The sequence below is a fragment of the Meriones unguiculatus genome, chromosome 3 (genome assembly GCF_030254825.1).
Source record: "Meriones unguiculatus strain TT.TT164.6M chromosome 3, Bangor_MerUng_6.1, whole genome shotgun sequence".
NCBI lineage: Eukaryota > Metazoa > Chordata > Mammalia > Rodentia > Muridae > Meriones > Meriones unguiculatus.
In genome coordinates, this window is record NC_083351.1 from 137,148,341 (window position 1) to 137,390,909 (window position 242,569).

A 242,569-nucleotide genomic window follows, 5' to 3' on the forward strand; every position below is an offset into this window, starting at 1 on the left:
CCTTTGGAGTATGATGTGTCCTTTGGAATTCAGATAACTAGCCAGTGTAAAACTCTTGGGGTTCCTTCCTACCTTCCTTCCTTCCTTGTTTCCTTCCCTCCTTCCCGCCTTCCTTCCTTCCATCCTTCCTTTCCTCTTCTTTTCCCTCCTCTTCTTCTGCAGGCATACATATGTGTAGGATGTGGTCACATGCATGGGGTGCACATGTCTGTGAGAGTGCACACATGGAAGGCAGAGGGTCATGAGCAGTGACTTCCTCCATGGCTGTCCACTCTCCCTGCTGAGCTTGGTGTCTTGCTGAACCCGGAGCTCACCAGCCCTGCTAGTCCAGATAGCCAGCCTGCTTTGGAGATCCTGTTACTACCTCCCTTGCACTGGGCTTGCAAACAGGCTGCCACACCAGCCCAGTAGTTTTGTGGGTTCTGGGGGACAAACTCCAGGCCCCACGCTTGTACAGCAAACCATTTCTTCTAATCAACCTCCCCAACCTCTGCTTTATTTTTCTTTATTAGCCTTATCATCTGGGTACACATTTATTATATATTCATGTGCTATGTATGCATATTAACCTAAGTTGGACTGACCCGGTACCACCGAAACTTCCGTGATCTGAGAACAGGGACTTTGGTGTACACCAGGACATTGTGGTACATACACACAGTCCCAGAACCAGAGAGGTTGATGTATGAGGACTGAGTTCGAGACCACCATGGCCTACATAGTGAAGAACCTTTTGGAGGTTGGAGTGGGAGGAGGCATGAATAATTATTTTAACTGGTGGGAAAGTTGGTTCAGAAGTGAATCCATGATGTACAAGAAAAGGTGAAAAAATGGGAAGGGAAGGGAAGAGAAGGGAAGGGGAGGGGAGGGGAGGGAAGGGAAGGGAAGGGAAGGGAAGGGAAGGGAAGGGAGGTGACCCAGGAAGGGCTGTACTAGAGGTAGGAAGCAGCATAGGACCAGGGGAAAAGGTGGATGAAAGCAGGAGGAAGCAGAGGTTACAAGTTCAGGCTACAGAGACCTGAAGGATTGGATTGGTCCCTGGCCAGGGAAACAAATTCCCAGACTTTCTCTCTCAGTTTTGCACCTCAGCTATTATTTTTTGGAAAATTATTTGTCTGGCTTAAAGTGTAAATTAAACTCAAGAAAACAATCTGTAAAAATTTCTTATATTTATTCCACTGATTTATTTATTTTTCTTTCATTTGTATTTTTCTTGATAAAAATGTCAGAGGTTCTATTTTGGTGTAAGGTTTTCCTTACTAAGTGAACTCTGTCTAGATGGATTTATTCATTTTAATTATGTCCCAGAGCTACACATGGACTCTCAAACCTGTTATCCCAGCACTCAGGTCTGAGGCAGGTGGATCACTGCGGATTCAAGACCAGCCTTGGCTACACAGTGACTTTTCGGTCAGAGGCAGGAAGGTCTGGAGTGCAGGTGAGCCTCAGCTAGGGAATCATTCTCTCAAACACAAACCTAACACTGTAAGACAAAATCAAGCGAGCAAATAAGCAGACGATTCTCCAAAAAAGTATGTAATGGGCAATAAATTATGAAAAACAATGTTCAATATCCTTAGTCACGAGGGAGATAAGGGAAATGAAAACAACAACACTGGGCTCTACCTCACCCCGTCCAAAGTGGGTACCTCTATGAAATCAAACAATAAACCACAGTGAGGAGGATGTCGGTGACTGGCGTTGTAGACAGCAGCGGCAGACACTTACACGCTGCTGATGTGAAGATGGGCGGCCACTATGGATATCAGTAGAGAGGCTCCTCAAAAACCAAAAATAGATACACCATATGCGCCAGCTATGCCATGTCTGGGAATATGCAACTCAGCATGCCACAGAGAGCCCAAGGTTATTGTGGCACCATTCACAAGTCAAGATGTGGAGCCAGTCAAGATGCCGTCAGTAGATGAGTAAAGAAAATGCCAAATAGAGAAATATATAATATATTTATTATGCATACTGTATACTAGTTAACTTCCCTCTCTTCTCCCCCTTCCCCCTGCAGCTTTTTTTCTCACCCATTCATGACTTCTCCCTGGAACTGTGGAGAAAAGGAGAAGGAGGCAGACTTCTGAACTTTCACAGCCAGCTACTAACGGCTTGCATACTGCAGAGGACTCCTGCCACAGAGCAGTGTTCTGACGGAAAGTCTCTTGGGGCATAAGCACCACCAAGGCCTGTGACAGATGCAAGATATATGGCCCCGTGTCCCTGTGGCTTTCCTTTCCAGGCATTCTACAGGAGTTACCTTCAAAGAGTCAACATTCTTGCCAAGCCATCTTTCAGCCAAAATTCATGTTCTTCTCGTTAACAGGAAAAAGAGGAAGACAAAATCCCACCCATCCCTTTCTGAACGGATTATTTTCCATCTGAAACTAATGAGCTTCCTACAACGAGGCCAAGTTATTTTGTTCAAACAGTCAATGACCTTGGTATGGGTGGAAAGAAAGATGCTGATATGACTGTCTTGCTGAGATCTAAGAAAAGATCTTTTAAAAGACCAAATTATCTTTACCCTTCACTAAAAATCAATTAACGTTGTGTCTGTGGGGCTGTTGTTGAACTGTACTTGTTTCTACTGATCTATGTATCAGATTCTCCTGGAACACAGGTGCACCTACACCCCAGACACATTTGCCCTCAGGAACATGAGATGCATACACACGTGTGTGCACACCACACACGCTCACAAGAAAAAAGAAAAGATTTGAAAGATATCCTCAATCAACCTGTATAGAATGCTTATTAAAGGGGAAATTTGTCCTGCGGGGATTTGTTTTTAAATTCCAATCAACACTTAACATAAATCTAGAAAAGGCCTCAAAGAGCTTAGTGGGGATTTTTTGTGAAAGGAAACGAAGTTTATGTTCTGAAAAGAAAGCACTGTATAAAGTAAAGCGGTACTGACACTGACTGGGTATCACCAAAGAGAAGGATTTTCTTCGGTTACTTCATTAAACTTTGATGGCTGAATTTACCACTGATGCTATTTTATCACAAGAGTCAGGGTGTCTATTTAAGATGTGTGTATGTGGAGAAGATGCCATTTCCCCAGGGCGAGACAGGGAGCAGAGAGCAGAGCAGGCCACGCTGACCCTTATGCCAGCTTCCTCTCTTCAGTCTTCTGAAGACTGTGCACACAGGGGCCTAGCCTTTACTTCCCTCATTGCCGCGATGCGGACAAAGCTGGAGGAACGCATCCCAAAGCAAGAGGACTGGATAGCATGGTGTGTATGTGTGTGTGTGTGTGTGTGTGTGTGTGTGTATGCCTGTGCGTGCGTGTGTGCGTTTGTATGAGCGTGTGAGTGTGGTGAGAGTGTGCATTTCTGTGTATGCATTTGTGTGGGGGCATTTCTGTGAGTGTATGTGAGTGTGCATTTGTGTGTGTACATACATTTGTGTGTGTGAGAGAGAAGAGAGAGAGAGAGAGAGAGAGAGAGAGAGAGAGAGAGAGTGTGTGTGTGTGGAGGTCAAAGTACAGCTTGGGTTGTCGGCCCTCCTCTCCCTCCTTGTTTGAGACACGGTCTTTCACTGTTCACTGCTGTGTGCACTGGAAAGTCTCCTAGCTCAGCCTATCTTGGTTCTGGGCACTCCTCCAGCAGGCTCTACCACCGTGGCTTCTACATGGGTTCTGGAGATGTGAGGTCAGGTCATCAGCCTTGCCCAAGCACCTTACCCACTGAGCCATCTGCTCGTCCCTACTGCCCAGCCCATTTTACAGAGAGGAAACTGAGGCTCGCCGTGGACAAAGATCATCTAAATGTATGTAGCCTGTAGATGATGGAGCTGCCAAGCCAGCCCGAACTTACTAAGCTTACACTGAAGGGCATGCGCGGGGGTAGGGGAGCTAGGAAGACAGAGTCACAGTTTGGAAGAATATGCAGAAAATGTGTTTTATTCTATAATGACTGGCTCTAGGTATTGCAAAGATACTAGTGTAAGTAATTTACTTTTACCAAAGCTGGGGGGCGGAGCCAGCACGCTGCTGTCGGACAGTGGTCACAGCGATTTCTGGCTAGAGTCTGAACACAGGCAGCCTCAATGACACAGTTCGTGACAGAGCTCCCAACGAGGCTGGAAGAAGGAGCAGAAAACCAGTGAATGTGGCAGAAGGACCCGGGGCCACACAGCAAGCATGCAGCGGGCCGTTCAAACATGTCCGCCTGGAGCGGGGCTGCTCACCCGAGATGCCTCTCTTTCCATTTCCTGGACACTTGCACAAGCCTTGCAAGTGTGGCTCTTGGCAATTGTAGGCAGCACGTCAGGGCCCTTGTTCTGAAAGGAGAAAAGCTGGCCTGTGAGCAACTCTCAGTAGTCCACTTCATGTTGCTCCTATGAAACACCTGAGAACTAGGTGGGGGGGGGGGCGGGGAGGGAGGCGGGGTGCTGGTTTTGGCTCAGTCTCTTGCCTGCTAGGCTCTATGCATTTAGGAAGAACTTCATGGCAGCGGAAGTCTATAAAGCTGTTGACCTCATGGCAGAAAGAAGAACAAATAAAAAACAAAAGGAGCCATGGTGAAATGCAGCACCAAAGAAAAAGTTCCGTCTGCTTCCTCTAATACCAGCCTCCAATAGCGCCATTGAATTGTGATTAATTCATTAGGCACTTGCCCCTTTATTAGCTTAGAGCCTGAACGGCTTGTCTGCAAATGGACTCACAGACGCACGCAGACTTCACTAGTTGCTTAGGCATTCCTCCACTAAACTCAGTCATCCTCTGACTCCAGCAGGAGGTCAAAGTCCTTCTCTTGAGAAGACTCAGAGCAGACACATTTCCCTAAGTCAGAAAACCATTCAAATATCGAGAACACCCGAAGGTTCCCTGAGGTACCAGAAGGTAAAATAGACACAAAAAGTTGCAGTCACCTGTGGGAAATACACTTCCAAGACCTTGAAGAGTTCGAAGCTAAAGCCACGGATGTATTACTGCCACCCACGTAGAAAAGACATTCACTAGTTAACATGCAATTATCCTGTCCTGTAACTTGAAAAGAAAATGCAGCCGGGTCCTCTGCCCTCCTCTTAATAAACCCGGGGCTTCCTACCCCTGCCCTCAGCCCATACCTCTGGAGAACTGGCGTATGCGTGTGGGAACTAGCGTTTCACCTTTTCATTTCTGCCTCTGGTTAGCCGTTTCCTTAAACGTCTTGGTCTCTGTTTTGCTCCTATCTGTGCGTTCAGTTTCTTTGTTGTGTAATGATTTCAGAGTGTATCCTCACTCTAGAGACAAGGAACTTAAAGATGACAAAGGCCAAATTGCTTGTCCGTGGCAAGAACTCAGAATAAGCTCAGTCTTGGAACTCAGTAGCACAAAGAGAACATTATGGGACAGAAAAATAAAGCCAGCTGGAAGTGCCCTGGGGCTGGTTACTGGGAGGTACCTGTTGACTGCCGAACACCCATCTGAGAGACCTAGAGAGCTCATCATTAGGGGCCCCGCTTTAGCAGTCTGATGGAAGACTTTTTTACCCCAGTGATATGAGACTGATACACATTCAGCAAGCCTGGACTTTGGGTTTTGGTCTTTTCCCAGGTTGGCGACCCATGATGCAACACTCTCTGGCCATGCCAAGGCAGCCCAGTTCCAAGACAACAGTACTCTTCAGTACTCTGGGATGCCAGCCTTTTTTCCTTGAAATGGGTATTTCCTAAATGAAGTGATACGTTAAAAATCTCGTTTTGCAATCTACTTTGCCTTAGATACTATTTTGTGTGCTGAGATTGAGCCAAGGACCTCAGGCTTGCTCGGTGTGTGCTCTGCCGTTGAGGTGCGCGCCCAGCCCATGCAGGTAATTTTTCCCAGCTGTGGGTTAATAAACGTGTACCGGACACATTGAGATGGGATGCATCTGCTGTGCTTGACAGGTGAGGCACACATGTCCCATTTTTGGCTTACCCTCTTTCCCATCTGCAGTGGTCCTCTCAAAGCCACAAGCCCACGTTAAACTGAGGAAGAGTTGCAGTGGAAATGTGCTCTGGGCTGAGACAGATGCTGCAGGCAGAGAAGCTGACGCGCCTGCATCAGAAGCATGGCATCTGGCCCTTCCTACTTGCCAGGTAGCTTCACATTGTGTTCATTCCACTGGAATAAAAAGAAACAAATGCGAAAGGAAGCACCAGGCAGTGACATGCGCAGTGATGAGAAGAAACTGGGCACAGGGCGGGGTGTGGTAGTGAGTGACACAGGATCACCTGGGAGAGGTGTTCAGAAGGACTTCTTGAGGAGTTAGTGATAGGTTGAAATGGTTAAGAAGAAGGTATCGATTTACAGGCAACCTTTGGGCAGAGTGCAGGGAATCTGAGGAAAGAAGTGGGAAACAGTAAGATCTGGAGAGGACAGGAACTCCACAAGGAGAGCAACAGAACCAAAAAATCTGAGCACAGGGGTCTTTCCTGAGACTGATACTCCAACAAAGGACTATGCATGGAGATAACCTAAGACCCCTGCACAGATGTAGCCCATGGCAGTTCAGTGTCCAAGTGGGTTCCATAGTAATGGGAAGAGGGACTGCCTCTGACATGAACTTATTAGCCTGCTCTTTGATCACCTCCCCCTGAGGGGGGAGCAGCCTTACCAGGCCACAGAAGAAGACAATGCAGCCACTCCTAATGAGGCCTAATTTGACTAGGATCAGAAGGAAGGAAAAGAAACCCTCCCCTACCAGTGGACTTGGGGAGGGGCATGCATACAGAGGGTGGAGGAAGGGAGAGATTGGGATGGGAGGAGGGAGGGAACCACAGGGGGGATACAAAGTGAGTAAAGTGTAATTAATAAAGAATTTAAAAAAGAAGAAGAAGGTATCGTCCTCAGGTGCTGTGTATAGTAAGGGCTAAACTCAGAGGACAAAGGATGCCTGTGCAAGCAGAGGAGGATATAGGGGATGTGGCTAAGGAACTCAGGAGAGATGCTCACCTAGAATCACTGCCTTTGTTATTGTTTAAAGGCTTGGAACTGTAGGCCAAGTAAACACCTATAAATCAGACTGGGTGACTTAATTCAAGCAGGGAGTCCAAGGCCATGAAAGACAGCAAATACATTACACCCAGAGAGAAAAAGAAGGGTACACACTGCCAAAGAAAAAGTGTCTGCTGATCAAAAGGAGCTTCCAAAGAAGAGGCTAAGCCCTGCAGGGCCACACAGGGATGCAAGGTCGCAGAGGGGTCAGGCTGAAATGGTTCTCCAACTCCTATATGTCTCTGTAATGTCCCCTAGCACAGACTTTTAGGCTCCGTGATTGCTGCTTCAGTCTCAGTTGACTCCTCATGCTGTGTTCTCCCTGTGTCTTTGATCTCTCTTGCAGGTGGTTTTCAATGCATTTAGAAACTTATGTATCAACACAAACAAAAACTGGTTTGGTCTAAGTTAATCATCTTTCATAAAACAAGTCTAAATCTCTTTTTGTTAAAGAGCACTTCAGCCCTATCCACTTGACTCCCTGTGTGATTTTACTGCCCCAGGTTCTTATCTGAGGAGCTATCATCAGTTGATGGCTGGGAGATTGGGGGATAGTCACTTTTCTTTGGGAGGTTTGGCTACCAGTAGGTTATTCTAGGAGAGGGTTCCACACTCAGGTACACACTGGCAGTGCTAACTGGGCTCGGTGAGTTATGAAGAAGAAAAAGAAGGCAGAGAAGGAGGAGAAAGGGAAGGAGGAGAAGAAAAAAAAGGAGGAAATCATGAAATTGGGACGGAGACATATGGAGCCACAGGGAGAGTTGGAGGGGGAGGGATAAAAATGCATTGTGTGCGTGGTGGAGCTTCTCAAAACATATGTTCTTAGTAAACTAAACTTTGATTGAGTATTAGACACTTCTGAACAGTGTTCTAAGTTGTTCCACTGAAGTCATCAATGTGGAAAATACCATCTTGCATGACTAATATAGCACAAAATGGCAGAAGAATATTTAAGGTCATTTTAGAAATTATTGGAAATTGTGTCCTAATCCCAAGCGAAAATTCATTCCACAATGTGGGTTTGGGGGTGGGGCTGAGTTTAGTTAGGGTTGCTTCTGGGGCTTGTATGAGGGATTATCTATGGAGCATAGGCAGCTCAGCAGTGGCTACACCACTGAAGAAAATGTTCTCTCCTCTCTCAGCCACCATTATGGTATGTATCTACTCAAGGAGAGGTGGCACCTTATGATCACTCCCCCATCTGAAGCACTTGTGTGGAGAGCTGCTTGCTTGGCAAGGTGCTTTGTTATTCAGTATTCAGCGAAAAAAAATCTGTTCTTGCCTGGCCTCTACCTTGAAACAAAGATAAGTGGGATGTTTTGCCAAGTTCCTTTAACTTGATTGTGTGACCTTGGACTATATCTGCTACAGGGAGGTGGTTTAAGAAAACAAGTTTGGTTGTTCCACGAACCCCTTCCTTGTATTGATGTGACTTGTTTGCTGTAAAACAAGCCTATAAAAAGGAGCTATTGTATAAACTCAGGGCTGCAGTATTTACTGACAGTCCTCTGGAGCTGATCGCTTGTTTCTTGCTTTATTTCTTTCAATCCTTACATTCCCCACTCACATACTTGCTGGCAGGCTCCAACACACTTGGACTTTGAGACTAATCTGTCATGTATTCCAAGATGTCCTTCCATTCTCAAGCCCATTGCTTCAGCCTCTCAAGTGTTAGGATTGTAAAATCTTGCCTGGCTACAATCAAATTTTTCTTATGCGTAAATCGTAGCTGCTTGTTTTGTTTCCGCTTTTGATACAAGAGTTCCACTGGGAAGCTTGAGCTGGCCTGGAATTTGCTGTAGCCCAGATGTCCTTAAACTGACCACAGCCCTCGCCCAACCCTCTGTCTCCAGAGGCTGGGATGACAGGTACTGCCACCATGCCCCCTTGATTATGTTTAGTATTCTGACCTGGAATTTCACACTGAACCCATTTCAGTTGTGTTAAAACTTTGTGTCATTAAGTCTTCCTTTGTGTTTCCCCAGGTGACACTTCTCCAGGCACTCTCCTCTCCCACAACCCCAACTGTGTGAACAAGTTTCTGTCCAAACTTTGTGTGTGCATATGAGTTTCGGTGTTTGGGAAGGAACTTCTGCCTTTCTTCTCTCTAAGTTAACTTAAAAATTTATTCCAGGATTTTTAAACATGCCTCTCCCTGAAAAGAAAATTTGTGTCTACACGTGTCGCTGGTCAAACGGAAACTATTTCTCCCAAAATTGGAAAAAGTAACATTCTAAGAAATTAGATTAAAATTATTTGCACTGCCAAACTTCTACCAGACTTTAGTTATGTTATTTTCTGTGTTGGTTTAGTTTCACAAGTGTATGCGTTTATGTAACGGAACATCACATAACTGCGTGCAACCTTTTCCTAGTTAGTTCTGAATGATTTATTGCAGTTGAGAATTTATAATGTGTGTGAAATGGGGTCATATAATTACAGAACTGGGACAAAAACTGCATGTTCAGGAATACTGGAATGCTAACACCCAGGCTTGGATAAGCAGGGTCCACACAATGTCATAAACACAGACGTGCATCAGATACAAACAGGCTCAGGTCTTAGACAGCTTTTGGACATTTTAAATACTGCTTTAGTTTTCTGTGCTCCAGTTTTCTCCACCACAATGATTCCGTGATAAGAACTGCCTTGAAGAGTGGTTTGCGGCCTACATATGATCACAAACTGCAAAATGCATGCACAATATAATGTTCAGGTACGATTTAAGTAATGATGATTACAACAGATCTTCTATGAAAGTGGTTTATTAGGTGGAGATGGAGAGAGAGAGAGAGAGAAGGGAGAGCAGGATATGATGGGGGGCACCCCAACAGAGAAAGGGGAGAGCAAGAGGGGGCAAGAGGGGGAGCAAGAGGGCAAGAGGCCAGGAGCAAGAGAGACCAGGAGAGGACAAGACAGAAAGAGAGAGACCATGTGTTGGGTTATTTCTTTAAGGGGCAAGTTAACCACGCCTTCCAGGTGTGGCCACCTGGCCAGCGACACATGATGACATCATAAGTTGCTAGGCAACCCAGGAACAGGTTTAGTTTTAAAACCCTAACACTAAAACTATTGATCTCTCTCATACACACACACACACACACACACACACAGACACATACATATACAAATAGTGTTACCATGAATCTTTCCAAATACATCTAATAATTTCTACTAGAATTATACTATTCGTTTTCTAAAGGACTATTTAAATCGTAAAAAGTAAGATCATTAGTTTGCCTATTAGGAATTAAAACTGATTTTTTTTTTCATTATTGCAGCTAAGAAATATCTGCCATTTTACTCATAAAATGACTACTCAGAACTGCAGAGGTGAATTAACGGAGCCACGCAGTCTGTATGTCTTACAGGAGCGGGCCGTGATGCGGTTGTGTGTCTGCGGCAGGCCTGGGTGGTGTTCTTCTCCACTGGAAGGTCTGAGCATTGTTGTTGTCCAGGCGGGAAAGGATGAAGCGTGGTGTCCCGAGTGAATGCGGAAGCAGGTCCATGCCAGGAGACCTCTGCTTCAGCAGGGAGCCAGACTGAGCCAGGCAGCACCAGAGAACCTGGGTGCTTAGAGACCTTGGGCAGCGGGGAAGGGTTTTGAGGATGAACTCATCTCATTGGCTGAGGCTCAGCTTGCGTGGGGAAAGAGAACTGGTGACAAGCTCACGTGACTGGACAGCCTGTACCCACCTGGGTGTTGTGTCCTCTGCTCCTGAGGCCAGCACGGAGACAGGAGAGAGCTTTGTCTCGTACCTTCCATTCTCGGGATGAGATTTTTGCATCTCAAATTTGAGATTTCCAGGGTTTGAACATTTCAGCAGTTCTGTGCCAACGATTCTGGAGGCACGGCCTGGAAGCCCCCGGAGTGAGACTTTCCAGAGATTGCTCAAAAACTTTCAAAGAAGCTCACTAAGCTCAGAGATCAAGGCTACAGCTTTCCTGTGCTCCTGCTGGTGGCATGTAGGTGTCACTGTGGGCCTCACTGAGGACTGAGGCTACCGAGTGGCTGAACTCCATGGCAACTGTCTATCTGGTACAAGGCACAGTAAACCAACTTTTAGACTTTATTTGATATATTTATATGTTTGTGTGTGTTTGTATGCACATGTGTAGGTGTGTACGTGTGTGCATGGGTGTGAATTGTGTGTGTGTGTGTGTGTGGAAGTGCAGGCATCTGTATGTGGGTGTGGCCAGAGACAGCACTGAATCTTTGAGAGCTGGAGTTAGTTCTAGGCATTGGTGGAACACTTGTTTACAAGAGTGTTGGCATCCTGACTCTGGTCCTCACGACTGCACAGTAAATGTTCTTAACTGCTGAGCCATCTCTCCGGCCCTGAAAAAAAAATCAATTTTTAAGCAAGAAAGAAGTACTCTGTGTGTAAGGGGAAATAGTCAGGACACTGGACTATGGCTAACTCCTGCTATCTAGAGACAAAACCAAGAACGCTGCCAGAGCTGATCTCTTGAGTTGAACTAGGGCGTGTAAACTCACACTGCACCTGGGGCTTATTCCAGCAGGTGCTCTCATGTTTCATTCTTGTCAAGCTTTTCTTATTTCTTTTTATGGTGCTGGGGTGAAACTTAGATCCTTGGTCATGCAAAGCATGCACTTATCCACCAGGCTGCACCCCCAGCCTCACATCCTTGTCATTTTTAACACAGTTTGGGGGGGGGTATTCGTTACTTTTCCACTGCTGTGATAAAATAACCTGACCAAAGCAACTTAAGGGAGAAAGGATTTATTGTGTCTTGCATTCCAAGAGGATGCATTCCATCGTGGTGGGGAAGGGATGGTGGTGGGAGCCCAAGGTCAGCTGGTCCTGTAACATGGGCAGTCAGGAAGCAAGCAGAGGGCCAGGATAGGAAGCCCCAGGGTTCAGTTCCTCCAGCAAGGCTATACTCCCTAAAGGTTCCATGACCTTCCCGAATGAGGTCTCTGGCTGGGGGCCACATGTTCAAACCAATGAGCTTATGGGGACAGTTCACAGAGAAACCACCACCAAAGGACCGCTTGGCAGGATGTTGAATTTCAAAGGATTCAGGATTAAAATTCTAGCCGGGGTGCAAAGAACGTAGCCTGCAATTTATAAGATGTAAATTTGAACACAGAACCTTTGCAGGCTCATAAAAGTTGGTTCTGATTAGATTCAGCTTTGCCCTTTTCCCTTTAAATGTTTAAAATTAAATCCAGGGGAGCTGAGAGATTCATTTATTAGCCAAGCATCAAGACTCTAATGGTGGTTAGTTGTTGCCAACCTGTGACAACCTTGAGTCATCTGGGAGAGGGAGCCCCAGTCAAGAGGAAATGTCCTCATCAGATGAGCCTGTCAGCAAGCCTTTGGAGCAATTGTTATATTGATGATTGATGTGGGAGGGCACAGCCCACTGTGAGCAGTGCTATGCTTGGACAGGTGGTCCTGGGTTGTGTAAGAACCCAGGCTCAGTGGGCCAGACGTGCAAGCCAGCAAGCCGTGCTCCTCCACAACCTTGCTTCAATTCCTTCCTTCAGGTTTCTGCCTGACTTCCCTTCTCAGTGGACCCTAGCCTATATGATGTAAGAAATCCTTCCTCCTCCAGTGCCTCTTGATCATGGTGTTTGTCACAGCAAGAGAAAGCAGACTACAACACCTCTATTGTATGAAAGTAGTATTAAACTTTAAGTCAAATGAGAGATGCCTTCATGGGTCCCAGCAGAGAACAATGTGCATCTTTGCTGATTGGCTGGAGACAGAAGCTTCACTGGTTTCAACAAAGAGACAAAAGCATTTTCTTTTCATATAATCAGGGACAGAGGAACCCATGCTAAATGCCATTGGTCTCCTCTTATCTTGTGAGGAGTTATTATCCGTGCTATTTTTTGCCCATGGAATTCTTCCAGCCACCTCGATTCTGTTTCATGCGGCCAGCACACACACACGCACACTGATGTCAGAGCACAATGGCTGCCAGTGTGCTCTGTTACAAGGCTCTGCTTTGGGCATCAAAATTCCACTTGGTTCTTGACTTGAAAATTAGTGTTCTAAACATGTCCCTAGATGATCTATGATTCACCCCCTTTGGCAAAAATAGAAACCTCAGTGGAACAATCTAGAGAAATTAAACAACCCCTGCAAAGGCAGCGATTAACGAAATAAGCCAAAATTCAGACAAAACCATACATTTGGTTCTTTAAAAATATCATCAAGTTAATTAATTTTTGTTTATTTGTTTTTTTTGAGACAAGGTTTCTCTGTATAGCCCTGGCTGTCCAGGAACTCACCCTGTAGACCGGGCTCACCTCAGACTCAGAGATCTGCCTGCCTCTACTGAGATTAAAGGCATGTGCACCACTGTCCAGCCCTAAAAGAATGTTTTCAGTTATCTGTTTATCCAGCTCTTCCTACTAATCTACATATGGAAGATATGGTTTTCGTTTGTCACGCCAGGGCTTGAACCCAAGGCCTCTGCACATACTCAATAAGGGCTGTACCACTGAGCTATGTCAACAATTGGACCTTACCAAGCTGGCCTGCCTGGTTTTCTTTGATGGATAAATAAGAAGAAAGGCAAATAGTTTTCTTCTGTTGATCAAACGCAGCTTTCCACAGTTTAGTTAAAACTGTTTTTAAACCTCTGTGGAAAGTTGAAATCAAACCTGAGAGATCTTAAGACTGCCCAGTCTGGCCTGTGATGAGCTATTTTTATTCCCGGCTTAAAGCCATCTGGTTTCCCTTCGATGGTTCACGTTGGTATTTTTCAGCACTGCTGGTCACACAGTCCCCTTTCCCTGCCAAGGCTGCTGACCTGGGGAGGAATGTGTCCAGATCCTCTAGGCGTCTCTGACCTCTCCATCTCCTGCTGGCAGAGGGTACCGTTCATTGATCCACGGAGCTAAGTTCCTGGCTTAGTAGCAACTGGAACAACTCTCCCCTGTATCTGACACCAGAGCTTCTCCGCCGAGGGCTCTGAGAAGACCTCAGATGAGCAGACAGAGCCTGCGGCTCGCAGACCCTTGAGCAAACCTGGTATTGACCTTGGTTGTTTGCTGTGACATTTTCTAGCTCTGCTGCTTTTGTGCCAGAAGAATGTTAAGGAATGAGGTTCCTGGAAACAGCAAAACTTTGCTGGAGGCACTTGGCTTTTTAAAGATGTATTTATGAGGCCAACGGGGAAAAGAGTGCAGCACGTGGCTCTACTCCCACAGTTCCAGACCCAGCCTCTCTCCCCGTGTTTGTCACCTGGCACTGCTGTGGATGCCTTTCTAGTGTCCTGAAATGCTGACCGTCAAGTCTCTTGACCTTATTGACACACACATTTTAACATAATTAATATTTGCAGAGAGCCTTTGGGACTTCCACCGTGTCATTAGCACCAGCCGTGTTCAGAGAAGATAGTAAGGAGAAACAGCCGCTGCAGTCACCCCAAAAGGCCCTGCTCTTCGGGGCAACAGGGCCCCTTTTTCTTTCTGCTGAGCTCGTGTCTGTCCTACGGGCCTTTTGGCGACAGTGGCAGGGCAGACAAAAAAGCCCACAGCGATATCAGTGTGGGATTACACAAGTGAGAACAGAGATTTTCACAGACTCAGGAACACTTCTACACATTATCACATCTACCAATAGCCTTTGCTGTTCCCTTTCAGAACGGCAATCACCTTCAGAAAGTCGCGTATTTCCGTGGCCTCAGAGCCCCACAGGGATGGGCCTGTCGTGTTCCATCTATGTAACTTCATCGCTGCAGACCAGAGCCTTCTGTTTAATATGTTTTTAATGTTAGCTGAAACCATTCTTTACTCTCTGTATTTCTTCCACAGATACTTCTACTATCCATTTCAACACTGCTTTCAACTGATAGCTAAGGGCCGCAAGGCAAGCTCTGTGCTGGGCCTTGTGTCATACTGTTAAGAGCAGGGTTGGGGGCTCGGACTACGGTTCAGTGATGAAGGTACTTGCCGCTAAGTCTGATGACTTGAGCTTGATCCTCAGAGCTCACATGATAGAAGGAGAAAAGTAACACACACACACACACAAATAGTGTACTTTTTAATTTTATTTTTGAGATAAGGGCTCACTATGTATCTCTGGCAGTCCTGGAACTCACTTTGTAGACCAGGCTGGCCTCAGACTCCCAAAGAACCGCCTGCCTCTGCCTCCCAAGTGCTGAGATTAATGGAGTGCCACCATGCCCAGCTCATGTAATAACTTTTTTTTTTTTTAAGAGAAGGCTTTGAGGGCAAAGGTTATGGCTCAGTGACTGAAGTGTTTGCTGCACAAGAGTAGGGATCTGAATGACAGCCTCATGAGTATATGACATGTACATGCTTTTCCCTAGCATGCACAGACATACTACACACACACACACACACACACACACACACACACATTTTACATTGGTGATAAAGAGGATATAGAATTCAAGGCTATATTTGAATGCGAATCTAGTTCAGTGCTAGATTGTGCTATGTGAGACTCCTGTGTCCCCACCATACAGACAGACAGACAGACAGACACACACACAGTTTTGAAGACAGACTGTTGGTATGGATTCCAGATGTATATCACTCATTACCATGGATGGGTCAATTAGCCTCTATGTGCCTCAGTTTCTCCATCTGTCATAAGAGGATAGAAATGCCTACACTGAGAGGGAAATTTGGCAAATCTATTAACCCTGGGATCTACAATCCTATGGTACAACCAGCACCATCAGATTTATATTTTGTGGTACTGTTAAATCTTTCTCTAGATCTTATTATTTAATGTGTTAAAAAAAAAGAATCCTTTTTAACATTTTATCAGATATCCACCATACAAGATAATTGGTTTTATTATGATACTTGAACACAGGTGCATACTTTGTTAAGATCATATTCATATATATATGTATATATACATACATACATACACACACATGTATGTATGTATATAACACTACATTGTAAGAGTAACACCTTTAAATAAAACTCCTGTTTGGCTCATAAGTTAAGAGACTGAACATGAGAGGTTATTGTCTGTAAACTTGCAAACCTCCTGTCTTCTGAATGCTGGTATAACAAGCATTCACCATCACTCCACACCCTGAAGACAGCAGAATAATGAGGAGGGAATTGTGCAACCCGATAGAAATTAGAAACCACTGAATCAGAACTTTAGAATAAACACAGCCTGAGAAAAACAGGAAGATAACAAGGATGGACCCCACCTCTAGACATATTCTTTCCTGCATGAATGAGTACAAACAGTAATTTTATGTGTATCTCTGGGACCAATTGATTTCTCAAAAGAGATCTGCAAGTTTAGCTGGGAGAAGTGGTACACCCCTTTAATCCCAGCACTGGGGAAGCAGGTGGAGCTCTGAATTTGAGGCCAGCCTGGTCTATATACCGAGTTCCAGGTCAGCAAAAGCTACATAGTGAACTCCTGTCTTGAAACAAACAAAAAACCCCCGCTGTGGTGGTTGAATAAAAATGGCCCCATAGACCCATAGGGAGTGACACTGTTAGGAGTTGTGGCCTTGTTGTAGTAGGTTTGGCTTTGACAGAGGAATCCTGTCCTGGGGGACTTGCTTTGAGGTCTCAGAAGCTCAAACAAGTTCTCCTCCTGCTGCCTGCCAATCTGGAATTAGAACCCTCAGCTCCTTCTCCAGCACCATGTCTGCCTGGATGCTGCCATGTTTCCAGCCATGACAGTAATGGACTAAACCTCTGAAACTGTAAGCCGGCCCCAGCTAGATGTTTTCCTTTATAAGAATTGTTGTGGTGTCTCTTCACAGCAATGAAAACCTAAGTAGCCCCCAGCCCCACCCTCAAAGTGAAACAAAGTACATTCTGGAAGTTTAAAACATGTACCTTCATTACCATATACTTGTAAACACTTTGTTCACTGTCTGACTATATTTTGTTTTCCCTGAAATCAGATATTGCGGTGGTTTGAATGAGAAATGTCCCCTCACAGTCGTTAACAGTTGAGTGTTTGGCCCTCAGTTGGTGGCACTGTTTGAGAAGGCTTAGGAGGTGTGGCTTTGTGGAGGAAACACGTCACTGGAGGTGGGCTTTGAGAGTTTAAAGCTCACTCACACCATTTTCAGTACTCTCTGCTTTGTGCCTGTGACTTAAGATTTGAGTGCTGTCACTTGAGTTTTTATCTTAGCCATTCTGATGGGTGTCAGGTGAAATCTCAGGGTTGTTTACAACACATGCTGGAGAGGATGTGGAGAAAGGGGAACCCTCCTCTATTGCTGGTGGGAATGTAAACTTGTAAAACCACTCTGGAAATCAATCTAGTACTTTCTCAGACAATTAGGAATAGTGCTTCCTCAAGATCCAGCTATACCACTCCTACGCATAAATCCAAAAGATGCTCAAGTACACAACAAGGACATTTGCTCAACCATGTTTGTAGCAGCTTTATTCATAATAGCCAGAACCTGGAAACAACCCAGATGTCCCTCAGTTGAGCAATGGATACAGAAATTTTGGTACTTTTACACAATGGAATACTACTCAGCAATTAAAAATGAGGAAATCATGAAATTTGCAGGCAAATGGTGAGACCTAGAAACAATCATCCTGAGTGAGGTATCCCAAAAGCAGAAAGACACACATGGTATATACTCACTTATATAGATCTATAAGATATGATAAACATAATGAAATCTATACGCCTAAAGAAGATAAACAAGAAAGAAGACCAGGGTAAGATGATCAGTCCTCACTTAGAAAGAAAAATGGGATGGGCATTGGATGTAGGAGAAAAAAAAGTAATAGGACAGGAGCCTACCAGAGAGGGCCTCTGAAAGACTCTACCTAGCAGTGTATCAAAGCAGATACTAAGACTCATAACCAAACCTTGGGCAGAGTGCAGGGAATCATAAGAAAGAGAGGGAAGTTAATATGACCTGGAGAGGACAGGAGCTCCACAAGGTCCAAATATATCTGGGCTCAGGAGTCTTTCATGAGACTGTTTCTCTAACCAAGGACCATGTATGGAGCAAAGTGATCCTCCAGGGCATCTATCTGAGGATGCAGGGGCAAAGACATCCTCCAGGGCATCTTTCTGAGGATGATGGCTTAAGCACATCTAAATCAGCGCTACCCCCTAGTACGTTCACCTTGAAGATATGAAATGCCAGTGTATGAACTGGAAGGGGACACAGACATCCAGATCATACCATTACTGCTTAATCCTCAGAGTCAGCGAAGAAGCAATACAGCTGCTATCTCATAACAATGGTGAGGAAGGGGTTTCCTGTCTTTTTTTTTTTTCACATTTTGTTCATGGCATGTCCTCATCATCACGGTATGAATGTACCTTGTGGCTGTTGAGTAGGTGATCTCAGTGAAGGTGGAATGCACACCCTCTTCATCTGACTCACAGGCCAGGGTGCTATTTCCAGAGCAGTGGCCAGAACCTGTTTACCTGTTGCCTCCTGGTCACGTCTTAATTTAGGAAGCAGCAGCACTTCCTCTGTCTGTGATCTACATCTGAAATGAAATGCTGGCTTAGGTGGAAATTTTCTTGTGGAAAAATGAGGGCAGAAGGAAACTGTGAGGTCGCACGCAAAGGTGGGTAAACACTGGCCTTTCCTGCCAGTGGCAGTGAGCCGTGGCCTGAAGCTGTGTGCAGGCCGAGGAGTTTCCCTCAGAGACTCTGGTGCAGCGGAGCCAGGATCTTCTCCCCATACACAGAAGAGACTGCAGGATGAGTCAGGAGTCAGCGTGAACTGAGGTTTGGATTTATCAAGGGAAAGATTTTCACACAGTCTTAAGCACGGTGAGAGCAGAAAGGCAATGTGGGCCTCTCAGGGATGTCCTGTTTGGGTCTGTGAGGTGGCTCAGTGAGTCGAGTGCTCCCTACCAGGCCTGGCAACATGAGGATATCCCTGGGGGCCACGTGGTGGAAGGAGGGAACAACCTGGCTGAGCTGACCTCTGACCTCTACATATATGCTACAGCAATGCTCTCTCTCTCTCAAACACACACACAACATGCACCCACACACAAAGTAAAAATTAAGACAAATGTCCTGTTTAATTGTCTTAACAATAACTGTCCCTATGTATGCCTTTGGTGGCTCTTTAGCTACAGTGTTTGAAGTGGAGTGTCTTGGTCCTTTGCTTTATTCTTCAAGTTTAGTAAGGTAAAGTTTATGAGGTCACCTACAGGTGTACAGGCAGATAAGATAAGGAACTTCAGAAAGGACAGAGGACTCCTACGACAGGTCAGGAGGCCCAACATGTTTTGATTGTAATGTGTTTAATGATATAATGAAATTTCCTCAGGAAAAAAAAAAGGATTATTATCCTTTGATCAGTGGCTTGAAAGTTCTTGGCGAGAGAGAGGGATCCTGGTTCCAGATTAAGGAGCTTTTTTCCTTTGTAGCCCCACGTAGTCCCTGCATCTACCACCAACATCACTTGATTGGCATGGATGCAGCTGTACTATCATGTGAAATTCCTACTTTTTCATGTCTGCTGAGGAGAGTTTTGTCTTGGCTTAATTTTTGGGCTTCTGTAGAGCAAGAATGTGTGTGCAGGGGAGCATGGGTTTCAGTGTGATCACTGCCTGTTCTTGGTGTTTTTCTTCCTTATGAGGCCCTTTAAAACGGTCTTTCTTGTTTTCACTGTAAAAAACTTGAAATTTCAATTGTTCCACTCTTGAACCCTTTCTCTTTTTGCCCTCCCAAGTTAATTGTCCAAAATTAACAGTTTTTCTATCAAGCTAAAAAAATCTGCTGCCATCAGCAACTACTGGTTTAGGATTGCGTCCAGCTTTCTCACCCTGCCAATGCAGGTCCCCACACTGTGGTGAGTCCTTGTTCCTGGCAACCTCACCGTCCTCCAAACACATCCAGTTCACTGATGCCTGGAAAACTTCAGTCCTGGTCAATACCAGAGAGAATCAGGTGTCCTCCTCAGGCACCTCGTCTCTCTCCTGCCACTGTTTTCTCCCTGAGTCCATGTCCATGTCTCCCTTTCCTTCTCCAGGGACAAGTATAGATTCCCTTTACAGGGGTGACTGGAAAGTATAAGCAGACATTCTCCCTCTCTGCACAGACCTGTAGACAGAGGGCTAGCAGAAGATAAAAAAAATGTGCATTTTTTCAGAGCTTGCTGTGCTCTGTTGTGTGTTCCTCACCTTTGCCTCACAGTGGCTGCATGCCCGAGCCACGTAAAAGGAAAGCCACATCCTGTCTCAAGGTTTCAAAGGGTTCAGTCTTTCCTAGTGCGGAAGGCATGGCAGGATGGCTCAGTCCACAGTGGTGATGGAAGCTTGTGGTGGCAGCTGCTTGTGCTGTGACAGACAGGGAAACAGTAAGAGCAAGTCAGAGCTACAGGTGCAGCTTCAAAAGGCCACTTCTGCTGACTCTCAGCCACCATCCAGGCCCTGCCTCCTAAAAGGACGATAGCCTTCAAAATATGTCCAGAGCTATGGGGAAGGAGCTCAGTGTTCAAAGCAAGAGCCCGTGGTGGTGCCTGGGGTCACTTCAGGTTTACCTTGACAAGTGGGTTCTGTTTTCAGTATTTCAATATCTGCTCTGATCTTAAGTTTGAGGCCTGCCTAGATTACAGAATAAGGCTGTTTAAAACCACACACACACACACACACACACACACACAATGTGATAACAACACTGTTGATGTTGAGGCAGGAAGACTTGACTTCTGGGCCAGCCTGGGCTATGTAGTAACACTGGGTTCCTTGAATATGCAGCCTATATTTTAAAATGAAAATCTAAAGAACTTGAAGACTACACATGTATACACATACATATGAATTTGAATTTATTCATGGTAGTCAATATAGCTTATAACATAACTGACTAAGGGTATTGTCCTACTAACATCAGCTATGAACTTGACATAGCCTAGAGTCACTTGAGAAAATCTCAGTTCAAAGACTGACGGATCAGATTGGCCTGTGGCCTTGTCTGTCATGAACTGATAATTATGTGGGAAGGTCCAGCCCACTGTAGGTGGCTGCATCCCTAGCCAGGAGGTCCGAGCTGCACAGGAAAGCTAGCTGAGCCAGCCATTGAGAGAGCAGCATTTCTTCCAGGTTTCTGCTTTACTGAGTTCCTGTCTCAAGATCCCTCACTGGTGAATTTTGACCTGGAAGTATACTTTGAAAATAGTCCTTTCCTCCTCAAGCTGTTTTTGGTCATTGTGTTTGTCACATCAAAAGAAAAGCAAACTAGAGAAGTCTCAATTTAGGTAGATTATGGAAGGCACACTTAGAAACTAGCTCATCGGCAGATAGAATTGGACAGAGGCCGTGATATTTGGACTTGCCTTTACTAAGGCCAGACAAAGGAGAGCTTTTCCAACTTCTCATATATAGGAAGAGAAGGCTGTGCATCCAACAGTATTTCCACAGCCTTCTCTCTTGGCAGTGAAGGCTGTGACTCGGCCTAAGGGCCCAGGATTCTGTCCTGTAAGCAGGAAAGAAAAACCAACCATGCCCCCACAGAGGACTCTTGTTCATCTGTCAGGTTCTGTGCTCTGCTTTCCTGTGCAATGGGGTGGTACTATTCCCTTTGTTCTGACTGAGGAAACTGCAATTATAGGATCTGTCCAGGAGTTGGAGTCTCTACTCCAAGATAAACAACCCAGCAATTCCCCATGAATGTTGGGAGGTCCCCTGTGTTGGCAGAACTATGTATTGCTGAGGTGTGAAGTGCTGGGGACTGCCAAGACCCCTCCTTAGAGCCTGATCCCTGGAGCCACAGGCCCTGCTTAGCCTCAGAGCATCCCCCATCTGCATTTTCATTTGACCAATGCCCTAAAGCTGTAGGAATGGAAGCAGTGTATGCTAAGAACCTCCAGAACAGAGGGGAACTATCTTGAGGAAGGTGCTTTCCCCAGTTTGTGCTCAAGCACTGACTTCCCAGGCTAGGAGAGTTCAGTGGGTGCCAGTGAAGCTTTAAATCATTGGTGCAGCTCCCTGCCTGGATTAGCAAGCCAGAACCACCACAGACTCCATGGCAATGAATACTGAAGATTTTCCTATTGAACAGTTTTTTTGTTTGCTCGTTTGTTTCCTTGTGGTTTAAATAAAATGAATGCTCATTAAAAGGTAGGAAAGTTGGTTAGAATATGTGCTAACTCGTCTCTATAGAAAAGTGTCTGTTGTTTTTATTTACCACATGTAAAACTTAGCAGTCAGCCAGAGGCTTCCTAGTTGGTCTTAGCGACCAAGATGCTCATTGGTTTTGGATGTCCAGCTTTGTGTTTGAGGAAGTAGAAACTGTCAGCCAAACTTTCTTCTTCATCTGTGTTGTTGTTGGTTGTTTAGTTGGTTTGTGCCTGGGACACAGTCTCTCTTTGGAGTCAAGGTATGCCTCAAGGTCCCTGCCCTCCCATGTCAGTCTCCCCTGAGGTGTGGTATCACAGGCGTGCCAGCACACCACAGAGCTTACCTGTAGAAAGGGCTACCCAAACATAGGTGTGGTCATTCTCTCACAGACTCTGGGCCTGAGTAACTCCAACTCCCTCCCCAGGATGAAGCCACCAGACCTTCTCTTTCTTTCTTTCTTTCTTTCTTTCTTTCTTTCTTTCTTTCTTTCTTTCTTTCTTTCTTTCTTTCTTTTTGTTGGTTTTCAAGACAAGGTTTCTCTGTGCTTCCTTGGCTGTCTTGTCCTGGCTTTGTAGACCAGAGTGGTCTGCAACTCACAGAGATCCGCCTCCCTCTGCCTCCCTGAGTGCTGGGATCAAAGACATGCACCACCAACCCTGGCTCCAGGGATCTAGATCCTCAAGGGTAGAAGGTTCTCATTTATTGCATAGAACGCTTTCTCATGAAAGACTTGACTCTTCTCCATTAAAAATACATATTTCAAATTAGTTTAAGTCAGTAAACATAAAACTTTTATCATATGTTAATTTAAAGTAATTCCTATAATTTTCAACAACAAGCTTGTCCAAATTGTGTCTTTCAGTACATAGCAAGATGGTTTTGTTTCTGAGATGAAACAAAACAGATCTAATTCTGGAGGTGAAACTGAGTAGCTAGTGTGGTGAGGGTGACGTTGGGTGGGTAATGGCAGCAGGCCAGGCATGGTGCCTGGCAGACAGCGTGCCAACTATAGCTCTGAGGGGTCACACCTGGTCCTGCCAAGAGCTGCCAAGCAGGAAAGTGGGCTGTCTTCCCGTACCTACTTTTGCTTAAAAGCAGGAACTGGTGGATTGGACTTTTCCACAGAGTCACCTGATTTTGAAATGGTGTCAGATTAGTTCATGTTTCCACATATTTTGTGCTGGCTCCTCATAACCTCTGTGGGCAGCTGGCTGGCAGATGACTCTCTGCTCATGTTCTCAGTATGGAGCCAGCCTAAGCGATATACTGAGAGACCGAGATCACACCATTGGCTTTAATGGCTGACTAGAATGGTCGGCCGGGACTCAAACTTGTATGCTTCCCACTTTGCTTTTCTTCTAACCAAGGTAATATTTTATGCACTTCCTTTTTCTACTTGTTTTATCAGTATGTACATGTACAAATAAATGCATCTTATTATAGCATTTTTGTACATGGACAGAACATATCTGCTTGGCTTACCAAGTGCTGACATTATAGGTACCCAGCTCCAGGGCTAGCTTCTTTAGTCAGATTTTTAGTAGCATCATGCAAATTTTACACTCTCCGTTGTTAAATAGATCACTATTCATCTTTTTGGGTCCATGGCATCATCTTAAATATTTTTGTACTTAAACTCACAATTATCAGAAACGCCCCCACCCCTTGTGGTTTAATGGCTATTTTGCCAAGTCCCTGGCTCCCCAGTCCTCCGTGTGGAGCAAGGAGGTGCTTAGCTTTTCACTGGAGAGTCAATTGGCAGCGTCTTACTTCTAGGTCAGCGTAAATTAATTAATGAGGGTGTAGTCAGGCTTGTTTCTGAGGAAACCCAAGCAGCTGGGGAGTAAGCTTGCCTGCTGCCCTCCACTGGGATCTCCAGGCCAAGAGCACCGAGACAACCGGCACGACTAAACACAAACTCCTCCCCGCACAGTTGTAAGCGGCACACCCTTCCACGAGTGCCTGTCTTGCAGAATGCGAACTCCTCATCCCATTATCCACGCTGATGTTCTATGCTCCTTGTTTACTTTTGCACTGTGTGTGGTGGCTAACAAGCGAGGAGGGAATTTTGTTATTTTTGGCAACATGTGAAAGTGCTCTCAGCTGTGTCAGGTTTTGATCAGGTTTGGTGAGCACCAGGGTGAAACCCGGGGACTTAAGCACGCTGGGCCAGTGTTCTGCCACTGGCGTGCACCTGGATACGGCTTCCTATTTTCTTAACCATCCTCCATTTCCCGAGATGCTGATATTACAGACCTGGACTTTCAGACTTGCTCCGGATTTAAGTTTTCCTTGGTTGGTTTGTTTTTTAGAGATAAATAAGGCTAAAGCTTATTTTCTGGAGGCCGAGGGACTGGCTTAGTCTGTAAAGGGCTTGTTCAGCAAACACGTGGACCTTAGCCGGGCTCTGCACTACAGGAAGCTAGGTGCGGCGGGGTGTGTCTGTGATCAGTCTCTGGCCTCCACACACACATGCATACACACGTATGCAAGCGTAAGTATGCACACATATACACCCACCCCACCCTACCTCACCTCACCTCCAGGCAGGACTGTCTGATCCCAGCCTGTATGGACAGAGCGCTCTAAGAGCATTCGAAATGGTATCAGATATGTGATGTCCAGTATGATGGAGGTTTATTTGGTTTACTATGAGACTCTGTGGTTAAGACATACATACGTATGGCATGCAAGAGTATACACACACAGGCGCGTATTCACATTCACATCCATGAACATATGCTGATGTTTGAATCAGAGGCTGCCTTAGTCTGATTTTGTTGCTATGGCAGTACCTGAGATAGGGTAAATGATACAGAAGAGCAACATTTCTCACAAGAAGCTAGGAAGTTCAGTTTCGAGGCATTGGCAGCCAAGGACATGCCTATAATCCCCAAACTTGGGAGAGAGAGGCAGAGGCAGGAGGAATATGAGTTCAGGTTAGCAATAGGCTAAGTAGCCAGACCACATCTAAACAAAACAATCAGTGCTCCTTTGCTGTTTTAACCTGGAAGAGTGCCTCACGCAGCAGGAAGCATATGCAGGGCCAGCCTGGGAGACAGCTGGTTTTTACAACGAATCCTGATAACAGCTTAGCTCCCTCATGGCAGTGGTGGTCTCATGACCTAGTCAGTTCTTCAAGGTCCCCCTCCCAGGATGGGCCTAATGGCAAGGAAATCTTATCAGGAGTTTCAGAGGGAAGGTCCACACCATGGCAGGTGTACACATGCAGCAGAGAATAAAGAGTGCCGGACTAATAATGTTTACTGGGAACCCTGTAATTATCACTGTGGTATTAGCTAACCGCTATCGCAATCAATAAAAGACACAGACACCTGGTAGATTTTAGAATAGCCTTATTTCACCTGGAGCAGGGCAGACGTTAACCCTCTAAACTGCCTTTAGCACTTTTAGGCCCCCATCCCAGTCCATCTGCTTTAATCAGGTCTGTGTGGGCCACCTTCCACCCATAATTCCAAAATGCCTGCTCTGATTAGGGCGGATTCCTACATCCATGCCCACCCGCCATGTGCTTCTCCTCAGGCTAACCCATGGCCATGTGCCTCTTTCTTCTTCCTCCTTCCTTACTTGTTTCCTTCCCAGGCCCCTTCTGTCCCCAAAGCCCTGGAACCTCAGCCACACCTGCCTCTTGCCCTGCCCAAGTATAGGCCTTTTAATCAGCTAGTCAGGGATACCTGGGGGAAATTCCTTCTCGTCACATGGGTACAAGAGATAGTTCAACATTAATAACAATGCCCACGGCAGAGCAGCAACCAGAGCTTAAGGCACTGAAATCAGAATTTGAGTACACAGCACCAAACCAACCCCCAGCACTCAGACATTCCAGGGCATGTCTTTTTGGAATAGCCGGAGAATAAACTACCAACTGGCTGAGGTGAGCTTTCCGGTAATGAAGGAATCAACAGCATTCCTTTTTTATCAGACTAGGAATTCTTGACCCTTGAACAGGACTCTGACTCAGGTCACTTTCTATGTCCACACTTAGTTTGTGTAAAGGTATCCACACAGCAGTGTAATCCAGCTTCAAATACTCCAGGCATCCAGCTGTCTTCCTTCGGAGTTCACACACAGATGGCCTAACTGAAGCAGAACAGCGCATTGCAAAACATCCGAGGACGCCATTTTGAAGAGCTGCCAAATAGAAAAGAGGACATGAACTCCACGGGCTGCCAAAGGTTTCTCAGTCAGAACTACAAGCAGCACAGCCTCTCCGTTTTATTAGTTGGTTCTGTTTCCTTTTGTTTTGAAAGCAGACTCTGGCTGTGTGCCCAAAATGGCCTTAAATTTGCCATCCTCCCGCCTCTGCCTTCCAAGGGCTCGTATCAAAGCCATGTGCTAACAAGCCTGGTTTCAAGGGTAATTGCCAACAGCCAAACCCTAATAGGTCAATCCAGTCTAATGTGGTCAGGTTTATGAAAGTGTAACGAGGAAGAATGTGCTAAGGAACCCACAAGGGACCTCACCAAGCAGGAGAGAGGGAAAGTCATGTGAACATAGACAAAGTTTGAGAGGAGGGGCCAGCAGTACTGCTTAGTGGTAACAAGTTGTCTTCTGGAGTCCACTTATGCGCGCACGCACGTGCACACTCACTCACTCACACACACACACACACACACACACACACACGCACACTTAAGTAAAGTCTAAAAGTCTCATAAAAAATGAGGGAGGAAGTCTTGAGATAGATTCAAAGCAGAACATGGTACATCGCTGTTTCTTCTGAATTTAAAAGTTCCCTCTTAGGGGTGGGGCATAAGACTCAGGAAGGAAAAGAAAATTTGTAGGGCCCAGGAAGCTCAGAAAGTTACAAGACTCACATGTCAGGACCAGAACACTTCCATAAGCATTAAACAATTGCTGGAAATGATTCTCTTAGGTGTAGCCATTCCTAACTGCAGAGGAACTCTAGGGAGGCAGCTAGGGAGCTGGGGTGGGCTCTGTGGGGGTACAGCTGCCCTTGAGTCACCTGTGCCCTGTAAGGAACCCCAGTGAGCAGCAGTCAGTGTGCTTCAGGCTTGTGACACAAGCCATGAGCAACAGCTTCCTAACGTGTGGTAATATTTTTGTTAAAGGAACACCTATTTCCTTGGTAACGATAAAGTTAAGACCAATGTGGCTGAGCATTTTGGCACATTTTTATCATCCCAGTATTCCAGAGGCAGAGGCAGGAGGATTGTTTAAGCCCAGTTCATGAGCTACCTAAAGAGGTTGTCTCAAAATACATCCAACTCCCTCCACAACCCACCCAAAAATTGCCAGGTGTGGTAGTATAGACACAATCGCAGTGCTCAGAAGTAGAGGCAAGAGGATCAGAGGTTCAAGGTCAGCCTCAGCTACGGGAATGAGTTGGAGGTCAGCCTGGTTTGCTATCTAAAACCCTGTGTAAAAAGTTGGGAAGACGGGATATGGACAGCTGTGCCTTTGGACTCCGGAAGAGAACATAGGTCCAACTGCCTGTCATAGCCGCTTCCCTCAGTCAAGAGACTGACAGGCAAGGGTGTGTGCTCTGTTGTCCTCATGCCGAGATAGCACTATACTTGAGTGTGACTTAAGGGAACATGTTTTTTAAATCCTATGCTCTTTGTGTTAATGGACTGAAATGGCTTTTTAGAGATTCATACTAGCTCAAAAGATGTATGTAATTTTGACTGAAGTAACAAGAGACAAGAGGTATGAAATTCTGAAGTTGCCTGAGGGGGAAACAAACCTTGAAAGGAAGTTTAATCACTTGGTGACTGTCTCAGTTAACGTACTATTGCTGTGAAGAGACACCGTGAACACGGCAGCTCTTACAAAAGAAAGCTTTTAATTGGGCTGGCTTACAGTTCAGAGGTTTAGTCCACTATTGTCATGGCAGGAAGCATGGTGGCACACAGGCAGACATGGTGCTGGAGAAGGAGCTGAGGGTTCCACATCTGGATTGGCAGGCAGCAGGAAGAGAGCATGCCACTGGGCCTGGCTTGAGCTTCTGAAACCTCAAAACCTGGTCCTCTTCTTTCCCCCAGTGACATTCTTCCTCCAACAAGACCACAACTACCCCAATGAGGCCACACCTCCTATAATGCCACTCCCTACAAGTCTATGGAGGCCATTTTCATCCACACCCCCACAGTGACTCTTAAAATTCCTTCACTCAAAATAAGATCCTGGGAGATGGAGTAAGGGGCAGTGAAGAAAAGTTCAATGAAGGCATTTACTCTGAAGAAGCAATGCTATGAGTCTTGTAACTTCATAATGCTGTCCCTAATTTCACTGGAGTGGGGGCATTGGTAGGTCAGCCAGGGCAATGCACTGTTGTTTCAGAGTGTCTGAACTTGACCTGACCCATGTGAAGCTGAGAGATTCGGGCACTGGTACAGAGGGGAAGAGAGAGAACAGAGGGCAGAGCTGCCCTTCTGTGAATGGGAGGAAGGCATGCATGAGCTCCTTTTTGGGAACCACGAGAGAACAACCCACACAGTGTGCCCAGGAAACCAAGGGAGAGATGACAGGCAGAGGCAATGCCAGCTCCTGAGAGGCACAGTGGCTTGCTCAAGCTCAGGTCTCGAAGAATGACTGAAAATACAGGCGAGGGGAAACAAGCTTCAATCTGGTCAGCTCAGAGAACAAACCCTCCTGGCAGCAGCGCTCAGCAGATGGGACTGTACCAGCCCTGCCCTGGGTTCTCCCTGCCTCCCCACCCCCTCTTTTAATGAAATGGGAAGAGGATACTGGGGTGCAGAGTCAGATTTCTTTCCCCATAAGGGAGTACAGAGCCTGCCTGGTCGGGAAGCACGGTTTTGTTGGTTTTGTTTTGCAGTGCAGGAGATCAAAGCAGGGACCCCACACAGCTAGTGGGCACAGTACCAGGGCACTATGCTAAAGTGACTAAAAGGCTGTTTATGACTGAAGGGCCGTCAGAAAAGTCATGAGCTTGTTTGGCCCTGGCTCAGATCTCTTCCACCATGGTTTCTGCTGAAGGGACAATGGCAGCCTCCATCTGCCACCCATCTCGCCAGCATTTGGTGGCGTCATGACGGTCTCATTGAGTGGCGGCAGGGCAGCTGATAACGCACATTCACCTCATCTTCAGACAGGGAGACCAGCTGGTAGAAGACCTGAGGAGAGTGGCAGCCGGAGCTAGGCAGGGAGGACGGTGGATGTCTGGGTGCCAAGTGACAGAGAAAGTTGACAACTACCATCCGTGCCTTTGGTTTTGGCTTTTGGATCTCCACATTAGCGCAAACGAGCAAGAAGGCCTGTTTTGTTCACCATTACGTAGTTCATGGAGTGGTCGGAAGTACCCAATTTCCTGTGGCCTGTTCAGAATTTGTGAGTTTGGTAGGGGAGCTTGAGAGAATCACAGCTTGGAAGCTGCTTCACCCCTTAACTGGCCAAGGTGTCAGACAGGCAGCCTGGCTGCAAGTGTGCCAGCATTCCCGTTGCTTGCGTCACCACAGGCCATCCATCCTAACTTCTCCACATCTATTGGCTTTTATTATTCCGAGTTTATATACACCATGAAACTCACTTTCCCTTCTTTTACTTTCTTCCACCAGCTGAGCTTTCCACTGTTATCACCTCAATTTCCTCTCATGTCTTCCTTTTTTCTTTTTGGCTAAAGATTTATATTTATTTATTTGGTGCAGAATTCTTTGTATCAGGCTGTCCGGTTGTACTAATTCTGCTTACATATTATTGTACATCTTGCATAAATATTTCGTTACGCTACACACATCTCTGTCACCCTGTGTCCTGCTTCAAGAGACTGAAGAGTGTAACTACTGTATTTTCCTCTATCAAAGAAGAACGAGTCCCTTGCATACCTTCAAAGTTTCTCCCCTTTTCTGTTTTTCTTAAAACAATGTTTGTGTTATTAAAAATTAACGGAGGTAACGCCTTCTCTGTAGGAACTCAGACAAGCGGTAAGGAATTCAGGTCTAGTGTGACCAAACATCGCATGACTTTTTTCCTGACATCCTCCTAAGTTTTATGTAGAATTTTAAAATACATCCCAGCGACCTCACTAAATTGACTTGAAGTTGAAGATGGGACGTTGTTGACAGAAAGGCTCACAAACCCCACAATATAGTAGGGACTCGGCGGAGCTCATATCCTGTGCGGGGAACCCAGCATCCGGAGTTCTCTTCCGTGGTTGCCAGCTCCCCTGCTGCACCCCATCCTGTAGATACCTGGGCCAGAGCAGCCAAGGGCAAACGCAGCAGCAGGTCGGGGCGGGGAAGGAGAGGAGGAGCTGCGGAGCGGCTAACCAATCAGGGCTCTGCTATGTGTGCCCTCACCAACCAATGAGAGAGCTCAGAGACGACCTTTCCTTAGGCAAGCCGTCGGCAGAAACCTTGACTGACACTCCGCGGTGCATTGTGCCTAGGGCCCTTGGCCCCGCCCCTCAAACCCCGCCCACAGAGACCCGCCCCTCGACGCTCCGCCCCCTCGAGCCTCGGGTCCCCGGGGCGGGGCGGAGGAGGGAGGTGCGGCGGTTGCTGTGGGCTGTCTGGTCCTACCGTGTGGCGGCCGATCGGATCTGTCTCCCGATTGTCCTTAGCTGGGATCGCGGCTGCGGAGCTGAGCGGCGCGGGGACGGCGGCTGCCGAGCAGGTAGGGGGCCTGGGCACTGCGGCGTCCCTCCGCGGCTCCGGCTTCTGCGGGCGCGCTCCCTGGAGCCCCCGCCGGCCTCCGGGCGCCTGGCGGTAGCACCTTGCGCAGAGGCGGTTGGAGGAGGGGGTGCGGGCGCGTGCGGACCCTGGGAGCCGGGGGCGCTCCGGGACGCGGCGGCCGAGCAGAGGCGGGAAGACCTGCGGGAGAGGGGACTGCGGGGGACCGGGACCTGCTAAGTAGTGAGGAGCCTTTTTTTTTACCCCCTTCGGCCAGGAGACGTCTTTACTTGAGTCGTGCTTAATTCGGGTTTATTAGGCTTTAGGCAGCGCAGAGTTCACGGGGCTCGCCGCGACGTTATTTGCTCTTTTACTTAAAGTAGCCATTTGTGTGGGGGACATTTACCTAAGTGACAAGTGGACAGAGCGCAGTGACTGGTGACTCACCTTTGTCTGGGCCAAAGAGGGCAGGGAAGGGGTGAAAGGAATGGGGGAGGAATGTTCAGATGATGCCCGTGCAGGTTTGAGAGCTCTGTGGCGGTGGGCCTGCCGCTGTCGTGCCTCTGGTGGGAGTAATTGTGGCTCTATTGTACCTCCCTCCCTCTCTACCTTCCCTCCTCTTTCTCCCTCCCTCTCTCCTTCCCTCTTTCCTCCCCACTCTCCCTCTTTTCCTTCTTTCTCATTCTCTCGCTCCTTTTTTTTTTTTTTTTTTTTTTGGCCTTTTTTTCTTCTCTCCCTTCTCCAAAACAATAGCATTAAAACAAAAGCCTTTTAAAAGCAGCCAGTGGACTTTAGGCTCCAGCACCTGCTGCTCCTGTAAGTAACGCTTGGCTACTTGGCAGACAAATCCTAGGCAACTCATGACGTGATTGGATGTTCCTAGGAACATCCTTGAATGGCTGTTAACTTTTCTTTAACCTGCCCTGGACGCCATATGTCCACAGGTAGAAATGATGCCGGCCATTGAGGTTAAGAGGGTCAGCATTTGTGGCGCAGTGATGTCTTTGAAGGGCTTCCTGCTTGCCCAGGTGTGCACAGGTTACACTTAGGTGTGTTAATAAAGTTCACAGCATTTGCCGGCTACTCTCCCCAAGGAGGATTGTGCGTGCCCATTTTCCAGTCACAAAGTCTTTTAGTTTGAAGGAAACTGTAGCAGGGACACATAACTGCCACTTTATCTGAGATCTGGGTAAGGCTAGAATAATCAAGCACAGCATAGGATCAAAGATGGTTATTTTAAAAAAATACCGTCTCTTCGTTTTTCCAAGCTGCTAGTATGATGGTCTGAAATTACCAGAAAGGTAATTTTCTCCTCAGGCAAAATAAAACAAAACTAATAGTGCTTTATGGGACTGTATTAAAATATTCTGGGGGAGGGACCTTTGCAAACTGGAGAGCTTTATGCTGGCACACGTAGCCCAGCTGCCTTCCCAGGAGCTTTGTGAATTGATCTGAAATAATGAGGATGCATTTTGATGCATCTCCTTTGGGGGAAGTCTTCACATTTCTGGAATGGTTGAAAATGTAGCTATCTTTTGATAAGCCTGACTCAAGCAAAGGTGTTTAGGGGGTCAGTATGGGGCGATGTTGTGGATTGGGGAGCTCCAGCAGGTTGTTAGGATTTGTTAAAGGAAACAGGAACATTGGAATGCCTCATGCTGTTTCTTACTATGTTCTTATGCAGCAGTCCTTTCTGTGTTTTATGTAATGCACTGTGGTATGTTATAGGTACACTACATTTTGATGTGCCTCTTTTTGAAACATACAAGATAAACTTACACAAGGATTTAGTTAAGCCCTGCATCCATCCTTCCATCTATCCATCAGTCAGTCTGTCCCTTCCCTTCCTTTTTTTTCTTCCCTGCCTCTTTTTGAGACAGGGTCTCAAGTTCAAACCCAGACTGGCTTTGAACTTAAAGTGATCCTCCTGCCTCTGCCTTCCGAACGCTGGGATTACAGACTTGTGCCACTGGGTCGGGCTGTTTCTTCTATGCTTTGGTGTTTTGTTTTGTTTAACTTTCATTTCCTTGTCACCTGAAAATTGGCCGCAATTGTGTCAGAACTTGTGTCTGTTAAAGTCCCAAGCCTTTCTTTCCTGTGCCCGGCGCTCCTGCAGGTGGGGAGCCGGGAGAGATTTGCCTCTTCCTATTGAACTTCCTCTCTGTCCTGTGGGTTTACAGATTTTTGCATTTTTTTTTCCAAAATTATTTAGGACACTACTTGAGTTCCACTAGTTGATATATCTGGTGCTGCTATTGACAACTTCATTATTTTAATTTTATCATTATTTTTACTCTAACTGTTGTGGCAGTGAGTGACTTCAGGGGGTTTCATTGAATAAGGTTTTTGGAAGGACAGGGTGGTTTAATTTGAAGTGATGAAATTTTGAGCGCTTTCATAAATCTCCGTTGCCCTGGTCTTCCTCGTGGCCAGTTACCCAGCCCAGAGTAAAGATTTGTTGCTCTGTGTTGGTGTAAACCCGAGCTTTTGAAAACATGGCTGTGTTTTGCTTACAACTTATATGAGGCTGGACTGACAGCTGAGGGTATCTGGGACTTTGTTTTCTTGGATTTTTTTTAAAGGTGTGCTAAAGTGCACGGGGTAAGATTACAGGCTGCTCACTCTGAGTGGATGCCCAGGCAGGGTTTCCTCCAGGTTCGTGAAGGCTTTTTTTTTTTTCCTCTTTTTTCTTTTTTCTTGGTCATTCACTTAATACACTTTTCTGTGCTTCGCTGTGTAAGGAGAGAGGACTAGGTCTTCCTGTCTGGTAACTGCCGTTGATGGGGCTGCTTTTGTTAGTTGTTGCGGAAAGGCTGAGTAAACAGCTGTGTTTTTGAGCACGGCAGTTCTTAGTTCAGGTAGGTAAATGACAGTGTTCTTGGAGAATAAAGCTGTTGGGGGTGGCCCACACCTCAGATCCATCTCCAGGGGCTGAGGCTGGAGAATTGCTGGGAGCTTGCCAGCTTTTGGTGTGGGGAGTGAGGGGGGAGGAGAGGGAGAAAGAAAGAAAGAAAGGGAGGGATGGGGAAATGGGTGGAAGGAAGGAGAGGTTCCTCTCTAGTCTCACGAACACCCCCCCCTCCCAACCTGAGCAAATAAAGTTTTGTTTGGGGAGCTACTTTGAAGGAAACACCATCTTTTAAAATGGCAAGATTTGGACCCCCCTTAGGGGTTGGCCTGCGTTTATTTCAGTTCCTTTGACCTGTGCTGCTCTGGGCCCTTGGTCCTGACTTGGGAGTGTGGAGGTGAACAGGAACTCTGGGAGGCACTGCTGGCCCCGCGCTGGCTATGTGGCCCTGACAAAGTGGAAAGTTGTAAGTAGCAGGCCTGCCCTGGGGTCAGCTTCCCAGACTGCTCTTCACCTTCAAGCTGCATCCAGGCCAGTGTGCATTGTGCTCAGGTTTAAAGCTCTGTTGTGGGCCAGGCTTGGGCTATGGGTGCTCTGGTCTTCTAGTTATGCTTTCAGTTTGTTTTTCCCTGTAGGCTCTCCCTGTGTGGGCCAGCCTGGTCTCCCCAAATTTCCATCCTTCTTTACACCCAGCTTCAGTTTCTGAAGTCAGTGGAATCCTGAACTTTCTGGAATTACTGAGCTGTGTGTATGAGTGAGAGCTTTAAGCAGTATGTATTTGGGCTATTGTAGGTGTTTGACTGTCTAACTCTCATAGTCTTCCTTCTCTAAAATCCCTGAACTTCACAGAGTGCACAAGTGTGTACTGAGAACTTAGGCTGCAAACAGGGCTGGGGTCTGAGAAGAGCAGGCCCAGTAGGGAGCAGTCAGTGAAGGACAGGGGCAGCCACGTTGTTGATTAGTTTGTGACCTAAAGTCTCCTGGGAGGAATTTCTAGTGTGTGCGTGTGAAGCAGTCTGAATCCTGAGAACCAGTTGTGTTTGAGGGTTGTGACTTCTTTTTTGGCACATGGGAGTCTGTTGAGATGGTATTAAACTTTGGATTTGAGCTCAGGCTTAAGGGAATTATGGAGCTATGGCCCGGATTCATCATGCTGCCACTGACCATACTGCTCAGTTTCTTCCTAATATGTCTTCTGGTTTAACTTCTGACCAGTCAGCGTAGACTTTTAGCGGGTTTTCAAGTTAGCTCCGTTCCTCGAGGGCTCATGCAGAGAATCTGGTCTCTTTCCCAGGGATTTCTTTGCCCCACATGGTGCAAGACCCCCATAAGTACCAAAAGGCTGATGCTCAAGGTCCAGGTACAAAGTGGCTGTCCTTGAATATATTCCTAATGCGTGTCTGTCTGTGCTCTCACCGTGTGCTCTGGAGCGTCTCTAGATTGAGGGCCTCCACACACATTTCTGAGGGAATGGTGACACGTAAGAAATTCTGTGCATGCTCAGTCTGCTCACAGCTTTCCTGACCCATAGTTGGTTGAATCTGTAGATGGGAAATATCCAGGTGCAGAGCACCAACTGTACCTGGCTGATTGTTTTCAGAGGTGGGCGCTTAAAATGTTTAGATGACATTTGTATAGTCAGCTGTTACACTTGCACATGCACGAGCGTATATACTCGCCACAGTGAGGGGTCGAGGTCAGAGGACCCCTGGAGCTGCTTATCCTGGGACTTGTCCTTTGTGTGTGTGTCACAGTCAAAATACAATTAGGCCTTTGTTTGTTTGTTTGTTTCAGGTTTGGGAAAGAAGTTGATGAGAGTTTGGGGCCTGTGGGTAGTGAGGAAATAAACTGACAGTTATTTCCAAACATTTATAGTCATTTCAACTAATATAAGGCCCTACATTTCAGGGTTTTCAAAATGATGATCATTTCACCCTTAATGCAAAGCAGGCTAAGTGATTCTCAAACCGTGGCACACCTTAACTCCATCTGCAGGCCTTGTGAAAGGGTGGCCTGACCCTGTCCCGGGGTCTCTGCTTTGGTTGATCTGGGCGTCTTGAAGTTCCGGTGAGTTCTAGGATAGTGTGCTGCTGGCCCTGGAAAACACCAAGTGAATCCCAGAGCAGACACAGACATTGTTGCTGATATAGCCTTTGGCGTTTGAAAGATGATTTGAATGTCGGCCTTGCCACTTCCTAGGGACAGTGCTTCAGGCCAACTCTACAGATACCTGCACACTCCCACACAACCTCCCACTTCCCACGAACGCACGTGTGCGCACACACATACACGCAAGCACACGTGAACATATCTTTTGGTAATTTCATATATGAATACAATGCAGTTAGACTGTTTGTATCCCTGCTTTCCCCTTCTGACTCCACTTGGACCCCTGCCTTCCTCTTCCTCCTTCCTCCTGAGTCCAGTTAGTGTTGCCTGTGTGTGCACAGATGTGAGGCCATACACTGGCAGCCTTCACCTGTAAAAGGCAGGGCTGTGTTCCTGTCAGTCCTGCCCCTGTCCGTGCTGGAGTGCTGACTGGCTTCATCCCATGCAGGTTTTTTACAAAATGTGAATACAAGTGCTATAATGCTGTATTCAATAAGCTTTCACACTCCGAGAACTGTGCTTGGCGGGTGACATGCATGCCTTAAGGGTTGGCCTTTAGTCACAGAAGTTAGGGTGTGAAGCAGTGAGAGGCCTGGGTCTTGCAAACGGAAGGAAGAGCCTTACAGACAGGCCCTTTCGTATTTCTCCTCATTCCCCTGCACCACACGGGGAAGTAATACGTGAACTGTCTGTGGACTCACAGTTAGCCTCGTGTGGTCCGTGCTGAATACAGCAGGTTTTGTCTTTGCTTTTATTTCTTAAAGCGATGACCTCGTCATGTTTTGTATATGTGTGTGTGTGAATTTGGGTGTATATGTCTGTGTGTGTGTGTGTTCAGGCATGGATGTCACTGCTCATGCGTGCTCAGGTGGGTGTGCATGAGTGTGTGTGAACAACCTTGGGGGTGGTTCCTGAGGGGCCATTTGCCTTGTGTTTGCAGTGGTCTCTAACTGACTCGAACTTACCGGGTAGGGGCCAGCTAGCCCGGGATCTAGCTGTCTGCCCCTCCCCTGTTCTGGGCTGGCAGGTGTGGGCCAACACTGGCTTTTTTTTCCATGAGTGCTGGCTTTGAACTCAGGTCCTCATGTTTGCGCAGCACGCACTTTGCTGACTGAGCTGTCTGTAGCAGTTGCAGTGTTTCTGAGGCTGGCCTGCCATGCTCCTCCTCCAGGTTTCAGTTTTCCAGATGCTAGGGCTCCAGGTGTGTGTCACCAAGCTGGGCACATAACAGGTTTTTAAGTTTGCTCAGGAGTGAAATCACGGGAAGTTCCTGGCAGTCACCTCTTGGACAGCACCTCCCTGCAGTAAGGCGGAGACTGCACTCCATGACTTTGAATGCTCTTCTTAGGGCCTCAGTTTACCACGGGCCAGATCAGTCTCTGCAGATCTCAGCACCTCTGTGTCTTTGGTGATCGTCTGCAAAGTAGAATCCCTTCATGGCTGTTGCATTCCCTTGTTATCTCCTTTGTGGCAGTTTCCATACACTCAGTTCTGCTTAGATTGTAAACTGGGAGAGGAAGGGCGCCTGTCCCCTCTGATGCTGGGTCCCACAGCATGGGGCACAGTAGCTGGCATGTGGAAGAAGTAGCTGTTGGTGAGCTGAAGGGGTGGGTGGCTTGTGCCCCTTTGGCTCCTTCTCCCTTCTCTGAGTCAGGGCTCAGCGGCTGGGTCACTGTTCATGGAGGGTATGACGGTTGGTTTGCTGTTCTGTTTCTTTTCCTCACTTACCCTGTCACACCGTGTGTCTCTGTCCCCGCTGACCCTGATGGTGTGAGGGCCTTGTTTGGAAGCACTCCTGGCTTGTGGCCTGGATGGTTGCTCAGGCTTGTTCTCCCCAGCTCTCTTTCCCACATTCTTGCTGGAGCTTCGCATTTCCTGAGTTCACAGTTTTTTCCAATGAAATGTAACAGGTGGAGCCATCCAGATGAAGAGGGACAGTGGCACCCTCTTTTCTGTTTTTCTGGTTGCTAACAAACACAGGCATGTCTTCTATCATAAGCTTGTTAACTGTGTGGGGGTTCCTGTCTCTCCTCTTTCATTTGGGCGCTTATTCATTTTTACTTTTTTTCTCCTAGGCCTCCCTGCAACCTTCCCTGCCTTTCTGTCCTGGGAGACATCCCTCTCTCTTTTGAATTTAGATGTTTCCAGTATCTCTTTCTCTGGCACTTGGTCCCTAGCACTAAAAAAAGTCTTGTTTTACATGAAAGGTGTTTATTCAGAACACTGTCCTGAACAGAATTCTCACTTTGTATTCCACCCATTTCCCTTCCTTTCATCTTGTTTAGGAAATACTTTTCCTTAAAAAAGTATTTTAAAAGAAGTGGCAAGGTTAATTTTTCCCAGCCTCGTTTATAAAATAGCCTAGGGGGCGGTGATGCTAATTCTGTACTAAATCAAAAGATATCTCTCCCACTCACCTGTCTGTAGGTTCTCTGTGTTGTTCTGATCAACTTGTTCCTGCTCCAGTTCCACACTTTGGCTTTTAATTTTGTTACTGCAGTTTGTGGGTAGAGAGGTGGGTGGGTGTGTGGGTGGATGGATGGATAGATGGGTGGACAGATGGATCAATGGTGGATGACACCTGGAGGCAGACATCTAAAAGGGAGAGGGCCTCCTGTGTGGTTTTCACTAGGAAAGTACAAATAACCTTTGTTAGGAACCTGGTAGTGCTGGGCTAAAACGTCCAGTCAAGTCAGGTCACCTTGCTAATATTTCTTTAGTAGTTTCCCAAACGCCATGCACTTTGGGAATACTTTGTGTTGGGAAGAATTTTTAGTTGAAATTATCTGCCTGTTTAGTTTAATTGGAAGTGAGTTCCAGGCCAAGGCCGATGCTTCTTGTTGCAGGAGCTGCATTCCTGGGCCTCATTCACACCTGAAAGCCTATTTTTTCTTTTAATTAAATCTCTTATTTTAAGTGTATGTGTATGGGTGTTTTACCTCTGTGCTTGTAAGGGCCTGGTACCCACAGAGGTCAGAAGAGGGCGTTGGATCCTCTGGAACTGGAGTTACTGGCAATTTGTGAGCCACTCTGTGGTTGCTGGCAATCCAACCCAGGTCCTCTGGAAGAAGAATCAGTGCTCTTACCCACTGAGCCATCTCTCTAACCTCAAGCCTGCGTGTGTGTGTGTGTGCGTGTGTGCGCGTGTGCGCACGCTTACCTTAAAAGCATTTGCTAGTGTGCATTATGAACTGTCCACACCTATATATATGCATATATACACATACATATACATTTATAGAATACATTACAACATTTTAATACCTAAAGAGAATAAGGACTGACCTCAATGTGCAGCACTAGGTGTTTACTATTCTCTGTGGGGATTACTACTGCACAGTGGGTTAAAGGTCACATTGTCATATACCTAGTATAACTCTACTTTAGTAGCAAAGAATACTGTTATGTTCAGGTAAAATCCTCTTGGCTGTCTATCAATAGCTTTTCATAAAATTATTACTATTAATGTCTGTGTTCAAAACAGTTGAAAAGTAACGTGAGTAGGCATTAAGACTGTGAATGAGTTACTTTGTGATGGTTATCTTTTCCCAAATTTTCATAGCATTATAATATTTTTAAAGAAAGAAAACAGGTGTAGAAACAACTGCATAATGACTGGGAATGGGGAATGGGTGTGAGATCCTGGTTAGAGTCTAAAATTCTATTTATTTATTTATTTATTTATTTGTCACCTTGACAAAAACTGGGGTCATCTGGGAAGTTGAGCAAATGTCTCCATCACATTGGCCTGTAGGCACGTCTGTTGGGGACATTTTCCTGACTGATGTGGGGCTGCGCAGCCCACTGTGCCTAGTTTCACCACCAGGTCCAGGCAGACGGTGCTGGCCAGTCTGTTGTGAGATCGTGTCTCCTAAGAGCAAGAGGAAGTTATACCTATGACATCTCAACCTCATGGTTACCTACACAGGACCCAAGCAGGGAGAACAACAGTAGACATGCTGTTGCAGAAAGAGAAAAATCTCTCAGGGCCCCACTTCTCAGCAAAGAACTACAGGCCAGGACTACTAGAGAAGGAGAATAAGCCTTCCCCTGTGTGAGCCCCTAGTTACCCATTTCCTAGTGGTCAGCCATGGAATCACATACATACAGGTAACCCTAAACAGATCCAACAGGTTGTATTTACGTAGTTGTGCATTTACATATGTGCAACTCTGAGAGTTTAGAAAAGGTCGTGAATTTGAGAGGGAGAGACATGGTAGGGGTTGAGCAAGGAAAGGGAAGGGCAACATGATAAAATTATATTTTAATTGGAAATGAGGAAAATTAAAAATGGAGTGGGTTCAGCAAGCCTTGGGGAGCCAGCCCAATGCTCCGCCGTGGTCCCTGCTTCAGCTCCCTCTTCTAGGTTTCTGCGCTGAGTCCTGCCTTGACCCCCTTGGTGATGGACTACAGTTGTAAACTAAAATAAATCCTTTTCTCCCCAGATTGCGTTATGGTTGTTTATCACAGCACTAGAAACCATAAGTAGGACAGGTCGTGAAAACCGATTGTGACCTGCAGAACAGTGTGTGCATGGCTGCTCACCGTACTGGCTGTCCCCTCTGTTGTAGTTAGTGCTTGCTTAGATCTGCCCTAAAAGAGGACCCGAGCCACAATGTAAGAAGTGTTGCCAAACAACTGTGTGCCCCAGGCCTCCTAGCTTGCCAGTCCTGGCCAGACACAGAGTCATCTCAGGATGCTCTGGTGGGTGGTAGGTGTACTCCTGGTCCAATCATCATTAGTTATTAGTTATTATTTTTAGTTTCAGCTTTCAGTGTTTAGTTGACTGTCTCTAATGTGCAGTTAGTTCAGAGGACAAAGCGGAGAATGAGCTTACGTCTGAAGGCTATTTGAAGAAGCGTAGACTTGACGTTGGCTTCACAGAGATGGAGCCAAAGCACTCAAACTTCCAATATCAGAATCACTGCACTCACAGTTAGTCAGTTGTCTGTCTGCCTGTCTGCCTCTAATGTTTTTTGATGTACATATTTTTGAAACAGATAACACAAGATAGTAGCTACTAAATAAATAAATAGCAATTATAACATATATTAATTAAAAAAAAAACAAAAATAAAAATAGTGGTAGAAACCTCTAAGGGCTGGTAAAGGAACCAGAATTAAAAAATATTGAAACAGGTTTTTTGTTTGTTTGTTTGTTTATCTGTGAATTACATATAATTATGTTGATGCCTGTAATATGTTGTATTTTTAGATTTGAAAATGTGTAAATATCTTTGCCTTTAAAGTACTTGTGGAATAGTAAAATGGGAGAAATCCAGGCATGGTTCACATGCCTATAATCCCAGCACTTTTGCAGGCAGAGGCAGGTGGATTTCCATGAGTTCAAGACCAGCCTGGTCTCTATAGTGCAATTGCAGGACAGCCAAGGCTACACAGAAAAAAAAAAAAAAAAAGGAGAAAAACTGACTTTGATCTCATATATCTATATTTGTCTATCTATCATCTATCTGTCTATCTATATGTTTATCTTTCTATCTGTATCTATCTGTTTATCTATATGTGTGTAAATATAAATAAACAAATTAAGAAAATAAATATTGTGCCCAAGGCAGAATCTTACTTTAGGATCCCTGGCTGTCCTTGAACTTTCAGTGTTCCTGCTTGGGCTTTGTAAAGAATGCTGGAGTTCTAGGTGTGCCCTCTAGCTGCCCAGCTATCGCCTTGATGCCTGGCTGTTTATCTACATTTGACTGATGTTCCTAGGTAGGACAACAACCCAGCTTCTCTGCTCTGGAATGCCTCTCCTGGTGGATCAGAAATTACGATGTTCAAGGTGCAGGTAGCTGTTTGGGAGGTGAAATCAGGCGGCTCTCAGGAGTTGGAAGAGGAGGGAGAAGGAACGCAGATGCCTTGGTCTACGGCTGAACTTCTGCTTGCCTGTTCTCTAGAACAGGTTTTTCCACTGTGGGTCAGACCTGTTTGCCTCCCTCCCAGATTCCTTCTCATAATTTGAGTGACTGCTGAATACACAAGTATTTACTTCCTAGATGAGGGAAGATTGCCTGAGCGCCCGCCTGCCTGTGTGAACCCCTTCTGGGAACCAGTTGACTGTGGCCTGCTACACTGGTTTTTCCTCTTCGTTTCTCTCCTGGGTGTTTCAGAACAGTGGCCTCAGCACAGTACTTTTAAGTCACCAGGTTTGCCCTGAATGCTGAACCCATGCAGGCTGTTAGTGTTTGCAGCCCAGAGTCTTGCCCATGGAGATGGCAGCTCCAGTGGTTTTGATCTGGCCTCTGGGTGCTCCTCATTTCCAAATGGGTCTTCAACCGGCCATCCACGTGGCCTGTTTTTGCATGGGGAGCTTTAAGACAGTGAGTGTTAAGCAAAGACTGGTAAGTTTGGATTTGGCAACAGCTGGGCAATGCTGTAACAGACTGGAGCCATAGATAGTATCTGCTGCTTGCCTCTCCCTTGCTCTATGCCAGGAACAGTGTTGAGCAAGCTCTGCCAGGGTATGCAGCTCTAGATGTCCTGGACTATCTTTGTAGAGCAGGCTGGCCCCGAACCCGCAGAGTTCTGGGATCAAAGGCGTGTTGCACCACTCCTGGCTGTGTTCCTCATTCCTTAACAGCATTGTGAACAGTGAATCGTGTAACCAGTGGTTAGGCCAGGATTCAAACTTCCAACTCCAGGAAGTGAGAGGCCAGTGGGTGGGAATGCTGCTGGTACCCCCAACCCTCCCACAGACACACAACTTTTAAACAACTCCGTAATCTTTTCTTCTTTGGATCCCTACCGCCATCTAGACTGGTGCATGCAGACTGGCTGGTCTCTAAACTTTTTCTCCCAGCGCACACAGCTTAATACTAGAAGTTTGCCCCAGGGAAACCTATAGGTGGGCCATACAATTCACTTAGTGCAGTCACGACTTCGTTCTGTAGTTTATGCTCCATGTAATAGAGAATTGCTTTCAGGTGTGGGAGCGCATGCGCATTCTGATGCACTCCTGCCCCAACTCCCACTGTAATTGTCGGTTGGAAGCAGAGGTTTGGAGAACTTTATGGCAGTGCCGTGCCAAGTGTGGCGGGTACAGTGGGGTCAGGTTGGAGGAAGGTCAGTGGTGTTGCACAGGTAGGTAGATGGCGGAGATGGCTTGACTGAGGAGTCAGTGGCAGGGATGGGGCAGGGATGGTTGACAGAGGCTTGGCCGGTGCCAATTACAGCAGTGGATTTGATCACTTCATGCCATGGGCTTATAGCTTTGACTTCTGAGTTTCTTCTTGGTTTCTGGCACTAGTATTTTTTTAAATTAATTAATTTATTTACTTTACTTCCTGGTTACAGCCTCCTTCCTTTACCTCTAGCCGGTTGTTACAAATACCCTCACCTCATTTTCCCCTCTCCTTCTCCTCAGAGAAGGGGGAGGTCCCCCATGGGCACCAACCCACCCTGGCACATTAAGTTGCTGCAGAACTAGGCACATCCTCTCCCCCTGAGGCCAGACACAGCAGCCCAGTTAGGGGAACGGGATGCAAAGGGAGACACCAGAGTCAGAGAGGGCCTCCACTCCGGTTGTTGGGGGACCCACATGAAGACCATGTGCAGGGGGCCTAGGACCAGTCCATGCATGCTCTCTGTGAGCCCCATGGGCCCAGGTCAATTGACTCTGTAGGTCTTCTTGTGGAGTCCTTGATCCCTCTGGCTCCCTTAATCGCTCCCCTCAACTCTTCCATAGGACTTCCCGAGTTTTGTCTGTTGTTTGGCTGTGGATCTCTGCATCTGTTTCCATCAGCTGCTGGGTGAAGCCTCTCAGAGGACAGGTATGCTAGGCTCCTGTGTATAAGTTTTTGTTAATCCTATGAAGCTTCAGAAAACAAAAACAAAAACCAACTCCACCTTTTGGTGAGTTTTGGGTGAGTGTGGTCAGCTTTTCCTTACTGTGACAAAAGCAACTCATGATTTACAAAGGTTTGATTTTGCTCACAGTTTTGGATGGCCCACCCTGTGATTTTTAGGTCTTCAACACAACACATGTAATGGGAGGCACAGGAAGAATGAGGGAAAGAATGGGAGCCTTGTGTCCTCTGCAGGGGCATGCCTTTGATGAGTTGACGACCTTCTCGTGGCTTTACCTCCTAAGGGCTCTGCCTTCTGACAGTGCCAAGGTGAAGGCCGTGGCTTTTATGTATGGACTTTTGGAGAGCATTCCAGACACAGGTAACTGGGTATTTCCAAGCCTCAGTTTTCTTCTGTGGAACAGGCTGATGATTGAGTTCACTGTTGACAAAAAGGCATGAGAAAGATCAAATTCTGTAAAGTGCCAAGCCTGACACCTGTGTGAAGTGGGGCATCAGAAGGGATGGTTGATACTAACTGTACTCTCTTGTGAAATGGAGATTCCCTGCTCCCATCGCTAGTATGGGCGTCAGTGACCCAGTGACTTTTAAAATAGTGTCTACTTTTGTCCTTCCTCCATCATTATGGCTGGCTCTTAGACCAGCACCCATGGCCTCTTGTCTGCATTGGAGTCTGCTGCTTGCTGACCTTTGTGGTTCTGTCCCTTCTGGGAAGCACCTTCCTTGGTTTAAGATGGCCACTGAGGCTTTGGATCTGCCACAGAGTTTTAACTGCAGTGCAACTCAGAAAAGCCAGTCACATGGGGGTGGTGGTGTACCTATTGCTAATTTCTGTTTTTTGTTTGCTTTAATTTTTTGTTAAAGAGAGAGTCTCCTGTGGCTGAGGATGACCTTGAACTCCTGATCCCTCTGTCTTTACCTGTAAGGTGATTGGAGTGCAAGTGTTTGTTGCCCATCGAGGCCATCCTCTTTTTCTTCACACAGTACGTTAGTTACTTTCATACCATGGTGCCCAGCAGCTTAATGTGGGAAGGCATTATTTGGGCTCATGGCTGCAGAGGGATTTTGGGGAAGGCATGGTGGAATGGTTCTGTGAGAGCATGGCTGCCTTCCTTGTTAGCATGACAGTGGAGCTCTTACACTGGCACCAGGGGCTGTATGTGACCTGCAAGGGTCAGCCTCTGGTGACTCACTTCTGCCAGCTGGGCCCCACTTCCTAACAGCTCCATGGCATTCAGTATGTACGGTGCCTTAAAATGGGGACCCAGTGTTGAAAACACTTGCTCATGGGGGCATTTTGGATTCAGACACCAACATCTGTAGGTTAGGGTTAATTTCTGCTGTGCTGAGACAGAGGAATGTATTCTGAGATTGGAATTTTTCCACCATGTTGTATAAGTTGGCACCGTGGATTGCTTCATTGGATATGAGCCCATTCATCTCTCGTGGGACCATTTTGTCCTTGTGACCTTCACTTGGTCTGAGGTGATGGGGATTTGGGAGGTGGCACTGTGTTCCTCTCTGGGCCCTCGCTTGTCTTTAGCAGTCAAATTGATGAGAACTTTTATAACTTTGCCCAGGAATCCCGACTGCAAGAATATGGTTTCTTACGCATTAGCCCTGGTGCAGTGACATTTGAAGCATGTGGCTCTATGTGACTGCTTTATTTCTTTTTCAGCCTAAAGCATGAGAGTACAGAGCATGGGGACAATGATGTTTTCCTGTTTCTCTCTTGTGGAGGATAGGGTCTTAGCAGTTGCTCAGAGTGGCTGGCATGAGGTGGAATCCAAAGTAGCAAGCCTCTGCTCTCCTTGTTCTTGCTAAGCCCTGTTGTCCTGGGAGGGGTGGTCAGCTCACCTGTTGTCCTGGGGCGGGTGTGGTTAGGTCACTTGTCTTAGGACAGGTGTGGCCAGGTCACCTGTTGTCCTTGGGTAGCTTTTGGCCAGCTAGGTCACCTGTGTCAGTCAAGAACATTAGAAAGGCGCAGACCCGCCAGTCATGTGATGCATGCATGTTTTTCCAGCACTCAGGTGGCAGATGCAAGAGAACGATGAGTTTAAGGCTAGCCTGTGCTACATAGGAAGACTCTGTCTCAAGAAAAGAAAAGCAGTTGGGAAGGAGAGAGAGGCAGGGACCATCTCTTCAGCTTCTCATTCTCTGGCTCGTGGTACTAATGGCAAGTCTTAGGAGTTACAACCGTGGTGTCATCTTGAGTTTTCTCGGGGGTGATGATGAGAAAGCTTTAAAAGTAACAAATGAGAGCAGAAAGATAAATAGAAGCATCTTGGAAGTTCGTGATTTTCCCTTTATTTTATCCCTAGTCTTTTTCTTGTATCCGTGCATGAGTGTTGTGAATTAGTAAACTTAGAATTAATTTGTTTTGTGTGTGTGTGTGCCTGTGTATGTATACAAGTGGGCGCACATGTCACATGGAGATCAGAGAACAACTTGTGATCTCTCCTTTCTCCACGTGTATCCCAGAGATCAAGCTCGGGTCACTGTGCTGCTGGCTCCAGTCCCTGTGGTCTCAGCCCCGCCCCTGCTGGGATTCCCTTCAGGATCGTGCCGCACATTTCAGGAGTGAGCAGAGACCTAAGGCGCATTCAGGGGCTTCAGGCACAGGCGCTGCTGGCATGTAGACACTTTTGTGCTGCTCTTTGAAGGAATTGTCAAGGGAAGCGTCTAGTGCTGGGGTGAGGGAAGGGATAGTGGAAACATTGGCTTTGTCCAGAATTTCTTCAGCGTCCCTTCCTTCTTGAAGCCTCCCCTTGTCCACTTCGGCATGAGGCAAGTGTGTTTCCTTCTGTGTGTAACCAAGGCCCTGTTGGAGATTACCTTAGGGAGGTGAAACCAGAATTCCAGCATGCTAGTGGCAGCTGTCTGTTTCAAGAGTTGTGCTCCAAGTTGGAAATAGAAACCGGATGATCGGTAAGGAAGATGTTTCTCTGTCTGTCCAATAGTCACGAGGTAGGAAGGCCAAATTCAGTCCTGGATGCTTTCATTTGTGAGAAATTTTGAGTCATTTTAAAGATACAGGATAAAATCCAGCATCACTGAGTGGGGGTAGGAGCGCTGCGTTGGCTATCACTGGACATTAATGGTTGTTCATGGTGTAGTGTGTTTAGCTCAGATCTTCATTTCATGGAAGAAATGAAACGTGAAGTTGAAATTCACCCTGTTCCCCCTTCCAACTCTGCTTCCTTTTCTCCCCAGAAATACTTGTTTATAGGAGTTAGTATTTTTACTTAAAAAAAAGCTTTTATACTCTCTCTCACATATATGTATGCCAGCTGCACATAGTTTCTGTGATTGTGTGGGGTTTGGAATTCTGGGGACTTTTCAGAGGTATATAAATGCTAGGACCCTGGGACTTGTTTCTTTGCTTGTTGGCTGTTGGTTGTTGTTGAGTAGTGGTATGCAAAGAAGAAACAGCAAGAAGGAGAAGAAGAAACAATTACATATCTTGACAGCAAACAATCAAACTTGTCCCAAGAAACTTCCCTATCAGCAGCAAGTTACCTAACAATAAGGTTGCCCTTTCCCAACCCCTGACTTTATTCAGTGATCTCTTTCCTTCTCTAGCCTTTTATTCGCTCTTATCTAGTGTTAGGGGGTTGGAAGGGTGTAAGAAAAGGGGAGGAGAGGGGTGGAAGAAAGAAGAACCCACAAAATAGCTAAAAGAGAAGGTACAGTAAGTCCAGGAGATCCATTGCTCCCCTGGGTGAACTTGGATGAAATTGAACTTTGGCTTGCCATCGAGACACCTTCTGAAGAGGGGGTAGACATTGCTTCATTCCCCTGTCACCCAGGTAGAATATTCTTACAACAGAGAGTAAATTTGTTTGTTAATGTGGTCAGAGAAACTAAAAATGGGAATATGTCCCCCTTTCTCCTCAAAGGTCCATGAGGTCCCAAGGGACTGTGGGCCATCTTCGGAAATGTTCTGCAACTGTGGAAAGCCACCAGTTCTTTTGTTCAGGGAGGTCACGGAGACCCCAAGTAATGATTCTAATCAGTGTCCAGTGTTAAGATTCTGCAACAGAGTTACAGCAAGTTCACAGATCACACCATGTGACTGGTTCCATGTGAGAGGTTCATTGGGGGAAGGGAAGGAGAAAGAGAAGGGAGAAGGGAAGGGGGAAGGGAAGGAAAAAGGGAAGGGGAAGAGAAGGGAGAAGGGGTTACAGAGACCATCTCTGGGCAGGACAGGAGAGAGAGAGAGGAGGAGGAGCTTCAAGTTCTTTTACAAGGTGTGCGAGAGCATGCGCAGGTGGTTCCAGGTGGTCCGTAGGTGGCTTCATAGGTTCATAGGTCGGTAGGTGCCTGATATCAAGTTTGTCAGGTCCCTTGGGGCTGGCTGTAGAGATGCCTGCTTATGGATCCCAACATCCAGTCTACAAAGAGGAGGGTCAACACACAAGAAAGATTTTCTTGATGCTTTCTGTGGAAGCCACTGCTAGCCTAAGCAAGGCCCTTGACTTAGCATCACGTAGATGCAGAGTGGTAAAGAAGGGCTCAAGGGATCAGAGATCCCTCACAGGCCCAACTGACACAGGCAGACTACATCTTCAACTGGCCTGTAGAGTACGAAAACAGAAAATTAATTTTGCCTGCTGTCTTAGTGTTTGCTGCGGAGAGACCCCTTGACCATGGCAGCTCTTGGAAGGAAAATGTTTAATTGGGGCTGACTTAGAGTTTAGTAGATCCCAGACCATGCCTGAGGTTCTTCCAGCATGGCAGAAGTTTTCTTTGTTTTTTATTCAGGAAAACTGAGTCAGGATTCTCTGTGGAGAATAGACTTGTGCCTTTCTCTTTCTGTAAATTGATTTTTGCAGGCAGTGGGCTCTCTTAATTGGATGTGACAGCTTGTTTGCTTTTAACTTGTTTTTTGTTTGTTTTTAAAGATTTATTTATTATTTATACAATATTCTGCCTGCACACCAGATCTTACTATAGATGGTTATGAGCCACCATGTGGTTGCTGGGAATTGAACTCAGGACCTTTGGAAAAACAGTGAGTGTTCTTAACCTCTGTGCAATCTCTCCAGCCCTAACTTGTTGTTTTTAAAGATTTATTTCTACATGAAGTTTATGTGTGTGTACCTGTGGAGGCAGGAGGCCATCACACCCTCCCAGAGCTGTCTAATGCGGGTCTGGTGTCCGCTTTCAGCCACTGAACCACCTCTTTAGTCCTTGTCCTGTTTTTAGAATGTTTGCTTGTAGATGTTTATGTACTGCAGCGCATTTTAACTTTAAAACTTTAACATTGTCTTAAATTACTTCCATCTTCCATTTTATGGCTGTCACCCTCATCTACTGGTGCTCACCTCACGTGTGCCTTCTGTTAACAGCTCTTGCTACGTTTGCAAGTGTTGCTTACATCATGTAATTGGTGCAGAGGCCTTCCCTTTCTGACCTTTCAGGACACTTACCAATTAAATGACCTTGAAATTGTAACTGTGCCTGAGATTCAGCATGTGAGCAGGTCGGCTGAGGTAGTCATAATGGTACTCAGTATGTAGAGTTGCAGGCTGCTTGGTACAGATCCTGTCTCTGGATCTCCCCTTCCCCCACTATTGTTCTTTGTACCTTGCTGTGTGCAGCGCAGTCGGCCTTATCCGTGTAAAGACATAAATCTAACATGTGATCACATTGGTTTCTTTGGTCTTTTATTGCCCTCTCTTCCATTCAAACCCTTGCACACATGGTGCTGAGTCAGTGAATACACACCCACTTCCCTGGGCGCCACCATCCATAGTTTTTCACTTGTAGTGTGTTCCTTTTGTTGTGTTATTTATTATTCCTGTTGTTGTGTTTTTTCTGTTGTCTTTTAGGTGTTGGCAGTTGAGCCCTCCACTGTGCAGCCTCCAGTTCTCTGTGGGGCCTTTGTTTTCAAACTCCTTTCGTGTTTAGTCTCATGGAGCTTTTGACTGAGGCTGGTGCGTAAGGGGAGAATCTGTGAAACATACCACATGTTCATGTATGGAAATTTAAATACATTTTTAAAAAGAGCGCAGGAAGCAGATAGTCATGCTGAGACTGGTTAGGGAGTGGCTTAGCCTTGCATATTGGTGCCACTGCAGACGTAGCAATGACTGGTTCGGGATGTATTAGGAGACGGTCAGACAGGGTGATGGACTGGGTATGAGAGGCAAGGGCAGTGGTGCTTACCAGGGACTCTAAGATTTGAGATTTGGCATCTGCATGGCAGACAGAAACTTTGGGAGGTAGCAGAGATGCACCCGGTTTTAAACAGGTTGAAGTTGAGGTGCTGCTGTGCTAAGGAAATGTGACACTTAGCTAATACTGTGGGCTGTGGTAGGGCTGGAGATGTCAGCGTGAAGGTGATATACTTAGTTTTATTACCTTTTTGTTCCATTTGTAAGACAGGGTCTTGTCATGCTGGTTTGGAACTCTTACCTCTTACCTCTGGAGTGCTGGTACCACAGGCTGGACCACCACCATTCTCTGGTTCAGCAATCTCAGGAGGCTGTCTTGTAAACACCTGAGTTGGCTGATTCACCAGGATCCGTTGAGTTCCTGTTATTTGAGGGACCCGGGCAGATACTCACGTTCTCAAGTGTAAACTGAATGGAAGGTGGCCAGGAGCAGCAGAGCATGGAGAATGTGAGTGTTGAGGGCAGTTTGTGGCCACTGATGGTTTAGGGTGCAGACCATAATGGCGCTTAGAAAGCCAGAGAGAAAGGTGGGTAGCTAGTTTCCTCTGGAGAGATCCTGGGTAGGTGCCAGGTCTGCAGCCTGTGACTTGAGCCATAGTGTTCTTCAGTGTGGGGAGAGGAAGTGCTGTGTCAGCCCTGGGTCCCATGTGTGATTTGTCTTTAAGTCTATTTTATTGGTTTGGTGGTTATAAAAACCAAACAGCTGAACTTGTTAGAAAGCTATTAGAAAACTGGTAAAGTTTGGAAACTATGTTATTTTATTTCCACAATGTTAATGTGGAAACTGCTTTTGATGGTTAAAGAATGAGGAGGGGCCAAGTCCATGGACACTTGGTAACTAGTGTGAATTTGGAAATCCGTGAGCGTGTGCGTTTATGTGATCGATTGTATGTGTGCACCCTCCTGTGTGTATTCCTTTGTGTGTTTGTGTGCATTCGTGTGTGTGTGTGTGTGTGTGTGTGTGTGTGTGTGCCTGTTTGTATCTATGAGTGATGGACCAGCTGGAGGTGCAAGCATTTGCAGGAGGCTCAGCTTGTTACATGGGCACTGTGATGGAAATGTAAGTCCTTATGATTGTGTAGCAAATGTTCTTAACTACTGAGCCATATCTCTAGCCCGTCCATCCGTCCATCCGTCCATCCGTCCATCCATCCATCCATCCACCCATCCATCCATCCATCCATCCATCCATCCATGTATGTATCTATCTATACATCCATCTGTATTGCTTTCTAGTGAATATTCTGAAGTGTTTGCCTTTTTATTTTTTCAGGAATAGGAATCAGGTTTCAGGGTTTTTGTGTGTCTATTAAAGCTAGGCATATGAACTATTTCAGTTAATCCTTTTTTCTTTTTAATGTTTCTGGAGATAGAACTTAATTCCTGGCACATGCGAGGGCAGCGGTCTACCACTGAGCCAAACCTCCAGGCCTACCTAACTCTGGAAAAAAGTTAAGCAAGGCCAGCAGCCTTGCTCTGTTTGTGCTTTTCTAGTCTAGTCCTCACTACTCCCTACAATGTCCATTCAAAGCAGATGGTTAGGGAAGCCCCTCCTGGCACCCTCACGTCAGTTGCTGGCTCTAGAGGAGAAGGAGCACACGCTTGTTTCAGAGGACTCCCTGGTTCTCTGCCGCCACCGCAGAAGTGGCTCATCTGGCAGGATCCATGAACTACGCTCAGCAGGTTTCCCAAAGTCCTTTTGGAAAGCTTGTGGCTAGGTGGCATTTTTAACCCACCTTTCCTAATAAATACACTCAAGGCCTATGGAACATTTCAGGACAGCAGAACAGAGAGGGTGGTCACATATCTGCAGGGCCCAGTATGTTAATGCATTAGACACAAGTATCCTCAGTGGACTATTAGGAGGATGTTTGAGTTGCTGTCCATAGTTGTTCTTTCTCTTTATTTTATTTTTCTTATAGTAATGTTTAAAAAACATTTATAGCTTCTCAACTTTCATAATGCTGTGACCCCTGAATACAGTTCCTCATGCAGTGGTGACCCCCAACCATAAAAATATTTCCTAGCTATTTCATAACTGTAATTTTGCGGCTGTTAGGAATCATAATATTGTCTATGCAGGATGCGTTAGGTCACCCAGTGAAAGGCTCTCCGCCCACTGGTTGAGAACCACCTCTTTAGAGTCTCAGAACCAGTGGCTTCTTGCATGATTGATTAGAACCATGTTTGGCATCCTGAGAACTTTAAAAGTGGTTCCGTGGGGTTTGCTTTAACACCTGCCTTCCCTGTGTTGAAATCCTCCTGTTTGGGAGTAGCTCAGGGAACTTTTACCTGGAGCCTGTCTCTCATTTAAGTGTACTAGCTACCGCAGAGTCCAGTGGTCTCTGCCAACTTTAAAGTCACTGGCTGGAGAGGCTACGTGGGTTGGGGAACTCTGTGATGGTGAGTTTTAAAAATTTATCAGCTTGACAGAGTCTAGAATTGGTCACTGGGAGGGTGTCGATGAAGAATTGTCTAGATCAAGTAGGCCTGGAGGGGACCGCCTCAGCCGCATCCATTGATGTGGGAAGGCTCAGCAAGAAGGCTGGTACCAGTCCCAGGGTTTTCAGGTCCCGATTGTGTGAGTGCACAGGGTGGGCTAAGTCTGCTTATATTCTCTCTGCCCTCAACTGTGGGCGTGGGATAATTCCCAGCTGCTTCAAGTTTCTGTCTTGACTTTTCCCAGTGATAGACCGAAACCTGGAATTATAAGTTGCTTAAACCCTTTGTCCCGAGTGGTCCCCCCCCCCCAGGGTGTTTTATCACAGCAATAGAAACGAAGGTAGGACACCTGCCCTGAGAGAAGAAAAGCTGAGGCACCAGGAGCATGGCCTTGGACAGTGCCATGTTGCTATTCCTTGGCTCTGTAATCCCCTCTGTAGGTCTTTATTTAGTTAGGCTCCTTGTTCAGATATTAGCACTCTGGTTTATTCAAAGTTTGAACTGCAGTTTCATGTTTTTAAAATGTAATCTGAAGTACTAAGTAATATATCTATATATCTATATTTTAATTTAAATTTAGTCTTTATAATTTATTTGCTTTACATTCCAATTGTAATCCCCTCCCTCGTCTCCTCCCGGTCCCACCCTCCATCCCTCTTCCCTCTATCCCCAGAAAGGGGATGCCCTCCTCCCCTACTATCTGACCCCAAGCTATCAAGTCTCATCAGGACTTCCTGCATCTTCTTCCTATGTGGCCTGGCAAGGCCCCACCACCAGGGGCCGTGATCAAAGAGCAGCCAACAGAGTCTATCTCAGAGACAGACCCTGCTTCCCTTTCCAGGTGACTCACATGGGGACTGAGCTGCCTGTCTGCTGTATCAGAGCAGGAGGTCGAAGTCCTCTCCATGCATGGTCTTTAGTTGGTACATAGTCTCTGCAGGCCCTCCTCCCTACCCCCCGCCCCCTCCCCCGGCTCAGATTTGTTGGTGCTGTTGGTTTTCTTATGGCGCTCCTGTCCCCTCCAAGTCCTTCTGTTCCCTCAGTCTTTCCTACAACTCGCTGCCCAGAGTTTGGCTGTGAGTCTCAGCGTTTGTTTCGATACCCTGCTGGGTGGAGTCTTTGCGAGAACATCTATGGTAGGCTCCCGTCCTGTTCCCTCTCTTCAGCAGCTTCAGGTGTCTCTTCTACTTGCCCTTTTGAATGAGAATTAAAGCATCCTTCTTAAGGTCCTCCTTATTATTTAGCTTCTTTAGGTCTGTGGATTCTAGTATGTTTATCCTATGTTATATGGCTAATATCTGCTTATAAGTGAGTGTATACCATGTTTGTCTTTCTGGTTCTGGGTTACCTCACTCAGGATGATCTTTTCTAGTTCCCACCATTTGCCTGCAAATTTCATGATTTCCTTGTTTTTAATAGCTGAGTAATATTCCATTATGTAAAAGTGCCACATCTTCTTTATCCATTCTTGGGTTGAGGGACATTTAGGTTATTTCCATTTTCTGGCTGTTACAAATAAAGCAGCTATGAACATAGTTGAGCAAATGTCCTTGTAGTATGGTAGGCCATCTTCTGGTATATGCCCATGAGTGGTGTAGCTATGTCTTGAGGAAGAGCTATTCCCAGTTGTCTGAGAAAGTACCACATTGTTTTAGCTGTTCTAGGGTTTTGGGTTTTCCATATGAAGTTGAGAATTGTTCTTTCAAGGTCTGTAAAGATTTGTGTTGATATTTTGATGGGAATTGCATTAAATCTGTATATTGCTTTTGGTAAGATGGCCAAGATGTTGATCCTACCGATCTATGATCTCCCCAATTTTATATTTTAAATATACAAACTTTGGATGCTGGGTTTCTGGATGATTACCTTTATGTTGGTGGTGATTTAGAAAAGACCACAATAGCTGGGTACAGTGGCACACGCCTGTTATCCTAGGATCTCTGTGAGTAGGAGGCCAGCCTGGTCTACAAAGCGAGTTTGGGACAGCCAAGGCTACACAGAAAAACCCTGTCTCAACTCCCCCCCCAAAAAAGGTAAAAAAAAAACAAAACCCAAAACTAAAGAAAAGACCATGATAGATTGGCTTCCGTGGCACAGCCTGCCGATGCTGGGGACAGGATGGGCCCCAGCTTGGGCTAACATAGCCTTGTCTAGACTCATGAGCAGTTCATTTTAGTTCATTTTACTCCTGAGCAAAGTAAACCTGCCTCTCTTAAGTTACTTCCTGTAAGAGAACCAGGAAAAAGGTCTAAGAAAATTTGAAGTTACATTTTCTTTTTGTAATTTACCTTCTGTGCTGTAGTGTCGGTGGGGGGGGGGCGATTCGGGAATGGTGTCTGTCTGATTTGATCAAAGCAAACAGCAGCAGTAATTGAAAGCTCGGCTCCTCAGGGAGACTTTGCTGCTCACTGCCATCCCATCCTTCCAGCGGAGCCAGTTCAGAGCAGGACACCAGGTTTCATGCCTGCAGGGTACCAGGCAGGGTACCCAAGGTGCTGCGTGTGGACACAGCCAACTGCAGATGAGAACTTAGCAAGAAATAAACACATCTGTATTGAACAGACACAGACCTGGCTTTCCTTGCTGTTATTCCCCAGACAAACCAGAGCAACACTTAGGTTCACAGTGTTTCTCTACTGTCTGGTGTTTTAAGTGACCCAGAGATGGATCGGCGTGCCCTGGAGGGTGTGTGAGGATCTGCGCAAACATTAGACTATTGGAAGAAGACATCCAAGCATGTGTGGCGTTTGTCGTCCTGGGGAACTGTACATGGAATCTGCCTGGAATATTGAGGACAGCCTTTGCCCTCACTGCTGCTTCTTGTCCCAGGCCTTAGAATGGGGCTTCCCCCTAGGTTCTTGCACCAAGCATCCAGGACACCAAGCATCCTCTCCTGGAGATGGAATCATGCCTCTGACTATGGCCCAGAGCTCTGAGGGATCCCCGCCCAGATCTGAACATCCTGCCTACCTGATTGCTGAAGCCATGGCTTCCTATCCTGTCCTTGATCCCCTGGATCCATGCTCCTTGTGTCCACACTGCAGACCTTGTCCAGGGGCCACCGTCCTCTTTCCACTGCAACGCCTGTGCCAGATGCTGAGCTGGGCAGCCTCATGTGTCTGTTTTTCCCTCCCGTGTTTTCCCATCTGCCGATTCCCATCTCCAGGGCCCTTCCCCTTCCTCCTGGCTGCTCATGCCATGCTCTATTACCCAGTACTCACAAGTGGAAGACTTCAGTGCTGATTTTATAGGGTTGGTTCTCGGTGGAGGGATCATTACTATCAACACTGATGGAAATGCTGTTCTGGGGAACTTTGAAGATCCAGCCAGTAAAAGGGCCAAGGAAGGTTGGGCATTTTATGTCCTCCATAGCGGCCACACCCTGAATGCAAAAGGAGCAGTTGTTTTCTGAATATTTGTCTCAGCAGTGATGCAGGTGGCTGACACCTGTGGCCATGCCTTTCCCGACCCCATCAAATCATTTTTTTACTTTGATTCAGGAGCTGCTGCTTCTGCAGCTGGTAGCAGCCGTTCGTGCAGCCTGTGTAGATGCGATGCAGTCTGAAGAGACAGTGCTATTTTTAACTGCACCTGACCTACAGGTGCTCACAGAGCCTGTAAAGCAGACGCAGACTCACGTTTCCTTTTGAATCATGGGCTTAGCCTTCTATTAGCCAGAGTCTTCTGAACTCAAGAGCCGTGTGGATGAGGTACAGTGCTCATCAGCCAAAGAAAACCTGGCTACCTTGCCTCTGCACACCCCGTGAGCTACCATTTTAAAGGAAAAAAAAAAAAAAAAAGGCAGGGTGTATATCAGTAAGCACTTATCTCTGTTTTTTAAATATCTTTTCTGAGATGCATTGGTAGTCTCAGAATATATTACTGGTGATTGAAAACATCACAAAAATAGACCTGATTCTTCCCACTTAGGTCTTTTTTTAGATGTGAAGGCTATGCGATTCTGCTACATTGCGAGGGAAGATCGAACTTGATCCTGGAACAGGGTGATTCCAATGTCTGTTCATTGGCCATCCCCCGTGACTTACTGCTGCCTAACAGACGCTGCATGTCTGTTACATGGAACACATTTAATTGCAGCGACACTATGAGGAAGACGTGTGGTCTCCACTAAGCAGGGATGCTGCTCCTGAGTGCAGTTCTGTTTACTGACTGCGACTCATAGTTGTCTTTTGGACCCAGCCTTCCCCTCTCCGCATGAAACTATGTCACACCTCCTTAAAATGAAGGAAGCCCTACAAATATTTGAAACATTTATATTGTGAAGCTGTGATACCTGACGTTTCTTAATTGCTTTCGATTTTAAATAATTCCAGGTAGACGTGGTTGATTTCCTGGCACACAAAGGTGTTTGTGGATTAGAACTTGAAAGAAGTAGGCTAGGAAGGCAGACACAGAAACCCACAATTAGGTTTGTCATCAGCAGCTGTAGTAAAAGCTGGCTTCATGTGGGAACTCCAGGCTGCCGTTCTTCCCTTTGTCAGCCCACGCCCCTCGTTTGCATCGGACATTAGTAAATGAGGCAGCGGCACCCCACCACCCCCAAACACGGCTGTCTCATGCTGCGGATGAAGTCAGTTTCTAAAGGTTGCAAGGGCAAAACAAGAATTCCTTGGGGAGGCAAGTTCTCATCATACCAAGTTACAGAACTCACTGCAAGGCCCCACAGTCACTTACTAAGACCCAAAGACATCGTGGAATTCAGAATCTCATAACTTGGCAGCTTGCCACGGAACATTGGCTACCATGTTAGGAATCAGCAGTGGAGAAAGGAAAACTTAAAATGTTTACTCATAAAATAGAGTTTTGTGCGACCTGTGGATGACAAGTGAGACTGTAGGGTGACAGCTCCTCTTCAGGGGACGAGGAAATCCCAGAGTGTGGGATTAGGTGCAACACCAGAAGGCAGTGGCTCAAGTATGTAGATAGCTGTGATTGAGAATGGGCTCCAGAGGCTCATATTTGAATTTGTGGTCCCTGGTAGGTAGAACCATTTGGGAATATTGGGAAGCAAGGCCTTGTTGGAGGAGGTGTGTTGATGGCGGTTAAAAGCCCACTCATGAAACTGAAAAGCTTCTGTAAAGCAAAGGACACTGTCCTCAGAACAAAACAACAGCCTACAGATTGGGAAAGGATCTTCACCAACCCTATATCTGACAGAGGGCTAATATCCAGTATATATAAAGAACTAAAGAAGTTAAACAGCAAAAAATCAAGTAATCCATTTAAAAAATGGGGTACAGAGCTAAACAGAGAATTCTCTGTAGAGGAATATCGAATGGCAGAGAAACACTTAAAGAAATGCTCAACCTCATTAGCCATCAGGGAAATGCAAATCAAAACGACCCTAAGATTTCACCTTACACCCATCAGAATGGCTAAGATCAAAAACTCAAGAGACAACACATGCTGGAGAGGTTGTGGAGAAAGGGGAACCCTCTTCCACTGCTGGTGGGAATGTAAACTTGTACAACCACTCTGGAAATCAATGTGGCTCTTTCTCAGACAACTAGGAATAGTGCTTCCTCAAGATCCAGCTATACCACTCCTAGGCATATATCCAAAAAATTCTCAAGTACACAATAAGTACATTTGTTCAACCATGTTTGTAGCAGCCTTATTTGTAATAGCCAGAAGCTGGAAACAGCCCAGATGCCCCTCAGTGGAGGAATGGATACACAAATTGTGGTATATCTACACAATGGAATGTTACTCAGCAATAAAAAACAAGGAAATCATGAAATTTGCAGGTAAATGGTGGGATCTGGAAAAGATCATCCTGAGTGAGCTATCCCAGAAGCGGAAAGATGCACACGGTATATACTCACTCATATAGACATATAAATAGGATAAACCTACTAATCAAGAGGGAGGACTCTTGCTAAAATGCTCAATTCCTATCCAGAAAGGCAAAGAGGCTGGACATCAGAAGAAGGAGAAAAGAGGGAACAAGTCAGGAGCCTGACACAGAGGGCCTCTGAAAAGCTCTGCCCTGCAGACTATCAATGTAGATGCTGAGACTTATGGGCAACCTTTGGGCAGAGTGCAGGGAATCTTAGGAAAGAAGTCGGAAACAGTAAGATTTGGAGAGGACAGGAACTCCACAAGGAGAGCAACAGAACCAAAAAATCTGAGCACAGGGGTCTTTCCTGAGACTGATACTCCAACCAAGGACTGTGCATGGAGATAACCTAAAGACCCCTGCACAGATGTAGCCCATGGCAGTTCAGTATCCAAGTGGGTTCCATTGTAATAGGAACAGGGACTGTTTCTGACATGAACTGATTGGCCTGCTCTTTAATTACCTCCCCCTGAGGGGGAAGCAGCATTACCAGGCCACAGAAGAAGACAATGCAGCCACTCCTGATGAGACCTAATTGACTAGGATCAGAAGGAAGGAAAAGAAGTCTTCCCCTATCAGTGGACTTGGGGAGGGGCATGTGTGCAGAGGGGGGAGGAAAGGAGGGATTGGGACAGGAGGAGGGAGAGAACCACAGTGGGGGATACAAAGTGAATACAGTGTAATTAATAAAGAAAAAAAAGCCCACAGCATTTCTAGTTAGCTAACTGTGTGCTTGGCTCTCAGGACGTGAGCTGACAGCTACTGCTCTAGCACTGTGTCTGCCCACCTGCTGCCATGTTCTCTGCTCTGATGGTCATAGACTCACCCTCTGAAGCTGCACGCCCTTATCATCTGTTCTGTCTATAAGTGGCCTTGGTCATGGTGTCTCAGCCCAGCGATAGGAAAGTAACGAGGATAATACTGTTCCCCGGAGTCCTTGGATGAACATTAGTTACAGTCTAGTGGGTTTAGAGTTCCTTGGCGTAAGTCAATACTGCAGTACAAGTAAGATAATATAGAAGTGCTACACACACACACACACACACAGACAGACACACACACAGACACACACACACACAGACACACACACACACACAGACACACACACACACACACACAGACACACACACAGACACACACACACACAGACACACACACACACACACACACACACACACACACGTGACCTGATAGGGTAGCAGCTACACTGGTAAGACACACAAAGCTTGTTTTGAAAAACAAAACAAAACAACAAAACAAAACAAAAAAAACCCCAAAAGATTCAAATCTTCCATTTTTTTCTTCATTTATGGAAAAGCTTTTTGTGAAAGCTTGTTCTCCCTTAATCAGATTCTTTCATTAACTGATGTCCTAGAAGTAATGAGTTTAACAACCTCACCCTTGAAAGTCAGTGCCCCTCCCCACAAATAAATGGGATTAGCATACCACCTTCTGCTGCTCTGAGGAGTCAGTCCAAATCTTGAAAATAGACCCCTGCAATGTGGTGAGTGACGTCCACTCAGACAGACAGAAGGACATTGCTACTGACTCAGTACCCTGATGGTACTGAGTATTAAAAGCTGCAAGAACTCTGTAGGTTTTAATTTTTAATGACATTTAGTAATTCAGAGCAAAAATTCAGCTTGGGAAATGTCCCTTTAAAACTGGCTCCACTAGATGTATAATACAAAAGGATTTAAAAAATATTTTATTTTAATTTTTATTAATTATGCTTTATTCACTTTGTGTCCCCCCTGTAGCCCCCTCCCTCCTTCCCTTCCAATCCCACCCTTCCTCCCCTTTCTTCACGCATGCCCCTACCCACGTCCACTAATAGGGGAGGTCTTCCTCTCCTTCCTTCTGATCCTAGCCTATCAGGTCTCATCAGGGGTGGCTGCTCTTTGATCACCTCCCCCTGAGGAGGGAGCAACTTACCAGGCCACAGAAAAAGGATTTTTTTTAAGACTAACAAAACATCTGCTTAAAGGAAAACGTTGAAGACCCGTGATAGTTGGATTTGATTTCAAGCCTATTTGCTTTACTGTAAAGCACATGAACTTTATTTTAAAAATCTATTGGTATGTTTAGTGGCAGGATTTCATATAGCTTAGGTTGTCCTTACAATCACTGTGTAGCTGAGGAAGACAGTGGACTTCTGATCTCCCTGACTCTGTTTCCCAAGCTCAGGGATCAAAGATGTGCACCACCACAGCCAGTTTATGCTGAGAGCACAGGCTTCTTGCATGCCAGCTAAGCACCCTGCCAACTCAGCTGCACATCCAGCCCCAACACACATTCATTTAGTGAATCAGTAGCAAGTACAAACTCTTTAAAATCTCTGGCTGCGTATAAACAGTGTTTTCCATTTTCATTTTCTCGTGTTCATGAGGTTTACTGTTGACTGTGTCTTCTTCAGTCATTACAGCTGTCACGGACACAGAAACCAAAGCAAAGAAAATGTTACACTGATGAAAACAAGTTTTAATTTCTATGACAATAGCTGATGTTTTCTTTGTATAAATTCTTTAATTTCTCTGATAGGTTTTAGTTTCAGGTTTAAAACACAGAACACAAAGAAATGTAAGTGATTTGTTTAATGAGTCCCACACTTACCTTCAGGGTACCAGATAAGTGATGTTTGTGGAATACCATGAAACAGTGAACTGCCCTCCTTGCTTCTTAACATCCTGAAGGTTCTGCTGCTGTCACCTCCATGTGAGTTATCTCCTGTGTCCGATTTGAGGGTAGGTGGAACTCAGTGCTCGCACATGGAAGCCGTCGCCTCACAGCACCAACCCAGTGGGTATCCTGGGATGGATACTGGATCTAGGCAACCTGTAGAATCCCATCCTAAGGGCTGGGCACTTCCTGACATGGTTTCTGAGAACCACCTTGTGCTTACTGCATAGTTGTGTGCGAGTGTGCATTTGTTTGCTGTTTTCTCACTTTATCTCTCAGTTTTCTTCTGTTTTCTGTCTTGAATTCACCCCTGTTGTGAGCCCGAGCCTGACCTACTCTAGGTTGATGCTCCCCTCCCCCCATCATCGTTTGTTTAGTCATGTAGCTTACCTATGCTGCAGGTTGTCTGTTGTAGACAGCCCCAGAAGTGGAGGCCTGCATGCAGACTGTTTCTTCCTGCCTGTACTCACGTGTTATTGGGTTCTTAGCTTCCCTGGCCTTTCTCTTAAGGGTGACTAAAAGTGCAGGTGGCCTGTGTGCCCTTGTGCTTGGAAACCACTGTCATCTCGAGGGCTCAGCCATAGCAGTGGAAGTCTGTCTTGTGGAAACAGTATTGCCTCTGGCCTGTTTTCTTTTTCAGCTCCCTGCATTGCTCCTCCTCCTTACTTTCCCTGAACTACCACTGCCCTCATGCCGCCTCGTGCACACATACTCTCCTCCCCAGGTTGTCCTTTTGGGCTAGCTGACCTGCCGGGCACAACGGTGACTGTCAGAGCAAAGAACAACGTGCTGGGCGTCTGTAGACAGCAGAGTTCCCACAACTTCCCTGAGAGTTGACTGAGAAGTAAAATGCTTGTACCCAGCTGTCATCTTAGCATGTCCTCCCTCTCCTTCAACCCTTCCTCACTGCTACTCACAGCTGAGAGAGCGTCACAGCTGCTCAAACGTGCACACTAGTGACTGCCCCCTGGGCCACGTCACAAGTGTTATTCCACCGGAGTACTGTACTTGGGATTCTGCTGAGGACTCAGGAAAATCTTTCTTCAGTTCTATCTCCATCTTAATCACCTTCCCCCCAAATACTTTTGAACTGTGTTGGAAAAAGCACAAGAAATATAGGGAAAATGAAACATGCTAAAACCCGGACAGTTTCTTTCTGATTCACACTAACTCTCAATAGCCAGAAAAGCTGCGCCAGTTTGTGACCATCATGTGTTTCCAGTGTTGTGCTGGAATCCTTGCTTCCCATCATTTACAGCCTTACTCACAGACATGACTCACAGCCCTGGCCTGGGAGGGCTCAGTCGTTTTCCCGTTGTGTTGGGAGGGTTTCCTTTTTGGTACATTCAGCTCCTGAGGCCACCAGCAGGTTTTGTGGAGATCTGGGCAGGTTGCCTGCCTGCCAGGCAGCTCTTCACTGCAAGTGATTACGAAGCAAGTTTGGCCTTGTTTCCTGCCATTGCTCCTATGATTGTGAGCCATGTCTAGAGTGCAGCTAGCACAATCAGTCAGATATAATCCACCCTTTTTTACTTTGGCATGAACCTATGTTGTGGCTGCTTGTGTCATGTTTTAATTTGCATTTAGGTGAATTCTGCCTGGAAGGTTTTGACTATGTATCTCTTCTCTTTATTTATTGTTGAAGGTCTATTAACCCCTGGCCTCCTTTTTATTAAAGCGGTAAGATCAGCATTGTTTGGTGATGATTCAGGTCTCTTCTTTCACTGAGTTGCCATGTCTTGCAACATTAATGCTCAGAGCAAAAGCCTGGTGGTTCCAGGTAATTCCTTTGCTACCAAAATGTTGGCTGTAACACTGTCAGCTCTTCCTGAGTTGCAATCTCCTTTTTTATTGAGCAGCTTTTTGGTCTTATCTATAGTGGTTTATTCTTTAGATAAACCCAGCTGTTGATTCAGAAGACAGGTCCAATTGGCCTAATGTTTGGCTCTTATACAACTGTGATTTTTTTTTTTCTTAGACGTCTTGGCTAAATTGTGAGATTAATGTTCTCAGGTATGGGAGCTAGGAGACCCATACACAGGTGCTTGGAGGAGGTAATTGTGTGGTTGAGATAATTCCTGCAGAGAGGCCATCCTGTCAGTTGGCAGGCGATGCAAGCAGTCAGTTTGTGTAACCATGAAACTTCAGGTGAGTTTCTATTACGAATCCTTAGACTGGGAAGTGGAAGGAGGTGTCAGTGAGTGTTTCCTCGTGCTGTTTCCAGGTTTCGTTGGTGTTGAAACAGCGGGGGCACAGCTTTCTCTTCATCTTCTGATTAATCCAACCAACTCTTGAACCTGGTTCTGCTGCTAATGCTGTAGAAGTCCAGAGGAGTCCTCCCCTATCCCTCCCTCCCTCTTTCAATCCCTCCCCTCCCTTTTTATCTCATTTTTATTTCAGCTCTTTTTCTTCACATCTTTCCTCCTTCATTTCCTTGTTTTGGGTCAGTCTGATTATCCACATGACCATTCTCTGCCCCCTTTAAGTCTTCAGTTGTTGTCCGGCACTATGTCCATTTCTGGGGTGGGGCTGGCAGCCCTGTTTGCTAGTCAGTCATCTCCCGCTGTTAGCTTATCAAAATAGAAACCATCCTGGTCTTGACAGGAGATCTTCTTTAGCTGTGCAGAGCAGCAGTGAGTACCAGGCTCTTGCCAGAAAAAGAGTGTTGGAAACGGAAGCTTCTCTTTTCAGGGGGTCACTTACTGGGGTTCAGATTTGAAGTGGTCCCATGAGGCTTTGCAGTTTCCAGTGCAGGGCTGCTTTTCTGAAGCTGGAAAGGCAGATCTTACTTGCAGCTGTTTAGCGTACCCCACTGATCCCAAGGGGCCTTCCTTCACCGAAACAGAACGTGCGATGCAGAGTCACTAGAAATGGGACCTCGGCAGGAGGTTGTGTGTCTGGGAGAGGCCAACTCATGGGATAGCTCACACTCGAGCAGGCTGACGTTTTATACCATCCAGGAAGTGTTTCCATTGCATTCAGCATTCCCTCCTGTTTTGGGGAGGATGGACTCTAGCCACGACTATGATTAGGATGCACCCGAGGATGCTATGGTATAGGTGACGTTGGTCTCTAACATTGAGCATAAAGGCAGCACAGAATCTGTGCCCACAGATGGGCATTTTAAAAGTGCACTTGCTCTGAAGACGGTGAAGCCTTTGTAGTTTGACGTTCCTTGCTGGACCTCTGGTGTGCCACCGTGTTCCCCACGAGGAGTCTGTTCACTGTCTCTTAACTGTGGGCAGGGCCTGTGGTAAGTCACAGAGTGAAGTGGTGCTAGAAAGCATCGGGAAGATTCAAGATCAGTTCTAAAATGCAGCCACTCCAATCAGCAAAACCAGACCTGAGGAGGAGGAGGACCTGGCTTGGAGCATGGGAGAAGCCAAGCGGAGTGAGCAGGGGACAGGGCAGTGGCCAGTCCTTCCCTGGCTGATCAAAGCACCGCTGCAGCCTGCTGTCTCCTTCTGTGGACTCACCCCATTAATCCCGGGGGAGGGGGGGAGGCCTTCCCAGAGTCTGCTGGGGCAGTCCCATCACATGGAGGGTTTTTGTTACATTATCAAGATTTTTGCTTCTGTTTTTACTTTGAAATTGTTTGACACTTTCATGTTTATGAAAGGAGTTTTCATCACTTCCACACCCATTCACCTTTCCTCTCCTTCTGGAACCCTTCTCAGCACGGCCCTCTCTGTATGAGTCCAGTTAGAGTTTCTTGACTAAACAGATGGATACATCTATAGCATTTATTATAATGCATATGTTGTCTGTTGTACAGATGTATATTTTGCATTTCTTATCTCTGTATTTTATATAATTATACCTGTGTGCATTTAAAAAATATGTATCAATGTTTAACATACTATTAAAGAGCATTAAAATATTTAGCATAAAAAAAATAATTCCTTGACTGAGTGTGGAGCGGGGTTGTTTGTCAGTGGACACACCACTGAGCGGAATGACACCATCTCCAGCAACTCAGCACTGCGGGTGGTTCCTCAGGAGGAGGTGGGTGCCCTCCACAGCTCAGGGGGAGACACTGAGGGTCCTGACCCTGTGCCTGTATCTACAGCTGCAGCATGCTTCCAAACGCACGGCCTGTGCATCCTCTCCATCCCTACCTTCTCCCTGCTCCCTCATCCACACTGTCCCCAACCTACGTGAGCATAGCTGTCTGGACCTCTGCCAAGCACTTCACCGTCACTGGCTCTCCCTCCCCCTCCCCGGAGTTACCGCAGACCCTGAGACCTTCTTCAGCAGGCATCTCCTCTGCTGAAGGCCACTGCAGTAGCCACTACCAGCCCTGAAGTGTGCTGTGATTCCCACCTCTGTGCTTCCCCCCTTTTGAATAACGGAGATGTTTGCAAATACCAGGTCAGTAATCAACATTTATTTTAAAATTCCTTGCGTATTTTTGAACACTTCACCTGAAGTTTGTGAAATTTGCTTTAAGGCTTCATTTTCTTTTTGATAAATAAAATCAGAGCGCCCTCTGCTGATCTAGACAGGAATTGCTGCGTAGGAGCACTCCTATTTAAGCACAGACTATTTCTTTTTTTTTTTTTGTGTGTGTGAGAAAAACTATTTAATAGCATTATGCAATAAGCTACATTCATATACTAGCCTTGTACTGAAACAGAGATTTTATGAACTAGAATTTCCAAAGACCACATTTGATTAAGTTAAGTTATGTATCTCTTCTTGTCTCAATTTCTTTTTTAATTAATTAATTATTATTATTATTTTTACAAATTATGTAGTTTATTCAGTATGTATCCACCTGTAGCCCCTTCCTTCATCCCCTCCCAATTCCACCCTCTTTCTCTCTTCTCCCATGCCTCTCTCCAAGTCCACTGATAGGGGAGGTCCTCCTCCCCTTCCCTCTGACCAACCCTAGCCTGTCAGGTCTCATCAGGACTGGCTGCACTGTCTTCCTCTGTGGTCAGGGAAGGCTGCTCCCCCCTCATGGGGAGGTAATCAAAGATCAGGCCACTGAGTTCATGTCAGAGACAACTCCCCTTCCCCTTACTAGGAAACCCACTTGGAGACTGAGCTGCCATGGGCTACATCTGTGCAGAGGTTCTAGGTTATCTCCATGGATGGTCCTTGGTTGGAGTATCAGTTTCAGAAAAGACCCCTGGACCCAGATTTTTTGGTTCTGTTGTTCTCCTTGTGGAGCTTCTGTCCCCACCAGGTCTTTCTCTCTCCCCCTTCTTTCATAAGATTCCCTTCACTCTGCCCAAAGTTTGGCTATGAGTCTCAGCATCTGCTTTGATACCTTGCTGGGAAGAGTCTTTACAGGCCCTCTGTGGCAGGCTCCTGTTCTGCTTCCCGTTTTCTCCCTCTTCCCTTGTCTGTCGCATTTGCCTTTCTGAGTGAGGATTGATCATCTTACCCAGCATCCTCCTCCTTGCTTACCTTCTTTAGGTGTCGATTTTAGTGTGTTTATCCTGTATTGTATGTCTAATATAATAAGTGAGTATATACCATGTGTGTCTTTCTGCTTCTGGAATATTTCACTATTTAAGATGTTTTCCCCTGTGGTGATCCCTCTGCTTACACTGCCTGTCCTTAGACTTGGGCGTGTGTATGAGTAGTTAGAGCCACATTTTGGAATAGGCAGAGCCACAGTGAACAGAGGCACTGAGGGGTGGAGCAGCCCAGCACAGCTCAGAATGTGGCAGACATTCTGAGGGAGGTGTCTGTGTGATGTTTGAAAAAGAAACTTAGCAAGGCACATTTCAAGGCCCTTAAACTCTCATGAAAGTGCTGTGGTGTCACCATCTAGTTTTATTTAGAGCAATCATGCTCTCACGCGGCTGTCTTAGAAAGGTGTTGGTGGCAGCAATGGTCAGCCAGCCCTGGCGCCTTGGTGGCCTGGCCTGAGGATCACTCATTAAGACTCCAGGTGACATGGGAGACACAGGACACTGGGACCCATGGAATTTTGTTGTCTTTCGATTGTCAGCCTGTGGAGATGGCCTAGTTGGCAAAGCGCTGGCCCGAGCATGAGGACACGGGTTTGATTCAGAACCACCGTTGAAAACACTGGGGGCGGGTGTGTGTGGGTAATCCTCATGATGGCGGGGTGAACCTGGTCTTGATAAAAGGTGGGCAGCTCCCGGGGAATGATACTGATTGCCGGCCTTCACACGAGCATCTGCACAGACATGTGCAGCCTCCAACACACATAAACACACAGAATTCAGAATAAAAGTATTGAGAGTCAGAAATACAGGAAGCACACTTCAGTGAACACTGTCCAGCGGACTGTGACATTTTGTCACGTGTTCTCCCTGTCTCTGTCCGCTGAAGTATTTCTAAGTATTTAGCTGTCACCATCACATGCCTTCAATACCTTAATAAGCACATCTTCAGAAAAGTTGCCAGCAGAAAGACAGGGAGCAGCGTTAGGAAGTCAGGCTTTGGCTGTGAAGGCAGCGGTTCTGTTGTAGTCAGTAAGAAGATGGCGTTTGCTCTGCCGTTATCTACAGCTCTGTATGGTTATGCAGTATTTCCACTTCCAGATTCTTCGGAGACTGTTGGATAGCAAATGCTGCGAAATGTCAAGGTGAAGCTTAAAAACTTAGGTTGGAAAAAGCTCAGGAGGCCAGGGTTCTTGGCAGGCAGTGGCTTGGGCTCAGGTGAGGAGGGGCCTTCCCTTGGGAGGACAGAAGTCTGGTCAGAGAGAGGTAGCCAGACAGTTCTACCAGGGACAAGGACTGAGTCCTCTAGTTATGCCCAGGCAAGCAGATGTTTCCGTGAGCAGTCAGGCCCACACTGAGCACAGGTTGGCCCACCCCGTGATGGTGCGTGACCGTCAGGCAGGCTGGCGGGTGCTTGCAGGGAGACGGGAAATGTCAAAGAGCAGAGGGCACGGAGGCTGAACTCGGTGCCTTCAGCGAGGACAGGGTTTGCCTGTCACACATCTGGTTCCAGAAGTGCTTTACGCTGCTGAGGGTGCTGAGGAGCAGTCTTCTTGGCGCAGAATCGGGGAGGGAGTGAATAGTTTGAGTAGTCTGCGCACACCAGGGCATGCTATCGTTTCCCAGCTGAAATGGGCGGGAAGCCCAGCCCTCACTCATTCATTAATCCAGCCAGCACATGGCTGCCTTTGTGTTGATCATTGTTAAGAGTAACCAGAAGTGGAGCAGTGAGCCAACGCCGACGGAAACCCTGCCCATCTGTGGTTTGTACTGTAGCAGGAAAGAGGCAGAGTAAATGTGCCGCCTGAAGTAGACATGCACAAGCAGACGCAGGGATGGGAGTGCAGAAGCAGGGGCGGGTGGGGTCTCCGGGAAAGTTTGTTCAGGGAGACTCCCCAAGGTGATGCCACCTGTAGCACACCCAGGTGCACACTCCTGCCTGAGTTGGTATCGTTTCCTGTGTTTTGTGTGGGCACGGCTCTTCTCAAGAAATGCTTGGCAGTGACTTCAGCTGCCTTCCGTATGGTGGAAAACAGGTTTTTAAATTACAGAATGCCCCTCCCCCACTGCACAGAAGTTCCTTTTCTGGCTCTCGGATCTGTCTCTCTGTCTCTGCTTTCTCTCTGTCGGTCTCTGTTTTTCTTTCTGTCTCCGTCTCTGTCTTTCTGTCCTTGCGTCTCTCTCTCTCTCTCTCTCTCTCTCTCTCTCTCTCTCTCTCTGCTTTTTCTTGTGGCGTTGGGAATGGAACGCAGGCCCTAGCACAAGCCAGGCCAGTGTTTCACCACTGAGCTATATCCTCGGTCCTGGATTTTTGACATTAAATTTGTCACAGTGTTCTCCACAGTGTTCTCATTTTTGTGTCCTGTCATTACAGAGGGTGGCATAGGAGAGTGTGTCTGCAAGTTGGCTGAGTGATTTGATGTAGTTCTGTGAAATGTGCTTTTGGATAAGCACTCCCAGAGCTTTTGGACAGTGAGCGGCATGGCATGCTACTTTCCAAAGCAGCTTAATTTTTGTTCTGTTTTCACCAGACTGGAGCTGTTAACTTTCTTCTATTCACTTGATTCACCCTGGAAACTTAAAATACTCAGTTTAGAGCCATGGCATGTAACTTAAGAATTTATAGCGTAGAATCAATAGATTTCAGCAGTAATGTGAGCGAAGTACAAATATTAACATTAATAAATAAAACAGTGTTAAGGTATGTAGGTTAAGGCTTTTTTGGCTATAGCAGACTTGGACTGTAGGATTCTTTAAGTTAGGTGTAAAACACAAAGGGCCAGTATGAAAAGGGTTCCTCCTGAGCTTCATGCTCAGCCTTTCCCTGAACTATAACGTTGGGGTTTGAATGTGTAAAGAACTTATTTCTGTCTATTCTCAGCTTTCAAAATCAGTAAAATATGATAAGAATCACGGATGTATGCTTCTGTAAAGGGCAGTAGGGAATTTTCCAGGCATGAGGCAAAATCACTGAGAAAAACCAGCTAATACAATCATTCATCACGAATGGGCAGTCTACATACACCATTTTATCACTTTTTGCTTTTGATAGTCTCAAAAACAGATTATAAACAGGTATCAACATGACTGTTTTGTGTTAATTCAGTTTACCCTTTAGAGCTGTTACTATTTGAAAATACAATTAATTTTGGTGTTAAGGCATAGTAGTTTTAAAGAAAGAATTGGTTTTTGGAAATTTTTTTTTTAATTTGTTTTTAAGACAAGAATCTCGCAGTGCTGTGCTGAGTGGCCTGTCACTTACTGTGTAGGCCAGACAGGAATTAGAAGCATTCTGGGTAGAAAGGCTGTCCAATTATTTTGTTTGATTTTGTTTTTTGCTTTTGCATGGGCATATTTCCATGTATGTGGGCACATTTTTGTGTGGGTGAATAGTCAGGTGTGTGCCCATGTGTGGAGCTCAGAGGTGATGTCTGGTGCCTCCCTTGATTTCTCTGCACTTTGTTTGTGAACACGGATCTCTGGCCGAGGCCAGTGAGTACTATTTCCAGGTCGTTTAGCTACCTGCCTTGGCCGGGAGAGCTCTTGTGTCTTGACCTCCAGAGCGCTGGGGTTCCAGGTGCTCCTGTGCCTGCCAGGCTCTGATTTGAGCTCAGGGGATGCTCGTGAGCTTGTCCTCGTGCCTGCAGGACAAGCAGCTTATCTCCTGAGCCATACCCCTGGCTCATAATCAGCTTATTTTTTTTAATTACTTCTATTTGTGTCTATGTATGTACATACAGGTGTGTGTGTGTGCGTGTGTGCGCGCGCGCGCGCGCGTGCGCGCGCGCCATGATCGTGTATGGGTCAGAGAACAATTGTGTCGACTTGGTTCTCTCTCTGTACTCTTAAGTGGGTTCCAGGGATCAGACTTAAGTTGCCAGGCTTCAGTGTCAACCACCTTTACCCGTGAGCTGCATCACAATGTCTCAGCAGCCCTAGACAGGTGTTTGTTTTGTTTTGTTTTTTAACAGCTATGGTATATTGCCCAGGAAACTTACAAACCTGATTGGTGTGGATCATTAAACATATATAAAATTGTGTTCATAAATATCCCTTTTAGTTTTAGGTTATAGTTTTGGAAACTTTTGTTGAGTCATATAATGTTAATTAATTTAAAGACATGACAGTATAAAATGGGCAAATAATTTATTATTTAAAAGTTACAGTGTTTGGGGCTAGAGAGATGACGGCTCAGCGGTTAAGAGGGCTTGCTGCTCTTGTCCAGGGCCAGGGTTGAGTTCCCAGCACCCACAGCGAACTCTAGGTCCAGGAGGGTAGCGGTGCTGCTGGCTGACTCCTGCCTGTGGAAGCTCATGTCTCAGTGGCAAGCTTTCTCCTTCAGTCTTGAAAGCTCATCAGTTTCTCCCCTGGGATTTTTCCTCCCCAAGACTACTTTGGTATTCGTTTCTCTGTGGAAGCCAGCAAGCGCTTTTTATGAAGGGCCATGAGGTAAACACACGCTAGTTTCACAGGCCATAATAACTGATCCTTGTTGAGTTTGTAAAATATGAAACATTTTAATATTTTGTAGTTTTTGTTTTCCTGACAACTTGGGTGTTTTGGTTTTGTAGTATAGTTGTGTGTTCTTACAGCATCCTAGCACTTTGGCAGATCTAAGCATGTCTAGGAATTTCCTCTCTGTGTCACAATGGTTCACCACGAGGCCAATGCAGATGCTGCCATGTGTTCTTTGCACACTGAATTTCGTTTTTTTCTCGGGTTCATGCAAAGTGGTGGCATTACTCTCCTACCATGCCAAGTGGTGTCAGTGAGCCATGGCCCAATCAGTTGTGCATCTGTGAGGTGAAACAGCCCACAGTCCTTTTACTGTAAGAGTTGGGGATGTCGGACACAGCCAGTGTTTTGCCTTAAGCCTGTTTTCAGCATTCTCAGGATTTAATGGATTTAATCCTATTATAGGCCAAGGAATGTCTGGATGTGACAGAATCTAAGGTTCTTGGAATAGTAAAAAATAGAATTGAATTTAAAATTAGAATATGATTTCCAGTGATGTCTTAGAGGTTTCTATATTACTTTGTATCCTAACTCTCCCTTCCCCCCAAATAACTGAAGTTACCTTTATTTGAGTATTTGAATAATAACTAATAAAAATGTTACTGGAAGACATGCTGCTTTTAGTCTTTTAGTATCTGCTAGGATACTGGGAGAAAGGGCAAGAATATACAGAATGGTCGTCAGCACCCTTGGCTTTTGAGTGTCTGGAAAGCACACCTTATGTTGAGACAGCGGGCGCTGGGTCCCCAAACCTTATGTGTTTGCTGTGTGGCCCTTCATAGCAGATGCATTGCCAGCTCTGATGGACACATTCACTTCTCAACATCTTTGGTCTCCAGACATTTCTCTCGTCTTAAAAATTACTAATGGCTGGCAAGGAGTCCGTGTCTGATGCAGCCCCCACATCCCTCATTAGAGGACCCACATGGGGCCTAAGCTGCCCATCGGCTACATCTGTGTAGGGGTCCTTAGTATGGTCCGTGCGTGGCCCTTGGTTGGTGCTTCAATCTCAGCAAGCCCCTCTGGGCCCAGGTTAGCTGGCTCTGTTCGTCTTCTTGTGGAGCTTCTGTCACCTCCAGGTCCTTTGCCAGCTTTTTGATCACTTTCCCCTGGTGGGACTGCCTTGCCTGGCCACAGGGGAAGAGGACATGCTCAGTCCTGATGCAAGTTGATGAGCTGGAGTGGATGGGAAAGGGACTCCCCTTTTCTGAGCAATAGGGGAGGGAGGAAGGGAGAGGAAGAGATGGTGGAACTGAGAGGGGAGAAGGGATGGGGCTACAACCAGGATAAAGTGGATAAAAAAAATACATTAAAGAAATTTGAAAAAAATTATTAACAGTAGGGTTTTTGATTTTGTGGGTGAGTTATCAATATTTAACATGAAAGTTAAAAATGAAGAGATTGAAAAACTGTCTCAAATAACATAAAAATGACAACACTAACAGGCCTGAGGTGTACGGGGTGGCACAGCTCTAGCCAGGCCTTGATCATTAGTGTCCTAGAGTCAGATGACACACACATGCATACACACACACACACACACACACGTGCATGCCAGAATCCTTTCACAGCTGCATTATCTTACTTGTTAATGCAACAATTAAGCTCCCACCCCCCATTAGCAGCGAATGTATTTAATTTTTGGCTCAATAGGACATTTTTTCCCCCTTATATCTATGTTTGCTTCCAATTTGTTATTTGTCTTACTTAAGGGACACGGGGGCGTTGGACCTACAGCTGCTGTGGCTAGTCTTCTCTTTTACCATCACAGCTCAGCTGGGCTGATTAGAATCACAGACTCATTAGCAAACTTGCCCTGGACGTATAACTGGTGGTTATGTTGCGCTTTGGGTGGATCTCATTCATGTATGATTTTTCTAACGTATTACCAGAAAATTGGAAAATATTGCTTACTAGATACGCTCTTCTTCCAAGTGTGGACCTAGTCCATCACATTTGCTGATGTCGCCACTGACCTTCCCAGGAGGGTCTGGGAACCTGTAGTACAGGGAGGGGCCTCAGGTACCAACCGAGGAGAGTTGTAAGTATCCACAGGCATTTACTGTAAACGTCTTTTGTGTCATTAGCAATACTCTGTTAGCATTTATGATTTTTCTTAAAGCAGTAGACTTACCTATTCCCAGGTAATTCAGTTCCCAGCACCCACCTAGCAGTCCACAACCAGCCATAATTAATTTGAAGGGATCCAATCCTCTTCACGCAAACATTGACATTCTCCTGAATTACCATAGTTTATTTTCCATTATCCATTTTAGGTAAGAATGCTTCCCTATGAAAGAGGTGATTGCCCTGGTTTTGAACTGAAACTCTGCACATGTGGTTCTGATGGTCTTGCTGTCTTTACAGCAACAATCTTTACACGTGACTTTTCCTTTAACTTCTGTGTCCTGGGGTTCATCTAAGTAATCCCCATTAATAAAACTTTCTACAAGACTGGTAAGTTTTGAAGAGAAAACCCTGCCGTGATCATTCATACTGTTCACATACCTACAATGAGCTATAGGCACACGGATTCAGTTTTTTAGTTTTGACTTTGTCATGAACGAAGTGGCACAGGAGAGAAGAGATGAAGTGGAGGCAGGTTGGGTCACAGATTGTTAAAAACATGGACAGCTGAGTCAGAATTTCAGTGCCGTTCTGTATAGAAACAGACACAATGATTCTTAGGTTCACATGGAGACTTAAAAAATCCCAAGTAGCCAGAGCAATCCTGTCCAAAAACAGTATACTGGAGATATCACCATAGCCAATTTCAGATCTACTACAGAGTCATGATAAGATAATCAGCATGGTCCTGGCTCCTAAGCAGGCACTGTCAACATGAAAACAGACAACCCAGTCAAAAATGGACCATGGATCTGAACAGAGACATCTCTAAAAGAAGAAAAGCAAGTGACTAATAAACATTATTTTACTTATTTCTAAAGATTTATTTTTGCTTTATGTGTATGAGTGTTTGCCTGCAGACAATGCAGTTCTCCTTATTGTAGTTATAGATGGCTGTAAGCTGTCACATGGGTGCTGGGAGTTGAACTGGGTCTTTTGCAAGAGCAATATGGACTTATAACCACTGAGCCATTTCTCTAGCCTCTGTAATAAACATTTAAGAATACTTAGCACCATAGCATTGGGGAAATAGAAAATAAACTGCTTTGATTTCCATCTTGAGATATCCCATTCAAAACAGCTATTATGAACTAGCCCAGTACCCACAGCTGGTGTCCAGGCCTACCGTGGCCTTCCACACCTTTTAGCAGCTGACTGCTAGGCTTCCCCAGGGTCCTACATTTTGGGTCCTAGCCTAGTTCCACCACCTTCTCCTCCACTGCAGTCAACATCTAGGCCTCCTCAAGGACCCTCCCGACCTGCATCCACCCACAGGGCCGCTTGTACTGCCTCTGCTGCCCCACTCTATACCCTGACATCCTGAGTCCCCCTCCAGCATTGAGCCTAGTGAGTGGTCCTGACCTCTTCAGCCATGCCTCTTCTGCAATCTATCAGAGGTAGGCTGGGCCCTGCCATCATTCCATCAGTCTAAACTGGCCTGCCCTGCCTTCACCCTGAGACACTCTCATCTTGGGTCAGGATCCTCCAAACCTATCTGCCATACCAAAGGACACTGCCATGTCACTTCATATCCAAACTTTCCACTCAGACCTATCTACCCCCACACTCCAGGCTTGGAACAGGAAGTGCATCCTGTGTACCAGCCAACCCCCTCTGCCCACCTGCCCTCTTTCCCCTCAGCCACTTCCAGCGTTTAGACCCAATCTGCCTCTACTTCACCTCTTCTCTCCTGCGCAGCTTCGTCCATAACAAAGTCAAAACTAAAAAAATTGAATTCAAGCCAGGATTTTCTCTTCAAAATCTACCAGTTTTGTAGAAAGTTTTATTAATGAGAATTACCTAGAAGAACCCCAGGACATAGGTGTTAAAGGAAAAGTCATAAGCCTCCTTGGAGGAGTCTAAAGAAGACAACAAACACCTCAGTGAAATCAAGGAGAAAAAGCTTAAGGAGAATAAATGCCTCAAGAAAACTCAAGCATAAGGCTGATAGAAATAATGGAGACAATCCAAGAGTTGAGAATAGAATTCAGTCAGGGGACAAATTTAAAAAATACAAAAAGGAGCATGCAGGAAGTGTGAGACATCATGAAAAAACCCAAACCTTTGAGTTATTGGCATGGATGAGAGAGAAGAATCCCAATATAATGACACAGACTGGATATTCAACAAGATCAAAGAAGAAAACTTCTCCAAGTTATGGAAAGACGTAAGTTTACAGATACAGGAAACACACCAAACACTAAATGGACAAAACCAGAAAAGAAAATCCTCATGGCATATCGTAGTTAAAACACCAAGTAGCCACAGCAAAGAAGGTATTGAAGGTTGTAAGAGAAAACATGAAGGTCACATGTAAAGGAGAACCCATCAGAATAACAGCTGATTTCTCACTGGAAACTCTCGAAGCAGGAGAGCATGGAACAGTGCATTCCAGATCCTAAAGGACCGTGCCAGCCGACCTAGAACAGCTATCTAGCCAAACCATCTATGAGGGAAGGAGGAAGGAACCTTTTCCATGACTTAGCCTAAAATTCTATAAACAACAAAACCAACCTAAGGAAAACACAGGAAGCACTATCTCAGGTTGAAGAGAGGAAGGAGAATAGCAGAGAGGCTGTGGTCATAAATATAAAACAGTGATTATTACAACCGCAGTGCCATTGAGAGTGCAAATAATACCACTGCAAATCAGCAGCGTAATGACCACAATTCACACATGGCTTTCATAAAAATTTTAAGTATCAATGCCTCAATTTTTCAGTCAAAAAACACTGACTGACTGAATTGTATCAAGAAACAAAACTCATCTCTCTACTGCTTACAGGAAACACATCTTAGTTTTAAAGATAGGGCTGAAAGAGTGGACAGAAGAACTCCAGTACGGGGGGACCAGGAGACTAGCAGCTGTTCGTATTCTCTTACACAGCAGACTAAGTCCGAAACAAATCAGAAGAGCTAAGGAGGGACACTTCATGCTAATCAAGGGAACAGTTAACCAGTACGTCATTACTAACTCGAGCAAATGACGTAGCAAACTCAGGGGCACCCAGTTCCATAAACAGTCTAAGGTTGGAATTAATGATGCAGATTAATATCAGCCTATTAAGAGTAGGTGATTTAAATTCTCTGCTTTATTTTAGCAGACAGATCCTCTGGATAAAAAATAAACAGAGAAAATCAGAATTAATTGACATGATGCCCCAGATGGATTGAATGGATATCTACAGAAAATTTTATTCAAACGCCAAAGAAGAAATGTTCTTCCCAGCAGCACATAGAAGCTTTTCTAAAATAGACCGTATTCTGAGAGAAAAAAAATCTTCACAAATTGAAAAAGATTGTAATCTATCCCTTATAATCTATCTGAACAAAATTCAGTGAAAGTTAATTACAGCAAAAGCCTTCTAGTAAATATGCAAATTCAAATTGAGATTTAAATAACTTATTACTAAACAGTGAACTGGTCAAGAAGAAACCAAGAAAAAAATAAAAACTTTTCTTAAATTAATAAAAATGAAAACAAAAAAAACTCTGGGACACATCGAAAACAGTCTTATGAAGGAAATTCATAGCCCTAAGTGCCTACGTTAAAACAAAGCAAAATAAAACAAAAATAAAAACAGAGTACAAATAATTGATGCAATACAAAAATTTGTAAAAACAGCAAGCCAATTCAAAACACACTCTATGGCAAGAAATAGAAATCAACAAAAAAGAAAACAATATGAAGAATCAACAATCTAAGAGCTGGTTATTTGAAAAGATAAGCAAAATTGACAGATTCTTGGCCCAACCAACCAAAAAAATGAAAGAGAGGACCCACATGAGCAGAGTTAGAAATAAACAGGGAAGTATTACAGTAGACATTAAAGACATTCAGAATAAGGGAATGTTTTTAAAAGCTGTACTCCACGAAGCTGGAAAGTCTAAACGAAGTGGATAATTATATAGAGACAGTGAAATTAAACCAAAGAAGTCATCAAGCTAAACAGATCTGTGACAGTTGAGGAGACTGAGGTGGCAATAAGAAGATGCCCATCTTAAAAAAGTGTCCAGAACCAGAGAGGTTCACGGCAGAATTCTACCACTTATTCAGAGAAGAGCTACAGTGAAGCTTTCTTAGTTCAACAACAACAACAACAAAGGAAAAAAAAGACAAAAAAGCAGGAGCTCTCACTAACTGCTAAGAGGCCGGTATCACTCCAACACCCAAACTGGGTAAAGACACAACAGAAAAGGAAACTACAGGTCAGTGTCTTTAATGAACATAGACTCCAAAGTTTTCGATAAGAAACTTACAAACAGAGTACAGACGTGCATCCAAAAAAATTATACGCTCTGACCCAACTTGGCTCCATCCCTGTAATGCGGGGGGGGGGGGGCAATAAATGTAATAAACTAGAAATGGACTGACAGATGAAATTGACAGGATCATCTCAGTAGATGCAGAGAAAGCCTTTGTCAAAATCAAAACTTCACGATAAAAGTCCTAGAGAATACAGGGCTAGAGGGAACATACGTCAGCAAAATAAAATCTGTGTGCAAGAAACCCACAGCCAGCATTATCTTTATTGGAGAAAATTGTGAAGCAATACAACCGAATTAAGAGTGAGACAGGGGTGTCCACCCTCTCCACTCCTTTTCAGTACTTTCTCTAAGTATTAACTGGAACAGTAAAGCAAGAGAAGGAAATTAAAGGGCTACATATAGGGAAAGAAGTCACGCTATGGCCGTTTGCAGTTGATGTGGTACTATACCTTAGAGATCCAAAACTTCTGCCAGAAAACTACTAGAAATGATAAACAAATTCAGCAACATGGCAGGATACAGAATCAACTTGCACAAATAAATAGCTTTTTAAAAAAATGTACAACACACATATAGGAGAGGAGGTCATGGGCAGCAGTGCCATTCAGAATAACCTCAAAGAAAGTACCTAGGAATAAACCTAACCAAGAAAGTAAAAGACTTCAAAGAAAACTTGAAACCCCTGAAGAAAGAGAGACACTAGAAAATGGAAAGACGGCCCATGCTCCTGGTAGGATTAACACTGTGAAAATGACCATCCTACCAAAAGCCATGTACAGATTCAGTACAATCCCAATCAAAAACTTCATCTCATTCTTTACAGAAATAGAAAAAAAAAACTATTCTAAAATTTGTGTGGGACCACACATTAACCCAGAAATCCAAAACATCCCCGAGCATAATGAACAATGCTGGAAGGATTACAATTCCTGGTCTTAAAACATATTACAGAGACATACTAATAAAAACAATATGGTACTGGCACAAAAACAGACGTGTAGACCAATAGAACAGAATCAAAGACCTAAACATTTGTACAAGTAACTTCAGCAGCTTAATATTTGACAAATTATGTAAAAAAAAAAAAGTACGCTGGTAAAAAGAAAGCATCTTCAAGAAATGGTGCTGGGAAAACTGGATGTCTGCATGCAGAAAAATAAAATTAGACCCATATCTATCACATTGCACAAAAAACTAACCCTGAGTGGATAAAAGGTTTAATCCTGAAACCTGAAGCGCTGTAAGTGCTAGAAGAAAACACAGTGCTCTATGTGATCCTGAAGACAAAAGGACTTCCTGAGTGAGACTCCATTTGCCCAAGGCCCAGTCATTGACAGGTGGGTTTTCATGAAGCTAAAAACCTTAGCACAGCAAAAGAGACACTGGACTGTGAGAAAAGGAAGCCTACAGAATGGGCGAGGATCATTGCCAGCTATGTATCTGAGAGAGGCTTAATATCCAGAATATTCAAACAACTCCAAAAACATAGTAAAAAAAAACAAAAACAAACAAACAAAAAAAAAAACACCCGGAGACCCAACAACCAAAAAACAAACGGCCCATTTGAAAAGTGGGTTTGACACCTGAACAGAGAGTTCTCAGAAAAAGAAAGAAGGGAGGAGGAGGAGGAGGAGGAGGAGGAGGGGGGGGGAGGAGGAGGAGGAGGAGGAGGAGGAGGAGGAGGAGGAGGAGGAGGTGACTAAGAAATATCTCAAAACAAAACAAAACAAAAATAACCAAAAAACGTTCATCATCACCCCACAGCGCTCAATGTCATACTCCACAGGTATCTGCTCATCCACCTTCATTGCCAGGGTGTTTACAACAGGTAAGAAGCGGAGCCTAAAGTCCCACAGCTGAAGGATGGACACTGCCAATGCAGTGCATGCATATTGTGGAACACTATTCAGTGCTAAAGCAAAGCACTGAACTTTGCAGGTAAGTGAATGAAACTAGGAAAGGATATTCTGAGTGAGGTGACCCAGAAGCAGAGTGACAAATATCCCACGTTCTCTCTTGTCAGAGGCTTCTAGCTCCAAAACTCTCTATGTGAGTACATAGCTGGTAGTATCCACAGATGCCAGGAAAGTCAAATGGAACCATTGTCAGGATATGGGGCTTTGGGAGCAATAGACGGACTAGCAGGAGGTGAGTGGTGTTCTGGGGAAATGGGAAAGGGGGATTCTTAGAGAGGTAAGTGTAGGAGAAGGTGGAAAGAGGATAAAGGGAAATGGCAGGAAACAAGTGATCTAATAGGAGAAATGGGGGAAGGGAAGAGCTTTTTTTGGGAGGAAGAGGAGTTAAATGTACCGGAAGGAGGTAGGTCGGTAAAATAGCAATGTGGATGGCTGAAAAAGCCACAAAGAATCCCATTATAACCTGTTTCCAAAAAACTCCTACAGTGCATGTAATTTAGTATATAAATACACATTTAGTTGTAATTCATTTTTCTCACCTGAGCTGACAGCGCTCTCTCCAATAGCCAGTGACCAGACAACAAAAACCCCAATACAGGATATGAGAAGCACTCTTTTGAGTTGTTGGCCAGGGCCGTCTAAGGGACTTTCAAACACACAGTCCATTGCTGTGGTGCTTGGCTGTCCCCAGAGGTGGAAGTTACTTTTCAATTGTTGACGACCCTATGCACTTCAGAAACAGGGCCGGGAGACCCCTGAGCTGGGACCGACCTAAGTGTCCCTTCCTGAGGACCAGCGTTCGTGGCCCCGCCTTATGCTGGGGTGCCAGCCCTCTTACTGGATGTTGAAAGTGGAAAGGAGGAATGCTGTTTCAGCATTTTTCTAAACATAGTTTACCCCCCCCAACCAGGTCTCTGAGCTTGCAGGGGTCCATAGACATTGTTAGAGGAATGTTCGCATACAGCATGCATGCTGTCTTTGGTGCTGGAGGGCCTCAAGCACTCAAGGCATGGGCCCAACCAGTGAGCAGTGTGCCAAGCCTGGACTCCGTGTCATGTGACTAGATTTGTGGCACAGAGCTCTGTCTGGCCTCTGTCGTAGTCTTACGACACTTACCGTATATCAATGTGCTTATGTTAACTAGTGTAACTAACAAACTACCCTTTAGAGATTGGTGAGCTAGCTTTATATTGCAGGCGTTACTCTTATTCTGACTATTTTGTTGCTGTGTTAGAGTCAGAGCCGGAAGCATAACTGTTAAATCATTGATCATGTCCACTGTCTCTCGGAATAACAGGCCGTTGAGAATTGTTCTGTGGTTTGTAAAAGGCTGCCATGTCCTGGAAAGCTTTCCCAAGTCAAGTTTGATTTGTTATTTTCTTCACTGCATTATTTTCCTCACTTCACATTAAGCAGTAACTTTGAAGGGAACTATGTTGCTGGATGAATTAAGTCAAATTTTGTTCTATGAGAAATCAAAAAGCCATTTGGGCTGGGGAGATGGTTCAGCACGTAAATGCGCTTGCTGTGTGAGCCCGGAGCTGAGGGAGAGCCCTGGAACTCGCTGTGAAAGGGGAGAATTGAATCCCCAGAGTTGTCCTGGGACTACCACGTTTTGTCTGCCATAGCATTCCTATGTCTTGCTCACATAACACACACACACACACACACACACACACACACACACACACACACACACACACACACAGATACATCTTTGTCATCATCAATTATCCTCTCCCCCATCCTCATCCTCCCACAAGCTCTTGCACTTCCGTGAGCGACCACTGGATGTCAGGAGTGCTACAGAGGCAGAGAATGTAGCCAGGGTGAAATTGAACATTGTGAGCACGTAGACCTTCATGTAGTTCACTGTTTCCACGTGATCACTGCCAGGAAAACCTGATACAGTGTGATATATAGGAGCAAGGTACAACTGGAATAGTGAAATTTCAAAAATAAGCCTTTTTAAAGGAGAGCTGTAATGGTTCTGTTGGGTATTATAAATGCCTCAGGTGCATTTGATACTGCTGTTATGTTCCTGGCATTCAGGCCTTTCTCTTTTTTATGGAAAGATGGATTGAACTTCAATTTAAGAATATCCAGTAATCCCTCTCAGGACACACTGTAACAGCTGGTATTTTTGTGTTGTAGTAAATGGATTCCATACAACAGTCAGTAATAATTACGGCTGTGTTCTGACAAATTCCAAAGCATTTTCAATCAATTTAGCCAAAGAAAATAACATTATTACACAAAAATTTAGCCTGATTTGAAAGTTAAGTCCAGCAACACTATTCATTCCATAAAGTGCTGAGCATTTTTCTCATTAGGATTATATCAAAACTTTTCTAAAAATTCATATGCTTGCACTATTCTAGGAAGATAATTATGTTGTACAATATATACTTAGAAAATTATTAGTCAGTGATAAATGCCCAGGATTGGACAAATTTAACCTTTTCTGTTCATTTAACCTTGACTGTTCATTATGAAAAGGCGAGGCTGCGAAGTCCTTTTTGTGTGCTAACCCTGGCTTAAAAGTTGTTTTGATCCCCTCACTCAGAGATCCACATAAAGACTGAGCTGCCATGGGCCACATCTGAGCAGGGGGTCTAGGTCCTCTCCATGCATGGTCCTCCATTGGTGCATTGGTCTCTGCAGGGCCCCCTGGGCTCAGATCTCTTAGTTTTGTTGGTCTCCTTGTGGGGCTCCTGTCCCCTCCATGTTCCTGTAATCCCACCCCTCTCTTCCTCCATAAGACTCCCTGTGCTCTCCCCAAAGTTTGTCCCCGAGTCTCAGCATCTAATCATGAACTTAGTTGACTGCTCTCTCTGATCACTCCCCGCTGGTGATGTGGCTTTGCCAGGCCACGGAGGAAGAGGATCCAGGCAGCCTCTTAACAAACTTTGGGCAGATGGCAATAGTGGAGAACTCCCCTTTTCAGTGGACTAGGGAAAGGGGATGAGGGGAAGAGGGAAGGAGGGCAGGACTGGGGGAGTTGAGGGAGGGGGCTTTATCGGGATATATAATGAATAAATTATGAAGCAAAACATTCTTTTAAAAAGATGAAAAAGTTGTGTTGAAGTGGGATATCAAGTTTATGTCAGTATTCCTGGAATAAGAATGTACCACATTCTGTCAGCTTTTTTGATAAAAGTATAAATTGGGTCATGTGACATATGTAGTTCATAAATGTGAAACACTGAGTTCCGTAGGCAGTGAAAAGGGGGGGTTGGGTTGCATGCATGCATGCGTGGTATAGAATGCATGTATTTCTGTGTCTGTGGTGACTGTGCTGCACAAATTCTGACTTCTTGTACTCTAAAGAACTAAGTTATATGTACGCAGACACATGAAAAGCACCGTATCTGCTTACACCATAAAGAGGTATTACACTAATGGCAGAAATGTGTCCATACACTTCATACATTTTAAATGGTTTTCTCTTCTTTCTGCCTGCCTGCCTCCCTGCCCTCCCTCCCTCCCTCCTTCTTTTCCTTTCTTTGCTTCTCTTTTACTTTTTTCTTTTCTTCTCTTTTCTTTTCTCTTTTTTCTTCCCTGTTAGTAAAAGAAAAGTCTGCTAACAGTGTGTTCTTTAAATTATCAGGGGTCTACCTGGAGTTCTTTTTGTGTTTGGGTTTCTTCATATGCCCCCTTACATAAGGAATATTTTCATGCAGTTAAATCTTAATCCTGATTAGAGTAATTTATGAGACCAAAGCAAAATTTCCTTTTAAGACTTTTTGGAGAAAAAGCAACGCCTGTGCTGGGCATGAGTGAGGCCTGGCTTGCCCTCTCCTTTCGTTTTTAACTTTAAGCTCAGTGAGTTGTATTTTTCCTGGGAATTTGAGTAACCGCCGTCCTATTTTTAATTAGCACTTCTCTCTGTATGGCTTTGTATTATGCGCGGTCTGTGTTTGCCTTTGTTATAATGTGAAGCAGATGGTAAGACATCACAGCAGACAGTCAAGTCCAAGAAAGTCTATTTGATGGTGGATTTTTTAAATATCAGCTTTCACTTTGACAATTAAAACGCTAATTTAGAAGGCTTTACTGGAATTTTACAGTTGTATTTTTCTCAAGTAAAAGCTGGCAAGCTTGTTTGTCGTTATTCTGTAATATGAATCAGCAGCTTAGAGGCTTTAGGAATCGAAGTCAATCGTTTTCCAGTGTTTACAGTGTCTGTTTTTCTTGTTGTCTTTAATATATGTTAAAATATGCTTTTAAATGTCTGAATTTGCTATATGGAGATAGAGTGTAAATGCTGGGGGAAATACACTAAAATGTATAGTTATGATTTCAACAAAAATGTAAATGATCTGTATTTTCCGTTGTTAGTCTGCAGTGATCCAAATTTAAAACACATGGCAGATCTCTTGTAGGTGCTAGGCTGGGTGGATTGTAATCTCTCTGCTTTCTTTTATGTTTTAATTTTATGATTGTATTGCCTGCGTTGAAGAAATAAACTACCACGTAGCTGGCTTCCATTGTTTGTTTACTTCGTGCAAGGCATTGTTGCATGTCTTGACATATTTCATTATCACACAGTTGTAAGTTATTCTCCTCATTTGCATTCAAGGAAATTAAGGCTTAGTAAGATTAAATGAGTTACCCACGATCACAGAGCCAGCTGGATCAGAGGTTTATGCTTTGTCTCCTTTCCTGCTTATTTCTGGGTAACCTCGGGCTGGTCATCGAAAACCATGTATTTTCTAGGATACAGCCAAGCTTAACTTCTTACTAAAAGAAGGTTTAGTTTGTATTGCTGACCCTTCTGTGTGTCAGTGCCTGCTTCTAGCTGAGGAATTCTGTGTAGGATATGCTGAGCCTGCAGCAGAGGGCCGTGCAACTGTGGTTCAGAGTGAACTCTGTGGAAACACAGAGTCGTCCTCTGCTGGTGACGGGTAGTCTTGTTACACATCTGGAAATGCGGCTACAATCAGGATAAGATGGTGAGGAACTGGCTCTACAGAATCTTCTGAAAGGCCGTGACACCCCAGATCAGCAGGCCCTAGGGCAAATGTCACAGTCTTTCAGAAGCTTTGACACAGGCAGGGCAGCATGTCTTCCTAATAGGAATGACGTCAAAGTCAGAAACTCTCCTGGTAATATCAGCCTGTCTTTGCAGGAAGAATTGCGTGGACAAATTATGGTCTGTCTGGTGTAGGGTTGAATGCCAAATTTGAATTAGCTGTAGGGTGTTTAATTTAGTGATACTTGGTTTTGTTTTATATACACACACGGATGTTTAAATGTTCCTTTTCCTCCTAGGGAGGGCTTGCAGGAGAGCTCTTGGGTGAAGCTCGGCGACAGTTGATTGACCGCTGTGAAGCTTTCTGAGACAAGAGTGGAGGGTGACCACCCCCGCCCAGCCTGCACCATGCCAGCGCTGTCTGCCGGATCTGCTGGCGACACGGGTATGCGAACCCCAGGGGACAGTTTTCCCTACCTTCTTAGGTCGCTGTTGCTCCCAGGGACTCCACCATTGTGGGTGCATATAACCGATATTTGTTTCTTTGTGTCCAACACGAGGGGCATGAAGAAGTCCCAATAAGTTCTGAACTAGGCAGAGGGGACTGGGGTTTTCAGGCTGCTTTCTTCTCCAGGTGGTGGTGGTGACACACGCCCATTCGCTTGTCTCACTTTTTGGAACAACACTGTGCATTTGATTGTATAAAATGAAGTGTGTGAGGACGCCCAGTGTTCTGGCAAATATGGCAGTACCCATCCACACCGTCCTCACTCAGCCTTAATAGCAGAAGGAGCATTTTGGCCACATTTGCTTTGGAGCTCTTGCGTTCTATTTTATTTATCTGTTCTTATTCCTTTTATCTGTCACTAGGGATAGATACACCTGGAAGTCCCTACACATCCTCCCTCATGAAGCTATACTAAAACTCAACAGTGCGCTGTTGCTGTAGCTCAAAGGGTAGAGGCACTGGCTGCCAAGCCCGATATCCTGAGTTCAATCCCCGGGAGCACACGGTGGAGGGAGAGCAGCTTCTGAAAGTGGCCTTCTGACCAGCACACTCACTCCCAACCACTTGACACACCCACTTGACCTCACTCACTCACTCACAATAAATAAATGTTAACAGCAACATCCAAACCCTGAACAAACTAATTAACTGCAATATTTAGAGGCCCATAGAATAAATAAGTATTTCTTGAAACAAAACACACGTCATGTGTATAAAATCTTTCTGACCTATTTTTCTACTTGGCTTCCTTGCAGTCAGCACTCTTTAAATATGGCTTCCTGGATCCCTTTTAGAACTGTTTAGAGTAAGGGGGAGGGACTAGGGCTGAGATGCAGTAGAACGGGTGTTTCACATGCTTGGAGCACTGGATTTAATCCTCAGCACAAGAGAGGTAAGCAAAGTGAGCCGAGTGGGAAGTAGGCTGTTTTGATTTGTTTGAGACAGGGTCTTGTTCTGTGTATCATACATACTCAGCTCACAGTATTTCCACCTCAGCCTCACACGTGCCAGGAGTATTTATTCCAAGTGCCACCATGCTTAGGCCGTGCCATGAAATTTTAAGACTCCTCAAAAGAAGTGACAGCACAGTTCATGGAAGAGAACACCCTACGTGGCCTGATGGCTGTGGTGGCCCTGAGCTGAGGGCTGCACGCTCTTCCCAGCCGAGGCGTCTGATCGCACTGCAGCCATTCCTGCCCCGGGCACCACGTCCTGGTGCAGTCCCTGTTTCCAGTTTAAGCGTGCTCAGTGCAATCTGCCTTGTCCTCATCCCTGTCCAGCAGCACTGATTACCTCTCCTGGACACTTGGTGTGTGGATTATTTTTTTTTGTAGTGAGGCACTTTTATTTTTTGTTAAATTTTGTTAAACTTTAGTCCCGCCCCTCCCCACCCCCTAGATGTTAATTTGGAAGTCAACTCGTTTGGATTTTTTTTTCTTTTTTGTTTTTATGTAGTTCCATATTTTGTTGTACTATGTAAAGCGAATAACTGAGCTTTTTGTAGTGACATGTAATCCTAGATAAAATTTCTCCAGCCATATGTGTTTGGGGTTGTGTAGTACAGTTTATACTTCACTACTCACCAAAATTGTGTGAGCTTGGTTGATTGCCAGGTATGGCAAAGGACATGTAGCTCAAAGGCTGATGAAAGTCAGCGTTTACAGTTGAAAGCTGTTGCTCAAGAAAGTCGCACGCATGGTATGGAATCTACAAAGAGTCTTTCCACACAGCCATATCAGTTACAGCAGAAAGGAACTGGCTTGTGACACCTGCTTCCTGGTGTTTTCTAACCTCTGTGCCAGAAGGTTTGAGTCAGGCGTGGAAGACAATATGTCTGTTCCAGGTCAGTGCATTGTGGAAGCTGCAGTATGCAGTTTGCATCGGGATGTTTAGAGTCTGGGCATAGATCTCCTATAAAGGTGCAACAGATGCACTTTCTACTAGTGTTACATTGTCTAGCAACACTGTTGATGCTATCTTACCATCCGGTCTCCAGGTGAATAAAGTTACAATGACTGATGGTCACAGAAGAAAGGTGCCGGACTTGAGTGTGCTCGATTATTGTAGTCATTTGAGAAAATGCTGTGTGTATACATGGTATCTGAATATGTGTGTGTGAGTGTGTGTACTTAGGCACAGGTGGAGGCCAGAGAAAGATGTGGGTATCCTATCCTGTCACTCTGTGTCCTTTGAATATAGGGCCTCTCACCAAACACGAGGCTAGGCTGTTGGGCAGCCAGCAAGCAAAGCTTTTGTATCCTTCTGTCTCCCCACTCACATGCTGATATTCTCTTCTCTGTGTGCATTTGTGACACGCACACACACACACACACACACACACACAGACATACACGCATGCACGCGAGCACACACATCACAATTACACCATGTCTAGCTTTTTATGTAGGTGCTCTGGATCTTCATGCTTACATGGAAAATGCTTTTACCTTCTGATCCCTTTCCCCAGGCCTGGTAAAACTCTGAGCGTTGATACCTCTTCCTCATTCTGCTTATTTCACTAAGTTAAAAAAAGAAGTGACTTTTGTAATCCAATATGAAAACATTCCCATCTCTTCAGTCTCGCTTTCTTTCTCGGCTTGATAAGAGTTGTGTATTCTTTAAGAGTTGTGTGTGCACTCAACATTTAACATAGCTCAGATGTAGCTCATCTGTAGAGTACATGATTAGCATGTGTGAAGCTCAGGGTTTGATCAGAGGCACAAAAAAAAAAAAACACCAAAAAACAAACAAACAAACAAACAAAAAACCAAAACCCCAAACATGTGTGTTTGACTCTTCTTTAAAGAAAGCACAGATTTTGTTATATGCTGCAGATCACACATCTCCTTTTTTTTTTTTTTTTTTTTTTTTTTCCTGGAGCTCATGGAACTGAACCTAGACCAGACGCCCGATCTCTGAGCTATGTCCCTAGCTCTGTTCTGCAGTTGTGTGTAGCCAGTGCGATCTCTTGGAGAGCTCTGCACTTGGCGTGTTGGAACTCATAGTGTGTGACATGCACGTGTATACAAATGTCTGCCAGGCACACCACCTCCACCATCTCTGGCCGTGTCACACGACTTCACAGTGTCGCGAGTGTCACAGTGCTGTGAAGGGAACTGTAATGTTTTGCATGGCTGAGCAGAGAAGAGCGTACATTTAATGATGATGTCGAGTTGGTCTCCACACTTGCTAGGCCACATGGGGAGAGCATTGATGAGCCCGGTCGCCATGTCCTTGCCAGTGTTCAGGCCCTTCAGTCTTTGTACTTACTGTCGCCTGATAGGAAGATGTGGTGTGTTAAGTAGTAAAGGCGGGTTGTCCCCTCTGTGGGACACGTTTCCATGCTTTGATGTGCCTTCCTGTCTGAGATGTGCCTGTTGAAGCCCGTTCTCTACCGTTGGGTTGCTTTGCTGTATTCTAACTTATTTACGGAATTTCTGTACATTTTGCATATTAATTCTTTGGGACGTTTCCTACAGTTTGCCACTTTTTTTTGTAATAGAGTTGAGAATCATGTAATCACATCTTGGTTATTGCTTTTCCTACATTTCCCTTGCCCAAGAGCATATATATTCCCCAAGGTTTCTTAAAATAAATTTAAAGATTTGTTTTTATACCCGGAACTTTAATCTGACTGCAGATTGAGTCTGGGGTGAAGCAGAGGTCTAACCTTCTCTCACACAGATAGTCAGTCATCTTAGGGTTGGTGTCCCCGCAGTCCATTCTTTGCGCTGAGCTGTGCTTTTGCTTCTGTCATGTCTGAGTACCACGTATATTCTTGGTTTTCTTTCTGGATTATAATGACCTGTTGATTTCATCTTAAAATTTTTACCGTTCCAGTTTTTATAGTAAGTTTAGAATTGCAAAGCTCGTGTAGAAAGTCGCGGTGTACCTCCCACCCAGCTTCTTCCGTTGTTAACCTGCGTTCATGTGGAAAACTCCTTTTGGCTGGTGAACTGATGCAGCCCCACAGACTCTAACTGCAACCCACACCCATTTCTGTCCTTCCCTCGTGTCCCCACTGACCCAGATGCACGGAGTCTGAGTACAGCCCACTCACATTTCCGCCCTTCTTCCCTCGTGTCCCGCCCCTGTGGTCCCAGGCTGTCCTTCGGGACCATGTGCTGCACACACACAGGCTGAGGCTGCTCACGGCTCGATGCTTCCTCAGGCTCGTCTTGACTGACAGACATCCTTGCTGGTAGTTGTCAGGTATGCTGTAAGGTTCTGTGTTTGAATTTGTCTGTTATTTTTTTTTTTTCATGAAGTGAATGGACACGTGGTTTGGGGAATTAGTAAAAAAGGCAAACACTATTGTCTTGAAATCATAGGAAGTGTGCTTACTGCCAGCATGACCAAGACTGCTGGTGCTCACATTCACCTAGCTCTCAGGTTCTCCATCTTCTCCTTTTCCCCTTTCATATGTGTAAGCATATATTATGTATATATTATGCATAATATAGATAATGTAGAAATATTATATAATAATATATAATACAAATAAAGATATTATATAAAATATATAATATTTCTATATTATTTCCTTGGGCATCTATGTGAAGATCATACTTGATGAGAGGTGCATTCTGCTCTCCCCCTTTAGGGTGAAATATCTGCAGAAGTTTCTTGGATTCTAGTCTTTTTCTCCCATTTATTCACTTGATTGTTGTTGGTGTTGCTTTGTGGCTGTTTGGCTTGTGGTTGGGGTTATAACCCAGCAATGTTTTATGTCGTTGGCCCGTTAGTTCAGCTTTGGCTGTTGGAAGTTCCTTCAGTTGGTCCCTTTGATGTTGGAGCCTTAGATGGTGGGTTCCTCCATCAGTGTGGGCTTAGATGGTGGGTTCCTCCATAGATGTGTGCTCACTTACTTTCTAGCACTTCCTGACCTCTGGCTGCCAAGCGGCACCAGCTCGTCTTGAGTGTGTCCTGCTCTGTTCATCAAGTAGCCATTTCTTTAAGGAGCCTCATTTCTTTTGGGAAGAGGATGGGATTAGAAATGGAGACTCAGGCAGCTGTTTTGCTTACTGCCCCTGGAGTATGACTTGAGACCCCCTCAGCTACAAAGTAGGGGCATGAATGTCTAAATATCCATGAAGCCACCAAATACTTCTGTGTAGGTCAGCTGTGGCTGTAGTGAGCCAACGTAAACATTCCCTGACGCTTCCTCCTCTAACCTGCTGGTAGGTGGGCAGCTTTAGAAGCTCCTCTGTGCATATCTGTAAATTCCTTCCTCAGGAACGAGATCCCACCAGTCACGTGCTTACCCAGTCCGTCCAGAGTTAGATGCTGAGCATGGGATCTGCCTATCTGCCTCTTCAGCTCACGCTCATCCTACTCGTTTCATTTGTGTAACAGAGCATGCTTTTAAAACAATCCTATAGAAGCATGCCTTTGCTGACGGTTGGTTTTAATTATATAATTTCATTAAGTATTATTTATGTAAACATAATGTAAAGTATATTTGTACAGAAATGAATGTAAAACTTTTATAAGTACAGTTTGAAAGGTGCTTGTGGCACCAGCGTCCGTGTGACAGCCATCTGCAGTAGGACAGGGGACACTCTGCAGACGCCTGCTTCCTGTGGAGCACTCTCGGGAGGCTACGACTCTTCTAGAAACGCCTGCGCACGCCGCCGTACACAGCACACCTGCGCCTGCTGGGTCACCTGCCTGAGGAGTCCTTGGCAGTGTGGTACAGTCTTGCTAACTCCTGACTTTTCCAAATGGAATCGAACCATATTTATTTCTATAGGCTGAAAGTTGAGTGTTATGTTGAGAAAACAAACAAACAAACAAATAAATTGTAAATATTAAAAAGTAGATGTAAGTAATAAGCATTTTAAAATACAGGGGTATTTAAGGGGCAGGAAGTATAATTTTAATAATTATCAGACACACTTTTATAATGTTTTCTCTTCTGTAATTTGTTTTGGCTCGTGTATGTATGCTGTGTGTGTGTGTGTGTGTGTTTGTGTGTTCACGTGCACGTTAGTGCATGTAGTGGTCAGATGACAGTCTCAGGTGTCAGTCCTCACCAGTTACCTTGTTTGAGGCAGGGTCTCTTGTTGAGCACAGCTCTGGCAGTACCCCTGTCTGTCTGTCTGTCTGCCTGAGGACACCAGGCATTGCTGCAGGGCTTGTGATGCTCTTTACCTGGGTTGTGGGGATTCAAACTGACATCGTCAGATTTCGCACTGAGTGCTTTTTCTCTGAGCTGTCTGCTGAGCCTGAGCTGTCTACTTTCTGATCTCCCCTTTACATAGTTTTTCTTTAAAAATTTTTTTCGTGTCTGTATATGTGTACATGACTCGTGTGTGTGTGTGTGTGTGTTTGTGTGTGTATGTATGTGTACATGGCTGTGTGTGTTTATGTGGTGTGTATGTGTACATGGCTCTATGTGTGTGATGTATGTATGTGAACATGGCTGTGTGTGTGATGTGTGTATGTGAACATGGCTCTGTGTATGTGTATATGGTGTGTGTGTGTACGTGGCTCTGAGTGTGTATGTTTGTGTGTGCATGTGTGCACTGGCCTGTGTGAGAAGGCTAAAAGAAAGCATTGGATCTCCTGAAACTGGTGTAAATGATGGTGTGAGCATCCTGATGTGGGTAGTGGAAACTGAGCAGGAGTCCTGGAGCAGCAGTGAGTGCTCTTACCTGTTGAGCCATCTTTCCAGCCTGTCTGTTGGTCTGTCTGTCTTTCGTATGAAAAGAGGAAAAACACAGCAACCTGTATATTACTGATAAACATTTAAAACTACTGACAGTTTATTTAAGTGCAGAGCACGTTCATCTTCCCACAGAAGCTCTAGCAAGTTCGGCTCTGTGTAGAACTCAATAACAAGAAGATGATCAGTGGAGCATTGTCTCATCTTCCTCACACAAGCCGACCCCCACTGTGACAGATCTAAGTGAGACCAGGCTGCTTAGCATGCGGTTTTACAGCTCTGGGGAGTATTACCACCTGGCTGGTGCCATGGTCTGGCTCATGTGTCCTGTCTCGGAAGCTGCAGGACACGACTGTGAACTGGTACCAGCTCTGGACCTGCATCCTGTGAGGAGGAGGCCGATTAGCCAGCACTAGGCTGCTGTCATCATCCTCAGCATGCTTTTCCTGACACTGAGTTAAACAGAGACAGCCCTAAGGAACTATGTAACTAGCCCGCTGTGTAATTCCATTCCCACTAAACCCAAATTAAATTTATCTTCAATGGCAACACAGCCCTAATTAGATTCCTTCAAATACCGCCGTCCGTTAGGTATTCTCCCCTGGCTTGCCTTCTCATGGGTGTGGACTGCCCTTCTCTGTTCTGTGCCCCGAAGTTACTGATTTCCATGCTGTTGGACACCATTTTCCTTCACGATTACAATCGCTGTGCTTGGTTCATCAAGTGCTTCCTTAAAAACATGATTGTGAAGGTAGGAACGTTTTCTCTTGGATGTACCGGATTGAATACTTCAGAGTGGTGTTCTGTAAAAGTATGAGGTGTTTCCAAGTTGACTTTCTGCACAGTTGCCCTGTCGCTCCATTTTGACGTGGGGTGAACGGCTCCTTCTCTTCGCCAGCAGCACCCCTGTCGGGGACAGGGTTTTGATTCACTGCAGTGTGAATCAGTTTGGTGAGGGTGAACACACTACGCTGGCTTTGGGTCTGGACCTCAAGGGGATCCTGTCAACGTTGCCTCTTTGTCTTGTTAGATTGGTTGATTTTCCCTCGAGGTACCTCCTCCCCACCTTTCTTCAGGTGACCTTTTATTGAAATATATATATATATTTCAATAATATGCATATATATATATATATATATATATATATGCCCATTCTACCAGTCTGATCATCGCTGTCACCTCTGTAGTGCCATTAACGCTGTGGCCACAGCGCCTGGGCTCTGCGGTGCTTTCGAGAGTTCTCTGGATAACCATCCCCAGAGAGTATTGACAGCTTCATCAAAGGGTAATGATTCTCTCTCTTTGTGATTTCCTGTGGCCTTTGGTTAGCATTGTAGGGGCAGAAAGACACCAATCAGCCTGGGCCTGTCTGCTGAGTACTGACAGCCACACTGCAGTCTTCAGGCTTTCTAGCCCCTGCGTGTCTTGGCAGTGTCATCGGCCTTTAAAAAGAGTGCACTTGAACATTTTAATTTTAAGTAGTCCATTTTGTACTGTCCATGTGTGTGCGAGTGTTGGACAGATTCGGGGTGCTGATCTTGGGGTCAAGACAGGGGAGACATGAAGGTAGTCATTAGCGTACCTCAGGAGTCCAGCTCTGACCCGCGCAGAGGTCGGAGGACCACCTCACGTGTCAGTCCTTACCTTCCACTGAGTGGTCAGAGGTGCTGATGTGTGAAGAGGGTTGTGCTTTGTCCCCTTCTGAGCTGCAAATCAAAAGGCCTGCACTTCTTTATTAGTTTAAAAAGGTTTCCTTTTGTTCCTAGTTTGAAAATGACATTTTTTCCCTGTCAATTAAAGAATTGTTAGCCTCCAGTTTTATCAGGGTTTTGTTTATACATCTTAATGAACATATGGTTAGTTTATGGAAAACTAATTAGTTTTAAAATGTTAAACTAGATTGCTTCTTAGGGAGAAACTCAAAATTGGTCACAATTTATTATTCTTTTTAATGTAGTGAATTTTGTTTCAAGATCCATATTCAGGGGGCTGCCCTTGACTCAGAGCTCTGCCTGCTCCCAAGGCTGGGTTCAAGGCATATGCTACCACTCCTGGCTAACACTCTTAAAACAAAACAGAAGACAGAAAGCCCCCAGTTCTCCATTTATAGCAGAAGCTGACCATAAGACCTTTGCCTTCACAGCGCCTGCCTGGTTCTTTTTCTTTCTTTTTTTTTTTTTTTTCAATGTAGTTTATTCAGGAACATTGAACAATCCTCGGACCCCGGGGAAAGCCAGCCCACAGCTTAAATAGCCTCTGGGTAGCCAACCCAGGCGTGCCACGGGGGCAATGCAGATAGGTCCACATACATGGAAGCAAGCCAGATCGTCGGCCTTAGCCAAATGTGGAGTTGTTCGTGACAGAGAGCACTCACCATCGGGAAGGTGGAAGGCGGAAACCAGCTCCATCTTTAAGGCATAGCATTCCGCAGCTCTCTACAGTTCCCCCTTTTTGTTTTAGACGCATCAGGCCCATTTCAAAACCTTGTGCAATGGGAGGATTCTTCCCTCTTTTTTTTCTGTGGCGAAGTCTGTGACAGACTGAAGTTACCTTTCCTAGGATAGAACCTTCATGTGAGGGCACTTGGACCTGGTAATCCTTTTATGAGACTTTCGGTATTCTTTAGCCAAAAGGTTCTAATAATATTGCAGCTTTCTATTTCTTCTTGTGTCGTGTGTGTGTGTGTGTGTGTGTGTGTGTGTGTCTGACTCAACCCATTTCATCAACCTTTTTTAACTTTTGTGGTTACAACTTCTCAAAATAACTCTGCTTCATGCCTGTGATTTCTGTGTTGATGATTTTGATCTTCTGGTATCTGTTTTTGCTCTTTTGATCACAGCTCAATTTAGTCAGTTTTGACTGTTCTTAATGTCTCTGGGCTCAGATTTTTTTTTTTTTTTGGCTCTCTTGGTCTTCTTGTGGAACTCCTGTTCCTCCAGGTCTTTCTATCTCCCCTTTCTTCCATAAGATTCCCTACACACTTGGCCAAATTTTGTCTCTGAGTCTCAACATCTGCTTTAATACCCTGCTGGGTAGACTCTTTCAGAGGCCCTCTGTGGTAGGCTCCTGCCCTGCTCCCTGTCTTCTCCCACTTCCCATGTCTGTACTTTTGCCCTTCTGAATGAGGATCAAGCATCTTTCCTATGGTGTTCCTTGTAGTTTAGCTTCTTTGGGACCATAGATTTTAGTATGATTATCCTATATTATATGTCTAAAAACCACTTATAAGTGAGTATATACCATGTGTGTCCTTCTGCTTCTGGGTTAACTCACTTAGGATGATCTTTTCTAGTTCCATCCGTTCGCCTGCAGATTTCATGATGTCCTTGTTTTTAATAGCTGAGTAGTATTCCATTGTGTAAATATACCACAGTTTCTTTATCCATTCTTCGCTTGAGGGACATCTGGGTTGTGTCCAGATTCTGGCTATTATGAATATAGCTGCTGTGAACACAGTTGAGCAAATGTCTTTGTTGTATGGTTGAGCATCATTTGTATATATGCCCAGGAGTGGTATAGCTGGATCTTGAGGTAGGGCTATTCCCAATTTTATGAGAAACCACCAGATTGATTTCCAAATTGGTTATACAAGTTTACATTCCTACCAGCAATGGAGAAGGGTTCCCCTTTCTCCACATCCTCACCAGCATGTGTTGTCACTTGAGTTTCTTTTTCTTTCTTTCTTTTTTTTTTTGAGTTTCTGATCTTAGCCATTCTGATAGGTGTAAGGTGGAATTTCAGGGTTGTTTTAATTTGCATTTCCCTGATGACTAAGTACTGTGAGCATTTCCTTAAGTGTTTCTTTGCCATTTGATATTCCTCTATTGAGAATTCTGTGTTTAGTTCTGTAAACAAATGGTGCTGGTCTAACTGTATATCTAGGTGTAGAAAAATGCAAATAGATCCATATTTATCACCCTGTACAAACTAAAGTCCAGGTGGATCAAAGACCTCAACATAAAACCAGACACACTAAACCTATTAGAAGAAATGAAATCACGCCCAGAGCACAGTGTCTCTTACACTGAATTTTCATGGTACAGTTTGAATGTAGATTGCTGATTTTAATATTGCAGTATCTAGCGGATTGTTTTCATTAAAACGGAAACCCCAAAGTTCAGTTCCCTTAGCAGAAAGCATCCTCACCGCCTGAGTTGAGGCAGTACCGTTTTCTGTTTTCAGCTCTTTATGTAGCCTTAGCTTTCCCAGCCACTGTTTTTGATCTTTTGAGGAGAAAAGAATTTGCATAGCCAGGTAGCTACGAGTTCTTTTGAAAGCAAAATTTCATGTTTATGGAAGAGTTGAGGTGCGCTGACAGGTTGGGAAGGGTCGAGCTGTAAATCTCTGATGTGTTATTTTTTTTAACACAAATATTTTCTACAGCTTAGATTATTCATTTATAAACTCCATGATGGAAGTACCTTAGTTTTTACTAGTGGACAGTGCCTTCTCCATCTTGACCATGGGTCTTGCTATTGTCTGGATGATGGGAAGTATTGTAGGAATTCACTGTGTGCAGTGCTGGGTACAGGTGTTTCTTGGGGACACAATGAAGGAATTTCGGGACAATGCCGCAGAGAGGAGCACGAAAGGTGCTCCCACCCCCGTGCTCTGCCAGGAGGCTTGCTTGCCCTTGAGAGGGTAGGGTAGAGATGCGTGGTACAGCTCTGGCTCCTGCCCACCTGGTTTAGTTATGGCAGCGGGTGGCTGCAGGCTACATGACTACAGGAAGAAGAAGCTGAGACTCACATCGTGACCACCAGCATGAGGCAGAGAGAGCAGCTGGAAATGGTAGGGCCATCTTTAGACTCTGAAAGCCTGACTCTAGTGACATGCTTCTACCAACAGAGCCAAACCTCCTAAGCTTCCCCCAGACAGTGCTACCAACCCGTGACCAGGCATCAAAGCACATGAGCCCAGACAGGACCCTCTTACTCAGTACCCCTCACCTGAATACACAACCTGCTCCATCCTCGCTGTCTCAGCGACTGCTTTGATGTGATGTGAATGAGTGAAGATTGGCTGCTGGCCGTACTCTGTAGGGTTTAGGAGTCATTTTTATTTTAGTATGCCTGTATTTTTTTTTTTGTGTGTGTGTGCGAACATTGCTAAAAATACCCGTCAAAGTACTGTCATGCTTGTTGCGGTAGTGGAATACTTTGTGTGATGCCATAGGCTAGTGACTTGGAGTTAATGACAAACAGGAACCTCCTTAAAACATAGAGAAAGCTCCTCAACATGAAAGTTCTCTGCACTTGCTTTCTGTTAACTCACCCTGATTTTATAGACTTTGAGGTAAATGTATGAATTGCCTATTATTATTATTATTAACCAAGCAACAGTATTATAGTTGTTTAAGTTGTTCTGCATATTTAAGAATCTCAGTGTGCCCGACACTTTAATGTTGTTGAAGCTGGGAAATAGTGTAATGAGGAGAACCTTTCTGTTGGATTGTAGTATATTAGTCATATAGGCACTTTTGGAAATAAACCATGCTTTAAATGAGAAAACTTTAGGCCCGTTAGGAATGGCACTAAATAGTACTGATTATTTTACCTTTAAGAAAGTGGAAAATTTACTTGGTGTCCCATTTTATTAATACCATAAAATTTAACAGTGTTGTTCTGGGCGTTGATATGCGTTCCTCAGTGGTTATTACTGCGGGTTCTAGGGAAATGGCCTGGTTCGCTGCCTGCCCGTATAGTGTAGAGTGCAAATATCAAAAGTGAAAAAAAAAAAAAAAAAGCAAATACATAATCGTCCCTGTTTGCTTTTTGCTAAATGCTTTCTAAAAAAAAGTCCGGGTTCTTCTGGTGTCCAGGGCGGCTGAGTGCCGTGGACATCTTTTTTCTCATTTAGCATAGGCTTATGGCTTCCCCAGACTCGTGCTAATGAGGCTGTGAGGGATCTGACAGGAATGATGGCATTAAATTTCTCTAGACTCCAGTAAATGTTTCCACCCTGATGTCAGGAATGTGGAGCATCTGGAATGTGCAGGCAGAGTGGATTGTTCCCGGCAGGGACGCTTCCATCAGGCCCCGAGCCATTTATTCTCCCGGGAGCCACTGCTGCTGAATACAGTGTCGTGTTCCACAGACACATCTTCTGGAGCTGGAATATTTCTCCACTCATGCCTCTGCGTTCTCTAGCATTTTTCTTTTTAGGTCTGTTATTGTTTTGAGAATCAGTGCTGCACTTTTGATATTAAATTCATTGCTTTTGGGTTAGTAACAGTAAGTTTTATTTGACCAAATACAGGCAAAGCAGTAGAAAATGAATTATTCTTAAGAAATAGTAGTTTACATAGACAGAGCCGCTTTCAGGTTTTCAGAGCGTCTGTGATATGTGCAATGACACCTTTTATATTGCCTGTGGCCTAGGTGTATTTTCTTATCAAGCACTGCAGAAGGCTCGGGAGATGCTTCAGCCAACAACACGCCTGCCACACGGGAGTGAGGGGGCTGATGTGCGTCCTTAGCAGAACTTATAGCAGGGCGGCACATATCAGTAGCCCTAGTGCTGGGGGTGGAGACAGCCAGAGTCAGGAGCCTTCTACCAGTGAGCTCCAAGTTCCACAAGACACCCTGTCTCCACAGATCAGGTGGAGAGTAATTGAGGAAGACATCTGATAGATGTGCGTGCTGGCCTCTGTGCGCACGCGCGCGCACACACACACACACACACACACACACACACACACACACATAAAATCTTGAGCTGGAAGGAGGGACTGTGACAGCTACTGAGAAACTGGTTTCAGGTAGTTCTAACTCCAGGGCACGGCAGAAGCTGCTCTTTAAAGTATCTGTCTTGTAAACTTCCAAGGAACACAGAAATATATGTAGTGGAAACGACAGTGTTTGCCACAGCTCTGGTTTCCCTTCCTTGGGCACACATGGGTGGACCCTGCAGGTGGCCCTCTGTCCACTCAGAACTGCAGTAAAGAGGGGACGGAGGCAGCATCTCCATCAAGGGGACTTCAGCTTTCCAGGACCATCTTGCCAATAAAATATAATAATATCAACTGATACCCTTCAGGGTCTGTTCTTTTCATCTGGACGACTCTGCCCAACTTTTTAAAACTGTAGCCATTCCCTGCTGGCCTCACTCTCTGCAGACGGCCATGCTAGCTAATTGACTGAAAATATTGGCACGAGGAAAGGAATGAGCGTGTCTCCGAATCTGCTCCGCATGCGCCACCACCCTCTGGAGGGCGCGGACAGCTACAGCTGCCGCCTTTCCCCTGTGTGAGCCTGGTGCTTCTCACTCCCTGGGTTGTGAGGCTGGCAGATCTCTCCTGCCGGCTTGATCGTTCATAGGTGCCCGGATATCCAGCCTCACACATTCCAGACAAATATTCTGCCACCAAGCTGCACCCTACCCTTCTTTCCTTTTTATTTGAACAGGAGTCTCACTGGCATGCTCAGGCTGGCTTGAATTCACATGGTAGTGCAGGCCTTGAACTTGTCTTCCTTCAGCTTCTTAGGTAGCTGAGGTTACATGTCTGTGCTCCTAGGCCTGGCTCTTATTTATCTTTTAAAAAAATACCCATATCTGCTTAGAAATAACAATTTTCTGTCATGCTAAAACTTCTACAGGCTACCTGTGTTGTTTATTATTGCTGACACATTTCTTCCTGGTTTTAGCCTCCTTCCTCTGGTCTACTCTGTCAGAGTTAACTCTGGATCCCAGTTTTCAGGCTTTCCTGTCCAGGTGCTCCTTCTTGGTTTGCTTTTGGGATTTCATCCCTTGGCTCTGCTCTCTGAGCAGTTGTGGGCCCATCCTTTCGCATCCTTCAGGCTTGGGCTTCCCCAGGGCTGTGGCTTTGAGTCCTTAGCCTGTTCTGCTGTGTTCACTCCGGATGTGTGAGTTCACTCTGTGTCTTAACTGCTGTCTAGTAACTATTGCAGGTTCACATGTCTAAAATGGAGCAGCCCCGCTGTCCACAGTGGCAGCTTCAAAGCCTTGGAGCACCCCTCCTCTCTGTCCTGTACCCTCTCGCTGCCTCTACTTCTGGTGCTAGTGCCTGGCCACTTTGCTGTTTTCCCCAGGTCCGAGGGGGCTGCATGCTTATAGCCCCAGCATACTGAAGGTGGAGACAGGCCAGCTTGGGCTGTATACTGACACTGTGTGTGTGTTTTTTCTTTTATTAAAGTACTGTGATATAGTGTAGGGGTTGATGAACATAAAATGTTAGAGAATCTTATTAACCAAGGTGATGGTGCTGTGTGAATGTTACGACTTCCTGTGAACCATGTGTGTGACCATCATAGTTATGACTTTTTTTATGGGTTAGTCGGTGTTTCCGCCCTCCCCAGTCTCTGATCAAATCACCTGTGTCCGAGGTAGAGGATGTAGGACTGTACAATATGAGCTTATTCTCACGGCACTGCTGTGGTAAGCACTGAAAAGAAAAAGAAAAAAAAAAGAGATTGCTTTCATGAAGCTGCCAATGCTTTAGCTGATTTGAACTCACGTGTGGAATGCTTGGTGACCTGGGCTTGGACCTGTGTGGTCAGGGCTTCCTGGACCGTCAGCTGCACTGCCTGGATGGTGGCAAGCCTCAGCCTGCGTTAGAGCCGGAAGTTGCTGCCTGGAGACATCCTTATTCTTGAAGGACAGTGACAGGTATTACTGTTTTGCATACCACTGCCACAGAGGAGATGGCTGCAGCGTAGTTGTCCATACTGGCAGCTCAGGGAGTTCAGGGCCTGCAGTTTTAAATCTTGCAGGAAAAGAAGCAGATTTCCATCATGACGAGGAGAGCCGTGCTGACACATTTAAAGCCAATCAGGCAGGTGAGCAAAACTGGTCCACAGGGCATGGTCAAGTGGCCTGGCTCACAGAACGCGGCTTCGATGCTGCCAAGAGCCATCTCATTGGCACACTGCTCCCCGTGCTTCCATGAAGCCAAGATTTGCCACTCAGATGCTGTGGAACAGAGGGAGAGGGCTGCAGGACTTCACTACCAAACAGTGGAGCCAGCGGGCTCGCTGAGATCTCTGTGTCTGTCTGCAGTGAGCCCCATTCTGTACACCTTCCTCCCACAGCAGTGAGCCCCGTTGTTACACACACCTTCCTCCCATGGTGGTGAACTGATGTTCTTTTTGCTGTTGTCCCATACTCAGGAGTTCTTTTTAGATTTTGACAATGCTGAGGCTCTGAAACAGGCCCTCAGGCGATGCTAGTCAGGTGCTTTGCCAACAAAGCGTAACCCCAACTTCTGTTTCCTGTTTTCATGTGAGGAAGCCATGATCTGTCTTCTTTCACAACTACCATACGTGTGTGCAGAAGTTGGAGTTGTGTGTTGTTTTGATAGGAAAGAGTTATGTAATTGTTCTCTAAAAATCAAAATCAGTGGAAGATCTATGTTGTGTCTGTCTGCGTACACACATATAAGAGATGACAGTTATCAATTCCCTCTGCCATAGAAGCTGAGATTCCCGTGGGTCCCCAACTGCATCCTGCAGACCCAGAAGACCCAGCCTGTGATCCATTGAAGCCTGAGGGGTAGGAGCCATAGTGTAGGACACTATCCTGAGTACAAGGGCCTGAGAGCTGTTGCCATGGTGGGGATTGTGCTGTGGTGAGGATTGGGGTGCTGGTGAGAGCTGGTGCTGTGGTGAGGATTGGGGTGCTGCTGAGGGCTGGCGCTGTGGTGAGGATTGGGGTTCTGGTATAAGTACTGGAGTCTGCTGGTGTAAGTCCAGAGAGCCAGGAGTTGCTGTGTTTGCCCCGAGGGGACGAGAAGGTGGGTTGCCGGCTCACAGGAAGCGAATCCTGTGTCTCAGGGTGGATGGTGCCTGGATATCTGGCTGGGGGCGGGAGGTTTGTCTTGACTCAGTCTCTAATAATGCGTACGTCTCCCAGCAGCACCCCTATGGCCACCCCCAGAACTACTACTATCCCGTGAGCCATTGGGGACCCCCTCAGGCCAGTCAGGGTGACTGTGAAATCAAGTATTGCAAAAGCATCATCGTTTGTTTAATTGAGAATGTCGGTTTACATAATCTCCCGAGACTGAGATGTAGAGTTCAGAGTTTGCATGCAAACAGGGTCCTTGAGGTGGCTTAAATTAGATGGTAACTGATGACCCGAATTCAGTCCTAGGACCCACATGCTGGAAGGCAAGAACCAATGCCAGCAAGCTGTTCTCTGTCCTCCACATGTGCTTCATGGCATGAGCTTGCTCTCTGTGTCTCTCTTACATCTCTCCCTCCCCTCTCCAGTAACTCTCCTCTCCCTCCCTCTCTCCCCATCCCCCCTCTGTTCTCCCTCTTCTCCTCTTCTCTTCTCCCCGTCCCTTCTCTCACTTCTCCTCCCTCTCTCCCCCTTCTTGATAAGAAGATGTAATAAAGTGGACGAACATTGTAGATGCAAGCCTTTGATTTAGTAGGATTTCTCTTTCAGGGCTATAGTGGTGAAGCCTCAATCTTCACTTGTCAGTAACTTTAATTGAATCCCAGTGTGAAGCATCAGAAGCCTCCCTCCCAGAAGGGAGGCAGCCCCTCCCCGAAGGAGGAGACACCCACTTAGAGCAGTCTGTAGATTAAGCAGTTAGCACCTGGGCCTCAGCTGCACATTTCCTTGTCTGCTCCACAAAAACAGGAGATCTTGCAGTCCTTTTCCGTTGCCTCTGTCAATGGCACGTTTGGTCAGAAGAGGGCGCCAGCAGGACACTGCGGCAGCAGGAGGCCGCCTTTGATCTGTGGTTTTCATTTGCTGAGTTGGGCTTCTGTCAGGGGCTTCTTAACAGCCCGTGTGGGAGTCTCCGGTGGCACTTACCCACTTTGAATTTTAGCAGCACGCCCACAAAAAGATTACTAGTGAGCCTTACAGCCATGCGCGGGTTGGCTTTCTGGGGTCCGTGTGCCTGCACACCTGCGGGGTGTCCAGTGTCTGCTACACCAGCACAGTCTGACGCGCTGGAGGCTATTTCCAGTTTCCCAGTCTTATGGGCGAATGTCATGTTTGCAAGTATTAGATACTTAAGAGAAATAGCTAAGCGGTTCCATTGTAGAGAAAATAAAAGGTGCTCCCAAGTGAGAACAAACGTCCAGTGGGCAGAATGGTTTGCAGTGGCAGTGCCACACAGGTAGCGAGAGTAAGGCAGCTCTTGCACAGCTTCCCCGGAGGTAAAGTAATCTGTTCTGATTCTAACAGTGGCCCTCAAAGGGGGAGAGTCACCGGGGAAGCTTTTCATTAAAATGGTTCCAAGAAGCGTATGAAGGTGGTAAGAGTTGGAGGTCCACATTAATATGTCTTATGAGCATTTTTTAAATCTGTATGGCAGATGCTTAACTTGATGTTTAACATATTAGTCACAATTACAGATTAACAAGTATATATATTATCTCAGTTTAATCGTATCCATATTTGGGATCCATATTGTCTTGGAAAACAGGGTGTTTCACATTTGGCAAATCCACCTGTCTGTCTGTCCTCAATCTTTCTTGCATATCATCAGAGATCCTAAGAACACTGGACACACAGAGAGGGGTTTTCTCAGTTTGGTTAGCTAGTGTAGTGATAGGAACATAAGGCTTCAGAACACGTCGGTTCTGAGGAATTTACTTTAAAAAGACTTAGCCCCTGTTGTGCTGCCAAGGAGAATATAGTCGCTTCCAAGGACTTTGCTTTCTGTGGTTTCCATTATCTGCCCTCAACTGTGGTCTGAGAATATTAAATGGAAAATTCCAGAAATAAACAATCCCTCAGTTTTAACTTGTGCACCTTCTTCTGTGGGATGGTGGAATGCCTCGGCACCCCACCTGCAGCGTGAATTATCCCCGTGTGCAGCGGATCCACGCTGTGTATGCCGCCTGCCTCTTAAGCAGTTGTTCGCCTCTGCTGTCACTGTGTCATGGTGCTGGTGTTTGTCATGTAACCTTCGTTTTCTTCAATAACCACTCAAGGCACAAAAGCAGACAGGAAGCAGTGCAGCCGTGTCCGAGTTTGATCCTGCCTGTGATTTCGCACATGCTCCGGGGACTGACCCAATTCGTAAGGAAAAGAAATTTGTCATCATGGTTCTGAAGAACTAGCTGAGCACTGATGGGCAGTGTGGCACGGCATGGAGCGGGCTTTACTGTGTCATTAGGTGGAAGGGAAGGGAAGTGGGCAGAAAGGAGACTAGCAAACAAGAGGCTGAGTTTGCTCTTAGAATGAATTCACACCTACCATAAGGAACTGACTTAGATGAGAATGTTGATTGCTTCAGGCAGCATCTGCATGCCTCATCACCCCAAATTTTTACCTCCCAACATTGCAGCATTCCCCCTGGAGTGTGAATTATCCCTCTGTCCTGTGGGTCCACACTGGGAATTCCCAACATCTGCTTTTGGGAGGAGGAGAGGACCCAAAGCATAAACGCCTAATTCAGGTGTTCCTTCTTTGCCAATTTCTTCGTCAGCTTTGGAGGAGCTGACTCTCCCTTCCCTTAGGCTTTGCTCAGACACCAAGAATAGGTTAAAAAAAGTAAAGATGTGCCCTCTAATTCTAGTTCTGAGAACATTTGGACTTGAAGAACGTTCTGTGGGGGCTGGATTGCAGGTGTGTTTTCATCCCATGTCAGAACTGAGACTCCACTTTGCTCACAGACTCGTGGTTCCAGAGCGAGTGTTGCCTTCTCTGAGATGTAGGCCTCTGGCCTGTTTGCTCTGTCACCATGTCTTTGGTTTACAGTTGACATGCTCCTGTCTCTGCTGGCATTGGCTATGGCTTGAAGATCAGGTAGCTGCAGGGAAGGGACTGTGGTTGCCAGACTGTGGTGGTAGCATATCCACGTAATGCTGGAAAGACCAGAAAACCCAGATTTATGAGCCTTCGCTAGCAGGAAAATTGTTTCTTAAAACCTGAAGTATGAAATGGCTTGTTTCACAACGTCTAAGCCATCCTTGTGTAGACTTAACACTTTCCATGTGTAAGGAGTGTGCTGTTGCGTCCACTGGGGGTGCCTGCGGGAGCTGCCCTGACTCGGAACCTTGGCACACAGTGGTGTTCTGATCTAGAGGAAGATACGTCAAGAACAGACCGTTATCTTATACCAAGGGCATAGGCCTTAGAGCCCCATGATTCCGTTGAACTCTTAAGACAACCATTTGGCCTTAACCATGCTGTGTTGCCATTTTTATCTGGGGATCCCTGGAGGTTCATGTGTCATGAGAAATGATGTACACTTCCTTCCAGTGTCAACACGTACCGACCACAGCACAATGTGGCAGCCAGGAAATTGTCAACGGTATGACCTGCTGTGATTTGAATGTGTGCCTGGCAGTTCCCGTGCCAGGACCTTCGTTTGGGGGTAACAGTTTGAGAGACACGAGGCCTTTAGGAGTTCACCCCAGCAGGCTTCATCCCTCATGCTGAGGTGATGTGGCTAATGCAGAGTGAGCTCGTGACGAACAGGCGGGCTGTCACCTCACTTGCTGTCCTGCTTTTTGCCATGGGACACCAGTACCAATGCCCGCACAAGGTGCCTCACCTTCTCGAGGGTCCCGACGTCAGCTGGTGGCGTTCTGCTGCAGCAACAGGAAACAGTCTCCAGCCAGCAACCGTATTCAGATTCACCGTGTTTATGTGTTTGCATGTGTTTAGTTTCCCGTACACAACTTAAAAACACGAAGGAAGTGAGGCTCAGATAAATCATACGAAATGCTTTAAACGTAGACTCAGGGAGCAGATATTGATCTATCTTGGGTTTTCAGTAATAAAAATAATTAGTATTCTGGATTTCACTGGATTGCATGTGGACTCTGTCACGTACTTAACACGTAACAGGGCTGCTTGTGTATCAACTTATGTAACCTTCGTAGCAATTATGCCATGTAAGTTAGATGAGAGTTGGTTTACTCTCCTTAATAAAGCTTGAAGTCATTTTGCCAAGGTAGAGACAAATTCTTTTTACAACTCCTGAAATCAACAGGAAAAAATTCTCCTTTTTTAAACATAATTTTACATGGTAAGTCTGTGGCGTAACCACTGACCCCTAACCACTGGCAGTTGTTGAGGATGGGAATGTATCTCTTTGTGGGAGTTAGGAAGGGAGGAAGGGTGGATTGTAGATACAGTTATGCTGACATATTTTAAAGTCGTTATTAAATTGTAAAGAAGAGCTAGTTTAGGCAGAGTGCCAGGTTTTAAAAGAGAATTGATGGAAAATATTAATACTTAGGAATACAATTAGAGTTGTTCTGTAGTCTAATTTAAGGTTATTCTTATGACTTTTTTTGGGGAGGGATGGTAAATACAGCCCCAGGGATGTTTGGATTTAACCAGACATTCACAGTTGCATTTCTGTATTTAGACCGGTGCCTCATGCATTTGCCTGTGAGTTAGGACTGATGTGTTAGAAAGATAACGGATATGCTAATCTAGAGTCCATAATTTTCTGTTCTTTGCTTGTTGAATGTCTTGTAAAGCTGTCTCTGTGATGGAGGGCAGCCCTTGCCCAGACCAGGAGTAGCAACAACCCTGCATGCTGCCTGCCTCAGGAGGTCTTGGTGCTTCTGCAGACAGCAGACAGAAAGAAAGGGAATTTTGTCCTTTTTACCTCATGTAATTCCTCTGGGAAATGCACCGTGTGCTGGGAGCTGATACTGGCTGCTGCCAGGTCGCCTCCCTCAAGAGTCACGGGCAAGCGTGGGACAGCGACAGCTGAGTCCGGCTGCCGGTGACTGAGGGGATGGCTCCTGTGCTGGCCTCCTGCGGAGCACTGCGCTTCTGTCTGCCTCTAGCATCTCTTCACGGTGCCACAGCAGCCTGCATCTGCCGCCAGGGGGGAAGCAGACAAGCTGCACACACTCCCGGTGTGACTGCGTTCTGCACCGTCTCTTTGAAAAGCCCCAGTCCACAATGATGGCACCGCACATGCGTCACCAGGGGATGGTGCGTGGTGGGACCTTATTTGCGTCTTCGATAATGCACAGGTCTTGAGGCCTTATGTTATTAGAGCTCCCTTGCAAACTACAAAGCCTTTCGTAGACCACTTTATCCATTTTCTCCTAAGAAGTTTTTCCTCCTTATGACTCACTCTGTTCCTTGGCTAGTGAGGGGGAATGCAATAATTGTCAAGGAAAGGAATGCATGCCTTTTCTTTCTCCTTTCTTTCTTTTCCCTTTCTTTCTTTCTTTGAAGGATTGTACACATTTTCTGTCTTGGGTTATGTAAACTTGCATGACTGCAAAATGTTGACAAGTGTGAAAGGTAAAAAAAATCCCCAAAAAATAGCTTTTCTGTAAATATACACTTCTCTGGAGTTTAAGAATCAAAATGCTTTCTCTGCCTCTTGAGAGAACTGTTTTGCTAGATGGCCCAGAATACAAATCCAGTAAAAATGACAGGTCCCAGCCGCCATTTACATATACACCTCCAGTGCAATTAATGAGATCACCTCAAGATTACACTTTGTGTTTTATTTTCATTTTATAGGTCTGTATGAGCTGTTGGCTGCTTTGCCCGCCCAGCTGCAGCCACATGTGGATAGCCAGGAGGACTTGACCTTCCTCTGGGACATGTTTGGGGAAAAGAGCCTGCATTCACTGGTCAAGGTAAACCACCCCGATGGCAGATTCTCGCTGCGAAAAACATATGGAAAAACATTTTGAGCGCCATCTAGTAAACTAGAGATGAAATTGTTACTGTCTGAAAACAAAACAGCCTTGTTCTGTTTCATGGCCGGGCGTGGAAGCTGTTAAAGATCTTACCAAAAATACGTGGATGACTTCATGGTAGGCCGGCCATGTGCCCCTGCATGCTAATGTGGCGGCACTCACCCGCCCTTGTTTAGACAAAGGGCGAAATAGTGGCAGGAGGCTGAGACTCCGTTATGGTCGGCATCCGTGAGCTGGAATTTCACTTAAATAAACAAATGTTCACAGCAGAAATTAGAAGGAGTATGTGCACTGAGGTCAGAAACGGCAGCAGTCCAGAAGCCACATTAATTTAAAATAATTTCCTTTAACAAAGTCAACTGAAATTCTAGCAAGCTGTTTCTTTTATTGGCCTGACTCCATGGAAATGGTATTTTGTAGATAAATACAGTGGAGCTAAATACGAATAAAAACAGTTTTTGGAGACAGTTTTAGGGAAAGCATCCCGCCACGAGAACCGTCAGCCGCCGGGAACCAGATCCCGTCTTACTGAAACACTGGGAGTGACCAGCGCTCTTAAAATAGTAAAATGAGAACAAGAAACTCACTGGAAAACATGCCACTCCTGCTTGGGGAAATATGAACTGCGTTTTCTCTCCTTTAACTCAAGCTGAAAGAAATGCCGAGTTTTTCTATATCTGTAGGGGAAGTAGATGCCCCTGTCTCCGTGAAATCTGGACCTATGCTTTATTCAGCTAACTTTGTTATGGTGTCTGTCATCGGGAGGCTTTCAGCTGATACCTAGTGTTTGAAAATTCACTTCTGCTGTTTACAGAACAGGGATAGTCTGTGTGTTTCTTTCCCTGAAATCTGTCTGCTTTGAGTAGCAACAGCGCTCAAGATGTTCAAGTCCGTATGGGACGCTCCCCTGGCTCTCCCCTGGCAGCACGTTTAAAGCTTAGAGATTATTCATTCATTTCTTTTTCATAATAATGCAGTTGCCAACATGTCTTTATGCCGTAGTTCATTTTAGGCAGCTTACTTAATTTCTTGGGGCAAGAGAGAAATGGCCTTTGGGTTACAACTGGGGAGTTGCTGCGTTGGTATAGTAATGATAAAAAATGTTTCTGTGTGAATGCAGGGACGCTGAATAGCTACAGATGTATGCACACTGGCTTTAGTTTTTGCCAACAGGAATAACGTGTATTCGAATTGACATCATCCCTGAGCCAGGAAGTAAGCATTCTCCCAAGTAATAGATACGTATTTATTTGTGTGTATTTATAACATAGCTGTGGTTTCATTATCTAAAATGGAAGTCAGGAAAGTGTGTCAGCAATTTCCATAAAACAGTGATCGCTTCAGTTCCTGGATAGCTATGGAAGTTAGGCTATTGAGTATCGAGGGAAAGCTTGTCAGAGCACGTGAAAGCTCAGAGAACTCTGGAGGTAGAAGCTATGGCTGTTAAAGGGATGAAACTAATGTAGAAAGCAAGTTCTAGTCACGTTGGATGGCGAGCCTTAGGCATAGGCTGCTTTCCAAAGCATCTGTCGGTAGCAAGTGAGTAGGAAGCATCCAGGAGGCTGCTGGGGTCTGGTTCCCTAAAACTGATGAAGCAAATGGTTGGTGTTTGGCATTTAGATGGCACGCTTGACGTGCGTGTCGCTCCAAGTGTTTTCAGTAATTGCTATAACGGGTTTTTCGAAGGAGTGTTATTTTGTACCGCCTAGCGCATTAGTGATTCCTTCGTACTCTCTGCCTCCAGCTCTGATCAGATGCAGACCTCAAGGCTGTCCTCTGCCTGACCCATGCTATTAGTTTTAAATATGTAAAGTCTACACCGCCTCCAGGAGGCAAGCACATGGAGCTTAGCTTAAAACAGCTGGACCGAACCGAGTAACCGTGTTCCAAACGCCTCTGTTTAAGGCTAGGGACAGAAGCCTTTAGCTTTTGTACATAAATCTTGCTAGAGCCAAAGGAATTTGTTTGAAAAGATTTGTTATAGAGTGAACCAGAATGTGCTTTGGTTTTATGCTCTTGCCTGCAGTGAAAGCTGTTAGTGTGTGATTTAGAACTGGAGAGTGCAGAATTGGATTTTTCCTCCTCGCACAGAATTTTCATGGTTCTTGCAGGGTGTGTGTGTGTGTGTGTCTATGTGTGTATGCTATAAGTTTGTGTAAGCTTTAAGGGTTTAATATGCTTGTAAGCTTAGGGTCTGATGTTAAACATAATCAAGAAGAGGCTTGTTAGCACATCACAGTCTAAGGGCCAGGTACAGTACACCACCTTATGACATTGTTACTGGAAAGAAAGATTGATCGATTCTTGCAGGCTTGAAAGCAACATTACCATCGATGAAGTGATGCCCAAGAGCAGCGCAGCTGAGTTACCAATCATCATCATCATCATCCTCATCATCACAAAAAGTCTCAACACTTTAAATAAGTTTATGATTTTTCACTGGGACACCATCATAGTCTGATGTGTTGGCTGAGGGTCGTTTTTAAAAGAAAAGCTTTAGGTAGAAGAGCTGCAGCCAGGCAGTGGTGATACACACCTTTAGTCCCAGCCTTCAAGAGGCAGAGGCAGGCGGATCTCTGTGAGTTCAAGGCAAGCCTGGTCTGTCTCAAAAACAACACAAACAAACAAACCCCTCCCCCAGAACAAGAATATGGTGTTCTGTCAGTCTTAGGAAGAAAAGGTACTGAGAAGGCCGAGAACCGTCGTGACAACTTGAGGGGACCTGCAGAGGTGGGGGATGAGGGAGTGGCAGTCACAAAGCCCGTGGGAGGAACACACTGTGCACACACCTTCTGTTAAGGCACGAGGTCAACAGAGCATATATTCTATGCCCTAACTCCAGTTCCAGACTTATCTTCTGTTCTTAACCACTTCTTAAAAGGAGAATTTGATCTTATGACTTAATCTAAATTTTATTTAGTTGGATTTAAATTCAGTTTAGAACAAGACAGGGCATAAGAACTTGCTTAAATATTGGATTTCTTTTAAATTAGGTTGCATTTGTGTCTCTTCAAATTTGTGTCTCTTTGTTTTTCACTCAGAATTATATTCCTGTTGAGGATGAGAGTATCCAGTGATTATGACTTACATTCCTGAACGTGTTCCTTCTGCCCTTTCAGTAGTTTCGTGTGTGTGTGTGCGGGAAGAAATGAAGAAAAGAAAAGATGCTTTTGGAGCTTTATGAATCTTTAGACTCTGGAGCATTTCAACAAACACAAATCTTATATTTTCAGGGAGATTTTCCTTGCACAGTAGAACTACTGTTTTGTTTTTGTTTTTTTCTCCCTGGGAGTCCAGTGTTTCAGACAGTAATGCTGAACTCTGGAACTTCAGTTGTGAAAGTGCTTGCCATAGCCATGAGGCTCTGACCCTGACTCCACTGGAGCCATGTTCCAGCAAACAGTCCTGGGGCTTGCAGCGCTAGGGCAGGGAAGGCAGAGGCGGGCAGAGCCCAGAAGTGCGCTGGCTTGCCATCCCCGCCTGCTCGTGAGCCATTCTGTGTGGGTGCTAGGAACCGGACCGAGGCCCTCTGCACGAGCAGTGGCTGTTCTTAATGGGGACAACCATCCAGCTTGTCTTCTTTTGGAAGTAAACTGGTGGACTGTAGAGGCTAGGTGGGCGTGGGCTTTCCAAGTCGGAGATGATGGCAGCCGAGCATGGAGAGGCATGCCACCACAGCCGTTCCCCAGCAAACTGAGACCCCTCTGCCCTGTGAGCTACCCACCAGTGCCCAGCTGTCCAGTGTTGGGGGGGACTCGGGGGCCAGTCTCTGGGAGTCCTCTGCAAGCCTATCCATTCTCATACAGTCTGACTGTCTCCTCAGAGGAAATGAGAGGCGATTGTAGATGTTTTAAATGTTTGCCGAGCTGCATGTAGGGCATAATCAGATAATTAGACTCATGCTTGCAGAGGGTCGTTAGGCTCGAAGCTGTAGGTAATAGGCTTGGGTAGAGGGCTGCCAGGTAAAGTGCAGGATAACACTCAAATCACGCTGCAGCTGTTAGCGACCAGTTCCATGTATAATTGGTCTCATCGTTTGAGAGTACCTGATGATGTCATAATCTGTGTGAGTATGTGCCTCAGTGTGTGCATGGTGAAGATAGCGTAGGTCTCTGAACGTGTCCGCATGTTGAAATTTTATCCATCATTAAGCAAATTTTATCCATCATTAATGCTTGCAGATTTAAAAACTCACGAGCAAACTCAAAGACGGTAGATTTTTCTCTTCTGTTGTCTTTACAAGTCTTACAGTTTCATGCTACAGCTAGGCCTGTTAGTTTAACTTCTGGGGAAGGTCTGAGTCCCATGTCTGGATTAAGATTTTTCACTTGAAGTTAGAGAGGGACCAGCCCATCCCTATGGGCGGGGGGCAGGATGACAGCAAGCATGGAGGCAGGAGCAGCTGAGAACGCACGTGCCGACCCAGATAGAAGCAGAGAGGGCTAACTGGCATAGCACTTGGATTTTTAAACCACAAAGCCCCTGCCTGGCAACATGCTTGTTTAGGCAAGGCCACACTTGCCAGTCCTACTCCCAAAGTGCCCCAGATTGTGGACCGAGTATTCAAATGCCCAAGACGTTGGGGCCCATCTCATTCAAACCGTCACAGAAATGGTATTGTGTGTTTAATTTATGCTTTCAGCTCTTCATTGCTTATATAGAGGCAAACAGTTGACTTCTAAGTTTGTATCCTATATCTTTGCTACATTGATTTTCTTTTCTTTTTTTTTTTTTTAGTGCACAGAGTTTTGCTGCTCTTGGTTCTTTAGTATTTTCAATGTAATCATGCCACCTATAAACCTTTTTAAAAAAATTTCACTATATACGCCTTGATTATTCTTTTTCTTATGATGTCAGTTAAAAATCTTGTGCAGAACTGAACAGCACTGGTAGAAATGGCCATCTTAGCATTCTTGTGTGTTTTAGGGAGAAAAGATATATAGTTCTTTACCACTTGACTAAAACCAGTGAGCTGGAGAGATGGCTTAGCAGTTTATAACACTGGCTGCTCTAACGGAGGGCCTGGGTTTGGTTTTCAACACCACATAGTGGTTCAGAGACATCTGTAGTTCCAGTTCCGGGGGACCCAGTGCCCTCTCCTCACCGCCTCAGGCACAAGCATGCGTGTGTTGCACAGACATACATGCTGGCATGGGGTCATTGGACTCCAGCTGTCAGGCTTGCTGACATCTGACTTTACCCGCTGAGCCACCCTGCTAGTCCCTAGTCTCTGACTTTTAATTGCTTAGGCTGTTAATGATATGGGTTATAGTTCCCAAAGGCCCAGGCGTCGGAAGTGTGGCCTTCACTGGGATAATGTGAGTGCTGATGAGACCTTTAAGGGGAGAGAGTCTGGTGGCATCTGAGCTCGTCCTTGAATGTGCTGCCCTAAGCGGGGATGAGCGCAGTTCTCTGGAGATTCTGGTTAGTTCGCAATGAGTCTGGCCCCTGAGTTACTCTCGACTCCCTATCTTGCCTCACAATCCCTCTTCCATGTGGCACTGCCGTGATGTATCCTTAGTGGGGCATCTCACCAGTCTCTGGTGAGCATGGCTGATGATGTTGGCCTCTGAATCTGAGCAAGCAAACCTCTTTTGTCTCTAAAGTGCCACCCTCAAATTTTTCATTGTAGTGATAGAACATAGAGTGGTCTGTTCAAACCATTCACGTCTAACATCATGGTTTGTGTATTGGGAAATATTTATCATGTCTCAGTAGCATTCTGTTCAATACATTCGTTAGTTTTAAGTTTTGCCCACACTCTTTTCCTTCCTTATGATTAGTTGGACATTTTATTCCAGTTACCTTCTTATCGTTTTAATATTTCCCCTTAGTTAGTAAAGTGTAGTGGGTCTCTCAGATAACACTGCCATTTCACAGGTGGTATAGTTGCCACGCCAGTGCTTGCTCAGTTCTTCCTCCGGCTGTGTCCCCCTCCCTCCATCTCTCTTAGTACAGCTGTCAAGCCTGTCACTTACCCAGATGTTAGAATCACCGAGCTGTTACCATTACAGCTTCAAACAAAAGCAATTCAGAATAAGAAAAATAAAGGGTTGTAATTCATCTTCTCTTTACTACCTTTTCATTATTCTTATGTGTTTATGTAGATCTTGGGATTCTAACCTGAGGTCATTTTTTAATCTCTGAAGAATGTCTCTTAACACTTTCTGGAAGACAGATCTACTGGTAATGAATTCCTTGCATTTTCATTTGTCTAAAAAGTTCATACTTCCCCACTGCTTCTGACACCAATTTCATTGGATAAAGAAATTGGCTGTGTGATGGTAGAGCAGTGTTAACCTCGGCCAAGTTCCCGGAAAGTGAGGCTCACTATCCATCCTCCGCTGTTAGGCCCTGTGCCATCCCCCACTGTTAGGACTTGATCTTTATTTTTGGTCCTCTGCAGTTTTAATGTGATGGGCAGAGATGTTGGTGTTCCAGAATTTGCTTCTATTTTATGGATTTATTTATTTATCCTTAGATTTCCATGCTTGTGGTTTGTCATTGCATTTTGGACAACTCTCAGCATTTTTCCCTTCAGAGGTTTGTTCCATTCTCTTCTCCCAAGGCCTCTCTTCCATATTACCCTTCTCTTAATTGTCCCTCAGATCTTAAATCTTTCTGTCTCCACCCTCCTTCACTCACCCACTCATTTTCATTTCCACAGGGGAAGTTGCCATTTTATTATCACCTTTGCTGGTGTGGGGCTTGAGGCAGAGTGTTCCCCAGAGGCCCACATGTTTGAACCATTGGTCCCCAGTTGGTGGCGCTGTTTGGCAAGAGGAAGGAACCTCTAGGAGGTGGGGCCTTGCTGTAGGCAAGTACATTGCCAGGATCAGGACATTAGTGTTTATAACCTTGCCCTACTTCCCATGAGCCCTTTGGGCTTTCTGCTGGGCTGCCTATTGCCATGCCTGTCTGCTTTTATGGATCCTTCCTCTGGAACAGAAAGCATGTTTAACTCTTCCTCCTACAAGTTGCTTTTGGAGTATTTTATCACTGCAGCAGAAGTGTAAAGGACACACCAGGCTGCCTGTCCCTGAGAAGCACGTCAAAGGCGGCATTTGCTCTGCACAGTCACTCTCTGACTTTTCGGGCTTGCTGTGGGTTGCCAGTGTCTTCACTGTCTCTGGTCACCTTACCGCCGTGGTGGGCTGTGCACCCTCTCCATCGGAACAGTCAGCATCCTGGGTATAGTTATGTTAAATTCCTTGTCTCCTTTGCCAAAGCCACCTTGTCTGGCTCTCCTTGTTACTTGGTTCATCTCTTTGGGTCATGTTTCCCTGCTGTTATTCTGCTGAATGTGGGATAATGGGGTAACGGGAACCCGGGAGTCTGGCTTTTACAGTGACCTTTATGGAAATGTGGCTTGGAACTGGACTAACTGCCGCTTAGTCCAGAGCTTTGGGTTTTCCTCCTGCCTCCTCCTCTGGCTGCTCAGCCCCTTTGCTTTGGCATCTTCTTAAAAACGCTTTTCAGAGTGGTGCTTCAGAGCTCCTACTTATAATGCCTTGGGGTATCGTTGCGCACTCATTGGTGGTGGTAGGTTGTTTGAAAATGATCCAGGAATCTTAGTAAAGGCCATTCTTTTGGGGTGTGTTTTGTTTTGTTTTTTCTTTGGAGATGGATCTGTCTAAGTAGCTGGCAGGTGACAGACTGGTAGGGACTGTCACTGTCCCACTGCTGACTTTCCCCTCTTTCTGGGGTCCCGATGAGGTAGTTACACCCTTGCTCTAATGTGTCCAATACATTGTAGGGCTGGTTTTCCCTGATAACATTTTAATACGTTCATGTGCCCTTACAATATCAGTTCACTGTGATACATTTATTTCATAGGGTGGTGGTCTCTCTACTCCCAGGGAGAGGTCAGTCTTTGGGGCACATGGTCCAGTTCATGAGTGCACCCAGGTACACAGTCATCCTCCATTTAAAAGTGGGGTCTCTCAGGGCAAGGCATGGCCTGAAGAACTGTAATTTTACACTCTGTGGGGTAACTTAGGGAAAAGCTCAGCCGGACCTACCTCACCATCCTCTAACAGACACGTTTCTGAACTTGAAAATGCTGCAAGTGAACATGATCTCTTGGCTGACTGTTTAGATTCGTTCATTTCCATTGGAGAAAGCATGAGGAGGCCTCCATATTTCTCCATGGAAACAAACCTCTCTTTCTTCTTACAGTTGAAGCGCTGTGGTCTGGTTATCAGTGCCCTTTAAACCAATTACACATCTAACTCAGTTTAGGTGGTATTTCTTGGTGACATGACAGTCTTGTTTATTCATCCCTTACCCTGTTGAATGGAGTGTTTTGAGGTAACACATTTCTGTCACTGGGGTCTCCTCTCTCTGGCGTCCTTTAGGATCTCCAGTCCTGGCCATGAAAACATTCACAGGATACACATAGGGTGTAGTTAGAAGAATCAGTGTACCACAGAGAGTAGTGTGACATTCCGAAGTGAGAGTGGACAGCGGCTGAGGGCACAGTTCCACCCATTTACATTTACGGCAGGCTTGATTCTCTTCCTGCTGTCTCCGGGGCAGGCAGCCTCCACGTAAGGCGTTTTCTTACCGAGAGCTTGCCAGACTTGTTTTCTCAACTCTTCAAAGATCAGAGAGAGCTGTTTTCTGTGTTCTTTACTAGACAGCGTCCGGCCAGACACCGATCTTAGGCCTCGCTGGACATTCAGAGCGCCCAGGGTTGGAGATACAGCACACATTTCATTCTCTAGCCAGAGCTAGAAGCATCTCGTGGTCCCCGTTCTTGATTTCAGAAGCTACTGCTTTGGAAGGCAGGGTCCATCTCCAGGACTCTCTCCAAGCCTGCTGAGATGAGCTCGCTCCCTAGCGGTTTTATAGTCTTTCCTACTCGGTTACTGCCGGGTTTTTCTCCTCATATCAAGAAGTGATGAGAAGCTTAATGGCTGCCGTTGGTGGTGATATTTCTGTGCTAGGGAATTAGATTCCAGGCTGAGATAATTTTGTAATACACACACACACACACACACACACACACACACACACACACAAGTTTAGGGCTTTTTGGAAGCACATCAGTCTGTGGAGAGAGAGGAATGGTGTCATGTCGTGAGAGAACCCCTTGAGGAGGCTGTGTTACTTGCCTCTGAGGTACTGTTTGCCTTGGGTGGGAGGAGGAAGAAGAAGACAGCCAGACGCCGAGTGATCCGTGGCCACCTGGTCTGACAGAGCAGCTCCTTGGGCCTCACAGCTGGTCATGCTCCTGTGCCAATCAAAGGTAATTGTCCAGCCAGCTCTGCTGGAGAAACCAGACAGAGGCATTCCATATGTTACTGGGCACAGAAACACGTACAGCCTGCTGAAGATAGGAATTCCTGAGGCTCTGGGTAAAGTGTTGTCTTTGTAATTCATACTCTCAAAACAGTGGCTATGTGCAGCTTGTTAGGTGTGTGACGGGAGGAGAGAGAAGAAAGCAAAGCCAGGTCTGTGAGGCCTTGGTGGAGCTGCGTCTCCTGCCCAGTCTGGGTTTACTGTAATGGAAGAGTGCCTTTGGGAAGTTAGAGGGCATGTGGGTGAGTCTTGAAGAATTCATGGTTTCAGAACAACCACCTAACATGTGTATCTGGCCATAATTTAATAGGAAGGAATCTATTAGTCCCACAAAACCATTTCTTTCCTAGAAATATCACTACCCTTGAGAACAGTCATTCATTAGAATGCTTGGAGTCAAGGCGTCTCTAATATTTTCATTTTCTTTGTCCAGCAATCCCTGTTACTCCCTAATCCCAGAGAATAGAAATTCCAGAGGGCAGGAAGGTAGCCAGCTTCCCTAGATATTGTGCTCAGCAGGGCATGGGCCACAGAGAAATAGTAGTCCCAGCCTCAGGAGGTGTGGTCAGGGAGCACTACCAAGGACTGAGCACAACAGGGGAAGGCAGGCTTGTCGAAGCATGCATTTGTAGTTTGCTGCCTTGGACCAAATGAAGGTTACAAATAAACCGATTACATCAGCTGATTTGGGCTGAAAGACTGGGTAATATTCCCTGAAGTTTTGTTAGGTTCCGGAGGTCCTTGTTAACCACCGCCACTGCAGAATGAAAGGGCTGGAAGCCCAGTGTGCAGCCAGAGGAGGGGACGGCAACTGCTAGAAAGGAGTGCTTTGTCTCTAGGACAGCAAGTGTGGTTCATCTCCTTGGGTTCCAGCTAGTACTCCCACGCCTCTTGCTCCCTCCTCTGTCATCTCCTTCTCATCGCCTGTACTGTGGAGTGTTGGCTACACTGAGTCCTTGTTTCACACCTGGCAGTGTTCTGTGCCCAAGCTCTACCCCCTGCCAGGATACCTCCCAAGTCCCAGCTCCGATCTGGTCCTGTGCACTCAGGTTGGTGGATTTGGATTCCACCCTTCCGGGGGTGAGGAAACCGTGGCATCACCTGCGTTCTTACTGCCACACTGCCTCAGTTGCTTTATGTGGGAAGTAGACGCCTGCTTTGCAGTGCTCATTATCAGGATCGATTATTAATGACTGAGTGAAGCAAATTCAAATTGACAAATGAATCTATGAAGCATACTTTAAATGGCAAGTTGGTATTACCTCCGTCATACTGTTTTTAAAACTGTTTTTGCAAGCCATGTTCATTGAGGCACCACTTCCCAACATCCCATTGCTGCCTGCTTACTCAGCCACAGTGTTGTTTTCTAGACTTATTATGCTTTTCTTTTTATGCCTTTTATTTATGTGTTCTGTTTAAAATTGTAGCCAGAATTTGATAGCAGAATGTGATTTAGAAATTCTTAGCAAAGTTCTTGAGTTAGCCAAATGTGGTTTCTAATTTTTCCTTCAGTTAAAAATGGTACAAAACATTTAGGGCGTTAGAAATAGGAGCAATGAGTTAACATTCCTGCTCATGTCTTAGGGAGCATGAGTCCATCCCCCTGCCCTCCAGTGATGCTGGCGTCAGGTTTGTGTTCATGAACAGTGCAGAACATTAAAGTTTTCATACCTTTTGTAGTCGACTCATACCGCTCAGTTTCTGCACCCAGTCTTGCTTTCTTTTTCCCTGAACATTTGGTTGGACGTATTCGTGGCACTGTAAGTCTACCCAGTTAAATTCTAGTCAGGCACTGAGGGATGGAGCCATCCAGTGTGCTTTCCTGTTAGTGGGTGTATGTGTTGGGAATTGTCCTGTGGGCTGAAAGCCCCCTTCCAGTTGTTGCACAGTCGCAGCGGTCTTACTCACAGGACTGACTGGAAGTGCCATGTTTTAGTTTTAGTTCAGCTTCACTTTAATGGCGAGAAGTTGCCGTGAGTTTCTTGGCTGTCCCTGCTCCTTTTTACACCCGCTGTCTCCCTGCCCTGTGGTGGTTTGCTTTTTCCTAGCTGGTTTGTAGCAGTCACCTGCTGTGGCCTGATCTTGGGTCTTTGTAATACAATGTAAATGTTTGCTCACTTTGCTCAGTCTGGTAAGTGTTGAACTACACACACACACAAATACACACACACAAACACACACAGAAAGTTTTCTGGCTGCGATAGATGTAGAAGCAAAAGAGTTATAGACCACTCCTCAGTAGGAAACGAAATCTTTAGCTTTCCAGCCTTACTGAGTCTGGATGTCTGCAGACCCTAGACCAGTCTGAGTTTTATTTATGTTTGTTGGCTCCCTAGGTGTCCTTTGGGGCCGTCTGTTCTCACCTCAGGCTCCCATTTTGGGCTAAGAGGTATATAATTCACTTGTAGCATTTCAGGTACCATGGGTATGCTTCTCCGTTGAGTGGAGGGTTTTGGGCATCCTCTGTGTATGTCACTTGTCTCGGTTCACACTGTTTAGAGTGCTGTGGGGCTTTGAGAGGCGTTGCTAGATTAGAGGAGATGGAAAAGCCTGTTCCAATTTCTTTTTCCCAAACACTCTGTTTTCCATCAATTTCACAAAAACTTATTTGGCCTCCTTGAGGGGTAGTGATGGATTCTCACAACTCATTGTGCTGGTTGGCTGGCTTGTAGCTATTGGTGGATAATTGACTTAATGTAGTCTTTCTTTTTAGTCACTTCAAGTTGTGGCATGAATTGTGTGACCTTTCTTACAGAGAGATCATAGTTCATGAAGGCTTTCTTTCTTTTTTTTTTTTTAATTTTAATTTTTCTTTTTAGTTACATTTTGTTAACTCTGTGCCCCAGCTGTATCCCGCTCCCTCATTCCCTCCCCAAGAAGGCTTTCTTTATTAAAGTGGCTTAAAGTGGAAGTTATTGTTAGTATTTTAATTATTCTGTTTTCGGTATGTTAAGTTGTGTATGTCAGTAAAGATGTCTTTTGGTGATGTTATCAGAAGGCAAGGCTGGAGTTAGATTGGCTTAAAACTCTTTCTGCGTTACGCATGTTTTTTTTTTTTTTTAAAGAATTTTTATATTTTCAAATGAAATAGTTTTAAAAGTTTGAAAGCACCCATAAGCTTTGGTGTGAATCTGTGATTAAGGTATTATTATAAGCTTAAGTTACTGTAAGAAATCTAAATATGGATTGTAGGATTGTAGCCCCCTTGTTAAACCTGCAGCTCCCTGTGTAAGTCAGGCTGGTCTCAACATCACAGAGAGCCTCCTGCTTGTGCTTCCGCAGTAGGGGCTTAGAGGTGTGGGGCACCTGCTTCCTGTGTGTGTAAAGTAGAATTACTGTAGAGAGGCCCACTCTGGTTTAGAGAGGTATTTTACATTATCCACTTGTCTATCTTTCCCTTTGTCCATCTATTCTTTGAGAATGATGTTCACAGAAGAAATCTCGACCGTCCTGCCCTTTGAATGTTAGTCACGGCCACGCCGTCTGTGCAGTGATGAAGGTGTGCGTGGAAGGGGACTGTTTCCCTGCTGGGCAGAAGCCCTGTAGAGCCATCAGACTGCCTTCCTCGTCTTTTCCTCTCTGGCCTCATGCTGTCTAGTGTTTCAGACCTTGGGTACACTCTCTACTTGGGTTAGTGAGCACATAAGACTCTGGAGCAGGGTTCTCTGAGGACATGCGGGCGGGGGGGGGGGGTTGTCAGCTAGAACATAAACCCTCATTGTCACAAGTCACTAAGATTTCAGGATTTGTTATTTGTACAGGTTAGCAAGCTTAATTCTAGCAAGTGTCTTCACCATATTACATTCCAAATCTGTTTCCCAGATGGAGCGTAGTTGGCAGTATGGCAGAACTCACAATGCATGCAGTCATTTCCATTCCATGAAGTTAGTTATTTGTGACAGCTGCTTGGTAAAAAGTTAATACTCATCTTCTTGTCAAGATGTCATGACTTCTGTATTTTTTTTTTCCATGATAAACCTAGTCAGGGTGTCGGGATTCGAGGAAGGGGCAAGGCACTCTTGCTTGACTATCCCCGTGTCACGGGCTAGCACAGGCTGATGCTGTCTTGGGTCAGGCCGGTTTCATGTTCTCCCTCGTCAGCAGTAAAATGTCAAACGTGTTGCTGGGATGTCCCACCTTCCTTTTTCTATCCTGTGCATCCCCTTCCTTTTCCTAGTTGGTGTGTGGGTACAGGCAGTCCCCCGGCATGTCCTGTTCCTGTGTCTTTGTTTATATTCAGCGTGTTAAGTTTAGTTGTGCTTTACCCAGCAAAAGAAGAAGAAAAAAGTTAGACACTGATTCCAAAAGACTCATCTCTGTCGGCCTAAGAGAACTTGTAACTCTGTAAGACGGTCCTTAGGAGTAAGACTGCTGATAGGGAACCTTGACCTTTGGTGGTTGACGACGAAGATACTCCTCTGACCTTCCCTGTTTAATAATTAAATGTCACACAGTTTGGCCGAGCAAACAAGGTCTCTGAGTACCAAAGACACACACAGTACCCTTCTTTTTTTTTTTTTTCCTAAGAGATAGAAAAGCGGCCCTGGCTTCTCAGACGCTCTTGTCTGCGGGAATGCTTGGATGTGCCACGGAAGCTCGTCATCTCTCGTTGCTTTACCCTCATCGTGTTCATTTCTGTTTCTGTTAAAAACTGAATGAGGCTAACCGGCTACTTCAGAACACATCCTGTCCCTGGAGAGCCATTGCTTAAACAGGTGTAAGTAAGACAAGTTACCTGACACAGGAGCTGTGCTGCCTGGCCGTTTAGTTCCAGCCAACCTGGCCACACCGCTGTCCTGTGCTGCTTAACGTCAGCGGCCTTAATCTCAGACATCCACTAGATGGCACCATTCCTTAGGAAATTTGACACCCTTGCTCAAGGACCTTGTCTGTCCATTTGTCATTGAGGGTTAAAAATAAAAAAAGGCAAATTCAGGCCAAGGCAGAATGAAAAACTTGTGAAATCTTCTCACGTCATGTAAAGGGCCATGGAGCTTTGTGGTAGAGGTATTTATGATTGATAACGTATTATATTTCCAGAGAATCTGATTTTATGATCTGGCACTTTGGTGTAAAACATATTTAAATGTGTAGTGTGTGTTAGGTGATGATGGTGACACACGGGCAAACATGGCCTTGGTGGTCTTTTGTCGTGACTCTGGGAATCCAGATCAGTCATGCCAGTAAGTAGATACTAGTAACAAATGAGATTTGGTACTTAAACTGTGTAATGGGTGGAGAAGGGGTATTTGCTCAGTCTTCTGGAGTGCCCACTGAGCTAATTATGAGAGGCCTGCAGTTTGCTTAAAAACTCACCAGGTAAAGCAGGGCATTGCAGGCACCTGTGCTGGCAGCGCTTGAGGGTCTGCGGAAGCGGAATCGTGAGCTTTGGGTCAGTGTGGGCCACAGACAAGGCCAGCGCAGTCTGAACCTCCTAAGGAGGCCGTTCTCCAGAAGCTAGGGGTTGTTGTGAAATTAAGAGTGAATTGAAGGAGAAATTTCCCAGGCCTACAGAAACAGTCAGTGTAGCCTGTTGGGGAGCTGGTGCTTCAGTGAGAGGCCCTGTTCCGTAAGCCGAAATGCGAAGGTCTGCACATATGCGTACTTGAATACACATGGGTACATGGACCCCGCCCCCTTGAACATAAGATGTCACGGGGACAGGGTTAGCTCTACACATTCCCCACCCTTGTGTACTTGAAGGTGAAGTGCTAGAATCAGGACTTGCTCTTGCTCTTGCCTGTAGACTTCTAATAGTGACCTGGGCATTCATTTCCCCAGCTCTGAACAGCCTTTCATGGTAAACATTTTAAGGCTTGTGGTTAGTATCAGCAAGGTAAGCTGTGAAGTATTTTTTCCCCATATATTCCCTCTTTTATCTTGGATCATTGTGTTCAACCAGGACTGCTAGGTCCTCAGTGAGTAACCGCCAGCTCGGAGCTTCAGTTCTTCAGGTCCATAGACACAGTTTCTGTTTTTCTGTGTTCTGACCTCTTTCTTTCCTTCCTTCTTTCTTTCTTTCTTTCTTTCTTTCTTTCTTTCTTTCTTTCCTTCCTTCCTTTCCTCCCTCCTTCGTTCTTTATTTCTTTCCTATTTTTGGTCCTTACATTAGTACTTAGATGTGAGTTTGTCTAAACTAAAATCTCAAATTCATAATTTTGTTTTTACTACCTTAATTGTATTTGCTTTTTCGGCTTCCCAGCACAAAGTGCTTTTGTCTAAGGATAACTTTACTTCCTAATGTTTTGTATTTTCTTCGTATCATTTATTCTTTGTGCTGTTCCGCATTAAGTTGGTATCAAAGTGATGTAGAAGGAATCTCTTATGTCTGTAGGGAAACAATACCCATCAATAAAAAGCTGATGGCCTATAGCTGAGGCAGTAAATAGGAGAGAGGAGATCCAACATGCAAAAGGGATTCTGGGATACAGCTGGGAGTGGGAGATTCATCTGGCAGATGTGAGGAGGACAGACGCATGGCACCTGAGCAGAGGTAACCAGCCATGTGGCAGAATGTAGATTAGCATAAATGGGCTATTTTAAGGTTTGAGCTAGTCAGAGAAGAGCCTAGCTATATGGCCTAGGTGTTTGTACATACATTTTGAGTCTCATGAGTCATTATTCTGGGAGCTTGGGGCCAGGAAGAAAACCACACACAACAACACACTGTCCTGTAAAGTAAAATATATTAGTTTCATGGGAGGCATAGTGTGTCTGGATACAGTAGGTATGTTTATAACATTAAGTCTGCTATCAAGTTTTGTAAAATTTTCCATTTATCTAGATATTTACTTACTTTCAGTAGTACTTTATAATTTTCTTTTATAGATTTTTACATATCACTGATTACAATCCTCCCTAGGCACTAAAAATTTAATGTTTAGCTGCTTAGCCCTTGCATATTGAAATATATTCTGTTGTTCAGACCATTTCCTCCTGCTGGGTTGCTTTACCAAGCCCCGAGATGAGAGTTTGTGCTAGTGTTGTTTTGAACAAAATCTCAGTTGTTCGATTTTACCAATGAAGACTCTGGAGCCAGATGCTGGGGTGAAAGCCTACTAGCTCAGAGAAAGCACCCAGCTGACCCTCTTCCTCAATGACATCCTGGAAGAAATGCCCTTCTCAAAGAACCTTCTTTAAACTCTGTGTCTCCCTTCTTCCTGTGCATCTCTGTCTGTCCTCCTGACTTCCTCTTTCTCTCTGTGGATTTTTTTAGGACTCTTATGTTCACTTCCTGTCAACTTGTTGCTTGATCTGCCTCTTGATCTATGGTTGATGTTAGTTAATCCTGTTTACAATATGCTTACTATTTACAATAAAATAATCCTATTCATAATATTCATCCAAGAAATCTCTTAGATGAAAGCTGTGTGTTAAGGCTGAATCACACCACAACTAGAAACAGGGTTTGTCCCCCCCTTCCCCAGTAAATAACACCATCTGGGGGGTTCATAGTGTTATCAGATATCCTGTAATAGACTAGTCTTATTCTGACATTATATCCCATGTTAGGCCTCCTGAGAGGCCTGCTCTTTTCTGAGGGGGAATGGAGAAGGAGTGGATCTCAGGGAGAGGACAGGTGGGAGGGGTAGACTGGGAGAAGTGGAGGGAGAGGAAACTGAGGTTGGAATTTATTGTATGAGAGAAGAATTTTAAACAAAGAATTCATTTAGTTCTTCAATTTGATGGTTTAATTAAGAACTCATTACTTTATCTGTACATTCTTTAATTAACATGGCAGCCTTGTTTCTTCCATTACATTATTTCTTCCACCGATCACTGTTTTTCTTGAGTGGTGTATTTCCCCTTTTCTTCCTCCTCCTCATTATTGTCAAACATCTATCTATGTATCACCTATTAAACTTATCTGTCTATCCACAGCAATCACATAGTCATTATCCATTTTATTTATTTATTTAATCTACCTGTTTTCCCTCCTGTAGTTTAGTCTAAGACTTCTATAACACGGTTAAAAGAAAATTACAGTAACAGATCGCTCTCCGCTATAACAGGTCTGTCTCCGTGTACATTTTCCCTTCCTACCCACCTTTGGATGCAAGCACCCCGTATCCTGCATCTCTAGCCTCCCTGCCCACTCCACTTGGACTCTCTCTGAGATGTTTATGTGTGTTTGTTTTTCTCCCATCCTTTGGAAGAGGACTTTAGTCACCCGTTTGTCCCCTCTTGCCTTTTTATTTTTCTATTCAAAAACTTTATTTTAAAGCCAGGCGATGGTGATGTCCACCTTTAATCCCAGCAATCGGGATGCTGGGATTAAAGGCTGCAAAGGTCAAAGAGGTCACTCATATGTACCAAGTCTGGACACAGTAGCACTCAGCATGTGTTGGTATTAGAATTATTAGTAGTCATTGGAAGGTACCATATTCATTCATTTGACAGAACAAACACCTATTTGAATAAAATATTAAAGCTGGCAGTGATTGAAAGAAAATATAAAAATGAAATTAATTTATTGCTAGCCTGACTCATATTTTGGCACTCATATAATTAGAAATCTGAGCAGTAATCAGTAGTATAACTGGCATAATTTTTATAACCCAAAGTGTTTTTAATATTGAGTTCCTTAATGATGTTGGCTTGTTTTTATTCTTTGGAGGTTGATGAAAGTATTATTCATTTTAGTTACACTTTTTGCTGCCACCCATTCCAAATTCGTGGAACACTTGCAACCTGAGCCTGTGGAGTAAAATCTGGATGCCTCCACGGTAGCGGCTTTGGCAGAGGCAGAAATTTAATACAAGTGTGTCTGGGACAGGGCAAGTGCCTACGACGGACCGTCTCAGCACGTGCTCTGTGGAGTTGTTTAGCTGTCCTGTCTAATAAGAGTGGCAGAGGATTCAGTAAGATCCACGTGGGTATGTGCAGGGGACTGTTGAATAAAATTCTAACAGGACCTGTTTCTGAATCACAAATTTTACTTCTTATCATATTTACTTCTGCTAAAATTTAAAATCCACAGCATGGGACAGTCCTAATACGCATTCGGATGAAGTGATACTTTGGAAACTCACAGGACAGCTTGATTTGGCATCTTGCAACTTCTTGAAAGGGCTGCAGAATCTGTGACGTCATCCTCTCTGTAGGCCAATAAAAGTACATTGCATCATTGGCGATCTGGCAGAGTTAGGATCTCATGATGTGGGGTAGCTATGGGGCCGTCCAGTGCGTCTAAAGAGTACCTCACATTCTAAGAGGTGGCAGAGCCACTCAGCTAGAAAGGTGCTTGGGTTTGAGTATTTGCATGATGCTAGAGACCAGCTGCTTTCACTATGTGAAAGCTATAGAAGTGCCTGCAAGCACAGGATACCGTAGTTAAGATTAATGCAGGAGATGTGGCCGGGTGACAGGAATTAACTGGGTTTCCACAGAGTCCTTCTCCTTCTCCTGTAAAGCATGTGTAAAGTATGGTGTGCTTAGAATGTCTGCTTTCAGATGCACTTCCAGCGAGCTGGCTCAGCAGTTAAGAAGACTTGATGTTCTAGTGGAGGACCTGAGTCTGGGTCACAGCACCCACTTGGCACCTCACAACCGTTTGTAACTATTTGTTCCAGGGGATCTGATGCCCCTTTTAGATCTGTCCAGACTCACGCAGGACTGTGCTGCACAAGACATATACTCAGGCACACACACACAAACAGTAAAGAAAAAAAAAATGATTACATATATTTGTAGAGAAGATTACAGTTTCTCTTTCCAGTAAGATATCATGTGTTTGCTTTTGAACATCTCTGGGTTCTTGAAATGTCCTCATTCCTATGGCTTGGCCTCCTTTCTATATTGCCACGAAGTCTAACCAGCAATTTTCCCCCAGCTATTAAAATAAAAGATCTTAAGGAAAACAGACTTTCCCCACAGCAGAGAACCCGATGGTTAAAAATAAAAAAGGAAGTAGAAAAGACTTATAGAGAATTCCCTGACTTTTCTAGTGGTCATTAATTTATCTGGTTTTAGAAAATTGATTAGAAAGTAAGTAAGAGTGACTGCAGTTAGTTGTAATTACCTCCCAAATGCCAGTTCCTCCCTTGAAAGTAACTTTCAAGATAACAGGCACGAGCTTGTTCGTATCCCTTCTGCTGGTGCTGGTGCGGTGCAGTATTTAATACTCGTACACACTTTCTAATTTGGACCTTAGTACATAAGTGATGTTTCTGTAATTTAAAATGTTTTCAGTTTCTGTGTATGTGTGTGTGCCTGGCTGTGTGTTCATATAGCATGTGCGTATGGGTAGCTGTGGAGGCCAGAAGAGGGCGTCACATCCCTTGGAACTAGAGTAGCAGGTGGCTGCTCACGGTGCGATGTGGGTGCTGGGAACCTCCTACCCCCTCCCCAGGTCCTCTGTCAGAGCAGTAAGTGCTTTTAAACATTGCGCCATTTTTCCAGATCCCATTTGTAAAATTTAAAAATACTAATTTACCCCTGGGAACCATTGTGAAATGGCTGTGTGTCAGAGATTTGTCTCTCAGAGAAATCTGAAATAAGAGGGAGAAACAGTAAAGATACTCTATTAGTAAAGGTATGTTTATATATATACAGATACATATATATGTATATATAAATGCACATATATATGCATATATGATGTAGGTATGATATGTATTAAAAGAGGGATTTACTAAGTTAGCTCACATGATTCTGGTTGGGTGCCTCAATGTTGGCAAGCTACACACTGGAGAGGTTGAAAACTTCCTGGCTGTTCAGTCTGTGAGGTTGGATGCCTCAGCACCCCAAGTCTGTCAGTGAAGGCCAGGAGGATTCTGGAAGCCTCTCTCCTGAGTCCACATTGACACTGAAAGCTGAAGAGGCTGGGCTCCCTTGTTAGGAAATGGTGGCTATCAGAGGGTGAAGGTGAACAGGCAAAAATCAGAAGCGTTCCCTTGAACTTCCTTATGTCTGGGCTGTGGCTGAAGGAGCTGCTGACTCGGGGGGGGGGGATTTTCTTTCCTTCTTCAGTTAATCCTTCCACAAAATCCCTTTACAGACTAGCTCAAAGATGTATGGCCCAGTTGATTGCAAACCCTGTAAAGTTGACGTTCAAAGCTAACTGTCACAGATACAAAGGGCATAATCCCACAAGGAGCTGCAGACAGAGATGATTAGGAACAGCCTGTCATGTAAGTGAAAAATTTCACCGCAAAAATGTACTTATGAACTTAAAGGCTTGAATTGCAACCTGATTATAGCTGAAGAAGACGGGTAAGTATGAAATATGTCTTTAGAAAATAGCAGGGAGACAAGACACAAGATACCACAACTACACATTTTATTATGCCTAAATACATAATAGAGTGACAGAAAATAGGAACAGCACTAAGAAGTGCAGGCTGCGTCTGGGCTGTGTGTTGTGGTGGGCTGGAGTATTTGTATACCACATTAGACGTGTGAGCACGTGGCCCGGGAGGGCTGCGACAGGACTTGGAGTGTGCCATGTTTTGCAAATTGTGTGAAAGTGATTTTTAACTGTTTAGGACTTCAGCTGAATAAGGTGTGTGTGTGTGTGGATTCAAGTTAAGTGTGTAATAGAATATATGAGCTTCAGACCGTTGGTACTGGAGAAACACAAAAACAAAAGTACGTCAACACCAACAGTGAGGCATTTAGTAGACATACAGTAGCCAAGAAGGGGGAAGCTATAAGAGACAGAAATGACCTAACTGTTGAGTGTCAAAAAGTCAAAATGTAGTCACATAAGAGAAAGGGTAAAAGCAACAAAGACTTGGGTATTACGGCCCATGCCTCAAATCCTGTTTGAGATGCTGAGGAAGGGGTTTCGTGAGGCCAGTCTGGGCTGCACGGATAGGCAGTGTCTTAAAAAAGTTTTTAAAGGAAATAAGCAAAGCATCCATTTGAAGACATTCTAAAAGGACATGAGAATAGTCACCTGCAAAAAGGAAGAAGTGCTGTGGTGAGATGGGAATTAATGATGTAGAAATGAAGAGCCTGATGAATGATCGTAGACTACACCAAAGACCTAGTGACATGGACCTTCTTCTGGGAAAGAAAGGAAAACAAAATGGAGATAGTTTTGGAAAGGAAAAGATAGTCACAAACTGAGAGCTAGCAGGAATTTAAAGGATCATTAAGAGAGCACTTTGAACAGCTTCAGGGAAATTGGTTTGGAAATATCTCATGTCTAAACACCACATAAGGACCTCTAGAAAATTAAAACCTGCAGAACTGATGGGAACTAACAGAAATTCAAAGTCAGATTCACTCCTGGAGGAACTGCAGAAACCAGGAAAGCAAAACTGACCATTGCTGGGACATGGGTGTGGGAAAGCAGCAGAGAGGAAAAGTGGGGCACACATGATCTGATGGGGGGGATGGGAAAAGATGGGGTTCTAGTTAGGGGCAAGGGAGACAGATACAAAAGAGGAGGGAGGCAGTAACAGTAAGGATGTCTGGAAAAGTCCTAAAGGACCACATTGTTAACTGTCTCCTTACAAATCTATAACACGTAAGTCTGCGGGTACATATACATACATAAATATATACCTGCATACATACGTGCTACACACTTAGATACACGGACACTGACACACACACACACACACACACACACACACACACACATAGACACACACAGCTGAAATGAAAATTTCTCATCTGTCCTGACAGTGCTCTCTGCAAGAGTCAAAAATTACCTAACAGAATCCTCATAAGACCTGCCCAAGAGACTCCCTGCAGGTCACGGGCTGTTGTCCTGGGCTGCCCCCTAGAAATGGAGGTCAGTTCCTGTTGCTGCAGATACCACGCCCTTCAGAAGCAGGGCCAAGAGGCCTCTCAGCTAACCCGAACATGTCTTCCCTTCGGGCTGTCTTTCATGGTACCAGAAGGGCCATGCAAGCTTCCAAAGGAGGGAGGAAATCAGTTGTCCTACCCACTACAATGCCTACGAACGAAAACAACCAGATGGTTCAGTAACACTAAGGGTGCGATAGTGGCACACACACCTTGCCCTGCAGTAACCAATGCTTTCTAACTGTAGTTTAGGCCCACTCATCCAGGGGGAAGGAATGCATTGTGCTGGCTAACTCCCTAAGACTTATGGAGTCCTGGATCTGGGAGGAGAACCATTTACTAAACCAGCATGATTCCCAACTACCGATAAAATAGGTGTGCTATAATCACAGATAAGGACCAAATATATCTGGGCACAGGATCTTTTCTGAGACTGACATTCAACCAAGGACCATGTATGGATATAACCTAGAACCTCCACTCAGATGTAGCCTGTGGTAGCTCAGTAACCAACTGGTTTCCCAAAGTGAGGGGAACAGGGACTATTTCTAACAGGAACTCAATGACTGGCTCTTTGGTCTCTCCACCCCCGAAGGGAGGAGCAGTCCTGTTAGGCCACAGAGGAGGGCTTTGCAGCCAGTCCTGAAGATACCTGATAAAACAGGATCAGATGAATGGGGAGGAGGTCCCCCCTATCAGTGGACTTGGAAAGGGGCATGGTGGAGATGAGGGAGGGAGGGAGGGACACGGCTGGGATACAGAGTTAATAAAATGTAACTGATAAAAAAAAATAAAAAATAAAAAATAAAAAAAATATTAAAAAAAATAATCACAGATAAGTTACCCATCATTGAGGAAACATCTCTCGCAACAGAGAGAACCATTCCAGAAACACACAACCAATCAAGAGTGCAGAGACGTGGAACCCAGCCCCAAAGGATACATCTGCAAAACCCTCTCACAGCCAAGGCTCAGGGAACACTGCGGAAGAGGGACTGGAAAGGTTTTAGGAGCCGGTGGCTCAGAGAGTTTGCTGTGAGACTTAGTAATGTCAGAAGCTGCACCCATAAACTCTTACCAGCATGCCTGCCTGAACATGATTTGAGCAAGGATAGCAGCGCTAGACATGCCCGAAGCAGATGGGGCAAACCCAGTGAGGACGCAGTCAGGACGCAGTCCCACACAAGAATTACAGACCTGAGGAATGCTGAGGGAGAGGGAGAAGAACGCATCAGCTGGGCGTCCAATACCAGATGGGCAGCCCTGAAAATATACACACAGGTAACATTGTATAGACCAAGCAGGTTATATTTAAATATATATATATATATATATACATATTTAAAAATATGTATGTATAGACGTACAAATGTATAAAACAGTGAATGAGAAAAGAAGCCATGATTTTGAAAGAGAAAAATGGGAACGGTTTGTAGGGAGGAAGGGAGGGAGAAGGGGCAAGTGATATAATTATAATCTCAAAAATAAAAGAAGGAAAAAAAATCCTACAAAAATACCATGTAAAACATGGAGAAGAACATAAAATAAATCTTCCCAAGCCAGAAAAAAACAAATAGATAAACCACCATGCTGCTTCCTGGGTATGTTCGGCCAAGATTATTCCGGAAGATAGAATAGTAAGGCCCTCTTGTTCTATATGACTTGGTGTAACCTCAGAACAAGATGACACCCAGTCTGACAAAGGGAAATGGTGGGTCTGTTTTAAGTCATTAAAAACACAAAATATTAGGAGCGTCAACAAAGAGACCAGCAGCCAACTACATGTGCTGTGTGCTCTGGCAAAGCTAAGAGCACCACCTGAGGTGGTGGCCCTCTGAGAGTGGAGTCCAAGTGATGATTGCAGGTCCTCGCTGGAGACGGCTGTTCTCGAGGGGGGAGGTGTGACCCCAGGTTCTTCCCCTCGAGCTGAGGGATTTCACTCCGCCGCGTGCTTCAGTGCCGTGTGCCTCCGTCCAGAACACAGGCTCAGAGCAACAGGCCCAGTCATGAGCTGCAGCGTTGACAGCATGAGCCCAAAGAAGACTTCTTAATAATATTTATGAATTAGGTATCTTAGGTGTTTTGTTGCAGGAATGAAAAGTTAACACATGCTGTAACTGATCACAGGAAAAGGGTACAATTATTACATGTTATTGCTTTGGAGCATACAGGAAAGTAGAAGTTGATAAAATAAGGGTTTCTTTTTTTTAATGAAAAATGGTGTTAGTGAATAAGAAGGAGGAACAGAAGGAAACTTCTAAATAGATGCTGACTAAAATCCGAATAATTAGAAGTACTAGAGAAAATGGAAATGATTGCTTTGAAAATCAGATGTTTATTATTTTTGGTACCTGTGACCAAAACACCTGGGAAGCAGTGTAAGAGAAGAAAGGTTTATTTTTGGCTCACAGTTTAGAGGGCTGCAACAGTTGGACTGTGCATGTGGAAAGAATTGGGGACAGGGGTGTGTGGGGCCAGGCTGTCCATGCAGCAGACAGGAGTTAGAGAAGGAACAGTGCAGCCCTTACCAGGGAAGAAGCGCTCATGGGCAGGCTCATGGCTTACTTCCTCCACCTGTGGTCCCCGTGCCACTCACCAGCTTTCAGCAAGGCTCCTGTTATCACTTCGCCAGGGAGTCCTCCACCGCCTGGGTCAGTTGTACTAGCCCCTGGGCGTGCCTTCACAGGTGCAAACACTGGTGTGCAAGAGGGTGGTGCACAAAGGCTGCCAAGAAGGAAGCGGAACTGCCAAAATTCATGGGCTTGTGCCTGTTCCTGAGGACAGTCTTTAGGTTCATTCAGTAGCGAGCTGAGCAAGGGGCTGACGGCAGGGTCTGTGTACAGAATCAGTTGTATAGCTAGGTATCTGCAGCCAATAGAAAATGAAAATTTAAAACAGAACAGAACAGAGCCCCAAACCATCCTATTTATAGTAGCTGTAGAAAGTGCAAGTATAACTGTGATAGAGAATATTAAACATCTGCACACAGGGAATTGTGAGACTCCATTGAAGCCCAAGTGCATAGAGGGTAGGAAGCCTCGCCATAAAACTGCCTCTCTATTATTTATTAATTATTATTATAATAGTAACTGTGGCTTCAGGGTGCACATGCCAACAAGGCTCAGCTGGGGGCCGGTGGTCAGCTGCTATTTATTACAACGTTGAACTACTAAAGACTTCATACTGCTCGCACAGGTGGAGACAGGGGACAAGGGGCAGAGGTGCTTCTGGTTACAGACCTGCAGGTGACACCAGACAAAAGCACAGCTAAGGGGGGAGGGGGGTGTGCTTTGAAATCAGTTCGTCTGTGTGGAAAAGAACGAGACCGAAGCTACAGCTGTGAAGGACAGCACGTGAGGATGTGTGTGGTTCTAGGTTCAAACCTCAGCACTCCCACTGCAGGAAGAAAAAGAGAGTAGATTCGGGTGTGCGCATCATGAGGGCCACATCAGCTCCCTGCTCTGTCTCCCTCTGCCTTGTTCACTTGAGACCGGGATACTCACTGAACCGTGCGGTGAGACTGTTGGTCAGCAAGCCCCAGGGATCTGCTCTCTGCACCCTTCCAGCCTGGGTTACAGGCACGTGGGCAGCTATCCCTAGTTTTTCACATGGGTACTCGGCACTTGAACTCAGGTCCTATGTAGGCATGGCAGTACGTGCACCACCACTGAGCTGTCTCTCAGGCCTCTGTCAGAATGTTTTAGCACCAGAAACCTGTACAAAAATGCAGAAATAATCTAGGTATCCACTGACAGTGAAATGACTGTTCGGCTTTTCTGTAGAGTGAATTATTAAGCAGTCTCTAAGATGGGAGATGAGAGCTTTGAAATGTGATGTTGAAGTTCAGAAAATGGCTTAATACTTCATACTACTTACATATTGACAGCTGAGCAAAATGGGACAGTGTATGGCTGACACATCTGTGGTCTTATAAAGATATTGTTTTAAAAGAAGGGCTAAAGATTTCCGCTGAGACCTGAGGACCAGGAATCAGCCTTGCACACCTGGAGGTGTGGAACACTTAGGACAGGAGTGACATTGTGCCACACTCAGAGACCAGTGCCTTGCTCAGCCGTCATCAGAGAAGCTTCTTCCGAAGCCAGTAGGAGCTTCAGAAACCTCCAGGCAGATATGATACAGCATGTGCGAGACCTTGGAACACTCAGCTCTAAATAGGATGTTGCCATCAAATCTTTCCCCTACAGGGCTCAGGGAGGCCTGCAAAAGAGGAGGCAGAAAGAGCGTAAGAGCCAGAGGGATGGAGGACACCCGGAGAACAAGATTCTCTAAATCAACATGATAAAACTCTTGTGGACTCAGAGAGACTGGGGCAGCCTGCACAGGCCTGCATGCATCTGCACCAGGTCCTCTGAATATATATTATGCTTCTAGTTTAGTGTTTTTAAAGGAGCCTTGAATGTGCAAATGAGTGGGTCTCTGACTCTTGTGACTTCCATTGGGCTCTTTTCCTTCTGTTTGTTTGTATTGTCCAATTTTGATGTTAGTTTTTGTTCCATCTTACCATAAATGCTCAGGAAAACAAACAAAACATGGATGAGGAAGTCCCTAGAAGGGGACCTCACTGCTGTTGTATAGCTAAATTGTCAGAATGCCAACTTCTTTCTAAGTATTTGTGGGGTTTTTTTTGTTTATTTGTTTTTTGTTTATTTGTTTGTTTGAGACAGGGTTTCTCTGTATAGCCCTGTCTGTCCTAGACTCACACTGTAGACCAGGATGGCCTGGAACTCACAGAGATCCTCCTGCCTCTGCCTCTCCAAGTGCTGGGATTACAGGCATGTGCCACTAGGCCCAACTTAAATATCTGTGTTTATACCCGTAGATAATTTGCTCTCGGCCATCATCAAAGATGTTTCTTTTGTGATGGGTGGTCATGAATAGATACGTGAGGTACTGAGAATAAGTTGTGGCTTGGGGAACATCACCACAGAATGGACAGAAAGAGAGTACAGAACAAGGAGATTGGAAAGAGGGCTATGCAATGTTGTGTGCTGGCCGTGTCCCAGCCAATGCAGCCCTGGCCTCACAGAAGCTGTGGCTGCTTAAAAGTGGCCTGCACACGACGGGGCCCTTCAGTCTCCAGTCATAGATGGGGGAGGGGGTCCTTGGGGTCCCAAGCTTCCCAGCCCTGGTTGAGTTCCCTGGCTCACAAAACAAAAAGATGAATGAGGACACACTTGGGGATCCACAGACTCCTCCGGGCTGTTTCTTGGAACTGAAAGGTCAAATCAGGCTGTCCTCCAGAGAGGGTTCTGATGATGGTCACTGTTTTCTCTGGGTTGACTTTGCGCTGGTGCTAAAAGGTGCCGAGGTCAGCACACAGGTCAAAGCTGGGACACCGAACCGTATTAGCTCTCACACCAGGAAGCGCCCACATAAAAACCAAACCCCCATTTCAGTAGTGTGTTGCTGAAGCCGTGGCCATTTCCAGTTTCATTTCATCTTAGTTAAGTGTTTGTTGTTTTATTCAGTCAGTTAATATAGAAGAAATGAAAATGCATTTTTTTAAAGTGGGGAATCCAATTATTCTAGAAGACTGAAAGGTATATTTGTAAATATCCGGCTGTTTCAGAGTGAAGTAGGCTAGTTACTTCTAGATTGTGTAAGTCAAGTTGATTTTTCCTTGTTGTTGACTCACTGAAAGGTTTCCAGGTATTTCTTAGCTACAGTAGTTCTGGGTACTGAGGGAGTTCCTTCTATTCTATAGAAGAAATTTCAGTTTCACCCAGCAAAGTAAAGTTGATGATTTGATGCATTTTAATTATTAACTTCAGTCTAAAACCTGTCTTAGTACTTTCATTTCTAAGGGTTTTGAAACCGTGTAGGAATTTCTCATTTGCATAGAGGTACTGCAGACAGCTTAACCATGGCTGAGATCATGGTACTCGTCAGCACTTTCTTATAGAAAGCTTTTCTTGTGGGTGTCACCGTCCCCTTCTTTGTGCCTCGGCCGTGCTTATGAACACAACTGTTCCCACACTCTGCGATTCAGAAGTCGAAGGACAAAGGCATGATAAGGGTCTCTGTTGTGACTTGAAAACTGATTATAAATTAGATGAACTATTCTCTTCAATGCTTAAAGAAATGCAATGGCTCAGGTGTCCCACTTGGCACCTGAGGAAAAGTCCTTGACAGCACGTATACAGCCCTGGGTCCAGTCCCTGACACTGAGAAAAGAAAAAAAGCATCAATGGCAGGCACAAGGGCCCAGAGAATGACACGCGTGAGCAGAATGGGCGTGATAACTCTTGAGAACTCTCAAATAAACTTTTTTATTTATAAATAAAGTTATTTTCCTTTCACGATAATTCTGCAATAAATAAATTAACTGCTGCTCTGGTGGAAGCCATAGTTAATTTGTATTAAATTGCAAACCTACCCTTTTAATCCTCCAATATTTAGAAATTATGGGTAACTGCAAACTTCTTTAATCTTATGGTTTAATATTTTTTGTTTATTATTAGATATTGCTAGCAGGGTAAATTGTGCTGCTGTATTGTTAGCAGTGTTAAGAAAAGCACGTGTTTTGGATTTATTATTTACGGCTTCCCCATGGTTGTTCTAAAAGCAACAATATGTGTACCCATAGTTTCTTAGTATTGACAACTATTTTTAATGCATTTCTAAATTTAAAAGAAAGTACAGCGAAAGTGGACTTCGTTTCAGAACTGAAGGATAAATTGCATACCATTGTGTGCTTCAGCTTGCATGGTAGCCGCTTTGTAGCAGTCTGGTCAGGGTGGGTGTGGGCTCACTCTCCTGAAATTTAGACCAGGCATGGGTAGAAGATTGTGACACACACAGACATTTCTGATTTGCTGTTGTTACAAAGTGAGTCACACAGTCACAAATTCTTCTCCTTATGGAAAGGAGAGACCTGTACCTCTTCTGCAATATGGTAGGAAGCAAAGTTTCTGCTATAAGAATTTGTAACCACAGACCAGCTGCCAGGTGGTCCATGTCTTAGGGTTTGATTTTTTTAGTCTGCCCGATCTGGTAGTTTTATACTGTGAAAGCAGCAGAGTCAGTAGATGAGATTACAGGGGGGCTCCTACCAACCTTGGAAACCTTTGTACAAAACCCCATAAAAGGCCCAGCTTCGAAGAAGTAAGTGAACATGGAGACAGTTACTCAGAGTGTTGAGAGATAATGAAGTTGGTTTCCCATGGCATCTAAATGCCTAGTCCGTATCAGAGAATGAAGCCCTGGCACCAAGCGTTAACACAAAAACAGAATAATTGTTGGCTCAACCAATCAGCATAGAGTCCAGCCAAAAGTTTTATTTATTTAAAATTTTATTTTTATTTGTACTTATTATTTACGCACAGGATCTCTCTTTTGTAATTTTTATTTTATTTTTATTAATTACAGTTTATTCACTTTGTATCCCAGCTGTAGCCCCCTTTCCCCCAACCCCTCCCAATCCCACTCTCCCTCCCTCCTCTTCTCCTATGCCCCTCCTCCAGTCCTCCTCCCCTTCCGTCTGACCCTAGTCTATCAGGTCTCATCAGGACTGGCTTCATTGTCTTCTTCTGTGGCCTGGTAAGGTTGTTTCCCCCCTAAGGTGGAATGATCAAAGAGCCAGCTACTGAGTTCATGTCAGAGACAGTCCCTGTTCCTATTACTGGGGTACCCTCTTGGACACTGAGCTGTTATGGGCTATGTTTGTTACAGAGGTTCTGTGTTATCTCCATGCATGGTCCTTGGTTGGAGTATCAGTCTCACAAAAGACTCCTGTGGTTCTGTTGCTCTCCTTGTGGAACTCCTGTCCTCTCCAAATCTTTCTATTTTCCCCTTCTTTTATAAGATTCCCTGCACTCCGCCCAAAGTTTGGCTGTGAGTCTTAGCATATGTTTTGGTACCCTGCTGGGCAGAGTGTTTCAGAGGCCCTTTGTGGTAAGCTCCTGTCCTGTTCCCTGTTTTCTCCCTCTTCCGATGTCTGTCCCCTTTGCCTTTCAGAATGAAGATTGAGCATCTTACCCCAGGGTCCACCTTCTTGATTAGCTACCATGTTTGTAGCAGCTTTATTTTTAATAGCCAGAAGCTGGAAACAACCCAGATGTCCCTCGGTTGAGGAATGGATACAGAAATTGTGGAAATGGTACATTTACACAATGGAATATTACTCAGCAATTAAAAAGAAGGAAGTCATAAAATTTGCAGGCAAATAATGGGATCTGGAAAAGATTATCCTGAGTGAGGTATCCCAGAAACAGAAAGACACAGATGGTATATACTTAAAAGTGGATATTATACATATAATATAGATAATCTCACTGAAATCTGTACACCTAAGGATTTCTCTTTGATGCTTGGGCTTGTCGTTTATACTCTGGGGCCTTGGCAAACCTCCTGAGTAAGCCCCATCTGGGGTACAGGCAGTTTCCACTGTGCCCAGCTGTATTTCGTTGAAATCAACAACAATAACTTATTTTTAAACTCTGTGTGTTTGTGTGCATGTGAGTGCAGGTGGCCCTGGAAGCCAGCAGGGACAAGTTTCCCTGGAGCTAGCATTAGTACAGGAGGTGAGCTGATACAGCGTGGGTGCCGGGAGTCAAACTAGGTACCCTGCAAGAGCAGTGGGTGCTCTTACCCACTGAACACTCCCTTGAGCCCCTGGACTGTGACTTTTAGATAATATTAAAATCAGTGGGAAAAGCTTAAGTGGTTCTCCCCTCCCCCCGTGCTGTGGTTAATGCCTGATAAAAGCCACTAAAGGGGAAAAGGTTGTATTTTGTATATCAAACTAACATCTGTTTGATCGTGATACCATGTGCAGCTGTTCCATTTTCTTTGTGTTTTTCTTTTAACTAACTTTATTTTTTTTTTAACTGGGATTACATTATGTAGCCCAAGATAGCCCTAAACTTGGGATCCTTTTGTCTTGGTCTCTGTCCTATGGAAATTACAGGACTCTGCCACCATACTCCATACTTCCTTTTCTTTAGGATCAAACTCATTTCAGAAACGAAACATATACTAGCTACTTTTATCTTTGCTGTGACAAAAATACTGACAGAAAGCGATTTAAGGACAGACGGGTTAATCGTGGCAGACAGCTCACGGCTTGAGGGTACAGTCCGCTGTTGGGGAGAGCGCATGGCGGTGGGAGCATCAGTCGGCTCTCACATTGCACCCACAGCACAGAAGCAGAGAGAGCTGGACCCTGGTGCACAGCTCATTACTCCTTTCCAGTCAGTGTGCGGCACAAGTCCACCGAGTAAATGCTGCCTTTGGAGGGGTCTCCCCCACCCCTTAGTCAGCCTACCTCAGAAGCTCCCTCACAGACATTCCCAAAGCTTTGCCGATTTGTTAGGTGACTTCAGATCCCGTCAAGTTGACAGTGTGTTCCACTATACAAATTTGAGTTGTGTGTGTGTTGGACACGACTGAGCAGCCTACCACTAGGTGATTGTTTAAAAAATAGATTTAGCTTTCAGCATGCCTCAGTTTTGTTTCAAATCACAATTTCATGGCTTCCTAAAAAGTATTTAATTTCTTACATTTTTTATAATTAGTGATAAATATTTAAGCTTAAAGGCTCCAAGATATTAAAGGGGAAAAAACAAACAAACAAACAATCAAACAAAAACAACAAAAACTCTGCTCATTCTGGTAATGCCATAACTGTCACAGCCTTTCCCGGATGTCCTGCCTTCTACACCAGGTTGCCAAAAGTAATAGAACTTGCTCTCAGCAGGAGCGTCTGGCTAATCAAAAGAAAATCTCTCTTGCAGACTCTTGCAAGGGGCTGACTAGCTGTGAATATGACTGACAGGCTGGTGAGACACTGTCTTTCAAGCACAGTAGACGATAGTTTAACCATAAGAATAGGCTAAAGTGAGTTCTCAAGGAGGGGACATAAATTCAGATGGTCACTTCACATATTAGTCAAAGAAGGTGTCACTATACCACAATGCGTGGTTGGGAGATGCCTGCTGTGGGTGCTGGGATTTGAACTTGAGGCCCCTGCAAGAGCATCATGCACTCTTAACTGCTGAGCCATATCTCTAGCCAAATATTTTTAAAGAAACTCATTTTGCCTCATACTGTTTGTAAATACATTCTTGCTTACGTTTATTAGGTCATGGTGATGAAAGGGGTTATTTTTACTTTTTAATATTATTTATTTGTTTTAGTGTAGTGAGTTTTGGTTTCTTTAAAAATCCAGTTATGTGAATATGTTTTCGTTTTTATCCCAGGTGTGGATAAGAGGCGGCTTTACAGTACGGGATTATAATTTGCCTCATGCACTTGCAGGGCCATGATCTTTGCTAGCTGCAGATAATTTAATTCTGGGGACTCCCGAGAGGGTATACATGGGAGAGCACCCAGAGGCCCTGTGGTAGCTGTTGCTCCCTCCTGCTGTGGCTTTTGCTGTTGTGTTTGCTATTGCTAGGTTGCTGGACTGCTGAACTGCTGTGTATTATGACCAAGATTTGGCTTGCCTCAAGGAACTCTGTACCCCCAATCAGCAGGAAGTAGCCTATAGAGGGCTGTGTCCCCTGTCCCCTGTCCCCTCTTCCCTTCTCTCTCTCCTACCTAGCGTTGGGGGTTGAAAGGGATTAGGGTGGAGTAAGGGTTGGAACCCAATAAAATAGCTAAACAAATATGACAACATTTTGCAGTATGGGGCCTGATGTTACTTAACCTGATAGTAACGATGTCTGCAGTCAGAAATCCCTTAATTTCTTTCAGATTTGAATTTGGGAAGTGACAATGGGGTGGGGTGGGGTGGGGTGGGGAGGAGAGTGGAGTGGATAACAAAGCAAGCAGTTGGAACAGCATCCTGGGTAGGGTGCATGTGCCTGGCTTCAGCAGCTCCCAGAGCCTGCCAGCTCTTTGCAGACCAGCCTAACAAAACGTGGGTGCTACTTACTGCTCCGCTTTGTTCATAGCTGATGTTTTCGTGTTGTTTAGTTCTATTTGTTGTTCTATTGTTGTTTTGTGAGATCATAAGGTACACGGGATACCTGAAGTCTTGAGGCAGTGTAGCTTATGAGCAGTGCGCTCTGTAGCTTATGAACAGTGCGCTCTGTTCAGGAGGAGAAACAGAGGTTTGGTGTTCTTATGTGTTCTGTTTGAATGTGCTTTTGCCGTTTGATCCTTGCTCACAATTGATGGGTTGTAGACACATCTCTACCATCTTAACATGTGACTTTAAACTGATTGAGAGAGCTGATTCTGCTCACAGTAGTGAAAGTGTTGAAGTACCCACCCTGCTTTGCTGGCAGGTGAGCTCATACTGCTGTCTGTTTTTTTCCAGATTCATGAAAAGCTGCACTACTACGAGAAGCACAGTCCCGCGCCCATTCTCCACGGAGCAGCGACGCTGGCTGATGATGTAAGTGTGCCTCTCTGGGTTTGCAGGATGTGGCACCCACGGACCTGGCCCAAGGGGGACCTACCCCGTTGCAGACAGATGTGTGTGATCCTCTGAGTGAAAACCAGAAGAACTTGCAAATGTTTCCCAAATCCCTGTCATCACCAAGCTCCTGCTGCTGCTGCGTGGATTTCTAGCCACTTTTTTTTTTTTTCTAACATTGTGCGTAGAGCTACCCTGGTATTTCCTTGGTGATTATGTAATACAAACTGTAGGCTTCAAATTCTATGCAGAGAAGAACTATCTGGCTTCAGTGTTCTGTGAAAGTCACACAAGGGGAATGCTTTGGAGAAATAAAGACAAATGAGATAGTTACGTTGCTGACAGTACAAAAAATGACAGCTACTGGGATAGGAATTGGGCATATTAAACCCATAAAAGGCAGGATTGTTTTCAAAATGGATTATGGAGTATAGTAATGATTTATGGATATTAGACCATTCCAAATTACCTTCATAACCAAAAAATAAATTTTAGAAGCATTTGGCATTGATGGAGTAGTTAATTTCCTGTCGCTATAATTTTATTTTAAGCCTAGGAAAGGGGAACTCACTCCTGGTTCCCACTGGTAACTCTGGGACTCAGATGAATTGAGAACACACCTGGACAAGCTGTCAGGGTGTGGAGCTGGACAGCAGTGTGCTGCTGTGTGCTGGTGACTGCTACAGCCTATTTGCCACTTTTCCCATGTGCTCTTGTTGCCATAAAGCAAAACATAGCTCAGTGCTGTAGAGTGTCAGGGCCCCGAATGAAAACAGAAGGTCGACCATCTTCCAAAGTTGACTTTGTGTCCTTGTATGTAACTAACGCCCCTGAGGCTGACCTGGAGCTATGCGCTGCTCAGCTCGCAGGCGCGTATGTCCCTTTGTGTTCTCTGCAGACAGGCATGTGTTGCAACACATGGCCCACCAAGATGTGTACCTGCAGCCAGGACCCCGAACCCACTTTAAGAGGCAAATAAAGAAAAGTGTAAAGATAGTCCTACAAGTTGCTGCAGTTGCGACTTGAAAGAGCCTTAAAAACCAGTACCTAGACACGGAGCAGGGGGAGGTTTTGGAAGCACTTGTGTGCACACTAATGTGTCCCTCCCAGGCAAATGATAGCAATTCCTTTTAAAGATTTAGTTTTTACTATTTTTTTTTTTTTAATTTGTGTGTGCATGTGCTTGTGTGTGCCCGTGGGGACCGGAAGAGGATGACGGATCCCCTGGGGGTGGAGTTATCAGCAGTAGTGTGCTGCCTGATGTGGGCGCTGGGGACCAAACTCAGGTCTTCCGGAAAAGCAACTTTTAACTGCTGAGCCATCTCTCCAGCCTGCACTTTTGCTCTTGATTGACAGGCATGTGCCATATGGATTCAAGGTCCAGAAGTTCCTGAACAAACACAGATTAGAATCTGCTAGTGATGATAATCCCTGTTGTTTAATTCCCCAGAGTAGAGTGTTGAAATGTTAAAATGCGTGTATGCAGTGAGTAATGAGCTCTTTGTGTAGGTTAAAAGTTATGTAAAAGATTTGTATCTTTATAAAATGAAAGCAATTTTATAGTGTAATTGATGAATCTATCTATTTCCTCCAATTTTTGCTGTCTGTGTATATTATAACTCTTCAGAAAGTTCCTCTTGTGTAGATAAGAATCACCTTGTCCTGCCAGAATGGTAGGACTAATGGGGTGTTTTAAGAAGAAATATTAAATACATATTCTAATAATATATCATATATTTCATAATTCTAATCCTTTATTTTACTGTTTGAATCTTGTTTTTAATGTGTGTATAGTGTTTCTTAGACTAAAATTGACTAGAACTCTCGCTGGGAAGTTCTTTCTTTACATTTTACCTGGTTTACAATTGGCCAATGGCGGTTGTGTATATTTGTGGGCTGTGGTTTAGCGCTCTTGTGCACACATACACATTTCGTAAGGATTAGCTCAAGGGAGTTAGCTCGTCTGCCACCTCAGCATACTTGGTTGCGGTGAGAACACTCCAGATCTCTTACTGGAGAACACGAGTCAGGCTCAACGTTCCAGTCTTTTCTTTGATTCTTGATGATTACAGTATAGTACTGCTGGTAGTTTTGGTACCTTAGTAGTTGCCAAATTGTTGTGGGTTCGTGTTTAATAGACTTTGTAGACTGTACAGAAATGTAATAAAGGCGATGGGCCATTGACTGTTGGAAGCAGCCGAGGTATTTTTACCCCAGCTCTGAACAGCACCACTACTGTGGGTTTCTGGAAGCCCTGAGGATTTCATCACCTCATCCAGAAGCTGTCTCTCTCTCTCTCTCTCTTTTTTTTTCTTTTTTTCTTTTTTGTACACTGTCAAAGCGGATCCAGGCCTTTTACAAATGGCCCTTTGTCTGTGTGCAGAAGACCATTCACGTAGATGAAGTGCTGGGATTTGCCCTCCTGGCAGTAAATCAGAAGGTGAACTGGCTGGCGGGAGTACTCCAGCTGCACTCAGCCTGGGTTTGAGTCTGGAAAGAAGAGCATGGATTGATGGGCTGCTTCTTTCCGTGCTGACTTATCCTGGAGCTCTGGAAAGCAGACAGACTCAGCCGTGACACAGCGAGACCGAGGGCGCTGTGCGAGCTGCTGCTCATGTTGATGTCATCTCCCTTGCAGCTGGCGGAGGAGCTCCAGAACAAGCCGCTGAGCAGTGAGATCAGGGAGCTGTTGAAACTGCTGTCCAAACCCAACGTGAAGGTGAGAAGGAACTGAGCCTGTGTTGTTGCCGTCTCTGCGGCTGCTCACGGGGCTGTGGCAAGTTACCTCACGCTTCCGTCTTTAAGTAAACGCTCACTCTAACGGGTACAATGTCCACACTCCCCACATCTGTCAAGGAAAAAGAACCGATCTTTTCAGAGATCATGTGACGTGCTGAACTGTACAGGACTGTAATTGCAAGCGAGGATCAGAGTTGACAGATCTGCCTTGCTTTGAAAGTCAGGTGTTCATTGATGTACTGGGCACAGAACAGGGACCCTTCGGGGATTTTAGCCTAGATCCCTCCTCCTTGGCTGTGTGTTGATAGGTGCTTCACTACAGCAGGATTTCAGCATTTCTAGTGTCCTCACTTCCTGTTCTTCATAATGACCCATGCTTCAAGATTCTGTTCCATGTTACAGAGCAGTTTTCATGTATAGAATACTTACAGAACATTGGTACCCAGGCCTCCGTTCTCTTGCTTTCACTACCTCCTGATTTTATCACTTATCTTTCCTCCAGATGGGATGTGTGTAGAGAAGGTGCAGGCCAGGAATGTATGAGATCTGACTGTGTGGAGTCCTACAATGTGGTCACTTTGGACTTGACACTGTTGCCATTATGTATGAATTACTGTCTCACCTGAATCCCACAATTAAATGAAGTTATTTTATGATGATCACTGAACATTTTAGGATATTGAATGAGATTTTTTAAAATAATAATTTATTCTTTGAGAATTTTGTAAGATGTATTTTGATCGCCCACCACCAATTTCTCCAAGGTGGAAAACCCGATTTTTTTACCCTCTGGGAGAAATGTCTTTTAGAGCCATGCTGCATTTGGTCTTAAATTTACATTAGAAAGAGGAGATAGTAATGAATCAAGCTGAAGCAAGACATCCGTAAACCGTACTATGTAATCCTAAGAGAATACGTACGGAACATGACTGTCACGGGTAAATAGACCGTAAATGACACTACGTGGCTAATTGATGTGTAATGGCTCAGGAGGTTAAACTTTAATTCCAAAGCAGGGTCAGATTGGAGCAAATGTTGCTTATGATTAAGGGGTTCGGGAAGGAGATTTGCAGTCAGACGGTGCTCTGAAGATTGCTTCATTTGGCTTTCTACTGTCTGTAAGAAATTAACATCAGCCGTGGCATGACGCGGTGAGCTTCGGGAAGCCGGGTAAATACCCGGGCAAGACTGTTGTTTTGCTTCAGCAGTGCTAAGTAGCTGAAAGCAGTTTCAGGTGAAAAGTGAAAGATTTTGCTAGTCTGTCCAACAGTGTTTGACATGAAATTAGCTGCCAGCACAGACGTCGTTCTGCCTAGAAAACGGTATTTGTTTCAAGAGGCAGGTGTTGCCCGATGGCATTGTGATGTTAGAGGAGTGAGCAGCCAGAGTTCATCCTATAGAAAACAGTCAGGTGGGTGATCGCTTAGTGTTTATGTTTGTATAGTAGCATGACCAAAACCTGGATGCAAGGTTAGCGTCAAAGGTGTGTTCTCTCGACAGATGGACCTGGCTAGGAGCCAGGCATGGTCTTTGAGCGAGCGGCCTCGCTCTGTGGCCTGCCAGGCCTGTGAACAGAGCATCTTTCTTTCGTCGCTGTCTTAACATTTGACATTGGTCTCCTTGAAGCAGTTTGTGTAGTAGCCTCCTCTGGAATGCCTCTGGTAAGGGCAATTCTTCCTGAAAGCTCACCTTTAAAACAAATTTTAGGTCTTTTTGGAATATAACCACTCAATTCCATTATCCTGGGAAGCAAGGTAAGTAGACTACAGTATCTGTATATGCAATTCTAATGTAATGTAAACACCTCTTAAATTTTTAGTGTGAAAAGGAAATTACTTAATTTTAGACTCTGTTCTGTTTCAGTTACTTAATTGACAGTGCTGAGGAGAGACATGAGATATACTCCCAGAGCAGTAAGAATTTTCCCCAACACACCAACACATGCGCAGTCAAACACACAGTCACCATAGAATAGTAATATATAGACCTCATGGGTCTGCCATCTTTTTCTTGGACAAGTCTCATAGCTTCTCTTTGGTAATTTTCAAATGAAATGAGGTAGGCCTTCATCCATGTCTACCCAGTGCCTGTTTTATGCCAAACCCTCTAGGTATAACTGGTCGAGGACCCATTTGAATGATGAAGGTAGGAAATGCCAGTCCGGGTTGGAAGCAGTGAGCGAAATTAACCACTGAGGAACTGGCTTTGGGTGTGAGGTAAACAGGGTAAGGCACAGAGGGCCGGGGTGGGTTGGGGGTGGAGAGAGAACAGAAAATGCTTTGGGTAAATTTGAACAGTACAGGAAGTCTTAATAAAAAGAGGTTGTAAAGGTTAAGGCTACATAATAAGGTCCTCTGGCCAGACAGGACTGTGTACTCAAGGACAGGCAGGAGCTCAGAGCTGAGCTTGCCCAGTGCAGTCTGAAATTCTGTTGTTGTTTTTAATAGTCTCTGTTCCTTTCGGTGGCTACTCTATTAGGGAGGTGAACAGTATGACCACCCTAATTGTAATCATTCTGGGTACCAGGGAAAGTAGAAAGGTGTTTCATTCTGGGTGCCGGGGAAAGTAGAGAAGGGACAGGGTTCCTCCGTAGGCACAGTGCCATTAGAGAGCAAAGCCCACAAGAGGGGCACGGAGTCTGTCAAGAGGACTCAGTGTAGTGTGCTGGTGGCCCTGCTCAGGTGGCATGGCTCGTTTTTAAGGCATAACTCAGCATGTGCTGCTGGGATAACCGGATAATCAGAGGCCAGAATGTAAGAAAAGTCCATACCACAGTGAATCCAAATAGATTCAAGTATATATGGAACCATAAAAATATTAGTGGGGTTAGAGCTGTAGTTTAGTAGAAGACTAGGAAGACTATTTGCCTAGTATCTTTGAAGCCTGGGCGTTGATGCCTAGCAACAGGAATACACACACATACACACACACACACAGTTTTTAAAACATGATGGACACATTATATAAATGTATTTGACATTTATCCTTAGTAGGATAGAAGAGGTGCTGATTGCTTGCTTACCTTGGACACTAACACTGTTCTTACAACATGGGGAGTTTCAAGTAACTTGCATTCTGTGAAAACTATTCGGCGTCTGGAATTTTTATTCTTTTGTAGTAGTTTTTGTAAGTCTTCTCTCCCTGTGTGTTTGTGTGCGAATGTGTGCATCTGTGTTCCTCTGTGTTCATTTGTAGGACGGTCTCAGGGTAGAAGCTCTTGTTTGCTGCTTTGTAGAGCAGGCTAGCTGACCCCTGACCCTACTTTCCACCTCGCCATCGGAGTGCAGGCATTACGGATGCCCACTGCCCTGTCTGGTTCACTTGGGTTCCAGGGAGCCACACTCACATTTGCACACTTGCGTAGCATGTGCCTCATCCACGAAACCTTTCCCCCAGCACCATTACACTCTTTCTAACCTGCTCACATAATGAAGATTTTTGTCCATACTTTCTCATTTACAGTCTAAGGCTGTGACCTGTTCATCTTGCTTTTTGTAAGCTCTCACTTCTGAAGAGTGCACGCTTCTTCTGTGACCTGTGGCAGGAGCCTTTCATGATGAAGGGATAATTTGTTCTTCTGCAGCATTAACTTTACTTGAGGACTGTCACAAAATTTAAAGATTATACCCAATGTTATCGGATCTATCACCATCTAAAAAGTAAATTTTTCTTTTCAGCTAACGAGTACAAAACCACTTTTAAGCGCTTCTCATCCAGGAAGAGCAGTGAAATGTTTGATGACAGACAGTGAGGAAGGTGGAGGTCATGAGTAGCCGAGTGTTTGCTGCCATGGTGCATGGGCAGGAGCAACATTGCTTTGCTCATGGGTAGTGAGCTCTAGTGAACAAAAGCAGTCTTTACTGAATGCCAACATCTACACACACACACAGGGCTTCACTAAGGGCAAATAAATTAGCCTGTGTCATCCTGGTGCTCATTTTGATCAAACAATGATGTGCTACCCTCTGTGGAGCATGGTATTATAATTTAGGATGTCAGAGAAAATTGGGCAGATTTAAAAAAACTAAAACAAACAAACAAACAAACAAAAAATAGAGACTTGCTTCAGCTTTCCAGAACATTTACTTACCAGAAATTACTCATGGCCTCAGCCTGAAGGATGAAGCTTCATTAAAGGAAGCTGGAGGAAAAGTTGAGCGTCTTTCTGGAGAGATAAATCAGTGTCCCTCATCCTGATGAGCAGATATTTAACTCTGCGCACCTGTCAGACACTCAAGCATAGAGCTGCCTCCAGGGGTCCACAGCAGCGGCGAGTTACAGCCGGGTGTTCAATTTCCTGTAGATGCTTCTGAGCAACAGGTAAACCCATCAGCTGTGATCAGTGGTTATGGCACATGGAAACACAATTTTAATTTAAGTTCTGCCATTTGAGAGGAAAGTCTGTATGCTGAAAAATAAAATCACCTCAGTGAAAACAGGAAAATGGAATACCAAATGACTTCTCATTGTCCAAAGTACAAAATGTTGCTAGGCAACAGTATTCCTAAAGCAAAGCTATTAAGCATGATGAACTTGAAATCTACAAAATTCTACAGGAATTTAGACATGGAAAGCCAAGAAGAGAAATAGCTGGTGTTCTTAATATTACCTGTAATGTTGTAAGTATATCACTTAAGATTGTTTTAAGTAGCCATCTCTTGTTCTCACCATGTGAGATATGATTGAGACAGTGAGCATTTCATTGCTCATAGCCTTAACTGCTGTAAGTGTACCCAGTTTCCTCCCAGCTAAAAGACTCCCTATAACATTTCTTCTCAAAGCTGGTCTGCTGGCAATTCATTAAAAATTCCCCATCTCATGAAAGTCTTCTCTGTTAAAAGATATTTTTGCTGGGTATAGAAGGCTAGCTTGCCAGTATTCTTTTCATGAATTTTAAAGATGTTGCTCTGTTGCTTTGTGCATCATCTTTTGTCTGATGGAACTCATTTTCATCTTCACTTTTTTATTTGTGCTGACTTTTTTTTCCTGGTGCATGATTTTAGAATTTTCTCACATATTTTGAGCAATTTTGTTTATTTAATGATCCTTTCCATGTGCCAGGTACTTGAGTTACATGAATTTATTATTTTTTCATTAAGTTTGATATATTTTGCCATATTTTCTGAAAAATAAATTTGAATTGGAAGTTTCTGGGTTTTTTTGAAACTCAGTTGTGTCATGCGATGTGAATATGTTTTTTTGTTTTGGTTCTAAGTGTGGGATGTGGGAATATTCCCACCCCCTGCAGAAAACTGAAACCAACTTGAAAAGGCATGTGATGTTTGTAAACTGGAAACTACCTCCTGAGAGGGCTGTGGTTTTTGCCAGCTGGAAAACATCTTTGTGTGGATTCCAAAAAGGGATGAATAGAAGCTCACAGATAGTGAGATGACACTTTTTGCATTACTACACTTTGCATTGCTGGTTTTTCCAGAGAGAAATACTTCAGAGAACTTTTTGTGCTGCTTTGGTGGAATTTCTCTGCTTTGGTGGAGTTTCTCTGCTTTGGCAGACTCCTGTCATTTGGGCGGAGTCTTGTCTCTGTTGCTCTTTGCTGCTCCGGTTTGCTACTTTGCTGTTTGAATGGGCTGCTGGTATCCTGACAGGAAGTAGCTGAAAGAGGTGTTTGAAAAAATATAAGCCTACATAAATTGTCATACTTCAGAGAGTCATTTTAGGCCCTTTACAACCCCGCAGTTGCCTGTTGCTCCATCGTGTGTATGGGTGTTTTGTCTGCATATAAGTGCATCCTGTGGTCTGGTGGCCCTGAGAGCCAAAGGCTTTGGGACTGGAATTATAGACAGGTGTTGGTTGTGCAGGTACTGGGAATTAAACCCAGGTTCTCTGGGAGAGCAGCCCAGGCTCTTAGCTGCTGAGCCGTCGCCTCAGCTCCTCCCTTATTCTTGCTTCATTTTGAATAGTTTATATCTCTCTGTCTTCTGAAGAATTACTTTCTCTTTATGTAAATATGGTATGGTGTGTGTGTTGCGTACGTGTGTAATTCGTTAGAGGACAGCTTTAGCAATTGGTGTTCACTTTTGACCTCATTTTGAGGCAGGATCTCTTGTTATTTCTGATGATTCACAGCATGCACCAGGCTAGCACAAACTTCTGGGTGATTCTACTGTCCTCACCTTGTATCTCTCCAGAGGATTGTGGGGATTACAGAGACCACTACCACACCTGGCTTCTCATGTGGGCTCTGGGGATCATGAACACATAGGTCATCAGGCTTGTGCAATACATGATTTTACCTACTGAGCCATGTCTCTAGCCCCAGAAGTAGCTTTTGATATCCTTGACTACTCTTTGTTTTTACCTAGTTATACCTCTGAGTAATCTTAAAGTTTTTTTTTTTTGCTTGCTTCAGTTTTTCATCCTTATGAGTAATTTTTTTTACCCTTCTTTGGCATACCTGTTAAGTTTTGATCGAACTATAGTTATGTGTGTTTGACATTGAGTACAGTAGTGTGCTTATGGATAATATCTGTGATTATTTTTCTGTCACACAATTAAGTTTCTTGGAAGAGTTTTGGCCCTCTGAGTTTACGTTTATATTTTGTTCAGTCAGTACCTCACAGCTTTTCATCTTGGGTTTATTTTTAACAATGCTGAGGTAATATATGTCTGTCAGCTCTTCCCAGTCATGAGGATTCCCTTGCTCTAAAAACTGTCCTTGCCATGTGACTTTTGAAGATTGTTGCAAGCTGTGCAGGATGAGTTAATCTTTTTCTGTTGCTGCATGAAATATTTGAAGCTGGGTATTTATTTAAAGAGAGAGAGAGAGGGGTTATTTAGGTCAGGGTTTTAGAGGCACATTCCACCAAGCACTGGTTGAATATAGTTGAAAAATGTTAAACATGTGCTGTGCACATACAAAAACTCCTTTCTTGTCACTGTTGACCAAACAGTACAGTACAGCAGCCGTTTCCATGGCGTTTGCATTGGACTGAGTACAAGCAGTGTGCAGGTGTTTTACAGCACGTGGGAATGTGCACACAAGCGCTGCGCACACCTCCTGCCATCACACACTTCTGCATCAGTGTGGCCCTGGAAGCCGGTGCCCTGCGGTCCGGAAGGACAGCTGGCTAAAGCTGTTTAATTTAAAAATCGATACCATTTTGTCATCCCAGAGCATCTGGTTTTTTGTCAGCTGATATCAACAACGGAGTGATACATAATATCAAATACAGTACATGTCAATTATATGTGTGTCTCAGCAAATACAATGCCGAGGTCAAGAAACCAAGGAACAGGCTGTGGAGATGGCCTAGTGTTTAAGCTTATACCCCTAAAACCTGTGTAAAAGCAGACGAGGTAGTGTGTTATAATCCTAGGGCTCTCACACTGAGTCAAGACAAAGACAGAAGCATCCAGAAGCTGGTGGGTAAGCTAGACTGTTGTACACAGAAGTGAACAAGTCTGTCTCAACAAGGTGGAAGGCAATGGCTGACACCAAATGTTGTCTCCTAACACCCACACATGTGCTGTAGTACATATGTCTCTACATACATTCATCACACACACACACAGATAAAAATAAAATAATAAAAGTAAACACAGTATTTAAGTACATCAAGGAACATCCTTCTATAATGAATCTTTTGGCCAGGCCTCTGTGAAAAGGAATTATTTAAGATGAAGGAAGCAGGAGGTGGTAGATGGTTAGAGACTCTAAGAGCATGCTGAGTGCATTCAGCCCAGGATGCACCGTGAACAGTAGACCTGAGAGTGGGACAGCAGTAGGTGCAGCTGGACCGCATAGAAGCCATGACAGTGCCCTCTGTGGGCATGGCAGTGGCGATGTAGTCTGTCCCATCTTTCCATCTTGGTGGTGGTATGTGGCAAAAGCACGAACTCACTAGTCTGACAGTTCCTGTCAAACTTCACAGAAGCCGGTAGTATAGGTTGCTGATCTTAGAGTTGGATTGGAAAGATGGACATGCGTTTTAAATATTCAGTAAGTTGGGTTGGATGTTGGGACTGAAGGGGGTGGAGAGTATGATCTTTAGGCCTCCAGTGGAGTCAGGTAAGGCAGTGTGGCAGGTGAGGGAGAGCTCCCAAGTGCATCAGTCTCAAATAGGTCGTGCACAGTTCTGGCATTTTCTCTCCTCTTTGAGTTATATGAGAAAATATTACAAGATGCCTTTATTCTTTTATGTATACCCATTACACAGAATGTGACAGAAAACAATGATTAATGGCATTGACCAATTCTCTGCTGATAGGAGAAAGTTTGTACACACACACACACACACACACACACACACACACACACACGCCTGTGAGGGAGAGAGATGTGTGTAACCTCATTATGTGCAGGAAAGATGACCTGGAATGCCTGACTCCCGCTCCTACCTCCTGAGTGCTGGGATTATAGACCTAGACCTCCACAGCTGGGTTACCGCATGCTCGGGAGCCAGCCCAGGGCTTCACATGCAGTGAGCAAGCACCGAGTTACATCCCCAGCACAGGGGAAATATTTAAAAGTCATGTGACTCAGAGGGTAAGTCAAGTTTGTCACATGACTCTGAGGACCAGAGTTTAGACCAAAGCGTGTTGTAGAAGTGTGAGGCAGCTGTCTATGGTCCTGTCACAAGGAGTCAAAGAGGAGCCCCCAGAAAGCTGGCTCCCCAGACTAGCCCAAATGTTGACCTTGGGTTCAGGGAGGAACCTGCTTCCATCCATGTGGTGGAGAGAGATCAGGGAAGACACCGGATATTAACTGCAGGCCTCAACATGCTGCACATGTGCACCTATAACCACGTGTGCTCACACACAAATGCACAGGCATCCACACTTACATTGAGTTACACAGTCATATCAAAAATGTTTTTAAAAATTAAACACAATATGAGCAGTATCCCGGGTTTCTGTCGGCTTGCTGGCAGTGTATTTGGGTCCTCATTTTTTCTCTCTGGAAGGACTACTCCTGATCTTGGTCCCAGCTGCTACCCTCTAGGGAGTACTAGCGAGAACACAGGTGAGATGAACGTTAATGCAGATCGTCAGCTTATGTCAGTGGCACTGGAAGGGGAGGCGCAGGTGCAGCTGGGCCGCTTAGCCACCTGCCACCCCACAGGACTGCCCCTGCCCCTCTGCCCGAAGCCAAAGAAACCCCACATCAAATGGTTTCCTTCCAGTTAACGCGCCAACACGGAAATGTTTTTTTTTTTTTTGTTGTTTTATTTGTACTGCAGTGTAATCAGGGCTTCGTGTCTGATGAATTCTTTCTGAACCATTGGTCTTACAGGCTTTGCTGTCAGTCCACGATACAGTGGCTCAGAAGAGTTACGATCCTGTGCTGCCCCCCATGCCTGATGATATTGATGATGAGGAAGATTCCGTGAAAATAATCCGCCTGGTCAAGAACAGAGAACCCCTGGTGAGTCTGGGCTGCATTCTGTCGTCAGGTGTGAGTAGATTTCACCAAAATCAGGTGGACATACAGCACTCAGACTTTTCTTCAGGCATGCCGTTTCCTACTCCCTACAACTGAGAAATAAACAGGACATTGGCATCCAGAGGCTATGACTTAGAAGAGCTAACAAATATCCAAATAAATAACAGGCGTTCTGTTGCTTTTTAGTAGTAATAACCTTGAATGTCTACCTACTGGCGTTTGTAAGAGAAAATTTCACATGTAGCCAAGTTTGGCTGACTGCAAATTAAATGATGCAGTTGAAAAATAGTGCTGTAGGCTGTTCTGGAAAGCTGATTTATTTTAAAGTACCAAAGAGAAATTAACCTGGCACCTGACATTTGACAATATAAATAGAACTGTTTGTTTTGGCACCAGAATTTCTGTAGCATTGAACTGCGTCAGGGCACCCGGGACTGCCCTGTTGGCAGCTAAGGAAGTCATGTCCAGGTCCCCAAAGCCCCAGGTGATCGTGCCATGACTGCTATGGCAGAAAAACCTCGTAGGTTATCCAAGCGGATATTTTGCTTACATGTGTGTATGGCTGTGCACATGTGTGTTGAGCTCCCAGGACTGGAGGTACAGCTGCTTCGAACGAACTACCACGTGGGTGCTAGGAATCGAACCTGGGACTTCTGGAAGAGCAGCCCACGCTCTTCCAGATGTGGGAAGCCATCTCTCCAGCCTCCCAACATGGATATTAAAAGGACAAAATGAAATGAGAAAATATTCCAGAAGTAAAGCATCACAGGGTGGATAGTTTAAAGAAAAAAGAAAGTTGTTTTTCATGAATTAGAAGAGATGTCACCCATCTTTGAATTGTGCCATGTAGGTGCCATGTAGCTTGACTTGTGGCACATTCTACAGAGCATCTGAAGGACAGGCAGCATGCCTGCCCACCCTGACTTGTTCCTTTCTCTTTGCAGCAGTTTCTAGTTTTTCCAGATGAAAATTATTCCACATCTCTGTCTTACAATACAGCTCACAAATCTGCCCACAAATGCTTTTTTTTTTCCTTCTCCCGCCTCTGTTGCCTTGAAAGGGTGCTACCATTAAGAAAGAGGAGCAGACGGGGGCGATCATCGTGGCCCGGATCATGCGGGGAGGAGCTGCAGACAGAAGTGGTGAGCGCATCTTCCTTCACTGGACAAGGACAAGCTGTTTGTGTTCTGGGAGGAATTCAGTGGGCAGCAGTCTTTCACACAGCTAGCAGGCCGAGAAGAAGGCATCTCTCACCACGTTCAAATGTGGACACCATACAAGCGGATGATTGGTGGATGAGTCTCCCTTTGTGGCCTTACACAGTCTCAGCTTACACCGTCTTCCAAGCACATGATTTTTACCCCACAGTGCTGAGGGTCAAACCTAAGGCCTTGGCCGTGCTAGCCAAGTGTTCTGTCACAAAGACACTGCCCTCACCCACAAGTTACATTACGACCTATTGTAGTGTTTCTGGTGTGAAAAATACATACTCCTAATAGCATGCAATTTTAAAGATAAATTTATAAGCTATTTTAGGTGCTGGAGAATAGCTCAGGTGCAAAGGTATTTGCTGTGCATGTGTGAGGACCAAGTTTAACCCGCAACACGCACATTAAACCCAGGTGTGGTGGTGTGTGCCTATCTCCCCGCATCTGGGGAGGTGGAGTTCACAGCCCATCCAGTGTAACCAGGTCTCTGTGTGTCAGGCCAGTGGGAGGTCCAGTCCCCAAAACAAGGTAGTTTGCTCCTGAAGAATGAGGCCAGATTTGACCACTGGCCTTTGCACATACATACACACATGACACACATGCATGTTCACACTCACACGGAAGAAAAATAAGTAAATAATAAAAATGGACTCCTTTCTAAGGTATCAGTAATGAGCATGTCTAGATAGAGGCCAAGGCACTGTTATCTGACTGTGTGATGTTCGTCATCAAAAGAGTGTGGAATTGAAGTGTGTGAGATGTGAAGGCCCAGTCCAAGTGTGTGGGGGTGTGAAGGCCCAGTCGATGCATGTGAGGTGTGAAGGCCCAGTCCAAGTGTGCGGGGGTGTGAAGGCTCCCCTTCTGACACTTCGGTTGCCTTGAGGAATGAGTGATGCTTGCCCGTAGGGAGCAATCACAGATCACAGTGTCGCATGGTGACACTGCTGATTTACCGACTTTTGTGCTCGTCAGGTCTTATTCATGTGGGTGACGAGCTGAGGGAAGTGAACGGGATCCCAGTGGAAGACAAGAGGCCTGAGGAAATAATACAGATTTTGGTAAGCTGTCTCGTTAGTCAGTCTCAATCAAATCACAGTGCTGCAGGTTCCTTAGTCTGGTTTGGATTCAGCCCTCCAGATTCTGAGCAGCCCACGTACTTAGAAATGCTTCTGTGTTTAGCGACAGGATGTTTGTGTACAAAATGAATGTCAGCAAAAGTAACGAGGGCTGAAAGAGGTTCTAATAACTGCAGAGACTCAGGTCACTGTGAACAGTTGGCGTCTGCACTGCTGCTTGGCCAGGCTTTTGCCTCTGCCCCTCTCTCATTGGTGCTGAAACTTGAATGAAACTGTTTTAGGCGTGGGGATTGTTAAGGCTTGAGTTCAGGTGTAGGGGTGAAACGGAGACTGTCCTCTTACGTGAACTTGCAGCTTACAGCAATAGAAGGTAACTGAGCACTTCCAGCAGATGCCCTCATAAATGTCCATTAACAAGGACGTCTGTCTCGGTCAGGCGAATTGGCAAGTGTCCGTGGGTCATGGAGCCACTGTTTTGATTAAATTTGAGTAGATGTTCAGTCTGTCCTTAAATTGTTCAGTGGCCTTATTGTACGTGACGTTTGCCCACTACCATCCTTTCCTGATGCCCATTGCTGTCAAGCGAATCCCACTTCCATAAGCACAGAAATGATAGTACCCAGTGTCACCCAGTAAGGGTACCAACACGTAACACCAGGCTCTCATCTTCATTATCTGTTCTAGTCATTGACTGTTGGGCTCACTTCAAGCCTTGTTCATATTTTGTGTGTGTCTGTTTTGATGTGACTTGACATGGATGGCAGTAGATGTACTGATACCTTAAGTGCACAGGGTACAAAAGTGTAAATGTGGTCTTGAGCTCACTGGACACAGTTTAGAGTTTTCTCGTGTGTCTGGAATTTCTACAAACAGTTTCCTGGCTTCTTCTAAGTAGAATGACAGAGCTGTAAATTCCTTTAGCCCTCTACCTGGCTGTTTTATTTTCTCCTTGCCTTCAGCTCCCTAATGGCCCTTTCTTTGATCCCTGATACCAGAGTCAGTCCCAGGGAGCAATTACATTTAAGATAATACCCAGCACCAAAGAGGAGACACCTTCTAAAGAAGGCAAGGTACGTTTTTAAACTATTGTTTTGTAGGGGATTTAATGTTTGTTTGTTTTTTCATCTAATAACATGTCTGCTTTGGTAATTGCCACTTCTTAGGTCTGAGTGGCAGGAATGTAGACGGCTTTGCCTCTCCTGTTTCTTCTTCCCTTCCAGATGTTTATCAAAGCCCTCTTTGACTACGATCCTAAGGAGGACAAGGCCATCCCATGTAAGGAGGCAGGGCTGTCCTTCAGAAGGGGGGACATTCTTCAGATTATGAGCCAGGACGATGCGACGTGGTGGCAGGCGAAGCATGAGGGTGACGCCAACCCCAGGGCAGGCCTGATTCCGTCCAAGCACTTCCAGGAACGGTAAGCTGCGGGCACAGCAGTGCGCCTCCTTCAAATGACTCTCTGTTCGCTGCAGAATATCAGGCCGGCACAGTTACGGTAGAAATGAGCTTCAAACCCTGCTTGCGAACCATTGTCCCTTGGGTTTGGATTTGGAGCTATGTTTTGTCTAACTCTATGAATAAGGAACAAAAGTAATACTCCAGTACCAGGCCCTCTTGGGTGTTTGTTTTGAAACAAGCACACACTAGCACATTAATACCTGAGGGTGTGCTTCAGGGAAAATGGAGAGGAGAATAGTTATTTCAGGGAAGAAAACTTTAAAGCTTGAAAAGCAGCGGATTTAGCTCGCTGGAACAGATGTCTCGGGTCTCTTCGCGGTCTTCCTCAGGAATGTTTTATTTCGGTGCTGTGTTAACCTTGAGCCTGGACTGGAAGCTGATAGGCACACTGACCTTGTCTTCCCCCAGGAGACTGGCTGTGAGACGGCCGGAAGTCGTGGTTCAGCCTCTGAAACTTGCCAGCAGGAAATCATGTAAGTTTGTTAATAAGAATGCGAGGGAACCTGATCCTGCCTTGGGTGTTTGACTGTTAAAGCAGGTGCTTCGGGGAGGAGGGGCATGTTATCCTGCTGTGGCGCGTGGGCTACTCAGAACCCAGCACAGAAGTAATTCAACCTAATGTGCCATCTTTGCAAGAAAAGCAAAATGTTGTGGGTTGTTCATTGTACCGTGCAACTCACTGTCCAAGACAGTACAACTCTAGTTTTTGTTGGTGTTTTCCCCAAGCCAGAAGGTTTGGGGTAACTATTTCTCAATAAAATTTAGGCACAAACAAAACAAAACTATCGTTTTCCTGGGCACAAAAGCATTTGTGCTGAAGATGCTTTTATGCTTTTATGCTTAAAAGAAGCATTTATGCTTCTTAATACCTTCTTATCTACAAATCACTCCTGTGAACTTGATCCTATCTGCACTGAGTTCTCACCAGACCAAAGGGGAGGAAATGAGAACAAGAAAAGGGACAGGGCTTGGGACTTTTTTCCCCTTTTTTCTTTATTTTCCTGTTTTCTCCCTCTCAGGTCTCCATCACATACACTTCATCTCTTTAAATGTTCCATGTGTCTGGGCATTTTAAGAGGGAAAAAAAACCCTGACCTCCCTCCCTTAAAAAAATAGAGCTTGCATGTTAAAAAGTGAACAAATAAATGGCCCTGAAACTTTATGCCAACATCTGTTTTTGGTATTGTTGCATTTTTCACATCTCCTGTTATTTCCTTCAGTTTGTACACATTTACAGCCCAGGAATGAGGTAGTAAGAAAGCCAAACTGGCTCTGTTGGTCTCCTTGTGGAGCTCCTGTCCCCTCCAGGTCTTTCTATCTCCCCCTTCTTTCATAAGATTCCTACACTCTGCTCTAAGTTTGGCTATGAGTCTCAGCATCTGCTTTGATACTTGGATCAGTAGTCTTTCAAGGCCCTCTGTGGTAGACTCCTGTCCTGGTCCCTGTCTTCTCCTGCTTCCGATGTCCGATGTCTGTCATGTTTGTTCTTCTGAATGAGGATTGAGCATCTTCCCCAGGGTCCTCCTTGTAGTTTAGCTTCTTTAGGGCTATAGATTTTAGTATGTTTATTCTATGTTGTATGACTAATACCACTTATAAGTAAGTATATACCGTGTGTGTCTTTCTGGGTTACCTTACTCAAGATGATCTTTTCTAGTTCCCACCATTTGCCTGCATATTTCACGATGTCCTTGTTTTTAATAGCTGAGCAGTATTCCATTGTGTAAATGCACCACAATTTCTGTATCCATTCCTCAACTGAGGGACATTAGGTTGTTTCCAGGTTCCGGCTGTTACGAATAAAGCTGCTACAAACGTGGTTGAGCAAATGTCCTTGTTGTATTTTGAGCATATTTTGGATATATGCCTAGGAGTTGTACAGCTGGATCTTGAGGTAGCACTGTTCCTGGCCCTGAAGGGAATGATACCCCAACCAAGGACAATGCATGGAGAAGACCTAAAACACCAGCTCAGATGTAGCCCATAGACTCAGTCTCCAAGTGGGTTCTTAGTAAGGGGAACAGGGGCTGACTCTGACATGAACTCAGTGGCAGGCTCTCTGATCACCTCCCCTGGGGGGGTGCAACCTTGCCAGGCCACAGAGGAAGACAATGCAACCAGTCCTGATGAGACTGATAGGCTAAGGTTAGAGGAAAGAGGAGGAGGACCTCCCCTATCAGTGGACTGGGGGAGGAGTGTAGGGGAAGAAGAGGAGGGAGGGTGGAATTGGTAAGAGTCTACAGCCAGTATACAAATTGAATAAATTGTAATAAATTTTAATAATAAAAAATAAAAAAAAGAAAGTCAAACTGTAGCTCAGAGTAAATTGCAGAGCTGGCCAGTGCACCGCTGGACCCAAGAGCCTGCTTGCAGTCAGTCTGTATGAGGGAAGACACTCTAACGCATGCGGAGTTCTGAGCTGCCGGGAGGCCTGCGGCTTACCTGTGCATCGTTTCTAAGTCTTCCTCTAGCCTCCAGGAACTGCGCCTGGACTTTGGAGGGGAAGTTGCACAGCTGAAAGATATTCAGTGCTTGTTACATAAAACACGCCTCTAAACAGTGAGGGAAGTGAGACGATACTCAAATTTGAAAATGTACCCAGCTGTGAACTGTAGGCAGCTTCGAACTATATCATTTGAAGTAATTAGGAATTTTCACTTATTTTGAAAATGTACTAAGTATATGTTTCTTTCAAGAACTATAAAGAAGGGATTGCTTTTTAATTGTTTTCTCAACTAGATAGAGATATGTGTGGATTTGAGTGTGTGTGTGTGTGTGTGTGTGTGTGTGTGTGTGTGAAGGGTGAATGTTGGTGCAAACATGAATTGCAGTGGAGGCTTTTGCCCATAGCTTGGCATCATTTCATTTTTACGTTAATATTTAAATGCTTGGATCTGGTAAGTATTTATTCTAAGAGATGTCTTTACCAGATTCTCATCTTTATTTATTTGGTTGGTTGATCAACTTTGTTTTGCCTCCTGAGTTCTGTTCAAATACTCCAGGAGTGTAGTTCTGTAGTAGAGCACTTGCTTGGTACTACAAACAAGAAAGAAGTGAGCTTACTGGTCCTTCTTCCTGCTCTTCTTGGGAATTTGCGACAAGGTCTCCTAGTGTGTCCAAATGTAGCTTCAACCTTGTGGGCTTTCTGTCTGAACCTCCCCTGGGCTGAAATTAAGGCCAGCACTTCTGAATTTCTCTCTTTACATACCTTGGTTTTTATTCACCAAGAGATGAGTTCTTCACTAAGAGAAAGCTAAATCTGCCCAAGGTTATCCAAATAAACATCAGCATATATTTTAAAACACATTTGCTCAGAGACATCAGGTTTCTGTGAAGCTTGAAGCAGGCCAGTATCTTTTATTCTCCAAGATTGAGATTCTGTTTGAGATTCCTGTGGCCATAGTCTACAAAAATGTTTTGTTTTTTTTTTTTTTAGCTCTGAAGATTTCCAGTGACAGTTAGAAGCACATTAAGCGATATCATTCTCTTTTCTCTGTGTAGCATTTTGTAAGGTCTGCCTGACTCAAATGCTGAGTCGAGTTTTAAAATGAGAAACCCTTGTTGTCACAGTCTTACCCATGTCACAGGACAATTGTAGGAAGAAAACAGAAAGCTGATAGAAATGATTCTAAGTGCTTCAAGGAAAATAACTGATGGGACTGGAGAGGTGGATCAGTGGTTATGGACATGTGCTGCCCTTGCAGAGGACTGGACTTCGAATTCTGAGCATCTGCATCATGCAGCTCACAACTGCCTCTTACTGCAGCATCAGGGGATCCAAGACGTCCTTCTGATGTCCCTGGGTACCCGCAGACAGACAGACAGACAGACAGACAGACAGACAGACACAAAATAGATCTTTAAAAAAAAAAGGAATCTTGGAAGTAGTGATTTGTGACTTTATGAACAAACACAATAATGACGGAAACCTTTTGAGATAGGGTCTTAGTAGCCCAGGCTGGCTTTGGACTCTCTGTGCAGCCAAGGATAACCTTGAACTCCTGAGCCTGCAGCCTCGTGTGCAGCACTGCACAAATAGTTCATGAAGTGTTGGCATTGGAACCCTGGGTGTTTGTATGCTAAACAACACTTCACTGACCAAGAATATTTTAGCTAAGTGTACTTGAGACCCAGGGAAGTAAAGCATGCTCTGATTGTAAAGTACTGAATCTCCCCACTAAATCGCCTGGCGACTTCTTGTCACTGGGTGATTGCTGGGTCACTGTCACTTTACTTCTCATTTGATTTCTGAGCATATCACAAATACCTGGAAAAAGTCCATGGAAGATAATCTCGAATCCCGCAGTGACTCTGGTAATGTCAACACAGAATGCAAAGCAAGGCAAACTCTAGCCATGTTCTCTTGCATCTGTCTTTGTGCTGGAGTTCCTGTTCATAGCTCCAATGAAGATATTGATAAGCTCTCCAGGCTTTGAAGCTAGCATTTTTGTACAAGACTCTGAGTGTGTGTGTGTGTGTGGGGGGGGGTGGCATTCATCTCTGATGATGTAGACATAGCTCTCCTGAGCGACCGTGCGTATCCAGAAGGCAAGCTTCTCAAACAACAGTGCTTCTTAAACTTCCCTGAGAACTAAGACAGAACTCCTGCAGTGAAAGAATTCCTAAAGGTTGGGGGCTTGCCACAGGAGTCCATCCCTATTCTCTCTTTGCCCCTCCCTACCATTTTTAAAAGTTGTTTATACAAGAAAAAAAAAGTATAATAGAAAAATTTCCCACTGTTTTCACATAGTAGCTCTGTACTGATCACACAGCTAGAAAGACAGAGCCAAATGTCCGGTGGGCCTTCTTTGATAGGACCACCTGCTCTGGATATTACGTCCAAGAGGGAGCTGCTTAAATCCTGGATGTGGGTGTGTGTCTCCCATTGCAAGTGGAAAGTGGTCGATGGTAGAAACTTGGAAGCCGGTACTTCTTATGCTGGCATCATTTGTGTTCTGCTTCATTGGCATGTATGAGTCTGTTGTACCAACTCCTTTCCTCACATGCTCGCTCTATGCTGTGGACGAACCCAGGACCTTGTGTTTGCTCTACCACTGAGCTGAATCGTTAGTTTCTAAGAAAAGACATATTAGTTTCTTTATTTGAAATACTGTTAATTTCTCTTCTGTTGAAGGACAGACATGTTAGCTAAGAATGGTCTTCCTAATTATATCCAGATATAATTTATATTTAAATTTAGTGTTTATGGCCTTTAGAAAGGATGGGAGGGAAACATCTCTTTCACATAGGTTATTTTACAGCAGAATATCACAATATTATTTTTATATTTAGTACGTAATTTCCCTTTGCACTTACCAAAGTATAAATACCTCGGTAATTCTCAAACAGCAAACATAATAATAATAATTTAAATTCTTCACTTGAAAAATAGCTCTATGGAATTCTTGGCATAAGATAAATAAATGTGCAGGGTTTTTTTTTTTTTTTGACATTTTAAGACTTGGGACATAAAATCACAAAACATTTCATTTTAACTAATTGCGACCTAGGGTTTGTAGACCCAAATGGAAATACTTAAGTTCAGATGAAGTGAATCCATTGAAAGCAGGTAGGACTCAGTCATTATGGATCAACAGGCATAATATCCAGTGAAAGAGTTTTAACCCTGAGTAAAACAGTGCCATTTTCTATATGTGGTACTGGCAGTTTTTCTTTCTTTCTTTCTTTCTTTCTTTCTTTCTTTCTTTCTTTCTTTCTTTCTCTCTCTCTCTCTCTCTCTCTCTCTCTCTCTCTCTCTCTCTCTAGCAAAAATAACTACATCCCAGGCATATGAGCCAATAATAATAAATTAGAAGGCAGACATGTTGACCCACATTTAATCCCAGTCTCGCACTGGAGTCAGGTAGCGCTCTAAAGTCAGAGCCGGCCTGGTGTGGTGCCGGCTTCTAAGGCCACACTTGAGGTTCTGCATGTCTTGTAATAGAGTATCTCCCTTGGGCACACTCCTTCAGGCCACCTGCCGAGTGCTTCGTGTTTACACCATAACATCAATTCAGAAGCGTTGTGCATGCTGTTGAAAGTTTTTGTATATCTAAAACTTTGTCAAGCATTTTCTTAGTGTGGGCAGCGTTTGTTGTCAATAGAAACACAGTTTTAGAACGTGCTTGTCGGGGGCTAGCGCCAGCAGTCAGCAGTTGGGTGTATGTCACTCCTGTCGAGGCACTGAGTTCAGGTCCTGCACCTCTGTCAGGAAGCTCATGGCTGCCGGTATCTCCACCTCCAGCGGGGTCTGACCCTGTGACCGCCACAGAAGCAGTTACGTGCATATACCTACACACAGGTGCATAACTTAAAATATAAATTTACAAGGCCCTCTACCCAATACTGTAATAAATACCTGGGCTGATGACCTTTGTAAAGAAAAAGGTTTATTTTTGGCTCACGGTTTTAGAGGGTTCAGTCCCTGATCACTTGACCTGTTCTTTGACTGTGGGCAGGAGCCAGTCATGACTTAGGTTTGCATGTGGAACAAAGACATTTATGTCATAGCTAGGGTGTTTAAAAGACAGAGAGGAAAGGGGTGCTTTCGTCCTTTTCATGGGCATGTTTATGGGGGCCAGAAGCCCTCGCATGAGGCTCCCTTACAAAGCTTCTTCCCATAGCTCGGCAGTACGGGCCTTTGGCATCTCGGATCCAAGCTGTAGCAGAAAGAGGTGCTAATGAGCAAGGCTATCAGTCTCATATCCAGTTGTCCACAGATGCTGACTCAGTAAGTTCTGTGTATAGCTGATGCTGTCACTTCTGAAACAGTCTGAGGGAAGAGTCTTCTAGTTTGAAGGATTCCAAGCCATGTTAGCTTTTGCAGTTCTTCCTGGAGACCCAGCGACATGCCAATGAGAAAGAGTCTGTCGTGTCATGGTTTTGGTGAGGAAGAGTCTGTCCTGGTTAGGGGTCTAATATTGGTCATGGCTTGCCCACACTTCACAGAGGCTGCAGTCAGAGGGCTAAGGGGATGCAGACAAGCAGATGTCTCCTTGCTGATGGAATAGGAAATTGGCTGCAGTTCTACTGTGCACGGCTCAGGGCGTCCTCCCCTCCAGCCTTCCCAGTCCATCCCCTGGTGTCCTTGGTGGCCATTTTTCTATGGCTTTACAGCTTCTCTGTCCTGCTCTCCAGTGCTCAAAGCCAGTAAACCATAGAATCCTGATAACACAGGGACAGAAGCTAGCTTTCCCAGGCTCTCCTGGGAGACTGTTGCAGCTATAGAGAATGTGCAAGTGTTGGCAGTAATGGTGCTGTGCAGGAGACAGGGAAGAAACAGTGAGGTCCTGTGGTGGCATTTCCTAGCCCGTCTTGAATAACCACAGTCTGGTTCTGGTGGGAAGGTGTGGCGCTTACTGTAGTTAAACACACATGGCCAGGCTCCTGGGTCCACAGCCTTCGTATCTCGCCACATGGATGTGCTTTCGTGTCTGTATAATGTGGTGAATAGTCCTGTCCTCATGAAGTTGCTGGAAGATGAAATAGTTTATCCCAGCTTTTTCCTGAGATCAGTACTTTCTATATTTGGCCTCGTATTTTAAAGCTGTCAACTCTAAAGGAATCCTTTTTTAGTTCCACACGATATTCTTTAAGTACAGACTTGCTGTTGGATATATATGTCTAGTTTTACAATGCTTAAAAAATCATAACACCCTCCCCAGTAACTGTGTGGAGATAATCTTATAAATGTATGCAGCATATGAATTTCTGACCCTCCTTTGGAGTATGAATTAAGCATGCTATATGTAACATAAAATGCTTATTGTGAGCTGATTGTTGGCATTTCTTTTTTTTAATTTATTTATTATGTATACAATCTTCTGTCTGCATGTTCACCTGCATGCCAGAAGAGGGTACCAGATCTCATTATAGATGGTTGTGAGCCACCACGTGGTTGTTGGGAATTGAACTCAGGACCTCTGGAAGAACAGTCAGTGCTCTTAACCTCCGAGCCATCTCTCCAGCCCCTGATTGTTAGCATTTCAACCATTTGCTTACCATAATGTTGAGGTCTTTAACCAGGGTCTAATATTGAGCCTCTCCTATTATTCCTGTCAAAATACATATATAGGATTTACCAGTCTGCTTTCTAATGGAGTTCATGATCTTTTTACAGTGATGGCTTTTTGTTGCTGTTGTATTTGTTTGTTTGATGAGATAGACCTGGTATCTAGTCCTGGCCTGGTACTCACTGTGTTGCACAGGCTGGCCATGTGCTTACAGCAATCCTCCCACCTCAGCCTGCTGAGTGATGGATGACAGCCGTGTCTCGCCAGGCACAGAACAGCAATTGTCAATCTGCCTCCTAAAGTCTCTCTGTGCCCCAGTGCCTGGTCTTGCCAACTCTGATCATACAGTTTATCTTTGTTTTCTGATCAGTTGTTTTAGATGCATTTATCATTTCAGTCTACTGAGAAACATGCATAAATCCTAATTTGGGACGCTCATAGTATGAGACTGAATAACAATCTTTGCTTATCGTGCTAACAGTGGTCACAGTTTGATGACCAGCGGAATCACTTTTCCTTGAGCTGTTTTCTGTGGCTGCTGTTCTGTAGTTTGGGGAGGTTTTCATCACTCTGATTCCCTGTGTGGAGCCATACTGTGAATTGATTCAGGGTGGGATTTTGTTTGGGTTATGTTGCCAGTGCATTTTCTATTTCAGTGGGGAGATGTCTCCTGGTCAGTCTTTTATGTTGCTAGGTGATTAGTAACTCAACAATACAAGCTCTTTTTTTGGGGCGGGGAATTCTGTTTTTCAGTGTAGCCTTGGCTCTCCTAGAGTCACTTTGTAGACCAGGCTGGCCTTGAACTCACAGAGATCGGCCTGCCTCCGCCTCCCCTTGTGCTGGGATTACAGTTGTGTGCCACTGTGCCTGGTTGCAAGCTTCTTTTTAAAAGTGGTTTTTGTTGTGGTTCTTTAAAAATTAAAGACAAGCCTGGCATGGTGCCTCATGCATATAGCCCCGGAACTTGGGAGGCAGAGAGAACGGGACCCTTGCAAGTTCAAGATTAGCTTGCTCTACCTAGTAAGGTCTAGGCAGCACAGGAAGATTCTATCTCAAATAAATAAATAAATAAACAAACAAACAAACGAATAAATAAATAAATAAATAAATAAATAAATAAATAATGAATGAATGAATGAATGAATGAATGAATGAATGAAACTTCCGTATCTTCCAGCCATACTACTTGTTGGGCAGATATCTAAAAGAATGAAAGGCTGTGCCAGCAAGCTGACTTAGTGGATAATGGTGCTTACCATCCATAGAAGCCTGACAACCTGAGTTTGATCCCAGAACCCACAGAAAAGCAGACAGAGAGATCCAACCCCAGAGAGCTGTCCTCTGGCCTCCACGGCACACACAGGCACACAATAATAATAAGAGTTATTTGTGAAAGAACGAGCCTTGCTGTAGTGATGGCTTATATGCCCATGTTGATTATGGTAATATTTATGGTAGGCAGGTTCTGGGTCAGTCTAGGTGTCCATCAACACATGAATGGGAAGAAGAAAACATGATTTATGTACACGAAGGTTTTACTAAGTTGTGAAGGAAAAGAAAATGTCATTTGCTAGAAAAAGAGATAGAATGGCATCCTATAACATTAAATGAGATCAAACCATTTCACACAAACAAACATAGCATTTATTTCCTCAGGTGGAGGCTAGGGGGAAAGAAAAAGGTAAGAAATGAAGGGGGGGGGTTACGTCAGATGTGGAAGAGCGAAAGGTGAAGATGGACAGGAAGTGACAGAGGAGGGGCGGTCGGGATTGAAGCGCGCCATCGTTAAATCCCCATTACAGTTGATACACGTAAATAAAGAAGACAGAATACTGACAGGCGCCCATAATCCCAGTGCTTCAGAGGCAGAAGCAGAAGGGTCACTATAAGTTCTGGGGCAGTCTGGTCTGCACTGTGAGTTCTAGGCCAGCCAAGGCCGTTCAGTAACATGACTCAAGTAGAAAAACTAATAAAATGTTTTCCATGAAATAAAGTGTTATTGGCAGGATATTGTTGAAATTTCAGAATATTTAGACATTTTCAAGGCAAGCTTGCTTGTTTCTAAGATCTTTTCTTTATTTGATTCTTTACTTCTCAGGAAGCTTTTCAACTTATTGAAAATGTTGACCTATAAGCCAACCGATCCATTAAGTAAAATTCCCTTATTCAAGGTATTTTGAATAAAAATGTTGACAGTTTTTTCCTACTTATTTTTCCCCATTTGGTTGCTTACTGTAGGCTCTGTGATCACTTTACTAAACTGTGTGCCTTCCGTCCATACAGGCTTCAGCACAGTCTAAAGTGTGTGTACTGACTAATAAGTCAAATGTTTACATATGTGTGTTTTTCCTCCTTTGGCTTGTCTAAGACGAGGAAACAGTTGAATGTGGTAGGTAGATTTTGTTTTAGTTGTTTTTCCCGGGATATTTCTCCCTTTGTTGTATCTCTGTCTTTTTAACCATCTTCTTTCTCATTTTCTTTATGCTCCCCAGAGGAAATTAAAGGTACATGTATGACAGTCTCGCTGTGTGGTTAATAAAGTCTTCCGTAGTGAATACTGGTGTAGGGTTAAATTGGATGTGTCAAGTTGTTCACAGTGCTCCTCGCAAGCACACACTTCCATCTCTCAGAATCAGAATCGATGGCTGGGCTTGGTTTCGGGAAGAGATGACATTTTTTCCCCTTCATATGGGACTACCTAACCTATACTCTCAGTGTGCACAGTGTGCTTTGTCTCTGTCACTAGTCTTAAATAAACGCAAGTGGAAGACGCAGTGTTGCTCATGCTTTTTGTGTGGTGACAGGCAGATGTTCTGCCCCTCTCAGAGCCTTGACATCTGCATAGTCTATTCCAGGAGCGAGTGTGTGTGCGTGCACGCGCATGCGTATGTCTGTCTGTGTGTGTTCTAGAACAAACAATAACTATTTCACTGCTTTAAGAGAAGTGTGGCTCAGAACTCGCCTGATTCCTCCAAACAGTAGCACACTGTTTAATTTAAAATGTTTTATTTTATTTTATTTTTTTTTAATGAAAATAGAATATTTTTCTTCTATCCCTGCCCAACTTGGGATCAGTACACCTATCAGCAAGGCTGTGTTCTGGTCTCACCTTTCTGTCTGATCCAGTCAGCCAAAGTAAATGCTGTATTTTACATATTATCAAAGAGCTGATTTATGAAAGTAAATTTACTTTGGGAGTCAACCGGTGTAATTTTCTTTACTGTGAATATATAAACATTTCAGATAATTAAAAAAATAATTTTCTTTGGAACTGTATCAAGGAACCTCTAAAGAAGGTTGAAAAAAAAAAAAGCAACCCGGCATGAGGTCTTCAAAATACCTGAACTTAGCTAGGAAACAAAACGTTTTCTAAGAATGCCGTCGGGCTGCTCCGTGCTGTGTGGTCTGTGATTGCTCCCTGGTGGACTTGCGGTGCTGTGGCTGTGCTCCTAACCATTTTGCTTTGTCTCCTGACTTCTGTTACCTTCTTCCCAGAAGATGCCGGATATGACGGTAACAACAGCGGAACCTACCTAGGTGAGCAATTGGTCGTGGAAGAAGGTGTCTTTGCCTTCAGTTGCTTTCTTCAACGTAATTGTGTCATGTCCTTTAAATTAGCACACTGTGCGAGCATGCTTCAGTACCCAGGCAAGCAGAAACCTTGGTTGACAGGCTCAGCGGGCCAGATCCAGGGATTTTCATAGTGCTGCCGGCCTTGTACAGAGAGCACTCCAGACAGCTTTGTAAATGACTGTATGCTTTCCATAGAGGATGAACACACACTCCGCTGGTGTTAATAATTTTGCTCAATAGCAGTGTCTGAACTTTTTTGAACTATCTAGTTTGCTAGGATAGGTCAAAGCTCTTCTTTCTCGCAAATAACTTTTTCCTTACGTTTTGGTACGATTTGTTATTTCCACAGCTGTAAAAATAACCACCAATATCGCTCAGCCTTATTATTAGTCTCTGATGTGTGGTTTAGGCAGTGCTTTCTAATTCGGGGATGCTGGGGGTGTTGTAAACAGAAGCAGAGGCGTAGAGAAAGCACTGAAGGCAACAGGGTCGTCTTCCTCTATGCTCCGCTCACAGCCTCTGCCACCCTTGTTTGCTTTGTTTCGCCAAGGTCTGTGCTGGGCAGTTAGGGGGAGTGTGTGGGGTCATGGGCACACCTGCCCTCCAGCCTCCTTTTAAGGTGAATGCTCTCGTGCACAGTGGCAAGATCTCCTGGTTTCTGAAGAAAAGGGGTAGATGCGGTACGAGGCACTTAGTGTCTGTGTTGTCTCTGGTGTGTTGAAGTCGGGGTGGGCTCTCCATTCTCTGACAACTAGACTTTGGCCTTGGGAAGGTTCTCCCCTGAGGACGGAAAAGACAATCGATGCCTCTGGATTCATCCCACATCTGCACAAAGACGACAGCTACAGTCTGCTTCTTTGCAGACTATCAACATACCAGAATTCTGAAGCACACAGTATTCGCATTTCATATCATCAACCAAACTAAAAGTTTTCATTTTCTTTTCTACTGTCACGTCACCTGAGTTCATAGAAAAGGCCACTATTTGGGGGACCAGAGAGGGTCTCCACCTTCATTGCACTGCTCTGAAATAAAGAGAAAATGTGTCCAATGCTATGTTCCCTTGGGCTGTATCTGAGGGTGGGACAGGCATTGATTGGACATGTGGGTGGGTGGTAGTTAGAGGGTGTCCTCTTCAGTCTCCACGACCCCTGCTACTATGAGTCTGTCTCATTAAGACTCACCTCCATATCTTCCCAGAAGCCTACCCTGCCTTAGGTTTCCAGCTTGTCACAGAGAGGCCCCTGCCCACAGTTTGGATTCTCTTCTCTCTGCAGGCCCTCTGTCTTCCCTACACCCCACACCCCACCATCCCTAGGTCTGATTATCACCCTCATTTCTCTCTGTGATCCCTCTCCTACTGTGTGCCCTCTCTTACTCCTGCTGTCTATTCTATTTCCCCTTCTCAGTGAGATTTATACATCCTCCTTTGAGTCTTCCTTGTTACTTATCTTCTTTGGATTTGTGAATCGTAGTATGTTTATCCTGTACTTTATGGCCAAAATCACTTATAAGTGAGTATAGACCATGTGTGTCTTTCTGGTTCTGGGTTACCTCACTCAGGATGATCTTTTCTAGTTCTATCTGCTTGCCTGCAAATTTCATGATGTCCTTGTTTTTAATTGCCGAGTAGTATTCCATTGTGTAAATATACCACAGTTTCTTTATCCATTCCTCAGTTGAGGGACATCAGGGTTGTTACCAGATTTTGGCCATTACAAATAAAGCTGCTACGAACATGGTTGAACAAGTCCTTGTTGTATGGTTGAGCATCTTTTGGATATATACCGAGGAATGGTATAGCTGGATCTTGAGGTAGCACTATTCCCAGTTTTCTGAGAAAGCACCAGACTGATTTCCAAAGTGGTTGTATAAGTTTGCACTCCCACCAGCAATGGAGGAGGGTTCCCCTTTCTCCACATCCTCTGCAGCATGTGTTGTCACTTAAGTTTTTGATCTTAGCCCTTCTGATGGGCATAAGATGGGCATAAGAGTCAGGTGATTTGCATTACCGTGATGACTAAGGATGTTAAACATTTCCTTAAGAGCTTCTCAGTCATTCAATATTCTTCTGTTGAGCATTCTCTGTTTAGTGCCCCATTGTTTAATTGGATTATTTGGTTTACTGGTATTTAACTTCTTGAGTTCTTTATATATGTTGGATATTAGCCCTCTGTTGGATGTAGGATTGGTGCAGGGAAAAGGTCTTCACCATGCCTGATACCGAGAATCAGAAGTTAGCTCCTGTACCCCGAGCCCCTTCACAGCCCCTTGAGTGCTCTTTCATCCCTTCGAAAGCTTCCGAACAAGGTTCTCGGGGCTCCTGAGAGCACCAAGAAGAGGCTCTCCAAGAGTGAGCACAGTAGACCTCCCGGCCAAGGCAGAGCCAGTGTGGGTCATGGACCCTGGGAGGTGCGCAGCCATTTTCACCCTCAAAGGCAGAGACGATGAGGTCACTTCTCCTCACTCCACGTCAGCCCCGTGGTGAGTGTGCTCACGTGTATGTGAGGAGCAGAACACGCAGTGTGTCAATCCAGAGAGGTGCAGCCGTCACCTGAGGTGCTCAGAGACAATCCTCAATAGATGCTCTTGCAGCCATTGCCTGGCAGGGGGAGGGGAGGATTTGTCGTTAGCAGGAGGGCCTAGCCGTGTGCTGGACATTGTGGGAGAGGCAGGTGTTACAGTAGCTCATGTCTAAGTTTGGGCGATCTATAGGTAAGTTATGTATTAATTTGGTTACTTGGTAATATGAGATATTAAACATCGGGCCACTTCCTTGCACTTTCTAGAGGTTCCTCTGCGTTTAATGCTCTGCATCATTTGAATAAAAGTATACGTGAAAATCAGAATAGGGGTTTTTAGTCTATGTTTCTACCGTAGCATGTTGAAATTGTACAAAATGGATTGGATAGTTAATCAGTAGATATGAATTAAAGCCCCAAAGCGAAAGGGTGGTAAGCAGCATGGCTGTCCTCGGCCAGCACGGGGTTCTGCTGGAATGCCCTTGCGGTCTGGCAGCCAGCATTAGGGACGCCACCTGAAAGACGCCTAAACTCCTGGAAGCCAAAATGTGAGGTGTCAATGGCGGCAGATGGACTGCGAAAGACAGCAAGGGAGTTCAAGGCAGGTTTTTGGTTTATTTATGTTTTATTATTGACTCTTCTTTATTTTAACATATATGTGTGCTTGCTTGTGTGTCTGTGCGCCATGTTCCTCAGAAGCGCTGAGAACAGGTGATGTGGGTCACAGTGTGGGTGGCTGGTGCGAGGACCCAGGTCTTCTGTAAGAGAAGCCAGTGCTCTCAACAGCCAGGCCATCCACTCCTCCCCCTCCAGGTGGTGTTCTAGCCCGAGAATAGGGGTATTGTAGTGATTAAAGACAGGGATACCTTCTGTAGGAATTGCTGGTGGAGCCTGTGATAAAGTTTTGCATATGCTAGGGAAAATAACTGGTTGACCAGAACCCAGGTAAGACTAGAGTAGATAAGAGTTCAAACAATGGGGTGACCGGACCAGAGTTGGGAATTGATGGGTGAAGTGCAGTCACCATGCCTCTTGTGAGCTATGGTGATAGCTGCTCTGGAGAAGGCAGAGAGCTGTGTTTGCAAGATGCCGTTCTGGTGTACGTCAGGCAACCCCAGATGAGAGGAGGGAGCAATAGTAAAAGCAAGTGGACGTTAGGGTGGCGATGCATAACTAAGTGACGTAAGCCGTGGGAGTGTGAATGGATTGAGGGATGAACTGGGGAGTACTGTATTGTATACTGTATCATCAGTTGAAAGTGGGGGTAGGTAAGTGAATCGCCTAATCCCAGGACTGTAAGATGGAAAAGCTGCTAGTTAGCAGCGAAGGGGGCAAGGCATTTAACCCTTATGATGGCAGTAAGCAGAAGAAAACATGGTAACAAAGGAGCCGTTTTATTACATCAGATGGCCAAAGAAGGCCTCCCTGAAAAGATCTCGTGTGGTCAAAGAGCTGAGGGGAGCCCTGTGGGAAATAAGCACCTAAGCAGTGGAATAAACATGGCGCAGGACTGTGAGGCAGAGTGTCTGCCGCACCTGAGGAAACCAGTGCCGGAGGGCCTGCGTGGCTAGAGCAGAATGAAGGCAAGCCGGGGGCGTAGACATTAAAGTCTGTGCGGCAGGACATGCTAAGTGGGACAAGCCTTTATAGACGATGGGGACTCATCGGAGGCCCTGAGCAAGGCGGAAACATGACTTGCATGTTCAAGGGTCACACTGTCTGATGGGCTGAGGGCCTGGAAGGAAGCAGTGCAGAGGCAGAGAGAGGCTGCAGCGCTCTAAGTAAGAAATGATGTGTTTGAACAGGGATGTTTCCACTGGCGGAAGTGGAAGACTAGATTCTGGACATGTTGCAGAAGTGGGTCAGAGGATGTGGTCTGTAATGCCGAGAATGGAGTTAAATGTTTTATGTTTTATGAGTTAAATGTTTTGAAGGGGTGGGCCACGTGGATGTTGTGTTTGGGGCACTATGTGTGGAATTGGCAGTGGGAGAGGTGTGTGGAGTTGAGGCCACCAGTTTGGAAGTTGTGAACATTGGAATCTATTAAAACAATGAAGCTAGATGAGAGAACCCGAAAAGTGAGCAGTGTCCAGATGAGAGAGGAGCCCCACAGCAAGGGGATGGAAACCAGGAGATGAAGGAAGTGAAGATTCGAGGCAGGGGAGTCAGGAGAGGAGGGCAAAAACAGGCGGCAGTTAGCTGGGATGGAATGCGCATGCCCAGGTCCAGTAGCTTTCTACCATGAAAACTTACAAAAATAGACTAGACAGGAAGGCCTTCAGGCCGTCTGTCAAAGCCTTCACCTGATAGAGACAGCTCACCCACATCATGATCTGTTTTACTACTTCTGGAACAGCTATTTTGAATATTATTATTTAGTACCAAGAGGAATCTCCATAATAATCTTGGTCAAATACCTGAGCAATGTGGGAGCAAAAAACATTGTAACTTCTGTGATATATGATTGGGGAGAGCGCTGTTTTGTTTTGTTTTTTATGTGCAGGCATGCTTTCTTGTAGGTATGGCAGTATACCGTGTGTATGCAGTACCCGCAGAGGCCATAAGAGGGCAACAGATCCCTTGGAACTAGAGCTACAGGTGGTTGTGAGCTGCCTTGTGAGTGCTAGGAATTGAACCAGGGACCTCTGGAAGAGCAGCCGGTGCTCTTATTGCTGAGCCATTTCTCCAGACCCTTGTTTATGGCTTTTTGAGGCAGAATCGTGCTCTTTTGCCAGGCTATCTCAGATTTATGATCCCCCTGCTTGAGCCTTCTGAGTACTAAGATTATAGCCATTGAGTTACACCACTTGTCTTTTCTAAAACTTGAGATCTGTCTGTGATAACTGTTGCTTTGAAGAGAAAAATCCTTTTTTTGAGAGCTGATCTATTTTTCATGTCCACTGTTTCTCTAATCCGAGTTGCCGGAGTCAGCCAGATGGAATTGGTCCTTAGCATTTGGTAAGCCTGTCCCAGCACACCAGGCTGCTTCCCCAGGCGCACTGCAGCCAACTTGCCTGAAAGATCCTTGGCTTGTACAAGATAGGTTTGTGTCCATGCTTGCCACATTACAAATTTATCTGGCCCTGAGAGGTCCCTGGAAAAGCACCTAGGAATTTGGTCTTTCTGTCTGACCTTTTCCAAAGATTAATTAAAGTATCTGAGGCTGTGGCTTGTCTTAGGTCCTCACCCTTCTTTGTCACCCATGTCCATATCCAAAGAAGGAGGAAAAGCAGACGTTTTCTGCCTTGCAGAAGCATGTCCCCGGAGCAGTGTCTTTTATTCCTGCACAGGATTGTGGCCTCATTTGTTGTCACAGCCCTGGGAAAGCGTTTGGTTATTTTCACGTTCTTTGACGTATGTGAAAATCAAGCATGAAGCAGTGTGTAGGTAAACCCCCTAATCCTACAGCCAAATTCCTTCCCTGAAAAGAGGCTGGAGAGAAGGCTTAGCAGTCAAGAGCTTGTTGCTCCTGAAGCCTCAGCTTCTGCTCCCAGCACCCACATGGGATAGCTTGCAAGCACCCATGACTCCAGTTCCAGGGCAGCAGTCACACGCTTCTGGCCTCTGGCCTGGGTCTCTGGAGTTCTGGGATTGCATTTGTAATCCACCTGCACACTCGCTCTTTCAGCCTGCATTCCCCGAGGCATCGCAGAGAGGGCTTACTGTGTGGTACCATTCTGACTGGCACGGAACCAGACTCTCAAAGGGCAGCGTCGTCCTCTGGGAAAAAGATTTGGCCATCTTATTGGTAGGCAGGAAGGAGCTGGGTTGCTGGACAGTCAGTGCCAGCTGTCTGTAGTCTGTGCTTTGTAATTACGTGAAGATAAATCAGTAGCACACTGTAAAGAGAAATTGTAGAAGGTAATGCATTTTAAAGTTGAGTCCCTGGAAGTCGGGAGCTGCCCGTACTTAAGTTTGCCGATGCTCGATACATAGTGTATGTACCGAGGTACCCTAGGTATGTGTGAGCTTGTCGTTGGTTGGTGGATGGCACAAGTGTGTGTTTGCCACATAGAACTGGGATTAAAGGTCTGGAAAGTCCCCTCGCTTTGGTGAGTGATGTGGAAGCTAGAGTTTGGGCTTTTTCACTTGTCCCCTCTTTAAAACCTATTTCTTTTCTTGCCTTTGCCCCACATCATTGCATGAAGCAAGTGTCTGACACTGATATGAATCATTGGTTATTTTTCTCAGCTAATTCACTACAGGAATTTTGTTCTCATCAGTCCAGGAGGCCCTGTGCATCAAGTATGTGTTTTCTAATACTTTGCTGCAAAGGATTTCCTGAAGAATTGATTTTTTTGGTGCTTCTGTCCTTGCTGGAACACACCGTGCATTCTTTTAAAACAAGATCAGTGTTGGGACCTGCACTTTCCTCTCTAGTTAACCGGAGTATTTAGCCTAAAGTTAAATAATAAAACCAGAACTCCATGGTCTTACTTTTTAAAAAGTTGCTGTTTCTCTCTCTCTAGGTCTGTATGCTTTTCTTAGGGCTGGTTCTTATGTCCCCCATGGTTCTCTTATGTTTGAGAACACAGCTGATTTTATAATCGAGTGAAAATGCCCATTTAGTCCAGTAGCCTGCTCCCTTACTGAAGGGCGCGGGGTGGGGAGTGCAGCTGTGTTTAAATCGCTGCCGTGAAGTTTTCCAGGAGATGGAATTTGTGCAAAGAGAATATGGAGAAGCATTTTTTTTTTTTTAAATACAGGTTCTTCCTTGAACAGAAAAGACCTCTGCAGAATATCAGTGTGTCTGGACTCCTGCTTGGAAATATTTGTTTCCTGACAGAAACTATTTCTGCTCAGAGCATTTTAGGTTTTAAGGATAGTCTCAAACTAAGGAAAAAAAAAAAAAACTACTAAAGTTTCAAATCCAATTTTTCCCTCTGCCTGGAGCTGTAGTTTTTATATGTGCATACGGTATTTTGTCATAATTTTGAAAGTATAAGAGCTCATAATTCTGAAAGTATAAAGAAAAGAGCTCATTTCTTTATTAGCTGCTTGAGAAAAAATTAAATTCTCATACAGTTTCTCTCTCTCTGTCTCTCTCTCTCTTGTGTGTGTGTGTGTGTGTGTTGATGTTTTGGTGTATTTCCAATTGTTTTTCTGAACAATGAATTAGGGGTCTTAGTGTGATAAGAAATAAGATAGAAGTTATTTTTCCTTTGGAACTTGTACTTCATATCTTAGTCATATTTTAGCTTTCAGGGTTGAGTTGGTGACTCTAAGTTTTCGTTTTATTTCTAACTTGAAATGAGCTGGGTGGTGTCAGGACCGTTTGAACGCATCTCAACTGAAAGGAAGCTGTGGACCTGTAGCATGCTGGAGGTGGGTTTTAGAAGCCTCCCCTCCTGCCCCCTGTGCAGTGAAAACTCAGAGTGTATGTGTAGCCTAACACAATTGTGACAGTATCCTTTCTTTGGCAGTTTTTTCTTTGCACCATGAGATGGCAGGACGGCTCACGTGTCCCGTTCTCCCGGGTTTTCTGTCCACAGTTCTCTGCTCGTACCCTGCCTCCCTACCCCCCAGCCCCACTGCAATTCAGACCTTCACCCACTGAGGATGGTACTTGTCTCTTTAAGATGTGCTTAGTCCTCATCCGTTGTCTCTGGGATAATGTTTAATTGACCTACTACCCAGCACCAACTCAGCAAAGAAACACTAAAGTCATGTGACTGTGTGGGCATCTCTTTCTCGGGGATGCTGAATGAGGGCCAGGTCCCTGGAGTGTCATCACGCCTTTGTCGACTGGCTAAGGGCACCAGCCTTGTGATCAGAGTATGTCTGAGGAAGCGTTCTCCCTCTTCTTGTCAAGAACCTCATGTTGTAGAATAATTTCCAGCTGTTTGATTTTTATTGGTGTCTCCGCGGGGTTTTAAAAATCTTCTTTAAACACTCCTTTATAGTAAAGCTTACTCCTTCTTATGATTTAGATACTACGTAAATATTTGCATGGTTAAATTGTTCTGATTTTTAAGATGCAAAAAAAAATCTTTTTCATATGATGTTTTTGGCGGTGCTCCCAGTTTATAAAAATGGGACCTGTATTTCAGTATATTTTAAATGGAGATAAAAGCTGTAAAGTGCTTAATTTTAGGCTCCTTTTAGGAAAAATTGAAATTTTGTTTCGACTGTGTCTGCGTCATTATATGTTTGTGGGTTTGTTTGTTTTTTCTACAATAAGGAGGTTGAGAGTGATTCTCTGTAAGTCTCTGAGTTTTGAGGTACCTGTGACCTATTTGCACTGCTAGGATTCTTGAAAATTTCCTAAGATTTCTCTTCATACACTGAACCTCTATGAAATGTAAACCTAGGAAAAGCTTGTTTAAACATTAGCAATGCACAGCGTCTGATGTTATCGACCAGGGATCGGTTATGTAAAGTAATTGAAATCAGTTACTGAAGCCGTCTGCCTGACCCAGCGCATGATGGCTGGATGTTTATTCTCTCCGAGGGAAGGAGAGCCAAGTCCATCGCTAGCACCCGCGGGTGCCTGTAGCGCTGTCAGTGGGCTTTGCTCGGCCTGGAGGACATCCGAGCTCACTGTGTAGCGAGCATTGAATGACACAATATTAAAAAAACAAACGAACAAACAAACATAAGAATTAAAACATTTACTCTTCATTGAAGTGGCTTATTTGTAGGAGCAAAAGAATATGGTGACTTGTGATTTTGTAGTAAATTCCTTAGCTGTCTTAATCAATTTTGAGCTTTTGAAACAATGTATTTCCTTTTGTCCTCAGTTGTTTTGTTTTGTTTTGTCTTCTGGTTCTCTTGTCTTCTTGATCTTGATTTTGTATACTCCATTATGCTTTTTATAGTAGTCCATTGGTTTCGCTTTCATTGTTTTCTGTGTATTTGATTTTATCGGCCATTTCTAATTATCATTTACACAGAAACTTGGTGTTTGTGTAATCACTTCAGAATATTGGAGCCTGGATCCTGCTTCTGAAATAGGGAGCATGCTTGTACTTTGTACCCCGTGTTGAGAGAGCCACACAGCTGTTTCTGTCTAGATCCAGTTTCATTTGTGTGCTCGTATATTCTAAACTGTTTTTTGTTTTCCTGTCAAATTGTAAGGTCACAGAGTGTAGTAGGCTTGAACAATAAAATAGTTGTAGTCCCTCCACCCAGTACAGCCATTGCTTTGCTAATGTGCTTTCTGCTATATTTCTGTATTCATAGCACTGTTTGTAGCAGCAAAACCAAAGCTCCTGTTAATCACAATTATTGGGTTCTGCCTGGTTCTTCTAATTATTATTATATTGCTTCTATTGTACTGTATACTTTTATAATTTTAATGGTTTCACTCCTGTTTCTCTGGGAGGTTATTTTATCATTTAACTATTTCCATATTCTCCTTATTTTGTTTTTTTTCTACAGTATTTTTACTATTAAAAATAATATCAGTGTGTGAAGTTGTAGAGAGATGTGCTGTTTTCTATAATGCTAAAGCTTATTTCCATCATAAATGCTTCTTAAATTCCATACTCTTGGCTACTGTTATACAGACGTAGTGTGTGTAACTACATGCTAGGAATATGAGGCAAGTTTTGAGAATAACCAGATTACAACAGAGTTACATATATAATATGTGTCAGATCAGACATTCTAAATCCTTCAAAGAGTCCCAAGTTACAGCCAGGCTTGTGTGTTTTAAGCGTATGAGAACAGCCTTTTGTATCCCAGCAGGATGAGAGCTGCTTGAGGCCAGTGACACAGTCTTGTATTGTTGTGTTTTATAACTCACCTTAAAAACAGGAACATAATGCTTACTTAATTTGCTAAAAGAAAAGAAAAAGAAAAAAAACAAAACATTCCCAGAAGAAACCTTTTAATCTGTAAAATAAACTGATACTTTCCTTTGATAGGTTCTTCCTGCTGCATTGTGTCAGGGGCTCATCGTTTTCCCACACCTGTGAGCACAGGGTGGCATTTCTCACTTTGTTTGTGACCTCGTTTTATTGTGGAATACTTAAGCCCTGCTTCAGCTATCGCTTTTTATTACAGTGAAGGCCATTCACACCAAACCCCCTCCTGGAGTTGCTGGGGAAAGAGTAAGCGAACCCGCCCCAGGTGCTTTGAGGAGCGCCTGCCACCGATTTGTTCTCAGTAAGCCCGTCCGCTGCCACCATTTGCAAGCATGTTTTTGTGACAATATGATCCGGAGAATGAGCTCAGCTCCGGTTGAGAACCTGATCCTTTTTTGTTACGGCATAAACAATTGAAAGCCTTTGCACATATGTCTCAATATGAGGTTGTATGGCGGTCCTCTCCTTCGGGACTTTTAGAACCATCGGTTAATTATATAGAAGAATAGAAAGTTACAGCCACACTTTACAGACTTGATGTAATGATTACATCTGAGCGATTCCAGATGGGATTTAAAAAAAAAATTAAGTATAAAGCCATGCATCCCCTTTCTTAAAATTTAGAAGTATGTGGGAGAATATTTATCAGATGTAGGAAGAGCAGAGTTCTTAAAGCAGTGGGGGAGAACAAAAGCAAAGAAAGGACTCCAGCACGCCATCGACGTAGCTCTGGGAGGCGCTCCCAGGCCTGCTGACACACACAGATGTGTATATGCAGGTGTCACCAGGCAGTGCCAGGAGAAACAAGGAAGGCCAAGAGTCACGAGGTGAAAACGTTCAGCCCCACGGCCACCTTTGATAGCAGTGACACCCAGATTGACAGCCGCCACATCCTGAAGATTTTAAAGAAGGAGAACAGTACGCAGCCTGCCAACGGGCCGTGATATTAGCCCACCGGAGGAGTCCTGGGCCAGAAAAGCCCCACTGTCAGCCGAGTGTCCTCAGGAGGTCACAGGTTCCGTCTACAGCTGGGCCCCGGTAACAAGCCATTTTCTTTCTCCTCACCCCTTCATGGCTCGCGTTTTAAAGCAGAGCTGTAGGGTTACATGACAGATGGGCCTGCCACTGTGAATTGTCACTTCTGCAGAGCCGTGTCCTGCATCTGCGTCCCACTCTGATGTCACTTTTCTGTTGTAATAAAATTCGCTGTTCCTCTCAGGGACACAGACTTCTGGCAGCTGTGGATAACCTTCCCCGGAAATAAACCTGTCCATAGAAATGTTGGGCCCACTACAAATTACAAAAAGATGAAGCCTAAGGAAAGTACATGTCGCGTGAAGCTGTGCCCTGAGAGGGTGAGAGAGTTCCTCACCGTCTGCTCCCACAGGCGGTCTGCGGAGCGCAGCACTGACCGAGTCCTATTGGACGTTGTGTCACTGTCGTTTATCCGAACAGAAGCGCTGCTGACTTTCCCCTTAGCTCCGTGCCGTTAAGGCTCCTTTAGTAAGAGAACCAAGGAAGATCCAAAGTCAAGAAGTTGTTAGCAGCCCCCGCCTCTGGGATAGGATGTATTCTCCTGGAGACTCTCCGTGCAGGGCTGATGGGCGCATCACTCCTTTCCAGCTGCAGGCTGGGAACACAAGCTGTGGAAGGGTACTTTCTAGAAAAATGATCTGAGTTTGGGTGTTGGGTAGCGTGCAGGGGTGCGAGTGTGTGTGTGTATACTTGGGTGTGTTTGGGTTTTGGATTTTTGCCCGAAAAAAGATTTTAATAATAAAGTTAGATTTCATACTTGTTAACTGTTGATTCTGAGCTGAAATTTTTTTCCTGTTTTCTTTACATGTGTATATTATCAAATTTGAGTATGTATGTATATGAATATAAATATAAATATATATATATATATAAAGTGGCAGTGTAAATAATACATACACACTGATGATGTAGAAAAGTAAGTTTAAAAAAAGTCGTAAGATTGGAAGAATGGATGCTTTTAAAAAGTGAGTTTGGCGACAAAAAAGTACATGCATTTCTCGAAGAGAACGTGAAAGAAAGAATAGTTACCACACACTTAGCCGTTCTGATGTGTTTCTTTACAATGACTGGTCAGTAAGGCATTTAAAATAACTGTTTATCAGTTGTAGCACTGAAGATAAGGGAACCCAAGGCCTCATGGAAGCCACATGCCATAGTACACCTCAGTGACACCCTGTCCCTGAGTCACATATTTAAATCTGGCTTTCATTTTACCGATCTTTTCTCTTTTCCAAGAGCCCATTTAAAATTGATTAATGGGCTCTCAGATGGACTTTTCTCCTTTCTGAGGGAGTCTGTGCTGTAGGAATCCATGCTTGCCCTAAAGGCCCAGTCAGATAGTGGGAGACACCCAGCGCGCCGCAGACCTTTAAGGCACATGCAGGAGTCTTTGCCATGGGCAAGGGCAGGAGAGGCCTGTCCTCACCACCCTGGGAGGGGTGCTGCTGTTTATACGTGTTCTGAGCTACAGGAAATAAGCCTTACAGCAGACTCCTCAAACTGCAGAGATGCACGGCTCACCCGGTATCCATGCAGAGATGCATGGCTCATCATGTATGCATGCAGAGATGCGTGGCAGGGCAGCCCCTCGCTTTCCACCCCCCAGCCTCTGCCGATCTCCCACTCTCCAGAATTCGGTAACCACTGGCCAGTTTTCCTCCTGGGTTTTGTAAAGGGAGCTTTTAGGCAAGGCAGGTCTAGGACAGAGCTCCTGAAAAGCTGAAGGTAGAGCTGAATTCCAGCCTAACAGTCCCCGGCCTGGGCCCTCCAGTGTTCTGCACAACTTCAGGTCTGCTGGAAAGTCCATGTGTCTGGCTCTCTTGGTTGACATCTTTAGAGGTAGAACAGAGTGGGCTTGTACTTGAGGCAGCTGTCTTTTAAATCTGAGTTTGGTAAATTTTTAAGTCCCCGTTTCAGGGGAAGCACCACAGAAAAGACTCCACCGCCCATTCTGTGAAGTACACGCCCATCATTTTCAGCCTTGCTTTGGAAATCTGCTTGCCCTCTCCCCTTTCCTGCGCTCCGTTCCTTGTTTATAGCAGGAGTAAAAGCGTCAGTGGGTTGTAAGAGACCCAACTAGCTAGGCAGTTTCTCAGGAATCAGATCAGAATTTTCTCCGGTTTTAGCTGTAGGACTCCGTTTGTGTTGGATGATGCTTGTACCCAACATTTCTACTGACTGCAGTTAGACCCCTCGATGCCAGCATCCCACCTCTTTCAGTCAGAATAACTAATCACAAATCCAGTCACCATCACCGTGTTGGGGGCACGGATAAGTAGACTCTGCTAGCTTAGGCGGGGCCTCAGGTCTGAGACCCCTGTGCTGATCCCAGCCAAATGGTAAGTGCCTGGGTTCCCTGTGGCGGGTTGTTGGGAAGGTGGAGCTAGCAAAGGGATGCTTGGAGGACCAGGTTCTCAGCAGTTCCTCGGGGTCCTAGGGAGACAGGATCGGAGGCTTTTCTAAGCCCCTCACAGGATGCTGGCTTCTCGTCCACGTGGCTTTAGAACCCATATTGTCTCCCCACCAAGCACCCTCACTGGCCAGGGTGGCATGCTTCCCTCTGCCTCACCCCGCGAGACAACGGTGGGTTTTGTGACTGACTGGTCCTATTCACGGCTTCTCTTTGTCCCTGCGGGAACTAAGGTGTGACTCCTCCTCATAGGAAGACCTTACTTCCCTAGTAACCCAGGATTGCCTCAAAAGCAGTTACTCTCCAAGAGTCCAAGAATGACTGTTGTTACTCTGTGCAGAATATCTTCGCTGACTTAAAATTTCTTGTTAAGCTATTTGTAATGTCTCTGTCCATTGCAAAAGTCTTTGCTGACTTTGTTATTATTATTAAACTCAACTCCATCAGGTCTCTCAGATAACTCCATATTTGCTCACTTCTTTTTTTTTTTTTTTTTTTTTTTGAGACTTGGTTTCATGTAACCCAGGCTGGCCTCAAACTCACTATATAGCCAAGGATGGCCCTGAATTTCTGGCCCTCCCGCCTCCACCTCCCAAACACTGGGATTACACATACACAGCACAGAGCCCATTTTACACAGGTCTCCAACCCAGGCCATCGTGCGTGCCAGGCAAGTACTCGGCCCGCTGCACTTCAGTCCAGCCCTGACCACCGTTACTCTAGGAGTGCCTTACTTTTGATTCCTTTTACTTCCTTCAACCCAGAGGGAATAATTATTCACTTCTTATATAGGCTCCAAAATTCATACATAGGTTGTTTCATTTTTGTGGAAGAACCCAAAGTAGTCTATGGATGCAGTTTATTACTCTTCATCGTTAATTTTTTATTGTATTTTGTTTGTTTCATGTGTGTGTGTGGACATGTGTGAATGCGCATGTGGCATAGCCTCTCTGTGGAGGTCAGGGACAGCCGAGGAACTCCGTCCTCTCTTTCGTGTCGGTTCTAGAGATTGAAGTGGCCTCAGCAGGCACTGTTCTTACCAGCCCCCCCCCATGTTATTTTTCAAGCAAATCTACTTTTGTATATTTACAGGATAGTTGAATTTTATTTTATATTGTGGAGTTTTACAGAAGATTTTAATATTCGGTTTGGGGGATTCTGACTTTTAGCTGGAAACACACCAAACGTTTCTAAACATACATGTATATTTTTATTGTAGCTGGTTTTAGAAGAAGTTTCCGTCTTAGCAGGAAAGATAAGAAGACAAATAAGTCCATGTATGAATGCAAGAAGAGCGACCAGTATGACACAGCTGACGTGCCCACATATGAAGAGGTGACGCCGTACCGCCGGCAGACTCACGAGAAATACAGGCTTGTTGTCCTGGTTGGTAAGTGTTTTGTTGATAATTCTGAGCACATCAGAAAAACACCAGAGTTAAAATTGGAAATTTATTGTAGCTGGAGGTTTTCAAGTTAAAATTGCCTATGCCTCAAACGCCTTGCTTGTCTAACGTGTTTGCTTGGCTGTGTGTGTGTGTGTGTGTGTGTGTGTGTGTGTGTGTGTGTGTTGTTTTAATGCTTTGGAGGCACAGCTTGAGCGGCCGGGTATGCTATGGGGCCTCTGTTGGAGACGGGCAGCACATTCATTGGAACACCAGAAGCACCGAGAGCACTGAATATTTGTAAATGATGTTCTTCTCCATTCATCTTGAGGCAGTTGCCGTGCTGTGAGGTTCGTATAGCAGTTAGATCATCGTGGAATGAGTTAGAAGAGTAGCAAGTTTCAAACCATTTTAAAGAGTGTGGGGGAGGAACATGGCTCCGGGGAGGGCGCCTGCCTGGCACTGCGTTCGTTCCCCAGTGCTGTGAAAGGTGAGGAGTGGGCAGGTTGCTTCTGCAGTGGCTGGTTGGACCCACACCGACACCCTCGCCAGGGTCATATCCAGCCTTCATATGACTCCCATGTCCTTATGTTCCTCCGTCCCGTCCCTCACTGCATCTCTTTTAAAGTGTGAGGAGAGCTGTGCCAGCATCCAGGATTGAAGCCAATGGGTTTCCAGAAGTCTGGGGCCGAGGAGCAAAGTGTCTCTTGTTAATCCTTACGTTATAAACTGAAGATGACAGTTTGGGGAATGAGATTAAATGGAAGGGTGAGCAATCGGCCACCTGAATAAGGAGCATTGCTTTGTAATCTCATTACGCTTTAGCTGACACTGGTGGTTTGCGGGAGGTGATACAGAGTTGGTCATTAACCTGGCCAATACTGAAATTATTCACGATTGCACACTTCAAAGGAAATTCCGATTTTCCTCTCTTAGTGAAGCCTACCTCTCTGAGTTCTAGCCACACCTGAAAGGGGAGCATTTCTGCTGTGCTTCTGGCTCTCCAGATTCCAGCTCACACAGCACCTCAAGGTCATGGCTGAATCCTTGGTCCTAAAAGGAGGCTAGCTCTCCAGACTCCAGTCCACACAATACCCCGAGGTCATGGCTGAATCCTTAAAGGAGGCAAGCTCTCCAGATTTCAGTCTACACAGCACCCCGGGGTCATGGCTGAATCCTTGGTCCTAAAAGGAGGCTACTTGAGACTTGAGACCTCTTCCTCACCATCTTTGGCCCATTGTCCATGCTGCCACTCCTCCTTCTGACATGCATCTCATCAGCCACCCTCCCCTTCCCTCCCCTCCCTGCTCAGCCCAGGAGCCATGCAGTGTGGTAAAAGGGGAAATCATGGCCCTGCCACTCTTGGTTTCCCTTCCTTCCAGGCGAGCCTTCCCCTTAGCATTATCACGCTGCTGTAGTTTCGCTCTCTCCTTTGGGGACTAAAAGGAAGGAGAAGGAACCATGCCATTTTTTTTTTCTTCTCCTCTAAGCCCTGACCATAAAGCCATCTCTGCAAGAGCTGAGGGAGAGTAGGTGGTTGAGTGTGTCTGGCTCTGTGTGGTGAGCCAGAGAAGAGTGAAGACAGGCAAGCTCTTGAGGGAGGTTGATAGTTCTGGAAAAGAAAGAGCCAACCCTCCTTCAGAGGGCTGGGGAGAAGAGGGAGCTTGTACACGCAAGATAGACAGATTGAGCCAGGCATCCTGGACTTGCCTTAGGAGAGGGGGAGCCAGCAGAAGGATACGATGGCAGCCGTCTGTCATCAAAGCCAAGTACTTGAGATAGTTCACTAATAGTGATAAAAAGTTCCTTTTGGTTTACAGTCTTAACACCAGGATAGTGGAGAAGCTGACCCTGGGTAGCAGACTAGTTCTAGTGAGGCCCTGTAAACACTATGTAAAATGACCTTCTGCTGTGTACTGCATCTGAAATAGAAGTCAGTTTCAAGTGAGGGCGTGGCATTGGGCCTGTAAGGGACAGCACAGCTTGGCAGGGGCGTTTGGTAGAGTGGAGCTCCGCATCTCTTCAGCAGAGGTGAAAGAGAAGAGAGGAGCCTCTGGGATCACCCTGCTCCCCTGCTCGTCACTACATGTTCCCAGTCCTGTTTCCTCATCTGAGAAGCAGAGGTGATAAGAGTGTTGCTAGGACAGCAAAGACTCAGACTTGCTGCTAACACCTAATAAAGTCTGAGTAAAAAGCCATTCAAGCCATCTGAAAATGCCTTAAAACAAACAGGAAGTGTTGCAGTCTTAGAGCCCTGCTGGTCCTGAGCCCCAGCATCTGAAATGATGGTGAGTTAGCTTGTTTAGCAGCCGACCCTCAGAAAGAAGCGTTTACGTAATGGATGCACAGTTTGGGAATTCTGCTTAATTTACATGTTCCCTCGAGGATGGGAACACAGCTTGCAGGTTCTTTAACCCACATCATCTAAACCAGGGGAGTAATGACCTTGGCTTACAGAGTGTTAGGTAAATATCACTGGGGAGATACAGAATATTTTCTCTCAATGTGGTTTTTCTCAGACGCAGTGTTCAAGAAATCACAATAAACCTCCTGAGAGCTGGGCCACTTGACCCCTCTTTTTGGTGAACATGCTATTCCTGGGCCACATTTTAGTCACTGAAACCTCAGTGATGTTTCTATTAAATTCCCTTCAGTATTTAAGAATATTTCTTAAAAAGGGTTAGACCCCGATGGTGCGGCATTTAGCACATTGTCTCATACAGCGCATCATATTTTATCTTTGGTAAAACCCGGCTTTCTCAAAAGTACAGCAATAAAATCAGTGATGTATGTGGGCTTGGGGGAGGAGCAGCCTAAAGCCGTGGTGCTAAAAAGCCACGAAAGCCCTTCTTGTGGCTTGAGCCAAAGCGAGGGCAAAATTCATCTTGTGGATATTCAGACAATCTGCAACTTGTTCTGTCTGCTTATTCAGCATAGGGAGGAAACGAACAATAAATCTCTGTGTATTTCACATTTACAACTCCAGCAGTAAGTATGATTTGGGCCTCCTTTGGGCTGAATCATACAGGTTGCCTGAAGACCGCTATGCTAACGTGCTTTGAATAAGTGGACATTTGTAAGAATGTCATCATTTCTCCACACAATGATGGCGATGGTACAGCTGCGTGAAGCAGAGTAGAAAGCGCACGCTCAGAACTGACTGCGAACACGTGAACCCCCACTGCTTCTTTTGAACTGTGGCTAAAATGTTGTGGGGTCTGCCCCAGTGGAGACCACATATATACACACATATCTGTGAACATATATCGCTACTCTAAAACCGAAATTCAGAATCAAATTTATGAGTGTGTGGTGGCCTTAAAATCATAATCCTGTGTACAGGAGACAAATATGATCTTTGTTAGAACCACAGTTGGCTTTTGATGCCTATAGTCTATCTGAACTTTTTCTGCTTGGGGCTCATTTCTGGTGCAAGACACAGTTCTTTTCATAGGACTGGATCTGAGTGAGCGAGCAGGAGCTGTTGTGAGTGTCAGCTTCTCTAGGTTACAACAGGAGCATTTGTCCTCCGGCCATCTCTATTTCTGTGGGAGGAGATAAACCACAAATCTGTTTGTAGCGGCCCATGCTGGCAGATAAGGCCATTTGTATCGGTGCTAGAGGTGCCGAGAGCCACAAAGGTGACATGCGGTGCTGTTGCAGGGGATTGTGAGCTTGGGACTAGGACAAAACAGACTGTGAATGAGATCCTGTTATCCCAGTGAAAGCTCACCTTCTGTAGGGTTGGGGAGGAAGGAAGCCACCATCAACAGTGTCCTTCGCTTTGCTGAGGAAGATGGCTCTGGATAGATCTTGACAATTCAGTTGCATTGTATTCTCATCATAGCTGGGGTGGGAGAGGGACAGAATCTTGGTGGGACCACAGACCTGCTTTAAAGTAATGTTCCTTCAGCAAACGTTTTCTTCTCTTTTTCTCCTTCTCCGTTTTCAGCTCGTATTTTGGCGTTTGCTCTATGAGTCTATGCCCCATGAATAGCATTCTTCTCCCATTGTGAAAGTGATGGAAGAAATGAGCTCTGATTTGGTTTGTTGTGAATGTGTAATTCTACTTTGTAGGGTTTGATTTGTCACTCTTGAACACAGAACTCCAGCCACCCACTAATCCGATCATTCCATGGTCACGGATCAAATATAATAGCATGGCTGTTTTATCTTATGCCCAGAGCAGTAAAAGAGTATTGCTACAATGTGATAAGTAGACATTTTGCAATTTGTGTCTCATGTGAGTAACACCTAGGGAGTTGTTTGGATTTATCTTTCAGCAAATCAAATGAACCAGGTTTTTTGTTTTGTTTTGTTTTGTTTTGTTTTGTTTTTAGGTAACGGTGCAGTTTGGGTTCCTCTGGTAGACTCCAGTAATTCTGGTATTTTCCTCTGGATAGTAAAGAGTAAAAACTCTGGCCAAGTACAATAAAAAAAAAGTCTGTAGGGAAATGCCGAATTTTCATGTGAAGCACCGTAAGTACACTGGCGTTGATACACACTGGAAGCCACATCCATGCCCGGGACTCTCTCTGCGCATAACAGAGCATTTTGGCTTGTGTCAGGATGTACTAAAAGCAGGAGAAAACATAAATAGTGCTTGCTCCAATATTCCAATATTCCACTTACTGTTGAATATAAGTCCGAATATTAGAAAGAAGTGTGGCTAGACAAGAAGTTCTTTATTCACTAAAATGTTACTATGGTGGTTACTGAGTAGCTTGGCCGTCTCTGTAGACTGACCATGCCCTGTATAGTTACTGTTTTATTAGATTATTAATATGATAAGTCTTTCGTCTATAAGGCTCTACCTATATTTAAGTCATTAAATTGAATTTGATACTCATCAGTCCTAAGAAAAACTCTACACATGGCTGGCATTTGCTCAGTGGATAAAGCACTAAGCTTGAGGATTGAAATTCAGATCCCTAGAAACACACACACACACACACACACACACGGGGGAGGGGAGGACAACATACACATATATACTTGCAAAGCACACATACAAAAAGGAAACAGTATCCTAATATTCTGTGGCAGGAATCAAAATCATCCTGTGCTCATCCTTAGACTGCAAAACACAGAAAGATATTGTGTGTGTAGCATATTTCACTAATTTCAGCTACTCTTTACACCATAAGCACATCACCGTTATCATCAGTGTTCATTCTGACGTAGCACTGCTGCATGAATAGGTAGTGGCTGAAAGTCCAGTGTGCATGCGTGATGAGAGCACAGCCTTGCTTGCAGTTGTGTGCTTCTGTGAGGACATTCTGCTGATGCATTCTTGCAGAATACCTTAGTTTCATGCCATTACTCCAAGCTCTGGCTTTATGGTATCTCTTGATACTTTCTCCATTCCTTTAGCATTTTTGGCTTTTTGTTGGATGTATCTGTTTCTGATTCACAATGTAGATCTTTCTTGAGACCCTGTTGCAGAGCATAAGCCCTGTCAACAGTGAACTGACTCTGAATTTCTACTACGTTAACATTCTGAAACAAAACAGGCAGCATCAGTCACAGGCGGTAAGAATATGAGCCAGGTGTGAGGCCGCATACACTCTGGGGGCAGAGGCACCCTGACCGCCATTTTAAGACAGGGTCAGGCTGCTCAGTGAGAACCTCAAAACACAACCAGAAACAAAAAGTTCTTAGTTATGTTTGTAAAATAAGAAGATGAAAATCTGAAACAACTGTGGTGACACAATGGCATCAAAGACTTTGAGGGGCATCCAAAAAGAGTGCGACATTCACGGGACATTGCTACCCATTCATAAACATATGTACTTCAGCATTCAGGAGCCTCGGTGGATCTTGAGGTCAACGCCAACCTGTACCACACAGTAAGACCCTGCCTTGAAAAACAAAATAAAATAGGGGAGGGGTTTTCAATCGTTTTATTGATACTTCACGTGGCTGTACTTCTTTGACTAAAATGAATAACCTTTTAAAACAAAGTCACATACTTGCCTGTTTTCATTAAGGTAGAATAATTAAGTTGAAATTTTATTTAATCCCATTTTCCCAAACACTTCTAACAGGAGTTTGATGTGCATGATGCTGTTTTTTTTCTTCCCAATGTGATTCTGTAAAATTTTATGAAACGCATTTATTTTTTTTATTTTGCCTGGCTAGATTTATTTTTACGTGTGTGTTTCTCCTGCATGCATGTCTATGCATGACTTGTATGCAGTGCCTTCAGAGGCCAGAAGAGGGAGCTGTAGTTGTGAGCTACAGTTGTGATACTTGTGAGCTGCCACGTGGATGCTGAGAGCCAAACCGAGGTCCTCTGTGCATCTAACCACTGAGCCATCTCTCTGGCTCCTGTTTACTTGCTTATTATAACCTTGAGCTACTAGGATGTTGCTCTACCACTGAGCTCTGTCCCTACCCTACAAAATGTTTTTAAATGACGCAAATAATTAATTTAAGTTTGTTCTCTAAGTTTTCCTGGGGTGACAGGAGCAGTCATCATTCACCCTAGGGAGGACATTGGAAACACAATGAAGAAGCAGCTCCATACATGTCTAACACAGCAAAGCACTGGACCTATGGGGCTACTTACAAGGGCACGGGTGACCCGCGGTCAGCAGCATCAGGGCCGTGCCAGCGTGAAGGGTCACTGACAGAAGCTGCATCCCTACACAGCTCAGGACATTCTGCTCAGGATTCTCCTCCCCGAGGCAATTCAGCTTACGTGACCCTGGGGTGGGGGGGACTGTGAATTGCATGGCTTTCTGGGCTTCCTGGAGCTTCTCTGTTTCATGGCATACCCAAGTCCTGTGAACCTTGGACCTCCCTCAGAAAGGCGTTTCTGCCTTGACTGTAAACACGCTTTTCTTTTGAAAACTAGAAAGTGCATCAGCCTTAGCTTACGGTCTCAATTCTAAGTGAATAAGCTAGCGTCTGTGCAGTAAGCTTCGGGGGCCTTTACTTGTGCATCATCATTGTTGATTTTCCTTTATCCTAAGTGAAAAATTTGCAGTAGGTGTGTCCTGATGGGCATCTAGAGTGTCCAGGTTTGGTGCACACTTAAGGTGATTTTAGCCTTCCCAGGGTGTATCAGAGTGTCAAAGACACTGTGATACTGAGAGGCCAGCAGATCTTGCCTGTGCCAGTTTCCTTAGCCACGAGCTTAGGCAACCGCTGTTGACAGTATGGGTATGAGGAAGGGGTGAAGAAGCGCAGGACGCTAGGAGCCATCGCCATAGACAGCGCAGAACCCGGCGTTGTGTTTCCTCTACACTGTTTTGATGGCCGTGTAGGCCAAGTGGGGAAGTGTAGGCTTGCAAGCCACAGGAGCTTTGGAATAACCTGAGAGCCATATCCATGTGGACCCTTAGAAAAGCACGTGGCCTCTAACTGTCTTAGCTTTCTCCTCTGTAAAATGAGGGTGACACTTTGAGAGGTACGGTAAAGGTTCCTGCTACGTGAAAGCCTCTCCCGCTGGAGTCCGCATCAAACCAAAGCCCCAGGAGCTGGAGGTTTTCAAGGAAGAACCATTGAAAACAAACCAGAAGATCATCTATGCACAGATCAGCACAACTCACCAAGTGTGGTAAAGGTTTACATCCTAGAGGGTAGGACGAGTCCCCTCGGCTGAGATGCATGTATGAGTTAGCCTGTTCGTATCCCTGCATTGTCTGCACATAGACCGTGTGTTCTGATTGTAAAGAAGCCAGCTGAAACTGATGTACTTGTACCTGCTCAGGAGAGGGGCGATGGGGAGCAGATGTGCATGTGGGGTTTTGTTTCTGGCTCTCTTTTTTGGAGTCGGTAAGAGGCTGGCATTCTTCCCCAGCTTGGGGGCAGAATGGGCAGGAGCCCCATGGGGAAGCTACATCATGTGCATCAGGGAGCACTTCTATAGCAAGGGTGATTTGGAATTCTGTCCTTCCTTCGCACTTTTTGTGATGCTCAGTCTACCGTTGCAGATCACAGTCTAGGAGAATGTAAATCTAGGGAAATCCAGGCAGAGTCTTTTGCTGTGGTCGTGGCTGGCTGGTATGAGTGATTGTGGCAGGGTGGCTGGAGGTGGCTTGCGAGGGTGACATCCTTAGTTGTCTGATGGGACGGGCAGGGAGTACGATGAGAATTTACAGGTGCTGTCCTGGCTTTGGCATAGCTTCCTGTTACTAATCAGACACACGCAGGGTTTTTGTTTGTTTGTTTGTTTGTTTGGATTGATTGTTTCCTGAGTTAAATCATTGGGTTTGGAGACTGTGTAGGGGTGTTGGTTCTACTTTGTCTGCTCATGACCTCGGTAGAGTGTGAATTATGAGAGTTGTGTTTCTAAAGAGCCTCTCTAGGGAGTTCTTCAGGACTGAGAGCTATGAAAAGAACCTCTGATTTTCCATCATTTTCTTTCATGGAGCAGGCCCTCTGTGCTTTAGTATTTGGGGTACTTTGTGGGCATAAGTGGCTGGGTTTACTCCATCTATACATGGAAGGGACACACAATGGTATTCCTGTTTCTTTTCAAGAATATAATCATCTTATTTTTGAGCCTCAAGGTGGGTGGAATCCATAGCCCTCCTGTGGCTTCAGGGACTCCATCAGCAGGCGCCATTTTGCCATGCTGTCTTCCCAGCATCAGAGTCTTAGCTTTGAGCATGCACATGGGACTCTGAGCCGCTCTTCCTTAGTGTACTGTGAGTCTTGTTAGGATGCAGAGAACTAGCGTGTTCCTTCTCGAAACTCACTGTACCTGGCGCACTCACCACCTGGTCTGCTTTGCTGCGTGTGTCTCTGGGCGCAGTGCCTGACCCCACATCCAGGTGCCCTCAGCTCCTGTGCCTGTAGTTCGCTCGCGTTTTACTCCCATGACAGCACACATTGCATGGAATTTAAATAAATGATCTAGGCCCTCAGGACGTGGCACTCTGGTTGCACACCTGCCTGGCATTTGTGAGACCCCGGGCTGTAGCACCGGTAACACGAAACAGACACTTAAGAGCCTGTAATTTGCCAGCTGTGGAAATAGTGGGGCGGGAGATGGCTTTGTATTCACAGACCTCACAGCCTGGTAGGGGATCCAGGCCAGTGAGCAGGCGTGTGTAATTAGGGTGGCAAGTCGTTTGAAGTGGGAAAGTATAGGAAACCTGTGGACTTGGTACATAACCCAAAGTTAGGGTAGGGCTAGATGCCAGCCTTGTGTGGCGTTGGATGTGCTTCTGTCACTCAGGTTAATGTCAGGTTAACGTTCTCATGCTGCCGTTAGGACCAAGCTTATCGCTGGTGTTATTTCACTGGGATACACCTGACCTGTTGCACTCCTGTCAATTAAGGTTGCCTCTCTCTCTCCCTCTATGTTAGTAGGCTCAGTCCGTATAGCAAAGTATCTGAACACACAGCTCAAAATGAGGAAGATTGATTTGGGCTCACTGTCTCAAAGGTTCCAGCCATGGCCAGCTGACTCCGCTTCTGGGAGGCTCCTGGCAATGCAGGAGTACCAGAGAGGGAGGGCATGGGGGCTGGGCAGGATGCTGAGCATATCGCAGAATGAAACCCAGAAAGGTCCTATGGTCAGGTGTGCGTTGCAGTGTGGGCTCCACCATCCAGCCATTGATCAAGCCCCATGGTCTAGTCACATCAAGCTGCCATCCAAGCCTTCAGCATAACTTTAAGGAGAAGGCCTCAGAAGCAGGCCCATGGTGCTTCATGTTCAGGTAAACCCAGTCATGGTTTCTATCCAGGTGGTGGTGTTGCTCCACCTGTACTCATGGGCCTCTGTGTGCTTGCTTGTACGCTGCGGCTCTCGCGCTCTTAAATATGAAGTAAGTGGATGCAGACATCTGACTTTGTTGCATGTTTTCCTTCTGGTCATGCCAAGTGTGGAAATACAAGTTGTGTTGTTAGAACTCACATTCCTCTCTCTCCTTTGTTAGGCTCTTGCTAGGCGAGCATATTAAGTTGAAGAGGGGAACTGTGTGTTCCAGTAAGTTCTGGTAGCTGTGAATGTCACTTGAGCATACCACTTGAGTTCTCTTGGAGTCTTAGAGAACAAAGAGAATTTGACAGAGAAACAGGCTCCCTACAGCCATGCAGAAAAGGTGGAAAGCAGGAGCAGGACAGAGCTGGTGGGGAAGGATGTTCTGGTCCCCAGTCCTGCTCCTTTTGCCTTTTCTCACGCCATTCCCTTCACTCACAGTATGCTCAGCTGAGCCGGGCTCTGTGTGCCTGCAAGCTCATCAGCATCCTTTCCTGGGTCTTCTGACCTACAGAAGAGACAGGACAGGGGTGCTCAGTCATGCCAGTCTGTACTGAGCTCTCTTCCCATCTCCCAAGGAGGGGAGCTTTGCGATTCACCAGAGAGCACACCTGACCTTCCCGGAGGTGGGAGTGTGTCTGTCACCTTCTCCGTTATCACAGAATAAGAAGTTTGGATAGGAGCAGGTGGGGACCTAGCTCAGGGCAGGCTGGCCCTGGCGCCTGTGCTCTGGCTACATGTCTGCACAATGCGTCCATAGACCCCAGCCACACATTGTGTAAGGTTTAAGATGAGGAAGGAACGCCCGCTGGGAAGCTGAAACCCTCATGGCTCATGATTTCAGACTAGTGTTCACAACCACTCTTTGGGTGGTTTTTCTTCTTCAGCCCTGGGACCCTCACTGACGAGCCATTTTCTTTAAATGCCGTGTTTATCTGCCATCTCTTATTGTCACAACACATGCCATTTGCCTTGCTCATTGTATGTTTTGTGTGTGTGCCTTCGGCGGATGTAAAATGACACGTGTAATGCCTGTGTCAGCTTTCAAATGCTTGGGACTGCCTAAAATTCTGTAGGCTAGGAGGTCATGACAGAGCTCTGTGTGGCCATGGCTTTGTGCATTTGAAATGCACAATTGAATTGGTACCCAAAATGAAATAAAGGTCAACAATTTTCTTTTACTGAAATCTAAAAAAATATTTAAGAATGAAGTGATCATCAGGATGGTTCAGTACAATTTTAGGTGATTGTATATGGGTTACTTAGAAATATCCTCAGCTATGAGTATGTTTTGTTTTAAGTTTTCTGAAAGGGGGTACTTTTTTCGGAAGCAACGCCAGAAACCCAGTCCTTTCCATACCTACAGCTCAGCTAGAAATAGGCTCCGTGCTTGGACAGAGGTCTAGACTCCTGTTCTCACTCTCCACTGCCTTGTGTTTCAGGTCCTGTCGGCGTCGGGCTGAATGAGCTCAAGAGGAAGCTACTGATCAGTGACACACAGCACTATGGCGTGACTGTGCCCCGTGAGTCCGAGTGCTCAGCGCTTCTCTGAGGACATGTAACGGTCACCAGTAGCTCAGGGAGCTGGCATAGTGCTGCTCGAGGTCATTCTCAGCCCAGGAGAGTCCACAGGGATGTCACACTGTGACCTCAGGGAGGGCAGCAGGCCGTCAGAGTCAAGGCTCTGCCCCACACTCACAGTTTACGCTTGAGACTTTTATGGTGACTTTTAGTACATGGATGATAGCAGGCTGTAGTCACATTATCTTCTAAATAAAAGTCTTACTGTTCTGTTCCCCCAAATAAGTTCTAGTGTTTTCCAGAAGCTTTTTTTTTTTTAAAGCAGTTTTATGATTAGAAAGACCCAACCCCAGAAAGCTGGGGAGACTTCTCATAGCACCAACGTTTCTTAATTATCTTTTATATGTAGTAATTGGCAGGTAGCATTTCAAATGAGCTTTCCATAGTTTAATTGACCAAACATGGTAGGCTTCTTTGGGGGACACAGAATTAGATCTATTTTTATAAAAATGGTTTTCATATGCATTTTTACAAATGAAATACGATACTTGAAACATTTTTGATCTCCAGAATAAATGCCATTTGACTACTTAATATGTTGATGTTAGAAAGCCGTATGAAAGGCCAAATTGAAAGGTTGGCTTTTTCAAGTGGTTTTAGTGCTGCATTTAAGAAAAATCATTTGTATATTGCCCGTAGCAATGTTCTCTAGTTTTGGAAGAGTTCAACAGTGTTTCTAAATTACAGTGTTCTACTACCTCCAGTTACTTCATGTTACTACATTTTTCCAAATTACTGTTTGTAATCACTTTTAGCTGTGAGTAAGGGGACTTCTGGTTTTCAGCAACCAAGATGAAAGTAAAGAAACCATGTGGAATGGTACAGGGTTTTGTTTTTTTTTTTTTTTCCTTCATTTTTTTTCTTTTAATTCCCTTCTCTTACAGATGTTGAATTCCAGTGTACAGATTGTTAGAAAGTTTTACCAAACAATTGCTGACCTTTTCAGGTGCATGACTATGGGAGAAACCCAGAAGGTTCAAAACAGATTCTGAGGGGGAAGGAGGTTTACCATTTTCCTGCTGTGTCAGCTCCTCGTTATATAAAATCCCTGATTTATACGACCCTCTACGCAGCAGCGTAGAACAGGTTGTGTTTTCTCCCGTTCACAGAGGAGGGTGGAAGGGAAGCTTCGCTGAGGGGGAGAACTAGATTGAAAGGATGCTTCACCTGGACTTGAAGCAAGTGCTTTGCTTTGTTATCACTTCTCAGGTTAGTTACCTTTGTTCAGTGTGAACACAAGACCTGCTAGTACCAACCTCCTGGGTCAAAGGAACTGATTCCATCCTGATAGGAAAGGCGTGGCATTACTCAGTGGCTGAGCCTGTGTGCTTGGCAGAGAAGCAGGAAACAGGGAGCAAAGCCGGAACTGGAGGCCATCCTATACAGACCTGCCCTTACTAATCTGTTTCCTCTAGTCAGGCTTCACCTGCGGAAGGTTCCATAACCTCCAAAGATGGCCCTGCCAGCTGTGCAACAGCAGAACGTGAGCCGATGAGGATGCAAGTTGTAGTTCAAGATACTTCTCATCCCCTCCTGTATAGCGCTGTCCTTTCAAACTGCAGTAGCCCAGTAAATAGTACAGCTTAGTTTCTTTTGAAGATAAATACTGCTTATCAGAGGTGGCCATCTGTGAGAGTTGCAGCACTGCTGAGAATTTCAAAACAAAGCTCTTGGCCTCCGTTTGAGCAGACACTAAGATCATGTCAAGAGCTCAGCAAAGAATCTTTCATTGTAGTTACTTCTTGCTCTTAAATGGGACTCACTTTGAAACATGTTAAGGCCTTAAGACTCCTATGCAGAGTGCTCCCCAGGCTTGCTGAGACGCCCTCAGGCTCGTAGGGAAAGCTGTACGAAGTTTTGTGTGTGGCGACCTGCCCCGGGGCTTCCTGGTACCGCACTGAGCACCAGCTCAGTGTTCTAGCCAACTCAAGAAGAATATATTTGAAGGTGAATTTTGGGATTTGAGATTGTGTTGCTTTGCAAAATAGTTTGGGCAGGCCCTGGAATTTTAGAGAAAGCTTTCGATTTTGATCATAGTAGTGCTCTGTTTGATACATGCTTCTGAAATGTTCTTTTCTGAAACATACATTAAACATCCACTAGAATCAGTGTATTATAACAGGTGTGGAGATGTGTAACTTTCGTGCATTGATGTGAGCTCAAGTTAATACTTTGGAAAAGTAAGTATGGTAAAACTGCACAAATACCACAGGAGCCACAAATTTAATTTCACACCCAGTGGAAATGTGTGTGTGGTCAACATGTGCTCTGACAGTCTTAGAAATAGTCTTCATACGTGTCTCAAGCTGAAAGCTACCCAGGTGCCACCAGTAGTGAGTAGATAGGTAAATCATGGCTTGTTTGCATCCTGGAGGCAAGAATGCAGGGAGATAACGGGCCGCAACTGCCTATGCTGCGAAGGGATTCATAAAGAGATGCTGAGGAAGAGAGATGCAGGTCCTTGAGCGTGCTGGCGTTCTCCACAGGTGCACGTGGTCTGGAGCACTGGGGTAGCAGACACTCAGTAGTCACGGGAAGACAGCCCGAGTCGGTGGCTCTTGAGTTCATTGTCTGTCACTATTACTAAAGACACAGACACATGAAAGTAAGCAAAGTGAAAACCAATTTTTTAAAGGAGAATTAAGAGAAAGTGAGAACATGGGTTTTCTTTGTTTTTATGAGTGACATAGGAGGAACTCCAGAGAGTAGAGGGAGGTCACAGAAAGGAACAACCATTGAGCTTCTCACCTAGAGTCTTTCATTGGGCTTACAGCAGAAAATGGACAAGACTCAGGTTACTCCTGTTAGATTGCTTAATTCTCTGAGCTTGTCATGGGCCAAGCCCCACCCACCATGCTTATTCCCTTGACCCAACCCAGTGAGGTGATACCATGCTGTAATTGGGCTCCTTGCCCAACTAGGGGGATACGTTTATTAGCTCTGGCTTTGGCCATCTGCTGGCCAGTAGCCGCTGCCAGCCATACAGCCCACTGACCTAGAAGGCATTGCTGGTTTCTGCCTTTGGCAGGTCTTCTGCACATTAGTTAGACCATGCTTTCTTCTCATGTTTACATGCAGCCTGTCGTTTTGGCCTGGGCCGTTTTCCTCTACTGTCTGTGGGGAGTCAAATCTTAGCACAGTGATAGCCACTGATGTTCCTGGTTGCTTGTGTTTAGCTCCCTGTCTACAAGGTGGTCTGAGATTGTGTCCTTTCTGGGATAAATGGGAGAGTCTTAGAAGTTGCTTTTACTTGGTTTAATTTGTCATAATTAGCTGCATTGCAAGCAGAGATGCACAGGCCAGTGGTGACTTGTGTGTGCTCCTCAGGGGAAGATGGAGAGAGTGGACCTGATGATACGAACGTTCCTGTTTCCCCACATCCTGTCCCTCCTCATAGCAGCTCAGCTTGGCCGTCTCCTATCCAGCCACAGGCTCCCTTATTGACCTCCCTTGGTGTTTCCAGTCGTGCATTTTAACCTGTGCTCCTTTTAAAGCTTACATCTCTTCTCACTGTATCAGAAGGAGACAGGTCCAAAAGAGAATGTTACCTCTTCAGCATTTGGATCTATGGATTCCAAATCCTTAGCCTGGCTTTTATCACCTTTCATCTTCCAACCCACCTCCTCTTCATGAGGTTTCCCATGCGGTGTTTTCACAGAGGTCAAACTGTCCGTGTTCTAGAAGACTTGGCTGTCTAAAGGATATGTCACTTGACTTTTGCTAGAACGTGATAACCCTTGCAATCTTCTCAAAGGCACCTTCAGGACTCCTTTAGCATTGTTCTTTGTTGCCAAGTTCGTCGCTTCTACTTAGATATGATTTTTTTTTTTTTTTTTTTTTTTTTTGCAGCAAAGGAACAGGGACCATGGCTAACTCTTGAGAGCTGCCTGGTATCTTATTCACTTAGCTGGTGTACTTCTGAAAGGCCCAGCTTGGTGGAGGGGCCTCTGTAGGTTAGGGCAATGATCCTGAAAGTGTGTGCTGTACGTGCTTGGTCATGGTGTAGAGCTCGCAGAGTTGGGCAAGCACAGTATTTTCTTTATTACCAGCAAATTCATGCAGAGGAGACTCTCAGTTTTTACTTCCAATGTTGTTGGGTTTTTTTTGTTTGTTTGTTTTTTATCTAACTTTTGGGAAAAGGAATACCAGCAAATATCAACAACAAAAATAATTAATAAATTATTTTTATTAATTTCCAAAGCAGAAAAAGTACTCATTTAAATATTGTTTCTGCTTTTGAACATGTGTCATACAATACACAACCAACAAAATATTTTCCTACTCTGAAAAGTATTGCTAGTTCTCATGATGGGATAAAATTTATCAGTCCTTAATCCTGCTTTTGGAAAGATCATGTCATTCCATGAAGGGCAGCGCTAGTTCTTGATCCTCCGTGGGGAGGAGCGAGAGACTGTTGAATGACCTTTGGATTAGAATATGTTTGCTGGCTTGGTAAAGGGAATTAGGATGTGGGCCATAACTCCAGATATTTGGCCTTAAAATTTCATTTTTTGGGGGACTGGCATGATAACTTAGTGGTAAAGGAGCCTGCTGCCCAGCTTGAGGACCCGAGTTTAATCCCAAGGACCTAAGTGGTGGATAGAGAAAAACAACTTGAAGTTGTCCTTTGACCTCCATGTGCACACCGTAGTGTGTGCCCCACACAATACATAAGTACTTTTTAGTTTTTTTTTTTTAAACACTGTTACTTTTCCTGGCTCATAGTTTTCTGTTGAATGTTATTAAAAGATGCAATTGAAATATGTGACATGGACTTAGGTCTGTTTTAGCCTGTCTGCGCATGTATAAGTATTATCATAGGCATAATGAGGATTTCCACCTCAGAAATGGCCATGCTGTGCTGGGCTTTCTCCCCGCTCTGTCAAGTGCTGCTCTGCACCCGTCCCTGTGGCCTCCTCTGATCCCCAGCACTTTATGTTGAATTACGCAGTTCACTGTTTGTTTGTTTGTTTGTTTGTTTGTTTGTTTCATTTCAGCCTGAGTGTGCAATGCAGCCACAGTCCCAGTGTCAAACATCAGCATTTTTAGCAGGGAAGCACTGCAGCCTGTCTGCGTGCTTGCCTGGGATATGGAGGTTCCTCTGCCGCCCCACTTTTGACTATTAACAAACGCAGCAATTACAGCGAACCTTGTGTACAAGAATTTGATAAGACATAGGCTTTGCTGCCCTTGACGAAGCAAGTAGGGGATGGCCAGACCACAGGCTTAACAGCTTCAGAAGTTTCCAGACTGGGGTTGGGGCGATGACTGCACTAGGAAAGTGTTCATCTCGAAGGCGGGGTCTGGGGGGGGAGGCTGCTTCTTTCACCACAACGGAATGTAAAAAGCCACGCGTGGTGGTGTGTGTTTCTACTCCCTGTGACAGGGAGGCAGAGGCAGGCGGGTCCCTGGAGCTCACTGCCAGCCCAGCTCTACTTGGCAGGTTCCAGGTTCGGGGGACCCTGTCTAAGGAAACCAAGCGGACAGCTCCCAAGTAGTGACAGTCGAGGTTAAAGCAGGTATAGCTCATTGAATTGGGAAATAGAACCAAGTATTCTGAGATGTTTGTTTGACTGGTACCACTTTATTCCTGAAGATGCAGATTTCCTCCTCACTTCTTTTATATGGAAATGTCTTTTTCTTTAGAACAGTTTGCAGATGAGCACTAGTTTGTTTTACCAGAGAAGGTCTCCACTTTACCCTTTTTTCCTGAAAGATAATTTGGTTGGTAACGCTTTTCTTTCAGTTATATAAAAATGTTAACCACTGAAGGAAGTCAGGACAGGAACTCAAGCTGGGCCGGAACCTGGAGGCAGGAGTGGCAGGAGCTGTTGCAGAGGCCATGGAGGGTGCTGCTCACTGGCTTGCTCATCATGGCTTGCTCAGCCTGCTTTCTTTCTTTCTTTTTTTTAATGTGTGTGTGTGTGTGTGTGTGTGTGTATACACGTATGTTCCTTATTTTCACCTGTCCATATGCATATGTATTTATCATTTTTTCCATTATTATTTTTTATTTTTAATTATACTTTATTTACTTTATTTATATCCCCCCTCTAGTTCCCTTCCTCTTCCCCTCCCAACCCCTCCCTTTCTCCTGCTTTCTTATAACACCCAAAACCACCGGCCCAGAGATGGTATCGCCCACCATGGGCTGGGCCCTCCCCTATGGATAAAAGAAAAAAAACCCTGTTATTTCATGTTTTAGTGATTTACAAAAAGAAACCTGCAGTAGCTGCAGTTCTTAGTCGCTGTGAATATTAGCCACACTCTAGATGTTCGCAAGGCTCCTTACCTCCCCCTGCCATTTACTAATTGGGTGTAAATGTCTAGAAGTGTTTTGGCTTAAAAAAAAACAAACCAAACCAAAAAACAAAAAACAAAAACACTGTTGTGGGATTTGGTGGGATTTGATGCGCTTTTGCAGTGCTGTGAGTTTGTGCCTTTTCCCCACATTTTTACAAATTTGGGGTCCTTATTTCTTCCCAGGACTACTTGCTGGCCGTCCTCAGCTTGTTTTTGTGCTTAGGGACCCCTTTCTGCATGTCATAGACATTTCAGTATCTGTGCGTAGAGCCCTAGCCTTCCGTTTATGTCTTCTCATGTTTTTTCCTCTTCTTTGTTCAGATTCTGTGAATTTTTCTGCCCTGCCTTCCAGCTTGCTGGCTTTTTTTTTTTTTTTTAACCTCTTACGCTACTGAGCCTTTTAGTGTTTTGTTTCTGTCCGTGTTGCATCTTTTTAGTTATAAAATTTCTACTTACCCATTCATAGTTCCTGTTTCTATGGTAAATCTTCATAGTTTCAATCCAGTTCAGATGTGTTTTCTTTCCTGAAGCATAGTTACAGTAGGTGCTTTAAAGCCTGTGACATTCGAACGTGATCTGTTATCTTTTCTCTTGAGAACTGGTAATGTTTTCTTGTTTCTCATGTTGTATAGTCTTTGGTTGCATTTTTTTATATTGTGAATACTTAGTGCTGTTTTTGATATAAATTCTGGAGACTGTTGATACATTTTATTCTAGCATATTCTCAACTCTGTTTTAGACCCTAAGTTCCATTAATTCGTTGTGCTGTGGGTTCCGTATGCTCTGGTTCAGAGAAGAGAACGAGGCTTGTGTGCATGGCACGCATCTCAGTTGAGTTCTCCAAGCTTTTCCTGTGTGTGTGTGTGTGAGAGAGAGAGAGAGAGAGAGAGAGAGAGAGAGAGAGAGAGCTCATTATTCAGAGGTTAGACTGAGATCTGTGTTTGATACTCATACTCACTTCTTAAAGTCCGTTGGTTTGAATCTGAGCAAAAGTTATTCTCAGACCAGTGTTGGTTTCTAAAGAGACTTAATGTGTTCCTTTCTATGTGCTCTCCACACTGCTTACTCATGCTCACTCATGCTCTTGGTTTTGCTGAGTGTTTTGGTTTTTGTTTTGGAATGACATGGCCTTCTTCAATCCACATCCTCCTGCTCAGGGACTCGGGTGCTGGAACTCAAAGGTCTCCCAAAGTTAACTGGGATGGCGGCTCTCAAGTTTGCTCCCTCAGCCCAGTGAGGATGAAAGACACAGACAAATGGGACTAAGTGATGTGAAAGCAGCCTCTGCTTAGAAAGATTAAGGAAAAATGAAAGAAATGCCCATGCATCCAAGGAGTTCCAAGGCAGGAAGAGCCCAGGAGCTGCTTTTCATAGTACCATGGCAGGAAGCAGAGACTGACATGGTTTCTATTAAGCTCGGTTAATTCTTTGAACATACTGAGTGTAAGCCCGTGGAGGGCCTGTGTGCTCCCCTAGTCCAGCCAGGCTGATGACCAGGCTTTGCTACATGTTGCTCACCCATGCCCCACCCCATGTCCACCCCGTGCTACACGTCTGACTTCTGCCTTGTTAGCCGCTGATCTTGACTACCTGTGCTACCTATGCGCATCATAATGAACTGCCATCGTCGGCCTTGCAGCTGTCAGACTGCCCTTGTTCTCCACACTCGTGTGTCCGGCTTGTATTTTGCCATGGGGAGACAATAGCTGTGGCCTCAGTCATTCTGAACTGTCTGACACATTGCTCCTTATCTGTTGGGTGGTCTGGGCTCGTCTCTTCTCTGCAGTAGGTGGAACCTCCTTTAGTGGCAGCTATCCTTCTCCACAGTTTAGCCATTTACATTTAGCTTCGTTAGAAGCATGAGGGTGCGAGAGGTCAACACTATCCTGTGTTCATTCCCCAGGGCTTCATGGGAGTCAGTCAGCCAGCTGCTGCCAGCGCTGACCTCACCCTGTCCTTTCTCTCAGCTGCTGAGCATGGATGCCTCACACCAGTTACTGTCCATCTTGTTTCTCTTCCTTGACGTTCCCTCCTAACTCTTTTAACCCTAACATTTCCTTTAAGCCCAATGTGTTTTCAGCATAACTTTCATGAGTGGTTACATCCCTAACTATCTGCAGGAATCTAGCCCATCTTGTTACCAGTATGTTATAGCTTCTAAGAAAAGCCTTTCCTATTTTGTATATTTGTTTTGTTTTGATTTTTCAAGACAGGGTTTCTCTGTGTAGCATTGGTTGTCTTGGGACTCACTTTGTAGACCAGGCCGGCCTTGGACTCACAGAGATCCACCTGCCTCTGCCTCCTGACTGCTGGGATTAAAGGTGTTTACCTCCATGCCTAGCTTGTTTTGTCTCCTTTCAAGGTGCTCAGGTAACTGTCAGGGGGTCTGGGGGTTTTGATTGTAAGATCAGGAAGGCTAGGCTGCTGTAGGGTGTCAGGTGTATGTCCACATGGGAAAGCATTCTGTTTTGTACCCTATGTTTTCTGTCGAAGATGCTGTTGCTGGTGACTTGGCCAGAGTGGTGAATAACACGTGGTGGTTATTTCATCTGGTGAAACAGGATGCTGAAGGTGCCTGCTGTAGCTGTGTAGGAGGCTTCACCTTCCGCTAGTGAAGCAGTATGCCCACTTCAGCAAAGAGGGATCAGTAGATCATAGAACAAGCAAATGGCGGGGGGGAGTGTTTTCCTGGGGACTGGCTGAAACTCTACACTAATGAGTACTTTTATGTATCAGTTGTATTAAAGATTCTTCAGAGGTAGAAGGAAGGCCCAGACCCATGATGGAATTAGTCTTCAGTCTTAACCTTGTAACAACAGTGGGAAAGTATGAATTCTACTCCACTGTATTTTAGCAGCTACTTTTTTTTTTTTTCCCGGTGTGTTTTTAAATCTTGTGTAGGAAACTGACTTAATGTCCTTGATTTCCTTTTAATATATTAAGGTAACTGAATTAGACCTTTCTCATCTTTTTTTTCTATGTAATTGCAGATACCACTAGAGCAAGAAGAAGCCAAGAGAGTGATGGTGTGGAATATATTTTTATTTCCAAACATTTGTTTGAGACAGACGTACAAAATAACAAGTATGTGAAAACGGTGTAGAATTGATTCTGTTACTGTTGTTTTAGACTGGTGCCCGTATATCTAGTTTCAGACAGCCTCAGGTTCTCTTCCATTTGAAATGTGTTTCACTTAGAGTAACATTTGAAACCCTTAAAAAGTGGTAGTTCACAATTACTGATGTTCATGCCATATTTTTTTTTTAGTACTTCTGTTCAGTTCAAACCGCAGGTTTAGGATGAGGGTAGCTTCCCTGTGTGCTTCTGTGACTTTTTTTTCCAGTTCAGTAATTGAGTCTCAACATGTAACTTGGATATGACTGTTTTTAAAATTAACGGCGAGGTATGCGATCGGTGCGCACCGTAGTCTTTTTCACCCATGCCTCAGTCTCTCCCCACACTAGAATAAAGTGCACTCGGTTGTCTGCTGCAGCCAGCTCCTACTCCACCCTGCCCAGTTTTCCACTGCTGAGGTGTGGCTACTTCAGGGCGTCAGAAGCAGGGCGTGTTTAACGCCGTACTGCGGGATTTTATTGAAACATCAAAATGCTTTCTTCGATTTGGCCCTGCGACTGTGTTTTTATAGCACATAATCGCTGCCCTGGTTCCATTAGCCACCCCAGCTCCCGTGGCTGCGGTGCCCAGCTCTGTTGCTCTGTAGTGGGCAGTGAAATTCCAGTAGTTTCTATTGTTTGGCTTATGCGCTGTTTTATTGCATTGCATTAGTTCTGAAAGGGGTGATGGAAAACATTAGCACTCCACTGAACTAAAGTACTTTTTTGGGCTTAAATGTAATACAAGCAAGTGTTACTGATTTGAAAATGTAGAAGATTTTTTTAAATTGACATTTGTTGAAATGCTTGGCTCTGTTTATTTTATTAAATACAGGGGAAAAAAAGTCACTTGTTCAGCAAAAATATCTTTTGCCTACGAAGTAGAACTTGCCGCCCGCTTGTTTCACACTCACAACCACTCAGGTGCGTGTCTGATTATCTGCAGGTTCATTGAATATGGTGAATACAAAAACAACTACTACGGTACCAGCATAGACTCAGTCCGCTCTGTCCTGGCGAAGAACAAAGTCTGTCTGCTGGATGTCCAGCCCCATGTAAGTAAACAAAACGTTACGCCATTCCCTGTGTGTTCCCGAGGAACCCCAGGATGAACTTCGTATGACATCTGCTCATTTAAATGTAGGTTGAGGCGTTTTGGGTGGAGAAGAAAGGCATAATGTTATTAGCGGGAAAGAGGAGAAGAAGCCCCAGGGTCAGAGTTTCTGTCTCTTGTTTTCACTCGAGTCCCCTGGCTGTTAGGACCTTTTAATAATATGGTACACACTGTTGCATACATGACATGTTTTGTGTTATGTCTTATTCTTGGTGTTTATAGTCTGGCAACAGGCTAAATTTTAGAGCTTGGTTCTCTTTCTCTAATTTTGGTCTTGGACACAGAGAAGACATTTAAATCCCAGCAGAGCTATGAAGCACTGTTTAATAATGTCTCCCACAGGAGACCTTGTATACCACCCACGGAATTCTTATGGGCACTTCAAACGAATTGAGAGGGCCCATGGGTGGAAACGTTCAATTGCTGTATCAAATTACTTGTCATCTGATTGGTACCCAAGCCTAGCATTACCCTAGTCCTCCTGAGGTCACACAGTCTCCTTCTGTGATGGTGGTGCTCTGGGCTGCTTAGCCTTCCAATCATAAAGGACTTCCACACCTCTCAGGGATGGAGAAGGTGGAATCACAGAATCCTTAGCATCGATGTGGAGCCTGTCTCCTGTCCAGGCACCAGGAAGAAGTGGGGCAACCCTGCTCGTTCTGAACTCCCTGCCTGTGTACGAACCTTGCCATTCCCAAACTCAATGACTGCATTTCACCTCCACCTCTGTGCTTTCCCACCCCTGCCTTCCCCTCCCCCATCCCCACTACCTCTCTCTCTCTTTCTTTAATACAGGGAGCCCATCTCCATAACCTCACAGTGGCATTTGGGAAAAATTCAGCTCTGGAGAGGCCCTCGTGTGGGGATCAATAATATCTCTCAGTTCTGACCCTTCTATCAGTTTCTCTTGTCTTCAGTTCAGTCTTCAGAAGTCAACACTTAAAAGCCCCGGTGTGAAGTGTAGGAGCCAGAGGGTGGATGACACCAGGGAATATGGCCCACAGGATCAACTAAGCAGGGCACACATGAGCTCACAGAGACTGGGTGGGCAATCATGGAGCGTGCTGGGGCCTGTAGCAGACGCTCTGTATATATGTTAGGATTGTGTAGCTTGGTGTTCTTGTGGGACTCCTAACAATGGGAGTGAGATGTCTGACTCTTTGCCTGCTCTTGGGACCCTTTTTCTCCTACTGGGTTGCTTTTAATAATATGCTGCCCAGCCTTGATATGCGGGTTTGTGCCTAGTCTTACTCTAACCTGTTATACCTTGTTTGGTTGATGTCTCTGTGAAGGGAAATGGGGGAGGGGTGGATCTGAGGGAGAGCGGAGGTATATGTGTGGTGGGGAGGGACTGGGGGAGAGAGGGAGGGGAAACTGGTCAGAATGTATCTCATGAGAGAAGAATACACAAAACAAAATGGGTGAGTTGGTATACACCTATAATCCAGCACTCAGGAAACTGAGCCAAGAGCCTGGGCTGCATAGCAGGACCTGCCTCCAGAGAACACAGAGCAAGATGCTTGATGGGGTGAAGGGGTGAGGTGGGGTGAGGAGGGGTGAGGTGGGGTGAGGAGGGGTGAGGTGGGGTGAGGTGGGGTGAGGTGGGGTGAGGTGGGGTTAGGTGGGGTGAGGAGGGGTGAGGTGGTCCTGGCAAACCTCATGGAGAGCAGAGGCTACGCAGAATATTCCTTCAGGCTTATAACAGAGACTGTGGAAGAGACAGGATAGCTTACAGACAGGAAGTTACCAGTCGTCATAGCTTTTGGAAGCTTGATCTAGAACCTAGTTTTCTGATGTTTTTAGCTATCGTGTTCCACATTAGTGATGGTTAATTTTAAAATGTTTCGATTGAAAGTTATGGGTTGGTTTTTTTTTTTTCAGTGAGATTGTCACCTTCATTACCAAGAACTGATTGAATAATAAGCTTACTTAAAGAATGATTTAAGACATTTTCTCCTTAGAAAATCTAGAATGCATGAAATTATGAGGAAATATGAAAAAAAAAACTTTTCTCTCTTGCAGACAGTAAAACATTTAAGGACACTGGAGTTCAAACCTTATGTGATATTTATAAAACCTCCATCCATAGAGCGATTGAGAGAGACAAGGAAAAATGCAAAGATTATTTCAAGCAGAGATGACCAAGGGACTGCAAAGCCCTTCACGGTGGGTGTCATGATTTTAGCCACCATGTAAATAGCACCTAAATGCTCGTACACAGTACTTAGGGACACTGCTACAGATGAGGTTGTGATACAGAACTCTCAAGACTTAGGTGTGTTTTGGTCTGTGCAGTTTGAACAATGGCATTGGAAGTTCTTGTTGTTTCTATGAATCGATGTTCATATTAAATTGACTCAGCACTACTTTGTAGAGCTGAATCTGGTAATGCTCCCCTGTAACCCCGGAGCACTCGAGATGCAGGGGTATGAGAATTGAGAGGTAGAGGCCATTCTCCTCTGCCTGGCACATTTGAAACCAACATGTCCACAAAGCAAGACTCTGTCTCAAACCCATAACTACAACAGTAGTAGAGCCACTGTATTTTAGGGCTTCCCAGCATGCACAGAGCTCTGGGTTTATTTCCAATGCCACCAAACAAAACAAGAAAAAGCAACAACAACAAAGATATGGTATTGTGCATGCATGCTGATTTTTTTCTAAGCCAGTCATTTATATGAGACTGCTTACTTTTTATAGTTGATTAACCTTTTTTTAAACTTAGTCTCTAAATCAGTTTCTGTTTGTTTTTGACTTGCTTTAAAGTCTGAATGCATCACAGCTTTAGGTAAAGTCATTAGGAAGTTTCCATTGATGTGAAATGGTGCAGTCGCCTGGCTACCTAATTTGTTAATACTTGTTTTTATAGGAAGAAGACTTTCAAGAAATGATTAAATCAGCACAGATAATGGAAAATCAGTATGGCCATCTTTTTGACAAAGTCATAGTGAATGATGATCTTACTGTGGCATTTAATGAACTAAAAACAACATTTGACAAGCTAGAGACTGAGTCCCACTGGGTCCCAGTGAGCTGGTTACATTCATAACTTAGGAAAATGCCTTCAGTTCTGTTTTTACAGAGTCCATAGTTTGGTCAGCTATCATGTTTTGGGTATGAGTTTTTTTAATGCTCTGTATCACTGTCATAGAAAATCTTCATACAATTTCAATGCTGGTTTTGTTTATATGTTTTACAGCCGTATTTGAAGCACACAGCTGTACAGTCTAAAGTCACAATCTGCACACTGCTGTATTCTTAGCAAACCTTAGAATTTCCTGGTTGTCTTTAATCTGGTTCTGTCTCTGGTGTCCCTGTGCCACCTGCTCCCGTGTGTGCTCACAACCCCTTCTCTTTGCATGCTTGCACTTGAAAGCATGCTGGTAGCAGCCCTGAGCTTCCCCGCAGTCTTAACCCAGCTGGAAATAGCACTGTCCTCTTTGAGCTCCTGTACAAAATGTGTTCTTAGTGTGCGCACTTTAAAACTAAGTAGGAACTCAGATTTTCCCATGAGGAAATAGCTCATATCATCGCTCAGGAAATCCTTGTGAGTGCATATCTGTGACGCTGCAGGCTCTCTATAAGGGAAAATATTTTTTTTTTTAAGGTGAAGGTTTCACTGCGCTGTCTATATTGGCCTCAAACACGGCCTTCTTCTGCCTCAGCGTCCCGAATATGAGTACACGCCACTGCATCAGGCTAGGAGATAGACTTAATTAATACTATAGATGTAGTATAAAATCCTTTCCTCGTGGTTCAGAAAAAAATGGTGGTGTCTTAGGGCAAAAGGTGACACAGAGTACCCCCTGTTTTAATCTGTTACTCTTCAGAAAACGTTTCTGGAAGCAGGAAGTTTTCTTCTCTTGCTTTGCAGTTTTTAAATTATAAGAATGAGATAAGTACTCTTAAGACATGCAATGCACATGCCAGAGAACAGTTAAGGAAAAAAGTGACTATGTTTCTGATTTGTGCAATCACCACACACTTAAATTGTGCTAAAGTGTGTTTTAGAAACCTTATACTGTGTTAAATGTTTTGTCACCAACGCTATCAACACTGGCAGATTCCACCTCAACCCTTTCTGAAGGAAGATGGATATTTAAGTATTCAGACGACATCCCTCTTTCTTCTTTGATGATGTAGGTCTCCAGCAAGTGAATAATTCACATTACTGCAAATGTCACAGTTCCATCAGAGAACACACTCCTGCCAGTCCTGTGAGCAGTGCAGGTTAGGCAGTAGAAAGATCATCACATATATGACTTTCATATAAAAATTATTCATAAAAAATATTTTTGTTGCTTTGTAAAGAGTTTAAGTGTCATGTTTAAAGAAGAATAAAATGTAGGGAAATTTTATATATTTGTGAGATATTTGAAAGGCATATTTTTTAATTGTCAAATAAGGCTATTCATAAAATAGACTATGTAAATATATGATAATTTAAAATAATAGTTTTATAAGCAAGGTCAACATTCCATGTAAATATTGGACCTTTTGGCAGATAGGCCCACACACATATCACATGTTCGCTGCTGCTTGCCAGTGTCCATGGCGAGCTTTCCTTAAGACATGTCAAATTTCTGTGAGAAGCAGAGACAAAAACTGCTCTAGTGACTCTGTTGTGTGTTCAGGTCCAGCCGTTGAAGTTCACTGAAACAGTGAGCACCATCCACGCAAGTTCTGTGTTTATTAACTAAAGCTGTGCAGCTTAAACACAGACGGAAAGGCTGCCGGGTTCCTGTTCTGAAGCCAGTGGCCTCTGTGGCCTGTCTGGAAACACAGGTCTTAAAAGAGTCGGTTTGGGTGGAATGTTCTGTCCTTTGGGAAATGCCCGCACTTCCTACAAAGCAAGATTCCGTACCAGGAATGACAAGAAGCGTATGCCAGCACAGGACATTCTGCAGATGCTTTAGGTATCCTGTGGTCATTACTCAGATATCTTCATTGACTGTTTTCCTGTATCTGGTGATTGTTGTCTGTGTTCTTTATTTTGGGGTAGAGCTTATATAGTGCAGTAAAAATTGTGAGTCTGTATAGGGGATGGGATGTTATGAAAATATAAATGCCTATACCTTTTAGACCACAGCCGAACCATCCTTCTTTTAAAAATAATAATAATCATAATGGAAATAAAAACAGTTTAAGAAATCAGGTGGCATATAGCCTGACCTGTGGTGTTCATGATGCTTACAAAGAGATTGGATTAAAATGTAACAAGCCAGGCCAGGAAAAGGCTGCTGACACCTGCAGCGTCAGGCCCTGCTCTATGCCCTTGGACCTCGGCAAGCTCACCACGGAGCAGAAGAGCACTTTGCTCCTAGCTTCCAGCAGCCTGTCCCTGCGATGGAGGGCTAGGCAGGGTTAGAGAGAAAAGCAGTGCTCCAGTGTTTGTCTGCACGTTTATAATTGAATGTGTGGAATGCTGCTCCCCTCTTCCACCCTTCTCCCGGCCGGCTAAGCACAGTCTGAAAGTAAAGAGATAAAATGGAAACAATAGCCATGCTTTCACGGAGTATTATGGAAACTTGGCATCAACGAGGCTGACGTTCTGGTACTATGCAGTCATAGAGTGTGTACCTACACTGTAGTAACTCAAAATGAGCAAACATGTACAGTCAGATTTACCAAACTGTGGAGTCAAAAATGTCCCTAAAGATACAGAATGTATTTATTTTCCTTTGGCCTATAATGGATTTATAGATAACTGTAATGGAAAGTTTTTATCTTAATAAAGTATCTTCAAACAGTACATCGACTTGGAAGTTGCTTAGCTTTGAGCACGCTGTAATTGTTCTACCCTGTGTTGCTTTTTCCATGGCGGAGCGAATTCCATCCTTCAGTATGATGTAATTTATTTGATCTTTCCATGCCTAAAATTAAACATTGTATTTCTCCTCAAATAATGCTCTCGTCAAGATTACTGGACAGACGGGATTCGCAGGTCTTGGTCTGTAAGCAGCAGCTTAAAGATGTGCAAAGCACAGTGAGATGGGCATTCAGACCAGGGCGCTGAGACACCCGTTCTCACCTCTGGCTCCTTTTCTCCATCTGGAGTCAGAAAGCTCCATTCTCCTCTCGCCCTACTTACACAAGCAGAACTTGTCATCTGGGCCAAGAAAAGCAAACTGTCTTCTGGTCTTTGGGGCAACTAAGCAACCCTGGCCTTGCCTCAGTTGTTAGAAACGTGTTTGTCTTCATAAGCATGCGTGGTTTTCTCAGTTACCGTTGCCGTGATCCAATGGGCCTGGGCTTATGCATTCTTCTGTGAGCAAGCGACTCTTCAGAGTGGGTGTCACCAGAGGACTCCAGAGTGTGTGTTACAGACTGTGCGCTTGTCCTGTTGGTCGGCCTGGGTACACTGACATGTTAAAGTTGTTTTAAGTCAATTGTAACAGCCCCGCGTGATCAACAGGAATTGACCTGTTCCATGCCCCTCCTGCTCTAAGCTAGGAGAAACACCTGAGATAAACACCTGTACACAAGTATTAGGCCACACCCACACCCCCATTCTTCTAATCTGGGACATCCGCAGCACCGCTCAGTCTCCGAGGTAAATAAAACGGCGTGGCGGTGGGCTGGGCCCTTGCTGGGTTCCTGCTGCTGACAGCACCGCCAGCCAGAATCATCCACAAGCAGTGCAGGCTGGCCTCAAGGTCAGCTGTCACACACCTCTGTTGGCACATTATCGGACTTGAAAACTCCCTGGAACTTCAGGGAGGGGGTGAGCCTAAACAAGCGAATCCATTTGGATTTCACTTATCTTTGTAATATTTTTCCCTTCCACAGTGTGGATGAGGATTAAACTTCAAGGTTTACGTTTATTTTAAAAATTAGTTTCTGATTTTATTTTATTTTTTATTAATTATAGTTTATTCACTTTGTATCCCAGCTGTAGCCCCTTCCCTCCTCCCCTCCCTTCCCTTCTCTACCCATGTCTCTCCCCAAGTCCACTGATAGGGGAGGTCCTCCTCCCCTTCTTTCTGATCCTAGGCTAACAGGTCTCATCATGACTGGCTGCATTGTCTTCCCCTGTGGCCTGGTAAGGATGCTCCCCACTCAGGGGGAGGTGATCAAAGAGCAGGCCAATCAGTTCATGTCAGAGACAGTCCCTGTTCCCCCTACTAGGGTACACACTTGGACACTGAACTGTCATGGGCTACATCTGAGCAGGGGTTATTAGGTTGTCTCCATGAATGGTCCTTGGTTGGAGTATCAGTCTCAGAAAAGACCCCTGGGCCCAGATTTTTTGGTTCTGTTGCTCTCCTTGTGGAGCTCCTGTCCTCTCCAGGTCTTACTATCTCCCCCTTCTTTGGTAAGATTCCCTGCACTCTGCCCAAAGTTTGGCTATGAGTCTCAGCATCTGCACTGATACCCTGCAGGGTAGAGCCTTTCAGAGTCCCTCTGTGGTAGGCTCCTGTCCTATTTTCTGTTTTCTGCCTCTTCTGATGTCCATCCTCTTTGCCTTTCTGAATAGGGATTGAAAAGCTGCACTTTATCAGTCACTTGCAAGATAGGTTAAAAGGCTGACCAAACATTTCCTGAGCCTCGCTGCTTGAGCCTTTACGCTGTGGTAACAGTAGTATGTCAGTTGCGATTACTGATTGCACTTGAACGTAGAGAAAGCCAGGGCCAGGGAGATCGATACATCCCTGACGAGCTTAGTCCAGCTTTGAAACCCACATTGAAAAGCCGGAAGCAGGAGCTGGAGAGAAGTTCAGAACGTGTCCCGCCCATGTAGAGGACCCAGGTCAGGTGGATGTCCAATGCCTAACCCAGCTCCAGGGCACCTTCTGTATGTTCCCACACAGAAACACCCCTACATGTAGCCAAAAATAAATCCTTCTTTAAGAAGCTCTGTGTGGGGTCACTCATCCATAATCCAGTACATGCTGTGTGTGTTGAGGTGTGGAAACTGGAAGAGGAGGCACAGATTCTGAGATCATCCAGTGTGGAATACACAGGAAAACCGCAGACACAGGAGAGACCCTGCCTCAAAACAAGGGACAAGGTGAGAACCGACTCCTGAGAGCTGTCTTTTGACTTCCACGTGCGGTCACAGCGTGCACACGCCAACACTCAAACGCACAACATTTTAATTTTTTTCAATTTATATGGAAATATGTTGAACAATTGGCTGTAAAATGACAAAATTATGGCAAAGGCAATATTTATAGTAAAAAGTAATAACTTATCAAAATACATTGCTATTCAGAATCTAGAATTCTAGAAAAATTGGGAATGGAAGAAAGGGACTAAGTCAAAGAACTACTTCTTATGAATTTGAAAGAAATTACCTGTAGAACTCAAACACAAAGAAGAATCAGAAGAAAATCCTTAACTTGAGACAAGAGAAGCAAGTAATGTGTCTCTCTTAACAACAAAGTTAAATGCATAAATTCATTTACCATGAGACAAGTTTTCCACTACACCAAAAAGGAAGCCAGCCAGATATTTCTAGAATAGAAAGATGAGAGAGAGGCTGGCAACACATGAAGCAAGCAGAAAACTGGGAGCACAATAATGATGATACCATAATTGAATTCATTGTTCATTAATTTAGTTTTAAAGCCATTCTTCAGTAATAAGTGGGTGAGCCACAGGCAAAGCTCTGAAGGCACAAGCTAAGACTTTGAGTGATGGAAATGCCAGATTGCTTGGGAATCAGTCTTCTGATCTTGAAATCTGTGACCTGTTTGAGATTGTGATTACATTGTTTGCCACTTCTCTTCCCTCCCTCCAAACCCTCCTGTATACCTGTACTTGCTTTCTTTCAGTTTCATGGCCTCTTGTCCAGTAATTGTTGTTAGATGTGTGCACGTGTGTGCATGAATGTTCAGTCTGCACAATGTTACTTGAATGTTTTGGGGGCTGACCGTGGGGTATTGGAAACCACGGGATGCACTCTTCCTTGGGGAGGACTGTTGTTCCCATGCTCAGCATCCATGCTTGCCTTAGTTCTTCGTGTAGAACGTTGCACATCTTAAAGAAAAATGACTACAGACAGTCTTCACACTATCATTTCCTAGCATGGTCTCATAACTATGTAAAGGAGTTTTTCCTCAAAACTGAGAAGTGCGTTCTATTCATTGTACTTGCATTGAATATTTACAAACTAATGCTAACGTAGGCAACCAGGAGACCTTAAATTCCGAGATGTTTCCCTGATTAGGTTTTCTGACCACCATTCAATAGAACTATGAATAACAGGTAAAAGCCGACAAATACATACTCACTTTTATTCTGATTAAGGAAGTTGTCTTAGTTTGCTTATTTAAAAAAAGAAAAGAAAAAAAACAAAAAAACAACAGTAGCAGAAGCAGCATCTTTTCACTGTGTAGTCTAGGCTGGTCTTAGACCTACAGTGATTCATCTTCCTCTGCCTCCAGAGTTCTGGGCTTAAAGGCATATCACCGTGCCCATGTCTTCATGCTTGGAAGAGTTTGCTTGCTTTGTTTTAAATTAAGATATAACTACATCCCACTTCTCCCTCTTCTCCACCTAACTCCTCCCATGCCCTCACAGCCTTTCAGATTTATGGCCTCTTTTAATTACTATTGTTTTAAACACACACACACACACACACACACACACACACACACACACACTATATACAATCTCCTGAGCCTGTTTAGTGCTGCTTATTTATAGATACACAATTCCGAGGTTGACGGCTTGTGATTAGACACCCCGTTAGAACCTTCTCTCTGCAGAAGGTGCCGTCTCCCTCTCTACCCAGTCAGTAATTGCCTAGCGCTCCGTCTAAGGGCGGAGCCCCATGAGGTTCCCCCCTACGTGCTGGTCTGTTGGCTGATGCGGCCATTGTTTGGGTCTCGTCTAGGTATTGAAGTTTCACGGGTGCAGCTTCTCGGCCATTTCCGGAAGGCACAGTCTCATCAGGTTCCCCCCACCACTTCCAGATACTCCCCGAGCCTTAACACGGGTTGTGTTACAGATGTGTCGATTGGAGCTGGGCACCCCATGGTCTGTTACTCTCTGAATGTTGGCCAGTTGTGGTGTCTGTACTGTTCTCTGCCCGCCGAAGCTTTTGAGAGACACACTCGTCTGTGGGTCTACAGGTGATTACATGTTGAGAATGAAGTTAGGACTCACATGTATTATGTGTAGTCGTAGGCAGATATGGCAGTGGTTCTCAACCTGTGGGTCATGACCTCTTTGGGGGTTGGTGAAGCAACCTTTTCACGGGGGTTGTGTAAGACTATCAGAAGATACAGATATTTACACTACAACTCATAACGGTATCAAAATTACAATTATGAAGGAGCGACAAAAATAATTGTATGGTTGGGGGTCACTGCAACACGAGGAACGGTATTAAAGGGTCGTAGCGTTAGGAAGGGTGGGGACCACTGCTCTGGATTTTTCAAACATCCTTAGTGTTAGTTATACTTTCTCATCCCCTTGTCTTGTGTGATTTCCTCCCTAATTAAAGCTCAGCCCACATTTTTTCTGTCTCACTTTCCATATCAACTCTATCCTGTTATCTTTCTTTCTAGCACCCCTTTCCTACCCTATCCCATGGCCGCTTTTTGCTTTCCTGGTTTCTGCAGTTACTCCGGGTGTATAATACTAATATCTGAACATTTGTAGTTTAGGACCTCAACGCGAGAGGGAATATTCACTGTTTGTCTTTCTAAGCCTGGGTCACCTCACGCAACATCATCCTTTCTAGTTCCATCCATCTCTCCGCAACTTTCACGATTTCAGTTTTCTTGACAGATGACCAGTCTCCCATAGTGTATATGCAGCATGTTTTCACTCTCCCGTCATCAGCTGGGGTACACTTAGGCTGTTTCCATTTCCTAGCTAATGTGAACAGAGCAGCAAGAACACAGCTAAACAAGTATTTGTGGAGGATGCTGTTGAGTCCTTTGGGCATATGCCAAAGGAGTGCTATAGCTGTGTCATACCATAGTTTATTTTTAGCTTTTGGAGGATTTTCCATGGTTCTTTTCAAGAGTGGCTGCACCACTTTGAAATCCTGCTAAGGGTGAGTGAGGGTCCTCCTTCCCCATCTCCTTTCCGTTTTCTTTTAGCCATGCTAACTGGGGTGAAATCTCCATGTTTGCTTTATGCGGCTGTGACAAACACTCTGAGCAAACAGCTTTGGGAGAAAGGGTTTACGTGGCTCACATTTCTACGTCAGAGTCCATCACCGGGCAGAGCCAGGGCAGGAACTCGGGCAGGAATCTTGAAGCAAGAATAGAGCAGACACCATGGGAGAATGGTGCTTTATTGCTCTGCTCTTCATGGGTTGCTCATTAGATTTCTTGGGCCATGAAGGAGCATCTGCCCAGGCATGTTCCTGCCCATAGCAGGCTGGGTTCTCCCACATAAATCATTAGTTTATAAAAATGCCCACAGACATGCCATGCCCAAATGACGATCTGTTGGAGGTAATTCCTCGCTTTTGATTTCTTTTTCTCAGATGTGTCTACATGTGTATCAGGTTGACCAAACTAACCACAGAAATAAAATGAAATTTCAACTTATCCAGAAAATAACAATGAGACAATCAGAATCCGTGGAACAGGACCAAGATGGAGCCAAATGCTTCTAAAGGATAGAGGAAAATATTGGCTCTGGCAACTTGGGAAAGAATAACATGAGTAGGATTTTGGCTCAGTTACTGAATTTTTCCAGGAATGTACATCCATGTAAATCAAAAGATTATACCTCTTTCCCCCAAGAACGTAAGTAAGCTTTTACCTTTTTGAAGCATAATGTGACTACCAGGAAGGCCCCTGGTGGCTTCTGAGTCCTCAGGGTAGACATCTGTGCAGCCTTGCTGTGGCATGCACAGGAACTGCATGATCAATATTGATTGATCAGTATTGCCTTCTAGGGAAGTCACTTGAACATTTATGAATCAAAATGTGTAATTTTCTTTTTCATTTTCAATGGAATTTCTTCTATTTGTCCCTTTACCAGAATGGTGTGGGAGACCCGCGTAGGAGTTGGTCAGGAGTTGGTCACAGAGGCCCCCAAAACAATGTAGGCGTTTGCCAGTCCTCTTGGTTATCCACCAGACAGAGGGTATGATCTTACTCTACCTCAGTTGTAAGATGCTGAGAAAACAAGAGGGAAATGACTGGCAACTTTCTCCCTGCTGGGTAGCTTGTAAAGTGCTGGGCTGGGCTGGGCAGACTGCTCGAGAGGTATTGGCACCAATGAACCCCATCAACACGCTGAGCAAGATAAGCCAACCTTCAAAATAGTGGCACAACAGCTGCAGAGGGAGCCAGTTGCCTTCTGATTAGACTCGAAGGCCACCCCACAGGACAGAACCCATTCCTTCTACTGTAACTGCAGCTAACAGCCTGACTGAGGAAATCATGGGCTCAAGAGAAGAACTTGCTATTACCATTTAACTATAATGAACACCAGTAAACTGCATTCTAAGTGCCTGTGTTGACTGTACTTCTTCACAAAAGCCGCTCTCTTTATCAAAGAAGCCTCTCTTTGAAGTAAAGGTTGATGGATGCAAAGATTCCTGGCTGCCAAAGATGTCTAGAATAAGTAATGATTGAGAACTGCCTGCTCAAAGATTCAGGGGACATTGTGGAAGGTGGAGGTCAGGAAGTATGTGAGAGGCAGAAGATAGGGCGAAAGGTTTGAAAATCCTATCCTCTCAGCTAGACACACCCATTTCAGTTGTAAATCCACAAGACTGGATGAGGACCCACAGGAGGCTTCCCCTGATGGCTATCAGCTGTGCGTAGGTTCTGGGGGAGAAGAAGCCATGATCTTCAGCTGTGCACCAACTGTTGAGTCTACCAAACCCCAACAGATAGCTCCAAATCCTGGTAACGCAGATGGCCCTGGGTTAACACATTCACAAGACAGAACAACAGGGGGAAAAACATGAATATAAGAAAGACATTTGTAGGGAAGAAAGGGAGGTGCACAGGGAGGTGGTTGGAGGTGAGAGAGGGCTGAGGATGAAAGTGGTCAGTAGGAATTATGTACACATATGGTATTATTTCCAAAATTAATTTTTAAAATAGATACAAAAATATACAAACTATAGCAAAGCCTCCCATTACAGCCTGTTAATACAATATTTTATGCGATAACAGTCCCCAGACATGCAAAACAAATCTAACAGGATTGAGGAAAATAATGGAAGTTGTTCTAGACTTAGCCACTGAGTTAGGAAGAATAAGCTGCTAGTCTCTGGCAGTACAGTGTTAAAAGCATGAGGGATAAAAGTTGAAAGGGTTCAAGGTTCTTCCCCACTTTTTCTTCCAACAAACTTAGTGTGTCTGGTTTTATGTTGAGGTCTTTGATTCACTTGGACTTTAGTTTTGTGCAGGGTGATAAATATGCATCTATTTGCATTTTTCTACATGTAGACATCCAGTTAGACAAGGAGACAATTTCCTGAACAGGACACCAACAGCACAGGCTCTAAGATCAACAATCAATAAATTGGACCTCATAAAACTGAAAAGCTTCTGTAAAGCAAAGGACACTGTCGTCAGAACAAAACGACAGCCTACAGGCTGGGAAAGGATCTTCACCAACCCTATATCTGACAGAGGGCTGATATCCAGAATATATAAAGAACTCAAGAAGTTAAAAAGCAACTAATCAAGTAATCCAATAAAAAAATGGGGTACAGAGCTAAACAAAAAAATCTCTAAGGAGGAGCATCAATTACCAGAAAAACACAATGAAATGCTTAATGTTGTTAGTCATCAGGGAAATGCAAATCAAAACGACCCTGAAATGTCACCTTACACCCATAAGAATGGCTAATATCAAAATCTCAAGTGAAAATACATGCTGGAGAGGGTGTGGAGAAAGGGGAACCCTCCTCCACTGCTGGTGGGAATGTAAACTTGTACAACCACTTTGGAAATCAATCTGGCCCTTTCTCCGACAATTAGGAATAGTGTTTCCTCAAGATCCAGCCATACCACTCCTAGCTATATATCCAAAAGATGCTCAAGTATGCAACTAGGACATTTGTTCAACTATTTATATAGCAGCCTTATTCATAATAGCCAGAACCTGAAAACAACCCAGATGCCCCTCAGCTGAGGAATGGATACAGAAATTGTGGTACATTTACACAATGGAATACTACTCACCTATTAAAAACAAGGAAATCATGCAAATGTGGGTTCTAGAAATGATCATCCTGAGTGAGGTATCCCAGAAGCAGAAAGACACACATGGTATATACTCACTTATAAGTGTATATTAGAGATACAATATAGGATAATCATACTAAAATCTGTACACCTAAAGAAGCTAAGCAAGAAGGAGGACCCAGGGTAAGATGATCAATCCTCACTCAGAAAGGCAAACAGGATGGTCATCAGAAGAGGGAGAAAACAGGAAACAGGACAGTAGCCTGCCACAGAGGGCCTCTGAAAGACTCTACCCAGCAGGGTATCAAAGCAGATGCTGAGACTCATAGCCAAACTTTGGGCAGAATGCAGGGAATCTTATGAAAGAAGGGGGAGATAGAAAGACCTGGAGAGGACAGGAGCTCCACAAGGAGAGCAACAGAACCAAAAAATCTGGGCCAAGGAGTCTTTTCTGAGACTGATACTCCAACCAACGACCATGCATGGAGATAACCTAGAACCCCTGCACAGATGTAGCCCATGGCAGCTCAGTGTCCAAGTGGGTACCCTAGTAAGGGGAACAGGGACTGTCTCTGACATGAATTCAGTGGCTGGCTCTTTGATCACCTTCCCCTGAGGAGGGAGCAGGCTGACCAGGCCACAAAGGAGGACAAGCCAGTCCTGATAAGACCTGATAGACTAAGATCAGATGGAAGGGGAGGAGGACTTCTCCTATCAGTGGACTTGGAGAGGTGCATGGGAAGAGAAGAGGGAGGGAAGGTATGGTTAGGAGGGAATGTGGGGGGGGGGGCTACAGCTGGGATACAAAGTGAACAAACTGTAATTAACATAAAAATTAATATTAAAATTTTAAAAAAAGTAGAAATGAAAAAAAAAGTTGAAAGGGGTTTAGAGATATGAAGAGTAGTGAATTTGAGAAGTCCATGTCTACCTGAAAGGATTTCCCCTAGGCTGCAGTGGTGAAATATTCTAATGAAAATCACCTCCCTAGACTGAAGAGTCTGGCATGAAATCTCCACCTGTGGGGGTGCTTCTTAAAACATGTCGTTGCAAAGAAATGGGAGGATGGAGGAGAGAAAAGAGGGGGAGAGGAAGAAACACCCAGGATAAGGACATTGATCCGTGCATGAGGACACCACTCATGGCCTGGACATGTGAAAAAGCCACGTTCCACAGCATTGCACTCCCATCCCAACACAACAGCAGTAAACCTTCATCCGCTTTCAGAGGAGACGTTCAAAGTGCAGCAGTTTGTATTGGATGTGTGGGGTGTGCGTTTGTGTGCACTCGTGTGTGTGTGTGTGTGTGCGTATTCATGACTTGGAACCCTCATGTCCAGCGGAGTCAGACTCCCTCCCCCTTGATTAACTCACATGCACACAAGGTGTGTACTCCATACATGACAGTCACTCTGCCTCAGAAGTGTCTCTTCTGAGGGGCTCCTCTCTTCCATAGCTATTCCATTTGGACATGCTTTGATCTTCCTCAATCCCACATCCATCTTCTACAGCTTCACCTAGGGTCACACCCTCACACTTTCTGCCTATAGAATTTTCTAAAACATAAATTCAGTTCTACCACCCTCTCGCTGCAGTACCCCGGGGCACTGATAACAATGAATGGGCAAGGATTTAAACACGCCCTTCACAGAAGAAAATCCACTAGCGTGGGTGCCCTAAGCACACAGAAAGGCATTCAGCTTTATTAGCCAGCAGAGACATGCAAAGTGAAACTACAGAGAGATGCCACTCTGCACACGTGCGGGCCTTCAGCACGGATGTGACTTTCAGCAAGGCTGTGAGGCCGTTGGAGTTCTCACAGTTGGACAGAAGGAAGGGGTGCTGGAGAGCAGCTCTGCTGGCTCTTAAGCACTGAGCCGTGCAGACCGCCCATTTTTCTGTCTTTGCCAGGGAGATGTGGAAGCATCTGGACATAGAAAGACCTCCACACAAAGATTTATCTTAGTATTATTTGTAATAGTCCAAACTGAAGTCGACAGAAGCGTCTATAAAAGTATGATCTGTCCATTCAATGGAGTAAAATGCCACATTAGAAAGAAATAAACCAATGAAATACACAGAAGATGGATTTACTATTACTATTCCAGCTATCCTGAATTCGAGAAACAGAGATCAGAAAATATGCTGTATGATTCTGCTTATAGGATAGTCCCAGTAATCTAGAGCAACTGACGTCAGATCAGTGATGGCAGGGTGTGGGGGGTATGACAGAAAAGGGCACAAAGAACTTGCAGAAATGGGTGGTTCTGTTGGCCATTTGAATCATGATCACTTCTAAGAGGGATCAAGTTATCAGGGTATGCTTTTCTATACTGTGTTGGTTTTCATAGCCCATGTACTTCCATAAAGTTTTTTTTTTTTTAATGAGATACACCCTATGAAAGAAAAATTAAAATTGAGTGTAGAGACCTGGTTCTAAGGCAAGACAACTTAATTCTGTTAAAAAAAAAAAGCTTTTTTAAAATGCCTTCCCTGGCCTCTTCAGCCCGAGAGTCACACAGCCCCCTATCTGTCTCCATCAGTGCCAGCATCCAACCATCAATTCTTTGGTTTACCTGCTCCTGCCCCTCATTTCAGAAAGCTGAGTGGGATGCTATTGAACAGTCACTGTTTCCTCAGGCCTGCCTACGGTGCACGGCATCTGAAGAGCTCATGGCAAGAGCGCAGAACGGAGGCACCCAGAGCAGGACATTGACCTTTGAGAGTCACAGATAAGGACAATCCCCTCTTAAACCTCCATCTTCTTAATGGGGACCATTTCCGACAGCTGACAGAATAGGAGGTTTCTGGGAACTTGACGGAGGCCTGAGGTTTACTTGAGCTGATCAGAGTGCTCTGGGCTCCAACCTCAAATCCGAGCTGCCTAGGATTATGGAAGGGAGTGGCTCCCTGAGACAATGGTATTTGAATTTGCCAGAGGGCCTGTTAAAACACAACTTCCTGGCTTCCAGACCCCAACACAGAGTTCCATTCAGGGAAGCGTGGGAGCTTGCGTTTTAAGTAAGGCCTCAAGTCATCCTAAGACTGGTCAACCCTTGAACTAGCTCTAAGAATCACTGCTCTGTGGGCAGCTGGGATGAGGGAACTGTCTGCCTGACCTGGCCGGGGTCTGTGAATTGTGCACCTCTATCACACCTAAGGCACACCTGTACTTGGATGGTCTTGGAGATGTGGCTTTGGAGACAAATATGGCTCAGTGAGTCCTCTGAGTTGGGCCATCCTGAGAATGTTAGCTTTAGCGGAGGACAAGCGCGTGTTCTCTGCATGTGGAAGCCGAACATGCCGGGATCTGTCTACAAATCAGGAAAAAAAGGCAGTTTCCGAGGACTCGACAGATGGGCACTTTCAGTTTGGTTACTGGCTTCTTGGACAGTGAGAAGCAAGTATCTGTTGTCCAGGCTGCCTGGTGCTTGGCTGCGTTTCAACAGTAGTCCAAGCACACTGATGAGGATGCGGAAAAAATGGAAACCATATTGCCAATGAGCACGTAAAATGTTACAACTACTCTGGAAAATTGCAATATTCCAAGCAAACACGTGAGTACCATAGCACTGAGCAAATGCACTCCTGGCCATTTATATCAGAGGGAGAAAAAAATGTGTCTATACAGAAAACAGAGAGTACATTCTAAAATGTGAGGCTGTCTAAGAGGGCAGTACAAGTTAAGCAGAACTGATTGTGTATTGTGGGTAGGGAGTAGAAAAGTACTTTACTGGGACTGGCTTCCAGCTTCACTGCCCGTCCTGTGTGTGGGTTACAGGGCGGACATCGCCACCATCTTCACGAACCTCCGTCTTGAAGCCCAGGACGCACACCTCCTGGCCAAGGTACCACATCTCCTGTCCTAGGGGCTGCAGAGGGGTGTGGATAGAGAGGCACTGCTCAGGCTCTCTGCTGCCTCTGGGGACCCCGCTGCTCTGCCCTGCCTCCTCATCCAGGATGCCAGTGTCCACATGGCTCTGCTCTTCCCCTGGGCCCTGGCTTAAGGGTTCTTGCTTTAGAACAATCCTGCAACTTCTTGCCATGAGCGTCTTGATGGTCCAGAGGGCCACTGCAAACCTGCAGTTCTGGCTGTCATCCTCTGGACTTGTTACTGGTCAGATCTTTCTCCTTAGCCTACTTGGGCAAACTATTAAGGTCCTTCCTGGTTTTGTGGGGCCTCTCTGTTTTCTTCATCTTATGACTGAGGCCCTGCTGAAGGTAATCTGAAGTCTGCCTGGAGAGCTTGGCACCCACCTACCTATCTGGTTCTTTGGGAGATCTGCTGTCAAGGTGGCTAATTCTCTTGTGTTGGTATAGGGTCCTGTATTGGCAGTGAGAGGTTTGGTTGGTGAATCCTCTCCACCATCGAGTCCAGAGGCCACTTTTTTTCTTGTCCCAGCTTCTGTACTCAATTTATAACTTGTGTTTCTGTGTCTGCTCTAATCCTGGGCCGCTGGGACCCTCTTCTCTGAATCTTCCTTGCCTTCTCCTTCTTTTTCCTCCTTCTTCTCTTCTTCTGCTCAGGAACCTTTCTGTGCAGCCTTGAGATCATCGGCTTCAGGCCATGTCAAAGCAAAAGCCAAAGCAGGAGCCCCTCAGGAAAGCAGTCCTGCAACTCATGCTTTGGAGAGAGGAAAGCCAGGAGACACCCGGCATACACAGGCACTGGGCCCCGGTTGGGTCTTCTCACATGCACCCATAATCTAAGGCCATTGGCTGGAAGCTTTGGACATCCCGAGTCCAGCCCTGAGCCTTTGGACCACAGGTGTGAGGACCATGTGTGCACAAGTGGTCAAGGTAGGTATCATACTGGCCCTCATAGGCCACTTCCAAATCAGGCTCAGTACAGGGACAGCCAGGTCAGCACAAGGTCATGCTCACTCAGGAAATGCCCTCGTTCTTTAACCTCCTAAGCTGTACACACCTCCTTTCAGAGCTGGTAGATCCCACATTTGAACCACACTTAGGGGCCTTGTGCGGACCATTGCCATAGCTGTAACTGTAGTCCTTCTAGCCTTTATTTGCCCCAGAGTTCCACATTCTGCATGAGTGATCATGGTGGGCCCAACACTGGCATCCGTGACTGCAAGGTGGTTTGAGATCCCCCGGGAAAGCCTGTGTAGCTCACGGCATCCTAATACTGGACCCTGTGACGCTGGAAGCTGCCCTCTTCTCCTCTGTCTGAAGCTGTGACTGTCTAACCTTTGCCTGTTTTAGCAAAGAAAAAAAAAAACACCCCAAATCCTTTGAAATCCTTTTGGAATTGTATTTTTAGACTTTGGTCACGTATCTACCAAGGCTATCAGAGTTAGACAGCTGGAAAACAATCAGGATTTGGGAGCTTTTGAAAACATCTTGTGACCTTCAGTCAAGGCCTCTATGAAGAACACAAGCTCGGACTATGAGCTGCTTTCCTGGAAGCACAGAGAATAGCACAATGCCCTAACCTATCCATGCTGGACTCGTGCGCTTGGTTACTTCACAATATCTCAGAGAATCTTTTAAATCCTCACTTCACACTATAATTTAGAAAAAGAGGACCTGGGTCATAGTTTGGTTGTAGAGTACTTGCCTAGCATGAAAGAGGCCCGAGGTTTGGTCCCCCACACTGCAAAAATAAAATTATGAGAGACCAGAAAGATGGCTTAACATCTAAAGCCTCATGACATGAGATGGAGCCCGGGGACCCACACATACTGGAAAAAGAGAATGATTCCCACAAGTTATCCTCTGATCTACACACAGGCACCACGGTATGTGTGCACAGACGTGTACACACACATATGCAAGAGATACACTTTAAATCATATAATAATATAAAGCTCAATAAAAGATTAAAAAGAGAATGAAACTCTCACATGCCCTGGTGCTATCTAACATTTATGTGGGAAAAAAATGTCTGGAGAAGACCGCAGATTCACACAAAACTGTGTTAGTGAATGGTAGCTGAGTTAAAACGTTTTCTACTATTTTCATCCTTTTACATTTCTTTTTGAATCGGGTTGACTAGCAGGTGGTCCTCCTACATTAGAGGAGAAGCCCTTTTGCCTATCCCGAGGGAGCTTTTTGCTGATTGGCCAGTGGCCTGGAAGTTCAGTCTTCAGGAGCCTTTCAACACTAAAAATGCTCAGTCCTTCGAAAGCTGAGCCGCAGCCCGAGGAAGAAGGAAGCAGGACTGCTGCAGCAGCAGACAAGTCTGGTCTGAGCTCCCGCTGCTCATCCGTCCCAACACCTGAGGTCATGCACCAGTGAAGAGACAAATGGAGACAGGATGCATCTGTATTTGCAGAGAAGTCATAAAACTGGCACGCCAGTACTGATGGGACTCCGAGTCTAGTGTTGATGAAAGAGGTACTGTCATTCTCTCCCAGGAACCATCCCACCGATACGATGCCAGGAGAGGCTTTGGTGACCTCACGGCACCGTGGTCAAGACTGGGGTTTGCTCCGTCTTGTAATTTTTAATAACATGAGCCAAGACATTTCCTTTACTGGTAGAATTTTGTTTTCTATTTGTTTCTAAGCAGATATAAACAGCAACCTCTTTGCGTGGGGTCTGGTAGGAAGCAATGTCTAAAAGTGAATTAAAAAACTCAACCAGAGGCTAGAGGAATGGCTCAGAAGTTAAGTGCACTGGCTGCTCTTCCAGGAGATCGGGGTTTGATTCCCAGCATAGCAACTCACAACCATGTATTACTATAGTTCTAGGGCATTCAATGCCCTCTTCTGACCTCTGCAAACACCAGACACATGAACGGTATACAAACATGCATGCACTTATACCCAAACAGAATAAAATTAAAAAAAAAAAAACTCTCAATAAGTCAACCTGCCTGTATTATTCCTTTGATAATTTTTAATTTTTATTAATTACAGTTTATTCACTTTGTATCCCAACTGTAGCCTCCTCCCTTGTCCCATTCCAATCCCACCCTCCCACCCTCTTCTCCACCCATGTCCCTTCCCCAGTCCACTGATAGGGGAGGTCCTCCTTCCCTTCCTTCTGATCCTAGTCTATCAGGTCTCGTCAGGACTGGCTGCATTGTCTTCCTCTGTGGCTTGCTAAGACTGCACCCCCTCAGGAGAAGGTGATCAAAGAGCCAGCCACTGAGTTCATGTCAGAGACAGTCCCTGTTCTCCTTACTAGGGTACACACTTGGACATTGAGCTGCCATGGGCTACATCTGTGCAGGGGTTCTAGGTTATCTCCATGCATGGTCCTTGGGTGGAGTATCAGTCTCAGAAAAGACCCCTGTGCCCAGATTTTTTTTTGGTTCTGTTGCTCTCCTTGTGGAGCTCCTGTCCCCTCCAGGCCTTTCATCTCCCCATTCTTTCATGATTCCCTGCACTCCGCCCAAAGTTTGGCTATGAGTCTCAGCATCTGCTTTGATACCCTGCTGGGTAGACTCTTTCAGAGTCCCTCTGTAGTAGGCTCCTGTCCTGTTTCCTGTTTCTCCCTCTTCTGATGACCATCCTGTTTGTATTTCTGAATGAGGATTGATCCTCTAACCTCCTTCTTGCTTAGCTTCTTTAAGTGTACAGATTTTAGTATGATTATCCTATATTGTATGTCTAATACCCACTTATAAGTGAGTATATGCCATGTGTGTCTTTCTGCTTCTGAGATAACTCAGGATGATGTTTCCATTTGCCTGCAAATTTCATGATTTCCTTGTTGTTAATTGTTGAGTAGTATTCCATTGTGTAAATGTACCACAACTTCTGTAACCATTCCTCAATTGAGGGTCATCTGGGTTGTTTTCAGATTCTGGCTATTACAAATAAAACTTCTATGAACATGGTTGAGCAAATGTCCTTGTTGTGTACTTGAGCATCTTTTGGGTATATACCCTAGGAGTGGTAGAGCTGGATCTTGAGGAAACACTATTCCAAATTTTCTGAGAAAGTGCAAGATTGATTTTCAAATTGGTTGTACAAGTTTATATTCCCACCAGCAATGGAGGAGGGTTCCCCTTTCTCCACATCCTCTCAAGCATGTGTTGTGACTTGAGTTTTTGATCTTAGCTATTCTGATAGGTGTAAGGTGAAATCTCAGATAATTTTTGAGAAATATGTTACTGCTTTTTTTTATTTCTAGCTAATGGCATTTCAAACACAGATGTGTTAGTGCCCTGCTGATCTGTTAGCATCCCTCCCAGGCCAATGCCTTCAACAACTGCCCAGCTGGACTTCCACTTATCCTGCCTCTGATGCTGTAAATTTGCTCTGCCCAAAGGCCAGCAGATTACTTACCGTAAGTCAGCCAGACTATAAGCCAAATGGGCCCTTTAAAAGTGAGTATAGACAAAAAAAGAGTCCTCTGTAGGTGTGGTGACTGAGCGACACTGGTCAAGACAGTGAAGAGCGATCAGGATGAATTGACATGCTCTGAGCAAAGGCGCTGTCTGGGACACTCATGGTCCCAGTGGACCACACCAGAACATAGCCCACATCCGTTAGCCTAGCAATCCAGGCGATGCTCATCCCCTCCCCAACCCTGCTGAGATAGTCCCAAGCTAAGGAGGACATAGATAGTCTCTGGTAGGACATACAGCAGGAAGGTGGGAGAAGCTAGAGGTTTTGTTTTTTTGTTTTTTTCTCCTCCCACTCTTTATCTGGCTCTTCCAATCCCCACAGATGCCCTTGGCTCTTGGTTCTGACAGAGGTGACACAGGACTTCAGGTCTCTGCCCTCTCTCCCTGTTTGCTGATGAGTTTCCTGCTCCAGTCCCCTCAGCTTTAAACACTCATGTCTTCTGTTCCATGCCTGGATCCTGACTTACACAGCAGGCATGGAAGAACTGCTGAAGGCAGCGCGGAGCTGTGGGGCCACGCCGCTAGTGTGTAGCTGAAGGTTTTCATCTGCCCCATATTGAATGGTGTGCTTGTTATTATTTTCCTTGCGTTCTCAACATTTCTTCTGTTTACGACTTTAAGTTACACTTCAGCTTGTAAATGGAGTTTCTTGTTTTCTAGTTATTATATCTTGGCATAGCGCTTTCCAAGCCCTGTTTTATTATGTTCCACACTTAAAAAGCCACCTGGATATGCTCCCTTCTAGTCTTTTTGTTAAACTATCTTTAAGCCTCCTCGCATGTTTTTGTAATGTGTAAGGCAGACTGTTACGACAGAAAAGTTTCAAAAGACTTGTGCAGCTGGGAACTTTTTGATGATTTCATTTTATAAGTCCTTTGGAATGAACGTGGGCATTAAGAGGCACAATGAATACAGTATCAGTTTAACAAGATTTGAGTGGTCTTATTTTTACAGAGAACTTAACATTTCTAGACATTGTGATTCCACCAGTGGCTTTCTCTATAATGTTTTTTAAAAAACTGGAATTTAGCAGACATATAAAAATGGGAAAAATACAAAAGTTGTCATAAATCTTTTGTATTAAAGTGTTTTTCATTGCTTCGGAAGGAAACAGGACAAGAAAGCCCAGGTGCTGTTTGTTAGAGCCCAGGGCTGATGTCTGCGCGTCAGGAAGGGGTGTAATGAAAGAAACCAAAGCACACAGGTCTCATGCTAGCAGGGAACTTTGAGAAATCAGACCCATCTGGCCTTTCTGCACGAGGCAGGGGTGCAAAGGGCCAGCTGAAGCAATGGACCCTACCCAGTGAGGTGGCCTTCCCCACAGCCTTCCCGTGCAGGCCCAGCTCTGCCCTCATTCCTGACCACACAGCTTCTCCATGTGAGTGGCAAGTGGGCCACCCGATAGTCTCCGCGTGAGCTGCTTTTCCACACTTGTGTGGCTGCTCACTGTGGCGGTAAGCTCAGCTATTAGGGCCACCAGCATACTGTCCCGAGAAAAGAGATGAAGTGGCCATGTCGCTGGGTCTGGAAGAATGGGCCCCCCTCAGCCTGAGCGCTGGGTACGCTGGGCATCTGTTTTACGGTGGGCCAGACACATCCCCACACAGCGTTCTCTTCAGTCTCGCCGGACTTGGTTTCCGTGGTCCTCTTCACGTTAATATCTTGACTTAGTATATTTACGTATATCAGCAGAACTTTCTCTACCAGCCAACATGCTATCTTTCACCTCTTCTTATAGTGCCACACTACTAGCCCATCACATGAGGTTTAAGTGTTTTTTTACAGATTTTTTTTTTTTTTTTTTTGCTAGCACCGTGCACCGCTGGGATCTACAGGCATTTTTTTTGGTGAGGTTTCTTGACAGCCTCTGTGTGATGACTTTCTGGCACAGGGATCCCAAGGGCACATAGGTGTTACCTAAGTATTGCTCCAGTGTGAGCTTGGAATGGTCTAATCTATGTTCACACAGATAGATGATGCTCCTGCAAATTATTCCTATTTCCCCTTAGAGTTTGGAATGACATAACCTGGTTATTTAACGTTAACATTAAGGAGGATGTTTCCTGGCAGTTCATTTCAAATTCTTTTTGTCTTCTGAGTGCCTCGGTGGGATGGGCTTAGTAAGTAAGCTTAGAGGCACAGAATAGTTTCTAGAGAGGGGAAACCTGGATGGAGAGACAAGGAATTCTGGATATCACACACTGGAGCAAAGCCTGGGGTCCATGGAGGCAGGTGAAGACAGGGGGATAGCTTTGCTGGCAAATAAGAGCAGACAGCATTCCGAGAGAGAGGTCAGTGATGACTCCAGATTCTCACTGTGAGATGGTTACCAAACTTCTCTTCTGCAAAGCTGCACAGTGGTCATTGCTTGTTTTTTTTTTTTTTTTTTTTTTGAGTAATTTCTTTTGAAGATGCTTATCAAAGAGCAAAGGGTAGAAGCAGGGCTGTGACTCAGAATCAAGAAGGCTTTTAATTGTGGTGTGCACCAATTGCAGCACATCACCCTGCTTATCATATGGAATGGCCATCGTTTTCTTTCACAGGGGTGTGTACATATATGCTATGTATGTCTGTGTGTATGCATGTTTGTGTATATGCATGTTTGCATGTGTGGGGGCACACATGAATGAAAGTGTGTACGTGCATTGGTGCTTATGCACGCAGGTCGGAGGTCAGAGCTTAGATACTGAGCCTGAGTCTCTCCCAGAGCCTGACGCTCACTGATCCAGCTACTCCAGCTAGCCAGCTTTCTCTGGGGATGCCATCTCCAACTCACACGCTCTGGGATTATAAGCACTCTGCCAGGCCCACACCATTGACGAGGCTGCTGGAGATCTGAACTGTGGTCCTGGTCCTTGGTGCTTTGTCCACGGAGCCACCTCCCCGTCCTCATCTCTTCTTCACTTATACTTTTACACAGTTTCAGTAAATCTTGGTGTGTGTCCAATTTTGCATCGTGCTTTGTAAATTTGACATCAACGTGGTGTGTGTACTTAGAAGCAGAGCTACAAATGAAGAAGTGAGCTTTTCTTATATTCAGATTTTCACTTTTACTCACAAATGTCATTGTTCCTGGAAGCAGTCATGTATTTTCATCTGTAGAGCTTGCTTGGATCATGCCCTCAGAACCAAATCTCCGTGTCTATGGGACAAAAATATGACAAACTGTTCAGCAGTGTTGGTGCCACTTTTTCTTCCTTGAAATGGGATCTCACTCTGTCACCATGGCTGGCCTGGAACTCCTAGAGACCTGCCTGCCTCACCTCCCAAGCGCTGGGATTAAAGGTGTTCCCCACACCCAGTCTTGATGTCCCCTTTTAGTATTTGTAAAGCCGTATGAACCTAGCTTTGTTCTCACTCAGCTTTTCCAGGCAGAAGCACCTTATTGGCTTTTTTTTTTGAACACACTGAATTCATTTTTAATAGGCAACTGAACATGAAAATTTCAATCTGATTGAACATGTTTACATAAAAAGAATGACTATATTTTCTTCCATTTGTGTTGTTTTCAAAAATGTAGCTTCGCTTATTGAATTTTACCATCTATTGATCTTCATATGCATTGATTTAAGTACAGAGTCAATTATCAAGCAAAATTACAATACTGAGTAGGCACTTTGCTGACATTCTGCCACAGATTATACGAATGTTTAACACGGGGATGTGGATTGTCTTAGAAGTAGCTGCTTGACAATATTCAGCATAGAAGACTAAGGGATTTAAAAAATATATAAGCTCACAATTACTTGCATGATATATAAACTATGATGATTGTATCACAGGCACACTAAGTATTATGACTTACACATTTGTCGCTATAGGATACAGGATCAATCACAGAGGTGAACTCTCCAGTTTTACTAAGTTTAGGGAATGTTTTAGGCATCTTCAGGGAGGCTGACAGGTAAGTCTTAGGGCAGACTGGGAAGCAAGTTCTTCATCTCTATGTCAGTGGCATCCTGGTATATTAGACTCCTGCATAAACTCTAACCACTGCACACTTCTATCTGCCTCCTCTGACCCGTTCTCTTGTAATGTGGGAGTCCTAAGTTCCAACTCTGGGTTTGACCTGGTTCCTATACTGCAATTTCTGAAGTCCTTTTTCTTTTTGCTGAACGATCTTCTTTTCTGCTCTTGACCTCTTTGGGTCCTGGATGACAACCTGTCTCCAAAGCCAGGGAGTCCTACACCAGATTCCAAACTACCTGATTGCAAGGACTTGGCAGGAAGGACTACTAATGTCTCTCGTAACACATGAGACAAGTAAACTCTTATTAGCTTAAGAAGCCAGGAATACAGTGCTTACTAGTCAGTAACTCAGGCTGAGGAAGAATCATTCACGCTTTTACAACGTCTGTGTGCTGACTGGTGTTTTATAGTTTTAAAGAGCTTTTCCCTCATCTTGTCTTCTTCATTTTGAATGATCAAGTAAATTTGCTTTAAAAATAGACTTTAAACATTTGTAACTCAGTATTTCTATGAGAAGGAGTAGCAAAGTGCACTAGATATTGAAGTCCAAGGAATGTTCAGATGAACCAATCATTTCAGTGAAGTTTAGGATTTACTCGGACTGGGTTGTGATTGTTTGTTTGTTTGTAGATAATTTTGGGTCAAATGAATATGTGTTTTCTAGGAGATTGTTTGGGAGATTTCTAAGAAATCTGATTTCTATATCCATCTGATTTTGAGTTCTTTTAGGGCTAACCAGTTTTCTTCTTAAACTATAAGATTTTCTTATAGATTTTCTTATTTTCCCACTATTTCAGCATACAAAGCAGACCAGTTCCTCACACACCATTAAAACCTATAAGAAACTTCTGTAGTTACAAATCACTGCTTTATAATTGTCGAAGTCGTGCTCATAACTTTACAAAAAGAATTGACTGTGGAAGGCAAATATGACTTTCTTCAGTAATCCAAATTTGAGTAGCCATTTGAGACAGTAAGCATTTCCCCAAAGTGTGAAATTAGTGCCTCTCCAAATTCCAACACTACTTAAAACTCCGACGCCAGTAGTTTTATGACATGTAAATACAACGGTTGTAGATAAATGGAAATGGATCCACCGATGAAAATCTCAGTGCATGTGAAATGCCAGCATTTTTAAAGAAAAAGGTTTCTTTGAAATAATTGTGCCTCTAGTAAAGTGTTAAAATTCTGACTAGAAATAGCCCTTCAGTTGTTAGGAAAGGACTCTCCAACAGTGTCTTAAGAGACTAAAGAAACAGACTTAATTTTACAGCACTAGAATACACAGTTACCAATGACCGCTTCTCTGGCCTCAATTAGAATACACATATTTACTTTTCAAGTAAAACATTCATTCTGTTGATTTATGATGAAAGACATTTAGCCCTAGTTTATACGAGTCTGTACTCGTATTTGTGAAGTACCTTCTGTGTACAATGTTTAAAAGAAACACTTTTACCCTCTAAAGTTCAAAGAGGACTGAAACTGTGCAATTAAATGACCCAGAAGAAAAAGCATAAAAATGGCCAAAGTAAATGAGCATCTGTCTCACAAAAGGGAAAAAAGCAAATAGTCAATAAATGCCAGCAGTGGGCTTGGCCACACTAGCACTTAAATGTCAGCAGGAGCAAGTAGTTACATTACCATCATGGGCAAAATGTAGCAACTGAGGACACAGAGTGCCTTCAATGCCGTGGTTATACACTGACAAACTGTGACCAGACAGAAAAACAGAACCTTTTAGAAGTCATGTGTAATACTATGTTTTGAATGATCAGATGTCCCCTTTCTTTGCTACGGCAGTCCTGCTTTTAGGAATACATTCATGTGTGTATCTACATACACCTCTGTGTGTTTGTGTTGAATTATAAAAGCATAGGAAGTTGTAAAATTGCTGTGATATTTATTTCTAATAGATAGTCTCACTATGTAGCCCTGGCTGTCCTGAAACTCACTCTGTAGACCAGGCTGGCCTCAAACTAACAGAGATGCATCTGCCTCTGCCTCCTGAGTGCTAAGATTAAAGGGGTGTGCTGTAATAGCCACCTATAGGCAATTTGTTTTTTAATTTTAAGGGTTACACTACCAGTAATAGAAACATATTATTGAATTCTATGCATCATTTAAAATAATACAGAGATTAATTGAGCTATAATGACAAACATTACATGATTTATTATTACATTTTAAAAAATGACCAAATGCATGTGTAAGACTGTGCTCAGCCCAAGACACGTGGTATCTCCATGTGCCTTCCAGACCTCCTAAGCAGTGGCTTATTTTTCCTAGTTTTCAAAAATTTTTCTTCAAAGGGAAATTTCTGAAAGAAATTACCATCTCACAAGTAAAAACTCATTTCAAATATAATCAAACAAAGTAGAAAGATACAAAGAAATTTTGGCTTTCAGAAATAAATTCAAGTGCTTTAAACAATATTCTGAGACACATGTAAAGTTTAAATAAAAACAAATGAAGCACCTAGAAAGTGAAAAGCTACTAATGGAAATGAGCAAATTGCACCCAGTGCATGGGCTTTGCAGTAGATTAAACACGGTTGAAGAGAGAATTAATTATCTCAAAGACAAATAGTCACAAAGGAATGACACAAAATATCACGTAAATGAAATTCTGACTGTGAAAAGATTTTTTTAAAAGATGGGCAGGGTAAAGATGTGTCTAATGGTGGATCCAAAAGGAAAAAAAAAAAAAGGAGAAAAGGCAAACAGACAAGATTTGAGAACAAAATCACTAAAAAGTGTCTTCCTCCAGACTGGATCCAAAATACAGTGAAAATCAGGTAGGAGAGACACTGAGCAAATCCATTGCTTGATAAACCGTGGGTAACTGGGCAGCAGGGGGAAAAAAAAAGCTTTTCTCAACCTAAAGCTCTATGCCTAGAAAAGAAATTGTCTTTTCTGCACAAAGAGAGAAGGATGCCATTTTTGAGGCATCGGTAGGCGAGGGAGCAGAGTTGATGGTCAAGGAGATATTTGCCAAAGGAAAGTCTCAGCCCTGCTAGAGCCTGAAGGAGGGTGAGCTCACTAGGGTCTGAAAAGTGCACCAATAGGTGCCCACATGGCCAGGATACAGCCGCCCAACCCGGACTGAGGCTACTTCCTGAACCAACACTACCACTGTGAGATGCAACAGCTAACTCTGACACAAGCTGGCAGACACGGTTCCGTGGGTAAATGCTATATTTGAGTAAACACTACAGTAATAGTGCCAGAATGCAAAAGTTCAAGTGGCCGAAGACCAAACTAATTAAGGTGGGCAGTGCCAATAGGGCACAAAGTTAGATGGGTAGCGGAATGGGTGTGGATCTGGAAGAAGTCGGGGGAAAGACACGAATATGGTGAAAACCTATTGTACTAAATGTTATGAGGTGTAATAAAAATGAGAAAACAAAGCAAAACCCTCCCTGGCTGTTGGCAGCGTACTCCTTTAATCCCAGCACTTGGTAGGCAGAGGTAGGTGGCTCTCTGTGAATTTGAAGCCAGCCTGGCCTACAGAGTGAGTTCCAGGGCAGCTAGGGCTACACAGTGAAAGCCTGTCTTGGGGAAAAAAGAAAAAAAAAAACCAAAAACAACAACAACAACAACCAAACACACCCCAAAACAAAAGACAAGAGACTAAAAATGTAAATAAAATAGATATGCCCTCATTGAACAGAAAGGTTGTCAGGCCACGATTAGTTAGCTGTGCTCTGTTACAACAAAGAGCTCTGTATGTTTAAAGAAGAGCAGAAAGGGCAAGGGTAGAAAACAAGATTTTGGACAAAGTGCTAAGGAGAAAATTGATGTACTCTATGGAAATCACACAAATGATGTACTTTTAGGATTTAAAAAAAATAAAACTTTGTTCAAGGAAAGTAAGGTTACTTTCTAAGGATTAAGAGAAGTACCAGGAAAATATGACATGCGTAAATTTCTACACACCTACCAATATGCTTCAAAATATACAAAGAAAAAATTTTTCTATGTAGTTAGTTTTGGCCAATGAAGCAGAAACAGAAAGCTAGCATGGATATAGTCTTTAAGAAAAGAGCCTTCTCTTTCTCTCTCCTTCTTTCTTTCTTTCTTTCTTTCTTTCTTTCTTTCTTTCTTTCTTTCTTTCTTTCTTTCTTTCTTTCTTTCTCTCTCTCTCTCTTTCTTCCCTTCCTTCCTTCCTTCCTTCCTTCCTTCCTTCCTTCCTTCCTTCCTTTCCCTCCCCTCCTATCCCCTCCCCTCCCTTCTCTTCCTTTCCCTTTCATGATTTTCTCATCCCCGTTGGTGTTGGTAGCTGGATAAGGAGCAGGCTAGGGGAAAGGCTGGGTCACACAGAGGCTGAAGTGTAGAGGCTTCCTCAGGTGCTTGACTGTCACCCCGAGCTGTTCACAGCTCATTGTGAATCATTAGCGTCTCTCCTCTGAAATCCCCTGCTTTTTGGAGTCTGTTTCTCTCACCCAAACCCGATCTTAGCTAATCTGGAGTCGGTTTACTGAAGTCACAGAAGCAGACACTTGTGCACAGGAAAGATAAGCAGTCTCACTGCTCCCTTCACCCCGGTGTGCTCCGGAGACATTACTGCAGCACCTAGCCAATCAATCCTAGGGAAGAGAAAGTGTCTTCGTCAAACCGCAAGCAGAGCTCTGTGGCATATGTTTTCTTAATCTGTGTTTCTGTGCCTACGCTCCTCTGATTAGCCAGTTAGGAAGGAAACAGACTATTATAAGATTAATTTGGTTCATTTGGACTTCCTTTCCCTCTGCCCTACTTTAAGCACTTAATATCTGTGGAAACTACCAAATAGTCCATTTGTGCTTCGTGCTTTCTGAAGGAACGTCAACTGATTCAAAAGAGCTTTCCTCAGCAAGCACACACAGTTTAGTTCTCATTCTAGCACATCTAAATAGGCTCCGTCTGCATCCCTTAGCAACTCGTTTTGTTTGTGGCTCTTTTGCTGTTGTGTTTCAGTCCACCCTCAGGCCTCACAGACACCCCCCCCACCCTCCCACCCCCCCCCACCCTCCCACCCCCCCCCACCCTCCCACCCCCCCCCACCCTCCCACCCCCCCCCCCCCCCCCCCCCGCTCAAGAACAAAGACTTGCCAGGTGACACAGGATGGAGAAGGAAGGCTTGAACTTGGAAAGTGAAAGGCTGGTGACCTCACTAAATGCTCTTTCTGGTGTCTCTAAAGTTAGCGGGTCTTGGCAGATGTTGAGTCTTGAGATCCAAGATGGAGTCCATCGGGGAAAATGACTTAAGACCTCAAAGGCCACCGGGACATGGCACCTCCACTCTGGGGACACCTGAACCTCTTAGAAGGATGGATGAATGGAAATGGTTTAGGATATAAATTTCCAGTCCCCAGATTTTTAAAAATTATGTATTTATGATCGTTCCTACAGGCAGTGTCACAGGGCTTTCTTTGTGCTACTTCCCATTTTATCATTATCCTTCTCCTGGGATAATTACATCCATTATATTCTAGACATTAGGATATATTTTAGACAATGAAGTCAACAGATAATTTTACCATGAGCATTACCATGCTTATTTCTTTAATGAATGAATCACATTGAGGGGCAAAACTAATTTTCATTGCATAGTTTATTCATCCTTTCATTACTTGGCAAGGCTAATGGGCTTGGCTCTTACCTCTTTAATGGTACTACAAAGTTGAAGGGGGAAATGCACCTAGTCACATAAGAATGCTTCTTTTCTCAAAATAAGAAAGAGCCTCCCGGAGCCATGTTTGGCGTAGATGCATGATTTACTGTGCATCTGGAAGCCATTCTCCCGAGAAGTCTCCATCACTTCCCTTGGTGATACTGGGAGACATCACCCGGATATTATTAATCCTTGGTTTGTTTTTCCAAAATATCAAGTCTCACGTTAAATCCTTTATTCTCCGTGAGGGTTTCTGGAGTAATCACTACTTGGCTAGACCATAAATTTTCTATATCAAATGACATTGCTTGCATTCCAGTGTGCTTTGCTCTCAGTTTGTACTTTAAAAACACCCAGAATATCCGTGACTTGACATATAGGGTTTTCAAATTTTGTTACAGTATTCTATATTTGTATTAAAGTAAAGGAGCTTAGAATAAACTAGATTTCATACTTTTATTTTGAAAAGATTGACTATAAGAAATGAATGTGGGTTTAATGTCTGTGTCTGTGTCTGGAGGAGTACATGCCTAGTGTACGTGGCCTCAGGGAGGCTAAGGAGCATGCTGGGTCCTCTGCGGAGGGCGTTACAGGGAGTTGTGAGGCACATGATGTGTGCTGGGAACTGAATCCAGGTCCTCAGCAAAAACAGTGTGTACTCTTAACCCATTAGATTTTCTCTAGCCACAAAGAAGAAAAATCAAACTCTTAACTCTATTATTCATTCTAGATACTTTTGGTAGAGGCCAAATGTAACGGAGATGATAGCCGTGGTGAGGACGCATCTGACATGAGTTTTGGCAGACTGACTGAATTAATATTTCTAATAATTCTTTTTGCTTTCATAGTGTGGTGGTCTGAGTGGCACTTGGCCCATTGGGAGTGGCACTATTAGGAGGTGTGTCCTTGTTGGAGGAAGTGTGTCACTGTGGGGGTGGGCTTTGAGGTCTCCTATGCTCAAGCTTGGCCCTGTGTGGTACACAGTCTCCTTCTCCTCCCTGTTGTTCAAGATGTAGAACTCTCACCTCCTTCTCCAGCACCATGTCTGACTGGGAGCTGCCATGCTTCCCACCATGATAATAACGGAATAAACCTTTGAAACTGTTAGCCAGCCCCACTTAAATGTTTTCCTTGAGTTTCCATGACCGAGAGTTGCCTCGGTCATGGTGTCTCTTCACAGCAATAAAACTCTACCTAAGACACATAGTAACACTACATATCTGTACCTTTACCATGACTTTTTGCGGAACAAATATTTCCCCAACGTATTACCCTTCTGCTGCCACAATAAAATGCTTGAGATAATCAAATCAAAAAGAGAAAAGGTGTAGTTACCTTACATTTTAGTGGCTTCATTCCATGGTCATATGGTCACATGGTCACATTGCTTTTAGACTGTGGTGAGGGAACATATTGCCAGGATAGAGGAAACACAAGCACCTCAGAAAGTGACAGAGAAAGTAATCATGGTTCTACAATTCCCTTTGACAGCATCACCACAATGACCTCTAACCTTCCACTAGGCTTCATATCTTAAAATTTCACTACCTCCAAACAGTGCAAAGCTGAAGATAATTTTCTTGTTCACATTTTCCTCTTGCAGAACATGGAAATGCTAGATGGAGATGGGGAAATGCCTTTTACCCATAAAGTTGCTTCAACACAAATGCCAATTAATTACTCAATTTTATTTTAAAATCAAAACCATTTTGTTTGGGTCACATAAAATAACCTATGTACTAGTGATTTGACATGTAGCCTGAGTTTAATTAATATATAATTTCTATTTACCCAGGTTATGTATCTACTGTCTTTGTAGCATTTAAAAGTTTTACTACAGAAACATAGGGTCATTGCGACATGTCAAAAAATAAGGATGTATTTAAATTAAAAAATTCTTTCCCAACCATTGTCTCTCAAGAGCAATGTATGTTACTGATTTTCTGAGTTATTGTCCACAGTTTGAACACATGCCTAAGAAATAAGTTGTAGAATTATTTCACTACTTCAAGATACAAAAGGCACCCAGTTATGGTGACATCCCCATAATTCCAGACTTAGGAGGCCAAGGCAAGATGGCAGCAAGTTTGAACTCATGCTGAAATAGACAGTAAGATCATGTCCTCTAAAAACCAAACCAGTCGGTCAATCAAATAAATAAACAAACAAAAATACGATAGACAACTAAGTCCAGAGTGAGGAACAACTCTGGACTGTGAAACTGTAAGTCTTTGAACTGGAAAAATCTATTACCTGCATCACCACCATGACCAAAATACCTGACAGTAACGATGTAAAAGAGGGAGGGCTTCATTTGGCCCAAGGTCTCTGACGGAGAGTCCATCACAATAAAGAGAGTATGGCCTTTGGTTCACGCTGATGGGCTTCTGTAATAGCAGCTGTCCTCAGGACATCAGGCCAGGAAGTACAAGAGCTGTGGTGCCAGTGAAAGATAGAACCTTCCAAGTCTCCTTGGGACATACTTCCACAGCCAGGAACTACCTCCATAGACACAAAAATCGATGCTACAAAACCTGGGAACAAATGTTGAAAACAGAAGACCGTGGGGGACATTCCACCTCTGAACAGCAACAGTAAGGAGTTAGAGGGAAATGGAGGGCAGAGTCCAGGAAGGAGAGACTGGGTGCAGGAGCTCCGGGAACAAGCAGTGGAGAGACTTCTATAGTGGGAGGGTAAACCTGGGCTCCACTGGAGGTGGTGTGTCAAGAAAAGCGTACGAGTACTTCCTGAAGGTCAGATTTAGCCTGTGCCAGTGGTGGCCTAGCCGGGGACAGAGGTTTACGATGATGGCGGCCAGTGGTAGCTGACCACAGACATTGTCGTCTGCCTGATTCCTGAGACAAGGGTCAGAATGGAGACACTTGTTTGGAGAACAGAGGAAAACATAGTGGGAAGGGAATCTGGAAGGTGCCAGGTAAAAAGTCTGCAAGGACTGCAGCAGGGGGATGCTGGTTATACACCACGATGCTGGTTTTATAGGGAGCTGGGGATGGAACTTAGGGCTTATTGAATGCAAAGCAAATGCTCTGCCAATTGAGCTACATCCCCAGGCCCAACAAAATTGTTTCTGACATCACAGATCATATTATACATCCCACCCCTTGCTTAAAATCTTCCTGTTGAGACAGCTGTGGTAGTGCACACTGGCAATTCTTACACTGGGGAGGTAGAGGCAAGAGACTCCTGGGTGTGAGCCAGACTGGGCTACACAGAGAAATCCCATCTCTAAACCAAAACTGCAAGCAAACAATAAAAGGCCCTTGAGTAAACCTCTCCCTTCCCTTTCTCCCCTTCTTCCTTGAATAAGCCTTGTCCTGCTCTTCTCCTGGGCTTAGAGATGCTTATGTAATGAAGGGCGCCCACCCATTTGCCCTTTTCTCGTCATTCATCTTTGCATGCTGGGTGTCATGACAGCAGTCCTTTTCTGCTTTGGAGCACTGACTACAGATCACCGGACTCTTACTATTGTTCATGTTTTGGACAGAATTCTGAGCCCTAATTTCTCAGCTCCAGCTAACCAGCATCAATTGTACAGCCAAACAAAGGTTTTACTATAGTGGTTCTGGTCTGTTGCTCATCACAGTTGATTCTTTAGCTCCATCTGACCAGAGACCAAATGCCCACTGGAGTAGTGCCCAGCGCGGGTTAGCATTAAAAAGTATTTGTTGGGTGTTTAGAAGGTCTGACGCTAAGGAGAAGTAGCAATTTCACTTCTAAATCATGGTTTGGTGTTCAGTGTATACCAACAAGAAATAACGGCCATCACAGTGAGACTGACAAGGCTGGACTCCTTTGATCCTTTCTTTGCTGGCTAGTTTTATGTCAGCTTGACACAAGCTAAAGTCATTTGAGAGGAGGGAAGCTCAATAGAGAAAATGCTTCAATAAGGTCAGATGTAAGCAAGCCCACAGGGCATGTTCTTAACTAGTGAGACTGAGAGTGGGGGAGCCCCTTGTGGGGGGGCATCCCTAGGCTGGTGGCCTTGGGTTCTGAAAGAAAGCAGGCTGAGCACAGCACGGCAGTAACCACACCCCTCCATGTCTCTGTTATCAGCGTCTGGCTCCAGGTTCCTGCCCCACTCGAGCTCCTGTCTTTACTTCCTTTGATGATGAACCATGATGTGGAAGAGTAAGCTCAATAAACCCTTTCCCACCCAAGGGGTCGTGGTGTTCCACCACAGAAGCCCTAAGTAAGACACTTTGCAAGAGAAAGCAGGCTCTGGGGACTTCTGCTCACACCTCTGAAGACCTCTGCTTTGAAATGATCTTGCCTCATGAGACTCAACCTCAGCCCAAGTGGCCATACTTCCTCTCAGCCATCTCCATGGCAATCCTTGTCTGGTTTTGGACCCATATCTACTCTTTTTTTTTTTTTCTTTTTTTCTTTTCTTTCTTTCTTTTTTTTTTTTTTTTTTGGCCATTTTTGAATCCTATATACTTAGTTGTTGCTGCTTTTCTAGTTCAGATGCACTGTCCTTAAAATTCTATCGCATTCCATTGTCATTTAGAACCCTTTCATTCCTATAGGTAATAGGACTTCATCTTTAGCGAGTACTTAAAAGGTTTCCCTTCCACATAGTTCTCCCCTTTCTTGTTCTTTATAGTTTTGATTTTTTAAATTTTTTTCTTTTTTAATTTATTTTTTATTAATTACAGTACAGGAGATTTTGTCTCACATTCCAAGGGACAGAGCTGGGTTGTGGCCCAGGCTCTCCAGCAAGTAGTTCTCAACCTGCGGGCTGCGAGCTCCCACAGGAGCCACACAGTCCTGCATCATGTAACATATTTACATTACAGTTCATAACAGTGGGGAAATTCCAGTTGTGAGGTGGCAACGGAATACTTTTATGGCTGGAGGTCTCTACAGCATGAGGAGCTGTGAAAGGTCGAGAACCATTGCTCTACAGTACGGTCCACGTGGAGGCCGCACAGGAAGGTCCCTGCACAGCAGTCACTTCCGAGGTTGACGGATCTTTTCTGGGAATGCAACTGCTTAGAATCCTCAGACAGGCTCTTTCAGTGTTATCCGACACACCAAACCCTCGCCTTTCTAGCCCCTTGTCCTTCAGAGTCAAGGCACAGGCCAACATTTCCTAGGTGATGTAGCGACTTTGTTCCCTGTGCTCAGTCACACGCCTAGGTCTTGGGGACACACAGCTGAGGGAAACAGCATTTTCTGCCATCTTCTGGCAGTGCTGGGAGACAAGTGACAAGACATAGACGAGATACGGGAAGTCTAATCTAGATCTTTCTGCAGGTGAAGGTCCCTTGAGTAAAACATTCCATCCCCAACACTGATGCTTTCTAAAGAAAGGAACTCAGAACTAAGTTTCTCTACCATCCGTCTCCCGGGGTCTGGACTTGAGCCGCGACATGCCCCTTTGCCCCTTTGACGCTGGGCAATCAGTCCAGGAACGGTTCAATGTCTTTGCGCTATAATTCATCTACTTACTGTCCCCGCACACGGTGTCCCCTAAAAGAATATACTGTCGACCCCCGATCTGCCACCGGCTTTGTCTTTTTCCACTGGCTAAACCCCCAGGGGCTCCTTTTCGGTGGAGTGTCTACAAGTGGGGCCAAGATCGGCTCAACGGGGTAACGCTCCTGCAGAGGGCCAGAGTCCGGAGTCCCAGGACTCCTAACTGTAACTCCAGCTCTTGAAGACCCTCTCTTCCCTTTTAGCCCCTGCACTCACACATTATTAAAACTAGAATGACTCTTAGGAAAATGTATTTCAACGAACAAAGGCTCTGCTTTCTTTCACGGGTGGAAGAGAGCTTTTTATTGCTGTTTTTCTGCGGGAGGCTGCTGTTGAACGTGCTCAGTCCGGAGAGTCTGACCCGCTACCGTAGTTACTTCTGGAATAAAAAAACACAAGCTTTGGCTACCCTAAGACGACCCCGATGCTGCTTTTGGGGGGTTTGACTGGTGCGGTGCTTAGGATGCGTTTGCCCGGAAGCCTGTGCCCCATTCGGAACGCTCTAACACCTTCTTTCCGAGCGCTTT

The 242,569-nt window shown here is 44.8% G+C and overlaps 1 protein-coding gene across 2 annotated transcripts; it reads left to right on the forward strand.

The window, feature by feature from the left end:
* The first annotated feature begins 30,505 nt into the window (after positions 1 to 30,505).
* On the forward strand, positions 30,506 to 210,238 carry Mpp7 (MAGUK p55 scaffold protein 7). Of its 2 annotated transcripts, none has more exons than XM_060380624.1 (17): positions 30,506 to 30,644; positions 84,101 to 84,246; positions 106,406 to 106,524; positions 139,934 to 140,011; positions 142,671 to 142,751; positions 152,025 to 152,156; positions 153,235 to 153,316; positions 154,355 to 154,440; positions 155,454 to 155,528; positions 155,679 to 155,875; positions 156,325 to 156,389; positions 182,496 to 182,666; positions 193,818 to 193,898; positions 203,250 to 203,343; positions 204,319 to 204,427; positions 206,509 to 206,652; positions 207,356 to 210,238. In XM_060380624.1, exons 2-17 carry the CDS (start codon positions 84,210 to 84,212, stop codon positions 207,533 to 207,535), a joined length of 1,731 nt encoding a protein of 576 aa, XP_060236607.1. In that variant the 5' UTR covers positions 30,506 to 30,644; positions 84,101 to 84,209; the 3' UTR covers positions 207,536 to 210,238. The 2 variants fall into 2 exon arrangements, with proteins under 2 accessions (XP_060236607.1, XP_060236608.1); XM_060380625.1 differs by lacking the exon at positions 30,506 to 30,644 and adding an exon at positions 30,751 to 30,883.
* The last annotated feature ends 32,331 nt before the right edge of the window (positions 210,239 to 242,569 follow it).

Bases quoted from the DNA above. Each gene is read 5' to 3' on its own strand.
- Mpp7 (XM_060380624.1), top strand. From the start codon at position 84,210: ATGCCAGCGCTGTCTGCCGGATCTGCTGGCGACACGG. The intron at 142,752-152,024 runs GTGAGAAGGAAC...TTGGTCTTACAG, and splicing joins TGTCCAAACCCAACGTGAAG to GCTTTGCTGTCAGTCCACGA. The intron at 152,157-153,234 runs GTGAGTCTGGGC...TTGCCTTGAAAG, and splicing joins TCAAGAACAGAGAACCCCTG to GGTGCTACCATTAAGAAAGA.